The sequence below is a fragment of the Hemicordylus capensis genome, chromosome 3 (genome assembly GCF_027244095.1).
Source record: "Hemicordylus capensis ecotype Gifberg chromosome 3, rHemCap1.1.pri, whole genome shotgun sequence".
Classification (NCBI taxonomy): domain Eukaryota; kingdom Metazoa; phylum Chordata; class Lepidosauria; order Squamata; family Cordylidae; genus Hemicordylus; species Hemicordylus capensis.
This window is the reverse complement of record NC_069659.1, coordinates 64,959,525-65,247,882: the sequence shown is the minus strand read 5'-3', so window position 1 is coordinate 65,247,882 and position 288,358 is coordinate 64,959,525. Positions and strand designations below refer to the sequence as shown.

General features: G+C 42.9%; 6 protein-coding genes, 2 long non-coding RNA genes and 2 other non-coding genes across 30 annotated transcripts in view; 5 read left to right on the top strand and 5 right to left on the bottom strand.

The window, feature by feature from the left end:
• The window catches only part of CREG1 (cellular repressor of E1A stimulated genes 1), a 27,074-nt gene extending 11,785 nt beyond the window's left edge, over positions 1 to 15,289 (bottom strand). The window contains exons 1-2 of one of the 3 annotated variants that reach the window (XM_053307448.1): positions 14,959 to 15,289; positions 9,101 to 9,477 (exon numbers count right to left, since the gene is read on the bottom strand). In XM_053307448.1, the coding sequence (XP_053163423.1) occupies positions 9,101 to 9,373 (273 nt within the window). In that variant the 5' untranslated portion in view covers positions 9,374 to 9,477; positions 14,959 to 15,289. The remainder of the gene's footprint in view (positions 1 to 9,100; positions 9,478 to 14,958) is intronic. The other 2 variants (XM_053307446.1, XM_053307447.1) reach the window with 2 other exon arrangements.
• Positions 15,243 to 90,249, top strand: RCSD1 (RCSD domain containing 1). Of its 3 annotated transcripts, XM_053307441.1 has the most exons (7): positions 15,243 to 15,395; positions 22,369 to 22,545; positions 65,693 to 65,797; positions 70,273 to 70,353; positions 79,386 to 79,457; positions 82,715 to 82,918; positions 86,657 to 90,249. In XM_053307441.1, the coding sequence occupies exons 1-7, from the start codon at positions 15,300 to 15,302 to the stop codon at positions 87,245 to 87,247; spliced, it is 1,326 nt and encodes a 441-aa protein (XP_053163416.1). In that variant the 5' UTR covers positions 15,243 to 15,299; the 3' UTR covers positions 87,248 to 90,249. The 3 variants fall into 3 exon arrangements, with proteins under 3 accessions (XP_053163416.1, XP_053163418.1, XP_053163417.1); XM_053307443.1 differs by lacking the exons at positions 15,243 to 15,395; positions 22,369 to 22,545 and adding an exon at positions 31,791 to 32,016; XM_053307442.1 differs by lacking the exons at positions 15,243 to 15,395; positions 22,369 to 22,545 and adding an exon at positions 61,102 to 61,263.
• A 2,561-nt stretch (positions 90,250 to 92,810) lies between these two features.
• LOC128349998 (myelin protein zero-like protein 1) lies at positions 92,811 to 105,405 on the top strand. The gene is made up of 4 exons (XM_053307445.1): positions 92,811 to 92,831; positions 93,879 to 93,950; positions 102,016 to 102,174; positions 105,019 to 105,405. Exons 1-4 carry the CDS (start codon positions 92,826 to 92,828, stop codon positions 105,373 to 105,375), a joined length of 594 nt encoding a protein of 197 aa, XP_053163420.1. The 5' UTR covers positions 92,811 to 92,825; the 3' UTR covers positions 105,376 to 105,405.
• On the top strand, positions 96,459 to 96,530 carry TRNAP-CGG (transfer RNA proline (anticodon CGG)). Its single transcript has one exon. It is a non-coding gene; the product is annotated as a tRNA-Pro (tRNA).
• On the bottom strand, positions 97,173 to 97,244 carry TRNAP-AGG (transfer RNA proline (anticodon AGG)). Its single transcript has one exon. It is a non-coding gene; the product is annotated as a tRNA-Pro (tRNA).
• Positions 105,406 to 127,152: 21,747 nt separating the features above from the next.
• LOC128350226 (uncharacterized) lies at positions 127,153 to 127,968 on the bottom strand. Its single transcript, XR_008319203.1, has 2 exons — positions 127,511 to 127,968; positions 127,153 to 127,411 (listed from the first exon to the last, which is right to left on the bottom strand). It is a non-coding gene; the product is annotated as an uncharacterized LOC128350226 (long non-coding RNA).
• On the top strand, positions 127,729 to 160,250 carry LOC128350225 (myelin protein zero-like protein 1). Of its 6 annotated transcripts, none has more exons than XM_053308126.1 (6): positions 127,729 to 128,065; positions 140,489 to 140,649; positions 141,308 to 141,521; positions 142,303 to 142,435; positions 146,192 to 146,297; positions 154,147 to 160,250. In XM_053308126.1, exons 1-6 carry the CDS (start codon positions 127,753 to 127,755, stop codon positions 154,246 to 154,248), a joined length of 1,029 nt encoding a protein of 342 aa, XP_053164101.1. In that variant the 5' UTR covers positions 127,729 to 127,752; the 3' UTR covers positions 154,249 to 160,250. The 6 variants fall into 6 exon arrangements, with proteins under 6 accessions (XP_053164101.1, XP_053164104.1, XP_053164103.1 ...); XM_053308129.1 differs by lacking the exon at positions 146,192 to 146,297 and adding an exon at positions 143,925 to 143,998; XM_053308128.1 differs by lacking the exon at positions 154,147 to 160,250 and adding an exon at positions 149,818 to 154,139.
• Positions 160,251 to 167,092: 6,842 nt separating this feature from the next.
• MPC2 (mitochondrial pyruvate carrier 2) lies at positions 167,093 to 184,593 on the bottom strand. The gene is made up of 5 exons (XM_053312641.1): positions 184,099 to 184,593; positions 172,289 to 172,329; positions 170,049 to 170,133; positions 168,977 to 169,088; positions 167,093 to 167,305 (listed from the first exon to the last, which is right to left on the bottom strand). Exons 1-5 carry the CDS (start codon positions 184,199 to 184,201, stop codon positions 167,260 to 167,262), a joined length of 387 nt encoding a protein of 128 aa, XP_053168616.1. The 5' UTR covers positions 184,202 to 184,593; the 3' UTR covers positions 167,093 to 167,259.
• Positions 184,594 to 184,968: 375 nt separating this feature from the next.
• DCAF6 (DDB1 and CUL4 associated factor 6) lies at positions 184,969 to 275,220 on the top strand. Of its 7 annotated transcripts, XR_008320276.1 has the most exons (22): positions 184,969 to 185,237; positions 193,348 to 193,409; positions 194,531 to 194,623; positions 195,263 to 195,448; positions 196,269 to 196,382; positions 197,377 to 197,512; positions 207,612 to 207,826; positions 214,382 to 214,475; positions 223,314 to 223,433; positions 223,638 to 223,880; positions 229,956 to 230,123; positions 243,016 to 243,127; positions 243,584 to 243,699; positions 244,165 to 244,254; positions 244,472 to 244,787; positions 257,909 to 257,947; positions 263,616 to 263,754; positions 264,517 to 264,673; positions 265,574 to 265,662; positions 266,170 to 266,275; positions 274,402 to 274,631; positions 274,784 to 275,220. XR_008320276.1 is itself a non-coding variant. In XM_053312634.1 (21 exons), exons 1-21 carry the CDS (start codon positions 185,144 to 185,146, stop codon positions 274,846 to 274,848), a joined length of 2,754 nt encoding a protein of 917 aa, XP_053168609.1. In that variant the 5' UTR covers positions 184,970 to 185,143; the 3' UTR covers positions 274,849 to 275,220. The 7 variants fall into 7 exon arrangements, 6 of the variants coding, with proteins under 6 accessions (XP_053168609.1, XP_053168610.1, XP_053168612.1 ...); XM_053312634.1 differs by lacking the exon at positions 274,402 to 274,631 and having other exon boundaries at positions 184,970 to 185,237; XM_053312635.1 differs by lacking the exon at positions 274,402 to 274,631 and having other exon boundaries at positions 184,971 to 185,237; positions 244,171 to 244,254.
• LOC128352239 (uncharacterized) lies at positions 214,788 to 233,208 on the bottom strand. Of its 6 annotated transcripts, XR_008320278.1 has the most exons (10): positions 232,956 to 233,208; positions 231,648 to 231,709; positions 229,059 to 229,164; positions 222,944 to 223,137; positions 221,706 to 221,787; positions 221,311 to 221,598; positions 218,856 to 218,977; positions 218,619 to 218,720; positions 217,339 to 217,430; positions 214,788 to 215,074 (listed from the first exon to the last, which is right to left on the bottom strand). It is a non-coding gene; the product is annotated as an uncharacterized LOC128352239 (long non-coding RNA). The 6 variants fall into 6 exon arrangements; XR_008320277.1 differs by having other exon boundaries at positions 221,311 to 221,787; XR_008320280.1 differs by lacking the exon at positions 221,311 to 221,598.
• Positions 275,221 to 288,358: the final 13,138 nt, after the last annotated feature.

Genomic DNA, 288,358 nt, shown 5'->3' with positions numbered 1-288,358 from the left:
AATATTAAAAAAAAATGTTGCAAACATTTTAAAAAACAGTGTTGTCTCAGGCCATTGCTTGTCTTTTAAGGAGCTCAAAGGAAGAGCTGCCTGGCCTTGATGCCTCCTTTCTTCCCTTCTCAGATTCCCTGTACCCCTAGGAAGCAGGTACTAACAAGCCTGTGCTGATCTCTTAGGAGCCATGATAAAGCACTCTGGAGTGGGCACCTCTTCTGCCCTCCCCTTTACACACACACACACACACACACTTCTAAAAGAGCAAGTGTAATCATTTTGGGTCAACTGGTGACTACCTAGTTCCTCTGTCTCCCTTGGTGCTGTATAATCATTTATTTTTGAGAACTTCCCATTGTTCTGCAATGTAGCTTTGTTTTGCTGATTGAGGTCCACTGACTGGATTAGTAAACTGATTTTTATTCAGCAACAAGCCTGTGTGTGTGTGTGTGTGTGTGTGTGTGTGTGTGTGTGTGTGTGTAAAACAGACTAGGCATTTCCAAGTATACAAGAAAAATGTATATCATAACAAAACCAACCACATCAACATGTTAGCCTAGATCCTCTTCAAGTGATTGACAGACAAGCAGAATTGCTAATGATTCACTACCAAAGAAGTGATGATAATTAAAGTTAATTAGCTGTGACACTAGTAGATATAATGACTACATTACTCAACTGACAGAAACCCTACTAAAATTAAGCTGTCCTTTAGAGTAACTCCCAAGTATTAATGAGAGACCTTAAAGGCCAAGTTGAAGACAGATCATCCTGGAGAGAATCTATGTGGTTGCAAAGAGTCGACACCAACTTAACAGCACTTAATCAATTACTACCAAGTAACTTAGTCTGGATGTCAGGCAATGAAGACAGATTTATATTCTGTTACCAAGAATGGCTCACAGGGTTGAATTAGGACATGCTGTAGCCCTAAGTGATGTCAAACTTAAAAGGCCCCATAGCACTACAAAAAAAAAAAAAGATTCTAACAAAAAGAACAATGAAAACTGACTACAGCTTTATTTTTACTTGACAAACATGCTATGAAAAAAATAACAAAAACAATTATCAATATTATTATTATTATTTATCATTAATTATCAATTATCAAACAATTATCAATCAATTAACAATATAGACAATAAGTCTATATGCATTTGAAATACCTTTAAATTAAACTACATTCAGAAGTCCCACATAATGGGATGCTGTAGCTTACTTAGCTTGTGTTTAAACGGCACTGGTGGCTAGGGATGTGCACGGAACCGGTTCGGAGGCCCTTAATGATTTGATGGTGGGGGTGTTTTACTTTAAGAGCAGGGGAGGGTGCACTTACCCCCCTCCCGCCACCTTTCCCCCTCCGGCGTCCATTTTTCCAGAGCCCATTGGGGCGGCAGTGTGTGCAAGCATGTCGGAGACTTCTGGTCATATCTGGACAACGGGGCAGCAGGGAGATACGCTGCTGCCCCAATGGGCTTTGAAGAAGACAGATGCTGGGGGGGGAGGAAGCGGTGGGAGGAGTAAGTGCACCCTCCCCCACTCTTAAAGCAGCACCCCTGCCGCCTTTGAACCTCCCCTGCGCAGTTCCGTGCACATCCCTACTGGTTGCCCATAATAGTAGTTCAGCTGCATCACACTAATAGTTTGTCTAGAAAACCATTCTTTTTCTGATGACCACAATTGGATTCTCAAACAAAAATACACCACTGTATTTCTGAGATGTATCTACACATGTGTAATTCAGGCTTTTTACTTGCCAAATGTACGCAGAGTATAGACTCTCTGTGTATGTATTCTGCAGAGGAAAGCCGCAGTGTATGGATCTATGTGCCATTAACAAGTGATACAATTCAAATATAACTTGTACTTAGAAATCAGTTAATTAACAGACAAAGAAGGCCTGAGTAGCAAGGTTTTGGTGCAGCTACTACTCTGAAACATTTCCAAGGACCACAGACTATCTATGCTTTGGTTGAGTTTGGATGTATGCTATGGGAAAACTATTCATGATGCAGAATAAGATTTTGTGTAACTTGAGATCTATTGTTTCTTAACTTCAATGGCTATTGTTTGTGTAAACATCCAAATTCTATCAACAAGCAATTCACACAAAGGAGAGAAAGAGCCTAGGAATGGTGCAACAGCTACTAGAACATAACAGGAATGGTCAGAACAGCCCAGAACAACCATTGCATAAATAATTTATTTCCCTAAAGCAGCCGAATGTATGAAATACAAATGCGAACTTAGGAATGAAATCCATGCATTAGTAAAACATTGTTAGCCCATTTTCAATGAAAACCCAATTCTAAGGGGTTGTTCCAACCCGTTTTCTCGAGGGAAGAGAACTAGTCTTGTGGTAACAAGCATTAAATGTCTTTTTTGCTAAGCAGGGTCCCCTCCCTCATTTACATTTGAATGGGAGACTACATGTGTGAGCACTGTAAGGTATTCCCCTCAGGGGTCACTCTGGGAAGAGCACCTGCATGCAGAAGTTCCTAGTTCCCTCCCTGGCATCTTCAAGAGAGGGTTGAGAGAGACTCCTGCCCGCAACCTTGAAGAAACCGCTGTCAGGTTAGACAATATTGAGCTTGATGGACCAAGGGTTAGACTTGGTAGAAGTCAGCTTCCCATGTTCCTAAATCCAGCTTGGAGTCAATAAAAACTCTTTTCTGTCTAGAGTTTTGTTTTTAAGAGGTTGTTTCATCAGACTCAATTACCCTCACATAGAAATAACATAGTGACTTTAATTTCCCTCATATAAACTTGGCAAATTCACGTGAGGGTATTGACAGAGTGGCCAAGTTTGTAGACATGCTAAATGACTGTGCCTTAGAACAGCTGGTCACAGAACCAACCAGAGAGGTGACCTTGGACTTAATCCTGAGTGGTGCCCAGGACCAGGTACGATGTCAGAGTTGTAGAACCAGTGGGGAATAGTGACCACAGTGTGATCTAATTCAGCTTGTATGCGAGTGAAGCACTGCCAAGGAAGTCCAACACAGATGTTAGAAATGAGGGGACTGATTAAAAGGAAGCGGAAAGGGAAAGTCAGGAGTGTCAAATCACTCCTGAAAGCACAGAACCTATTTAAAACCACAATAAAAGAAATTCTGTGGGAATGTATACCAAGAAGGAGGAAAGATACCACCAAGTTCAGGAGGATGACAGTGTAGCTAACAAGTAGAGTCAGGGAAGCTATCAAAGAGAAGCAGACTTCTTTCAGAAAAAGGAAATACTGGCCAAATGTGGAGGACAGAAAAGAACTAGACGCTGGCAAAATAAATGCAAAGAGACAATAAAGGATGCAAAAAGAGTTTGAGAAACATATAGCTAGAAGTGTCAAGAGGAATAACAAAAACTTCTTTAAAAATGTCAGAAGCAGGAAACCTGCCAGGGAGGTAGTTGGACCCTTAGATAATGAGGGTGCGAAAGAGATTATTCAGAAGAATAAAGAGACTGCAGAGAAGCTGAATGAGTTATTTGCATCTATCTCCATGGTGGCAGATACTGACTATATCAGCATTCCAGAACTGAGGCTTGGAGACTGAAGAAGTGGGCCAATTTGGGATGATGAAAGAGGATATTTTAATCTATACTGATAAACTAAAGATTAGCAGATCTCCTGGGCCAGATGGCATCCATCCAAGAGTTCTTAAGGAAATGAAATGTGAAATTGCTAATCTCTCAACAAAAAATGTGTAACTTGTCCCTACAATCAGGCTCTGTACCAGAGCACTGGGAAGTAGCTAATGTAACTCCATTTTCAAAAAGGGATCAAGGGGAGACCCGAGAAATTACAGGCCAGTTAGCTTAACTTCTGTGCCAGGTAAATTGATGGAAAGCATACTTAAGGACAAAACCCCTGCTAACTTGGCAAAGAGGCATCTTTTAACGTGGCGATTCTCTTTATTTAGCAGGGGGAGAGTAACTGGCCCTATTCACCCCCAGCACAGTACCTCCAGTGACTGTTGCTGGTGTCTATCTTAGGTTTCTTTTACATTATGAGCCCTTTGGGGATAGGGTCCATGTTATTTATTTATTATTTCTCTGTGTAAATCACCCTGAGCCATTTTTGGAAGGGCAGTATAGAAATCAAATCAAATCAAAATCAATCAATCAATCAATAAAAATAAATGTAAGGTAAAGTGTGCCATCAAGTCGATTTCAACTCCTGGTGCCCACAGACCCCTGTGGTTTTCTTTGGAAGGGTTTACTATTGCCTCCTCCTGCGCAGTATGAGATGATGCCTTTCAGCATCTTCCTATATCGCTGCTGCTCGATATAGTACCAGTGGGGATTCAGACCAGCAACCTTCTGCTTGTTAGTCAAGCATTTTCCTGCTGCGCCACTTAAGGTGACATAATATTATAATGCCATTATAAAAATCTTTGATGCTGCCACATCTGGAGCACTGCGTACAGTTCTGGTCACCATATCTTAAGAAAAACATTGCAGAACTGAAAAAGGTGCAGAAGAGGGCAACCAAGATGACCACGGGCCTGGAGCATGTTCCTTATGAGGCAAGGCTACAGCATCTGGGCTCTTTAGCCTGGAAAAGAGGCAACTACGGGGAGACATGATAGAGGTGTATAAAATTACGCATGGAGTAGAGAGCGTGGACAGAGAGAAATTTTTCACCCTCTCTCACAACACTAGAACCAGGGGCCATCGCATGAAACTGAATGTCGGGAAATTTAGGACTGACAAGAAGTAGTACTTTTTCACACAGAGCATAAATTAATCTATGGAATTCTCTGCCATGAGATGTGGTGATGGCCACTAGCTTGGATGGCTTTAAAAGGAGCTTAGACAAATTCATGGAGGACAGGTCTAGCAACGGCTACTAGTAAGTAAAGTAAAACTTTATTTCGGTCGTAGACCAGCAATACAACAATATAAAACAAATAAGAAAATAATAATAATATAAAATCAGACTACATTTATACGCATTTGACATATTATATAACAATCTTTGGCCACAACATGAATAGGATTAGTGAGTTAGGAATCCAAATTAGGATTAGTGAGCAAATAGTTTAAATAAAAATCATCTCTACGACCCAGCAAATTAATCAAAAGTGGGGCAATTAGTTGGCGTCTTATGTCTCTGTAATAATCACAATACAAAAGAACATGAGCAGTTGTTTCAACGTTACCAGATCTACAAGGGCATAATCTTGATGCATATGGTATACCCTGGGATCTCCCATGGAGCACTGCTGTTGGGAGAGCATTTACACGGGCAAGTGTTAGAGCTCATCTAAACTTTGGAATTAGGATGCTACTTAAATATGTAGCAGGCTTGAGCTCAATGCTCTGACTTCCTATGTAAATGTTACTCGATAACTTTGCATGTTCCATCTGCAACTCCATGTCGCGGATACGTTGCACAATTGTTCTAGCCTGATCGAAACCTAATCTAATAAGATCATCTTGAGAGAATCTGTATAATAGTAATTTTTATGTAACTGCCAATTTCCATTTGGATTTAAAAGAGTCTTCCAGAATTAAATGTACTAAGCCAACTTTTGTGAATACCAATTTTAACCAGTAAAATATACTAGATCTCCAATAACATGATTCGAATCTAAACAGACCCACCTCCCTTCTAATGACAGTATTTGAAACACAGCACGGCAACTGTAATATAGTTCTTATGAACTAAGTGTTTCTAGTGGGGCAAAATTACTAAATGGGCCCAATTGTGCACCATACATAATCTGAGGATACACTTTGGCCAATAGTAGTTTTATTGCAACAAAGATGTACGAAGCTGACCGTGAGAAATGAAATGATTTGATTCGATTCATTGATAATTGGGCGCTCTGAATAATATGTTTTTGATGCACAATATGGAAGCCAGATGAATGGAACAGAATGCCTAAGTATTTATAAGATTGAACTTGTTCAATTGTATTGCCGTTCATGTGCCAAGTACATCTCTTCGGCCGTTTAGCAAACACCAAAACCTTTGTCTTTTGGTGGTTTACCTCTATCATCTCTCTGTTACAAAATAAACTTAATTGTGCCAATGCTCCACGTAGTCCTATGGGCGTCTGGGATAAAAGGATCATATTGTCTGCATACAGCAGGACTGCAATATGTTTCTGTGCCAATCTTGGTGGGTGCATAGATATGTCGGATAAACAGCTCACCACTGAGTTAATAAAGATGTTAAATAAAGTAGGTGCCAAAATGCAAGCCTGCCTTACTCTACTAGTTGGAACATCTGACGATAAATAACCATACTGATTACGAAGGACCCGCAATCGAGACTTCTCATATAGCTTATAAATTAATAGTAGTCATCTCTTTTCAATTTCCAAATCTAGTGGCTATAGGCCACCTCCGAGGCAAGAGGCCTCTAAATACTAGTTGCAGAGAATCAATAGTAGGAGAGAGGGCATGCCCTCAGCTTTTGCCTGTGGGCTTCTTGGAGGCAGCTGGTGGGCCACTGTGTGAAACAGGATACTGGACTAGATAGGCCTTCAGCCTGATCCAGCAGGGCTGTTCATTCATTTGCAAACACAAGATTTTTTCAATAACTGAACTTTACTTTCAATTAGGCCTGGTAGGGACCAGATAAGCTGCCCCCACCACCACACACACTTTTGGGGGCACCTAACAAAACTGTTAAGCTGGATGTGCCATTCTAGTTTTGGCTGGGAATGGATAAATAGTTATTAAAACATTAATTATATTTTGAAGCTATTGTTCATGTGTATTTAACACAGCCTACTGCTCTTGGCAAATACATTAGCTACGAAACGGCCATTCCTAGCTGTGAAGGGGTTACAATATCTGAGAGATTATATTTCTAAAATATTGCTCTCAAGTGTCTCTAACTCTTCCACAGTCTGGGATCTACATACTTATTTCTACATACTTATTTCTACAAGATGGGCCATGCGTGGATGAATGGGGATGCGTTGCGGAAATCTCGGGGGAGCCGCGGAACTCTCAAAGGAACTCTCGTGGAGAGGCATGAGGAGAAGCAAACTGGCCGAGAAGGTTGCGGGACAGGTGGCAAGGTAGCGACAAGTGAGATGAAGACAGGGGGAGAAGCAAACGAGAGGTGGAGGGAGACCCAAGGAAGAGCACACTGACCCAGAAGGTTACCGGGCGGATGGTGAGGGGCTGGTGGCAGGTGGCAAGCCGCACCTCTCCTGGCGAGGAAGGAAAGTGCTGTTGGGCTGGCGGGGGAGAAGAAAAGGTGAGCGCAGGCGGGCAGCAGAGCTGCGTGATGAGAGGAGCCTGGCTGGGTGGGCGGCGGAACCACACAGCGCCTGGTGGGGATGGAAAGTACTGCCAGTAGGCGGGGAGGGAAAGGTGAGAGGAGGCGGGCGGCGGCAGGGGAAGAAAAGCCTGGTGACTAACTAGCAGCGCAGATGCTATGTGCCGAGTCTGCTAGTACATTTTGATTTTTACAGAGTTGTACCAGCCTGTTCCAGTCTAGCTTTTACACCGTCCAGAGACCTTAAACCTCTCCACAACCCCAGAAAGAAACACAACACTTCCAATCCGAAGAACATTGCCACTGTCCTACTGAAAAAGAAGGTTCTCCAACAGGACTTATGGAGAGGAGGGAGGGCTGCTCATGCTGCTCCATTCATCCCTATTATGAAGATGCTGTTGTGCTATAGAATGAGCGGGAGAACTTCTTGCACAGCAGTCCCACGTCCTCCCAAAGCCCTCTGCTGCACAGGAAATGCATCACTGCGCAGAGGGCTGCGCAAAAAGTCCCTGCTTGCTCTGTAGCACAAAAGCATGCATGCAGTGGGGGTGGGGCGAGTGGAGGAGTGTGGGCATCGCTCCCTCATCCCCGTGACTCCCTCACCCTCGTGCAGAAGATGATCAGAGACCTAGAGCAGTTTCCTCTTGAGGCAAGGCTACAAAACCTGAGGCTTTTTAGTTTAGAAAAAAGACGACTGAGGGGAGACACGATAGAGGTCTATAAAATCATGCATAGTGTGGAGAAAGCTGACAGGGAAATGTTTCTCCCTCTTGCATAACACTAGAACCAGGGGTCATCCCATGATTGCCAAGAAATTTAGGCCCGACAAAAGGAAGTAATTTTTCACAAAATGCATACTTAATCTATGAAATTCTTTGCCACAAGATGTAGTGATAGCCAACAGCCTGGATGGCTTTAAGATGGGTTTAGATAAATTCATAGAGGACAGGTCTATCAATGACTACTAGTCTGGTAGCTACAGGCTACCTCCAGCCTCAGAGGCAAGATACCTCTAAATAACTCTAAATACCAGTTGCAGGGGAGGAGCAGTAGGAGAGAGGACATGTCCTTACCTGGTCTTGTGGTAGCAAGCATGACTTGTCCCCATAGCTAAGCAGGGTCTGCCCTGGTTGCATATGAATGGGAGACTTGATGTATAAGCACTGCAAGATGTTCCCCTCAGGGGATGAAGCCACTCTGGGAAGAGCAGAAGGTTTCAAGTTCCCTCCCTGGCTTCTCCAAGATAGGGCTGAGAGAGATTCCTGCCTGCAACCTTGGAGAAGCCGCTGCCAGTCTGTGAAGACAATACTGAGCTAGATAGACCAATAGTCTTACTCAGTATATGGCAGTTTCCTATGTTCCTACCTCTTGCCTGTGGGCTTCTCAGAGGCATCTGGTGGGCCACTGTGTGAAACAGGATGCTGGACTAGATGGGCCTTGTGCCTGATCCAGCAGGGCTTTTCTTATGTTCTTATGTTCTATCAGACTTAAATCATACTATTACCATCAGGCTCCAGCAGAAGACAGGGCAAAACAGCAAGGACCTCTGCCCCATTGGACTTAGGGGGACCAAGCACCTTCCAAGAACTTGCCCACCCTTTTTCAATATTTTTCCAATTTTTAAAGATGCTGCAAACCACGCTGAGCCCGCCAGGAAGGACGAGCTATAAATCCAACAAATCAATACTATACAGCTTTGATCCCCCGCCCCCACCTTTTTTAAGAGGAATGAGGATGAGCCATTTATTCCCACCCGAGAGGTTTATTTAATTATTTTATTAAATTTATATACCGCCCTTCAAAAGGTGGCTCCAGATGCGTCCTACGCTATACCAAGAAGCAGGGCTGCCCACCACAGTCGCGCCTCACCTTCAGGTCATGCACCGAGATCTCCAGGTCCGTCAGGTACATGTAGGGCACCCCGGAGCCGTGCGGTCCATTCGGCCCGTCACTCACGGAGAAGACATTGGCGAAGGGCTGGCCCCGCATCGGCGACTCTTGCGTGGAGAGCGTGGCCAGCGCGCCCCAATCGCAGGCATGCGCCACATAGCGCGCGACCCGCGCCGTCTCGTTGTGCGGCGGGATGTCGACAATGTCCGCCCTCGCGAGCGCAGCCAGCAGCAAGGCGACCCACAGCCACATTCTCACACGCTGGCGAGCACCACAAACTTTCGGCTTCTTCTTCTTCTTCTTCCTGTGGATGGTAATGGCGTACCAGGACCATATGATCCCACTAACGCCACCTACTGGAAGACCGATAAAAGAGCTCTAGTGGTTGAATCAATAAAGAATTATAAACGTTCAGATAAACGCGACGACTTGAGAAAATTCCATAAAAGCGAGACTGCCTGTTTCCAACCTCGTCGATCCAAAAACAACTCTCGGATAGAACTACCGCTAAAACCAGCGGAATGAAGAGAGTGAAGAAAACCAACACGATCGTCACTAAAACGGATACAATCCCATAAAAGATGGTCCACAGTTTCAGAAACCCCACAAAACTGGCACAGATCATCCCCTGATTTTCCAAGAAGGAACAACCTATCCCCAGTCGAGCAGTGACCCGACAGCACCCTGAACAAAGAGACTTGCCGGGACTTACCCAAGACACCAAACAAGCTAAAATCATCCAACTTTGGGCAGAAAGCATAAACCCTTCGACCCGTGGAGTCCACATCCCAATCCGCCTGCCAGACCTTCCGCAATTCTGACCATACCCATGACCTAACCTCCATGCCATTAAATGGGATTCTGCAATCCACATCCAGGAGGTCCAAAGACTCCTTTGCCACCGCATCCGCAAGTTCATTACCAAAGATCCCAACATGGGACCGTACCCAACGAAACTGGATGAAAAAAACCCCCAAATGGAGTAAGTTACTCAGGATCCAGATCTCAGATACAACGGGGGATTTATTCAAAAAAGCACCCCCTTGAATAGCCTGCAAACCGGACATAGAGTCTGACAAAATCATATACCTCCCAGGGGGCATTCCCTGGATCCATTCCAGAGCTAAGAGGATTGCGGTGAGTTCTGCCGTCATAATACTGACACCCCCAGTCAACCTATATCCCCTCCTCACGTCCAAACTGGGAACAACAAATGCCGCAGACACCCTATCTCCCTGGATGGCCCTGGAACCGTCTGTATAGATCCTGCAAAACCCAGAATCCGCTGATAACCGTTCTAACGCCAGAGATTTTAACACAGCGTCGGACTCCCAAAAAGGGGCCCCCCCGAACCATCCAGCAAAACCTCAGGGGGACTATACAACCAGATTGGATAGACCAAAGGCACATTTCGCGTCTGCCGTAGCCCCTCAGTGAGATCCGACTTAAGCCATCTGAACAATCTCACTGCATGAGGGCAACGACCTCCATCAAACTTCCCAGGATCACTAAACTCCCAGCATTGGTCAAAGAGCCCCTGGTGGCGCAGTGGTAAAACTGCCGCCCTGTAACCAGAAGGTTACAAGTTTGATCCTGACCAGGGGCTCAAGGTTGACTCAGCCTTCCATCCTTCCGAGGTCGGTAAAATGAGTACCCAGAATGTTGGGGGGCAATATGCTAAATCATTGTAAACTGCTTAGAGAGCTCTGGCTATAGAGCGGTATATAAATGTAAGTGCTATTGCTATTGCTATACACGGAGCCCCAATTCCCAAATGAAAAATCCCGGAGCCGGTTCCATAGCACAATATCCAGGTATTCCCGACGCAATGCCCCAGGCATCTCACCAGTCACCCCCCGGAGAACACTACAAGGAGTAGTAGGGAAAGCCCCACAAACAGTCCGGAGAGCCGTAGACTGTATAACATCCAACTTGTGCAAAGTAGATTTAGAAGCTGATCAGAAGGCCTGACATCCATAGTCCATTACCGAGCGAACCATGGCACGATACACCAACAGAAGAGACCCCCGGTCCACACCCCAAGAATTACCAGAAATACCTCGCAGTAAATTGAGACGTGGCCTACAACGATCTTCAAGGGAACGAACATGGGGGATCCACGTCAGCTTGGAGTCAAAAACTACTCCCAAAAAACGGAATTCAGCAAAGAGTTCAATATGAAAGCCGTACAAAAACAAGCTGGGAGCCACCGATACTGAACGACGTGTAAAAATCATCCCCTTTGACTTCGAAGGTGAAAACTTGAAGCCCCACTCGTTCCCCCAAACCTCCAAAGCAAGGAGAGCCTTATTCATTTTTTCCACAATGCTACCCAAATTTTTACTCCTATACCAGATCGCACAATCATCTGCATATATACTGCAGGCCACGCCTTGTGGCAAAACTAGAGGCAGGTCATTCACCATCACGTTGAACAAAGTAGGGCTCAAAACGCTGCCCTGGGGGATCCCATTTTGAATTTCACGGGGCTCAGAAACCGAGTCCCGGACTCGGACTTTAATACGCCTGCCCTCAAAAAAGGACAACAACCACCGAAAGAGTCTTCATTTTATACCACAACAATGCATTTTGTACAGCAAGCCCTCCCTCCAAACCATATCGTATGCTTTCTCAAGGTCCAGAAATGCCACAACCAAAAACCCCTTCAATTGGAAGGTCTTATATATATCAGTTTCCAATCGGATCACCTGGTCCAAAGTGCCACGACCCTTCCGAAAGCCGCTCTGAAAGTCTGTAAGCAACTTATTCTTCTCAAGATACGACATCAGGCGATCATTAATCATCCGTTCCATGAGTTTACAGAAACAAGAAAGTAAAGCTATGGGGCGATAGGACGTTGGTTCCAACAAATTCTTGCCCGGTTTGCTCACAGGAACCACGATGGCATCTTTCCAGGATAGTGGAACAACACCCGCCTCCCAAATCAGGTTATATAATCGTAACAAAAGCTGAACTGAGTCCTCAGGTAAGTGTCGAAGAATTTCATAACTGATGCCATCCTCACCGGGGGCCGACCGCCTCCCTAGACATATAGCCCTACGAAGCTCCCAATGAGAAAAAAATGCATCAAGCTCGCATTCCAAATAAGGAGCAGACACGTCAAAAACTGTCCTGTTACTTTCCAAGAAGGCCGCCTGACGTTGCACAAAGGAAGCCGGCCTATTTTCCGAGCTACCAACTTGTTGAAATAAATCAGCAAGCGTTTCAGCCTTTTCCACATCCGAAACAGAAACAAAGCCATCTGCCAACACCAAAGCAGGAACACCTCTCATCTTTGGATAAACCCCATTCATCTTCCGAATCTGCCTAAAGACGTTCCCAACAGGAACGTCTACTGACAACCTGTCACAATAGGACCTCCAGCTCTTCCTCTTCGCCGACCGAACAACCAACTTCACTTTAGCCCTCAAATGCTTGTATACAAGCAGATCAGCCCCAGACATAGTACGTTTAGCTTTCCTAAAAGCACGATTCCGTTCTTGGACAGCCAGTTTACAATCCTCTGACCACCAGGGGACCAAACGACGGGATGTACCCCGAGCTCCAGATCTGGGAACAGCAAGAGAGGCTGCCCTAAAGACACCAGATGAAACAATGTCAGCGAGCTCCTCTACTGGAGCTGAGGCTGGGGCCAACGCCAACTCCCGTGTACAGGAGGTCTGGAACAGATTCCAGTCAGCCTTCGTATAATTCCAACGAAGGCCCAAGGAGCGCTGCTCAAAAAGCCCCTGCTCTCCAAACTGCAATAAGGTAGGAAGATGGTCGCTTCCCATATGAAGATCAGATAGAACTTCCCAAGAACATTTCCCAGCTATTGAGCTAGAAACTATTCCCAAATCCAAAAAAGACATCCGTCCAGAACTAGAATCAAACCTGGTCGGAATGTCATCATTAAGAATCACAAAACTATGGTCAGCACAGAACGCCTCCAAAACCTTTCCATTAGAATCAAGTCTAGAACTGCCCCACAGAGGATTATGACTATTAAAATCCCCACAAAAAATAACCGGACCCCAAACACCATCAAGCAGTGTCTCCAATAATTCCCTAGAAATAAGCCAGCACGGGTTATATATATTTACTATCCTAACTGGCACTGACAATCCTACCAGCGGAATTTCGATAGCCAAAACCTCAATCTCCTCGGTCCTAACATCAACTTCCAAATAGTTCAAACCTTCTAAAATACCCAAAGCTACACCACCTCCTCGTCCCTCAGTTCGGTCTTTGCGTAAAAAAACGTAGCCAGGCAATTGGAAGGCCAAGGAAGGGGCCAACCAAGTTTCCTGAATGCAAACAACCAAAGGAGGAAATGAACTAGTCGATAAAACATAATTCAATTCTTGGCCGTGAGCGCAAAGGCTGTGAGCGATTCAACTGAAAATAGACAGAGACCGCAACCTAGGATACAGAGTGACCCAGCTCTGCACATATCTGGCCAGCTGTCACAGAACCCATACCTAAATACTTTTCAGCTGCCTTCAATATTATTGCTAACTTCTCAGAATGTCATTCAGTCTGGGCAGTGCAATTTATTACCTCTACCATAAATGCCAAAAACTTCTCTTTGGCGGGGAAACGGCAAGCTGCCCCTCCATCCAGCACCACAGAGTGGGAAGGAAAAGAGCAAGAAGGTGGCGGAGGACCCCCAACTCCCTTCAGCACCTCACCAGCCTCCCTATGTCGCTTAACAGCAGCTGAATAAGAGATGCCATGCTCTATCCTAAGCGCCTGGACCTCCCAGGCCTGCTTAGAAACCACACAGCCTCGATATCCCGGGGTATGGGCACCGCCACAATTACAACACTTCGCAGGCAGAAGACTCTCGCATTGTTTTATAGAATGTGCGTCGCCGCACTTCCCACAACGCACCTGGCTGCGACAAACCGCGGCTACATGACCAAATTGTTGGCAATTATAACAACGCAAGGGGGAGGGAACAAAGGGGCGAACCCTGAAGATCTGGTATCCTATAACCACCTCTTTAGGTAACTCCAAACCTCCAAACTGGGCAAGAACCGTAAAGGAAGGGAGGGCATTACCCTCCCGCCTAGCTGACAGGCGCTTCACTCCAGAAACAACGCCTTCCCCTAAGTACTTCTGAATGTCCTCATCCAAGATACTAAGAGGAACGCCCAGTATCACCCCCTTCTTAAAGGCCTGATGCAATGGAGCCTGACAAGAAACCTTTCTCTTACCCATGGGTGACAAGCGCAGAAGCTTATCAAACTGTTCTTTATGAACACATTCTACCAGCAAATCGCCAGATTGAAGGCGTCTAGCCCTGGAAACGTCGCCCAAAGCTTTCCGTAGCCATTCAGCCAGTTTAATAGGATTAGTATCTCCAATCCTTACTTTCTTATTAACCGCCTTCACCACAGCTGATAGCGGTCTCACAGTATCCTCCCTCCTTCCTGAGGCCCCAGCCGGGTATTCCACAGAGCCGCTGCACTTCTTTTTGGCACGAGCCTCCTCCGGGGGAGGGCCGCCCTCCATATCCCCACCCAAACGACGACCCTTCCCTTTTCCTTGTGTCATCCCCTCCATCTCCATCCCCTCCTCCATCGGTGCAGTCAAGCAAACTCTGCCTCCTCACTGCAAACAGCGACCGGGGAGCCCCCTCCGACAGAGGCAGAGCCAACGCAATACCCTCACCCCACCTATTACCAAACCGCTGTACCCAAAAGAAGCAAAAAAGGAGAAATACCCCACGTTCACCAACACTCACAGCCAACCAAACAGTCAAACACTCCCAACCGACAAGGCGCCCACCACCATCGTGTGCCGGGGAATAAAGCCGCCCCACACCAGCTCACCCAAGGAGGCCGCTCTCCACGTCCAAACTTTCGGCCAGGTAGATCTGCTGCCTATAAAAGCTGCGAGGAGGAAGAGGCGTTTTCCAAGCGGGGCGGGACTTTACCAGCTGCAGCCGATAGCCGCCCTCACGTGGTCCTTCGACTCTTAGGGAAGTACAACAACAACAACCGGAGAAGAAGGATAGATAGCTGCACACAGTTCAGTTAATAGTTGTGCGATGCATGGGTCATGAAGGGGAGATTGTGATAGGCGGGGGAAAACGTGGAGAGAATTAAACGCTGTAGAGGGGGTTCGCCAGGGCACCGGGCGCCTGCCTTGCGTAACGCTACTGGGGTATCACATGGCAAGCTCGCTTCGACAGTCTCATGTGGGAGGCGTCTTGAGTGGCTCTCCGAGAAGAAACATCCGCCTGCCTCACCAGGCTGTGAGCAGGAGAGTGAGTGTGTTGTGTGGCTAGGCTTACAGGGCATTTTTAAACTAATCGTTGGATGTGTCCAAATGGACACCTGGTCCTAGCTGGTAGACACCCAAGTAAATAGGATTTGGACACATAACATTCATATATAATCTTCTTTGTTTCTAATTGTTTTGTTTTAATGTAAACTGCCCTGAGCCGTTTTTGGAACGGCGGTATAGAAATTGAATGAATGAATGAATAAAAAGGAATGGCTAAAAATAAAAATAAAATAAATAAATAAATAAATAATAATATATATATATATATATATATAATATGAGACATTGTGAAAATGCAATGAATTGTAATATATTTATACCTTCATCCGGATTTGGGGATGTATTACCACAACCAGCTGTGTAAAGCAAACCACTGCACTCCCAGCTATGCACTTGTTGTCAAACTCTTACCAGAACTCTATGGTGTCTGCAAGTATGGCTCTTCATCAGTTATGATATTTATGTTATTAATAAGAATATGACAGCGGGTAGTAAACTACCCCAAAATGAATGGGCTTTCTATGGTGGGGTGGTTTCTATCCCATTCTCATGTTGGGAGAAAAACCACCCCAGGTTACCTTTAGGTCAGTCACAGTGTGCCCTTTCAGCTGAAATGCTGAGAATCGAGATGCTGAAGTATGGATCCTCATTAGTGTGTGGTTTGAAATGTTTGTTTTCCTTAGCTGAGAACTCACATTCTCAGTGAGTCGTGCTTAGCACAGGGCACCACATGGGGTCACCATAGCACTCTCCTGGAATGAAATGTTAAATTATTGTGGGTTCTGTAGCCTGCAAACATTGGGGGGCATCCAGTGGGACTACTTGGGAGGTGAAAGTTCTACTTGTGTTTAAAAAATGGTTACTCTGTCTCTGGATGGAGGTTAAACATACCAGTTTGGGTAGCATTGCCATGTGGCCTGGAATTTCGGGCAGCCCTCAAATTTTGGCTCATCCACCCAGCTGCTGAAATTGCCCATATGTCACCCTAATTTCAGATGTGCCACCTAGTTTGCCTGAATACCTGCTCTCCCTGCAAACCCCCTCGCGGCTTTCCACACTGGTCACGTGGAAAGCCTTTTTGTTTTAAATTGCCCGTTTTCACAAGTTTGTTTTATTTGTCTTTTGTGTTTATTTTTGTGAACCACCTAGAACCTTTGGAATCAGGTAGTATATAAATTAATTAAATACATAATAATTTGATTTGGCTCAAGCTATGTGCTGGTCAGGATTAGGCTAATATACACATTTACAGTAAAATGCTTCACAATGGGTTTGAAAACCTCTAGCAAAGGAGAGCCCATCACTGCACAAGACTGACCTACTATCAAACAGCTCTTACAGTCGAGAAAGTCCTCCTAATATCTAACCTGAGTCTGCTTCATCATAATTTCAACCCATTGGTTTTAGTCCTGCCCTGAGGAGCAACTGATAACATTTAAAGATGTCTGTCTTCCCTTCCCCATAGGACTTTAACCCCTCACCATATTTCTTGCACTCTTCTGAACCTGCTCCAGTTTGTCAGTGTCCTCTATAAAATGTGATGCTCAGAACTGGACCCAGTATTCTGAGTGAGGTCTAAATAGCACAGAATAGACTGGAACTATTATTTCTCATGCTCTGGACTATGCCTCTGTTAATGCAGCCCAAGATAGCATTAGATTTTGTAGCTGATGCTTCAAGCAGCTGGCTCATGTTCAACTTTTGGTTCACTAAAACATTTTTTATTTATTTGCTTATCAAATTTGTATCTGGCCCAAACTTTTGTCTCTGGGATTTAGATTATTTTTATATGTACTACTGCAAAACCAGGTCTCCCCTATCTCACACCTTGTGTATTTGAGCATACAGAGTGTATATCTCACACTCTGGCATTTCCCCCCTAAATGCCAGACTTTTCATTTATTTCTGTTGAAGTTCATCTTGTTGGTTTTGTCAAGCTCATTTTGAATCTGTCTTTTCCGCAGTTGTCTGATTTTCATCCTAGATACTGGGTTGTATTCCAAATCATGCCTCAGGAGACAGGAGGTAGATTTCAAAGTTGTAGCTCATATCCGGTAGTTAGGTAGGTGGTGCCCAAAACCCCAGTTCTGTTCCTGTCTCGCCTCAGGCAACATTGTTCCCAAGAGAGCTCTGATCTCAGCAATCCAGGCTTGTTTTTCCTTACTCCTCTCTTCCTTTATTACCAACCCTCCCTCCCATTTCATTGAGCAAGGGCGTTTTACTCTAACTCGAAACATTTTTTACGTTAATCTGATTTGGTCCATTGGTTTCCCTTTTCTTCGGTTCAGTTAAATTTGTTTTCCTGCCACCTTCCCCTGACTCCTTATGGAGCCAGCCCATACAGGGGATCTATTGGGGGGGCTCCTTCTTGGAGGGAACCCCTCAGAACCAAAAACAGGTCCAGCAAAGGACAAGCCCCACAAAACTCTTTCACGTGGTGGCAAGCATCCCCATTCCCCACTACCCGCTAACTCAGGCAGCATTTCTTTCCCTGCCTCCTCAGCTCTCCTCCCAACATGCCGGGGACCACCTGTTCGGCAGTAGATACGCAGGTTTTGCTTAGAAAGGTGCACAATAAATCAAAACATGCTAAAGCAGAGGGAATTAAGCCCTTAAAAAAAAACAAAAGTCAACTCAGGAGAGGCAGAAGCAGCACAAAAAGAAGACCAAGCCGCACGCTTGAGAGAACACCTGCTACTACTGGTGGTGTGCCAACAATGCCTTTCTTGGTGTCTCCCTCCCACCCTGCTGCAAGTGCAGAAAGGAGCAATTTCAGTGGTCATGGAGATGGGCGACCTGTGTGAGCCCATGACAGAGGAGACTGGTGATCAACCGGGGGAGGGGGAACCCAGTCCACGGGTTATTCCCCCCACAGCCCAGCCAGCATCACTGAGCACCACGAGCCCAAGTTCGGTGCCTGCCGGAACTGGTCAGGAACGACCTCAGCTCTCATCAGGGGGCATGAGTAACTTTCCTTCCACCACAGGGCTACCAAACAGGCAGCCTGTGCCTGAATTCAAGTTGTTGCTAAAAGATTTTATTAGGACAGAACTCTCCACAATTCCCAATATGCCACAAAGGGGAATTTAGTATCCAGCCAAGCCTATCTTTCTCTCTTCTTCCCCAGGTTCAAGCCCAACTAGAGGAGTCATCCCTACCAATGAACAAGGCCAATTTCTTCCCAGACCACCTAGGCTCCAAAAATCGAAGAGGCCTGCCTACCCTTCCCCTTCCTTCTCCTCCTCCCAGGACCCTCTCCCCAACAGGACCCTCTCCCCAAGAAACATGTACTCCTCCCGTGGCTTCTAACCTTCTACTCTCAGTACCCAAACCTATGGTTCCTACTCACCCACCCCACTGGTCCATCCCTGCCCATATTCAGCCTAACCACCACCACCCCCCGCTCCCAGCCTCGAATGACAGCTCAACCTCCTCTACTACGGAGGAAGTCAAGCTATTACAAGAGGAATCTCCTTCTCAACAAGTCAGCTTATTTAGACTTTTTCAGCCTGCCGATTTTGAGGTATTGTTGGCAAAAGCACGGCGGGTCATTAAGGATATCTCCCCTGAGCCGCAACCAGGCTTTGACCAGGTGGTTTTTCCTTCCACTTCAGCCTCTTCTACCTCGGTGCCTTTCCCCCCGCTCTTCAAGGATGCCATGCTTTCTGAGTGGAAAGTGCCCTTTGCTCTCAAACCAACTACTCCTTATCCAAAAAAGCTGTATGCTCTTCCTGATGATGTTATGGCCTTATTAGCCTTTCCTATTGTAGATGCTCCTTTGGCACAATTGGTTTTCAGAACACTCATGAATAAGGACAGAGACGAGCAACTAAAAATCCCTGAGGACAAGAAGTGTGATTTCCTCCTTTGCAGAGTTCACAACAGCACCGCAATGGTCATTAAAGCAGCCACTGCTAACTCAATTTTTGCACAGGCATCAGTTTTATGGGCAAAGGAATTGATACAACTCATTCCCCTGGAGAACAAGCAGCTTAGACAAAGGATCAACAAACTAGTTAAAGCTGTGATCTTCATGGCTGATTCTAGTCTAGATTACATCCAACACGCCTCTAGGTCCATGGATGCAGGAGTGGCAGTGAGGAGATGTCTTTGGCTGAAGCATTGGACGGTAGACCACAAATCCAGTCTTAACTTGGCCTCATACCCTTTTTCTGGGGCTAAGCTTTTTGGGGACTCCTTGGAATCAGTTCTAGTTGAGACTAGGGATATGAAAAAGGCCATGCCTGCATCCTGAAGGGAATATACCTGGCTGGGTAGGTTCTCTCAGAATACTTTTCATCCCTATAGGTCCTTCCAGAAACCCTCCTTCAATCCCTCCAGAGACTACCACCTATTCAACAATAATTTCAGGCGCTCCTGGCGACAGCAGGGTCAACAGCAGTGATTCAGATGAAATAGCAGGTCCCAAGCCCCTAGACAACCTTTCAGATCAGTATTCTAACAAGGAAGAAAACAATGACTCCTTAACTGTTGGAGGCCGGCTCCGTCTTTTCTCAATATCATGGAGCCATTCTAAATCAGATGTGTGGGTGCTAGTTTCCATCTCCCAAGGCCTCCGTTTGGAATTCACCTCACATCCTCATGATCCCTACACACGCAACCCCACATCCAGGAATCTGACGAAAATGTGGCAGATGTCTCTGGCAATGTAACGTCTGACTCTGATATACGCCATCAAATCAGTCCCTCCAATGGAGCATGCTCAAGGAATGTATTCCATACTATTCCTGTCTCTTTCTACTGCTTGTACATGTCCCAGTCTCTGGAATGAAATCAGACAACTTCAGAAAAATAAACATTGGTATTACCTGTGAAGGGTTCTTTTTCGCACTATCTGATTTCGTCCGCCCCTCCCACGGACATTTTCCTACACCTATGGGATCCGGGCACAGTTGTGGGAGGCGGTGACTCCCGGGGTAACAGTAATCTCTCCCTCTAACTCATGCTTTTTTGCTTTTCTTCATGTGACCTCTACAATCTTCCTATCACTAGTATTTCACTCTCTTCTCTCTCCAGTACCTTAAACTTTCCTTTGTAGCTTCTACGGTTACCTGGCTCAACAGTCTGGAACTGGGGTTTTGGGCACCGCCTACCTAACTACCGGATACGAGCTACAGCTTTGAAATCTATTTCCTGTCTCCTGAGGCATTATGATTTGGAATACAACCTAGGATCTAGGATGAAATCATACACTGCGAAAAAGAACCCTTCATAGGTAAAACTAATGTTTCTTTCTAAGGTGTTAGCTATTCTCCCCCACTTCATGTCATCTGCAAACTTGATAAATCACCCCCTCTACTTCCTCATGGAAGTCATTTATTTGTTAAATAAGTTGAACTGCACAAGGCCAAGAACAGAGTTCTGTGTTTTTTTGTTTGGTGCGCACCTGCGCAGAAGCCTAAAATCAGCCTGTCTCTCTCATTTGGAGGGAGGCGGGGCCAGAGGAAGGTCTTTCGTTGACCGCCTTCTCTCGAACAGACTCTGTCCCTCCCTCGGTCGGCAGCTGCTCCTTGGTCAGTCACTCACTAACTGGTGAGTGCTTTGGTTTGGTTTCAGTAAGTTGTCCAACATGCCACCGTCCCCTCAGTCAGCCTGCCTGCCCCAGCCCAGCGCCTGCCTCAGCAGCAGCCATTCATCATTTGGGAGGCAGGAGAGCTCTCGCCACCATCCCACGCCACCGCTGCTCAGTGGTGGCTTTAACAACAAAAAAACCCCCACAGATATGCCCCACCCCTAGCTGGCCACACCCCCTGCCCCCCCTTGCGCCCTGCCTCCAGAGTCCCCATCCCAAATTGAGCCAAAGCAGTGTTGGCAACCCTAGTCACACTCCCCCTGTCAATTCCTAATTGGAAATCATCCAACTAGTCGACCAAAGCCATCTCCACCCCATAGCCTGCCCAAAAGCCAGTTTGAAAGGGTCCAGATAATCTGCTTCCTCCAAGACAGCCTGGAGCTGAGACATCACCACCCTCTTGTTCACCCTCAGTCGACAAACCCATACAGTTTTTAGTAGTCGCCTCATTCTTTTCTAAGAGTTCAGACTGACTGCTTCATTATCTGTTCTGTGATCATGCCTGTAGGATGGTGTTAACACAAGACAACTGTTTAATCAATTGTATCTGCATATATTTGCATATGAAAAAGTCTCAAAGGGCACGTGTCCTCAGGTATCATCTGAGAAGAGTCACTTCCCCTTCTGTTTCACTCAGAGAAGGGAATGCCTCTTTTAAGGTGTGTTTGACATCTGCAAGCCTTATAAGTACTGGTATTAAATCTACTAAGTAGATTTAATACCAGTACTTATCCTCACTCACAAAGTGAGGGCACCCTTTGATCAATTACAGTTTTTTAAAAACTTAATTATATAACTAATAAAATCAACAAGATATTGCAGCTGCACTTCTTGGTAAAGAAGTGTATGATTTGCTAAACATTTAATGATCCAGATTCTGTCTCTCTGGAGCTATGTAGTATGCATAGAGTTGAGAATTTAGGGTGAGGTCTTTTCCCACTGTTCTGTTGAATTTAATTCTGTACAAGTCAAAAGCTTGCATGTGTGTTGATCAGTATCGTTTCGTCCAACAAAATGTACTGCTCAGTTTAATATGTGTATCTGTTCTATTCAGCAATCACAAGAGGGTGCTCTTCCCTTGGTTTGGGGTGTTCTTCTCTCAGTTTGGTTTGCAAGAATGGGCTCTATCAAGAAGGGAAACAGAGTGGCTACTTGAGTAGCTGGATTTATGAGCACTGATGAATCTGGGACTGGAAGTTTTCACAGGGCTTTCCATCTGAGAAATACTTGTAGGATATAGCAGGTACAGTACTCAGTGGATTCAAGAAAGAAGTAGCTGATCGAAAGTGAGCAAGAATTTTAAACACAGAGTTGCAAAAGTTTTCCCTGCCCTTACAAAATAATGAAAATTTGTCCACAGGCAGCATTTTATCCCCTTACTGAAGAGACAAAGAAGAAAGAAATGCTGCTAGACTGGTACTGGAAAAGGCCCCATTATGCTGGTATAAATGAGATAGACGATACCAGAACCTCCTGCACTATTCCTGTTCAGATAATGTATCTGAAGCAAGTGTATCCAGAAGGGACAAAGACTGGGGTAAAGACTGAATATCTTTATAGTGTTGTAGTTTACTTTTCATTTGATGCTGTGTTTGTAGGTTCTGATTTTTGTCACTGTTTATGCTGAATTGGATTTATTTTGTCTTTGTGTTTTTATCACTGCATCCACTGTTAACCACCCTGAGCACCTTTTTAAGGCAGAAGGGTGGGGTATAAAATAAATCAAGTCCTCTATATTCCCTTTGTCAACTGTTTCTTTCAGTGTAGGCATGCTTCTGATATACGGGAGAGTTGTTGTTGTTTTAAGGCTATTGCACAATACCTGGCAGTAGTGGCTAACATGGTCTCTGCTTGCTCTTTTCAGTTATCAAAAACCAATATAGAATAAACATCCTATGAGCTGGGCTAGCCCTGCATGATGAAATCTTTCTTGCTTCGGACAAAGCCACTTCTCTTCAGATAACCTCCCCACTTGGTCTAGATAACAGCCCCTTAATGGAAAGAAGCAGCCCTCTCCCTGGACAGCCTGTTTCCTTTATGAGTTGAGTCAGTCCAGCCCTGCATCCAGATAACAGGATAACATTTTCTTTTTTCCTATTCTTTTCTCAGAATAACATTATTGCCCTGGCCTTAATTCTACATTATGCAATGCAATCTGAAGATTGCCACTGCATCTGTCTGATGTCCATTGGGGCAAGTCATCTGACCATTTTTCTCCTGTCTTTCTGTGAGGCCTTGCAAACCTACCCTGCAGATAATACAGCCTGACTGTATCCCATGTCTCAGTGTAAATAGCCTAGTCTTTCCGTGGAGTAAGTTAGAGCTTTTCCCGATAGCACTGTCTCGTGAGCTAGGCCAGCTTCCTGTCTGGAAAACATTAATCAGCTCATGAATATGAGTCTCTCTTTGCCTATACGATGTCTATGCAGTCTCTGATAATGGTCCATCTGTGAGCTAGGCCAGCTCTCTGCATACAAGTGACTAGCAAGATCAAAGCTTCTTTTTGCAGTGTTTGATAGATGAATCTGACCTCTAATATAGCTCTGTAAGAAAGCAAAAAAAGAAATGGTGTGTGTGTGTGTGTCCTGAAGAGCTGGTGTTCTTTTCTTACACTATGCAAAGACTTGTATGTAAATGTGGCAGATATTTAGCAACAATAAGCCATGTGCCATTTCCTGTTCTGTCCCAATTAAGTAGTTGCATAACATTCAGTATTGCAGTGTTGAAATTTTGTACGTTTAGAACTGCAGCTGGCTTCTCGTGGAGAACGTTCCAGTCAAAGTATAAGTAATGTAAATTTGCTTCACTCTTTGGTTTTGTAGCATAAATAAATTTTGTAGCATAAATAAAAGTCTGGCTGATCGAGCCATGTTAATAGTCCAAAAAGTGGAAGTCATCCTTAGTTTCCGCATGAACTTGGCACAAGAAATACAAAAAGGAGACCCTTTTCCATAACATCGCCTGAGTCATCCTGAAAGGGAGAAGAAGTTCGAATGAACTGTGGACTGGACTCGCCCACCCCGCTCGCCACAAGCTCTACAGAATCTTTGGCTTCTCTTCAACACGGTGTCTTTCAGCATGACCCTATTCCAGGGGGCAGAAATTAAAGGTGTTAAACCAGGTTTAGACTAAGGCCAAACACTTTAATTTGGTCAGAATGCAAGATTTCTGGGTCTTTCAAAAACTGTGAGGTCTTTACAATGCTATGTTCTCTGTAGTGGTGTGTTGTGAAAGCTCACATGTGCTTCAGTGCAGCTGCAGAATTGCATCAAAACTGTCAATAGTACATACAGTTCTAACTAACCATTTCCTGCAGATAAGTCTCCAGAGAGGAGCATGAAAGATGAAGCTTCCAACTGTGCGTTTGGCTAAGTGGGAAATATATTTTGGGATTATACTTGGCCTTTGGGTCAAAAAGCAAGGCTCCGAAGCTCCTCCTACTCATTTTCTGTCAGTCTTGTCAGAGAAATGTTAAAGATTCATACTTTGTACAAAAGCAGGATGTTGGCTTGTGGGTTAATTAGATTACAAAATGCAAATCTCTTTCCTCTGCTGTGTTCTCCTCTCTTTAGTAACAGTGGTTTACATTACAGTAGGTAGGAACAGTGAGTGGTCTGATACTAGCTTGTCTCCCTGTTCAACATCTAGAAGAAACTTGATCACTGCTGCTTAGTAATCTTGCTTCTGGCAAGTGCTATGCAAACTATCAGCCAAGTAATGCACCAGTGCACCCACGCTGAGAGCCTTCAATACAGTACAAATTCCAGTTCCATTGACATTCTGAGCCCCAAATGCCTTTCAAAATAGACAATGTCCTCTATCTAGTACTCCTCATATGTCCACTTGCTTAGATCCAGGTATGGCATCAATGTCTTCATATATTCACCTAAATTAGATGGTTTCTCTGTGAACTACTTTTTTTATTGTACTAGTATCAACAAATAAACATTGAAATGTAAAAGCAATATTGTTTGTTTAGAGCCCAGAAGATGGTTTCCCCACACCTAATAATTGTGAATTATTCTGTGTGCATCTGTTACAACACTTTTAGAAAGAATAATGTTGGTCCACTGCATATACTCATAATAACCCTGGAATGATAGGGGAAGTGCTGAGAATATATTCCTGTCCATTTAAGGCATAGTTTATGCTGCACTTCCTAGCTGGTGTTTATTAAAGTGCCACTCCCCCAGTTTAGGGTAATTGTTGCTTGCAGTGCTTACCAGTCTCTCATCTTTGTGATCTTTCCTTTGCCACCTGAAGGGCTTGTTGCTGGAAGAAAGATTTGTCATTGCCTTTTCTACATCATTTTGTGTGTGCAGGCCAAGTCATAATTTGACTTTGAGTTTTGAAGTTAATCTCAGAACACAGTATTTCTCCATTCTGTCAGGGGAGACACTTCAACATCAAGATTCTAAATAATTTCTTTTAATTCCAATATTCCAGTGAAAATATTAACTGAGATCTGATCCTATAGTACCTATGATGACTGAAAATACAAGAGAAATGTTGGGGAGAAAAATACCCAGGAATAGGTTCAGCCTGAGTTGGCAACCCTACTGTGTATATTGTGCATGTGTTGAACATAATGTGAATATGTTCTGCACATGTGCTATCTGTGTACAGTGTCTGCACATACAGTAGGCTTGCCATATCTACGGAAACTATTCCCGGATTTCCCCCCCCCCCATTTTTCACAGTATCAGTCTTGCTTTTAGTGATTACCTGGATATTTATGTCAGAGACTGGCAATGCTGATGTACAGACCTATATGCACATACAGCTATTCACATATTATGTTCAACTAGCCGACCCCGCACAGAGCATCTGTGTGCTCTTTGGGGCCCACTGTTACCTTTCCCCCCCACCTTCTGCCCCAGTCTCTGCTTCTGGGGCCAGCCACCTCTCCTCCCCACTGCCACTTCTGCCCCCCCTTCCTTTCCTCCCTCTTGGGCCATGCCTCCGCGGCCACCTCTGGCCTCAATGGCTGGGCCGCGGCACGGCAACCAATCCTCCTGGGTACACCTTAGCCAATCAGGTGTGTCCACCACCCAGCCAATCAGCTGGGCTCTGGGACGCACATTCCGAGGGAAACTCAGGAGAATTATGAATATAGATAGTGCACTTTCCATCTGTACTCTGCATTGGAGGGGGCCTGCACCTGGGCACATCTTTAAAATGAATGCATGCACAGTCATTCACACAAACGCTTGTAAAGTGCTTGAATTTGAGTGGCATTTATGTTATATGTTGAAGTCCTGTGAGCTTCAGTTCCCTGTTGTTATCTTTGCTAGAAAGGGTTTCATTCTGAATGCAAAAGGTCTGTTTGCTTTTGGCACAAGCCTCAAGGAAAAGCCATCTATATATTTCGTTTTCATGGGATCTGGCACAGACTGAAAGGAGCTCACAAATCTGTGCAGGACCCTGCAGAAAATTATAATCTGGGGTTAGAGTTATAGAGTTTATCTATTAAAGCTTGCCATACTAGTTTTTAGACTTAACAGGAACCTGAAGTGGATAGTCATGTGATCTGACGACAAGAACTGCATAGCTGAGCTACTTGCAGTTGCTTCATTCCTCAGATACTCTGCTTCAGCTTTTTGTTGTGCTTCACAAGTTAAGAAAAGGAAGGTGCCTGCTGCCTAGCAAAAGGAAACTGCTAGAAAGACATAGTGTCACTTGCATCCTGAGCTGTGTATTCAGCACCAGTGTGGTCGTCATACCATTTGCCTTGGTTTACTCACATTCAGTGAGTAAACTGTGTGCAAGATTTGAACATGGGCCCAATTGGATAATTTCTCCATAGGGATCAATGGGAAACTTAAAAAGATAACTCCTGTCATAGCTCCTACCAGAGCCAGGGAGCGGGGGAGTTCTCTGGGGTGAATCCTTTGACTGTAAGGGATTTAAAGTAGGCTGCCACCGTTTACTTTATTTTAATGTAGGACAAACCACTCTCTCCATATAAGATTCCTGGTGTGTGTGTGTGTGTGTGTGTGTGTGTGTGTGTGTGTGTGTGAAAACCTTCCCTAGAAGTTGCTGAGCATTCCTAGGATTCCAGGCACATGATTAAGGCAGATCCAAAATGAAGAGTAGCACACTTCACCAACAAGGGTTTATTATTAGATTACAAGAAAAACAGGAGTATGCAGTAAGAACAATTGTCTCTTCATAAAGCAGATTATAAGAGAGAGAGTTTTCATTAATCAGACAACTCTGATTCAAGCAATACAATAAAGGAAAATAACTTATTTCATGCATCTAACTTGAACTGGTTCCTATCTTTACTCACCTTCCTTACAAGGCAAGGCTACAACACCTGGGGCTTTTTAGTTTAGAAAAAAGATGACTGAGGTCTATGATAGAGACCTGATAGAGGTCTATAAAATCATGAATGGTGTGGAGAAAGTTGAAAGAGAGAAATTTTTCTCCTCTCATAACACTAGAACCAAAGGTCATCCTATGAATCTGACTGCCAAGAAATTTAGGACTGACAAAAGGTGAGGGAGAATAAACTGAAACTGAATCCAGATAAGATAGAGGTACTTATTGTGCGGGGTCAGAACTCTAGAGATGATTTTGATCTACCGGTTCTAGATGGGGTCACACTTCCCCAAAAGGAACAGGTTCGCAGTCTGGGAATACTTCTGGATCCATACCTCTCCCTGGTTTCTCAGGTTGAGGCAGTGGCAAGAGGGGCTTTCTGTCAGCTTCGGCTGATACGCCAGCTGCGTCCATTTCTTGAGATGAATGACCTCAAAACAGTGATACATCTGTTGGTAACCTCCTGACTTGACTTCTGCAATGCGCTCTATGTGGCGCTGCCTTTGTGCATAGTCTGGAAGCTTCAGCTGGTACAGAATGCGGCCTCCAAGTTGGTCTCTGGGTCATCTCGGAGAGACCATACCACTCCTTTGTTGATAGAGTTACACTGGTTGCCAATAGGTTTCTGGGCAAAATACAAAGTGCTAGTCGTAACATATAAAGCCCTAAATGGCTTAGGCCCTGAGTATCTAAGAGATTGTCTTCTTCATTATGAGCCCCACCGCCCACTGAGGTCGTCCGGAGAGATCCGTCTCCAGTTGCTGCCAGCTCGGCTGGTGGCCACACGGGGACGGGCTTTCTCGGTTGCTGCCCCAAGACTGTGGAATGTGTTCACAACTGAGATACGATCCTCCCCATCTCTGACAACTTTTAGAAAGCATTTGAAAACCCATCTCTTCATCCAAGCTTTTTCAGTTTTTTAAATTTTTAAGGTTTAATTCATGGATGATTTTTAAATTTTTAAATTGTTTTAAGTTCTTGTATATATTTTAACTGGTTTTATGCTATTGTTAACTGCCCAGAGATGAAAGTTTGGGGAGGTGTACGAATTTGACAAATAAATAAATAAAAGGAAACACAGTACTTTTTCACACATCACATAATAAGCCTCCTAGCAGAATATTTTTGTCTCCTTTCTTCCATCTTCTATAACTACTCCTCCCTTCTATTGTGCGTGGAGTAGACTGTACTGGACTCAGTGGACCAATCGACTTAGTAAAAAGCAGCTCCACTACTTTTTAAGGGGGTCGTCTTAAATTCAGAGCCGTCTTCGATTTGGATAAATATGGTGTGAAGAGCTGCCCAAAACTAGTTCAAATTTGTCAAACATATAAAATATATGCAACATACAAAACAAGCAATGTTCAAGGCTAGCTCTAATACCCTCTAGTTATTAGTTATCCAAACCACCTTGCGATGAGCCAGTGAGGCTATTCACACGAGCATACAAAACTGGGCAAAGGGAGCCAAGCCCAGTTTTGCACGCTCGTGTGAACCACTGGGACTGCACCCAATCCTACAGCTACACAGTGGCAAACCCGTCTATGTAGTCTCCTAGTTAAATGAGGTTAAGGGAGCAAGCGCTCCCTTAACTGCATTTAATTGATCATGTGTTTGCCGCAACCACGACAGGCACAATCGGCGGGGGGGATCCCAGAAATGCACTATGTGCATGCACAGTGCATTATTGGGGCTCCAGGGGTGGGACGCCACACAGAGGCACTTCTCTGCACCCGACCCCTGGAACTGACAGTCGAAGTGCAGGAGAGCTGGAGACGAGCTGCCACTCATCTGGGTGGGTGATCCACCTGCCCTCCAAAGGGTGAGTGATTGTCTGCAGGGTGGGTTGGGCAAACCTGCTCTCCCCACAGACCTTGAAGGAGTTCTTCTCACCTATTGTGAGAAGAGCTCCAGTGAGTCTTCAGAATGCCCTCAGGTCTCCATGGCTAAACAGGGCCTCAGCAATGCAGAGGAGAGGAAAAGTAAATTGAGTTTTTTTTTTGTTTTTTTTAAAGCATCTGTTAATTAAAGATATTATCTTGCATTCTAGAGCCAGAGTTAGGATACAGGAGAAAACAAGAAGTTGTATCCAGGGGCATATCAAGGGTAAGGCAGGCAGGGCACGTGACCCAGGCGCCACTTGAAGGGGTGCACCATTTTTTAAAATGGAAAAAAAAATTAAATGGCCACCGAAAACAAAATGGCCACCATGCATGCTCAAATGGCCTCTGCAAGGCCCTAGGCCATGCCAGGCCTCACAGGGGCCATTTGAACATGCGCTGTGGCCATTTTGTTTTTTGCGGTCATTTTAAAAAAATTATTTTTAAAAATGGCCACCGCACATGCTCAAATGGTCTCTGTGAGGCCCTAGACCTTGCCAGGCCTTGCAGAGGCCATTTGATCATGTGTGGCAGCCTCCAAAATGGCCACCACATCAATCTTTGCAGGCCCAAACAGGCCCAAACATCAGCCCGGGACGGGCTGTGGTGGTGAATTAAGAGCCCAGCGGGGGAAGGGGGAACCATTGCAGACCCCCCCACACAGCCTTTAGGAAGCCCCCCAAAGGGGCTACAGGTTTTTTAAAAAATAAAAAATATGATATAATATGTCACTGTACGCATATTCAGTTTGGCACTATGTATAGAGAATCAGGGCTTGTGAATACTGAGCTGAAGCTTATTGAGCTAGGATTGTATTCATTTGCTCTTACTTTGCTTCTTGTGATAAGTGAGTTCAATGTGATGTCTTAATAATATGGCTATTAATAGTGAGTTTGTCTTTGAATCAGTGTGAAATCCTTAGTATTAAGGCCATGGGAGTTTCTTGCTCTCTTTCTCTCATTTTAACTGTCTTTCTGAAATACTAGAATATATTCCAAGCAGTGACACAGTTTACTCTGTATATCCTTTAATTATTTTCAGAGTATCTGGGAAAAGCCAAATCCTCCATTGATTTTTAAAACTTATGTAATAGTGATGCTACAATGCATAGTAGAGAATTAGACAGGCACTTCTGTTTAGTTTTCTGAGTATACCTCCACATAGTATTTGGGTATTTCATGAGCCCCAGCATACTGAAATTTGTAGTTTTCCAGCATTTTTTGTTCTGGCTAAGTCCACTGCTAAAATAGTTTTTGAAATATTAAAAGATTAACGGGCCTTGCATTTTTCAGCTGATATTATGGTAAAGTTATCTGAAAGATGGGTGTCAGATGCTTGGACAGGGGGCGCAATTTCAGTGCTTGCCCTAGGCGCTATTTTCCCTAGATACGCCTCTGGTTGTATCCCTTGCAAGAACAGAGAGATAGGACCTGATGGACAAACAAAACCTCCTTGCTAACTTGGTCTCTCCCATGTGCTTGGTCTGCTTTATGACCTCAGTAGGTGGAGCGATTCTTGTTAGAAGGAGCTGAGATGCAATGATAAAGGAAAGAAGTCTGGCATGTAGATAGATAGATAGTAATCCCTTTCCGACTGTAAGGGTTCCGTTCCAGCAAAACCCTGCAGTTGGCAAATTCACAATTAGTGAGGCATTAAAGACTATGGGAAACAGGTGGTTAGGGGAACCGCAACCACAAAAACCCAGAAAATAAAGGAAAAAATCCTTTACAAAATCAGGAAAAATCACCAAAAATCCCTTAATATCACAAAGACCAAGAGAAATGAGCAGACTGAACCTCTGGAAATTTTTTGAACCCCTAAAAACCATACAAATACACTTTAAATTGGCATGGGTCACCAAGAGGAATGAGCAGATTTAACCTCTGAACCCACCCAAAATCACTCCCCCCCCAACCCCCCCCGCACTAAAATACGTCACCAACCGCAGATACTCAGGTCATGGTTGGCAAGAGGGTGACAATATTTCAGTTGCATATACTTAAAACGGTTGGTTAAAAACCCACAATTGGTGAAGGGTGACTATCTATATCTGTGTGTGACCCAAATGGAAAAAGGCTCCAAAATTATTTTTGAACAAATGCAACATACACAAAACAGTTAATATTACTTTGATAACTTTTTTTCAAGTTCTTTAATCATTTAGAAAATGTGGGAGATAGAGGGGAAAGGCTACACATCAAACATGGTTGTTCCTCACTTATCGGAGTCATTGATGGCTCCGGTTTATTCTTCTGACCTTGCCATAACCACTGCCATCTCCTGTTTGGCTAGCCTGGTTAGAGACAGAAAAGCAAGGAAATGATGTGAAATTACCAAAACCACCACCTATACAGGAAAGACACGCTGCTGTAAAAGAGGAAGATGAAAACTGGGACACAAAGTGGAGAGAAACACATGAGATGTCCCAATGTTTAGACATAGGAGGGTTTTGCTGTCTTCTTTCTTTCCCTTGTGCCCTGCACTCTGGGAAAGAGTATCTGTTTAGATTCATGTCTAAATTTAAACCTTGATTGCTTTGCTTTTCCGCCCCCACTCTCCCTTCCTCTCCCCCACCCACCCACCCCTCCTTCCTTGTTCTCTAGTGCAGGCCACTTAGAACTCTGACAGTTTTAAGTTGAGCTGGGCTTGGATATTTAACGCTCCCAAGCAGCGCATGTTCTTTTCCCTGCCTGTTTCAAAGATTTTTGTCAAGACTGACGGACAGGCAGCGGGAAACTAGGAAGGGGAAGGGGATGGGGGAACAAACGTTTCCCAAGGACATCCCTCACCTGCACAACAAAGAGGTAAAAATAAATATATCTCTTTCTCTCTCACTCACTTCAGTTATCTTTGTGTTGCTTTGGAACTTGACTCAAGTAAACGTACTGAAGCTACACAGTTCAAATAACTGTGGCTGAACTGACATCCCTTTTTTGCATGCCTATTGCTCTCTCCACATAATGTGACATAATAATTGTTACAGGTTTTTGTGGCTTATGATTAAATGCCATTATCTTGTTCATTGCCTTGCCTTTGTTTTCTTTTGGAACCACATACCAAGTTAATTTTACAAGGGAATCTGTATGCCCAAGGAAATGGAGAAGTTCCTTCATTTTTGAACTTGCAATTAAGAAATTAAATGCACTTTCCCCATTTTAATTTAAAATTGAACCCAGTCTTCCTTCCTTCCTTTCTTTCCAGTTTAAATGTATCATGCACATAGTCTCTTAAAAAGATGCTTTTGCTCAGACTCCAGTTCCCTTTGGTCTTGCACAGGGTTCTTTTTTTTTGTCTTTAGCAGGGTACTTGTGCCTTTTGTTGCCACATGACATGCAGCAATTAACCCGTTGCATTTCTGCCTGTTGTACAGGTATTAAAGGCACAGGAGCCCTGCCAGAAAAGAGGTGATGACTGTAATTTTTATTTTAAAACTTTACTTTTTCGCTCTGAAATCTTTAGCTGCTTTGGATACAATACAGCAAAAGTTTAGTTTACTTACGTTCTATTATTTCAATAGGATTTAAGTGAGCATAATTTTCTTTTCTTTTTTGTTATTTCTTTTGAACGGGTAGATGTGTTTTGTGTCAGGGAAGAGCAAATGGGGGAATTGGTCAAATAGTGTGCAGGAAGACTGATAAATCCTCAGGATCCCAAATACTAAATGAGCCTTGGGGTTGATTACTGTTATATGCAATAGGCTTGCTCAATGAATCCTTATCTTATGTATGTAAGGTAAAAATAAGAACATAATCACATTTAATGGCTTATTAGTCTTCTATTCAGGTAATAGATTTCCCTTGCCATTGTAACATATTAAGTGCATGCATGTCTTATGCACTCTGGACATCTTCTTCATATGTATTGCAGGGATAACACATTTTCACAGTGGTCAAACCACAATATTTTATACCATGTCCTTTAAACAGTGCATTTAAGTGCTAGCATGATGACTGTGGAACGTGGTTGTCTGAATGCTTATGATGCAATTAATGACGAAGAACCCAACTTCATCTCCATATTTGATACATTTTAAGCTTTGTAATGCTTTAAAAAGTAATAACTATTTACAGGTTGTGTACTTGCCACGCACCTCCGCTCCAATATGGGAGCACTCATCTAACCGGAAATTTTTAAAGTGACTAACAGCAAGGTTAAAATGACCCCCACCCCAATCTTTCTCTAGCATAACCACTTTACCCCTGCTAACTTGGCAAAGAGGCACCTTTTAACGTGGTGATGCTCTTTATTTAGCAGGGGGAGAGTAACTGGCCCTATTCATCCCCAGCACAGTTCCTACAGTGACTGTTGCTGGTGTCTATCTTACATTTCTTTTTAGATTGTGAGCCCTTTGGGGACAGGGATCCATCTTATTTATTATTTATCTATGTAAACTGCTTTGGAAACTTTTTATGTTGAAAAGCGGTGTATAAATATTTGTTGTTGTTTACTGCCATTTTTGATCTATTTGTTTAGTTTGCAAATTATTTGGAGGCAGTATGCCCTATTCTGTGCTGGAGTGCACATCCAGCCAAATGGCATTTGAAAAGATCAAAGAGGTGAACAGCAACATGGCTATCCTGTCCATCTACTATGAACAGGCAGGATATATATATATATTTTTTAAGTGCTTATATATGACAATAAGACTAATATGCAGGTGGAATATATTCTGATTTATCATGCAGAAAGTCCTGTAATTCCTAAACTAGGGCTCTCTCAAGTGCTGTAATACCCTAAAGGAAAAAGGGCAGAATAGATATGGTAGGAAGCATCCTGAAGGCCAGCCAAGGCTGGTTGCCAAATGAAACATGGTCACTTCCAGGAGAATCAAAATTGAGATTAACTCATCAGGATGAGCTATTGTTTGAGGAGGGAATAGTTGCAAATGAAATTAAGTTATAGGACACTTCAGATTTGGACTGTATTTTCCTTTAAAAAAAACAACAACAACCCCCATCTCAAATTTCTGTCATTGTTTATCTTTCATTGTATGGAAGCCTGCCCCTTGCAAAGTTTTACTTTGCAGAGTTTCTTGTAGGGTAAAAACTAAATGTTAGACAATGTCTGTCTAAGTGACAAAATACTTTGTAAAATCCAGTTCCTAAAACCCAAATGCTTTAGTAATTTAGAGGCTAGCAGAAAATCGGATCACAAGGTATTAGTTACTGTGCAGAAAATCACATGCAAAAATCAGCTAACAGCTTATATCTAGAGGAGTGAGTCATAGCTAGGCCAGCAGAATAGGACTGGTGTTCACAGTGCTGTTTCCTGTAGTTTGTGTGGCCTCATTTGGAAAGAAAGAGAAAGAGAGAAGCATAGAATACTAAACATAGGTAATCAATTAGTTCAGGGGAATTAACCATGTAGAACGTAGTATCAGAAAATGCAACCTCAAACTTCAGCATAATCTTACTTTTCTTATTTTGTATCTACCATCCTTAATTAATTCCTCTGCTTTCTCAGATGTTTCCCTATAATTACATATAGTTTTCCAACTCTAGTGGTATGTATGTATGTATCATATTTATATACCCCCTGATATGTGTAGGCAGTGTACACAAGTTACAAGAATTCCGAGTCATGAGATAGATAGATAGATAGATAGATCTGTAAACCTTGGCGTTAAAGGTTGTGTGCTTGTGAAAAATCTCAATTTTATTTTAAAATAAATGTTAGTCCTAATACAGAGTTGAAATATAACGTGTGTGTGTGTGTGTGTGTGTGAGTAACATTTTTTATATCCTGCTATTCCTCCAAGAAGCCCAGAGTGGTGTATTACATACTTCAGTTTCTCCTTAAAACAACCCTGTGAAGTAGGTTAGGCTGAGAGAGAAGTGACTGGCCCAGAGTCACCCAGTAAGTATCATGGCTGAATGGGGATTTGAACTCGGGTCTCCCCGGTCCTGACTTACCATCACCAGTTTGTCTGGTGGTGAGTCGGCGACTCAGAACTGGGCTTCCTCTGTATCTGCTCCTGGCCTGTGGAATGCGTCCCCAGCAGATATCCGTAGTTTGGGCTCATTGTTGGCCTTCAGGAGAGCCCCCCCAAACTTACTTGTCTGTCCTAGCCTTCCAAGGTTTTTAATTTGTTCTTAAATATTTTGATTGGTTTGAAATGGTTCTGAATTGTTTTAGATTTGTTTTTATATTGTTTTAAGCAGTTTGTTTTAAATGATATTTGTTTTTATTTTTTACTTGTTGTGCACTGCCCAGGGCTGTTGGGTGGGGCAGTATAAAAATGAAATGAATAAAGAAATACTATTGAAATGTATGGAACTTAAATTAGTCATGACTAACTCGTCTGGATATAGCCCTGTATTTCCAGATTTGTTCATCTTCTGACTGAAATTGATTGAAACAGTGGCTGGCATCCAGATTAAAAGTGCATGTGCTGCTAACATGCAGTGTGCACCCTGGGTGAAGGGCAATTCTTGTTGATCTCTCCTTTCCTCTGAAGTCAACTATGATGTCCCAAAACATGTCGCTGGTGGCTGTGTGACCCTCAGAGACATACTTTGGGGAATTATAGTCTACTTCAGAGGGAAGAAAGGACTGATGAAATTCGCCCCTCCTCTGGATCACTGGTGCAGCAATGCTGCACCAGCACTTCCTGTAGTCTGGCTATCAGCCAGTGAATTTGGCTTTTCAGTCAACAATAAAATAAGTTTTGCAAATTAAGCAGGGCCGGATTAAGCTAGTGTGGGGTCTGTAGCATATGTTATAAAGGGGCCCTAAATGTAAAAAAAAAAAGCACATAAATATTAAAATGTAAATTATTTACTTGCATAGTAAAGTAATACAATTTTTTCATTTGCTATATTTTGGAGTATGGGAGACCAAGCCACAAACTCACACTTACTACAACAACAACAGCAGTGAACATTTATATACCGTCTCCCCCATTAAAATTCTCAAAGTGGTTTACACAGAAAAATAAAGAGTGGAGAGATGCTTCTCTGTCTCCGAAGGGCTCACACTCTAAAAAGAAAAATATGGTAGGCACCAGCAACAGTCACTGGACAGATGCTGTGCTGGGCCTTCTCTTAAAATGCACATTTAGCAGAAAAGGGATACTTGATCTAACATGGACCAAATAAAACAAGTAAAATTTTAACTTTAATTCCCAGTTGGAAGTCGGGTGTGCGGGGCCCTCAAAAATGCGGGGCCCGTAGCAAATGCTACATTTGCTACTACATTAATCCGCCTCTGAAATTAAGCCATATAAGAAGCTGGGTCAGGAGGAGAGTGTAAGATATAGGAATTCCTCTCTACAGGTTCAATTTCTCAATCTTATTATTAGATCAATGTTTATAAAATTAGGTACACTGTTATCTGTAGTATTAGCATTTCGCAGCAGTGTGGATGTATGAAATACAGGAATTTCCCCTCAAATAATAAGCATGAGCTACATCTGATAAAGCTATTCAGAAGAGCTGCTGACCCATATAACCTTGCCAGGTGCAATGATAAAAATAGTTGTTCTTTGCAGACTGAGGTTCAGTGCATACGTGCAACAGGAAACAGACACTTTCACTTCCTCCATGTCAGCCACTTTAATTTATCTTTCATAGAACTCTGGATTATTTTGCAGATGGCATGTTTAGAGATGGTTTCAGCTTTCACAATAGCTGATGCTTTCCAAAATCAGCACTGGAAGTAATGTGCAGGGGTATTTGAAATGCTCCCCAAGGATTAATTTATGGAAGCAAGATAACTGATGTTCGCTTTTCTTAATGATACAATTTGGTTTAAAAAAAATAGAAAGAAAGAATTCTCATATTAGACCTGACTGATAGTCCATTCATTACTATCCTGTCTATTGCATATGTTAACGAACCACTGTTGCTGCCAGTGAAAGCAGAACATTACATAGCATTCAAAGGGCCTATCTGAATTATATGCCTCCCCAATTAACTCTTCATGTAGTGTGAGTGGGAGCAAGCCTTGGGATTATACTAAATTTTAATCATCCACAGTGATCATCCCTTTTCTGAGCAGTAATTGCAAAATTATAGTAATCTAGCAAGATATATGTCAAGCCACCCCTTTGCTTTCCAGTGTGCATTCCTTTGAATCTATGGATACTGACATTATCTATCATTTTATTGCCTTGTCTTAGAGTTTGTAACAATTATTTTGTATCTCTCATGCCATGTTTGTACTTCACTTTTCATCAGTACTGAATTTGCCATCTTACTGTGCTTCTGTGGCTGTTTGTATCTTGACTGAAATGAGAATACAGAACAGGCACACTGGAGCAGACTACTCTTTATCTTTCTCCAGTATGCAAAGTGGCCGTTCATCCTTTTGTTTGCGATCTCTTAACTAGCTGTGATCAGTGTAAGAATACTCCCTTCGATATCACTTCTTAGGGCTTTTAAAAAATATTGTTTAAAGCGTCTTTGTTGCAACTTTACAAGTTTTTTGGAAAACCAAGAATATAATCTCTATTAGCTGTCTTTTATCAATATACCAGATTAGTAGCTTCAAATAATTCTGGTAGATTAGCAAAGGATGATCTTTATAAGTCTTCATCAAAACTATATTGATTCTTCCTTAATCTATTGTAATGTAGTCACTCATTTTATTCTTTACAGTAGTTGTGTTTTTTTTGTTTTTGTTTTTTGCTGAATAGAGAAGTTAGACTCCTAATTTGTAATTTTAGTTATACCCTCTCAGACTTTTTAAAATATTGGGATTATTACGCTGTCTTCTTGAAATATAGTACAGAGACGGGATTCAGTGACACTGCACAGTTAACCTTTTTACATATTACATGTCTAAGTGTACACCAAAAACATCTGAAGTGTGAATGTGACAAACAGGCGTTTCAAAACACATGTGTCTTAGAGATAAATCCATCTGAGAGCCAAGACTGGCTGTGGCTACCTGTTAAGAGTGGGATATAAGCAGCGGCAAATCTGGATTTGTTGATGTGTAATGTGTATAACAGTTCTGTAATTGCACATACACATTTCAAGGGCGGATTGGTTTAAATCAAGGTAATTTAAACCATTGATTGAAATCACCAAGAGAAAACCTCCATTTAAATCAAGTTTCCCATTGATACTTCCTCACATATTTCTTAAACAATGGTGCAAATATGATCACTAAAATATGTTAATATACAGATCAGTAGAGCATTTACAACATCTAGGAGGGTATGCTTCATGTAATTTGTAATTTTTTAGACAACTTGGTTTTTGTCAATTGAGGAAATAGTATGCAATACCCGGTTTTTGTAAAATGGATACCTTTACTCATTACCTGTATCAAGCTGTCTTACATCTCCTTGTTGCAACACTAACAGCTGTCCCGTTTTTCTTTTTACCCAGGGAAGGCATTTCTTTAAAATAACCTGCCGTAAGAGATAGGATGTCTCTTATGTCTAGAATCTGCAACAGTTGTAGCCCTATTCAGATGTTATGTTATGAGTGTACAGCTGTTTGTACATTCATACATGTTTTTGTGTGAATGACTGTACATGCATTCATTTTAAAGGGTAATGCATGGTACAGATAGGAAGTAAACTGCTGTACCTGTAGATAATGTGTGAATAACTGTACCAGCGTACACTGTACGCTCATATGAGTGCGGAACATAACATGTGAATAGGGCTAGTTTTTCTGTAGCAAAGTGTGAGGCCGTATATGAAGCTGTGTGAATAATGCCCTCAATTTTCTTCCTACTGCTTTTCTACTCTAACTCCTTTCCTATATTTCCTATAAGACAGAGTTAAGTCTCTGTCTTAACTTCTGTGCCTTGGACCAGCTTCACCAATAAACAATCGCTTTATTATGCAACCAATGTCTTTGCACATATGACTTTAGTCTGCTTAGAAATAGAAACTGAAAGTCCAGAATTTCCAAACATAAGGCTTGGAGCATTTCCAGAGAACAGGTTTTACCGCAGGTTTGCTGCAAGGCTTTACTGCAAGTTTGAATTTGCCCCCCAAAAGACGCAAATTTGGGGTTGTTTTTTTTTTAACCATGGGCATAAATCGGGCTGCGTTCTAACGCACAATGAAAAACTGAATGGTGTCTGGAGTGCTCCCCAATAGCTCACAGTGACTTCAGAGTAAATCTGGCTGATATGTAAACGCACACTCGCCATTCCAGAAGAGGTGAGCTAAAAGCCCCATCTGGAAATGCTACTGGTAGTTGGTAGGATCTGCTAGGCAGACTAGAGACATTTTCATGAGATGAGACTGAAACAAGAGTGTCAGTGTGTCATTAATTAATTTTTAGGATACTGTAAGAGACTCCTGTAAGAGTCTCAATATTTGTGATGAGATGTAATTTTAACCATGCTATTTGTTTTAACATGGGCATTTTAAATTTAGTTGTGTGCATGTGTCCAATTTAAAGGGGGGAATTTTAATTGTCAGTTTTTACCCTCCCTGATTTCTTTGGGGTTTTGCACAAATGTCACAATCCTGGTCAATTAGTATCGGCCTATTGGCATGTCAATGTATATATTTTTCAGATTGATTACACTGATGTTTTTCTTTATCTTTCTATATGTATGTATATCAGCTTTATGGCTGCATATCCCTGAGGACTTACAATGGCATGGACTGCTCTATGCCACTTTATCCAGCTTTTTGGGAGACTTTCCCCATTTTTCCCATTTGGGAAAAACATCAAATTAGGATAAGTGTTAATATGCATGCCAAACTAATGTGTGCCACCAGATTAGGAGAAATTTTAATATAGTTGTACTGTAGAGCAAAGGTAAAGTTGTGCCATCAATTCGGTTTCAACTCCTGGCAACCACAGAATTATGTGGTTGTCTTCAGTAGAATACAGGAAGGGTTTACTACTGCCATCTCCCTCACAGTATGAGATGATGCCTTTCAGTATCTTCCTATATTGCTATAAGTACCAGCGGGGATTCAAACCAGCTGGTATATAACAGCTGGTATATAAGTACCAGCGAGGATTCAAACCAGCAACCTTACTTCCTCACTGTGCCATTAGGTGGCTTGTACTGTAGAGCACAGATACATACAGTAATTTTAAAATTGTTTTATTAAATGGAAGTGCAAAAAGTGCAAAAAGGTAAATAAGGCAAATATTTTAAGCAAATTTGGTAAAAGGATATTCATGAATATTGCATGGGCATCCATGAGTTACATTAACCACTTCATTTCCCTCACTTCTAAATAAGTCAAGACTCAAGCAGTACATCTTACAAGTCATGGAGATGTTTCCAGCATGTATCTGGAAAAATATAACACAAGAATGGCCAGGAACTTCATAACTAACGTGCAAAGTGTCCCTAGGTAGAAGTTTGGAAATTACTTCTGTTTACATCATAGCTGTTATCTGAAAAGGTGTATTATTATGCTATTTACACACAATCTGCCAGATGTTGTTGACTGGATTTGGCACTTTAATTATCAGGCCCTTTCCAAGGGTCTAGGATAACTAAAGAAAGATTAAAGATATCTTTATTCTAGTAAATTATTAAATTATTAGATATTACATTTATTTATTTATTTATTTATTTATTTATTTATTTATTTATTTATTTATTTACTGGGTCAAGTTCTGCTTTCACTTATCTCATTAACTATCTCATGGGTTGAGGAAGGAGTAGAGGGAGTGGTAAACCTGAGGCTCAGCACATATATACCAACATCACAGGACATAAGATGCTTCAGAAAAATGAAACTAATAGTTTGTAAAAATATCTTTCTGTGAATGATCCAAACCTCCATCATTGTTTTGACACAGTAGAAATGTATGACCCAATCTTGCCCAGATGGAAAGAGCATGGCTTCATGGCTGGGAACCTGGAGATATACAAAGACAGAGGACTGGTCTTGTCATGGGCATGCTGGAAGACTCCGAGGAGGAGTTAGACAGAGCTGACAGCAGAGGAGGGTGGGCAAGGACCTGAGGTTGCAAAGGAGAGTGTGTCTGATGCACAGAGAGTCAAAGATAAGTTAGAGCTGGGTGAGGCAGCTCTTGTGGAGGAGGTGCAACCAGTCTCAGCTGTGGAGAGGCGCCGATCCAAGAGACAGCAAGAGCTAAGAAGCCGCATGCATAGAAAAACAGGCAGAGCTGCTGACTCAGCAACTCTTAATTAACAGCACCAGGGGACTTAGCCTATTTAAGATGCCTGTAACATAGATAGCCTGCTGATAGCAACAATAGTTTTCTGCGAGCTAATCGGCTGTGTTCCTGTTTTGCCTTGACCGTGTTTGGACCCTGGACTGTGTTGACCTTGCCTATGGATTTCTCTTTGGACTCTGTTGGGTTTATTGGACTGACTCGGACTAGACTTGGTTTGAAGAATTTATTCCTGTTGAATTTTGCTGTTCTGCTTCTGCCTCTGTTGCACTTAGTATGGCTAGCTTGACAGATTTACAACATGTCTGTAGCTTACAAGCATCTTACAAAGCCCATTGGAAATAGCCAAAGGGATTATTGCACCCTTCTCACCATGGCCATAAGCCACCTAATGGCACAGCGGGGAAATGACTTGACTAGCAAGCCAGAGGTTGCTGGTTCGAATCCCCACTGCTGTTTCCCAGACTATGGGAAACACCTATATTGGGCAGTAGAGATATAAGAAGATGCTGAAAGACCTCATCTCATACTGTGCAGGAGATGGCAGTGGTAAACCCCTCCAGTATTCTACCAAAGATAACCACAAGGAATTGTGGTTGCCAGGAGTCGACACCGACTCGACGGCACACTTTACCTTTTACCATGGCCATGATATAGCATCAGGTTCTGCTTCCTTGTTTCTTATCATATGCAGCCTAGTTCCACATCATGCCATTATGTGAAGAGCCAATGTAATTTCCCAGTTTAAAGGATAATTGTGTAACTGGTCTTTCCATTTTGTAAGCATTAAAAAAAAAAAAAAAAAGAATGTTAGCCTACTTTCCAGTAGGCTTATGAGATCACCAGGCATTGTGTGTGTGAGTGTGGATGCGTGCACATGTGTCCCCCTATCAACTTTGCAATGCCTGGACCCATATGAACCAAATCAGATACTGCTGTAGGGACACAAATCAATACCTCAACGTTGTAGTTTGTGATGATGTAATCCACCCCTATTCAAGGTTGTAGACACATAAGGGGGCTAATTTGTGAACTGCCTAGCAAGTTTGAAACAAATTTGCTACAGCTGTAGGGACACATAGGGACTAGGGCTGTCTTTAGGGCATAGCAAGCAGGGCGACTGCCCTGGGCCCCACTCATTTAACCCCATTAGAATTAACTGGAAAGAAGCCCCACACTGGCTGATTTGCCCCGGGCCCTGCGCCCCGCCAGGGCTCTCTAAGGACAGCTCAAGGGTGTTGTGGATAATGATGTCATGCACCCTGATTAGAAATGGTGGACATGCGGACGTTTGAGGTGCAAGAGGGAACCAATTTGGACCAAATTTGGTGCAGTTGTAGGGACACATATTATTATTATTTATTTATTATTTATTAGATTTCTATACTGCCCTTCCAAAAATGGCTCAGGGCGGTTTACACAGAGAAATAACTAATAAATAAAGTGGATCCCTGTCCCTAAAAGGCTCACAATCTAAAAAGAAACATAAGATAGACACCAGCAACAGTCACTGGAGATACTCTGCTAGAGGTGGATAGGGCCGGTTACTCTCCCCCTGCTAAATAAAGAGAATCACCACATTAAAAAGGTGCCTTTTTGCCAAGTTAGCATAGCACCTCCAATGCATAGTTTTCAGTGATGCCATCCACCCCAATTCCAGATGGCGGATACATGCATGTTTATTAATTCTCTATGTAAATCGCTTTGGAAACTTTTGTTGAAAAGCCAGATATAATTATTTGTTGCTGTTGCTGTATGAGGAGCAAGTGGGCTAACTTGTAAACTGCCTAACCAATTTGGACCAAATTTAGTCCAGTTGTAGGGATAGTGAAAGGAAAGTAGACAGATTAGTTCTTGTTTTAGGATGAGGTGGTTGTGCTTCTGCTTGGAAGGGTGTAGTACTTTATTTTGACTATGAATACTTCTTTCACTTGGCACAACTATCTCTGTGTTTTCTACATGCTGTGTTAAGGGATAGCATTATAGATATCTCAGGGAGTGTGGAAGTTAGCATGGTCCAGACAAGCTGAGGCCCAGTGTTTACAACAGCTGTTGCCAGCTGTAGAGGGAAGAAAGGAAGCCAGCAATACTGTTTTTCCTGGGGAGTAGAAATGTAGACAGTTCCAAGACACATAGGGACTAGGGCTGTTATTTCTAACAGTGTTATTAAATACACTGTTATTTCTAACAGTGTGTTTACATATAGCCTCTTAGGACCATTGCTTGCCATTGGAGGGATTGGAGGGATTACCACTTCCTCCAAGACAAAATGGACAGCCAGTTCTCCAGTTAAAGGATGAGGGTGGTAGGTACTGGGGAAAACCCCTGCTGAGACATGGAAAGCTACTGCCAGTCAGAGTAGATAATACTAGGCTAGACAGTCTGATTCAGTTTATGTTCATATATAAGTTAATACACCGTGCTGTTCCTAAAAATAGCTGACCACTAGCAGAGGCGCACTTAGCCATGGACCTTGTGGATTTGGTCTGTGGCCTCCTGTCTCTGGGGGGCCCCTCCAAATGTTCTGGGGGGTCTTCGCAGAGCCCCGCTGCCGCCCCATGCCTACCCTACCACTGCCCCGCACCCGCCACGCCACTGCCCTGCTGTGCAAGTTAATTCCTCCCCCCACACACTTTTTTTCAGCCACCACTGCACTGTGGGGATGGTAGCAGAGATGGGGGCAGCTGGCAGGGTGTGGGCACTCGAGGGGAGACCAAGGTGGGGGAAGTAGCGGCGGCAATAGCTCCTTACCTGAGCCTGCCTTCTGCCCAAATGACAGGTTGGACAGTTTTTGCCCCATTTAGAGGCTTTCAGCGCCCGTGCATGTGTGCACAGAGGCCTGAAAATGGGCCGACCTGTGATTTAGGTGGCAGGCGGGCTCAGGGAAGGTGCTCTTGCCACCCCCTCCACTTCCCATGCCTTTATCTCCCCTTGAGTGCCCGCACAACCTGCTTGCCACCCCCGTCCCCGCCGCTTCCATCTTCCCCGCAGAGCAGCAGTTGAAAACAATTTGGGGGGGAAACACTTGCCCCTGACCCCCCAAGCCCTCAAGCGGCAGGTGGGTGGGCTGGCTCTGAGCCCTTCAGGTCTGGGCTGCAAAATTGCCTAGGCGCACCCCTGACCACTAGGAATGGCTGTGTGACCAGGGTGCCTTTGTCTTCAGGCTCAGGTAATCAGAGCAAAAGTTAAAATGCCCTGGGTTTTGTGTCACAGTCCTCAGCTTGGTGCCAAGTCATTGGGATAATCTAATAAATCCCATGTGGTTTGTAAGCCTGTTAAAAAAAACCCTCAAAGTGCCTAATCAGAATGGCTCCAATAAGAGATACTGCATGAGTGACATTCAGCAAATGTAAAAAAAATATGATTTAGACTACATTCAAATCCATTCTACCAACATATTTTAAATTTATATTTTCTATAGTTGTAACTATTACTATTGTTATTATGTACAGACAATTTGCTCTTGTGTTCCTCATCCCTTATACTGTATATGAATGTATCTTCTGTTCAGTAAAATCAATCTTAAATTGCTATCCATGCCAATGTAAGAAATACTGCCAGACCAAATTACATTTTTTCCTGAATCTCTTTCTTTACCCTGATTTTTGTGTTCTATTCTGCAAAATCAATTGAAACGCAAAGGCTATTCTCATGTACACCCTAACCCAGGCTAGGGAAGCTCAAGTGAGCCCTTAACCTACTCCAGGATCATGTGTCCCCCAGGGGACACAGAGATGGGTGCCTAGACCGCCTGTCTTCTGGGGGAATCTCCCAATACATCGCACATGTGGGGTGCATTGTGGGATATCCAGAGGCTGGGATGTGTCGTCCTAGTCTCCAGAGCTCCACGCTGCGTGACGCAGCACAGATCATCTGCGTTTCCAGCAGGAATCCTATGCTCATATAGGGGGAAGTGAGTACAAACTACATTCCTGGTCATGTGAATGACCTCACAGACTTTAAGTGCCTAATGAGGGAGAAAAGCTATTCTCTCACTTCTGCTTTCCAGAAGAAGATAACAGAAAGGCTCCAAGGGGAAGGGTTATGGATTAGTGGTAGAGAACATGCTTTGCATGCAGAAGTTCCCAGGTTCAATCCCTAGCCTATCCACAATAGATCTTGGGTAACAGATAAAAGCTCAGGCCTTGGAGGGTTGCTGCCACTCAGACATTACTGAGATAGGTTAATCAGTGGTCTGACTCAGCATAAGACAGCTTCATATGTTTTCAGGAAGAAAGTAGTTGACACCTGGACTAAGTTGCTCATGAATAGCCCCATTGGAATTAATGGAAAAAGTTAGTCATGACTAGGTTGTCCCATTAATTTAAATGGGACTGTTCATGAGTAACTTAGCCTGGATGTCAGCCACTGCATTTACAGACAAATTCTATAAGTGTAATTATGCTAGTTTGTTACAGGTTAAAAAAGAGCTTTGTAATAACGTAAAGACAAACACATTTATTGTGATAGAAGCAGTTTAGTGAGCAAAAGCCTATTTCCTTAAATGCATCTATTTATAAATTCTATCTGTAAACAATAATAATAATATTAATAATATTGTTGTTAATAATAATAATAATAATATTAGGCAAAAGCCTATTTCCTTAAATGCATCTATTTAAAAATTCTATCTGTAAAAAATAATAATATTAATAGATAGTAATAATAATATATTATTAATAATGTCACAAAACAACTTGTTATTAATCATCATCATCATCATCATCATCATCAAGTGTATTTGTTACTGCCCCATAACAAATTGTTCTCTGGGCAGCTCACAACGATAAAAACATTCAATTATAACACATAACACAAAACAAACTGCAATATAAAACAGAAAATGTTAAATACAGTACAAAATTTTTAAAGACTTTTTAAAAAATCAACTTTAGAAAACCTGAGTGAACAGAAAGGTCTTCATCTGGCATCTAAAAGAACAAAGTGATGACACCAGGTGAGCCTTACTGGGGATGCAATTTCATAGATGGGGTCCCACCACTGAAAAGGCCCTCTCCCTAGCAGTCTCCTGCCTCACTTCATTTGCAGGGTCACTCAAAGCAGGGCCTTCAAAGAAGATCTTAAGTTCTGAGTTGGGACAAATGGGGCAAGGCACTCTCACAAGTAACCGTCATGCAATCTAACATTAGCTTTCCCCCACCAGGGCATTTTTCACACAGGGCTTTTAGCTCGCACCTCCTCCAGAATGGAGGGCGTGCATTCTCATATTGGCCAGATTTACCCCAAAGTCCCTGCGAGCTACTGGGAAGCACTTCACACATGATTTGGGTTTTTCATTGTACATTAAGATTTATATCCAGGGTTAAAAAAATCCACTTTTTGTGTCCATTTTTTGGGACAACTTCAAACTTGCAGTAAAGCCTGCTGTGTGAAAAACTCCCAGGTCACCTCAGGCATAAAATACTGCCTACAGTCTTGTGGGGACTCACAACTTTTATCATGTTCTTTAGATGCATGCTGAGAATATCAATTATAAAAATATATATTAAATTTTTTTTATATCAATTATATAAAAAGACTTATTAGTCACTAGATTGCTATTCCTAGAAAAGGTTAAGATTAGCTGTTTACCAAAAGAAGGCGTTTTCAGTGACAGCATAAGTAGTAGTAAGTTTATTGCGGTCACAGACCAGATTAACCAACAATAACAATTAACAGCATTAATAAGAAAATTCAGGAAATTTCAAAGACAGCATAAGATTTTGTTGTGATAGAATTACTGTAAGCTGCACTGAGCCCATGGGAAAGGGTAGTGGACCAATATTTCAGTGGAAACAATTCAGCGTCAAACCACATGTGTTTAACAGGACTTGCTGCTGAATTGTTTCCACTGAAATATTTCTGTGTCTTCCACTGATACCCTGTCTAACTATGCCATAGGTTCAGTGTAGCTTACTGCAATTCAAATAAAATAAAACCTTCTGCTTAGAAGAAGAGACAGCAATTGTGTGCCTATGGTTCATTAAATTATCCCTGGGCCATCTGACCTTCTTGAGAACACGGAAGAGTCTTGTTCAATAAGTTCACTATGATGGACCATCTAAACTGCCCTAAGGGTTTTTTTCTATGGAATTTCTGAACTATGCACATTGAACTTGTGACACGATGCTCCAATCTTTTGCCTTTGCCTTTTTACAAGTTACTATAAACAGGGGGCAGCACCTAGGCTAAATTAATTAGGACTGACTCCCATTGACATTAATGAGATTTAAATTAGTAATGAACAACTTGTCTCATTGATTTCAATGGTGCTTAGTCATGGTCAACTAGTTTGGATGCTGCTCAATATGTTTTTACTCATAGCTACTTTGGTATTTTCAGCTGATAAGCTTAGGAATATTTTACAACATCTTTTCCTGCCAGAGTTTTGTGGCATCAAGCATTAAAAATCCAGTTTTCTTTCTCATCTGCTATCTTGGGGTGAAACAACACATGATGCTAGGAATATCATTGGACTTCCCTCCCTTTTTAAAAACATTAGAATAGTAGCTGTATTAGCTGTATTGATCATGACAGAACTCTGGTGGTATGTGGGGAGAGTGTATCTAACATTTTGCCCTTGCCCAATGAAATTCTACCTCCCACTCCCAGCTTCTTTTATCTTTGGGATGGAAGCTCCCATTAGTACCAGTGGATTTAATTGCCATATCTTAGAAACATGGTACTGAATTTAATATATTTAGCAGGGCTGTTTTTGTTGAATAGGACTGACAGGCATGTTGGACAGATATGTCCTATTGGCTATGTCAGACACTATTAGAATGAATTCCGCAATGACAGGAGGAAGATCTGACATTCAGAACTTTGACTAAAATCATTCATGTCATCATGGAATTCTGTCAGAGTTCCAATGTGCCCCTCCTCCATCCCTCTCCATTACCTGGACCCAGGTGACTGCAGGAAACAGCAGGCATGATGACGTCTTCTCCTGGAGTACTAGAGCCAGTTGTGGCTTCTGGTTTAAATGATGGTATAGGTCACTACAGGCACAGGGGATGGTGCATTTGTAGTTCTTTTAAGGGATGCAGCCATGGCTAAAAAGAACTAGAACTATAGTCCCTAAAAGATACATGATTTCCACAATCCCTGTGCCTCTGGGTCCTACCAAGACCTTAAAGTGGGGAAAGGTACATTTTAACCCAGAAACCTTGGCTGATTCCAGTGGTGGGGGAGAGCGGGGGGTGGGAGTGTGAGGGAATGGGTCCCAGGCAAGGGAGGGGATGGGGAGAGGACAGGGGAAGGAGTTGAATGCAGGAGAAGGGTTGGGGGCAGTGTCTGTCTGAAAAACAGAAAAAATCTCAGATATCCAACCTGACTGTTTGGTGGGGTGTGGGTGGGTTCATGTTGGTCCCTCTGACAATTGCTCTGTTGGATCTGGCTGCATCAGATCAGATCTGACAACTTTTATCATGCGCAGCCATTAGCTCTAAACTTTAGCTAATGTTTGGATTGACTTATTCTTCGCATTTAACTCTTTTTCTCCTCCCAAATTTTTCTAAAGAAAAATATAAATATACAAAGTTTGGGTATGAAAGAAAGCAGAGGCAACTTTCTTGTTTACATTTCAGTGTTGTAGATATAAAGGCAAATTGTGGTTATCTGCCATTAGTTACAAAAGAGAACTACAATTTGCAAAAGACACCAGTTCCAAAACAGGAAGCTCAAGCTGTGCTTCTAGCAAGCAGATAGGGTAACAAAGTATGCAAGTTTTTACATAGCTGATTGTGAAATAAATAACAATAGCACATAATTCAAACAATAAAGCGTGGGGGTGGGATGCCTTGCTGGAATATTCTTTCCCTCCTCCTGTTTACAAGGCACTTAATGGTTCTGCAGGCCTCTGTGACAGAAGGGGCCCAGTTTCAGCTGCTGCAGCAGCAGGTGTAGGTGAAACTGGTAACCGTGAGGATGGTGACAGTGACACTTACTGTCACTGTGTGAGGTGAGACCACACTGACTCCTCACAGGGCAGCTGGTGTTTCAGTTGGTGACAGATTTTAAAGAGTCAGTGAAAACTTGAATAGTTTCATGTGCTCCGTCAGATTAATGGAGAAAAATTAAATGCCCTCACAGAAAGAGTAAATTAATTATCAAGATGAAATCTGTGCCGTACAAGTTAAGTCCTGCAAAAAATGTTGCACAATGAGCTCCAGCCTGAATGAAGTGTGATGGGCCATTGCACTACTACAGTAAGTTGGGTACAGTGATACTGCATGGAGGAAGGCAGTACTGTATTTACCCAAATAGAAGATGGCCCTGAATTTAAAATGACCCCCTTAAAAAATAGAGGTTTATTTACCCAAAAGGAAGAGCACTCTGAATTTAAGAAAACATCCCAATTCCTAATATCAAAGAACTGGGGTTGGGGTGGGATGCCTAGTATTGGATTCACATAAATAGAGTATTTTTACTGTACCCCTGGTGGCGCAGTGGTAAAACAGCCGCCCTGTAACCAGAAAGTTACAAGTTCGATCCTGACCAGGGGCTCAAGGTTGACTCAGCCTTCCATCCTTCCGAGGTCGGTAAAATGAGTACCCAGAATGTTGGGGGGGCAATATGCTAAATCATTGTAAACCGCTTAGAGAGCTCTGGCTATAAAGCGGTATATAAATGTAAGTGCTATTGCTATTGCTATTTTATCTCTGCCCCCAGACTCCCTATATTATATAGGAAGGTTCTGTGGGGAAATTGGGTTCATTCAAAGGATAGGATATGCTTCTGATCACACACATTCCCCACCCCCCAAACCCCATTCCAGGATATTTTAAGAATTCTTTCCCCACCACAACTTAAAGAGTCCTTAGGATTAATTAGGATAAGAAGAAGTGCTTTTCCTCAGATCTTAACAAATCACACCTCCCAGGACTCTTTTAGCTTCAAAGAGGTCAGAGCCCTGGAAGGCTTGTGGTATCTGAACTGAGACATCAAATGTTTACATAGATTAACTGGAACCCAAGGCAAAATAACTGGCTGATTAGCAGCTCACTGGACCATATTACTCGTGTTCTGCTTGCTACCTATTTTTGATACCAGGTCCAATTCAAAGTTTTTCCCTTTAGAGCTTTAAATGGTTTCAAACAGGGGTGTATCTAGGAGTAGCGCAGGCAGGGCACGTGCCCCGGGCGCCACTTGAAGGGGGCGCCATTTTGTAAATTTTTTTTTTTAAATGGCTGCCAAAACCAAAATGGCCACCGTGCATGCTCATATGGCCTCTGTGAGGCTCTAGGTCATGCCAGGCTTTGCGGAGGCAATTTGAGCATGCACGGTGGCCATTTTGTTTTCAGTGGCCTTTAAAAAAAAAAAGATTATTTTAAAAAATGGCCACTGCACATGCTCCAATGGTCCCTGCGAGGCCCTAGAGGCCAGCGGGGTGAGGGGGGATCTTTGCAAAAAAAACCCCAGCCTTTAGGAAGCCCCCCAAAGGGGCTACGGGTAAAATAATTATAATTATAATATAATATGAGACACTGTACACATATTCAGATTGGCACTATGTACAGAGAATCAGGGCTTGTGAATACTGAGCTGACGCTTAAGAGCTAGGATTGTATTCATTTGCTCTTACTTTGCTTCTTGTGATAAGTGAGTTAAATGTGATGTCTTGCTAATATGGCTATTAATGGTGAGTTTGTCTTTGAATCCGTGTGAAACCCTTAATATTAAGGCCCACTGGGAGTTTCTTGCTCTCTTTCTCTCATTTTAACTGTCTTTCTGAAATACTAGAATATATTCCAAGCAGTGACACAGTTTACTCTGCATATCCTTTAATTATTTTCAGAGTATCTGGGAAAAGTCAAATTCTCCATTGACTTTTAAAACTTATGTAATGGTGATGCTACAATGCATAGTAGAGAATTAGACAGGCACTTCTGTTTAGTTTTCTGAGTACATCTCCACATAGTATTTGGGTATTTCATGAGCCCCAGCATACTGAAATTTGTAGTTTTCCAGCATTTTTTGGTCTGGCTAAGTCCACTGCTAAATAGTTTTTGAAATATTAAAAGATTAAGGAGCTTGACTTGTATTTTTCAGCTGATATTATGGTAAAGTTATCTGAAAGATGGGTGTCAGATGCTTGGACAGGGGGCACAATTTCAGTGTTTGCCCTAGGCGCTATTTTCCCTAGATACGCCTCTGGTTTCAAACCTGGATACCTGAAGGATACGTCTTCCATATGTGCTAAGGTTGTCATCAGTAGTCCTGCTGTATGTGCCTGGATGGAGGTTAGGGCAGCCATCTACTAGGATCTTTTCAGTGGTGGCACCAACTTTGGAACATCCTTCCTGCTGAGGCTAGGCAGGCTCCCATGTCCCACTCCTTTTCACTGTTTAAATTGCTTTGTGAACTTTTTTGTTGTTGTTGAAAAGTGTTATATAAATGTTCTAAATAAGAATGTGCTCTGGTGTCAAGCCCAGACATGACTTTTAAAGAAAATTTTAACATTGACTAACTGTGCTGCTGTTTTTAATATTGTTGTTTGCACTTATTGACTGACGTCTTCTGTTTTGTTAATGATGCTGTTTTAGAGTCTTTTATGAGAAAAGAATGATAGAAATATATATATTTAAAAATAAGTAAATGAGTTATGATGGATATTGGCATCAGTCAAGACTCCACCCTGATGGTGTTGCTGCCTATATAGAAAAACTCTCCATTCTCAAGAAGCCTTTACAGACAGGCCTTCCAGCTCTCGGAGCATCTGGCCAGCGAAGCCACTTCTAATTAGACTCATAGCATTAGGGAAGTAGCCCCTACCCTCTCTACTCTGAATTTACTTTTGTGTAGATCTGCTTGTGGTCAAAAAACTGTACTTAAAACACCCTCTGTGATCTGGCTCACCCACGCACACCTACACACACACTTACTTCTGCTTAATTAGCAATCAGCCTTGGCTTTCTATCCCTCCCCCATGACACCAACACACACACAAGTCCCCAACATGTGTCAGCCCTCCTGCAGCGTTGCCTCTGCTTGTGCAGATCCCTTCCTAGCTTGGATTGCATGCTCATTTTCTGCAAGGAAAGCCCTCTCCAGACTGCAAACCCTCTCTCCTTCCCAGACCTTCCCCCTCTAAAAACTTCCAAAGAGCAGAAAGCCTGAAAGCTGGCTTTTCCACTCTTTGGCTCTGGGCAGCTTCTACAATATTTGCATTTCATAGGTATGACTTGCTCTTATCATGTTAATGTGAAGACTTACTTCAGCATCTTGCTGCGGTTTATCCCAAAAAACCTCTGGTAAAATACAGGATTTTTAAAATATAGCCGTAAATCAGGATGAGGTGAAATCCATAAGGAAAAGCCTGATTTGTGTGTAGTGTGCTTCCAAAAACATCAAACTGACCTCGTCAGGAATCTGGTAGTGTGAACGCATTTTCCACCCTTCCAGAGGAGATTCAGGGTAAAGCCTCTGCATGGGCAAGCTCCTGCATATTCCTGTCCTCATAGAAGAGATAAGCAAAAGAAAGTCTTCATCCCTGCAGCTAATGGTTGCCTAGGAGCTGAAGGGAAGCAGACACTTGGTTTGCTTGGAAGAAAGGGGAATGACCTGCTCTTTTTGAGGCCATTGGCCATGTGTCCGTCAGCCTTTGGAGACATCCAGCCTCCCATGGTAGTTTTTGGGAACCACAGCTCTGCTGACTTCAGCATAGCTGTGGCCATCCTCTCTCACTGCAGAGCACAAAGCCACACACATCGAACCTCATTCTCTTCCTTCCTCTTCTCACTCACACATGCTCTGTACATGGCAAGGCTTCACTGTTACAAGTACAACATAGTAGCAGTGGGCTGATTTCATTCTTTTCTGAACCCTTTTTCTTTGACATTCATCTACCACGGCCCGACTGTGTATTCTTAGCTGACAAAACAGGAGGGCATACTCAAAATCCCTTTGCAGTTCAATTAAGGTCATAACTAATCTGTGCAAAAATGATCCAAGTATGAAAGCGAGTATGCACCCTGGCTTTCAAAACAGCTAGATCCTACCAAGTCCACCTTGTCCAGCATACTTGCAAGAATCACAATAACCAGTAAACAGAAATTGGCCAGCTATCTACAGGTCTACTTTCTGCTCATTCCATAAGACAATATAAGATTAGTGAGATTCCTATGGGAAAGAACACTGCATGTGATACAAACAGGGAAGTATTTTCTTCTGGCAGAACACATAAACAGATGGGAATCTGTTGCAACAGTTATCTTAAGTTTCCAGCCTGATCCTACCTATGCTTATTAGGAAGTAAATACCATTGATTTAAATGGGATTTATTTCCAAGTGTATTTACAATTGCAGGTTTTGGTTTAATGCAAATGTGGATTTAATGTGTGCATTAATGTAGCCATGTATTTTCCCTTCCCCTCCAGCCCTCCTGTTTTCCTATTTGTATATGTGTGAGCCATGCACACTTAATTCAGAGAGTTGCTCTGGACACATATACAGTATGGCACATGAATAAAAAAGGACTTTTGAGTCCATCTTGAGTTATTCATCGGATCGTTGCTAGTTTCACTAATCCCCACAGACATTATTTAGATAAAAGAGGCCAGTTCTTCTTGCATACCACAGAGAGAAGAACGGCATAACAACTTACTATAAAGCCAGACCCCCAAAACTATGCACCAGCCAAAACCTCCTACTGGATAACAGTGTATAACGAAACTATATAAGGTCTTCCTGGCCTGAGCTGTTTCAGTAATGAGTTTGCATGATAAAACTCTGTCAGAAAATGGATTAGCAATTATGTATGTAGAAAACTACCATTTCTAATGAAATCTGGAGTCAGCCTTCACTCAAATGTACCCTCATGAGAAAAATTACAAACTGGAATTGGTCAAATCTCTGGCCAAGTTCTATTTCTGATTAAAATAAAGAGACAAAAGTCCCACGGTGCTGTAAACAGGTTTACAGCACCACGGGACTTTTGTCTCTTTATTTTCATCTGTATTTGGTGCTTCTCATTTTTCTACATCCAAGTTCTATTTCTGAACTGGTTAATTGTCACAGGAACTCTTACACAGTGTAATGCTGTTCTATACTGCTGATGCAAAGAGGTCATAGAAGGAAGGAGAGAAGGAATTCTATGGGAGGATTATTCTAAGGAGAGCTATTGTTGATGATTCAAAGATCATTGCTTTTTTAAAAGCTGGCCAATAGTTTTATTGTCACCGTTTCCTGCTGTTCACAGATGTTTCCTTTAACTCTGTTAGGAAAATGAGAACTGGTCAGTTCTAGACTCTGCTTCTACTGCAACCCAAGCAAATGTTGTCCTTCACAATTGCATGCATTAATTGCATGGACTTGTATTTCCATCAGATAAACATACCTGCATTTAAACATTTGTCTGTATTGACTCAATTATGCTATTATGGATACTCATTCATACTTTTCATTATTATTAGTTATGCTTTTTACCAAGGTCATTAAAAAAAAAGTCAGGTCTGTATAATATTGTGGCTAAAAGACTGAGCTACAAACAGGAAGTCATTGGTTTGAAGAATTTCCCAATAAGCCCAGCAGGAGGCTTTACAGACAGGGCTGTTACCCCGAATCTCCTTTGGAAGAGAGTGTGTGCGTTCAAACAAAGTCAAACTTACCCATAAGTCCCTTTGAGATCCTTGGAAGCACTTCACTCACAAATCGAGCTTTGTCTTCCGAATTCTAGCTTATCTCAAAGTATTTCCGGGTTTTAAAAATGCTTGTTTTAAGCTACTTTGTCTGAAAACACTGGAGCAAATAGAGATAGGCACTGACTAGAATCATTAGCATGATAAGAGGGATACTCTATTTAGAAATGCAGATAGAGTTCTTTAGAAATCTCTCCCTCCACACCTCCATTGGCTAGAAGGAAAACATGGAGGAATGTGATGTGAACTTGCACCAAAACAAAACCTGAAAGCAGAGGGGAGGGACTTCTTTCCTCAGTGTCGCAAGTGTAATTCGAAGTGGCTTCACTCAACATTTAACCCACAGTATGAAGCCATGTGTGAATAACAACCAGCAGGCCTTAGGCAAGCCAGTCTCTCTCACTTTAAAATGCACCTCATCATGTGGATGGTTAGAGATTCACAGCGGTTCTGTTTGGACAATACAACTGATCCATTCCGCCCACCATGTGATTAGGGACATAGGTGCACATTTTCCCCTCCAGCTGCAGTATTCCACTCTTCTTTATGTCGGGGAGGGCTTTGTTACACATTACTTAAAGACTACATTAGTATTCAGACAAACCATCCCTCCCACAGTTATGCAGAGACATAAGTTTTGGGCAGGATATAAATATGTCAAATAAATAAATAAAAATAAATAGAATGGTGCACCAGGAGGGAGAATGGGACAAGTGCACTCACCCCTAATTGCATCACAGGTAGGTCTGAGATTTGTTGTCCAAGCAGCCCTTACTTTACAGCGCTGTTGTAAGCAATGTAATATATGTGAAGCATTTGGGACAGAGACACTTGAAAATTCTACATAATAATAACTATTGTTAGGACATCCTGGAAGTACATATCCTAGGTAATTTTGGTAGAGTATCTGCTTGGCATGCACGAGGTGCCAGGTTCAATCCTGTACATCTCCAGGTAGGGCTGGGAAAGACTCCTGCCTGAAACCTTGGAGACCTGCTGCCAGTCACTGAACTAGATGAACCAATGGTCTGGCTTGGTACAAGGCAGTTTCCTATGTATGAAATGTTTCCCCAAAGTACTGTCGCTATATCAAATTTTGTCCATCCCAGTCAAATAATTGCCTACTTACCTTTACAATTATGATTATTACAATGAATTGTAATGCATGAGTTAGAGAAATGGCATTATTACATTTCTGCTAAATCAAGGACTTACCCAGACAGGATATTATCTTTCACACACACACACACACACACACACACACCCATCCTCATTTCTGCTTTTGAGTTCTGGGCTCATTGAATTTTGAAATGTGGAACAGAGGATAAAAATTAAACAACCCACCCTGGGAAACTGTAGCACATAAACCAAATTTGGACTGAAGCAGGGCACTTCCAGATGGGATGTTTAATCCAGGAGAATCATGCTTTGGTCATGCGCTCTGCCTGCGTAGTTCACCTGGCATTGTCATCCATCAGTTGTTAGCCGATATGTTCTTTGTGTCCTTAAATCATCATCACATTGATTAACGTTTTTTGTGACTTTTAAAAAGCAGCAATACAGCTGTGCAATGAGTGAACTGATGTGATGATGTGACCTGTTGTTAGTGCTATTATGCCATCTTTTGGATAGGAATGGTTTTGAGTAAGAAGTGATGGTGGGAGGGCCCAGTTCTATGGTTACAGTTCAACACACCAGAGCACATCTGCACCTTGGCCATTTCCCTTCTGGCTGCTGCCATTAGAGATACTTCTTTTGGGGTGCGGAGAAGCCATATTTCACTTATTTTTACACTGAAATGGTCTCTCTCCTTGGAGATAACAGAGGTTGAGAGAGCAGACGCCATCATGTTGTAAGGAAGCTGAGATCTGAGCCCAGATGCTTTCTGTGCCACACTCCGCAATCTGGACTAGCAGGAAACCTTTCTGGGATTGCTGCGGCCATAATGGAGAAAGTTGGAAACTGACATTTTAAAAAAAAAATTATTTACATTTATATCCCGCTTTTCCTCCATGGAGCCCAGATCAGTGTAAATAGTTATGTTTATCCTTACAACCTGTGAGGTAAGTTAGGCTGAGAGATGTCTGGTCCAGAGCCACCTAGTGAGCTTCATGGCTGAATGGGGATTTGAACTCCGGTCTTCCTGGTCCTAGTCCACCATTCTAACCACTATGCCATGATTGGACCCTGTAGGGGTAAAATGTATAGAAAAGTGGGCCATACATGTTATTAAAAAAACAATCAAGCTGGTCACTCTTCCTGGTGTTCCTTTGGTTGAGTGCCCTACCTGAAATGCAGTTCATGATCCTTTAGGTTCAGGAGTGGGGAGTAGATTTCCCCTTTACAAGGCTGAAATTTGACATTTTGCAGCATAACACCTTATTGACTTGGCATTCATGATGAACTTTATATGGAAGAGAAACAGAGTGTCCACATGCAGCCGTTCTTATGGGTTTCTTCACTGTACTCATGTCACTAGTTTATGCCAATACTAAGGAATGGAACACTGGCATTTGGCATTCTGTACCTGTACCTGTACCTGTCCCCATCTTGCCTAGCATTTTTAAAAAACAAAGCAGTTCTGCTGATGTGCATTTCCACTGTATTGAACTTCTGCAGTATTCCCCCTCCCCTTCTTCCAAGACTCCTGAGTAGCTTAGGAATGGAACAAAAAAACCCAACATTGTTTTAAAAATACCTGATGGGATTTTAAGTGTCTCCTACTATCTGGAATGTTTGGCTGATCATTAATTATTCAGTTCCTGAAATAGTTTCATCCCACTGAGACATCCCTCTTAATGGTTTGGCTGCAGCCTCGGAGTAAGCCAATATTGAACATGATAGGACTTCTGAGGAAAAATGGACAGATGGTGCTGTTGAGACCATTACCTGGTCTCTTTTATTATTTGACTATTCTCCTTTGTAGACCTTTTTATTGCGAATAAAAGAAAATTAATCCACCAAAATTCTGTAAAGAAAGGAATCCAACAAAATTCCTTTGGAAAATTCCTTTACAGAATTTTGTTGGATTAATTTTCTTTTATATGCAATAAACAGAAGGTCTACAGAGGAGATCTGCGTTGTCATCTTGCGTATTTCATTTCTACTATATCAGCTAATTCGATATTTTACTACGGCGATGACAACTACTGCTACTATTATTAATACTAGAGAATACTAGTAATTACTATTTTTACTATTATTATTTTACTATTTTTACTATTTACTATTAAACAGCCACAACACAGACCTGATATCTATCTATCTATCTATCTATCTATCTATCTATCTATCTATCTATCTATCTATCTATCATATTTGAACACTGTTGTGAACCACCCCATGCCTCTGAGAGGTTCACAACAACATAAAATGAATCAAAACAAGAATTAAAAACAATTTAAATCACAGTTCTAGTTTAAAAGCTTGGGTAAATAAATGTGTCTTTAAAGTCTTTTTAAAAGCTGTAAGAGATGGGGAGGATCTTATTACAGCAGGGAGCACATTCCAAAGTCTCAGGGTGGCAGTAGAGAAGACCAGTCCCCGAGTAGCCACCAGATGAACTGGTGGAAACTGAAGATAGACCACTCCAGATGATCTCAGTGTGCAGTGGGGCTCACAGTGAAGGGAATGTTCTCTTAAATACCCCAGGCCTGAGCTGTTTAGGGCTTTATAGGTTATAACCAACACCTTGTATTTTATTCAGAAACATATTGATAGTCAATGTAGTTCTTCTAATATAGGAGTAATATGGTCTCTTCGAGATTACCTGGAGACCAACCTGGCTACCACATTTTGCACCAATTGCAGTGTCCGGACCATGTGCAAAGGCAGCCCCACATAGAGTGCATTGCAGTTGTCAAGTCTGGAGGTTACCAGTATATGCAGCACTGTTTTAAGGTCATTTACCTCCAGAAGTGGATGCAGCTGGCATATCAGCTGAAGCTGATAGAAAGTGTCTCTGGCCACTGCCTCAATCGGAGACACTAGAGAGAGGTTTGGATCCAAAAGCACTTGGATCCAGACTGCGTACCTTTTCCTTTTGGGAGAGTGCAACCTTGCCCAGAACTGTCAATCAAAACTGTCTCTTGAATTCTGACCCCACACAGTAAATACCTCTGTCTTATTTGGATTCAGTCTCAGTTTGTTATCCCTCATCCAGCCCATCACTGCCTGAAGGCAGGGATGTGCACGGAACCAGTTCTGTGCACTCCCAGGAGGGCAGGGGGTTACTTTAAGGGGCAGGGAGGGTGCCACCTACCTGCATATCCCTGCCACTGCTCCCTGTGGCATCCAGGCACTGGTGGAATCGCCCATTAAGACTTTTAAAGGTATCTCTTGCTGCCCTCCTGCACCACCGTCACCAGCCGCCACTGATCTGTGCCCAATTTCAGAACTCTAGACCAAGCCATTCTGGAAATATAAAGGGGCCCTCTTTTCCCTTGGGGAAAATCATGGGGCCTTCTAGGAGAGTGGGCACACAGACCTAGACTTCCAGTTCTGGGACTAATGGCATCCCTGGAGCTATACTAACACTGGAGTTAAATGCACTTGATTTTTCATTAATGTCTTGCAAAAGAAAAATACTAAGCAGAAAATTCAATTTTTTATTATAAAAAGTGCTGCTAACTGCAAGATCTTAGTGTCAGCTATACTTTATCTCAAACAGAAATCCATATTCAGGGAGACTGATGGCATAACAGGGAGATGGTACCATAGCAGTACTTGTCTCCTGCTCCAGGAGTGGCCAGCCTTAGGCTCTCCAACTGCTATTGGACTACAACTCCCATTATCTCCAGCTGCAATAAATGGCTTTTGGGAACACAATTGTTCCCAAAGTTGTATACCAACAACAGCTGGAGAGGATCAAGTTGGCCATCCCTGCCCTGAAACATGAACCTATCCAGAATAGGGTGTAATCACACACAAAATGGACCTTGGCGCTTTCCAGATGACACCTTGCAATGAGGTCATGGCAGATCTCTGAAGTGTGCTTCCACAATTCCTATGTTGTGACACCGCAGTCCCCACGCTGACGGCAGGGTGCCATTCACATGTCTGATGCCTTGTTTCGAATTTAATTGCTGCAATATAGTGTTATGACATTGTGTATCTGGTGTAAAAAGGTTACTGTTTTTTTCGGGTTGTTCGTTTTCGCAAGAGTGCTCCCCCTGCTGTTTATGTTTCAAATGCAGTTTCCCTGAATGGAAGCATTTGCTGCTGTTGAGCAGCTAATCTGGAAAGTACTCTAGATAAAGTTAACAGTAGTTTTAACTTCAGCTGATCACAGCTACTTCTTTTTAAATACTATTTGAGTCAGTTGAAGCTTTTTGTTCCAAGGCAACTTGCCTGCATGAGGTGGCGTAATCTGGATAGGAACTTCATGTGGAGTCAATTTAAAGCCCCCTAACCAATCTCATTTCCCATCCAGATCATGCCCCTTGTGCATACTGTTTACATAAGAAAAAAGCAAGCATGTGGAGGCCAGTGAGATGATTAAAGTCAGTCTAGTTTGGCCCTAATAGAGGCATTCTAGCAGATGCAATGGCAAACATAAATTTCACAATTTCCTCCTTATGAAAGGACTTATTAGATTGCCAAATATAATGACTGGGGAGAAATTCTGCAGGCTGCCTTAGCTTTAAAGGATGCTCTGTCAGAAAAGGATGTTGATATAGTTAAGACTGGAGGAATTTGTTTTGAGTCTTAAATATTTGGATGGGCTGTTTCTTCGGTAAAGGGCCCTGCCTACTCCTGTACTCCCTGTCAGACTCAGAACAGCCAATGTAGAATTTCCTTCTAGGGAAATAATCTACAGACCAATCTGAGCATCACACACCCATTTCCTGAGTAACCTCTGCTCTGGTTTAGATACTTTCTTGGATGATGAAGTTAACAATCTGAATATAGGCTCTGCTGTTTTATTGTCTCCTTGAGCTATCATTTTTTCTGCCTCTGTGCCTTTAAAAAAATGTTTGTCACTAAATTTCTTTACTTATTTGTTCCTTTATTTATTAGAACACCTGTCTCCCATTAATGATTCTAACCAAAGGGTTATATTTAGTGTCTCCTTGCTACTGATGAGTTTATAAAGGATATCAAAATTTCTCAGAGCATTTTCATGGGGTGTTTAATTGCTTTTGAGTTCTTTTGCATTATTTGTGTTAATGACTGGTCATTGTTTCATATGGAAGAGAAAGTAAAGGAGAGAGGGCTTCCATATGGAAGAGGACAGGTGTCCTGTGCCTTTAATAGATGCACAGAAGAGAGAATTTCAGCAGGTGCATGCAACCTTTCATTCCCCAGCATAACAAGTTGCACTGCTGAAATTAAGGTACAGGTTGTGAGCTATAGGGCTTTCCCTGATGTTTAAAGAAAGTATGAAGAACAATCTGAAGAAAACAGTTTTATTCAGACTCACACAGGCAGAGGCCTAGTTTCTTTCTCACTGGATCTCCTGCAAAACATGGCCTGGATTACCCACATACACTACCCAGTTGAAACTACAACAAAAATATGACCTGGACTTCTAATTCTAAACATTACACAAGAGACTAGGGGTGTGCACAAAATCGGGTAGTCTGGTTTGGTTCGAGTCCGACCCAGACTCAAACTGGACCAGGTATGTTTGGTTTTGCCACCACCACCCCGAACCCGCCGGTTTGGTTTATATTTAGTTAAAAAAATAAATTTCACTCACTGCCACCTGTTCTGGGGACTGGATTCAGCCACGGGAGGGTGGGGGGTCTCCAGAAGTTCCCCCTCCCCCCCCCCCTCCCGCCGGCCTCCACTATGTGCCAAATTGGCCAGTTTGGGCGGTCTTCAGCCCATTCTGGTCTTCACCCCTGTGTCGGTGGCCACTTTGGAGGCTGCTGCACATGCCCAATGGGCCTCTGCATGGCCTGGGTCATGACCCGGCACACAGAGGCCCATTGGGCATGCGCAGCGGCCTCCAAAATGGCCACATCCCTACAGGAGGCCTGTACTCTTTTTTCCATATGGTAGCCCTAGGAGGAGAGTCATTTGTAATGTGAATGAGTATTCTGACCAATGTACAAATGTTGCTCAAATTACAATTTGATTGAAGGAAGTGCCACTTTTATTATCATATATGAGAACATCCAACGTTTGAAAAAGTGGGGCACCTGCATGTGTGGAAAGAGCCCTCCATGTGCATTGTTTGTACACACAAGGGCTTTCTTCATACATAGGTCAGAGATGTGTCCTGCTGCCATGATCCTGTTTCACCCTCATGAATTCATTTGAACGGCTAAAAGGGAGTCAACTGAATTTGCAGAGAGCAGGGACAGGCCCTGCCACCACTCTGCCTATGTAAATTCACTTAGCCTACTTTGATGGTCTGAAAAGGGTTGGGTGGTGAGTTACTCAAGACTGATTAATCCAGAATAAAATGGTATTGTCAACATGTTCATAGTTTCCTGTAACCCATCAAAGGAAGGTATTTCTTTTCTGGGCAGAAGGACTACTTGCCTACCTTTGCTCGTTTAGGACCATCTGTGGTTCCTCTCCAAGCTATCAGCAGCCTAGGCAGTATTTTAAGTTATTTAACTGTTTGAATATCTCCAAACTATGTTTAGAATTGTAAAACATAAGTCACTATATCAATATTTATGTTGCTTCACTACAAAGAGGCCTCTTATTGTAGAAGAAAGGAAAACTTAAAGAGAACAGAGAACTTATTTATTTAAAATATTTATGCCATATCCTTCCAGCACACTGATGCTCATGGCAACTTTCAAGAAAACGATAAGACACAATATAGCATAATAAAAGTTTATGTGAAAACTTAGGGGGTTTTTTTCAGCCAGGCCTGTGGTTAATTTAATTATATGGTGGGAATAAGGCTCAACCTGGGAAAATGTCTTTCCCTATACACTCACAGATACTGCTAGGTGAAATTTTTCCACTGCAACCTTTTTTTTTTAAATTAAGAAGGGGTGTTTTTATGTAAGACCATAAAAATATCCATTCCAGATATTGTCAGTGTGACTGGGTTCAAAATGCTGGCTAGGTTGTTGAAATGGCTTTGTTCTCCCAGCTTAATATCAGAAGGAGGAGTTTTTGCCTATTGTGGATGGTATATATATGGTATAGTATATAAAAATGCTAATATGATAAGGAACAGAAACTTTATTGGTATGGCCTATATCATTTTCATATTCCCTTCGCTGTATAAACCACATTGAGTACTTTTTAATGGGAAAGTGGTATATAAATAATAATAATGCCCATCTATTATACTATGGAATAGTTTTGTGACAATTAAAACATTTCCGTGGAATGATTAGGCTGAGGATCTGAGGTGTCATTACACGCTATCCTTTTGGACCAAGAAGCACATTATAGTTCACAGTCCTCCTACCAGCCTTAATTAGTAAAATCACTAAGCACTGACATCTAGCAAAAGATAAACTTCACTCTAAATATTTCTTCATGTAGATTAAAGCCACGATTACTAAACATTTTATTAACAAATAATAAGCAGGGAAATCACTTTTCTGTGTTTACTTTTTGTGAAATTAATTCATAGGTTTGGTCCTTAGTAGCTATCTTCTCTTCATGGAGTGGGCATAACCCAGGGAAAAGATTCCGCTGTAATTCTTAATAGCAAAAGAAATTATTCTCTGCAGTCCTTGGAGTACAGTATACGGTGTTCAAGAGTCAGCAGCAGTAAAAGAGGCTTGAAGCAATCCCTTATAATATTAGAGCCAAGTAGAACTGGTATATTTGCTGAGTACAGACAAACAAACCATTAGCTTCTGACCTAGACTCAAATTAACTCTCTCTTGTTGGAGAGAAGGAACACTCTTGCACTTCACATGTATACAGAGAATGTGCCTCTGCACCAATTTTGTTAGAGAGAGATAGCTTACATTGCTGCCACACCCACCCAATGATGATGCAGTACTTGCTGGAAAAGAGCACTAGAGAAGTAATCATACAACATAATGGCAAGAGGTGTTCTAAAACAACAACTTCTAAAATTGTGAAATTTGAGGGCATCATAGGAACATAGGACATTAAAGGAACAATGGCCTTCTACTGAGGCAGATCATTGGTCCATCTAGCTTAGCATTGTCTAGACATAGGGCTGCTCAACTTTGACCCTCCTGCAGATGTTGACCTACAACTCCCATAATCCCTGGCTATTGGCCACTGTGGCTGGGATTGTGGAAGCTGTAGTCCCAAAACAGCTGGAGGGCCGAAGTTGAGCAGGCCTATACAGACTGGTAGTGGCTTCTCCAAGGCTGCAGGTGGGAATCTCTCTCAGGTCTGTCTTGCAGATGTCAGGGAGGGAACTGCTGTTCTCAGAGTGGACCCATATTTTACAGTGATCACAGTCTCCCATTAAAATGCAACCAGGGCAGATCCGGCTTAGCAAAGGGGACAATTCATTCTTGATACCACAAGACCAGTTCTCCTACATATGAGCATCTGTAGTTGCTGATCCTATAGGCCACATGGGCTACTTGTTCTGTTCTCATCTCATCTCATCTCATCTCATCTCATCTCATCTCATCTCATCTCATCTCATCTCAGAAATGTACATTCGCTATCTCCTGTGCTTGGAAGACCAACCTTTCCCTGACATATAGGGGCCAATGTGAGCAGAAACAAATCTCCTAAAAGTGCCTCTCTACCCACACACTCCCATTATTTATTTCAATACTTCTCTCATCTTTTAGGTCAAGTAAACTCTTCCTCAGGGGAATCATGTGAAGTAAGACCATACTGAGTAAGACCATTAGTCCATCTAGCCAAGTATTATCTACTCTGGTTGGCAGCAGCTTGCCAGGGACTCTGGCAGAAGTTTTTCTCATTCCCTACTACTTATTCCTTAAACTGGAGATAACAGGGATTGAACCTGCAACCTTCTGGACAAAAAGTGTGTGCTCTGCACTGAACTTTTGCTAAGAACCTTAACACAGAACTCTAAAACCATCCTGAAAACTTGTACAATTCGAAATAAATTTAGAAAACCAGACACATAATTTCAAACATTTTGACAGCCAATAAGTCATATAGCCAAATTAAGCCCAGTCTTTTAATTATTATTTATTTATTGTAAATAACATTTATACAGAAAGGATATAAAATGTCTTCATACATAATCAATACTAAACCAAAAATACCTTAATATTTATAAATGTTAGTACTGTATATTCAAAACTAAATTTATAATCTTGATACAAAAATGTATACATATTTTAAAAGTTCTCCAGATCAAGCCCAAAGTCTTGTTGAGAGAGCCAGGACATAGTGACCCTCCCCTGACCAGAACATGAGCAGGTAGGAGACATGAGAGTGAGACTACCTAAACCTCACATGCTAGTAGTGAATCAGGACTGTTTTGTACTATGAGGTTATGTGACAGGAAGTTGTAAATAATAATTGCTACACTCTTTCATGCTGATGTCGTTTCCTGTTAGCAAAAGAAGACAGTGACACCTAAGCAAGTTCTTATGCCGGCTGCACACAGAGAACTTATCCGACAAGAATCTCCTGATACCATTATGTTTCCTAAAATATTCAGATCCAACTAATGATCTGAGAAACTGTCAGTACAAATATATCCTGTTTTGAAGGAGGAGTTCTTCAAAAATGTAACTCATGTGCATCAGATTTAACACAGCTGTATGCTTTCAGTTGCTTTATAATAATGTTTATTTATAATGTTTTCATCTTCACAAGCTTATTTTTCACGCACTGACACCTTCTTTCTGATTCTTCCCCCCTTTCAGGACAGACCATCAGAGACCAATACGATGGTAGAGAAGTCTGCATCTCCGTCTGTGGCACAGTTAGCAGTAAAATTTAAAGATCAATTGTCTCATTCTGGAAAAGAGGTTAGATATAATTCAGCTACAGAGAAATGAGTGGCTTAAGCATTGTATGCATGCATGTATTTATACATACACACTTTTATAGAAATGTAAATCATGTTGAAATCATGCATGTTAATTACCTATTGATTGCAAAATAGCACTTCTGCATTACTGTTATAGTTTTGCTATTGGATGAAGCAAATGGTCCAGGATTAGTTTTTCTTTTAACACAATGACAGCAAAGAGCCTGTCCGAGATTTAAAACTCTTCTGTGCTACAAACAGTGCACGAGGGAACAGGGAATATCTTATCTAGAGCTAGCCTTCTAGAATCTGTCTGCACAACCCATTATTTTGTTTTGTTTTTGTTGTTAACAATGCACATGAAGTTACTTTTTCCAGTTAGCATACCCCTTGCTATATAGTGCTTGCTGTATGGAATGTCATCCTGTAACTGTCAAGGGCTATTGTTGCATTCCTTGTGGCAGTGTTAGTACTGAATGGCACAACTCCACCCTACTATGCAAGCACCATTTTGTGAATGCCCTTTTGTTTTACACTTAAACATGCCTAATTGTGCTGCGTTTACACACTTCTGCCCTTCCAGTAGTCAACCCCAATGATGAAATAAGTATACTAATGAAAATGTTAAAAGACTGTTTAAAAAGTGATGAAAAGCCATAGAACTCATATGAATATAAGAACATAAGAAAAGCCCTGCTGGATCAGGCCCAAGGCCCATCTAGTCCAGCATCCTGTTTCAGACAGTGGCCCACCAGATGCTGCTGGAAGCCACAGGCAGGAGTTGAGGGCATGCCCTCCCTCCTGCTGTTACTCCCCTGCAACTGGTACTCAGAGGCATCTTGACTCTGAAGCTGGAGTTGGCCCACAGCCCTCCGACTAGTAGCCGTTGATAGACCTCTCCTCCATGAAGTTATCCAAACCCTTCTTAAAGCCATACAGGTTGTTGGCTGTCACCACATCTTGTGGCAGAGAATTCCACAAGTGGATTATGCGTTATATGAAAAAAATACTTCCGTTTGTTGGTCCTAGATTTCCTGGCAATCAATTTCATAGGATGATCCCTGGTTCTAGTGTTATGGGAGAGGGAGAATAATTTCTCTCTATCCACTTTCTCCACACCATGCATGATTGTATAGACCTCTATCATGTCTCCTTGCAGTCATCTTTTTTCCAAACTAAATAGCCCCAGGTGTTGTAGCCTCCGCTCATAAGGCAGGTGCTCTAGACCCCTGATCATCTTGGTTGCTATCTTCTGCACGTTTTCCAGTTCTACAATGTCCTTTTTTAGATGTGGTGACCAGAATTGTACCAGGTGTGGCCGCACCATAGTTTTGTGCGGCCATATACATGCGCGCTCTCTCTCTCTCACACACACACACACAGAGAATTTTGGAATCTGATATTCCTTCTCCTATACAGGAGTAAAGTAAAATGTTCTGTTTAGTTGGTGTCGACTCCTGGCGACCTCAGAGCCCTGTGGTTTTCTTTTGGTAGAATACAGGAGGGGTTTACCATTGTCATATCTCACGCAGCATGAGATGATGCCTTTCAGCATCTTCCTATATTGCTGCTGCCCGATATAGGTGTTTCCCATAGTCTGGGGAACATACCAGCAGGGATTCAAACCTGCAACCTCTGACTTGCTAGTCAAGTCATTTCCCCACTGCGCTATTATGTACAGGAGTACACATCCAGCGCCTAAAGGATATTGAGCATCAACGTCTGGTTGCCCTTGGAATCAAACACTGCTCCCCCTTATATCTTGGCGTCTCCCTCCCAGCTGGAAACCAGGCTGCCAGATATTTATCTTCCCTCCACATTGTCAAATTCAGGTCGGCTTTTGCTAGGGCCAGGTTGAATGTATTACCTTCTGCTATACTCCTAAGCAGGTTTTTTAAAAGATCCTACTGCTTCAGGGTTGCACTCGTGCGGAGAGGGTAGCCTTGAAACTGTCACTCACATCTTGCTATATTGTCCCTTATATTGTGCTTCTAGGAGAGATTTATTGGCTCCTGTTTTACAGCAGTTCCCTGGTAGGCCTGATTCCTTTTATCTTAACTACTGCCTGGCTGACACTAATGACGAAGTCACCAGGATAGTGGCTAGGTTCATTTATGGGGCTATGAGACAGACATCCCGCCATGGTTCTCTATAATGTATTTCTAGTTTTATCTGCATCTCTGTTTTTATACTTTTGATATTCTTGTTGATATTTATTGTACTGCTGTATGTTCTTCCTATTGTTTTCTTTCTGGTTGGCTTAAGGCTGTAATAAAATTGATTCTGATTCTGATATAGGAGTACACATACTCCAACTATGTTCTTTTCACAGGGTACATTTGTGAATGGCAGCACAGGTAACCCATCCCTACCCTATATGTGTGGATGGGATATTGCACTCCCCCCCACCACAACTTGATTAGGGCTTGTGGGAGTGTTGAGCAAAAATACAGTTAGGGCATAATTGCTTTGTTTGAAATAGGAAAGGACTTTAGGGTGCCGGATAAGAGCCACAATAGTAAATTTCCTAAATATGTTTTGATTGTCTTTTGTTTCATAACAATGGCACACAGGAGAGAAAACAAATCATATTAGAACTGTTCTCATTAGTTGTTCAGTGGCATTTTGTTAACTTTATGCATCTGATAAAGTTGTTCCCCAAACAGTACGTGCTACAAGGAAGAAGGAAAGGCACTTTCAAAGTGATTCTAAAAATGCCTTTTAGCCTCTGGTTAGTTTGTCACAGCCAAAGACAATCTAATAAGTTCACAATAGCCATTTTTAAACTGAATGTAATTTCCTCATCAATGTAGCTCTTCCATTCAATTTAAAGACCCAGGAAATGCAAATACCATTTTTTTTTTTAGAATCACTTGTAAAATTGCTTGTAGCTTCTAAGGTATATTACAACATTGTCTTCTTGCTATTACAAACTAGCACAATTAGTCTTCTGGAACTTGTTATCATAACTTTATTTGCATCAAGGTACATTGATTGATGTTGCTTCCATTGCCTCCTCTCTATACCTTACGCAGAAATGCTGAATTGCTTTCTTGTTTTGTGCCCCTTTACTTGTCAGACCCCAGATCCAGGACCTCAGATAGGTATAAGGCAGAGTGCTTGAGGGATTCTGCCAAGACCCCCCACACCAGAAGAAACAGGGCAACCTGAGTTATCCTGGTGCGGTCAGCTCCACCATGACTTGAAGATACATGAGCATTCCCAGACAGGGCTTTTAGCTCACCTCTTCACTGGAATGGAGGGCATTCACATATTGGCCAGATTTACCCCAAAGTCCATGTGACATATCAGGACCCACCACACATGATTTTGTTTTTTTCCTGCTTATTGGAGCCTAGTCCAATTTATGTCCGGGGTGAAAAAAATCCACTTTTTGTGTCAGAGTATCCGATTTGCCCCGAACCCGCAGTAAAGCCTTGCAGTAAAGCCTGCTGTCTGGGGAAGCTCCATCCCTGCCTTTTATCCTTGGACTCAGAGGAGTCCCCTGAAAACCTGCCAGTCCTAGTAAAGCCCTCCCTCCCAACCCCAGTCGTGCCGGAGCCAGTGCTTAAGAAACTGAGAAATTGAGCAAAACCCCCTTGAGAAACAGAGCCTTCTTTAGGGAATGGGTGGGGTCAATTCACTCTGCCTAAGCAACATCCCTAATAAAACCCTGCCATCTGCTCTAAGCTGCTGCTGCTGCTGTTGTAGCCACGTCCCCTGCATGTCGTCATACCCAGCTCTGTAGGTCCTGCTTGCTGACTCCTTGGCCTTTGGGGCTGTTCAAGGTCTGTGTCTCTCCTAGTCCCTGCCTCAGTGGAGACCCTGGTTCAGCCTAACACAGGATATTATTTAATACTGAACATGGCTATCTGATCTCAACATATTGCATGATACATTGTATGTACAGTAGTCCGGGCCTGCATGTGTGTGTGACTTTTATAAAGTTAAATAGCAGCCAGGGGTTCATCAGGATGGAAACTATGGGGCATATGGAGGGGATAGTTAATCTTTCGAAAATGCCATGGTCCTGACAAAATAGCTTCTTCTGAAACTGTTATTAACTCCAGGTGTGAAGCTCCCAGCAGTGATATCTTCCCTTCTGGGGCTAATAGCCACTTCAGGGGTGTAATTTTTGCCAGGACCATGGAACCACAGAAAAGGTTAAATGTTCCACCCTGTGCTTTGTAATCCCAATCCTGATTCCCCACCCCATAAATGCTATTTAACATTAAAAACAACAACCACACATAGAGGGCCAATATATGCACTAAGTGTAATCTGTTGTGTGGTTCCAACTCCAGCTTTTAATCTAATTAGTAGTTATACAGAAAATCAAGATGATCTGTTGCTGCAAGAAACATACCAGCAGGGATTCGAACCCTTTTCTGATGGAATGGTTGCATTTTTCTGTTCGAATTAATTTTCTTCCTTCCTCTTCTGTCACATGATTAGCTGTTTCTCTATTTTTAGATACCAGTGAATAAACCAGTCCGTAGAAAACCACCATGTTCCCTTCCTCTCAAGCCAGACCTTGGCCAGAATGGTGAACTAGTAAGTATCAATATGCTAAGGAAAGGGCTCCTTTTCCACAGGGATGATTTGCTTTCCTTTTATAAGAGGTCAGTCACGCTCAAGGTCTAGTGGTTAATATGATAGGATGAACGGCACAAGGACCAGGTTCATTTTGCCATGTCACTGTGTATTTCTCATGTCACTTTATAGCCCAAACAGCCTTTGGGGTCTCAGCAGTGATGAGCTAGTGGCCTCCTCCTAGTTCTGGGATACAATATCATCCACATCAACCCTTTGGATTTCTGAGCTGGTGCTTGCCTTTTGCCATGGCACTGCTGCATAAAAGCTGCATAAAAGCAGGATGCCTTCCAGTGCTTTTGTGCAACATTGACATGATGTTTTAAGCAGCAACAAGGAATGGGGTGGTGGTATCTGCTTTGCATGTGGATCAGAAGTAGGCAGTTCTACTCAAAAGGGAATCATAGGAGACCCCACCTTAAATGGATCAGGTCCAATTGTTACCAGATGAACACCTCTCTCAGTTTTCAGTTGTTTCCTCTTGAGAATATAGAAGGATGCGGGGACCCAGAAACCACACATCACTAGAAGCTAGAGCAGATCAGCTGTGTGCAGACCCATAATGTGATTCACTATGCCAGAAAAGTGGGGCATCCAGTCAACAAGAAAACTACAAATATCACTGAAGTTCACCCATCCATGTAAGAAATGTTATTAGAAAGGCAGAAAATGAAGAAGTTGAGTGTTATAATCTACTTAGGAGCATCATATCAGCTGCTGTTAATAACTGTGTTAATAGAGAAATAATAGAGAACTGTGTTAATAGAGAAATAACTGTGAGATCAATACCTGATATATTGCAGAAGCTTAGTGTGGTCTGGAAGCCAACTTACACTTCAGATGAAGGTGGAGTTTTTTCATTTCCTAAGACTGCCATGGATATAAGAGCTGCAAATAAACATTGGCTGCCACCTTGACTAAATATACTAGTGGAGGTCCTATAGTATTGTGTAATTGAATCAGGATGTCAGCCATTGTGTATTATGCCTGCATCATATTTAGATTAATTCAGAACAAATTAAAATGTGAACTTCCCAAACAGTAGTTTGCCTATAACTGATAACTGTTTTCAGAAATGGCTCCAAACATATTAGTATGTGTGGCCCAAAACAAAATAAAGCTACAAATACTACTACTACGAATGGCTATATATTGCTCATCAGTCAAAGTTCTCCAAGCGGTTTACATAGAAAAATAAATAATACATAAATAAGATGGTCCCCTGTCCCCAAAGGGCTCACAATCTAAAAAGAAACATAAGGCAGAAATGATCAACAGCCACTGAAAGGATTCTGTGCTGGGGTTGGATAGGGCCAGTTGCCCTCCCCTGCTGAATATAAGAGAATCACCGCTTTAAAAAGTGTCTCTTTGCTCAGTTATCAGGAGTTTCAAGCAAATACATGCTCTGGTAGTAAAATATGATAAGCTCAGTTACTATTTATTTATTTTATGTATTTATTAATTTGATTTCTATACCGCTCTTCCAAAAATGGCTCAGGGCGGTTTACACAGAGAAATAATAAATAAGTAAGATGGATCCCTGTTCCCAAAGGGCTCACAATCTAAACAGAAACATAAGAGAGACACCAGCAAGAGTCACTGGAGGTAGTGCTGGGGGTGGATAGGGCCAGTTACTCTCCCCCTGCTAAATAAAGAGAATCGCCACATTAAAAGGTGCCTCTTTGCCCAGTTCGCAGGGGCACCATGTAATCACCATTTATTTAATACCATTTGACTCCCAAAATCTGCTTAGAGCCCTTTCTCCTGACTGGTGAGAAGGGCTCCTATCTTCCCCGTAGAAGACCGTTCTTCCTGTGCTGGGCATGCTCCCCGCATGCCCAGATGATTCCCCACATGCCCAGGCAGCGGGGTCAGGGGCTAAGATGTGTCATTCTGGCCCCTGGAAACACCATAATGCACCGTGTGAGTGCATGGTGCATCATGGGGATCCCCCCCCTCCGGGCTCCCCACAGTCTGGTAGCTGTGGCTGCAAGCAGCCGCAGTTGACAGACGATCAGGAGGTTAGAAGAGCGCTCGCTCTCTTAACCTCATTTTGAAGGGAGGCTACTTAGGCGGGTTTGCCACCATGGTGCCGCTGGGATTGGCCAGATCCCTGCAGTTAGGAACATAGGAAGCTGCCATATACTGAGTCAGACCATTGTTCTATCTAGCTCAGTGTTGCCTTCACAGACTGGCAGAAGCTTCTCCAAGGTTGCAGGCAGGAATCTCTCTCAGCCCTACCTTGGAGAAGCCAGGGAGGGAACTCGAAACCTTCTGCTCTTCCCAGAGCGGCTTCATCCCCTGAGGGGAATATCTTACAGTGCTCACATGTGGTCTCCCATTCACATGCGTGTGTGCAAAACTGCACATTTTGCACACACACACACACACACACACACACACACACACACACACACATACACACGTGCAAAACCGGTCTGGGCTCCTTCAGCCTGGTTTTGCACGTACATGTCTCTTTTAGTCAGGCTGCTTCACCTTGTGATTGAAGGAGATGGAGTGTGTGTTTGGGGGCGGGGGGGAGGGAGTTATCTGTATGTTGTGTATGTGTAGCTTGGTGAAGCAGCAATTGCCAGAGATGGCTGCCTGTGCCAGAAACGGGCTGACAAGCTGAATCCCCGAGAGAACCTAAGTAATGGAAGACAAAATACACTGCATAGTTACAGACTGCACCACAATACAGGAAGCTGCGGAAATGTCTGTTCTCTTTCCTAGTTTTTGATACAGACAGGCCATTATAGACCTTTCGGCATGGTGAGGGAAGCCAGCATTTGGCAAAATCCCATCTGCTGTCCAAAGTCTGAAAAGGAATGCAGTGGAGGAAGAGGAGCAGGAAGAGCAAATGAGACAAGTCATGGCAGCACAAAAACACAGCCGGGTGGGAAAAGAAGAATGTTCATGGAGTGCATGGAGAGGCATGGGTGGGAACCACATGAAGTGTTAGATAAAGGACTAATCTGTCCTCTCAGCAAACAGGCTGCACACACTGCACAGCTGGCCAGGCCTCCCAAGCTCACCACAAAGGTCTCATCCAGGAAAAGTACTTGCCCTTGATCAGGCCATGTGACTGACATGCTCCCAAATTAGTTCTCTAGTGCCAGACTGGAGCTACTACCAGCCTCGCTCCTTTCTCAGCAACTACAATCCTTTGGGGTTTTTTTTAAAAAAATGTTCTCTTATTTTTAATAATTCTATTCCGCTATTATAAAAATAAAAGAATGAGAGTAAATAGGCAATTCAAGCTCCCTCTTCCCATAGGAAAATTAGGGCCAAACTACTAAACATGATGTACTTTACTAGGGTTTTCTTTAAAAACAAACAAAAACTTTAAAATAGCAGCTGAATGGGGGGTGGGGTCAGGACTGTGTTGTAGGGTAGAAGGGTGCATAACTTCTTTTCTTTCACACTGCTTTCCCAGCAAAGATCACACCCCCAAGCATAGCGTAGTGGTTAAAGTGTTGGACTAGGACTGGGAAGACCCAAGTTCTAATCCCCATTCAGCCATGAAACTAGCTGGGTGACTCTGGGCCAGACACTTATCTATCAGCCTAACCTAACTCACAGGGTTGTTGTGAGGATAAAAATAAGCATGTACTCTGAGCTCCTTGAAGGAAAAGCAGGTTATACGTGTAGAAAAATAAATAGGATAAATATAAGACTCCTGAAGGTGTCATTGGTGCTCCTCCTGGAACCAAGCTCAAACCCTTTCTTCTGGCTGGTATCCCACCAGGATAAATAGGGAAAGACCAGAGATATACCGTGGATGGTTGATCCATTGATGCCAGGCTTACTGAAGCTGGCATGTCGTAGTTGCTGTTATGATCCTTTTGGCTCTGTTCTGCTGGCTAAAACCCCTGATTCTGCAAGATCAGATGCTTTTGAATGCTTTACTTGTTCCAAACATTAGTCTGACATTGTGGGAGGAGCTGGTTTCATCTGTTATAACTTGGAAGCACAGAACTATGCAGTGCCTCAGACTGTGTTTGAGACACTGTCATCATCAGGGGAAACAAAACTTGAGTTTCCAAAGAGAAATAGAGTGTTCTCCCCCATCTCAAATGGCTTAACATGGGCATAGGATAGAAACCACCCCACCAAAGGAAGCCCATTCATTTCTAGGGTGGTTTTTCTCCCAACTGACTTAACATGAGAATGGGATAGAAACCACCCCACCATAGAAAGCCCATTCATTTGGGGGTAGTTTTCTACCCTGTTTCATATTTTTATGAATAACATGAGCTGGTCTTGTAGTAGCAAGCATGACTTGTCCCCTTAGCTAAGCAGGGTCCACCCTGGTTGCAACCCCTGATAACTTGGCAAAGAGGTACCTTTTAACATGGTGTTCTCTTTACTTAGCAGGGGAAAAGTAACTGGCCCTGTCCACCCCGAGCACAGTACCTCCAGTGTCTGTTGCTGGTGTCTGTCTTATGTTTCTGTTTAGATTGTGAGACCTTTGGGGACAGGGAGCCATCTTATTTATTTGTTATTTGGAAGGATGGTATAGAAATCAAATCAAATCAAATCAAATAATAAACAAACAAACAAACAAACAGATAAACAAATAAGAAAGGGAGACTAGAAGTGTGAGCACTTTAAGATATTCCCCTTAGGGGGTGGAACTGCTCTGGGAAGAGCATCTAGGTTCCAAGTTCCCTCCCTGGCATCTCCAAGATAGGGCTGAGAGAGATTCCTGCCTGCAACCTTGGAGAAGCCACTGCCAGTCTGTGTAGACAACTCTGTTGCCAGATTTGGCTTTTTTAAAGCCAAATTTTGGGTTACGGCCCATTTGACTCACGAGTATACTGAGCTAGGTGGACCAATGGTCTGACTCAGTGTATGGCAGCTGCCTATGTTTTCTGTGAGCAGGTGCTAGGTTTCCAAGGTGCTGTCTCTTTTGGCAACACATGACAAGCAAGCCAAAGAAGTACGGTTTGAAAATATGATGGTTCTATGATGCAAAAACATCCTATCTACTGACAGGGAAATGTTTACCTTTGGAAGCCAGCTGGTTTGCAACAAAGACAAATAGGCCTGCAAGTTGTGCAGCAATATGTACTGCCAACAACATTTGGGGCCACTTCAGGTGAATCGCCCTCTACATGCAAAACCTTGTTGAAGCACATGTAGAGGGGTGATTCAGATGAGCATCTCTCTCACACAATAAAAAGATGTGCCAAGAGTGCATCGGCGCATCCACCAGTGACATCAGGGTAGGTCAATTCTTGCCACAGACCTGACATTCTCATGTGTGTGGGGCAATGTTTATCTGAACCTACCCTCAGAGAATTGTGGTGAGGGACAGTTTTCCCCACAGTGTATAGCTGGCAGAAGCTTTCCTGAGCAAGGGGTTAATCTGTGTAGGCACTATGAGAAACAACAAGCCAGATATGCCCCTAGATATGCAACCACATTCACAAAGTGAAGCACTGTCATCTGTGTTTAGCTTGGATGGACAGAAGATGTTGGTATTGTGTGTCTCCAGGAAATGCTGTTTAACCCCAGCGTTTGTGTCAGTGTAGTGTAGTGGTTAGAGTATTGGACTAGGACTAGGGAGACCTGAGTTCAAATGCCAGTTCAGGCATGAAACTCATCGAATGACTCTGGTCCAGTCATTTATCTCTCCGCCAAATCTACCTCACAGGATTGTTCCGATAATAAACATGACCATGAATACTGGTCTGGGCTCCTTGGAGTAAGAGCCAGGATATAAATGTAAACATTTTTTTAAAATGATGCTCTGCGGAAGTATAAGGAGCTCGCCAACTGCAGTTAACTCTTTAACTGCAGTCCTTCTCATGGTGAGAATGTGACCTTAGTATGGAATCCCCCAGCCATGCTGAATATGGGAGCAAAAGACAAGCTAAATTGTGCAGAGGGAAGTTTGCAGTTAGCATAGGAAAGGTGGACCTTTGCTGAATAGGACGACGACGACGACGATGACTACTACTACTTATATACCTCTTTTCAACAAAAGTTTGCAAAGCAGTTTACCATATTTTACGGACTATAAGACGCTACAGACTATAAGACGCACCTAATGAAATTTTCATCCAGTTTTTGAGTTTTCGAGCTTTCCTTCTCCTCTTGCCTCCATCTCCCCTCCAAGCCCTCCCACCGAGCCCCGCTCTGTCCTTTCCCTCCTGCCAGCAGCAGCGAGCCCACGTTGGTGACCCGCAGCGGTGGTGGCTGCTGCTAGTTGTTGCTCGGGCCCTCCTTCACCTTGTGCCTCCGGCGGCTCCTGTGGGCTGGCGCTCACCTGCACGGGCTCATGCCGCCCCTTTCCCTGCTTGGCTGCAAAGGGCTTCTTAAAGGAGAAAGGGGCAGCAGGGAGGTATAGCAATGGAGTGGGGAAAGCGCGGGAGGGGTAAGTAAACCCTTCCCCGCCCTTAAAGGAACCCCCCCCAATCCTTCTGAACCCTTCCTCCTCCTCCTCTTCCTCCTCCTCCCCCTCTCTTTCCCGACAAGCCCTAAACTTTCAACTTCTCCCCGGCCAATCGGAGTATAAGACGCACCTGAATTTGGGGGGATATTTTTCAAGGAAAAAAGTGTGTCTTATACTCCGGAAAATACGGTACATAGAAAAGTAAATAAATAATAAATAAAATGATTCCCTGTCCCAAAAGCCTCTCAATCTAGAAAGAAACATAAGACACCAACAACAGCCACTGGAGGGATGCTGTGCTGGGGTTGGATAGGGCCAGTTGCTCTCTCCCTGCTAAATATAAGAGAATCACCACTTTTAAACGTGCACCTTTGCTCAGTTAGCAGGGGTCCTCAGAAATCTGACTATAATTATAGAAGGATCTTGGCCATGGGGAACGGCAAGGCTGTGTAATGAAGCACTATATATAGATTGAACCTCCCTTTTAGTTCTGCTCACAGCTAATTATGGGAAAGCACTGCTGGAGCAATGCTAAAGGGCTCTAGTGTGGAAGCACTTTAGGTATGCCGGAAGTATGCTGGAAGTATCCTCCCTATATCTAGTCTATTCAAAGCAGTTTGTCCTATGCGTTTCTCTCATTTTCACAAAGCTCGTCCATGGAGGACGTCTCTCTGTTTTTTTAAGCACTATCATGTGGTAAATGTGAATATTCCTAATAAAATTGAGTTGTGGAAATAATCTTCCACTCTGATTGCTTCTCATTTCATTCTGGCTTCTAGTTTTGAAAGGATGAATATGTGTGCAAGAGATCCAAAAGTTGATGGACTTTTAAGATAAACAAGCTTAAGATCACACAAACCTTTTCAAGATTAATCTCTTCTGGACTGCTCTGCTTCAGTCTCCATTTTATAAGTGAGGAGCATTTCAAACATTATTTTTTAAAAGTCTGCTGTGTTTAAATCTCCTACTTATGGATGGGGAATCTGTTCGCAAAGAGGCCAGTTGTAGGTTCATATTGCCCAAAGCTATGGAGTGAGATAGTTAACAGATTTATGAACATCCTTCTAAAAATGATACATTCCTTAGCACAGATACAGGGGTGTAGCTATAATTGTGCGAAGGGGTTCAAAGAGCCTGGGGCCCCCAGCTCCTGAGGGGCCCCCAGCTCCATCCATCCCTATTTTTTCATTATCTCACTCACTTCAAAGGGCTGCCAGAGAGAGGGGTGAACACAGGCCCCCTCTCCCCTAGCTACGCCCCTGCCAGATATATTGGTTGAAAAGGATCAAAAAAATTAAAGGAATAATACATGACATTTCTGTCAAGAGCTTCCCCTAAGTGCTCAAAGAGTTTCATTAGTTCAGGAATCTCTTGTAAGGTAGACCAGTATTGTTATCTCCATATTGCAGATGGGGAAAGAGTTGCTCACTTAAAGTCACTCAGGAAGTTCATCATTAAGCTAAGCTATGAGCTAGAAACTCCTGACTCGCAACACATGTCATTACCCCATGCAAATAACCATGTCAATCAATCAATCATCTTTATTTGGTTCATTGACCAGCCATGCCATTACCCCATACAAGGAGACAGGCAGGCCTGGGAAAGTATGCAAAGAAGAACACAAGGGTATTGCAAAGCAACCTCACTCCAGAGGTGGAGGATCTGAGGTGGAGGATCCCTGTTTTTTTCATTATCTCCCTCACTCCCAGGGGCTGCCAGAGAGAGGGGTGAACACAGGCCCCAGACCCTGCCAGATATATTGGTTGAGAAGGATCAAAAATTTTAAAGGAATAATACATAACATTTCTGTCAAGAGCTTTCCCTAAGTGCCCAAAGAGCTTCATTAGCTCAGGAATCTCTTGTAAGGTAGACCAGTATTGTTATCTCCATATTGCAGATGTGGAAAGAGTTGCTCACTTAAAATCACTCAGGAAGTTCATAATTAAGCTAAGCTATGAGCTAGAAACTTCCTGACTCGCAGCACATGTCATTACCCCATGCAAGGAGACAGGCGGGCCTGGGAAAGTATGCAAAGAAGAACACAAGGGCATTGCAAAGCAACCTCACTCCAGAGGTGGAGGATCTGAGGAGCATATTGCACACTTCCCCAGCTCTGCTTACCGTCTTGCATGGGGTAGCATAGTGTTTAAGAGCACAAGTATTTAGTTCCAGTTTACTATACACCAACTTATACAATGCAGAAGGTTGGGAAATAAAAGAGAGTGGCCTGTGTGAGACAAATCCATTAGACTCCCTTTCCCCCCCCTTCCAAAATCTCTATGCAGGTCTGTACACAGGTGCAGTTATTCACATTTTATGTTGAACGCAGGTACAGCAGTACACTTACTATCTGCATCCTGCATTCAAAGGAACTTGAACCTAGATACAGGTTCACATTTAAAATGAACACAGGTGCAGTCATTCACATGAAAATGTGTGTATGTGTACAGACAGACATCTGAAGGAGGTACAACATAATGTCTGAATAGGACAATTTTCTTTCTTTTTCTTTAGCTTTTCCTATCCCTCATGCTCCCAGCCTTAGTATGTGGTAATGGTCTCTTTCAGCTCTCTTTTATTTCTATTTCTACAGAAGAGATCTCCAAACGCTTCTCATCCTCCAAGGGTAAAAGTAAAAAGCTCTCCCATGATTGAAAAACTGCAGGTAAGACCTGGTTGCTCTCTGCATATCTGCTTGTAGGGAAGCAACATAGTAAAATCAACGTTTTTCTAAGGGCAGCTCCAATGGGCGTGAAGCGGGAAGCATGAGTGGACACGCACACCCCTGACAAGTGACTTGCTCCCCCGCCCTACCCCCCAATTTCTGTTTCAGAACTCTAATATGTGGGACATGGCTGGCGCACACACACACACACACACACACACACACACACACTTTGCCCCTTCTGTGCCCCATTCTTTTTGCTGGTGCTGCCACTGCATGGTTCTTCATCATTGTCCTTATCCTGTTTGTTTTAACAAATTATTTATAGATAACTTTCTAAATGTCCATCCCATATGGGACCTTCAGGGTGGCTCACCATCCGTAACCTAAAAACAATAAAATCAAACAATAGAATCAGTTACATACTACTACAAGCAGCACAGTGTTAAACAATAACTACAGTGAGGCCATAAATGTAATGGACTTAGAGAGAATTTTCATGAAAAAACAACATGGTTTTAAGTTAACTCAGAAATACACTTAACGAGATCACCAAGCAGATCTCACAGGGCAGCAAGTTCTGCAAGCTGGGCATCACTGACAGGAAGGCTGTCCCCTTGGTCTCCACCCAATCTGTTTCACATGGCAGAGGAAGAAAGAGTAGGACCTCCCTTGCTGGTGCATGTGGGAGGAGACAGCGCTGCAGCAGATATCCAGATCCCAAATTGTTTAGGACTTCAAATGCAAGTATCAGTACTTTAAATTGCACCCAGAAACAAACTGGGAGCTAATGGAGCATGCAACATTAATGTATGTATGTATGTATGTATTCATTCATTCATTCATTTAGCACATTTGTATACTGCCCAAAATGCAAGTCTCTGGGCTGTTTACAACAATAAAAACAACAAATAAAAAGGTTAAAGCATTACAACAATTTAAAATTTAAAACATTAAAACTGTTAAAAACAAAATTAAAACACAATTAAAACAGTATAAAAAGCCTGGGGTGAACAAATGTGTCTTGACTGCCTTTTAAAAAGTTGTAAGAGATGGGGAGGCACTCATTTCAGCAGGAAGTGTGCTCCAAAGCCCCAGGGCAGCAATGGAGAAGGCCCGTCCCTGAGTAGCCACCAGACGAGCTGGTGGCAACAGCAGATAGACCTCTCTAGATGATCTCAATGGGCGGTGGTTCATAGCGAAGAAGGCGTTCTCTTAAATACCCAGGGCCCAAGCTGTTTAGGGCTTTATAGGTTATAACCTAGAGCTTGTATTTTGCCTGGAAACTTATTGGCAGCCAGAGTAGATCTTTTAAGATAGGAGTTATATGGTCTCTCCGAGATGACCCAGAGACCAGCCTGGCTGCCACATTCTGAACCAACTGCAGTTTCCGGACTATGTACAAAGGCAGCCCCACACAGAGCGCATTGCACTAATCAAGTCTGGAAGTGACCCATGTAACAGGAACAGGACAACTAGTGTAGAAGGAACAGATACACTGTCTGAAAATACTTCTGGATCTGGGTCTGTTTGGTACTTCAGACTGAGGCAATGACTAGGAATGCTGTTTATCAACTTCGGCTGATACATCAGCTGTGTCCACATTCCTAGACGAGAAAGACCTTAAAGCAGTGGTGCATATGCTGGTAAACTCTAAGCTTGGCTACTTCAATGCACTCAAGGTACAGCTGCCTTTGAATATAGTCCGGCAACTCCAGTTAGTACAAAATTCAGTAGCCAGGTTAGTCTCTGGGGTAACTCAGAGAAACCATATTACTCTGTATTGTATTGCATTGGCTGCCAGTAGGTTTCTGGGCAAATACTAAGTGCTGGTAATCACCTTTAAATCTCGAAATGGCTTGGGCCCAGCTTACCTAAGAGAATGCCGCCGCCTGTACATTCCCACTGCTCATGGAGGCCCTCTAAGGAGGTCCGCTTGCAGTTGATACCAGATGATCTAGTGGAGACTTGGGGTCAGGCCTTCTCTGTAGCTGCCCCTGAGTTTGGAATGTATTGACTACTGAGACAAGAGGCTTAACATCCTTGATGGCATTCACAAAGGCCTTGAAAACACAACTTTTGGGACAGGCTTTTTGCTGAGCTTTGTTTTAATCGTTTATATTTGTTTAATGAGGGGTGGTATACAAATCTAATAAAATTAAAATGATCACATAATCAGGTCTCCATCAGCAGGTTAGTACAGCATTCTGTACCAAGTTTTTGGTCATTTCTTAAAGGCAGCCCCATGTAAACCATATAACCAGGGCATCTGTACCAGTGGCAAGTTAAGTTCAGTAATTTACATGCGCAATAATACTGTTGTGTTTGTTTCTCTGAGTGACACCTGGTTTATGCTGGCTAGTTTAGTGGTGAAACATTGAGGGCTTCTGTTTCTATTCAATGCATGCTGCTTGCACTGTGAACTTTGTCCCAGCATTCCTCAGCAAAAGCATCCTAGGACCCTGGCAATATGAGCTTCTTCATCTCAGTGCCCTATTAATGTCACCCTGGGCTTTCAACTACACTGATCACCTCAACAGCTGCATTATCTGGGAATTTGGACATCGTAATTATGTTTTTCTCCTGTGGTGTTTTCTATTATCATTTGGAATGGAAGTGAGCAAGATTTCACAGCCCTGGAAGCTCTGAGTACTTTCTGGACAAGGACAGAGAGAGAGATTTAAAGTTAATATTGTTATGGCTTTGTTCACAACCTCGCTCATGCCAAGCCACTGGAGATATATTCTCTTGGCCGAGGTGCTGGAAAATCCATAAAGCTTTAGCTGACACAAGAATAGTCTTCGAATCCAGCTATTTGGGAAGGGCAACTATTCTGTCATATCTTCTCCAGATTATTTGTTGACAATGTCACCAAGAGAAGCATCAGCTGGCAAAACAAATGCCAGTCATTTGAAGAGTAAACACTCCCCCTTGTGGTCATGGCTAACAGTATTTTTCAAGTGGTGATGGAAGTCTTAGGAAAGAGTTAGGGTGCATTTTGACACAAAGGACCAAGAGGTAGTGATCTGTGACTGAAGGCGAGTTAGGACCAAATTCCACTCGTGGGTCCTCTGAGTAAGCATTTGGGAACCTTTGTGTTGATGTACTATTAGGTTCACTTAATATTTGCATCCAAAACAAACAAATAAAACATTGGTAATAGCTGAGGTCATAAAATCAAAACAGGATTTTAACTCTCGGGAAGAAAGTGGGAAATAACAACTATGACTTGTTTGTTCATTGTTTTTTGTTTGCAGGCTAATCTGGCATTTGCTCCAGCTGCCCTGCTGCCAGGAGCATCTCCCAAAAGCCCTGGCTTAAAAGTAATGGCTTCTCCATTTCACAGCCCACCATCCACTCCCATCAGCCCACAAGCTCAGTCTCAGTCAAGTGAATCAGAGGAGACACCGGCTAGCTTTGACCAGCCACCAGAGGGCACTCATCTTCAGTTTTATAACAAGGTATGGTATATGCTAAGCTTTCCCAATGCAGAAAACTACTACATAGACATTGTTAGGAAAGGACACCGTGAGAGAAAAGAAACAGACAAAAAGGTCACATGCAAAATGTAAAAAAGCAAACATACACTTCAGAATTTAGCAACGTCAAAATGGTTTTCATATTAGACAGTAAACAAGTTTACAACATTCAAAATAACCAACATGAGATAGATATCTATAAAAAGATAGCTGGCAAGGTCAGACAACTGGGGGAGTAATCTCTATTTATCAGTGCCAGATCTACTAATACAAAGCCTGATTACATTTGAATATTATTTTTTTTAAGGAAGAAATGGGATTGAGTTGCAAGCTAAAATACTGTCAACAGAAAATGTATAATGATAAGGCTGCATTTTCAAAAAGATCTTGAATTACTACATGATGATTTGGATTTGGTTAGCAAATGATCAACCAGGGTGAACAACGATTCCCTCAGACTTGAGTACATGTTTGTGGTCATAGTCATACAGACTGTGAGCTTATAGTCAATGATTGGAGAATTGACATCACTTAATGCTCTTCACTTTTTTTCATGTATCCTCATGTATGTCCCAAGTTCTGCATCAAAACACACTTGTATGATAGGAGAGGAAAGCTGGTCTTGTGGTAGCAAGCATGACTTGTCCCCATAGCTAAGCAGGGTCTGCCCTCTTTGCATATGAATGGGAGACTTGATGTGTGAGCACTGCAAGATATTCCCCTCAGGGGATGAAGCCGCTCTGGGAAGAACAGAAGGTTTCAAGTTCCCTCCCTGGGTTCTCCAAGATAGGGCTGAAAGAGAGTCCTGCCTGCAACCTTGGAGAAGCTGCTGCCAGTCTGTGAAGACAATACTGAGCTAGATAGACCAATGGTCTGACTCAGTATATGGTAGCTTCCTGTGTTCCTATGATAATTTTCTTTATTCTGCTGAATCTCTTTCCTGATTACCTGCTTTGTCTATCTTCCTTTCATGCTTACCTCCTACCAGATTCTTCTAGTCTCCTTACATCACCTTTCTTCATCTTTACCAACTTGCTATCTTCATCTGTCTTCTTTCCCTCTTACTCATAAACCGAATTCCTTTAGCCTCCCTGCATTTATAGCATCCTTTTCTGTCTTCACCTGGTAACGCCTTCCTGTTTCCCCTTGCTTCCAAACTCTCACTGTGAACTTAACTCTGTCCAGAATTTGGGCTGTGGTCTTGGCTCTGTGTATGCCTGCTTTGGGGGCTCGGTTCTAGTGCTGCACACTGCCAGACACGAAACACAGAGGCTGTTCTCACAAGTTGCCTGGGCTAGATTAGTTTGTGAGCCCTTTGGAGACAGGGATGCATCTTATTTATTTATTATTTCTCTGTGTAAACCGCCCTGAGCTATTTTTGGAGGGGCGGTATAGAAATCAGATAGATAGATAGATAGATAGAGCGCCAGGATCCACGTGGATTCTGGCACTCCCACCCAGCCTAACTCCTCTCCTGAGCCTGGCTCTTAGCTTCCTTAAACTGGCTGCTGGGCTCGTGTGTATCCTTGGCTCCATGAAGCCTAGGAGACAAAGAGACAGGCGCCTAGAGCACCTGTCTGATGGGAGAATTCCACAAGGCACCGCAATTGTTGCATAGTGCCTTGGGGAATTCCCCCCAAGAATTCTCCCCATGCTTGCACAGTGCCCTGTGGGATATGCGGAAGCTGGGATAATGAGTCCCTGTCTTTGTTTATTCACAATGCAGGGAGCAGTACAGATAGTCATCCGTGCTCTTCCCCGGCAGTGCAGGTCATGTGGGTGCACGGCTTGCACACTGCAGGGGCTTCACATGATTGCCTGGGGGAAGGTAGGTTGGATCCCGCCTTCCCCTGTGTGCCCGCCCACGAGCACAGTCATGCGAATAGCCCCCTAGTCTTTCCAAAACTACTAATACCTCAAGATTCCTCCTGACAAGACCATATGGGAAGGGCAGGACTAAGTAATAACCGCAACAAAAGTGAGAAGGTCTGGAGTTCCTGGTTTCACTAAGAATCTTTGGCTCATTGAACACTTAAAAAAATTTTTTTAATTAAACCTCACTTCTATATAGACTCCCTTCCACCCCATGGAGATTTGGAAGTCCCATACTGAGCATAGGTCATCAATGGCTATCAAGAGGTTTTTCTGTACTAAAGGAGGAAAACTAATTCCAGCAGCCTTGAAGCTTTTTGAGGCCAAAACTCTAGCCCAAATCCTATATGGGGCACAAGTGGTTGTTTACCTTAACCGAGTTTCCATAGAACAAATCCAAACAAAATTCTTGTGGTCTGTTCTTGCTGCCCTCAGATGTGTGCTTAATGTAGTGATTAGATTGGAGACTTGGATGCCCAAAATTGAGGTGAAGGCTTGGAAGTGTATGATCAACTATTGGCTTAATGTGCAGTTCTTCCCAATTGGATTAACTCCCTTGGTCCTTTCAGATTACCATCTGTCCAAGTGGAAATTACAAAGAAGTTACTGTCATTGGGTCTTTCAATAGAACTCCTTATTTCCTTAGGCTATGAGAAAGCCAAACAGACATTTTCTCAATGGGTTGATGATATAGAATACCAAAATAATGCTAACAGAATGCCCCTGTACATGAGGGACCAGACAGTAAATTTTGTATGGGAACCTGCAAGTTATTTAACAATGCCCTCCTTCCCCAGGCTGTGAAAGGAATTCTTGAGGGCAAGACATAATGTTCTCCCCTCCATAGTCTTGCAGGATAGATACTCAAATGTGCCATTGGCTGATGGAACCTGCCCATGTGGAGCAGAGGAGCCAGAAACCATTCAACATGTCTTGTTATACTGCCTCTTTTACAAGGACTCCCACACAAGATATATTTTCCCTCTATTGCAGAGGTACCCAGGCAGATCAGAGGGGTTCTATACCAAACTATTGCTCTCTGATACAAATCAAACCATAACCTGCACAGTAGCTAAATTCTGTGTAGCAGGAGTAAAAATACAATGGTCATAATCCCGTGTTGGTTGTAATATATTTATGTACTTATTGTTTGTTTTAACTTGGTATTTGAGCTTGATCGAAATAGACAATGATAGATTAATTACATAGGCTCCCAGTAATCTCCAAGTTTCTAGTCAGATCTACATCTGATAAGCAGCAGCATCTGCTTCCAGGCCATTCACTGGAATTATTAAATATGCACCCAGTATAAATAATCCAGTATAAAAAATAAAATGTTATGGTTCCACAGAGGGTTATTTAGTAAACCACATAACCTGCATTGCTCTACTTGCCAATATCCACAGACACACAAAGATGGGCACAGAAAATAATCAGTTCACTACTCCACTTTTTAGATAATAAGCAACCATATGTTTTTACTCTCTTGAAAGAGAAACTGGTGCCAGATGATAAATATATGAAACTGCCTTATACTGAGTCAGACCATTGGTCCACCTAACTCTGTATTGTCTACACTGGCTGGCAGCAGCTTTCCAGGGTTTCAGTCTGTGGTATTACGCATTCCTACCTGGAGATGCCAGGGAATGAACCTTGGACCCTTCTGCATATAGATCATGTGTGCTACAACTGAACTGCAGCCTTTTCCCCACTCCGCTAATGTGAAGGAGATGTAGTATATTTCTAAGACACTAGACATAGAAGCATCCCTGTCAGCTATATTTGCTAACACGGCAGCATTGATCTAGTTTATTGTTTTAACTAATAGTGGGTTCCATTTACTTTTAGGTGAGGACAAGGGGATCAATTAAACGCAGGCCACCCTCTAGAAGATTTCGAAAGTCACAGTCAGAATTTGGAGATGACCAAGATATTGGGGCAATTTCACCTCAGGAAAATGGTGCCAAGGATGAAGAGGATAGTGCATTCACAGACAAGACTGTGAAGTCAATCTCTCCAACTGTGGATGGAGTAGACCACCAAGAGAAGGAAAACCAGATAACAGCTGATGGAAAAACCCCATCAGATCACGGGACCAGAGGAACAGAAAGCAAAGAGAGAGAAATGGGAACAGAAGAAATGACAATATGCAAGGACAGCAAAGAAGAGAAGTCACAACAGAATGTTTCAGAAGAAAAATCTTGCAAAAACATCAAGGAAGGCAAAGAAAGGAATCCAGATCACAATACTGCAGATACAGAAGAAAAGTCCACTTTGGGGGGAAAGGAAGATGGTGATGCTTCTGATCAGAAGGATAAAGAAGAGAGAACAGCTAGATTAAGTGAGAGTGAAGATACAGAGCCAGTATCAGACACACAAGACATGGGGACTTCACCGCCTGCAGGAGACACAGAAACTGATGTGAGCTCCAGAGTGTGATGTGTCACCATCAGAACTGGGCACACAGTAAATGGGAAACCTAGGTAAGGGTGGGGTTCTCAATGCAGTGCTTGCTTGTAAAATGATCAGATGCTGTTTTTAAAATGAAAATCCCAAGGATACCAGTCTTATCCTTGCTCTTTGGCAATTGTTAGGCTTTTACTGCAGTAAATCTGGTCATCTCCGATGGAAGATAGTCTGATACAGACAGTGGAAATACTAGGACTCTCAAGGTGGTGACACACCAAGAAGAAAAGTCTTCCATGTTCATTTACAGAATGCAGCAGTTGCTGAGGCTTTTCAGCATTTTTCAGATGGAAAGAACTATAATGCGTATTAGTTACATTCTCTAATTAAAATAGACATTTCCAAACCTCTTGTGGGCTGTCAGCCATAACTATGATGCATGCATATCAATTACATGGTCACCCACAGAACCACACAAAACAATATTTTTGGATTGAGTTAGTGACTGTGGAATAATTTGTATGTGTGGCAAAGGAGAATTTCCATAAGCATCCATATCCTTTCGCTGTTCTAGGTTCACTTTTCCGCACATGGGGACACTGAGCACATTTTCACACATGAAAATTTACATCAACATTGAGCCTCTCATGTTACTTATTGGAATGTTTGGTTGTTATTCATACAGGATAGAAAAATGTAGATGAGGCATCTGTAACGTGAATAAGCCTTCTGGCCAATGGATGTTTCGCATTAGCTTTATAAGCCCAACTGAAACAAGAGCCGCTTTAAACCTCATGTGTGAGATCACCCGATATTTTGCAAAGATCTGCTCTCCTATTTAAGAAGCCGGTGCTGGTAACTGCCTGAGTTTATCATCAAAATACAATATAGTAATATTGTTGCAAAGAAGGCCTAATAATATGTCAGGTTATAACAGTAGGAAGTAGTGGAGAGAGAAAAGTGTCATCAACAGGGTAGTGAGCGACAACTTAAAACCTGGCCTTGGGCAAGCAGAGCAGCATTTCCTAACAGGCCAAGAAATGATTGCATTGCTGCCAGTTGCAGCTAAATAGTAAAATGTGAGTAGAGTGGTGATCTAACAGTGGCTTCCAGGTGGGATTCTGCAGGCAGCATCCTATCAAAGGGCTTGGATCAGTGGTTCCCAACTAGGGTTCCTCCAGATGTTGCTGAACTACAACTCCCAGCATCCCCAGCTACGATTTATTCATTCTGCCGTTGTAGTTCAGCAACATCTGGAGGAACCCTAGTTGGGAACCACTGGCTTGGCTCATCTTATGTGACTCTTTTTGGTGCTGCATTAACTTGCATTAAGTGCTAAGACAAGTACTGAGTTAGTTCCTCTTGAAAACCACATGGATGTGTCCACTGTTAAAGTCTGGACATTCTGATGGTATGTTGTGCCTAGGACTCAGATGACAGCACACCCTTTAAGCTGTTGCCCATGACAATTTCCTGTTTTCCAATGGACTGGCTGACTGTGAATATGAAATGGCTCTTCATCCATATCCAAGGACTCCTCCTGACAGAAGCTTTACACATTGCTGGTTTAGAATATTTGAACAGGCAGGGACCAGCGTATGCACAAGAGGTACTAAACTGCATAGCTGTCTGTACTTCAGACAAAAACAAAAGCATTGCTTTGCTGATCCATCTGGTCCAATGCTCTGTTTGCAGTGGTGGCCAGCCAGATGCCCTGTAAATCTTTCAGGCAGAGCAAGCTGGAGATAATTTCTAGTGGTCCCAAACATGTGGCATTCAAAGGTATACTGCTTCTCAAGATGGAGTTTTCACTTTAAGCTGTTAGGGATAACAGCCATTGATAGGGCTATTTTATATGAAGTTGTCTGATCTTCTAAAGCAGGGCTGCTCAGCTTCAGCCCACCTGCAGATGTTGGCATACGACTCCCATTATCCCTGGCTATTGGCCACTGTGACTGGAGGTTATGGGAGTTGTCGTCCAAAAACAGCTGGCGGGGGGCCTAAGTTGAGCAGGCCTGTTCTAAGATAAGATATGCTAGTGGCCATCACAACATTCTGCAGCCATGAATTCTATATGTTTATTAATTGGGTGAAAAAGTGGTCTCTTTTGTTCTGAACCTACTATTGCCTATAGTGTTTAGTGTTTTTAGATAGAGATTATTTTATATCTATTCTTTCCAGGTCATTAATAGGTTTTTAAAAAGAATCAAAGGTGCGACCCATACGAGCAGCCCGTCGTTTGCTCACTGTTCTTATAGCATATATAGCAATAGATGAATGGACTGAACTGAAAATAATTTTTTTCTCACTACAGTACTCAAAATAGATGTGCTGCTGATTGTGCTCATGGCAAAGTCAGAGACCTGATGCATACAGGCCATTTTTGTGGCAACCATCTGTCTTAGTAAGACAGACTTAGTAAGTATGTCATGCTTCTCTGGGCGAAAGCAAGGACAAAGTGTTCCTTCTCTGGCTTGCTGCAAAAGCAGAGGCTGTGAAACTGAGACTTAGAACTGCACAGCATTTCTGCCCCATGCTTGATCTCACACACTGAATCCAGAGGAAAGACAGCTGCCAAAACATTTGGAGCTAGTTGGGTTGCAGAAGGCATGTCCACTTAATGCCGAATGGGACTCCACTCCAGTTTTTTATTAGGGTAAACTCTCTTAGCCTCCATCTCCCTCAGGATTAGCCCAGTAGGCAGTGAGGTCACCAGGGTCACTTGGGACATAAACAATTAATGAAGATAACGTTGTCACTCGGCTAACCCGAAACATGCCCTCTGGTCTTGCCACTGTGGGTCTGCAATTAATTATTTGTCGAGTCTCTCTGCTTATTTCTCAATTTGTTTTTGCTGGAGGATGTAGTATGATTTGCTTCCTCTTGGTAGCTGTACAATTCAGTCCCCAGACCTGAAGTTTAGGTCTATCCAATAGCATTGCTTCTGAGGCAATCGTTAACAATACAGCCTAACTGTAATATTTTTCTTCTTCCCTGTTTTAAAGAAAAATATCTATAAACTGTGTTTTCTATTTTCCGGTAGCCATTTTTCTCCTGGCAAAAGTACACCTTCCTCTCTGCTTTGACTGCTGGATCAGACACAAATTCAAGAGGTGTAGCTTGTCTCAGCATATGGACTAATGAGAAAACTTGTACCTTTGAGTGCCTGAATACAAAATAGCTGCTTTATACCAAGTCAGGCCATTGATCCATCAGACCCAGTATTTTCTACTTTGACTGGCAGCAGCTCTCCAGATGGCAGGAAGAGAGAGGGTTTTCTTCTTCTTCCCTGTACTGCACATGGAGAGTCTTTATCTAGAGATGCTACATTGAACTAGGAACCTTCTGCATGCAAAGCCTGTGCTTTGCTTTACCCTGACTTATGGCCCATCTCAAATATGCTTCAGGGCAGGGAAAATCTGTGGCACAGACCAGGAAACCCGCAGGTCAGCCACTAGTTCCCTGTGCCACTGGGATCTGTGTTAAAAACATAAGGCTGGCTCACATGCCCATTAAAAGTAGGATAGAAGGCAGCTGGGCTACCCTGATATGTATGACTATCAGAACTCACACAGATCCCTCCAACCTAGGCTGCTAAAAGCAGGGTGAGCCAGCTTTTCTACCCTGCTTTTAGCTGGGTGGAGGATAGTCCTCCTACCTTGATCTTCTGGTCATGAGAACACACATGGTGGTTCTACCCAGCCATCACACAGAGCATGCCCCGTCCCACCACGCAGGAACAACAGAGAGCTGTGGCCGCCGCAGCTGCCATCCATGGACAGACCACTTTACAAAACACACTCTGTGATCCTGAAGCTGGAGTAGGGTTGCCTTTGCCGCCTGCTCCTTCACAGCCAGCCAGAGGGCAGCTGCTGATACCTTGGAGCTTTCCCAGTCTGCGGCAGTGCAGAGCAGGCTGGGGAAGCAGAGGTGGGCCTGAAGGGCCTTCTCTGGCAAGGCAGGGCTTGCCGTTGCTGATTTCAATGGTGGATGCCACAGCTGGAGGACTCACTCCTGTGTTTCCTGGTTTGTAGACCTGAACGGAGGTTCTGTTCTGGTGCTGCAGATGGGGTTGGTGCTCCCCTGCCCTCCTACCCGCCCCAAAATGTGGGATGTAGTGACTACTGAGTCACTATCAAGAAAAAGGCAGCAACCTTCTCCTCCCGTTTAAACATGTTGTATTTTTAAATGCATTTTTTAAAAATCTACAGGGAAAATTATCACTGTAGTAATAATATTGTAGATTTACCCTCATGAGCATATATCTTGCATGAAAATCAGAGTGACACCTAGCAAAGTGCGAGGCAGCGGGGCCCGGGCGGTTCGCTTTCAGCCGGGCTCAACAGTGAGCCAGCCTGGATCAGGTGGTCCAAGCTTGAACCGGACCATCCTCCAGTTCAAAGAACTAGCTCATGGGCTGGCTTGGGAGGGGGGTAGACTTGCAAAGGGGGATTCCCTAGTAATGCAGGGGGGTGGGAGAAAGGCTCCTTTTTACCTTTAGAAATCAGGTGCTGGGGTGGCAGAGACATCGGAGGCAGCAGGGGCTCCTCCAGTCCCCCATCTCCCCCCCCCCAGGCTCCCAAATGACAGGCCAGGCTGGCTGCAGCCCAGTTCAGGCCTCTGCACACACGCACAGGCCATTTGTATCACCAAATAGCATGGTGACACAAAATGGCCTCTGCACATACGCAAAGGCCCGAATCGGGCTGCAGCCAGCCCGGCTTGTCATTTGGGAGGCTGAGCGGGTTGGAGAGGAGCCCCCACCCCCACCTCCGATGTCTCCGCCGTGACTACCTTATTTCTAAAAGTAAAAAGGAGCCTTCCTCCCGCCCGCTGGTCGGATTCCTCTTTACATGTATACCCCACGCCGGCCCGACAGCCAAACTGGACTTGACCCAGTTCGGCAGAGCCCGGATCAGGCCAGGTCGAATCCGGTCCAGATTTGAACCGAGCCTGTCTCATGGATGGCTTGCAAACCCCTAACTCCTCCTAAATGTTTCAGATGTTGTTCTGGATGATAGAAATTTGAGGCTACAATCCTTAACACACATATGAGGGAAGAAGCCCACCTGAAGTCAATAGGACTTATTTCTCAATAGACCTACATAGAATTGTGCTGCAAAAGAGCAGAGTGGAAGGGGCTGTAATTAATATCTTGATTATTGAAATGCTGCGAAGACGACATGTTAGTCAGCCAGAACAGGTCCTGACAAGAGGAAAACCATGCTGCAATGTTCCCTTTCATTGTCCACTCTTGTGCTTCAGCTCTTTAATTATTTAATCTTAAATGTAAAAGGTTATAATTTGTGACCACTTTAGTACACATACGTAGCCTCCCTTTATTTGCTGAAGCCTTTTATTTGCTGAAGCCCTACAGCTTCAGCCAACAACAACTGTTACTGGAAGATTACTTGTCCTCTGTGTATTTAGAGTACCAGAAAAATATTTTCAAACAGTTATTCTGTCACATTGGTTTTACAGAACACTAACCACAACTGGCAATACTCCAGGTTACAGTATGTGACCAACAAAATCTTTGCCTATTTTCTTAACAGTCCCTACACCACGTGGCAAGCCATATTTAAAACTCAACTAAGTATCAGAACTAGTAATGAAGGTATTATTATTTAAAAGATTTAATACCCCTCCTTTCAGACTCATAGATCACCCAAGGTGGTTGTAGGTGTTCAGAAATAATATTCCCCAAAACAGAATATTTTAAGAACATAAGAACAGCCCTGCTGGGTCAGGCCCAAGGCCCATTTTAGTCCAGCATCCTGTTTCGCACAGTGGCCCACCAGATGCCACTGGAAGTCTACTGGTAGGAGTTGAGGGCATGTCCTCTCTCCTGCTGTTACTCCCCAGCAACTGGTACTCAGAGGCATCCTGCCTTTGAGCCTGGAGGTGGCCTTTAGCCCTCCGACTAGTAGCCGTTGATAGACCTCTCCTCCATGAAGTTATCCAGACCCCTCTTAAAGCCATCCAGGTTGTTAGCTGTCACCACATCTTGTGGCAGAGAATTCCACAAGTTGATTATGCATTGTGTTAAAAAGTACTTCCGTTTGTTGGTCCTAGATTTCCTGGCAATCATTTTCATGGGATGACCCCTGGTTCTAGTGTTATGGGAGAGGGAGAAGAATTTCTCTCTATCCACTTTCTCCACGCTATGCATGATTTTATAGACCTCTGTCATGTCTCTCTGCAGTCATCTTTTTTCTAAACTAAAAAGCCCCAGGTGTTGTAGCCTTGCCTCATAAGAAAGGTGCTCTAGGCCCCTGATAATCTTGGTCACTCTCTTCTGCACCTTTTCCAGTTCTACAATGTCCTTTGCATATTAAAATGCAAACCACAGAAATTCACCTTTTAGAAAACTATCTAGAATCCTGAAAGTGTTATTGCAAAAGGATTATTTTCTCTCTAGAGAGCAGAACAGAAGAGCAGAGCAGGGTGGCTTGTTCTCACAGGATCCTCCTCACAGGGTACAGTGCGGCATGTATTTCACATATATGTGTATATGAACGGCACAGAACACAAAACACAGCCAGTGGTGTTCACCTTGTTTTAGGGATGGGAGAAACACATTGATCTGAGAAGATATATCTAAAAGGTACTAAAAGTCTTGTCATTTTATTTATTTTTACAATTATATCCCACTCTTCCTCAGAGGTTCCTGCTCAGAGGTTCCTACTCAGAGAAACGTACATGGTTGATTTTATCCTCCCAACAAGCCTGTGAGGTAGGTTGGGCTGAGAGATATATGACTGGCCCAGAGTCACCCAGTGGGTTTCATGGTTGAATGGGGATTCAACTTGGGTCGTCACCCTGGTGATATTTGAAGTATTTCAGTGTGCACTCTGTTTTTTAAGATGAACCATGTCTAACAGGTAAGGCTTTTATTCACAGCCAATTAACTGAGAGGCCAAAAAAATAAAGATAAAAATGTGCCAATAGCCCAAACCACATAAGTGAATTCCTGTTAGCTCTGATCAACTTGGTTTGGTTGTTTGTTTTAAATTAAGTTTTTAAAAGTGGAGAGAAAATAGAATTCTGATGAGCAGGGTATAGGTTTTTGAAGAGACATGGACTCTTGTTTTGAGTTTCATACATATACTGCAATAGGGATTTTTCCAACATCAGGACTTCATTAGTAAAATGGCACAAACATTGTTGGTGATGGTGTCCAGTGAGGTACAGCAGGGTGGATATGCAGCTGAATTCAGAGCTAGATAAACAATGTTAATCTGGTAAAATGGAGACAAAGAATCTGAACTGTGGGGATCGGGTTAAATATTAGCCTCCCATGCAGAGGTTACCAAAAAGCATTTACCCAGGTTGAGGTTCCATACAGTTGGAGTCATGTAAAGGGCTCTGAACCTGTGTATGGTATCTGCATGTCAGGCAATTGTCCAATGGAAGTTTGATAAGTCAGAGTGCTTTTTAGCAGCTTCCGCAAGGGCACCTCAGTGTTTAAATCCAATTCTGTGACTACCAAAGCATAAGGCAGGGGTTGGCAGCCTTGGAACACCAGCTGTTGAACGAAAACTCCTATCACCTCTGGCCACAATAAATTGTGGCCAGAAATTATGGGAGTTATAGTTCAGCAACATCTGGAGTGCCAAGGGTGGGAAACACCCTAACACGAAGATTAGGCCCCCTCACGGAGATGTCAGAGGAGGCAAAGGCTGCTCCTACACGTGCACTTCACCCCTTGGGTGAATAAAGAGGGATGCTTACCACATGGTAACTTACTGCGGTACTATTAATACAATTACTTCTTGCCAGATTGACAGAAGCATCCTTACCCAGTTGGAAATCCAGGAGAGTGATAAAGTTCTCCTTGCCACTTGGCAAGGTGCTAGAAAGGATCCATACAGATACAGAGGACCACTGTTTCACCATTCTATCACTCAGATGCCCCTGATGAGTGGTACAATCCTAATCCCTTGGCAAGTTCATACAAACAACCAAGCTTGTGCAGTTTGGCTGCCTGTATGGGCTTGGAGGAGGGCAAGAGGTTTACCAACCTGTGGCTATGTTACTGCTTGGTAAATGGTCATTTAGCACATTATCTAATTTATTTCCTATTTGATGAGATCCAGCAGTACAGGTCAGCCAGCATACTCGATTCCCTCTTGAATTAGTGCCATGGTGGTAGCGCATCATTGGGTGATGATGCTGTTTTAATTTACAGCACCGTAATGACTAAATTTGCTAAAGGGGCTAGTGGACCAATTGCGATTCTGGCAGAGATTTCTTTGTTTTTGTAACATTCATTGCATCTAGGTGGATAGTCGCCAGTGAAGCCATCTTGTTTTGCTTTGGTTACGTTTAAGGAAGCTCTTCAAGCATAGTGGGAGATTTTCATTTGCCAATGCCATGTGCTTTCAGTGTATGGCTATGGGTGAAATGAGGATTCGGTCTCTTTTAAAATCGCCTGCCTATGAACTTACCCAAAGATACAGATAAGATTTTCCTGTCAGGGAAAGTGCTTTGAAAAGCTGTATAGCAGGTAGAAAGAGTGCCTTAAAAACCTAAATAGCAAGTGGAAATCAGTAGCTGAAGTTCCCACGTAACTCTACCTGCTTTTTCACCGCTATCTGGTATGCGGTCGGTCGTTAAACGCACAGGCACTCTGACAAGAGGCGGGAGAAAAGTTGGCAACCTCGCTCATCACAGAGCCCCATCATCCGGGAACTTTCCCCGCTGACTCAGTTCGCCAGGAAAGGGGGGAACCATCGGGCTCCTTGTAAGACTTCAACAGTGGAGAACGCGTGGAAGGAAGTGTCCCTGCGAAATGGAAAATGCCCCCGTTCTTGTCTAACCCGCCTCCATTCATTTCTGTGACTAGAGCCAGGAAGGCAGCGGAGCCTTTTCTCGCTCTGCACAGAACCCTTCCAAGCGTCTCTATTTCCCCCCAGTCTGTATAGAATGGTATCTTCTGCCCTCCTAAGTTCTACCATTCCGCCGCCCGAATGGCACAGGGCGGCAATCGGAGACGACTTCTGCCTGACTCGCTTCGGAGAAGGGACTCTCCCTCGAGATAAGTGGACACACCGCCCTCAGAGGCGGACAGGAAGGCGTACATAGTGGCTTCGCCAGGGCTGTGGGCGGAACCATCCTTCATAATGGAGGGGGTGTACGTCTGTGTAGCCACGCAAACTCCCAAGTAAAATACTTGCGCAGTGCGTGCGATAGGGGCGGGATAAAAGTGAAGAAGCCGATTGAGAAGCAGCAAGTTGAGAGCGGCTCGTTGGTCTAGGGGTATGATTCTCGCTTCGGGTGCGAGAGGTCCCGGGTTCAAATCCCGGACGAGCCCGCAGTTGGAGGGCGTGATAATAATTCCTTCCTATTTTGGGGGAGGCCTCAAGTGTTTATTAATTTTACCGCCGTTCCATCAGCCCCTTGAAGAGGCTGTAGCCGGGAGGAGAGAGTGTGCCTGGTGTGCAACAACAAGGCTGACGTGAGACGCTAATGCTGAAAGGTGGTACAAAATATTACTCGAAGAAGGTTGCCATGTTCCCTCCTAAACATTTTTCCAAAGCTCTCTAGGGTTGAGAAAATAATTTTTTTTAAAAACCTTCACAGAGCACGTAAGCAAAAGGGGAGGTCTGATACTTAGGAACCGCACGTCGTTTAAGAAAGGCATAACATGACCTTATATTTTATTCCAATTGCAGCTATCTATCTATTGTCAAGAAATATTAGTGTTTAGAATGCAGGAATGAAGCAGAGAGTGAATGTGAAGCAGGATATGAATTGTCTTTCTCCATCGTTCTCTTTAAAATTTGCAATGTCCAACAAGAAGAAAAATGATTTTTGCGACATATGATCGTGTGTAAGTGAATTGCATAACAGGTATACCAGTAAATCAAATGACACAACAATTATTAAAAGTCTTCAAAAATAACCATCCTAAAAGTACACAATTTGTATTGCACTTCTAGCCATTATAAAAATAGGGCTCGTCCGGGATTTGAACCCGGGACCTCTCGCACCCTAAGCGAGAATCATACCCCTAGACCAACGAGCCACTCTTACTTTTTGTTTTGAAGAGGCACCTAACATTACTTTGTTCTTAAGACCGCTCTCGATGCTGATTTCAGTTCCATGTTCTAAAACAATATTTAATTGACATTTAAAACCATCAATTCATCCTCCCTTTTGTTGAAATATATATGCGCATTTTATTAAGCTAGGTTAAGAAAGCAAGCAATTCCTTTCTATGCTTTACTTGCGACGGAACTTCCAGAATTTTATTTGCAAATGGGGACATTTTCACCTGTATATATGCATAAACATCTATTTCTCTGCTCTGTAAGTTAAACATTTGTACGTTTTGTTGCTCACGCAACCTAATAAAATATGACATCTGCAATCAATAAGGCAGGTAACCTTCAAGTCGGGAATTTTATTGGCTGTCATATACCAGGTGAATTTGGGTACCAAAGTGATACGAAAAAATACTCAGAATGCATTCGACCCCCACAATGCACAACCACGTCGGGGGAGGGGTTAGTAGTGTGGTTGCTCTCTCCCCCCCCCACTTTTTTTGTAGGCTGGCTTTGAAAATTGAGACTCCCCAATCCATCCTACTTAAATATATGATAGACGATTTCCTCTCATTTTTCAGATTCTCACCTCTTCACGTAACTTCCTCTTTTGATTAAAAGGCAACCAATAGCTCCCCGTGGCGTGTTCTGGCGGTGGGTATATACATGGACAGTAAACAAAGGCCTTTTAAAAAATTTAGATTTTATTTTTAAAGGAAGCAAGATTCACAGAACCGGCTCTCTCCATAATTTATGATATTGGCAACGCGAAACGTCACCTAGCGTCAGTAGGATGATACTAATGAACTGGAGGCGAGTTCCATAAAATGATGGAAAGGTTATTTTTAGGATACACTGATCCAGAGGCAGCGCGTGATTTATAATATTAATAATAATATATAATTATATAAAGTATATAATTATTATTATATGGTCTTTAATGGTGTCATAATTTCGGCCACCCTCCCCAAGACTGTAGTAGATAGGTAAGCAGAAACAGCTGTAAAAGTGGCACACAGGTAGCCCCATCACACGCAAAACCAGATTGCTTCCAAATCCCCAGAGGCTGCAATTCTTGCGCCCTTACTTGGGACTCCTCCCAATCATGACCTCGTGGAACTAACTTCGGAGTAAAAATGCAGAGAGGCTCGGGCTGCATCATGTACGTCCATCTGCACACTTATTCCCCAGTAAGACAGAGTCCACAGACTGCAGCCATAGCCTGCTGCTCCAGAGCCGTTTAATCCTCAAGTCCCCTCTCAGGGAGGAATCCAGGTCACGCCAGAGAAATACACTGCACTCCTCCAAGCCCATGTGATGAAGATTCCTAAGGCTTTGTCTTCACGTGCTCAAAAAAGGTGGAGCGATATTTCTGTTCCCTGATTGTGATAGGCCACGCTTGAACGAATGACAGCAGAACCCCCAAAGGAATAGTAAGTAACTGCTTGAAAAGTTGAAGGGCAAGTTTGTGCGAGGGGTAGGGATACAAATTGAGGGAGGGTTAGGCAGGCAGATTGGCTGGCTCTGTGCAAGTTTTCTCGGGGGAAAGGCCCACGTTGTGTTTATTTGCTCCGAGTCCCACGCAAACGTGCCTGGGATTTCAGTACTTTAAAAAAGACCTTTGTTTACTATTATAATTAATAGCCCTTGCATAATTATATCGTGCCGTCAATATAATTAACAACATTCTATCCCTAGTTTCTTCCATCACGGAACTCTGTTCACTCTTTGGTTGTTGTACCTAAACATATTTTAATAAAATTCAAGTTTTGTTTGGGGTCTATGTCTGCCTCTCTGGGGTCTTTCTACCTCTGTGGGTTGCCGATGTTTTGATTTAGTAGTAGCCCCCGTGGACATTCTTCTTAGTCCACTCCCCCCGCCCCAAGAATAGACAAGAGCTGAGCGGTGGCGTCACAATGGCAAGGAAAAGGGGGCGGAGGCACAAAGATGGCTGCGGCGTTAATGGCTGCCGCAGGTGGCGCTCCACGGAAGAGCACGGCATCGTCCCTACATGTGTGCGCCCTCTTGGTGGCAGTCACTGCGGCTGCTTTTGGCCAGTGTGAGTGCTACTGCTCCGCACCTGTTTCATGCTGAGGCTCGTGGTTGTGGAAGGTGGTGGTGATGGTGATGAAGAGACCTCCTCCCCCTTACAGATAATCCTTAGCTAGGCCCCGCCCCTTTACCTGGGAGCTCGCGGGGTAGCCAAGCTGAGCTGTTGGAACTTGGAAAGAGGAGTGGTTTGAGGGAGTCGTGGGCTGGTAAGGTGGATCATTGGAGTTGGAGGTCTTTGGAGGAGAAAAGGCGTTGGGAACCAACTGCAGTGGTAACATGCTGAAGAGAGAACTAAGGATGGGCTCCCAAGAGAGTGGCAGCTTGGGCTGAAGCCCTTCTTAAGACTGGCCGAGTCCCACTGGATATTCAGGCAAAACAAAAAGACTGAGGTTGTCATCAAGACTGATGGATAAATGGAGAGGTGCTAGGCACTTTGTAGGACCCAGGCGCCGGCTACAGAGCTGTTCTCTAAACGCAGAACTTAGCCGTGGAGAGAGAAGCTGGTCGGAGCGGAAGAGAACTAGTAATATGTGATAAGAGAAAGCTGGCTGGATGCTGTATCTCCTGTGGAAGAGAGCATAGGAGGGCATGCCTCCCCACAACCCACTGTGCCCTCTGGCCACTATGTAGTTGCTAGGGGAGGCATTCTGAACCATCCTTCACTACTTATGTGGTTTAAAGATTACTATAAGCAGCACTTAAGTCACATAGTGAGGGGGATTTGGATGTTCTGCCCCACACTGTTATGGAGGTGTGGGATGGCCCACTGGGTGTGGAGGAGATGTGTGCACCCACGTTCCTCCTGCTCCCTTCACCTGGAAGCATTTGGAATGTCACAGTAAGCTTCTAGTTAATTACCATTTTGTAAGATTAATTGTGTCTTGTCGGTACAGTGTCTTTTTAGTTAATCCCTTTTAAACTGTATTTTGAATTTAACACTGGACCCATTTATAGTCTGCCCTTGCCCTTTGAAATACTGCGGATGTAACCTAACTGCCCAAGCCTATGAATGTTTACTTTTAGAAGCAAGTTCTGCTGAGTTCAGCAGGCTTACTCCTAGGCTAATGAATCTAGGCCATCAGCTAATTAAATAAATGTGCCAGTCTTCACCAGTGCTGGGTAAAGTGTGCTGACTGCAGAGTGGAGAGAAAGAAGCAAGGTGGCCTTCGACATGCATGCACACAAAGCAAACAAAAAGTAAACTCCTGAGTGTTTACTAAAATGCTACCTGATGTTATAATAATAAATGAAAAGGTTAAGATTATCGCTTTCTACAAATGATTTTATTTGGTGCACACTTCCTTTTCTGAAGCAAAAAAAATGGGTGAACTTTATCATAAAGTAGGCTTCATAACTGAATTCCATATATGTTCTATAGCTTTTACTTTGATCGGTTAATTCTTAGATTTGTTTCCTTTTTAAAAATTGTATTGCATACATGATTGTGATAAACTAATTTTATTAATATTGAATGTAATAGATCATAATTCACCCATTAAATAAAGCTGATGTAAAAAGGAGCCTAAAACACAGGCAAAATTCATGATGTTCAGACCACTTAGACACCACCCCAATCTTAACAACACTTCTGGGATCCCTGAAGAGAAGGAAGTAAAATATTGCTTTGGAGGTATGACCAAGAATGGGTGCTTCCCATTTGTCATGGCATAGCTCAGGGCATTCTTGAGACTATGGTCTTATATATCACTTGCGTTTGTGAGACTTCATTGTCTCTTGGCAGGTGGCAGCCACTCCCCACTTGGTGCCCTAGGTGGCCACTTAGTTTGCCTAGTGGACAGGCCAGCCCTGCCCATAGAAAGAGCAGTAGAAGTAAATCCTTTATGTAGTGTTAAAAGGATAAAGAACAGGGCCAGCCCTCAGGTTTTTTCTTCCCACTGACTGCATATAGGTTTTAAAAAGTATTATATTCACCACAGAACATAATATTTGAAATTAATTTTTTAATTTTTATGTGGGAGGGCACCAAAAAACCCTGATCTTATTTATTTCTGAACACTATAATGAAAGCAAGAGCAAAACCACAAAATGTTAGAAAAACAGCATGAAAAACCAGATTTTATCTTAATCTTAAAATCAGATGATTGCATATACTGAGCAGAAAAGCCTGAAATATTTGAAGGAAAATGGAACGAAGTAAGGAGGGGAAATAATCTGTTGGTCTTAGATTATTACTTAATGTTGGATGATAAAGTTAATTAAATAAAAATGTGCACATTGTTCACTCCCTCTACCACCACCATGCTGCCTTAGTTTTCTCACTCACTAATCCCTTAGAGCTAGGTGCCTCAGAGCATGGACACTGAGAGACTGATGTATTCTGTACTGCCTGTGACCTTGTAGATCTAGTCATTGAAATATGGAATACTCTGCAGGGCAATGAATGAGCTGCTCGTGTGGGTGAACTTCTTTAACATCAATCTCTGAATCCATCTCAAGCTAGACTTCCATAAACACCTCTGCCTGAATATTGTCTCTTTAAATTATTATTAAAATTTTGGGAACCTGTCCAAACTGAAAAACAGGGTTTAATTTATTAAATTATAGAGTTCTGTGTTTTTTTTAAGCTTGTTTATACACAACTCTGCTTGACTATCCACATTTTAACCATGTGGTTTTATTGCTTGTAAGGGGCCTGCCTGAATAGTATATTCTAAATCCTTTTGTTCTTTGACAGTCCAGGTTTCAGCTGTGGAAGTGTCCACGCCAATAGAACTCTTTGTGTATAATGGGACAGTTGCAAAGCTTCCATGTACATTTAAATCGGCAGAGAAAGCCAGTGCTTTAGCATCTGCTACTTGGAGCTTTCGACCACCTGGATCAACTGCTCATCCTGCAGTGGTAAGAACTAATGTCTGAGGCAAAGCTGGGCTTGGATGAGAATGTGTGGAGAACATGGATTATGCATTTTACCACTACTTCTTACAGTTCCAGTCCATTTTCATCCTTTGTAAGAACTTCTTATTATGCAGTCTGGCTTAGAATGATAGCGCTCAGTGTTGGCCGTATTCTGCCTATTCTCAAGTGTAGTAAAAAAGACATGTTTAAGGCTACAATCCTGTGCACACTTTCCTGAAAGTAAGCCCCGCTGAATACAATGTGATTTACTTCTGAGTAAATGCATATAGGATTGTGCTTTCAGTAGCCAGTCTGTGGATCACAGTTCCTGCTTATGTCAAAGTATATAACATTTTATATACTGTTTTTAACACAACAGTTCTCAAAGCAGTTTACGCAACAAAAATATGACAAAATGGTTCCCTGTTCCAAAAGGACTCGCAGTCTAAAGAACTAATAGACAAGTTGTTCTGGAAAGGACAAATCTGCTTACTTTCCTTTCACTATCCCTACAACTAGACTAAATTTGGTCCAAATCGGTTAGGCAGTTTGTTTGTTTATTTATTTTATTTATTCGATTTCTATACCGCCCTTCCAAAAATGGCTCAGGGCGGTTTACACAGAGAAATAATAAATAAATAAGATGGATCCCTGTCCCCAAAGGGCTCACAACCTAAAAAGAAACATAAGATAGACACCAGCAACAGTCACTGGAGGTACTGTGCTGGGGGTGGATAGGGCCAGTTACTCTCCCCCTGCTTAATAAAGAGAATCACCATGTTAAAAGGTGCCTCTTTGCCAAGTTAGCAGTTCAATTTGTGCCTCAGATGTTTGTGCATATAAGGACACCTGTCATATTGAATTGGGGTGGATGACATCATCACAAATTATGCCTTTGAGGTGTCCCTATGTGTCCCTACAACTGTACGAAATTTGGTACAAATCAGTTCCCACTTGCACCTCAGATGTTCATGTGTCTGCCATCTTGAAATGGGGTGGATGATGTCATCACAAACGACACCGTTGGGGTGTCCTTGTGTGTGTGTGTCACTAAAACTGCATGATATTCTATTCAAACCAGTTAGTCGTTGCACAGGTTAGCCCACTTGTGCCTCAATTGTCCATGCATCTGCCATCCTGAATCAGGGTTACAAACTACACCCTTGAGCCATCCCTATATGTGTCTACAGCTGTAGCAAGGCGGTCCACATGTTAGCCCACTTGCGCCTCAAACATTTACACATCTGCCATCTTGAATCAGAATGGATGACATCATCACAAACTATGAGGTGTCTTTATGTGGCCCCACAACTGTAGAAAATTTTGTTCAAATCAGTTAAGCGGTTCACAAGTTAGCCCACCTGCACCTCAAACATTTTCATATCCGCCATCTTGAACTGTGGTGGATGACATCATCACAAACTATTGAGGTGAGGTGTCTGTATGTTTCACTCACTACAGCTGCACCAAATTTGGTTCAAATAGGTAGGCGGTCCACTGGTTAGTCCTCAAATGTTTATGTGCCCACTATCTTGAATCAGGGTGGATGACATCATCACAAATTCTGTCACTGAGGTGTCCTTATGTGTCCCTACAACTGAACCAAATTTGGTTCATATTGGTCCAGACATTGTGCAGTTGATGGCGGGGGACGGACACACACAGAATGCTGGGTGATCTCATAAGCTTGCTTTCCTTAAGGAAAGTATGCTAAAAACTTACAAAGGGGCACCAACAGCCACTGGAAAGATGCTGTGCTGGACTGAATAAGGGCAGTTGTTCTCCCCCTGCTAAATATAAGAAAACCACCACTTTAAAAGGTATCTCTTTGCCTAGTTAGCAGGTGTTTTATATGCTTACAAGATTCATCAGTAGCAGTCCTGGTATTTGTATCTAGATTCTTACTACCCTTGAAGAAATTTTCTGCAATTACTTATTGTAAAGCATAATACTTATTTCTAAATAAAAGCACTTTTTGTTATTTATGGCATAAATAAATAAGCTGTGTGTCTATAAAGAACACACATCAAGCAAACAAAGCCCCAAGTTCTACCTCTGTGATATAGGACTGCAGTGGTGCATAAGCATTGTGCTTTCTTTCTAGAGAATAGGCATGGATTACCTTTCCTCAGAAGCATCAATTGCCTTTGAGTTATTGTGTTTACATTTCTTTTCTCCTGCTCTTTCCCCTTCTCACTGTCACGTCTTCCTGTTTCTTTGTAGTTTCCTCATGGAAGTCTTCTCTAAGTCCTCTACTTAAACCTAATCTGTGATGTGCAATTCAATCATATGCATATTTACTTAGAAGTAGGTTCCATTTTGTTCAGTGGGACATGCACAGGATTACAGCTGGAATCCCAATTTCCCCACCACTCCACTTCCTGATTCTGTTTCTGCTTTACTTCCTTCCTCTAATCACTTCTGACTCCTCTTTCTTTTTCATATAAAAAGAAACTTATTTGCTCTCCTAAGTCTCAGGAATGGTCACTGTTTTAGTGGGGTTCTCCGCAAATGTTTTTCAAATGCAGCCATATGAACTTGCCAGCAAATTCTAACTTACCTGGGTATACTTACTCAAGAGTACACTCACTGGATTAGATGGGATTTATTTCAGAGGGTACGTGTATAGAATTGGCTAGCAGGTCAGAGAGGGCTTTCTAAATTAACTAAAATAAAGACTAGTAGTTTAGCTGGTTGCATCTTTGAGCATTCTTTTCTCTGAATCCATTAAACAGTGTACATAGAATCCAAGTTCTTTGCAAGCAGTTTTATAAAGTTATGGGACGGAACAGTGGGGGGAATCAAATATTTTGTGCAAAGTTAACATTTTTGTCTTTATGATTACAGTTTTTCTATTATTACGCTGAGAAGGCATATCGTGGGAAGGATTCACAATTTAAGGACAGAGTCACCTGGGTTGGAAACTTTAGTAAGAAAGATGCATCCATCAAGGTAGCAAACATGATTCCTGAAGACAATGGCACTTACATCTGTGATGTTAAGAATCCTCCAGATATCGTTGTTGAGCCAGGACAAATCGAAGTTAAAGTTTTGGAGAAGAAAATAATAATCCCTAGAGTAAACTATACAAACATTACAACCTCTGGAAAGATGGCATATAGTAGAGCCACTCATACTTTATTCTGGTCACTCACACTTAAGTTCTGCTGTGCTTTAGCCTCTTTCCCAAACTATTTATTCTGAAAATAAAATGCGTGTTTTAAAATGCTTAAAGTGCTTGCTCTATTTATTTATTTTTATTTAGCTTCCTGCCAGCTCCAGTGCTAAACAGGATGAGTTGCAATATGTATGATATAACATAATGCTTACATTTTATTTGAAAGCGAAGTTATTCATTTCTAGTGGAAATCTTAATTCTGACCATTGTTCTTAATAATAAGTGAAAGCATAGTTCAAGTGGAAAAGCTCCAGCGAGATGCTGTGGGAAGGGAATTTCTTAGCTATAGAACAGACACTTAGACTACTTTGGGGGGGGGGGAGTGGTGTTTTTCTTCTTCTTTCCTTTGAACAAATGTTGCAAATTGATGTAAGAATTAAGAGGGAAAATTAACATTAACATCTGAGAATTAGATGTTGAGAATTAACATTAACATCTGATGTTAGCATGTTACAAATTCAGCTTTCTTAAGCACTCAGAATATGACAACATGAGCTCTCCTTATTAAGAGATGTTTTCATATAACAAGTGTATAATTATTTCTTCCCTTCTTTTAATAAATATTTGCATGTATCCTTCCAAAGTAGTGGCTGGGCAGGCCTTGAGGAAGTCAAATATTTGAATTATGCAAAATTAAATACAAGCATGTTTTGCAATAAAAGCTAGCAATCCCAAACTACAAACTGAATTGAAATGTATAGAAAACAAACTCACAGTGGGATCCAAACAATGATCCCTGTTTCTACATGTGGACAAATGAGGGTCCAAACATACTTAATCCTTGCAAACCTATGTGTATTCTTGGATCCTTTCTATCAAATTGTAGTTTAGTTTCTTGTCTGGGTTCTCTCAAGGTCCTGGAATATTTCAAAATATTCTCATTTTATTTTATTTTTTTAATTTCGTACATTTATATACTGCCCCATTAAAAAAGTCCCTTTCACAATCCTGTGAAACACTTTAGGCTGAGAGGTTAGCCCTATTCAGAGCTGGGGACACTGCGATTATTGGAAGCATGCTTCGGGGGGTGCAGTACAAGTCACCCCTGCAGTGATGCTCTGAAGCTCTGATGCATGGTTACAGTGGCAAACACTGGACAGATTCTGTCCAGCATTCCACTCATGCCTAACTTGTCATCTTAATTTCAATGGGACTTACTTGAGTAAATTTAGTTAGGATGTCAGCCACTGGGGCATGCTTTATACCTTCTACCGCAGTGTGGAAGTAACACTGCAATTCTGCATGTGACTGAAATTGTGGGGGGGGGGGACTGGTTTGGCACTACAAGGAACCTGTTGGGAAGTGCCCCAAATCAACCTGGGGAAGCAAGCCCATTGTGCATGAATGTGGCTTTCTAGGGAAGACTGGTCTTCAGCAGACTCAAGAGATATAGAAGACGATAGTCTCAAGAATGCACTGGGATATGTAATGACAAACAGAAGCCAGTGTCCGGCAGTGTTCTGTCTAACAGGGATTCCCAGATGTTATTGACTACAACTTCCACAATCCCCAGCCAAAGGCAACTGCAGCTGGGAATGCTGGGAGTTGTAGTGAACAACATCTGGGAATCTCTGTTAGAGGGAACCCTGGGAGTTGTAGTGAACAATCTCTGTTAGATGAAACACTGGTGTCTAGCTGCAGATATATATATAGGGATGGGCCCGGACCGGTCCGGAGGCCATTGAAAAGGCCTCCGGACCGGTCTGGGCCAGGGTGGTTCAGATTGGGGGTGGGGGGTAGCTTTAAGAGCGGCGGGAGGGTTTACTTACCCCTCCCGCCGCTTTCCGCTGTGGCGCCATAATCTGTAGAGTAATTGGGGCAGCAGGATACCTCCCTGCTGCCCCTTCCCCGCTGCTGGTCTGCAAAAACTCCCAGTAATCCTTTGCGCGTGCGCACGTTGTGTGTGCATGCGCAAAGGATTACTGGGAGTTTTTGCAGACCAGCAGCGGGGAAGGGGCGGCAGGGAGGTATCTTGCCGCCCCAATTACTCTACAGATTACGGCGCCACAGAGGAAAGCGGCGGGAGGGGTAAGTAAACCCTCCTGCCGCTCTTAAAGCTACCCCCCACCCCAGTGCCGGACCGCAGTGTGGCGGTTCCGTGCAGAGAGAGAGATTAAGCTATGCATCATGAGTGCTGGAAAAACTTGTGCTAATACCTGTGCTAAATCCCTTCTCCTCTGTACTTAACCCTTTCTCCTCTGTGTGCATATACTGCGATAATGTGTAGAACAACATAGCTTTGCCCATGACTTCTATGTCTAGATTTGTTTTAGTAGCCCTTAGTTAGGAAAACTCTGCATACATTTTAGATATTTGCATCTCAAACTTCAACTGCTACAGTTCAGCCTTATCTTCAAGCACAATGGACTAGTTTCATCAACATTTAATTTCATTCTGTTGGTTATGCTCTTTCTCTGTGTTAATTTAGAGGCATTTACCACATATCATCCTGGAGAGAATCTATCTATGTGGTTGTTAATAGTCAACACCGACTGGATGGCACGTAATCAATCAATCAATCAATCAATCAAATAATGATAAGTTTCCAAAAGAACAGCCAGCCAGCTAACTACCTTAAACTCAGAGAAATATCTAGAATTACTGGTTTCACAAACTGTTGCCATTTGACTAAACACTTCAAATCATGTTTTCTTTCTTTAATTTCAGTACTAAAAATAAAATGTCGGGGTTTCCATAGTAACTTCTTGCTCAAGAGCAAACATAAAATGAGTCAGGATTTTGAAGCCCACATTGTATGTTTTCAAATTTGAAAACTAGATAGAAAAACACAAATTGAGGTTAGTGACTTAAAGGCTGGAGGAAGGTCACCTGTAGTTCTGGTCCTAATTCATATCACATTGATTAAATGCAGCCACCTTCTTTATCCACCAGACATGGCATGAATCTGCAAGCACACTCAGTAAACGACTAAATTAGAGCTAAAACAGATACAGGAACAAATAAAACTGCCTCTCCAACAGTAGCTTAAAAAATTATCAAAAGTCCTCTTGCAGTCCAAAGGCTTGGAGGAAAAGTGCAGTTCACAAGCAACATCTCTTCCCTCCCCCTGAAAGCCCACACACCCATTTGGGCTGCAGCAGCTCTCATCGGTTCCTGTCCTCACCAGGGGGCACCTGTCAAGTCTCCCAAAAATGTGTCTGCCCCCCACCTAACCTGTTACAGACTGCCTCTCATCAGGCCTGCTGCCAAGATGAATCAAGAACATAGGAAGCTACCTTGTACTGAGTCAGACTACTGGTCCATCTAGCTCAGTATTGTCCACACAGGCTGCCAGAGGCTTCTCCAAGGTGACAGGCAGGAGTCTCTCTCAGACTCAGCCCTATCTTGGAGATGCCAGGGAGAAAACTTGGAATCTTCTGCAGGCAAGCATGCAGGTGTTCTTTCCAGTGTAGCCCTATCCCCAACAGCGATTTTTAAAATAGTGTTTACACATATAGTCTCCCATTCAAATGCAGACCAGGATGGACCCTGCTTAACAAAGGGACAATTCATGCTTGCTGCCACAATAGCAGCTCCCACAGCGGCAAGCTCTTATCACCCAGTTCACGTACCCTTCCTCTCCCCAGAGTCCAGAAACAAGAAGTAGAAGAAAGAGGGAAGCCTCTTGCCCTCACAGCCACCCAACCATCTGTTCTTCTGCTGCTGCCAGGCTGCTTCCTGCAGTGGTGAAACACTCCTGTCCGCAGGACAAGCTGGAACAACCATCCCCAGAACAATTGGGTTCTGTTCCTGCTCTTTGTCTCCTTTAAAGAAAGTTTCCCTTTATTCATGTGAGCCAGTAAGCTGTCACATCCTTCCCCAAAGCAGATGTTAATAGTCACTGCTTTGTACTTCACATCCTCTCCCATCACCCTCATTGTTCTAAGTGGGCCCCAAACTCTCTGGCTCACACTAGAAGCATGGGTCTCTAGCAAGAGCTGTCAGGCAAGTACCTGAAAGGGTGGTGAGGCAAAACAAGCTTTGTCAGCAGGCTTCCCCAGGTGTTCCAACTTCTCCAAGTAGGCTCTCCAGCTCTACCTTTAGTCAAAAGCAGTTTGAAGTTTACACATCCTAGTAATTAATATCCTCTCGACAGGCAAACTAGGTGCCTGCACAGCGAAGCCAGGAGAATAGGCTTGGGCACCAAAGTGCCTGACAGGATGGCCAGATCCACCTTGGGTGCTTGGGAAATGTTTGCACAGCACTACTTTGCTTCCAGTCTTTGGGTTGCTGAGTTCAAAGATGGACTAAGTTTAGAGTCATTTATAGTAATGTGTCTTCTGAACTGGTATGAACTGACTCAGTTACAGTATTACCCATAACTGGACGGTTCTGCTTATTGCCTTACCCTTTCTTAACCATTTTGATCTGCAGAAATATTGTTGGGTTTCTAAATAAAACTCCAAATATTAGTGTGTTTCTAAAAACAATAACCTTTTCTAACTCCTTGAGTCCAATATAGGCAAAGCATCCTATAACGGAGCCCGAGCAAGATGCATGTATTCAAGAAGTGTCTTAAATGCTGGAGACGTGAAAGTTCCCATATTTTAACTGCTGAGTGCACTGTTTTTGCATGTTCTGATTTCACAATTCTAGTCTGTGATGTGGGTGAATGGCTGACAAGCATTTCCTGCCATTGCTCAGTGCTTAAATTACACCCTGCCCCCCACTTTTTTGGGGGGGAGGGGTAAAAGTCTGCTCTGATAGTCTAAGTACCTCTTTTGGTTAGTTTTCTTGTTTCCACATTTCCTGAGCCATTTTGGAAGGGCGATATAAAAATCAATCAATTAAATAAATAAATAAATAAATACATTTTACTTACTTTATTTATTTATTACATTTCTAGACTGCCCCATCCAAAGGCTCTGGGAGGTGCACAACAAATTTAAAAAACATAAAAACACCATTTAAAAACACACTGCTTAAAACACTATAAAAACAATTTTTAAGCAATGCAGACCCATTTAAAACCAATTAAAATAAAAACAATTTTAAAACCTTGGAAGGCCAGGCCAAACAAGTAAGTTTTTTAGGCCTCTCATAAAGGCCAACAATGAGCCTAAATTATGGAAATCTGCTGGGAGTGCATTCCATAGGCCAGGAGCGGCTAGGGAAAAGGCCCAGTTCTGAATCGCCACCAGAAGTACTGGTGGTAACCAGATGACCTCAAACATGCGATGGGGAACATACAGAAGAAGGTGCTCTCTAACATTGCCCTGACCCAAGCCGTGGTCCTGCAGCCCCTCCCCTGCCTGCAATTATGACAACACCTGGCTCATGTGGAGTTTTACTTGTTAACTAGCCCAATAAACCTGACTCAACACCAGTCAAAGGCAGACTGAGCTCTTAAATACCTCTGAGTCAGACTACCCCTCCTGAATTTTCCCTCCCTGCCTGGAGAGTAAAAGCCTTAAAGGGACAACCTTCTGCAGTGTGGGCACTCCTGCTCTGCCCTGTCTGCTCCTGCTGAGCTTGTTGTTAGTGCTGATGCGCAGAATTTGGGGCGGGGGGGGGGGCATAATGTTGCAGTAAAGGTGGACTCTGTAGTGGGCTCATGTTTTGAGGCAACTCCCTTGGGGGATTCCAGCTCTGTGGCTCTCTTGGGTTCCCTTCTAGTGTCGAGATTTAGGGCTGGGGGTGCTAGTGCTGGCCCTGCCTCCTTAGTAATGTGATAACTCATCGGAATTTGCCTAATTATTGGATGCCTTACATGTTCTGTACTTTTCATCTTCCTAGACTAATGGAAAATATGCAAAGGCATGGAGTTTGCAATATGTTAATATTTTCCTTTATGTGCATTTTTTAAAAGAAAGAAGTATTTAACTGCTTTGTGAATATTTTGTTGAAAAGTGGTATGTAACAATTCTAAATAAACAAACAATGGCTTATATCCTGTGCAGCATCCTGCCAATTCAAGAATGGAGCATGTGAACTTGTTCTCTGTGACGCCAATGCCCGTCCATCCTTCTAGTAAAGGTAGAAGGATTCTGTGGCTACCAAGGACTGCGTCATCACTGTAGTGATGCTTCCATTGGGAATGATAGGATAAGCATTGCTACAGCAAGGATACAATCTTTAGTAGCCACGGAGCCCTTCTGTCTTCGCTAGCAGCATGGATGGGCTTTGGAGTTGCAACCCCACCCCACCCCCCACGTGTGCTCCCCACAGTTGGATTGACAGGGCATTGCACAAAATGTAAGCCAATACATATGCACAGTGTTGACCAAACTCTAAACAAAACCACAGTTCCATAGTTAAAATACACTCTAATCTAACAGCCCTGATTAATCTTTTCAGTAGCAAACAACTTCACTGTTCAGTGGCAGATTAACTTCTGTAACACCAGAGTTAAAATAGACAGCAGATTCACCATTGTGATGTATCCTCCAATACTGATTTAAACAATACATTTTGATTAAACAATGATGATGAATATTTATATACCGCTTTTCAACAAAAAGTTCCCAAAGCGGTTTACATGGATATAACTAACTAACAAACATGGCTCCCTGTTCCCAAAGGGCTCACAATCTAAAAAAGAAACACAAGATAGACACGAGCAACAGCCCACTGGTGGGGTGCTGTGCTGGGGGTGGATAGGGCCAGTTGCTCGCCCCCTGCTATGTAAAGAGAATCACCACTTTAAAAAGTGCCTCCTTGCTCAATTAGCAGGGGCTTACTTTATATGTTGTATGTTTGCGGGGGGCGGATTGTAATAAGCTTCAGCAAGTAGGCCCAGAAAGTTCTGGTTTAGGACAGTCTGATTAGGCTATCATGGACTTATCCAATATATTCCAGAACCATACTTGTACAGTCCTTCATTTTGCATGCGCTCCCTCTCGCGCACGTGCGCCCTCTCTTTGATGCTCACCAAACAAAAACACATTCAGTAGTAGGTTAGGCATATCCTAGAGGTATATGTCCTACTTAAACAATATATGTCTTTCATGTTCATATATGTTAGAGTATACCACAGCAACACCCATGTACATAATTCATGTTCATTATAAAGAAAATGTGTGCAGTATTGCAATCTCTTTCTTCGTTCTTTTGGTAATGGCTAAATTTGGATAAACAAGTATGTTGTTTTTAGATGCCATATTCAGCTGCATGCTAGAACTTGATTGATCCCCTCACCCCCAGCCACAGCCCCCCTCACCTGAGCCACACTCCTGCTGCTGCTGCTGCTGCTCTTCCTCCATCTGGTTGCTTCCATCCCCCTCACCCCTCTTGGTCACTGCTCCATCCCTTTACTCCATCCCCCTCATCCTTCTCGGTCATGGCTGCAGCGTTGCTGGCGCTTATTGGCCAAGCTGCAGCCCCCTAACCCCAGAGACCTATTCACTCGAGCCCTGCTCCTGCTGCTCCCCACAGGAGCAACAACAGACCAGGCCCTTCCTTGCTGCTATCACCGCCACGGCCGCTTGTTCCCCATAAGCTGCTGACAGGCCTGGGCCTGTCCCTTGCTTGCCTGCCTCCCTCTGCCAATGGCCTCGGTAGACCCAAACAGCAATGGTGGTCGACTGGGTCCTTCCTTGCTGCCAATAGCCACCGACATGGCCGCTTGTTCCCCTCAGGCTGGTGACAAGTTTGGGCCTATCCCTCACCCTCCCTGCTTTATTTCTTCCCCTCCCTTCTTTGTTCTTTCTCTCTCCTCCACTCGCTCTTCCCCTCTACCTTTCTTCCCCTTCTCTCTCTCTCTCTCTTCCTTCCCAAGTTAACAAATCTTGCTCATCTTGAATCCTCATCTAATTCACACAGCAGCCTCCTTCTCCTGAAGGGGCTCTTTCCTGCCTCACAACCCCTCTCTTCTCAGACCCCTGCCCACTATCCTTTTATATATATGGATTCCTTTCCTCTACAATCAAGAACATCTTTCTACCAGTAACAGTTGCATTCCAACTGTCCTTAACCATCACAGGCTCCTCCTCCCTATCTGCATATGGAATCCCCACTGCACAAGCACCACGGTGTGACAGGCTCCTCCTCCCTAGCTGCATATGGAATCTCCACTGCCCAATCACCATAGTGCTTCTGCTTGAAAACTCTCTTGAGAGCTGCCACACACGGGATTGTCCACGGGTATGCCTTAGAGAATTATATATAGAGAAGATAGAAGATAGATAGACTGTGATAGTTTCCAGTCAATGTCTGGTGGGATTCAGCAGCTGACATCCAGAGCAAGGAAATTCTGACTAACTGAACTGGTGCACCAGGGAACAGCTATCGGGATTTTGAATAGCTTACATCTAGAAAAATAGTCATTGCTCTCCTCCTTTGAGTAAGTCAGATAACTCATTTTATTTATTTATTTATTTATTTATTTATTTATTTATTTATTACATTTATATACTGCCCCATCCAAACGGCTGCATGTATTCATTTTAAAAACAACCAATACAAATGAATCTTAAAAACAGTTTAAAACCAATAACAATTAAAATATATATAACAGTTTAAAAACCCTGGAAGGCCAGGCCAAACAGGACTCTCTTGAAGGCCAACAATGAACTCCAACTATAAATTTCTGCCAGGAGCACATTCCACTATCCCTTAGCAGGGATAGTAATTAATTTGGAGTTATGACTATATTAATACTAGTTGGTCAACTCCTTTTTTAGGCAGATCACTGGCTGGCAGCCCAGCAAGCCAGTAGATGTCTCTGCATGGTGCGTTAAGGCCCTGACATACCCTGTTGCGGGAAGCCATCAAAGTCTTGTGACATGTAGTCACCTTCTCCTGTTGGAAGAAGTTGATGTGACATGTGAGAAGTGATTCATCCCTCTTCCCACTCTGTGTGTGTGTGTGTGTGTGTGTGTGTGTGTGTGTGTGAGAGAGAGAGAGAGAGAGAGAGAGAACGAACAAAAGCAGCAGCTTGCAACATACAAACTGTGTGTAAGAGAGACAGACACTGTTTTCTGGAGAAACTAGAATGGAGAAATTGAGCAGATAGCTGAAACATCCAAGGGTGCAGGATTTTCTCTCTGGGGATCTGATATAACCTGTTGATGCTTGTAGGAGTTCAACTAGGTCTACTCCATCTAATATTCAACTTGTATATTTGTGAATAAAACAGCTGTCGGAAAGATATAACCCTCCAGTGAGCTCTCCTCCAAAGGAAGCCAGAATCGGAGAAGTTCTGCAATCCTGGAACTTCTCACTGCTCAAGGAAATGTGATGCACACACAATATTATTTATTTATTTTTCAATTTTTATACCACCTTTCATAATGTATCTCAAGGCAGTTAACAAAAGTTAAAATACAATAAATTGGTGAAACAGTAAAAACTACAAAACAGCAAAAAACCAAAAAACCAACAAAAAACCCCCCAACCATTAAAAAGACAAACAGAAACAGGATAGCGGAGAGACCCAGCAGCCCCTAAGGGGTAAAAGCCTGAACAAATAAAAGAGTCCTTGGGGTTTTTTTGTTTTTGTTTTTAAACTTCCACATATATCAAGGAGCGGACATTCACTGGGAGAGCATGCAAGAGCCTGGGGGCAACAACAGAGAAGGCCCTGTCCTGTGTGCACGACCGTTTAGCCTCTCTCAACATCAGCACACTGAGCAAGGGCCCCTCTGACCATCTTGTTGGATTGGCACTGGGCAGAAACCCTTGGGAGCAGGCAGTCCTTCAGGTATCCAGGGCCGAAACCGTTAAGGGCTTTAAAGGTAATAACCAGAACCTTGAATTGGATCTGGAAACATAATGGCAACCAGCACTTTCAGAATAGGTGTAATATGTTCCAAATGAGCAGTTTCAGAGAGAATCCTGGCAGCTGATTCTGCACCAACTGAAGTTTCTGAATATTCTTCAAGGGCAGCCTCACACAGAGCACATTGCAGTAATCCAGCGACGACATGACTAAGGCATGGTAACCGTGGCCAGATCTGCCTTCTCAAGAAAGGGAAGCAGCTGGTGCACTAGCTGAAGCTGTGCAAAGGCATTCCTGACCACCGCCTCCAGTTGAGCTTCCAAAAGCAGAGCCGAGTCCAGTAGCACCCCCAAGCTGTGCACTTGCTCTTTCAAGGGAGTACAACCCCATCCAGAGCTGGTTGAATCACCAGGTCCCAATTGGCTTTCCTGTTGACCAACAGCACCTCTGTCTTATCTGGATTTAGCCTCAGCTTGCTAGCCTGCATCCAGCCCATCAACATCTCCAGCCAGAACATCCACTGCTTCCCTAGGATCTGATGTCAGGGAAAGGTAGAGCTAAGTGTCATCTGCATATTGATGACACTTCAGTCCAGCCCTCCTGATGACCTCTCCCAATGGCTTCATGTAGATGTTAAACAGCATGGGGAACAATACCAAGCCTTGCGGGACCCCATAAGCCAGGGGCCAAGGAGTTGAACAGAAGTCCCCCAGCACCACCTTTTGGAACGTTCCCTCAAGAAAGGACCGGAACCACTCCAATACTCTACTCCCAATCTCTATACCTGAGAAGCGGTCTAGAAGGATACCATGGTTGATGGTATCGAATGCCGCTGAGAGATCCAGCAAAACCAACAGGGACTCATTCCCCCTGCCTTGTTCCCAGCATAGGTCATCCACCAGGGTGACCAAGGCAGTTTCAGTCCCAAACCCAGGGCAAAAGCCAGATTGATAATCTGGATCAAGGTTTCTTAACCTTGGGCCCCCAGATGTTGTTGGACTACAACTCCCATCATCCTCAGCCACAAAGGCCATGTCTGGGGATGATGGGAGTTGTAGTCTAACAACATCTGGGGGGCCAAGGTTGAGAAACCCTGATCTAGATAATCCGTATCAACCAAGACCCCAGTGAGCTTGAAGTTCAAATTAGCTGCACTCTTTTGCATTAAGGGAAGTTCTAATAGTTGCACGAAAGCAAGAGCTTCCATTTTGCTCAGGGCCAGCTCGTTTACTAGGCCAATCTAGGAGGATGACTAGGGCAAAAGTTCTGAGATGTGTGTGCGCTACATGCTTCCCTCTCCCTCTCCAAGCAACCACTGACACTGACAGGTCTGATTTGGTGGGAGTGCTCCTTTGCACTCTGCCCTGGAGGAGAAACAGCAGAATTTGATGGTGGGGTGGGGAGGGGAACAGCAAGGGAACAAAGCCAAACTTGCCTTGCCTTGCCTTGCTCTGTGCCCTCTCTCTCTCTCTCTCTCTCTCTCTCTCTCTCTCTCTCTCTCCTATATCTTCAACTCTCTCTCATCCCAGCAAATTAGCAGCTTCCATGGCTCAAGTTAATGCCAGGGCCCTGAGAAATATACCCATGGCCCAAGGACTGCTCTGTATGTGGCTTTTATTGACCTCAGAGCAGCCTTGACCTTATCTCAAAGGAAAGATTCTGGCTAAAACTTAGGGACTCCACCATAGATAAGTGCCTATTGTTACTTATATATAAACTTCATGAAGACTCCTGCCTGAGGGTGCGTTGCAGTGCTAGAGGACATCTTTCGGCAGAAATCTTGACTCAAAGGGGTGTTAGACAAGGTTGTAGAAGTCAACTATTCAAAAACGAAGGTGATGGTCTTCACCAAACGACCCAAGGCTCACTTATGGTCTATGAATGGCCACATAATCAAACAAGTGAGAATTTTTAAATAACTTGGAGTCGTTTTTCACTCTGCAAGAGGCTGAAGAGCACACTTCAATTATGTAATCCAAAATGCTCAGCAATCAGCTAACGCTGTTAGGTCCTTTTACTTTACCAGGGAGCCCTTTTCATTTCAGCTCCTATAAAACTTTTTACAGCCAAAGTTTATCCGCAGCTTTTATATGGTGCCAAACTAGGCCTTCTTGAGAATTTTACCCCCCTGGAAATAGTACAAACTAAAATTTTAAGAACAATCTTCCTGGTACCATGCTGTGTTCCCAACACTGTCCTTAGACGTGAGGCAGGAGACCTTAGATTAGAAATGAGATTTTCGCTGAGCATCTTTATGTTTTGGCTGAAGCTGATCTTCTCCCAAGTGGGCTTGACTCCCCTAACACTCGTAGACAGTTATGCCTCGAAATGGAAGGTGGTGCTAAGATACAAGCTACAATCTTATGGTCTCCCCCAGGAAGAGCTCAGCAGGATGGGGTATGATCAAGCCACGTGGGTAATCAAGCAGGGCGTCTTAGATATAGAAGTGCAAGAAGAATTAGCAAAGTTGCCGAGATGGATTTATATAGGCAATCAGTCCCTATATGTAAAGCCTGCCAAATATTTAAACAGTTTAACCACAGCAAAATTTAGGAGTGCTATGACTCTCACTCACTTAAATGCACTCCCTACTGCAGTTCTAGAGGGGAAGTTCAAGAAACTGCCATATACAGTCCACCTCTGCCACTGCAGCTCGGGAGCTATAGAAACTACTGCACACGTAAATCTTTACTGCACATTTTACAAGGATAGTCGTACAAATTTTATTTCACTGTTATCCATGGAGTTTCCTAGCCACACTGACAAGTTTTATTTAGATCACCTGCTGTCCAGTTTTAAAGAAACAGTCTCTAGCAGTGTGGCCAAGTTTTGCTACATAGTTTGTAAAACTCGTAAAGATCTTACTACTTGATGTTGTTATTGTTCATTTATCTTGCTGGTCAATGACTGAAATAAAGTATCTATCTATCTAACTAATGTCAGGACTCCTCACTTCTCATTTGGTGGCAGAGGGGTGCCAAGGTCAAACTTTGGCTGATTGATTTATTGATTAAGTGCTGTCAAGTCAGTGTTGACTCCTGGCGACCACATAGATTGATTCTCTCCAGGATGATCTGTCTTCAACTTGGCCTTTAAGTTCTCTCAGTGGTGCATTCATTGCTGTTGTAATCAAGTCCATCCACTTTGCTGCTGGTCGTCCTCTTCTTCTCTTTCCTTCAACTTTCCCCAGCATTATGGACTGCTCAAGGGAGCTGGGTCTTCGCATAGTGTGCCTGAAGTATGATAGTTTGAGCCTGGTCATTTGTGCCTCGAGTGAAAATTCTGGATTGATTTGTTCTGTGATCCATTTGTTTGTTTTCCTGGCTGTCCATGGTCTCCTCAAAAGTCTTCTCCAGCACCAAATTTCAAAAGCGTCAATGCTTTTTCTATCTTGATTTTTCAAAGTCCAGCTTTCACATCCATAGAATGTCACAGGGAAAACCATTGTCTGAACGATTCTAATCTTTGTAGGTGTAACCTTTGTCTGGAGAGCCATAAATCCAAGGCCTGGCCTTATTTTGGCTGATAATTTTATACAGAACTTATCATGGTTGTCCTGAAGTTGCAAGCAGCACAAGCAAGTGAACTAAGACATACAGGGTGGAAGACAACATTCCCAACTCAAGCTGAGGTTGCTAAACAATCTCAAGAGAGGTGAGAAGGGAGGGAGAACCTTTTCCCTGATCATAGACATTAGCAGTCGGACCAAAAGTCTGAAATTTCAGGCTTGTCAGAAAACAGTGGTGCCTGATTATCAGGGGCATAGCTATTATTGAACGAGGTGACAAAAATGTCCTGAACCCCTGAGGAGAGGGAGCGGGCAATGGCTGGGTGACAGCTCTCTCTTTACCCTTGTGCATAGGAAGTGTGTGATCTTATTTGCACAGAAGCAAGAGAAATGGTTTGCTGAGAATGTTTTGGTTTCACCATGTCTTTACACTTCTTCTGTATCAAAAACATGGCAGGAGTGGGAAGAAGAGAAGAAGGTAGGTGGCCTGAGAGGCAGGGGTCACCTTTATTTATTGTCCCAAGGCCCACTCCAGCCTTGCTATGTCCCTTCTGATGATGGTGGAAGAGAAATAGCATTTTATTATTCCGTTGTAATAGCAGTCCTTTCTTCTTGGTGCATCTGACACTGAAATATTTTATAGATCTCCCCACTCCCTTCCAAACACAGCTTTATTATCTCTCAGACACAGATGCAAAGATCAGTAAAGCACAGTGTGTTCTTAAGGCTTTTGAAGCTTGCAGATAGAATATGGAGCTGACCATGATCAAGGGCTGATAGTTTCAGTTGCATTCAGAAAAATGATGTTCAAGGAAAAGGAGAACAGTGATATGCTATGCTACTGGATAAGATTTGCTCCTGTGGGTGGAAAAACTCAACACATAAAACAGAACTGGATAACATCAGATTGAAATTGGGATGGATTCCCATGATAATATGAAGCCAAAAGATACTATACATTGCATATTGGGTACTTTTACATTGGAGTATCTGTCAAGTTGAGTCATTTTGTACTAACATGAGAACTTTGATTCTTATATGCTATTTTGTTGTCCAGTCATCCAAGAATCAGCCACAACCTCTCATATGCATCATGTTTTGCTAAGGCACAGACTGTTTTGGCAGATTTGTGGTAAACAGAGCAAGCACTGAGAAAAAAAGTTGTATGTTTTTCTGATGCTACTGCGGCAAGAACTTAATTTTAATGTGGATATTTACCCTTTCCAGAAACCAAGATGTCGGAGGAGGGGAAAGAAGAGCTAGCTTTGTAGTTAATCTGGTGTGTGTGTGTGTGTGTTTGTGTGTGTGTGTGGCAGTAACAGATCAGGCAGTAACAGCCTTTCCTTTCCTGTAAAGAGTGAATTGGAAGTGTACCCTGTCCTGACTGACAGGCTAGGGATCAGCCACTCAGCACACAGTGGGTGGGACCTAGAGAGCCCTGAGGCAGGAAGAGAAGCGTGTCTTTGTGCAGAGGCAGCTAGGCGGGAGGTGCGAGAGGATGGATGGAAGGCTTCGTGAGGAGCAATGGAGTTTTGCTGCCCTATGGTCAATAGCAAGCCTGGATAATTCTCTCATGGAAGGACATCTGCAGATCCTTGAGAGACAGGATTACAGGAAGCTTGAATTCTCTCCTGGAGTTTGGGGTGAATTAAAGGGGGAAGGAAGCCAAGGCTTCTGGAAATTCAATCTAAGGAACCGTTTGCTAGTCAGTTTGCATCAGAAACTTATTTTTGCTTTTGTGTGCCTTGCATATCCTTACAACTGTTCTATAGTGTTTTATCTGTAATGCAACTAAGCTAAGAAATGCTGAGCCTGCACCATTCCAACAAGGTGGTGCAAAAGTCTCTGTAAACTCTTAAAGGTGCTTTTTGTATTTTTTTTTACATCTATGTTCTTTGCAACTGGGTAACCACAATTTTTAAAGTGTGCTGCCCCAATATCATCTGAGGGTGCTTTCTGAAGTATTCGTGTAGCTACTGAGTGTTCCTTTTACCTGTAACTAAAAGCTGAGAAAGCTTCAGATGGAAGCAGTCTGTAGTAGTTTGAATAAAGTTTATTTTTATTTTTGTTCTTTGCAATTTTAACCAGCCTCTTGTGTGGATTTTTAACTCAGGAAAGGGGTGGCTGGGTGGGAAAGGGCTTGCTCTGGTGCAACACATGTCTCAAGTTTGATTGCTCAGCAACTCTATCAAGTTTACTCACCACATGTAGCCTTGCATGTGGAAGGTGGGGCTTTTTGTGGGTTTTTTTGTACTTTTCCATTGGTAAAGAGAAGGAGATTTCCCTTGAATTAACCCACACCAGGAGGGGGATTAAACTCTGTTAAAAAGTGGACATGGTGGCAGCGACTAAGCTACTGGGGAAACAGGAAAGTTTTAAAGGAACAGCCTTTGTGGGTGAAAGCAAGAGAGGGGATGATTCAGCATTTTTCTTCCCCTCATGTGGGCTTGCTTTGAAACAAAGGCTGGGTTAAATCCGCTACAACAATATTCAAGCCTCTAGGAAGCCAAGCATAAGAAGTGCCACATGTAGGGTAGGGGGAGAGTTTGCAAATGCTTCTCCTCAGTAATTTATGAGGAAGCATTTCACCTCCTTGACTAAAACTACTTGGTACTTTCTGCTTCAATTCTAGTCAGTCTCAATAGCTTCTTCCAGGCACTAAATTATCAGGCAGAAATTTCTAAGCATTGTACAAAAAAAGAGGCCAAACCACTCCCTCCTAGATGTGGGGGAGGGGAGAGAAAGAGAAGCATGGGTGAGTTTGAGGTAACAGGGAAGAAAGGTGGAGAGCAAACCTCAGTGAAGGTAATGTTAAATTAGACTTATCTTCCATGAAGTGTCTTCCTCATTGCAGCAGTTCAAGATTGTCTCCTTTCACTTTAGTTTACTGCCCTTGTATCCTGGCGGCTGCTGTCATTACTTGTTGGCATGTTTTAGATTATGTATTTTTTAAAAAATTGTTTTATGATTGTAAATTACTCTGAATATATATATATATATATATATATATATATATGAAAGTCAGAGTGTAAATGCTAGAAAATAAATATGAATTGTAACCTCAGTTCCTCACAGACATTCTGTAACAGACTTGAAAGTTGCCATATTTCCACAAGGAAATGTCAAAGGAAGACTCCAGCTTGAAGCTTCTGAGTTAGGAGTCACATGCAGATTTAGACTTGGGTTGAATTAGAGACTGGGAGTTAGGGATGTGCACCAAACCGGCCCGGTGCTCCTAAAAAGGTCCTGTTGGTCTTCCCTTGCTAAATAAAAGAGAATTACTACTTTTAAATGTACCTCTTTGCTCATTTAGAAGGGGATAGCCACTCCCAATAGGGATGTGCATGGATCTGGGCAGTAAAGGACCTGTTGGCTATGCTGTATTAACGTAGTAGCAAATGTAGCATTTGCTTTGGGCCCTGCATTTTTGAGGGCCCTCCACGCCCTGCTGCTGCCCATTCTGTCTTGAGTTAGCTGCGGTGGTGCTGCTGCCCGATTCCAACTGGCTGCCTTGCCCTTCGCCCACATGCTTCTTTTCATGGGGCTGATAGGTGCAGGCAGACTGCCCTGTTCGAGCTCCCTCCTCATGCCTGCGGCGCCACGCAACCTCCTCTATTCAGCAACGCGCGCTTGCTTGTGATCGCCCATAGACAGGTTGTGATCGCCCATAGGTTGTTTTTATGTCTAAATATCTAATCCCTAGATATTTAGGGACTGCTTGCCATAGAGCTTTAATATAAGGTGGAGGGGATGTAGGGCAGGTTGAAATGACTCTGAATATTTAATTCAGAGATTGAGGAATTTGCTGGTTTTAAATATTTTTTTCAATTAAAAAAAACTATTTTTTAAAAAGTAGTTCCACCCTGATATGGAAGAATCTGCCCTTTGCCTTCATAAAAAAACAACCCCATTGGGTGGAGGTTTGGGGTTAGAGGGTTGTTTTTATGGTACTGAGTTGAGCCAGGCCTGTTTGCAGATATGGGCTCTCCTGAGTGGGATACTGCAGGAGGTGCGTCCGGTAGTTCTGGGGCAGCTATTGCTGTAGTGGTGGGGAATAGAAGAATTGGTGTAGTCAGAGCAGCTGGCATTACAGGGGAAGGGAAACTAGTAATTTAGGAACTGTTCCCACTTCCAGCTGCTCTGTCAACCCTCAGGCCTTGGGGAGTAGCTCCAATTTTTCACAGAGCCTGGCCTTGCTCTTCTGTAATGCCAGGTCAGTTCAGAATAAGTTTGAAATTGTCCATGATTTGATCATGGATGAGGGAGCTGACCTGGCATGTATAACTGAGACCAGGTTGAGGGAGGCGAGTGGTCCAGTGTGGGCTCAGCTTTTCCCTCCAGGTTATTCTGTTGTGGAGCAAGTTAGGGGAAGTGGGGCGGGGGAGTGGCTGTGGTCCATAAGAATACCATTTCCCTTACTAAGGCCCCTGTGAGGCAGCTGACTTATACTGAGTGGATATTTTGAAGCTGGGGACTAGGGATAGATTGCGGATTCTGTTGGTGTACCAATCCACCACCAAGCTCCACCATCTGGGATCTGCCCGAGAGATAGGAGCGGAACCACTGCAAAGCAGTACCTCCTATCCCCAACTCCCCTAGGCGACCCAGAACGATACCGTGGTCGATGGTATTGAACGCCGCTGAGAGATCCAAGAGAACCAACAGAATCACACTCCTTCTGTGGATTCCCCGGTATAGATCATCCATCAGGCCGACCAAGCCTGATTCAACCCCATAGCCAGCTCTAAAGCCAGTTTGAAATGGGTCTAGATAATCAGTTTCCTCCAAAACCACCTGGAGCTGGTCGGCCACCACCCTCTCAATCACCTTGCCCAACCAAGGGAGATTAGAGATTGGCCTATAACTATCCATCACCGAGGGATCCAGGGAAGGCTTCTTAAGAAAAGCTCTAATTATTGCCTCCTTCAAGCATAGAGGCACCTTACCCTCCCTCAGTGATGCATTTATGATATTCACCAGGCCTCCTCGTATAATCTCCCTGCTAGATCAAAGCAGCCAAGTTGGGCAAGGGTCCAGAGAACAAGTGGTGCACTGCATCTTGTCCACATCCTCAGGAATCACAGATTGAAACTGATCCAACCTAACACTGCAAGAAGGATTGCTGGATACTTCCTCTGTAGACCCTGCAGAAAAAGTGGAATCCAAGTCAGCCCTAATACAGGAGATTTTATCTGCAAAGAACCCATTGAGGGCATCACAACAGAGCACCTCCGGGAGCTGATTAGAAACAGAAGGAGTGGAAATTAAACTCCTCATTACCTGGGATAACTCCACCGAACATGAACCCATGGAAGCAATGAGAGCCGACCAGAACATCTTTTTTACAGTATGCACTGCCTCCATGTAAGCCCTCAAGTGGGTCACATGCTGCATCCTGTCAAATTTGAGCTGAGTTCTCCTCCACTTGCGCTCCAGTCACCTACCCAGCCGCTTCAACCCTCGCAACTTCTCACGATCATGTCTGCCGCTCTGGCAAGTTCCTTATTCCAGATTCCCACCAGGGCATCAACAGAATCACCGGCAGCACCAACTTCAAAACCCTCCAAGGCCTTTTGGAACCCTACTGGGTCCAGCAGGCTTTTTGGGCGGACCATCCTAATTGGTCCATCACCCCTGCAGGACCGAAATGATTTTGCCCTGTTTATGTGACTCATTTATGTTTACTCATTATTACAGCTCTGTCTTTCTTTGCAGAGGCTTATGTGCCATTGGGCAAGGGGAGATAAATGTCTCTAGGCCCCCAAGGTCTGGAGGGCCCCCCAAGGCCCCTTAGCCGGTCCCCCTTGCCTTGCCTGCTGGCCCCATCTCCTGCTAGCCCTCCTGCTCTGGCCAGGGGAGCGAAGCAACCTACAAGCTGCTGCAGCCCCTTCAGTCTCAGCCTCTCAGCTGTTCGGTGGGTGGGTGGGGCTTCCAGAGAGGTCTCCATGCAGGCTTCCCTGAAGCCTGAACTTGAGTGCTGGCAGGCAGCAAGTGCCTGCTTGCTCGAGTGCTGGCAGGCAGGCAGCAACTAAGGAAGGAGGGAGGCAGGGCGGCCAGTGCTGGCTGCCCTTGCCCACCACAGCTCTGCCCAGCTTTTGACTCCTCAGGCTTAGTAATGGATGTAGGATGTGATTTCCTTTTGGTGGTTATCCCCCCTCCCCTAGATATTTAGGGACTGCTTGCCATAGAGCTTTAATATAAGGTGGAGGGGATGTAGGGCAGGTTGAAATGACTCTGAATATTTAATTCAGAGATTGAGGAATTTGCTGGTTTTAAATATTTTTTTCAATTAAAAAAAACTATTTTTTAAAAAGTAGTTCCACCCTGATATGGAAGAATCTGCCCTTTGCCTTCATAAAAAAACAACCCCATTGGGTGGAGGTTTGGGGTTAGAGGGTTGTTTTTATGGTACTGAGTTGAGCCAGGCCTGTTTGCAGATATGGGCTCTCCTGAGTGGGATACTGCAGGAGGTGCGTCCGGTAGTTCTGGGGCAGCTATTGCTGTAGTGGTGGGGAATAGAAGAATTGGTGTAGTCAGAGCAGCTGGCATTACAGGGGAAGGGAAACTAGTAATTTAGGAACCGTTCCCACTTTCAGCTGCTCTGTCAACCCTCAGGCCTTGGGGAGCAGCTCCAATTTTTCACAGAGCCTGGCCTTGCTCTTCTGTAATGCCAGGTCAGTTCAGAATAAGTTTGAAATTGTCCATGATTTGATCATGGATGAGGGAGCTGACCTGGCATGTATAACTGAGACCAGGTTGAGGGAGGCGAGTGGTCCAGTGTGGGCTCAGCTTTTCCCTCCAGGTTATTCTGTTGTGGAGCAAGTTAGGGGAAGTGGGGCGGGGGAGTGGCTGTGGTCCATAAGAATACCATTTCCCTTACTAAGGCCCCTGTGAGGCAGCTGACTTATACTGAGTGGATATTTTGAAGCTGGGGACTAGGGATAGATTGCGGATTCTGTTGGTGTACCAATCACCCCGCTGCCCAACTGACTCCCTAACTGAGCTGTCCGAGCTGGTCACGGAGTTGGTGTTGGAATGTCCTAGGCTTTTGGTCCTGGGGGACTTCAATATCCACTTTGGGGCTGGCTTTTCTGGTGTTGCTCAGGAGTTCATAGCGGCCATGACAACTATGGGCCTATCCCAACTAGTTTCCGAACCAACTCATGTTGCCGGCCACACGCTCAATTTGGTCTTCTGTTTGGATCAGGGGGCGTGTTCCGTGGGTAGGGGATTCGGTGGTTTCCCTATTGTCATGGACAGACCACTACCTGGTTAAGGTTGGTATCACAGCCACAACCCACTTTATTGACAGAAAGGCCAAATTTCTAGACGTTCTAAATGACTTTGCCTTAGAACAGTTGGTTGCAGAAACAACCAGAGAGAAGGTGATCTTGGATTTAATCCTGAGTGATGCCCAGGACCTGGTACAAGATGTCAGAGGTGTATAACCATTGGAGAATAGTGCCCCTAGAGTGATCCAATTCAGCTTATGTGTGAGTGGATCACTGCCAAGGAAGTACAATACAGATGCGTTGGAAACTTCTAAAAAATGAGGGGATTGGTAAAAGGAAGCTGATAGGGACAGTCAGGAGGGTCAAATCACTCCAGAAAGCATGGAGCTTATTCAAAGCCACAATAATAGCAGCTCAGTTGGAATGTATACCAAGGAGGAAAGGTATCACCAAATTCAGGACGACGCCAACATGGCTAACAAGTAGAGGCAGGGAAGCTATAAAAAGGAAGACAACCTCCTTAAGAAAATGGAAGTCCTATATTTAGAAACATTTAGATGAATGCTTTTTTGTTGCTGCTGCTTTTTATTTTATGGTTATATTGTGTATGCTTTTAAACTTTAATTGGATTTGTATTTTTATATTCCATTTTAATATTGTTATTGTGTTATTTTTATAGTTTTGTATTTTAAATGTTTTGTAAACTGCCTTGAGATTGTTTGAATGAAAGGTGGTATAAAAATTTAACAATAAATAAATTTTAAAAATGTAATTCCAATTTTCAAAAAGGGATCCAGTGGGACTCTAGGAAATTACAGGTTAGTTAGTTTAACTTCTGTGCCAGATAAATTGATGCAAAGCATATTTAAGAACAAAATTGTTAAGAACATAGGAAACTGCCATATACTGAGTCAGACCATTGGTCTAGCTAGCTCAGTATTGTCTTCACAGACTGGCAGCGGCTTCTCCAAGGTTGCAGGCAGGAATCTCTCTCAGCCCTATCTTGGAGAAGCCAGGGAGGGAACTTGAAACCTTCTGCTTTTCCCAGAACGGCTCCATGCCCTGAGGGGAATATCTTGCAGTGCTTACACATCAAGTCTCCCATTCATATGTAACCAGGGCAGACCCTGCTTAGCTATGGGGACAAGTCATGCTTGCTACCACAAGACCAGCTCTCCTCCTTGCAGGCCTTGCTGAAGGAGAACCAGTGATAGAGTAGAGACAGTGGACAGAGAGAAATTTTTCTCCCTCTCTCACAACATTAAAACCAGGGGTCATCTCATGAAACCAAAGGTCGGTAAATGTAGGACCAACAAGAGGAAGTACTTTTTCATACTTTTTCTGGTGGTCTATAGAAAAAAGTGTGGTTTGTTTTTTAAATTAAAAACTGAAACAAGATCTTAAGTATATGAAATAACTTTAAAAGGAAAGAATTTGAAATGTGCTAAAAAAAAAAAGTAGCTACTGCCGTGTATTGGTGTAGAAAGAGTTACTGTATTTCAAAAACGACATTTTGCTCTTATAGTTGTGCCAGAATACTGATTTTTGTGGTCATGACACATTTTGCCCAACTTCTAAGCAGGGAAAATGTTTCCAAAATTCTTCAGTGGAGTGCGTCTGGTGCCAGCCATCAGAAGCAGCTTGTTAAGTTGGCTTGCAATGCTCTATAGAAAGAATTTAAAAGGAAATGAAATGAGCAGTACTCATGCGCATGCTGAATGAAGTGAAATATTTCTTGAGTAGATCAGGGCAGGGCTTCCCACCTCAGGCTGTAGGCACACCGTGATGATGACTGGGCTCGGAGAAGGAGACCAAGTACACTCTAAAAACTGGGGCTACGCGATTCATGGCGGAGCCCTGGCATCTAGCCCTGTCCATTCCTGGAGGCATCCAAACCATACGAATGGGGTCGTTCCATAGTCTAATCCAGCCCAAAGGTAGCTCCCCGTCACATGTCCAGAAAGATTGCGGGGCGGTTCTTTTTTCACTGGCTCTCCTTTGGGCGATGGACAAGGCAAGCCTGCAATCGGCATCTTCCATCAGTAATACTGGGCGGAGCTTGGCGAAAAGGAGACGTGGGTTTCAGGAGGTGTGCGTGATCGACAGCTCTTCGGCTCAATACCCGGCTGGAGATTCCCTCTGCTTTCCCCGCCCTTCTCCAACCATGGGCGGGGGTGGAACAATGGGAAGCAAAGGAGGTGGAGGCAGGAAAATGGCAACGGCGGTGCTAACGGCAGCAGGAGGCGGCAGTCCAAGGCAGCGCGCGGCGTCCGCAGCCCGGCTACCCGCGCTCTTGCTGGCGGCGGCTTTGAGCCTGTGTAAGTGCCGACTCGTTTCTCGTGTCGGGGTCGGCGTGGGAAGGCGGGCAGGCAGGGCGGGAGAGACCGGGAGAAAGAGAGACGCCTGCTGCTCCCCTCCTTGAGCCCCGCCGTTGCAGGCAGAGCCACCTCGGGGCGGGAGAGGGAGCGAGCGAGCGAGCCATTTGCGCTTTCGGGAGAGGAGCCGCTTGGCGCTGGCTGGCTGAGGTACCCGAGAGAATGCACCGAGCTCCGTGGGTCGGCTGGGGGCGAGGAGGAGGAGGAGGAGGAGGAGGTGTTCCTTCGGTGGATTGTGTGTCGGGGTGGAGGGATTGGAGGTCCTCATTGTATCCTGGCAGCGCCTCTCCATGTGATGCGATTGACGCCCCCCCCGCTTTTTTCCTGTGAAGGAAGATGGGTGTTGGTTAACGTACGTGTCATGATGGAGGCGGCTGTACGTGTGAATCGCTTTTTCACAAGAGGCTAGGGCTGAACAGAGTCTGCAGAGAGAGCAGGTGACTCTCTCTCTCTCTTTTGCCCTCCACCCTCTTGCTCTTAAAGAGTTTAGTGTGCACATGGTCAGCTCTGCATAGTCCTAGATAAGGGTGAATACTGGACCGGGGGAAACTGCGTGTCCTTGAACTAGTCTCTCTTGTCTCCCAGTTAAAGATAAGTGGCAAAGTCCCTGTACGTGGTTGGTGGGGGTGGGGGTGGGAGTGTGTTTATCTGTAATTTCCTGTTTTCGTATGCAGTACTGATTCCTTTGTAGGCACTGCTTCAATCATAGGGAGGGTTGATGGGATGAGGAAGTCTGACCATGAGAATAATGCCCTAAACTGATATGGTGACACGCCGTTTGAGTTAATCTAGGCTTATCTGAGGCGTGTGGTCCGAATGAAGTTATTTCATTCGTTCTGCATGCAGAACTAGATTTTACTCCCATGTGTGCTGAGCCCAAGGCTTATCAACCACCCCAAACTTGCTATCAGAAAGCCTGCGTGATGGCAGGTAAAACCTGAGTTGCTTCGCAACACTAGTTGCAAGTCAGCCAAGGTCGGCTCATCTTATGCCATGTTACACCAGTTGGACATCTTGCTGATATACAATTCTTTTTTGTCCCCACTCATGTTAAAGCACAAACAATTTTAGTTAAATTGATGCATGCTCACCCCAAAGTCATGATGTTCATTAACGTCACCAGATGGCTAACCTGTTTGGAGCCAGTAACAACAATAGTGCCTAACTGTAGCTTTCCTTACCTATATTTCCTTATCTGAGTAAACTGATCCTGGTCTTCTCAGACATGTTCTGTATTGCCTTGAGCATTTTCTTGTTGTGGCCTGTGTAAGCAAAACTTAGTAGAATGCAAAATGGCTACTCTAGTCAGCTGCAGTAAAGTCAGGTCACACTATTCAGAGGTAGAGTTGATATAAAGTCAATTGGTCCATCCATTAGTTAGGGAGGGGATTTCTATGTGAAATAGCTGTGCTTTGTTTCCACAAAGAACTGTGCTTTGAGCCTGTATGCAGTCTGGTCAAAAGAGTACTATCAGTCTGAAGCTGCCTGCTGTTTACTGTTATCCAACTTCCTTCATCAGAATGAAGGAAGAATATGTTATTAACCAGATACCTCTGCAGAGCTATTCCCTGGGTACTTTAGGAACCCAGTTGCTTCAAGAAATGGAAGAACCAGATTAAAATAAATAGTTGTTAACCAACATTTTAATACCAAGGCTAATGAAACAAATACTCTAATCTTAAATGACTTGAATAGGAGTCCAGCCATGAGTCCATAAGCAATAGGAACATAGGAAGCTCCCATTTACAGAGTCAGACCCTTGGTCAGTATTGTCTACACAGACTGGCAGCAGCTTCTCCAAGATTGCAGGCAGGAATCTCTCTCACTTTGTATATAATTGGGCTTTGGTTACGTACTGTATGCTTTGGTAGTTTGTTGGTTCAATTAAAAAAATCTTGTCCTATTAAAAATCTTGTCCTATCTTGGAGAAGCCAGGGAGGGAACTTGAAATCTTCTGCTGTTCCCAGAGCGGATCCATCCCCTGAGGGGAATATCTTACAGTGCTCACACTTCTAGTCTCCCATTCATATGCAACCAGGGTGGACCCTGTTTAGCTAAGGCAGGGGTGGGGAACCTTGGCCCTCCAGCTGTTTTTGAACTACAACTCCCATCATCTCCAGCCACAATAATTGGTGGGAGTTGTAATTCAAAAACAGCTGGAGGGCCAAGATTCCCCACCCTGAGCTAAGGGGACAAGTCATGCTTGCTACCACAAGACCAGCTCTCCTCTATGAAGTGTTGCTTAGACTCTTACCCAATTTAGCAGCTTATTTATCTATTTTTTATCTTTAATATGCTTATATTGTGAATGCCTGTACTTATATTGCACTATTCTTATTTCAGATGAAAAGAAAATATTTGATGTTACAAATCTCATACTTATTACTAGTCGAAACAAGTTATTTAAGACTTGTTACTCTGATGCACTGCTTTTTTACCAGAATTTAGATTTTTGGCACAACTAAGAGAGAATTGGCAATGGAAACACTGTTGGGATTATTGGGAGTGGTGCTTAAAGAAAACGAATACAGTTTTGGTTGTGGTTTACTGTAATATCTTGCCCTGAAGGGATGGTTATAGATCTGGATGGATTGTTCCTTCTTTTTGTAGGCAAGGAAGGCTTGGCATTATGAGCATGTGCTCAAAGTAGATTTGTCTTGTCTCTGAGAAAGTCCATGGGGATCACTTGTATGATCAGCAAGCTTAAATTGAAGAGTGTAAAAGGTCAATTTGATTTTTCTGTGCATTTCTGCTTCAGAAAATATAAAATCAAGTATTTTTTAAAAATTGCTTTCATGCCACAGATGGGAAACAGTACCCCAGAAAACCTGTGATGTTGCTAATGTTTTGTGTGCCCAAAATGGGTATGGAACTCTGAACTTGTGGAGTATGGGGCCATCACCTTTAGGACTGCATTTTTCTGCTGTTAGCTTCTGCTAACTGGAAAACACCTATTAAGCCAGGGTTGTGCAACTTTGGCCCTCCAGCTGTTGTTGGACTACAGCTCCCGTCATCCCTGACTATTGGCCACTGTGGCTGGGGATGATGGGAGTTGTAGTCCAACAACAGCTGGAGGGCTGAAATTGTGCAACTTGAAGTGTTCCTGCAAGCTGCAGTTTGGAAATCATTATTCCAAGAGTGAAAGTTTTGTTCTGGCATTAAAAAAAAAAAATTCTTTATCCCAAAGATCTAATAAAATATGCTTTTCCACCTTACAAATTACTGAGCAAACTAATTACAAAGACACACAGATGACAGAAATAAAGAGTCTCAGCTGTTGTTTGTGGCAGCCCATGATGTCATTCTTTAAAAGCTGCAGTTGGATAAATGGCCATTTCACAATATATTTTCTTAACCCAGTTCCAATTTAGTGAAACGAGGTAATAGAAAGGTGGTTTACACATGCTGTTTTGGAAGAACAGTAGCATTCTTTCCCACTTTCTGCTCAGTATATTATTAAGAAGTTGTCTGGGCCTGTGAATCTAGGTTTCTTTTTGCCTCATATCTAACCTGACAGCTAAATATTTTGATTTCCCAGACATATAAGCACTAGGTGCTACTGCATGTGTTGAAACGGGAGGAGAAAGAAATTACTCATAAAGCAGCACTTAAAATGTGTGCACACATGAATTTGTATAGTCTGTCCCTCTGCTAATGTAAGCATATAACTTGGAGGGATGAGGGAGATTGCATAATCAGATATCTTTAGTCTTGCATTGATTCTGCAGTTTGAGGAAACATTGAATAAATACTGAGCTTATGAACTGATAAATGCAACAGTTTCCTTTAGCTGGCTAGTTGTTAGCAGCTCAACCACAGTAAAGACAATAGTTTGCTTTTTGGTTGCACTTCAGCCACACTGTATATGCTAACATTAAGTTAAAAGGAGCTTGGTACTAAATTTTAAGTTGGCAGCATACTGGATGTCTACAGAACAAATTACTGCAAATATGATTTACAGTCTTAGTAAGCAGCAGGAAAAGGTAAATGGATGGCTTGTTCAAAAAATGGTGGCAAGTAGGTGAAGGCAAAGGTTATCTGATAATAGCAAGGCTGTGTTGGTAAAATGCAGACACCATGAGTCCATAGGTCCAGGAAAAGTTGGTGGAGAGAAAAGAGAGACCTTTGATAGTTGACTCTCTACCTACATGCATGGAAGTGAACAAAAACATGCTGCATACAGTGATCTCTGTTTATGTGGAAATCACCCTATGACCTGCATATTTGATCTTGTAGTTTTCCATGCTAGATCAGACAACTTCAGTATCTTCCAAAAATTTGAACACTAGTGCTGGAAAGCACTGGGTAGTTTTAACAAACATGTTCTTACAGATCACACATTCTAGGAACTCACTAACAGATGACAGAAACATACTCTTCTTGATGCTGCTCTTCTAGTGATGAAGTTCCACATAGTCAAGGGCACGTTGGCTTTCTACATAAGATGTTAGGAACATAGGAAGCTGCCATATACTGAGTCAGACCATTGGTCCATCTAGCTCAGTATTGTCTTTGCAGACCGGCAGCGGCTTCTCCAAGGTTGCAGGCAGGAATCTCTCTCAGCCCTATCTTGGAGAAGCCAGGGAGAGAACTTGAAACCTTGTTCTTCCCAGAGCAGCTTCCCAGAGATGTTCTTCCCAGAGCAGCTTCCCAGAGATGTTCTTCCCAGAGCAGCTCCATCCCCGAAGGGGAATATCTTGCAGTGCTCACACATCAAGTCTCCCATTCATATGCAACCAGGGCAGACCCTGCTTAGCTAAGGGGACAAGCCATGCTTGCTACCACAAGACCATGATGTTGTACTGCTGAGTTCATACAAAGAGCAGATCCAGAAGAGAAGCTTTTTCTTTCACCAATGAGATGGTTTTGACAGTATTCAATTAATAGTACTTAATATTAAAAGTGTGTGAATCAGCTGTAGTTTCTGGTACAGATGGTGCTTCAGTGACTAAAAGCATCTTTTTTTAGACAATATTTTTGCTACTTAATGAAACTGCTACTCCATGTTTAGTCTATGTGATAGTATTACCAATACACCTGAAGACTGGCCAGGAAGACTCTTTCACTGCATAATTTAGAAAATAATTTGTCCTGCTATGGATTGCTACTATCTGTATGTGCACCCTTTTGTTAAACTTGCCTGATGCCCTTATTGTTAGTGCCTATCTGCTTTGCTCTCAGCAAAAAGAAGCCTACATGATGTGAACTCCGACATCAGACTGCACTTCAGTTTTGTTTACCCTATTTAAGAATTATGGTCGTTGGTCACAGAAAATATCAGCCTGGATATTCTAGAATAAGCAGCAGTAATTCTGTAAGAATAAGAATTCTGTAGAATAAGCAGCAGTAATTCAATTTTTGTACCCATTATCTACAGTTCTTGGTAGTGTTATAAGAAATCTTATCTGTGAATATTCTCCTTGTTTGAAGAAAGCCACTAAGCTACAGCCTCAGTGACCTGTCCATTATCTCTTGATTAAAACCTGTATCAACCTCAGACTAATTACAAAATGTTCTAATACCTACTACCTGTAAACATAATGGCTTATCCTGCTCTTTGAGAGTCAAGCTGTCAGTTCCAGAATGAGGGTGGTTGGATATCATAGGGAGATCTTGAATATTATTTGGAATGCAAGTTCTTGCATTTAGATTGTGATGTACTAGTAAGGACATAGGAAGCTGCCTTACATGGAATCAGATCATTGGTCCATCTAGCTCAGTATTGCTGCTCAACAGCTCTCCAAGGTTACTGGCAGTAGTCTCTTCCAGCCCTACCTGGAGATGCCAAGGAGTACACCTGGGACCATCTGCATAGGAACATAGGAAGCTGTCATATACTGAATCAGACCATTGGTCTATCTAGCTCAATCTAGATTCTAGCTGGAATCTCTCACAGCCCTATCTTGAAGAAGTCAGGGAGGGAACTTGAAACCTTCTGCTCTTCCCATGGCGGCTCCATCCCCTGAGGGGAATATCTTTCAGTGCTCACACTTCTAGTCTCCCTTTCATATGCAACCAGGGTGGACCCTGCTTAGCTAAGGGGACAAGTCATGCTTGTTACCACAAGACCAGCTCTCCTCTCCTGGAGGAGAGGAGCATGCATATAATCTTCCACTGAGCTATCGTCCCATACCTTACAGAGCTCCCATCCAAATACAAACCAATGTAGTTCTTGCTTAGCAAAGGAGACAAATCATGCTCACTACCAAAAGACCAGAGAACCTATTTTCTGTGTGGAGGTGACCTTATGAACGAGTGTAAATGAATGATCCTTTTCCAAATATATACATTGTAACAATTGTAGACAATAGCTTGGAAAAACTGCCATGTATTTTCTCAATTGGTGATCTGGTTTGTGGAGAGAACTTCACATTCTAAAAAGGAAACTATTTACATTTAGGGCACAAATGTCCATATAACATAGGTACATGTGGACAGGTAGACTGGTAAATTGTAATGACTTATGAAGTATTTCTTATGAATATGACAAATAGTTATAGACAACTCTTCAACAAAAGTTCCCAAATCAGTTTGTTTCTGATTTACAAGTCAGATGTAGGCTGTTCATTTTGTTATTCTGTTAATGTTTCATAGGAAAATGCATTATAAACTACAAAAGCTCACATTTCAATATATATTATACCACTGGGATCTATCATGAATTTCATTTCAATGCAATGTGTATGCAATTCTTGTGAGTCAGATTTTGCTGGATTTCATCTGATTTTGTGTAATTAAGGCTCTTCAACAGACTTTTCATCATACTGACACTTGTAGGAAATGGACTGAGTACGTAAACAACTGCTTCCTCCAGTTCAGTTGTATTCTGATTTTGAAGATGTTACTGTTGTAAAGAATGAAACTGAAGTTGCAAAGTAGAACTGGGGGAGGATTTGCTAGTTTACTAGCCTCTTAGACCCCTGGATTATCCCATCTTTGATTGTCCTTCTTCAAAGCAACAAGCTATCAAACATTCCAGATGTAGCCCAATTTCCAGCCTGTTTCCTTGGTCCCTAGGATTGTGAGAGGGGCTTGCACAATACAGCAGCTATCTGCATATGCCTGCCAAAGTTCCACTTGTCGTGTGACTCTAGCACAGGGGTGTACAACTCAAATGCCCCAGTGGTCCAAAACCACCTATGACTTCTTGTCAGATGGGGGGGGGAGGTTAAGTTTCAGCACGTTAATTTGAAATAGTAATGAAAAAGAGGGGGCAGAGGGCTGGAATCAGGGTAGGGGGAAGGCAAGGGAAAGAGGGATGTACAAGTGGGCTCGTATCAGTGGGCTCCAGCTCAGGCGTAGGGGACATTGATCTCAAGCAGCCAACTACACTGAGCCACTGCTGTTCATCGGCAGGAGAGGCCACAAGCTCTTCGTGGCTCCTGCTGTTGCTCCACATTATTCCGTCCTGAGGGCCAGGAAAAAGTTTCCCGTGGGTTGGATCCATCCCCCAGGCCTAATGCTGTACAGGCCTGTAGTAGCAAATTGTACAACTCCAGGAAGGAAGTGGTTTATACATATATTGATATATGTCTGATTGTACTGTAGTCAAACATACATTGTACTGCATGAAGTTAAGACTGCCCTTGTATGAGTTCTGGTCTACCTTTAAAAAAAAAAAAAGTATCATGATACCTAATGGTGCAGTGGGGAAATGACTTGCCCAGCAAGCATGAGGTTGCCGGTTTGAATCCCCACTGGTATGTTTCCCAGACTATGGGAAACATCTATATCGGGCAGCAGCGATATAGGAAGATGCTGAAAGGCATCATATCATACTGCGTGGGAGATGGCAGTGGTGAACTCCTCCTGTATTCTACCAAAGAATACCACAGGGCCCTGTGGTTCCCCGGAGTCGACACCGACTTGACAGCACACTTTACCATTTGTTTGGACAGACAGGAATGAAGGCTTGTTTCTCTTCAGCTCTGAAGGAGGTTGAGTGTGTGCATGATCTGTACTTTTCCTTTAGGCTAGGGCAGGAAACCTTTCCGTATCACAATAAGCACGCTTAGAAACAGATTCTTGTCCTTATCATTTACTTTGAAACACAAATTCTGATCCCTTCAGGTATCCTTGGACTTCCAGGGTAAAAATAAACTGTTTAGTCACTTGAGTATTCTTACTTATATTAGCATAATATAGCTAACTCTCATAATTATAGTGGCCCACATTTTGCACAGCATAACACAGGCAGTTCTTAGCCACCCATACTGTTGTGGGTGGCTAAGAAACCACCTAACCACTGGTAGGCTTATGCTTTTGTGCAAGAGCATAAATACATAAAGAAGTGTGCCCATACCTTGGGAGTGCTATTTACCTTGCTTGCATTGTAAGCAGCACTCGCAAAGTGCAGGCACAGTGCTTTAAATATTTGAACCCTTGTGCAAAAGCACAAGACTGGCAGTAGTTCCTTAGCAGTTCTCAACAGCATGGACAGCTCAAACTGTGCTTGTCACACTGCACAATGTGTGAGTCACTATTTGAGAAACAAATGGAACTACTACTAATTTATTTTTGCCACTTGCATAAGTTCATTACAGTTCTGCTAAATTAGTCCTTTGACTATGCCATCAGCCAATTGATCAGGTATTTTTATATGTAATAAAGTTACCATGTTGTTAATTGGGTGTGTGTTAGCAGGTGCTTACTTTAAAACAACAAACAAAACTTCATGCTCATGGGGAGTGTGTGTTTTTGCTGAGTGTTTTATGCAAAGACTCAAAGCCATGCATATGTTCTCACTTACCTCTCTGTCTGTTTTGCATAGGGACTTTAAAAGTCTGTTCAGGGTCTCTTCTAATGATGGGGAAACCATTGTTGACTCCATCTTGCTTGCTATTTGACTTGCCATTTGGGTCAATTGCTTCTCCTGTGTACTCACTGCTTCTGCTGGCCAGCAGCACCCTAATCCAGCCACAGTATCATCTTGGATAGCAAGGGAATATGGTTTTGGGACTCAGCCACAGTAACCAGTGGGATGCTTGTTGGAGAAATTAGTAAAATGGGCCTGTGGCTTTCCAACTGAACAGCACTTTAAGCAAATCTTCCTTGTTGGTTTGTCCTCTGTCTCTCAGTTGCAAAGTCTTGATAGTTACAATAACACATACAGAAACCAAAACCTTCCAGCCTTTTTCCTGACAAACTTTCATTGCAGTTCTCTGCAGCAGCTCAGCAGTTTTTCAGACAAAACAAGAACCAAAGTAGTCTAGAATTATTTCTTTCATAAGGAAGCGAGATCGTGGAGTGGAAAGAGGCATTACCTGTCTTTCCACTTCAGTATGATATAAAGATAATGGGCTCAATCAAAACTTAAAAATGAAATATGCATTTGGGATTTGTGTCTGCCAGCGGGACATAAACTTTTCCAGTGATCACTAATAAGTCTGTCTGCCTGTCTTGGGACCTGATGGTGCATCTGCTGTTTTTTTCTAGCCTGCAGTGAGAGTGCAGAGAGACTGCTGAGAACTGTCTGCTTGCAGACATGTGCTTATGGAGGAACTGTGTTGTGTTGCAATCCTCTTTGGCTGATGTCCAACTTGGGCAGATCTCCTTTGGATGTCTGCCATGAGCATCTGTCCAAATGGCTGGTGGGAGCCAAATCTGATGTCTTTAACTTTAGCTCTTTAGAGCATCCATTTAAAGAACCTTTTTGTTTTTGGAATTAATTTGCTCTTTATAATTCTCATAGTAAATTGCATTTACTATGAGATCTTACAGTTTCTTGGAACTCTCGTTCATACAGTAGTGATCGGTGAAAGGCAATGATGTGAACCTTAATAGAGCACACAGCCACATCTTTGGCTTTTTTTTAGCCTTTAGCGCCTACCTGTTAAATAGCTGTTGCTATTCCACTTTGTTTATATGCTCAGACTACCAGGCTTAGAGAATGGAAAGTATGCTAAAATGGATCGTGCTAGCTTTGGATATTGTGCTTAGTATGTGTATTCAGCCAGTAAAATCAAAGGATGTGCAAATCATTTTCTCAGCTTAACCTACTTGACATGATTTTTGTGAGGTTAAGCTTTAAAAAATACGATGGGATTTAAAGGACCTTCGATAAGACAACATCTGAGGCTGCCTCTGTATCTTCTAACTTAGCTACTTCAGGGACATTGAGGGTCATTCTATGGTCTATGACTTTGGAGTAATGTTTGCAGCAAGTTACGGACTTGGTACTTTTGTGTGTAAAGATAACCCCTTGAGAAACATTTTGAATGTTGGAGAAACCATTGCTTTTGTGAGTACCTCCTGATCACATTTTGAGTAGTTTTAATCCTTATCATGGAAGGTCTTTAGATTTGTACCAACTGCATAATATATATTCTAAAAGATATTTGTGTAGATTCAGTCTTTGGTTTAGTGCTTAGAGTAAATGAGCAGTACACTACATAGATCTTCAGAAAAGTAAACAATAAGGCAGTCTGTGCCTTCAAACAGAGTTGTAACTTCAGTTTTGAAATGGGCATGTGTGAGTTGTGAGCATGTCCATTGAGGCAAGCCTGAAGAGTTCATGGTCAGGAAATGACAAGATGAGGCTCCTTTAGCTAAGTGTGGTATATTTGGTTCCTAGGCAGGATTTGGTGCCTAGGTATGAAGGAAACTATGTCTAGATTAGGGGTGGGGAGAACTCTTCATAGCAAATGTTGAAGAAAAGCACTCTGCATGGTATATTATCTGGTTTCTGGCCCTGCAACACAGGTGTATGGAAAGAAGTGGAAAGGAAGATGAACACAGGAGACACCTGGCTTGTAACCAGAAATCGGGAGCAGCAGTGGTAAAAGTTGGCCAGTAGGAATGGAGGCACTTTAGGGTCTGGCACTTTGAAAAGGTCTTGGTTCACCTACTTGTTGCCCAGTTGTCATGACCCACTGACCCCTTTAAACTGCAAGAAGACTGCCCCTTATCTTTGGAAACACTTTGTTTCCAAGCTGACTCTATGCAGCACTATAGGATGGAGATCTTCCTTCCACCACCACCCCCCCTTTTTTTTTTTGAAGTGGAGGTCACTTTGGCAAAAACCATTCCATTGAGAGTCATTTCCCACCCTGACCTCTGTTCAGTGTAACACCAGTGGTAGGGGTGGAGTGTCTGTGTAGCCTTTAAGAGAAATGAAACCATGTTGAGCTCCAGCACCAACTGGGAATGTGTGGATGGAGGTACTTGGAAGTGTAGTTCTTTCCAAAGCTTTCCTTTCCCCATCTCTATGGGGAAAGCACTTGAATGGGCTAAATTTTTCAGAGCTCTGTCAGTGCCTTCCAAGATGGCACTGGGACTCGCCATGGCTTCATTTCCCTTAAAGGAGCCCCAGCAGCACTGGATAAACTGCAGCACTAGAAATGGTTGCCTCTGCATGGTGTGGAGAGTATGGAGACTCTGGAACATTTTGCTTAAGCTTCATGCCAGCCTAATACACACTTAATCAGGAGCCACACTCTGAGTCGATGATAACCACTGAATCCTGGGCCTTGCAATCAATGAAGAACACTTCTATAGGATGTGTATAGTTCACATACTGTTGGAAAGGACAAGTAATGGGCTGCAATGGCCCATGGATTGGAGATGACACATTTCTCTACCCTTCTTTTCCTGACTACTTCTCTGATTTGCTTAATCCAAAGACAGTTGGAAGATTAATTTGCTCATCTCTTTTTTGTTTCTCTTCTGTTAAAAGCATTTTAAAAGTACAGTTAGTCCTCCCTATGCATTCCCAAGTCACTAGAGGATGTTTAATTTTCTGTAGTTTTGCCAGCATTGCCACTTGTTCATTTTAGCCAACTACTAGATAAATATTAAGTTATTAAAAGGGTGCATTGTGTATGGGTTCAAGTTTATAACTGCATGAAAATGTAGTTCACATGAAAATGGAAGGGTCGTTAGGAGCTAAAGAATAAATAGATGAAGTCTGTCACTTTGTCCACATCCCTCTACAGCTTTTGTTTATATGCAGCTTTTCAGAAAAACAAAAAGAAACCTCAAAGTGTGGTTTACATAGCAACATATGAGAAAATAATGTCCTGTCCCTAAATGGATCATAATCTTGAAAGCACCTCCCCCTGAATAACTGCCAGTGGAGAGATGTTATGCTGAGGCCTGGGCTCAATAGGGACAGTTGGTTTTCTCCTGCTAAATATGAAAGAGACCACTTCTACAGTTGCATCTCTGCCCAGTCAGCAAAGCTAATTAAAAAGCCTCTGACCACTCAGACTTGACAAGGCATGTCCTTTTGGATTATTACATTTTTGTTTAATAACTTAATTTTGTGCAATGTTGTTTAACATGAGCATTTCTTTCTGCATTTCTTATACAGAATCTATAAGCAATAAGGCCTGTATCCTGATTTTTTTTTAATGTTGTTTTTGACAGTCCAGGTTTCAGCTGTGGAAGTATATACACCACCAGAGCTCTCTGTGGAGAATGGGACAGAGGCAAAGCTTTCATGTACATTCAAATCATCAGAGGTGATTAGCAGTGCGGCGTCTGTTACCTGGAGCTTCCAAGCAGAAGGATCAACTACTACTGTGTCGGTAAGACACGATGTTTGGAGTAAATTAGATCCTATAACAAAGCAGATTATGTATCTTGCTGATATTTCATATTTATCTGTGCACGGCTGATAATGTTGTAAATCTGTCTGGCCTGGAATGTCAGCACAAAATATTGATCATATCTGCTTGTCCTTAAGGATAGTCCTCTTGTTTATGCTTCAAAACTGGCAGAAGTTTTGTTTAGGTGAGTGATAGTTTATTTGAATTAGTACTACTTGTGCTGGATTAGATTGTCTGTTCTATTAGCAGGGTAAGGACGTATTAAAAGGATATGAGAATAGGATCCTTTGTGGTGGTGGTAATAGGTCTAGTTAGAGATTCATGAAGGCAGCAAGGACCTAGGATGATTGGGAGAGGGGAGGCCTCACTCTGGCTTAATATACTTATAGCTACTCCCAGACCATCCTTTATATTTCCCTCTAGTGGATGCTTTATTGATCTCTTTTCAAGGGGCTAGAAAGTGAAAACAACGTGTGCTTTCTCATATACTCTGGTAGCACACAGCATAAGGAATTAGAATTCCAATATTGCTGTAAACCAGTGTCCTTGGGTATTGGGAAAGTTGTGTGGAGCTGGTAATAGAGTAGGAAACAATAGGATTTAAACATGATATGCCCCTTTCTGTTCCCAATTACAGTTCTTCTATTATTCCAATGGGAAAGCATATCCTGGCAAGGATGTACCATTTAAAGACAGAATTAGCTGGGCTGGAGACCTTAACAAGAAAGATGCATCTATCAACATAGCAAACATGCGGTTTCTGGACAATGGCACTTATATCTGTGATGTCAAGAACCCTCCTGATATAGTTGTCACACCTGGAGAAATCAAACTCAGAGTTGTGGAGAGAGGTACAGTAGACTCTGGATATTGTGTGCTGGTAATGAGGTGTAATAGAATGCCTCGGCTATATGATGCATTAACTCTCTGATGTTGCTCTATGTAACAAAACAATTTTACTTAGTGTTGTATTTGGATGCTCTTGCACCAAGTCTGCTACATTTCATTCAGACCCTTTTGTTCTGAAAAGAATGGTAATTGTCTGTCAAACTTTTAAAAAGTGAAATAAAATATCAGGCTCATTCTTAGGTAAAAGCTTCAATGTGACTACCAAATTCAAACCCAGCCTGAAAGGTCTTAAAATGTTTTAGCAAGTCTTGCAGAAGAAAACATTCTATTGTTGTGGAGCAAATACTAATATTTGCTCCTTTGCAGAAATAAGGCTCATAAATAGAAAATTAAGAAACATCCCTGTATTTTTGTTTGTACTCTGGGATGTGTAGCAGAGTACAACATTTAATTGGCCACCAGTGTGGCCTTAGGTTTGACTGAGAAATAAAAGACTCACCCTTCTCACAGAGCTGCTGCTGGGATAAATGAGGGATGAATTATAAAGTGTTTTGTACACGGAAAAAATGCTAGTGAAATTTAATAATAAAAGCATAAACCATGCCATGTGCATTTATAAGTTTAGCTGCAGATTGGGCATTCAGGTTTGGTATGTAAAAATAAGCATTCTGTTGCTGATACAGATGGCATCCTTAACGTATGCATTTAAATTCTAAAGCAATTGTTTTTTTCATCAGACTTGGACATGAAAGATACTGAGCTGAACTTCTATTTTCTTCTCAGGAAACCTACCCGCATTTCCCATTGTCTATGTGGCAATGATAGCCATTGGTGGAGTTTTGGGTTTAGTTTTCCTCATTGCTGTTGTTGTGTGTGTCGTATGCAGAAAGAAGAATTCTAAAAAGCATTATTCTGGGTAAGATGCTTCACTACTATTTTTTTTAGATTTTTAAAAATGCCAGAATGGGTGGGTCTGAAGCAGAAAATGTTCTTGTATATTTTGGTGATTCATTGTCTAAATTGTCCATGACAGCTGGAAAACATTCTTCTCTAATCCCTTCTAGTGATTAACTTAATTGTGCATAGAGGGATATGCTTTGACCTGTAATGTGTATACAGGTCCTATTAGACATCCTTTTATGTATGAAAAGGACAGAGTGCAGCACAAAGCTGTCCAGAGAGGCAGTCCTTCCCTCCATCTTCCAAAAGTTATGGGCTTTTGCACCTCCTCAGATGGAGTGCAAGACAAAGATGGAATGTGTTCTACATTTTGGATTTCACAATTCTAATTGAGTTTGGGGTGTGGCTGCCAGTTCCTTTGCAACAGTCTGCTTGCCAGAGGTTTCCTACCCCAGCTTTTGGAAAACAGTCCCCCTGCTATCTTCACTAGCTTTACCATCTGCATGACTTGCTTTTATATTGTGGCACTTGGGATACTTTTAATTTTGCTTTAAGGAGCCTTTTCTTATACAGTGTGTTCAAAGCTGAATATAGAACTTTCATCCAGGGTTTTTGGAATGCTATGAAATATTCTGCAGGTGGCTTCCTGTGTGAAGTGGTGGTGGGACTTTCCCCTTTGCTTTATTACATCTCCAACAGAATGCAGTCCTTTTGTGCACAAAACACTGAATGCACACATTCTGTGGGAAATGGTCATCCCACTGCCCAACTCCTTCCTGCTTTTTGTAGATCTGGTGAATGCCAGCAACATAACCTTAACCCGCCCGCCCCAAAATCTAATTCTTGATGGCTATATGTTCTGATTGGCAATTTCTCCAATGCTGCCTTCTATTCAGGTGGAAATTTTAAGATGAGCTATAGTAGAAATCAGTGGTAAGACTGTGTATAGTTAAGTTTGCTGTGCAAGCTGACAATTCAGTGTGGAAAGCCTAATTTCCTTTCTGCATGTGCTCTTTCCATAACAGCTTGGACACAGCTTACGCTGATCTACACCCAAAGATCCCAAAGCCTAAAATATGAGTAATTAACTCTCACTCTCTCTATGGTGTGTTACTGCGGAAAGTTCATTTGAGGTGCTGGGTTTGGGAGAACAATGTCCTTGCCCTAAATTATTCTACTGCTATAAATTGTCTCCCAGCAATGGTAAAAATTGATACAGTTGCTTTCACTACTATTCTAGTCCCTGTTCTTCTGCTGGTTGCCAAGTGTTGTGGGGAGGGGGATTCTATAACTACTGATAAGGGCCAACTCTTTTTTTTTTTTTTTGCCTAATCTCTAAATGAAACTAACACTAGTGGTACAGTCTAATGGATTGATTTGGGTGGTGTTGGGAACCCTTGCATGGCAGTACCACAATTTCTGTTCTTATTCTGACATTTTGGTTTTTTCCTTTCTGCTGTGGTGTGCTGGGATCGGATCCTGCTCTTATCTTCCTCTCCTTACAGAGATCCTGATATAGACGCAAGATTGGGAATGTAACAGGGCTGGGTCTCCTCTTCCAGTCCCACTATATACCATGGTAACTAATCACATTGGTGGTTGCTCTTTGGTGCTTTGTGTGTGTGTGTACACATTTCTGCCTTCCTTGCTGACTACCCGGCTAACATAACCATCACTTGTGCTGGAATCCTGTTTTGTAGACTGTTGGTGAAGGGGCAGCACATCTCATCTACTGCTTGATTATTATTATTATTTTTGTCTCATTTCTTCAATTGTGACAGCAGTGCTACTTACCTTCAGAATTAGTACCTCATTTCTCGGCAGCAAACTTACGTGCATGAAGGAATTCAAACTCTGTACACTGGGAGGGGAGAAATAATATATTGATCTGTTGCGGTCAGTAAATAACTGACATTTCTCTGTGCACAGACCTTTAAATTGTGGTAGTGTTGAGATCCAGAACAAAGTGGCATGAATTCTTGGAATGAACTCCAGGCCTTTTATTTGTCTTGTGCCACTGTTGTGTGCTGTGATTCAATCTCAGCAAGAACAGAAGCCCATTTGCTGGTACTGAAATATGTTCTTCTCGGTACTATATTTCTCTGTTTTCTGTTGCATATATCATATGTCAGCTTTTTTTGAATGTTTAATTATTTCTGTTGTATAAACGAAAAGAATGATTTGCAGGGAACTGCATTCTGCATTATGTCATTGTCATACTGTCGAGATCCATGTGTGCTTGTGTTTGTATGTGCTATGTATGTGACATATAGGGAAAGGAAAAGCTTGGATTCCTCTTAGGCCAGGCTGCAGGTAGGCAACCTTTATATGCTGTAGGTAGGCAACCTTTGTCACTCCAGCTGCTGTTGAACTACATTTCCCATAATCCCCAGCCATAAACTGTGACTAGGGATTATGGGAGTTGTGGTTCAATAACTGGAGTGCCAAAGGTTGCCTGCTGTTGTTTTATTCAGATGTGTGTAACGTTTAACATCCCAATAGAATTGGGATGACTTAATCTAGTGCTGCTTGGAAAGTTTCAGATGTATGTTTGCTTAAATATGATATTGAAAACCTGTGAGGGTGAGGAATGACTTGAGGCAGGGAAAGAGTTAAGCAACCCTATTGCCCCTACTCTGATCTTGATGGCCACATCCAGCAATGGCTTTACTGCTTAAAAAGGCAGTTGAATTTATGTTAAATATGTCTCCATGGGTTTGGCTCTCGGGGCAGAGGGATGTGTGTGTGTTTAGTCAATGCTGAGGTTTAATTTGCAAGACCTTCTCCTTATTCCATTTAACACCTACAGGTATTCATCTGGGATGATTCCTGGTGTTCTGAGCAGAAATGAGACAATATATGTTGGATGATATAGATGACACATTCACTCAAGCCCTTCCCAAATATAGAAGTAGCTCTCCTGGATTGGACCAAAGGTCCATCTAGTCTAGCATCCTGTTTCCACAATGGCCAACCAAATGCTTCTGTGAAGCCTAGAACCAGAAATGGGACATTTTGGTGAATAATTGGTGTTCAGAGGCATTCTGTCTCTGAAATAACTCTTGTCCAAGTTCCTAAATAAACTTACAATCCAACCCTATGCATGTATACTTGAAAGTATATCCTCCTGTGTTCAGTGAAAGTATGCATAGGACTCCAGCTGCAGTTTCTTAATTAGATTAATCAACTATTCCTATATTAGCAGAAAGATTAGTAGACTAGCATCCCACTTGTTAAAATATTGAAAGTCAAGCCATTTTCCTTGGCTTCAGCTGCTTTTGAGGCATAATACCATTTGGATGGATGGATGACAATGATGTGTTATGATGAGCACCCATTCTGATCTGAAGAGCTCTGTAAAAATAGGTTATAGTCAACTGAAATAATTAATCTTCTAGTGGGTGTGTATATGTTAGTAATGTTAGTGAAGAGAATTCTAATGCCTTGAACAGAAAAGGCAAGGAACTATATCCTGCTCTATGTGGTCAAGGAGCACATTGGGCAAGAACTCAATTCTTGTGAATGCTGCTGTGCTCTATCTGGACTGCTTTCTTGTCTCCTAAGGCTGTATTGAATGCATGTGTGAGAGAAGAGATGTAGGACTGTTTTTAGCAGAGGGAGAGGATGTATGGCTACCTGTTGCCCACTGATCACTCTTTACTTTGGCATGTTGTCATGTCATGTTGCCATCACTGTTTTTGTTTTGTTTTGTTTTGTTTTGTGTTTACCTCTTGAACGTTGTCCTGCAAACTCTGCTCTGCCACCTCATCAGCTGCAGTACCTCTGAGAGCTTGGTGTCTCCAGTTAAGCAGGCTCCACGGAAGTCCCCCTCCGACACAGAGGGTCTGGTAAACAGCGTGCCCATCCGATCGCACCAGGTAAATGGCATCAAGCTGCTTTGAGAACTCTAACTTGGAGACCTTCCAGGTGATGGGAGAGGTAGTAACTGTGTTAAAGGGTGGGAGATATGCTGTTTGTTAGTCTGCATTGTATTGCTTTCAGGCATTTGGGAAGAAAAAGGTTCTGCTCCAATGGAAGTGGATGTAAAGCACGTAGCTTTCTAGTACTTTGAAAATAAATCAATATAAATATAAATTTATATAGAAAGATATTAAAAATATGCAGTTGGTAAGAAGATGTATGCCTGTGGTCACTAGTTAGTTGTCTTATGTGAAGAGATGCTGTAGTGAACAGTTAATATATCATAATAGGTTACCTTTTGAATAGTTGATTTGCATGGATTGATCTCTGGAGGGTTGCGTGGATTGTCCTTTATGGTTGACTTTGCACTAGATGACGTTTTGTTCATTCCGACTGTGATTCTGTAATCCTTGCAGTGCTGGATATTAATAATTCTGGACTGTTGACCCTCTATTAGAGCTATGAATACATTCATACTCCTGCTTCACTGTCTGTAACAACTGTGTTGGCCAGACTTGAATAGACTGGTAGCCACATTTGAAAATGCCAGTTCTAGAATATCACCAAACATAAAATGATTGCATGGAAATACAGTGAAAAGACAGGATTTTTTGGAAGCAGAGACATTATTATTTATTTGATTTATATACTGCCCCTCCAAAAATGGCTCAGGGAGGTTTACAACAAATAAAAACAATTAAAATCAATTAACAGTTAAAATTGAAACTAAATGAATTAAACAATTAAAATCATTTAAACATAATTTAAAACCAGCATTAAAAATTTAAACCATGAATCTAATTAAAAGCCTGGGTGAATAAATGTGTCTTCAGCACCTTTTAAAAAGTTGCCAGAAATGGGGAGGCTCTTATTTCAACAAGGAGCACATTTCGAAGTCCAGGGGCAGCAATGGAGAAGGCTCGTTCCTGAGTAGCCACCAAGCAAGCTGGCAGCAACTGCAGGTGAACCTCTCCGGATGATCTCAACAGGCTGTGGGTCTCATGGTGAAGAAGACGTTCTCTTAAATACCCAGGTCCTAAGCTGTTTAGGGCTTTGTAGGTAATAACAAGCACTTTGTATTTTGCCCGGAAACCTATCAGTAGCCAGTGTCATTCTTTCAACACAGGAGTGACATGGTCTCTCCTAGATGATCCAGGGACCAACCTGGCCACCGCATTCTGGACAATCTGCAGTTTCCAGACTACGTACAAAGGCAGTCCCACATAGAGCGCATTGCAGTAATCCAGCTTAGAGGTTACCAGCATATGTACCGTATATGAGGTCATTCATCTCAAGAAACGGACACAGTTGGCATATGAACCGAAGCTGATAAAAAGCACTTCTGGCCACTGCCTCAACCTGGGACACCAGGAAGAGATTCGGACCCAGAAGCACCCCCAAATTGCTTACCTGTTCCTTCTGAGGGAGCGTGACCCCATTCAGAACCGGCAGATCAATATTGTCTTCAGAGTTCTGACCCCGCACAATAAGTACCTCTGTCTTATCTGGATTCAGCCTCAGTTTGTTATCCCTCATCCAGCCCATTACTGCCTACAGGCAGGCATTTAGTGAGATTATGCCTTCTCCCGATAAGGTTGACATGGAGAAGTAGATTTTGGTGTCATCAGCATACTTATAACACCCTGCACCAAATCTCCTGATGATCTCTCCCAGAGGTTTCATGTAGATGTTAAACAGCATCAGAGACAATATGGAGCCCTGAGGGACACCACAGGAAGGTTCAGCTTTTGAAGAACAACAGTATCCAAGAGACACCATCTGTAATCTGCCCATGAGGTAGGTGCGGAATCACAGCAAAGCAGTGTTTCCCACCCTCAATCCCCTCAGACATTCCAGAATGATACTATGGTCAATAGTATCGAAAGCCGCCAAGAGATCCAAAAGAACCAAAAGAGTCACACTCCCTCTGTCAATTCCCAATTGGAGATCATCCATCAGGCCTGCCAAGGCAGTCTCCACCCCATAGCCAGCCCAGCAGCCAGTTTGAAATGGGTCTAGATGAACAGTTTTCTCCAAGATCTCCTGGAGCTGGGAGGACACCACCTTCTCAATCACCTTGCTCAGCCATGGAATTTTGGAAACATGCCTGTAGTTGCTTAACTCTGAGGGACCCAAGGCAGGCTTCTTCAGAAGTGGTCTAATAATTGCCTCCTTAAGGCAAGGAGGCATCCTGCCCTCCCTCAGAGAAGCATTTATAATCTCTACCAGGCCCTCTACAACAGCCTCCCTGCCAGATATATAAGCCATGTTGGGCAAGAATCAAGAGGACAGGTGGAAGGCCACACCATTCCGAGCAACTTGTCCACATCCTCAGGAGTCACAAACTGAAATTGATCCAGGGTCATCACATAAGAGATGCTGCTAGACACTTCAGCATCAGACTCTGTAACAATTGTGAAGTTTGAATCTAATTTTGGCCTGAATATGAGAGATTTTGTCCACAAAAAAACTCATTAAAAAGTTCACAGCGAGTAATTGTTGGTTCCAAGTACGGATTCAAGGGGGAAGGGGCACACATTAGCCCCTTCACAACCCTGAGCAACTCTGCCAGACATGAACTTGCGGACACGATACAAAAGAAAAAGAATAGCTTCTTTGCCACACGTATCTCCTGAGCATAGATCTTCAGATCCGATCTATGTAATAATGTTGTATATGAGTCGAGTCTTTTTCTACTTGCACTCTAGTCGTCTACCTCGCTTCTTCAGCCCCCGTATTTCTTCCGTATACCAAGAATACCAACTGTGTATACTCACAGTTTCGAAGCGGATTGGAGAGGGTGATTAGGAGCGATTGCGTCCACTGCCCTGGTGAGTTGAATATTCCAATTCTCCACCAGAGTGTCGACAGGATCACAAGCAGAGCCAAGACTAAATCCCTCCAAAGCTTCTCGGAATCCTATTGGATCCAGTAACCTTCTTGGGCAGACCCCCCCGCTAATGCCCCCTGCCCACGGAGTTGGAACGTAGTCATGAGTCCAACCTTAACCAGATAGTGGTCCATCCATGACAATGGGGGAAATTAGTGGATTCCCTACCCATGGAACAGCGCCCTGTTCACAGTGAAAGACCAGATCAAGCGTGTAACCAGCAATATGCGTCAGCTGCAAGACCACTTGAAATAGGCCCATAGATGTCATGGCCGCTATGAACTCCTGAGCTGCCCAAGACAAATTGGTCCCAAAGTGAACATTGAAGTCACCCAGCACCACAAGCCTGGGACACTCCAGCACCAAGCCCGAGACCAAGTCTGTCAGCTCAGTTAGTGACTCTGTTGGGGAGCGGGGTGATCAGTACACCAACAGAAATCCCCATCTATCCCTGGTCCCCAAACTTAATTACACACATTCACTATGGTCAGACACTTTGACAGGGATCCTGGCAAGGGAGATATTGTTCTTTTAGACCACAGCCACTCCACCTCCCCCCTCACATCCCCTCCCCTTCTCTTCAACAGAGTACCCTGGAAGGAGAAGCCAGGACTAGACTGGGCCGCCAGGACTAGACTGGGCCGCCAGCCTCCCCCAACCAAGCTTCTGTAATATGGCAGTGTGACAATGAATGTTGATTAAGATCGAGGAAGAAGTTGCCAGGTTTCTTTTCTTCAGCACTGATGTAAAGTGTTGGGTAGAAAAACTAGAAAAGATAATATAGAAACTTGTTGTTTTGTATGATATCAGACAATGAATTGTTGATGCTGTATTGATTGGCTGGGTCTTTGTGATGAGGTTGAAATATTTAAGTGGTGATAGATTGTCAAAGGTTCTCAGTGAGGTGGCTTTCACCAAAGCATTTATAAAATTGTCCATTAAAAATGAAAAAAAGGTTAGGCAACTTTATTTAAATCTTGCGTTGTGATGGCTTGAGACATTGTTTTCAAATTATCATGAGATGGCTTGAGACATTGTTTTCAAATTATCATGAAAACTGAATAAAGGGAGGTTCATAAGAATTACCTCGCAGTTTTAAGACGTGGTTCATTACTGGTCACTTACTTCACTGGTTCAGACTCTTTTAAGAGATCCTTGAAAGCAGCAACAATATTGATGGAAGCAACTTATTTTTTTTGTTGCTTCTTGGGTAAGCAAGTCTGTGCTGTCAGGTGCAGTTGTCTTAGGTTCAGAGAGCATTTTCTACAATGGAAACATAAGATGTTGAACTTGAGACTGTTTCCAACTCTCTCTTTTTAAAGATAGAAATATGCAGATTTCCCATAGACAACCCTATATGTATTGAATGTTACTCTTTCCCCCTCCCACCCCAAGGAAGTTATGTACATTTATTACAGCATACATGATGCTTGCACATATTTTAAGTACTGGGTGTGACTGTCTTACAGGCCACTTCTGTTGTTGCTGTAGTAAGGAGATGAAAAGAGGCACAATAAGCTGTCTGCAAGTGGAAACTTTGATTTTCTTCTATCCTAAACAAAAATAAAGATTCACATGCCTAATTTGATAATGTGCCTGCTTATAGACACATGTGGAACTGCAAGTGTGTGTGTTGTAGTGCTGTGTCTAATAATACCAGAATCTGTTAGCACTTGTATACAGACTTTTTATTCTCTTCCTACTGAGAGAGCCATGCTCTTGTGGTGTTAAAATATAGAGGGTAGTGGAATTGGGACATTAATCTCACAATAGTCTTCTGTTTCTTAGCTATGTTCTCAGTGTGTAGCAGATAATAGTTTTTACAGGAATGGGTTTTTTTAAACATTTTTGAAGACTATGCAGAGGCTCTAGAAACCAGGGAAGAGACAAGAATACAGGGAAGGTAGTATCTTAAGAGGTTAACACTTTTCAAAACAGATGCTTTCAAACCTTAGACTGAATAGTAACTCATACACTATCTTACCAGCTTTACAAGCCTTCAAGGGATGGGACCATAGTCTAGTGGTAGAGCATCTGCTTTGCATGCAGAAGGTCCCAGGTTCTGTCTCTGGCATCTCCAGGTAGAGCTGCGAAAGCGTCCTGCCTGAAACTTTGGAGAGCCGCTGCCAGTCAGTGTAAACAATACTGAACTGGATTGACCAATGGTATAAGACAGTTTCCTGTGTTGCTTTGAGTCCTGATGTTTAGTATCTAGGGTTGCAAAAGAGGGAAGTTTGTTGCCTGAGGTTACATTTTCAAACGGAATGCAGGATGTTACGTGTCATGTTTGGTTCATTCCATCTACAGGCTGGCTGTTAACTTCATAAGTTTGCTTTCACTCTTTTTGTTATCAATACATTCATTGTGAGGCATCATGTCTTCACAACTCTGCATGTCTGCTTGGTACTAAATGTCTTGGTAGTTCATTCCCCTCTGTTGTCTGGCTGTATACTATGTGTTCATTTTGAATACAATACTGGTGCATGTTTTAATACCTAGATCTAATGCATACTTGACTGGTTATCTGTGTTCCCAAATGCTTAATGGATAAACTAGAAAACTGTGTCCCTGTTATGTACTATTCTAGAGAGTGCTTCTGAATGCTGAACTCCTTTACTTTTGATGATCCAGGCTTCTCTTCTGATAAGCAGATACAATGTCTGCAGTAAAACATTAGACTTGTAACTTCTAAGCTACACACACTTCCTGTTTTCTAAAATGTAGATGTGGTGTTGTACGGGACACAAACAGTGCATGGTGCACCAACACTGAAGTACAGGAGGAGAAAGACACTTGGAAACCTAACAGAGCATCTTAAAATGAAAGGCAAGGTCTCCATCAGAACTCTTCAAAGGGATGCGTCCAGATGAATGATTACAATTAGATTCACAAGTGCACTTAATTTCTCAAAATTGTGATTTCATTCACCTTATACTTCAGACAAACAGATATGCTGCTGTTTTACAAGTGACTTGATAAGCAAATCTTTGCTTCTGTCGGTCTGCAGTTCAGTGAGTGCTAGTGGAGTGTTTCCAAGTCAGGAGACTTGCATAACTCTAGGAGAGCAGTTCTTACTGGACATGAGACAAGCTAGTACTTTGGTATGGAAGAAAAGGTTTATGGTTGTCCTTTGTTTGAGTTGCTGAAATCCATGGCATTAGCCTTTGGTGTAGCATATGTTGATATGAATGATTCATAGTCTTATTTAAAAGAAAAACAAATTCATTTGTACTATAATCAAGAAGATATATATGTAGGTTATGACTCATTCATGTGGCTTCTGCAAGAAGCCTTCTTTTAATTTGTGTGAGGACCACTGGTGAATCGAGCAGTTAATGATGTCTACTGTATATTGTATATTCTTCTCTTGTGATATCATCTCTCTTGAGGAGGACATCTTTGTCTTCAGTTGCAGAATATCTACACATTCTTCTGTTAACCATCAATTCCTAGCTTTTTTCCGCTTCTAATTTTTTTTCTTAGCTACACTGTTGATCCTTCAGCAGATGTCTACTCTTTCACTCTAGATGTCTAGAGTACTTTCTCTAAACTAAAGACACAGAATTTTAGGGCCCAGCTCTCCCCCATCCCCAGCCTTGTGGATACTAGAATAACTTGTTATTAAATTTACACTTAAAAACTGCACATTCCTGAATAGAGTTGTTTGACAGAAATTGGGAAGGAATCAGGCCAGTTAAAAATCAGTGAAGATAACTCTGTGTTTCAGTATCTTTAAGAATGTGCCTCGTTAAACCTATGGGGCCCACAAGGAATTGCAGTTTCTCAAACATAAATGCTTATGAATTATTCTTTAGTTCCTTCCTGCTATCTTTGTTTTGAGCATCCATGGGAATTGCTGCCATCTAGAGGAACAAGACATTATTAGGCAGGTATTTGTGTTATAGAACTTTCATATCATACTGCTCTGGGTTAAATGAAGGAAGAGTGGGATATAATTGTGAAAATAATCATCTTTCTGGACATCTCATGTAGAGGCAAAGAGGCACTGGGTTGTATTATAATTTCCCCCGCGAACAGAAGTTGCTTCATTTTGGGCAGGGGTTAAGATTATTGCTGAGTCCCACATACTAACCTGTTCTGAAGGGTCCCTCCAACCTCAGGAGCTGATTGAGTGTGGGGCATAGGGGGGCTGGAGAGGAAAATGGGAGTGGCAAAACTCCTGCCCTCGTTGCAAAAAGTGGTGCCTTCCATCTGCAAAAGAACGTAGGACACAATCTATGGAATTTCTAAAACTTGATAGTATTTCAGAATGTGAAGTTCTGGTTGAGCTGCAGCTTGACCTCTATCTTGACCTCTTACTTGCTCAGGCTGGTAGGTGAAACCTGAGTCAGACTTGCACAATTTACTGTAGTATGTACAAGCTGATTCGAAGAACACCACAATTTAGGTTGAAATGCCCTTCCTTGATAGGTGGTTCAGGAGGACAAATGGAACCTGTTGAACTAGCTGATGTTTAACAGGACTGTGAATGTTTGTGCTTTCTTGAATAACAGTCTGTTCTCTGCTGTGTTGCAGCTTGCAGTGCAATGCAGTCAACAAGTGATTCCATCCACCTCAAGAATATGCCGACTTGTTTCAGAAAACATGTGCTACTGATTTTGTAGGATTGTATTACTTCAGTGGATAAATTACTTGAAGATAAAGAAAATTAACGTGCATACTTTAAGTAGTCCAAACACTTTAAAGAGATAAGACAATCTACGTTAATGGACTAATTAATACCTCTAATACAACACCCTATCTGCTTATGATTTACTCTGAGGTATCATTAGCTGCCTAAGCTATGGATTGGTTTTGCTTTATGCTGTGTTAGAAAATTCTGTCTGCCAATACGGGGGGTGAAAGAGAGATACTCACTCTTCAGCTTGTTTACTCTGCTTTTATCCTGTTTTTAGGGCCCAGTAATTTATGCACAGTTGGATCACTCCGGAGGGCATTCCAGTGACAAGATCAACAAGTCAGAGTCTGTGGTCTATGCTGATATTCGGAAGAACTGAGGAGATCCCAATCTATCCAAAGCTAAACAAAAATTCAAACTGGAATCGCTTGAAGAAATTTGACCCAGAGAACTCACATGTGGCCTTTGATGCCTCGGCTAGGACCAATGCATGTGCATACAGAAAGAAAGAGATTATATATGTATTGTGTGTAAATATTCTATTTAATCGTACAGAAATGAGACCAATGTTGCATGTTTAAATATGGTAAGAATTCTGCTTATAAATTGCCAATATTTTTTTTATCTAGGATAAGGGGATGAAAGTGAGTATTCATATTACACCTTTAGGTAAATTTTGTCTTAATTGTTCTATGGGAAAACTGGAAAAGTCCTGGATGTTCTAAATGAATTTGATACTTTGTTTTTACAGGCTCTGTTTCTCTGATGAAATGGACATGAGAAAAACTCTCTGCATGATTATTCCCTTCCCTCATCTGGTGCTTTTCACACTTCATTTTTTCTTACAACTTGACTTATTTCACATCAACATCCAGTTAGCATTCCCCAGGAGAAAAAACTGATGCTCTCCTTTAGCTCCCAGCCTCTTCATCTATCGGCTGAAGCCAAAGTTGTACCTTCAGGGCATTAAACAAACATCTGCCTCTTTCATTCAGTTTCCTGTAAACAAAATAGCTTTTAAATGCATATAAATCTTCATTGGGAGATTGTTTTAATGCAACATTAACAGTCCCCTTCACTTTAATCTTTCTCCCTGTACATCTCTACAAGTAATACTTTATTGGTCTACTAGGGTTTCTGCAATAAAGGTGAAATGAATTCTTTTCTTTGACTAAAATAGAATACCAGGGGAACTGCTGGTTGAGCCCCTTCAGTTCAGTCTTGATATGGCTTTCACAGAAATGCTCGTGTTGATTGGCCTCTAGTGAGTAGCAATGGCTTGTTGGAGATATTGCAGTTTGTGAAAAGAACTTGTAAGAACTTATGGAAATCACTCACAACTTTATCCCTAATCTGTTGGTTCTAGAGGGCTGTTGTGCCCGGGGCACAGTTCTTTTCTTGGGTCCAAGACGGCAAGTCACACACACAGTTGGAAGGTGAATAAATGTAATTTTAATTGGAGAAAGATAAAGGAGTAAAAGGCTTACATCCCTTGCAATGCACATTACCGGGGATCCCTTTGTGGAAGGGGATGTTGCTCTTAGCAGTGGTCCAAGGCACTCACATGCTAGTCCATTGGTGAGATCCAATTAGCACTCTAAAGGGGCTGCCGTTTATAGTTGATTGTAAATAAGCTTCACTTGCTGGCAAATAGCATGAGCAAAGGCATGGCAAACACAGGTATTCAGAGGGACAGTATAATGAGCGAGGTTCTTGCATAGACCACTGATAAGGTGATGTGGCTAATTATATCACTAACCAAAACGAGATCAGCAGAGATGAGAGGGAGAGAGAATGATTTATATGGGCCTCTCACTCTCAGGCAAGATGGCTGCCCTGTGCCTTCTACACAGGGACTGGCACATGCATTATACTACATTTCATTGCTGAGATCCTGACACAAAATTCCCCTGCTTGAGATATGATATAATCTTGTGCAAGCGGCTCTGTCCCTATCATGTCATTACAAGGGGGTACTTTGTGGGAGTCATGAAACGTGATAGAATAGGATTTTTAATTTTTATTTTTTTACATTTTATATCCCACTCTTCCTCCAAGGAACCCAGAGCGGTGTACTGCATACTTAAGTTTCTCCAAATAACAAACTTTCTACTTCAAGAGGACAAGATCAGTGTCCTGTTCTCACTTGTTCAGCAGTGTGCAGACATACCTGCAAACAGGAAAAGGTTTCTCTGAGCACAGTCCCCTCTCTGTTCCTACAAGGGCACATTTGGAGCCTCCAAACTGAATGCCATTCTCTCCTTCCCATGTCTCAGGCAGGCTGTTCATCTTCCCCCAAGCACCTTGCATGTTTATTTGCTCAAATGTTTGTGGTGCCTTTAAAAAACCCCAACACAAAACAGTTTTACATTAAAAACATTCTAAGATAGGGAGGCAGCTTTGTGCAAGACTGGCTGGTCAGTGCTTTGTAAATCCAGCCTCTGCTGAAAGCCAGAACAGGCTTCCCTTGAGCTTAATCCAGAAGAGAAGATTGTACATGTTCCCAAAATGCGATGAGTATGCTTCCACAGTGTGTATTTAATGTGAAAAATGTTTGTATGCACCCTTAATGTTTGGGCTTTTAGGAGATCTTTTAAAATAGAATAATTAGATGAAGTGTATTAGAGGTTCTCATATTGTGCTGTGGCCAGCTTACTGCTGTCTCCAGGACAGGTAAACTTGGTATTTATTGATTATTATTTTTTTGCTCTAAGAAAATGTTGAATGATAGAGGATAACTTCTTGAGAGAGGAAAATGTTGCTGCTTTTGGATAAGGTAAATTGTAAGCTTCTCTACATACTTTGTCTGAACTTGTTGGTTAGTACAGTATTTTTGTGGAATAGATTAGTTGAAGACGGCAAGACTAAACATCTTTCTTTTAAATATATTGACATGAAGCTTGCTTACTTGTTTGGAGTAATGGCATAATTCATGAGTTGATCAGCTGTTATGATCTTCCAGATAGGTGACTTTTATGTACCCTGCTACTGATCCCATGAGGAGATGGTGAAGTACATATTGTGTCCTCTAATCTATCTCCTATTCCTATTTAACACTCCTCTTCTGAGTCTCTGAAAGTCTTTACCCTGTAAGTACATGCCTTCCTGCAGTTGGACTGGAGAAAATCTTGTGCTGTTCCTGGCCATTATCTTGACTCTCTCTTCAGTTATTGCTGCCTTTCTCTTACCATTTTTTCCTCCCCATATAGTTGGTCTGTGCAATTGTATGCCATTGTGCATTCATTCACCATTGTCTTCCTTTAATTTTACTTTAATTTCTTTTTATTGGAAATGAAATTGGTCACTTCATGGTCCATCTCAAATACCCCCAACACCTTCCCTGTTGGCTTTTTCACACTAGATCTTATTTGTTTGAGTTTAGTAGGGGTAGTGGGTACATAAGAACAGCCCTGCTGGATCCGGCACAAGGTCCATCTAGTCCAGCATCCTGTTTCACACAGTGGCCTGCTAGATGGCTTTGGAGAGCCCACAGGCAAGAGGTATGTGCATGCCCTCTCTCCTGCTGTTGCTCCCCTGCAACTGGTATTGAGAGGAATCGTGCCTCTGAGGCTGGAGATGGTCCAATGCCTCTCAATACCAGTTGCACGGGTACATTGTAGAAATGCATACTTTAGTGGAGGGCGGGATGCATTATTCTTGTGGGGAAAGGAAGTATGCATGGATCTTGCATTGGTTAGTGCCTGGGCAGCAAGAGAGAAAAGTGAATGAAATGTGACGATAATACTAGTCTGCACACTCCTGCATACTAGAGACCTGATTAGTTTTACAATATGCTTTTAATATTCATGACACCTTGCTGTGTTGAATTGAGCCTATTTATTTTTCTCTTGCCTTTCTGTGGCTTTTTAGTAGAAAAATGGAAAATCTTCAGGTGCTTTTTAAAGCTTCTCCAGTGCTACACTGGTCACCACTATTTTATTGTACTATTGCAGTTGCATTTTGCTGTCTTCTACAGAAAACTGATTATAAATCTACTAATAGGCCACAGTTAAATTTGTGGTGGATCACAAAGCCCCTACTGGTTGCTGGGATTCTTGCAAAAAGTGTTGTTCTGATCCTGTACTCCTTTAACTATGTTGAAATCCCGAGTGTACATTCTGGCTTTAGATCTATAAAACACATCAGCAGACCATGGGGATTCCTGTTAAAAATGTAGACTATGCAAGATTGAAGTTGGCCTATTCCTTCTCTGGAACTATCTCTTAGATTGAATGCTGTTGTGCCTGGAGGTAGTCTTGTAAAGTGTGTATATAGTTTAATGGGAGACACATACAGACTGCCATTAACAGAAGCAGAGGATATATTGTTTGCTTATTCCTGTGCAAGTTTGTGACTGTGAAGCCATGGCTCACAGTTGCCTTTTATCACTGTCATTCTGCTTCATATATGTAAACTAAACTGTAATAGAATGCCAGAAACTTATTAAATGACAGACATCTGGTTTAATTAATGAACTACTATTCTAACTATTCATTGGTTAGATACTTGTCACAAGCACTTATGAGTAATAGCAGTCAAATGAGCAATAGAAGTCAGTTGTAGTAATAGGAGATATCCTACTCAGGTCTTTATTTTGTAGTACAGCATCTAGAACTGGATAGAATCTTTGATTCCAGCACTTTTTAGGAGGGGAGCAAGTCAATATATAATTTCTTGGCCTCTACCTCTTTTCCTGATGAGTTTTGATTTGACACCCATGTATCATGTTGCTACCAGTATTGGCAGCAATTCCTTAAACTTCTTTATGAGGAAAAGTTCTGTGAACTTCAGAGCTGATCCTTTGACATGTATATTCCAGTTACTCAACATTTTTTTTTTTAAGAAGAGCTTGAATACTTAGTGCAGTGTAGATGGTTAACTTCATTGTCATCGTCGTCCTATCCTTTCTTAAAATGCGCTGCTTGTAGCTTTGGGGAGGGTAAAGTAGCAGACTGCTTAACAAATACCATAAAGTGACCACTTTCATTTCCTTTCCTGATTGTTTCTTTGATTTGTTCATGAGGCAAAAATGCAACAGGTGTATTGCTTAGCTGTCCAAGGCATAGAACCTCTAGAGGAAAATGGTGGCACCCTGACACACACAGCAATTGATCTGTCTGAAATATGTTCCATGTGCTATGCTCTCATTTGTGAATAGGGTTCTCTCTAAATTAAAAGTGCAGTCCAACCGCATTTAAGATCCAGCTTGTCACTGATTTTGGTGGAGGTGGATGGGCCCTCTTTTTAGAAAAAGCAAAGTACTAGGTGTTACAATTCATGAATTAACTGCTGCATCCTTGCATCTTGTCCAAATAACTTTTAGAATGACGTTAATTAATTCTTCATGGTAAATCATGTTTTGAGTGGGTAGAATATAATAATTCAATAGCATTTGGGGAAGGAACTTAAGATCTTTCAGACTGTTGTACGTAATCTTCTTTGTGCATGAGGCTTTTGTCTCTCTCTGGAGTGCTTCTTGTCTCTACTGTATCAACATTCCAGTGTGTGAACAGAGAAACTAGAATTGTTTTGTCTTAATTTTTGAAGTACATTGTGTGATCATCTGTCTTGTAACTGGCTCTGTAAAACACAAACCTTCGAAGGTGTGCAAATTGTTGCGATGAAGTGAGCAGGTGTTTAACCCCTGAAGTTTTAAGTCTTGTTCAGAGTTTACATTATTCTTGTATCTACCCCAAACCTTTTAAAATCAGGATTTTTGTATGTGGATGGGAGTGTGAGTGTGTGTGTACATGCCCCCTTTTCCTAAAAGCCTGTTTCCTAATTTCAGCTCTAGGGGCCACCTCAGCATGTGTAAGGGCAACTTTCCTCCCATGGTGCTGTACTTAAATGCCCTTTTCTGTGAAAGGCAATCAAGATCTAATAAAGGACTCCTAATTGTGAACGTTTGCTCCCCAAACCTCAGACCGTCTTCTCAAGGTCTCCCCTTTTGTGCTATACAACTTCACACAATGCAGATACTGAGCCCTTTTCTACTTTTGTTTCTGCACTTTTTAAGAACTGGAATTGAACTTAATATAAAGTTGTACAGTCTTTCTTTTCCCCACTTTCTGAAAAGCAGCAGCTGCATGGAAAGGACTCCTTAAGCAGTTTGCTCATTTTTTGGAAAGCACCACTATGAGGGTACCACACTATGATGCTGCTAGGTTGGAGGGGTGGGGGAGAAAGGCATAAACACCTATAAAATGGGTGTATAATTTGGTGGAAGGGTTTGTTCTACATGGTCTTTGTAAAGTTAAAGCAGGTACCACTGGTAGCATACTCTTTGTTTTGACTTGCTTCTAAGTTGGACACACACTCCATTGGATATTTACATGTTTTCTATTGTACTCTTGTGAATATTTTAATACACTTTTTCCATTAGTGGTCTGTGTGTTTCGTATGTTAAATGATAATAAACACATTGAAATGCCTTTCTTACACACACTGATACAAGGGCAAGATTCGGCCACTGTGAGCACTCATTCAGCCTTGTGGGGGGAAGTGGAGGAGGATGGAGATCCACCACAGTACTGTTATGCTTTTCTATGCATCCATACATGGTAGGGCTCTGCACAATTTGAAAATATCTGATCAAGTCAGATCCAGAACTACAGATATTGGTCCAGATCATTTCGAACCATTCAGTATTCAGGAGTTGAGAACTACCAATTTTGTTATTTGCAATAATCCGCGGGGAAGTCCCATGGGGAAAGGAAAACATGGCAAAAATCTGGTTAGCCCAGGAGTCTTGAAAGCGGGCACACCTGTAGATAAGAATGGCCAGACTCTGTATTCAATTAGAAGTGAATCCAGCCATCCATTTTAAGAAGTAACCCAGAAATTGTACTCTGGCAATCAAAGAAAAATTGACACAATCTTGGAGAAGTGATGTGAAACCCAGAAACTGGCTGCTCTGCTTTTTAAAACTTGAGTAAAATAACTAGGTAAAAACTTTTAAAAAATGAATTAAAATTCATGGGCAGGCAGATAGATGCCAGAATATGGCTCCCCACCACCCCAGCAGTTGGGAGAAAATGTGGACTCCTGCTGCCAGTTGGACCTCTGAACTAAACTTTGGAGCATTTCAGAACAGTGTCTGAACTCAGACCTGAACGAGGCTTCCTTCGGTCAGGGTGAGAGTATCCCTTACACCTTCTTACCTGGCCCATGTCCAACATCACAGGCCTAATACCTGGAACATAATAAATCACCATTATTACATGCCTAAGAGCTGCCTTAAACAAGGTTGCTTGTTTACTTAAGAGCTACTGCTCCTTTAATACTAAACTAGAAATGTAGGAAGCAAAGTGATCTAATCCTCAGGTTGCACAAGAAGTTACTGTAACTAGGGATGTGCATGGAACCGTGGCGGAGATGTTGCTTTAAGAGCGGGGGAGGGTGCACTAGCTCTCCTGCTGCTCCTCCCCACTGGCGTCAGTTTTTGTAAAAGCCCATCAGGGCAGCAGCGTATCTCCCTGCTGCCCTGTTGTCTGGATACGACTGGAAGTCCCTGACACACCTGCACACGCAGGCACACTGGGGACTTCTGGACAATGGGGGCAACGGGGTGGTATGCTGCTGCCCCAATGGGCTTTTACAAAAACAAATGCCGGTGGGGGGGGGGATGGCGGGAGAGTTAGTGCACCCTCCCACGCTCTTAAAGCTAGATGCCCCCTGCTGGCAAACCGGTGGAATCGCCAGTTATTCAAACCATTTTGGAGACCCATAAAGGGTCTCCGAATCAGTTCCGTGCACATCCCTAACAACTCGGATACAGTAAGTCAATACAGGTTTGAATCAGACCTCCCACGATTGTGAGAGTCTTGTCTCAGTTCTATGCAGAAGTAAAATGAAACAGCTACCAGCTAGACTGAAATTTGACTAAATTCTTGTATCTGCTACATGCCATGTTTGTTCCTATCACAACAAAAGTGAATGTTGTTGGGACTAATTGTACTGTAACTAAGATCATCCCTGGTCTTAGTTCTAATAAGGCCTGCATGATGAAGAATTGATTCTAGTTTCCAGCACTGCTCCATCTTATTATTAAGAGTCTTGTGCCCTAAAGAGAAATCCAGACAAGCAAAACTGATATGCAGTGTGTGTGATCATACACATATGCTTGCTTGTGTACTGACCACTGAAAGTAGAATTGGGGCACTGTTCTGTTTGCTAGGTGCTACTTCTACAACCAGCAAAACAAGATGCTAAAGTATTTTCTCTCGGATTTGGGGGTTGCTTTTTTGAAAGATAGCTTTGGTAGGGGATCACTTTAAAGGTGTTAAAGTTAGTTGGATCTTAAGTACCAGCATCTGGATACATGATGAAGCAACCTTACAGATGGTAAGACTGGTTTTGCTATGTGCCTGGATGAGAGTCCACATGGGAAAGGCCTTTTAAAGAAAGGCAGGACATATTTCACTGTTTATTATCTTCACTAAGAAAGGAGTTTGCATGTATGTCCAAAACAAGTTCTGGTGTCCTAAACCTTTAGTACTGACTATCTTATATATAAATGTTAAAGCAAAAGCTTTAACAGAGCAGCAGCCACAGTTTTGTAAAACAAAAGTATATTTCTGCTCTTGATTTTTCACTATTGTATACACTTTCGAAACCATACTAGTCCAAATTGTCATGAAGGTGAAGATGTTTTACAAATTATCATCTACTCCAAAGGTGCTTGTGTGCTTTGTGGGAATTGAGTCTGTCCAGTCAAAATTTAATTTCAAATGGCTAGATCCATTCCATGAAGCTGTGTCTGGGACATATTTATAGTTTCTCTAACAAGAGTTGAGCACCAGATCTCTGCAAAGAGATATGAAACATTACCACTATTTCACTAATTGCTGACACCTGAAGATCTGTCTATTAGCTTGATTTCTGTATCAAAACTGGGCAGATTGCCCTATAAGAACAGCCCTGCTGGATGAGGCCCATTTAGTCCAGCATCCTGTTTCACACAGGATGCTGGGAAGCCCACAGGCAGGAGCTGAGGGCATGCCCCTCCTCCTGCTGTAACTCTGCTGCATCTGGTATTGAGTCATCCTACCTCTGAGGCTGGAGGAGGCCTATAGCCCTCAGACTAGTAATCACTGATAGACCTCCATGAAGTTATCCAAACCCCTCTTAAAGCTATCCAGGTTGTTGGCTGTCACTACATCTTGTGGCAGAGAATTCCACAAGTTGATTATGTGTTGTGTGAAAAAACTTTTGTTTGTCCTAAATTTCTTAAGACCCCTGGTTCTAGTGTTATGAGAGGGGGGAGAAAAACTCTCTCTCCACACCATGCATTATTTTATATACCTCTATCATGTTTCCCTGAAGTCATCTTTTTTTCTCAACTAAAAAGCCCCAGGTGTTGTAGCCTTGCTTCATAAGGAAGCTGCTACAGGCCCATAAACATCTCGGTTGCCCTCTAGTGCACCTTTTCCAGTTCAATGTCCTTTAGGTATGGTGACCAGAATTGTATGCTGTACTCTCAAGTGTGGCCACACCATAGTTTTGTATAAGGGCATTATAATATTAGCAGTTTTATTTTCAGTCTCCTTCCTAATGATCCCTAGCATGGAACAGGCCTTCTTCACAGCTGCTACACATTGAATTCACACATTCAACCAGCTGTCCACCACAGCCCCAAGATCCCTCTCCTGGTCAGTCACCATCAGCTCAGATCCGATCACTTTACACTTGCCAACGTTGCGGTTGCATTTGACATTTTGTTGCCCACTCACCCAGTTTGGAGAGATCCTTTTGGAGCTCCTCACAATCAGTTTTGTATTTCACTACCCAAAAGAGTTTGGTGTCATCTGCAAATTTGGCCACCTTGCTGCTTACACCTACTTCTAGATCATTTATGAATAAATTAAAAAGCACCGGTCCCAGTACAGATCCCTGGGGGACCCCACTTTCTTTCCTCCATTGTGAAAACTCTCCATTTATCCCTACCCTCTGTTTCCTGTCCTTCAGCCAGTTACCAAACCACACATGTACTTATCCCATGACTGCAAAGTTTTCTCAAGAGTCTGATGAGGAACTAGTCAAGCTTTTTGGAAGTCCAGGTATACTATGTCAACTGGATCACCTTTATCCACACACCTGCTGACACTCTCAGAGAACTCCAAAAGGTTGGCAAGGCAAGATTTACCTTTGTAGCAGCCATGCTGGTTCTCCTCCAGCAGGACCTGTTCTTCTGTGTGCACTACTATTTTATCCTTGAGAATGCTTTCCATCAATTTCCCCAGAAAATACATTAAGCTAACGAGCCCGTAATTTCCCAGATCACCCCTGGATCTCTTTTTGAAAATAGGTATTATATTGGCTTCTTTCCAGTCTTCCAGTACAGAGCCTGACTGTAGGGATAAGTTATATTTTAGCAAGGAGGTTGGCAATTTCACTTTTGAGTTCTTTAAAGACTCTGGGATGGATGCTGTCTGACCCTGGAGATTTGCTAGTTTAATTTTTCCAGCCTGTTTAGATAACTGTCTCTTGTCACCTATCTGTGCCTGTGTTAGACTTCTTTGGTGATTCTCTCCCACATGTATGCTGAATTTGATTGCACCATGGTTACTGTTCCCAAAGGGTCCATGACACTGACATCACACACCAGGTCCTTGGTGCCACTCAGGATTAAGTCCAAGGTCACCTTCTTGCTGTTTGGTTCCATGACCAACTCTTCTAGGGCACAGTCATTCAGCATATCTAGAATTTTGGCCTCTTTGTCATTACCTGACTGAGTTTACCCAGTCTATGTGGGTAATTGAAGTCACCCATTATTACTACCCTTTCTCTCCTTGATGCTTCCCTAATTTTCTCCTCGAACTCCCAGTCACTGTTAGCGTTTTGATCTGGAGGGTGATAGTACGTCTCCAGTAGCACCCTTCCTTTCAGGCCTTGTATTGTCACCCACAGGGTTTCTGGAGGACTCCGGTCCACCTAGGTTTTCTACCTTGTTAGGATTCTATCCCATCTTTAACATACAGTGCTACTCCACTTACAAGGTACTCCTCCCTGTTCTTTTTATAGAGTTTATAATCCAGGGATAAGTGTCCCATTAGTTCTCACAGTTCCATGTTTCTGTTATGTCCACTATATCTATTTATTCATTAGCAACCAAGCACTCCAGCTCACCCATCTTGGTTCAGAGGCTTCTGGCATTGGCATATAAGCACCTATATGCTGAATCTCTTACCTAGTGTGTGCTGTCTTTCTTTTTATCTCTTTGACCGGGTAGCACAGCCTTCTATCTACTCTTTATATGGTTTTACTCTGTCCCCTTCTGTTTTATCTGATTTTTACACCCTTACACCTTAAGGGGTGGCATTTGCCTAACTGGATACTGCCCAGCTCCTGTCAGCTATTCCCCTTTTAAAAGCTGCTCTGCAACCTTTTTTTAAGTGCCAGCAGTCTGGTTCCATCTTGGTTCAAATGGAGCCCATCCCTTTTGTACAGGCTTCTCTTGCCCCAAAATATATCCCAGTGCCCAACAAATCTAAACCCCTCCCCCTGGCACCAGTGTCATCCACACATTGAGACCTCTCATCTCTGCCTATCTTGCTGACCCTGCACATGGAACAGGTAGCATTTCAGAGAATGCTACCTTTGGGGTTCTGGACTTCAATATGCTACCTATCAGCATAAATTTGGCTTCCAGGACCTCCCAACTGCATTTCCCCACATAATCGGTGCCAACATGCACCATAACAGCTGGCTCCTCCCCAGCGCTGCCTAACAGCCCATCTAGATGCCACGTGATGTCAGCAACCTTCACACCAGGCAGGCAAGTCACCGTGTGTTCTACACATGGGTCACAGACCCATCTCTCTATACCTCTGATTGAATCGCCCATTACAAGGAAGTCCCCAACCCTCAGATTAGTCTCCCCTGAGCAAGGGAATATGGGTTCATCATCCATGGAAGGGGTCCCTTCTAAAGGAGCATTTCCCTCTTCCTCAGACTGATGTCCTCCTTCCGAGACCTTCATGTTCTGACAGCAGAGGAGCTATCAGCCTTTGAGTGGGATGTCTTTACTACATCCCTGAAGGTCTCATCTACATACCTTCTTGTCTCTCTTGAGCTTCTCCAGATCCGCCACCTTGGGCTTGAGGAAACAAACTGGTTTCCTGAGAGCCAGGAGCTCCTTGCATTGAGCACACACCTATGACTTCTGCCCATGGAGCAAATAGCCATATATGAGATTCTGTGCAATACACTGGGAAGTGCCCCTTCCTGTGCTGGCTTTCTATCTTCATAACTGCTTTTGTTTGCTGCTTAGAGTATTTGGATATTATTAGACAGTTAGGTCTTAGCTGTATTGGTCAGCTATTTAACAGTTTCAACTTCCTTGCCCAAGATTATGGAGGAGGGAATAGTACCTACCTTTTCTTCTTACTGGACTCCTTGTGATCAAGGGGACTTGTTTCAGGCTCCCCCACACACTTCCACGCAAAACTCCAATGCCCTGTTTGCTATCCCTGTTCACTAAGCTCTCTGGCCTTCACCTCTTTTATAGAGAGTAGGCTTCAAACTGAAACTGGAATGTGTCCCCTCCCACCAGCTGTGACTCACTACAGCCCTATCTGATTCCTCTCTCTATTCCTCTCCAGGCAGAGAGAAACTACTAAATGACACACAGCTCCCAAAGCTAGCCCTGGCAAACAACAACCACCATACTGGGACTTCTCCCTTAAAGAGAAACCCACCCCTTAATCTCCCTCTCTCCTGTTAGTTTCGGGTTGTTTTGTGTAGAAAAGCTTGCTTACCTCCCTGAATCTGCTTCTGCTCCTCCCAGAATAGGCTTAAGCATAAACAATTCAAGTATCTAACTAGCTTAATATCTACACTTTCATTGGCTGTACATCTATAGATATCTAATAGGTTTTGTATAAAAGGTATATCTAGAATTGTCAAAAACCAACTATATGGCCCAATACCACAGGATTAAATTAGCACTTAAGTCCTCCCTCTTCCAATACACAACTAGTATCAGATGAAATACAAGACCCTGGAAGCAGTAGTTAATACTGATCTGTGTACTACACAAACCTTGGCATTATTTGCCCAAATGCCAGTGGCTGTAGGGAATATTGAGTTTATTCCCATGCCACAAATATTTTAATCTGGATTGCTCATTGAGGCATCTGACAGAACTGAATAGTAATATTCGGATTAGACTATAGTAAAATCTTACTAGTGTGCTCTTAATACATGCATCATGTGAAAAGACATTCTTTTACTTCTATCTGAAGGTTTTATTTCAATGTAAAGAGACTATTTCCCAAATTAATAGAAAAACATGCTCTAGCGGTTTAGTAAAAATTCACACTGGACAGCTACACAAGACTGGAGCTAGGTTCCTTGGGAAGTTGAGATGTGAAGAATTGATCTGGGCTTTTTACTTTTGATTCTCTTGTTCCTTGGCTTTCAGGTCTTGGTTGTACCTGTCAGAAGAAAATAAATAATTACTTCTACCATCCAGGCTACCCTTCCTCAGGAGGACACAGGAGCTACAAGCCTGTAATTTAAGTGTTTGTTTAAGATGACCTAACTTTCATGAAGATGTACTGAATACAGGTGAGAATAACTATGCTGATAAGCAGAAAGGAGAATGGCGAGATTGCAGAGAACTTCTACTTTTGCCATCATAATCCATGTCTGTCTTTTGCTATGAAAGCATACAGCCTTGATGTCTTCCTATAAATGAGGATGTTCAGATACAAATTTTTAAACTGCAGTTAAGATAGTTGCAGCATTAGTGTTGTTATCAGTTGATGAAAGCTTTAGATTAGAACTGTAATATTCTCAGTTGGAATAGTATGCTTTGGACTTGACTGTCCAAGGAAATACAGATGTGACCTAAATGGACTTTTAGTTGGGTTGCAGATGCAAACAAACAGGTAAAGAAATAAAAGGTCAAGTAGTCACGTAAGATATTGGTGGGATGATCACAGGAACATAGGAAGCTGCCATATACCGAGTCAGACCATTGGTCCATCTAGTTCAGTATTGTCTACACAGACTGGCAGCGGCTTCTCCAAGGTTGCAGGCAGGAATCTCTCTCAGCCCTCTCTTGGAGATGCCAGGGAGGGAACTTGTAACCTAGATGCTCTTCCCAGAGTGGCTCCATCCCCTAAGGGGAATATCTTACAGTGTTCACACATCAGGTCTCCCATTCATATGCACCAGGGTGGACCCTGCTTAGCTAAAGGGACACGTCATGCTTGCTACCACAAGACCAGCTCTCCGCCCACTGAGCACATCTGCCTTTCCAGACAGCTGAATTAAAGCTCCTTCAGAGCTTTATCTTAATATTGTATTCAGTGGGGAGAGAAGCATATGAAGACTATATTTAGTACAGCAACTGGAGGAGAAGAATATTGCAGACCAACCCCAAATCTTCCACATCTACACTACAACAGTTCTGGCAGGAGGGCCAGTCTTTCTTTTCCTTGTTAAGCTGTGTTTGTGCTGTGTACCTGCATGACCTTACAGAACAGCTGCTGCTCCTGCTCAAGCTGGACAGCAGCCAGAAAGCCACCAACATTCAACACAAGCAGGCAAGGCTCAGATTTCCTAAGGGTTTGTAACCATCCCACGATAATTGCTAATGGATGTTTGAGTTTAACTCTGATCCAGTCAATACATGCTAGTGCAGGGGAAAAGATGAGACAGAAAAGTTTAGGGGCCGGGCAGGTATATCCAGTGGGATTTTGAGGTTTGAACAGTAGAATATAAACTCAGGTAAAATGTGTGTGTGTGTGTTTTGGGGTTTTTTTGAAAGCACACACTGTATCAGGCAGCCTTAAGAATACTGACAAGCAAACATGATAGCTTGGACCAGGGCACAAGTGATACAGCACAAAGGGATGGGGCAACTGCCAGGGGAGCAAAGATGCCAACCTTATTTCAGCTTCTGTGCCTTGAATAGCACGACAGGAAGAAATTCAAAAAGTGAAGCTTTCCCCCCAGATCCTTTCTGCATAACATGGCATCTTCTGAATTTTTTAATGTAGTGCTAAAGCACAGGAGCCGTGCCAAGAAAGATGGCTACCCTAGTGAAAAGACAAAAGGGCCAGTCTTTGGAATAAGTCAAAACTGCTTGTAATACCTACCTCCAGATACGGTACAGCTGAGAACCACCAGCACAGCCAACAAAGAAGTTAACAGTGAACAGACCCCAGTTTTTAGGAATAATAACTAGAGAGTATCTTGACCAGATAAGGCCTGTTGGATTAGAGAGAGAGATTTAACACTACAAATCAGTATCTGATTAAGAACCACAAATCTTATCTAAACAAGCCACAGGACCTCATGCTTGTACTTGCAGTTCTGCTCTGAAAGTGCACATGTGGCTATTGATGACCCCATTATCAATTATTCCATATTTTCCCCCTGCTGAGTTTACAAAATGGAAGATGGCAACACTGAACTAGCATCACAGTCCAAAGTGCATTACATGGAAGCAAGTCCTAATAGAACCATTGGGATTTCTCACCATGTAAATGTTGTGATGAGCAAATTGGATCTATAAAAGCAAGCAGGTTTCTCTATAGCCTGAATGGGTAGGGAAAGAGCTCCATGTTCTTAAGGGCAATGGCAACCTGCAGCGAACATGCCATCTGTGACAGGGCTTTGATTCAGTGCAAGCTCAACAAGATCACCCTGGAGGTATCTGATGTCTAGGATTCTCATCCTACAAATTTGGGCTATCCGTGCAATTAGTGCCACAAAATTTAGCAAAACTGCTGGAGTGTTGTACTCCCAGCCCAAGAAAATCTCTCAAAGACTAAAACATTATAGCAGTAAATGAAAACCATGTAGGTATTGTGCAGTATAGCATCACCATACAGCAGACTACAAAATATTTCAAGATCTAGCAACTAGCTTATATGTATATAAACATAGCTCTTTTTAGCAATAACACTTAGGCAATCAGTTTGTTTTACACTTTCTGGCAACATTTTATATTTATCAGCTGAAAAGTAGTTTCTTAAATATCCCCTCATCCTCAATCATATGTCCATTTTTATGATTTTCTGTTGAAGGCAGGCAATCTAAGATGAAAGTTTAAAATTCAAATCCATTTGGGTGTTTAAGAACACATTTAAAAAACATCTGGTGTGTTTAAACGGATCTTAAATGCTCATCACAAGCTAATGAGCTAAAACATGAGGACATGCATACCTGTAGCCGTTAGCACCGCCGACTGTGATGTGCTGAGTTTTTCTGCTGGCCTGGTCATATCAGCCATTCCAGCACATACCAGGCCCTGTAAAGGGAAGGCATAGTCCCCGTTAATTTTTTTAAAAAATGATAGCAATTTCTTCATGGTTCAGTTATCCTCTTTCACTGTTTGAGCTCATGTACTGTAACTTTATACAATCCAGATACCTATAAAGGCAGTTGTGGACATATTACATGCTCCAGTGAATTTTGAGAGAAAAGGGTTGTGAGAAAGGAAGGAGAATGGAAGGGTAGGTAAAGTCTAACAGCAGGCTGAGCCACTTAACACTAATCCTTAAACTGCTACAGTGTGCGTAGTGGCTTGTACAATTGCAGCTGAAACAGCAAGAAGACGCTGCTGCTTTCCAAGTACTTCTAAAGCTCAGCATGAGTGTGAAGAGGAGGCAAGCTTCTCTGTGCTAAGCTTGCCAGATTAAAAAAAAATGCCACTGATGAGTATTTGTGGGTCCCTGGTATTAGCAACTTTCTAACAATTATGGATAGATGCAGAAGAGTTGCTTATTGTTCTCTGCCTGTAAGTGTAACACTGCTCTACCTGTAATGACTGACAAGGTGCAAAGAGATTTTCTCTAGAATCTAGAGGAAGAGGCAACCAGTCATATGACAGATCCCAGAGAAGCCTCACACCTAGCTAAAGGATCTATTTAGTTTAGGCAAGACACAGATTCTAAAAAGTTTGATATTTGCAAGGTAATATTTCCCAGTTGGTAATAGCAAGACTTGGCACAAGTATAGTCTATTGGAAGCTTTAAAAGGGAACCTTTTTCATGTCTGAGTTTTAACTCTAAAGCCTATGTTTTAAATTCATCTAACCAATATTAGTGGCACACACATACATGAAATGTCCAAAACTATTACTTCAAGCATAGGCGCTATGTCTCAAAGAAGACTAAGGCGGCCAGATAGGACTGCCTGGTATGAGAGACTATTTTGGGGTTCTGCCTGGCGGCAGATGTTTTGAGGCATTTTTACTTTTTCTTTAAAGAAAAAGTATATCTCCTGTCTGCAGCATGCTTGCCATGGCTGTGGCTTTGTCTAAGCAGGTTCCCTCCTTTCCCCAACTTCCTTAGTGTCCACATTCAAAGGGAAGCTGGAGTGGAGGTTACACTTCTGCAGCGCTGGAGAGCTCACATTGTCTGCTGGCTGCTGTTCCCAGAAGCAGGAGCAGATGTTTCTGGAGAGGGTGAACACTGCTTTCTAGGAAGACTACTGGCTGCCATGCTGCCCTTCAACACTCCAGCTTAGAGTCACTGCAGCAGCTACTGCCAGGGAGATGGGGCCTGTGGCTGCAGAAGGTGCAGAAGAGGGCAACCAAGATGATCAGGGGCCTAGAGCACCTTTCTTATGAGGCAAAGCTACAACACCTGGGGCTTTTTAGTTTAGAAAAAAGACAACTGCGGGGAGACACGATAGAGGTCTATAAAATCATGCATGATATGGAGAAAGTGGATAAAGAGAAATTCTTCTCCCTCTCACATATCACTAGAACCAGGGGTCATCCCATGAAATTGATTGCCAGGAAATTTAGGACCAGCAAATGGAAGTACTTTCCCCACACAACGCATAATCAACTTGTGGAATTCTGTACCACAGGATGTGGTGACAGCCAACAACCTGGATGGCTTTAAGAGGGGTTTGGATAACTTGCATGCCCTCAGCTCCTGCCTGCAGTCTTCAAGTGGCATCTGGTGGGCCACTGTGCAAAACAGGATGCTGGACTAGATGGGCCTTGGGCCTGATCCAGCAGGGCTGTTCTTATCTTCCTATGCCCATGTGGATTTTTTCTCACCCACCGACATCAGCATGCAGTGCAAGGACTGACTGACTGATTAGTGAAGATATTAATGACACATGCATTGTTTCCACAAAGCTGTCATACACAGCAGCTTGACATTACTGATCAGGGAGTAGATGCCACTTCAACATGGTTATGACAGGACACTTGTTCAGCTTAGCTCAATCTCCATATCATCCTTACAATATTCTAGTTCTGCTTTCAGGCCAACCATATTTGGGCAGCATAAAGCAGCTGACTATACAAAAGGTTGTTCATCAGTGCAAGCCATTCCAGTCACTATATTATACTGATAAATATCATCAGTAACATAGCCCAGTTATATGTTTTAGTGAACCACTAGAGAGTTACATGCATTTTGTACTGGCCCAACAGGTCAACTTACCCATTTCATAACAGGTGCCCAGAAAAATACTGTTTTGGGACCTGTAAGAGAAAACGTATTAGTGTATGAAGCTACAGAACTGTAAAAATTAAGGAATTACAAGTATGAAAAACTAAATCAGGCAATAAGGTATGTTTAAGTCGCTCTAAGTACCATGTAATATAACAACTTGCATAAAACCACTGAATTATTGAGTTGTCAAGACAGCCGATAGCCTTGCTGCACTACCAGAAACCCTGGGGGTGGGTAAAGTTATGCTTTGCTCATTAGTTACAGCACAGGTCATGTGTTGTTCCTCATGGGGTACAGAAGGAAATGCAAACACACACGTGTAGCATCTCCTGCCCTGACACGGTTGCAATCTTCCTTCACTGTAAACAGCTGGTGTGAACTAAACCTAGCTATCTTTTTACCATGAGCACCATGGGCTCCTATCACAGGTGGAGGGGTGGTGGTGGAAGAGACCATCCCTGGCACATGTTATAGGGCAGTCTAGAAGAGAATGCTATAGCTGTTTTTCCAGTGCTACAAACCAATTTTTGTAGTTACGTGAGACCAGTTATTCCTTATCTACAATAATAATTCTCAGTGTTTTCATGATGCTGCTCTTAAGTGCTCAATTTATTTCATATGGAAGGCTGACCTTTAAATAGATATTAAGGTCACTGGTTTCTGGTGTTCAGCCTGTTTAAACTGCTCTCATACTTTCATTTTAGCATTGCCTGGAGAACATGGCTATTAAATGTTTTCAAACTGCAGATGAAGCATCAAAATCAAACTGGATATATGCTTATTAAGCACAGTGATACAAGTGCTTACAGGTGTAACTAAAGGAAACCCAGAATACAATATTGGTTTCTATTGCAGTGAGTTAATTTCTATAATCTCCAAAGCCATTCCTTTTCAGAGAATCAAAAATGCTTTGCAATAAATTGACCTTTTAATGGATGGTCAGGTTCTATAGAAGCTGGTGCTGTCTAGCAGTAAAGTGCCATTGATATGTCCAGGATAGTACATACAAAAGCCAAAGGCATGTGCGACTATAGCCAACCAGTCTCTGGCTATGTTTTGCAAGCTGCAGAGTGCCAAATACATTTGTAACACAACAACCTAGATTACAGATTGCTTCAAGGACAGCCAGTATGGTATAGTGGTCAGAGTGCTGGACTAGGACCAGGGAGGCCTGAGTTCAAATCCCCATTCAGCCACGATACTTGCTGGGTGACGCTGGGCCAGTTGCTTCTCAGCCTAACCTACTTCACAGGCTTGTTGTGAGGAGAAACTTAAGTATGTAGTACACTGCTCTGGGCCCCTTGGAGGGAGACTGGGATATAAAATGTATAAATAATAGTAATAATAAATATACCTAAAGCCATAACCACTCCCTCTAGTGGACTGTGTTATATTGCATGGTGAAAGGAGACTTGCTTACCGTAGTAGGGATGTGCCCGAACCGGTTCGGATCAGAGCCGGTCCGGCGGCTCGGCATGGAGGGGGGTTGTAGCTTTAAGGGCGGGGGGGGTACTTAACCCCCCCACACTGCTCTTCCCCCTCCAGCGCTGTGGTTTTTGTAAAAGTTTCTGGGGCAGCAGCGTTCCTCCCTGCTGCCCCTGCCCCCGTCGTTAGCCTGCCAGAGCTTAAGTACGTTACACGCATGCACCCGTTCCGGCGTGCGTGCGCACTTGCTGCCGCCGCACGCTCGCTCCATATATGTCACAGGTCGATGTGTTATGTCTACGGAGCGCGCGCGCGCCAGAACGGGTGTATGCGTGTAACGTACTTAAGCTCTGGCAGGCTAATGACGGGGGCAGGGGCGGCAGGGAGGAACGCTGCCGCTCCAGAAACATTTACAAAAACCACAGCGCCGGAGGGGAAAGAGCGGCGGGGGGTGTAAGTACTACCCCCCGCCCTTAAAGCTACAACCCCCCCGTGCCAAACCGGACCGGTTCGGAGCCATGCACATCCCTACTGCTTAGTCCTTTTAAAGACTGGTTCTTGCTCCTTTCCCCACATTTTAGTGAGAGGCAGTGAAGCATGGTGGGCATGATTAGCGCACCAATAGCATTCATTTGGAGTAGAACCTGGAAGAGACAAAAATATGTGCAGGGTGGTGGTGGAGTAAGAGGAATGATTGCACTTTTCTAATACCTGAAGGAATGTAGCCCAGAAGAGGGGGAAAGACTGGTTCCCTGCTGCCCCAAGGGCAGGGCTACCTTTAACTAAGCAAGTGGTGGAGAGATCAGATTAACATTAGGAGAGACTTAATAGCAAGAGCAGTTCAGCAATGGTACCAGTTACCAAGGGAGAATGGGCACTCTCTAGCTGGCGGTCTTCAAGTAGAGGCTGAAGAGGAAGCTCTGGATTTCTTGCATCCAGCAGGGGGCTGAGATAGTTGGCCTACAACTGTATAATTCTTCATCAGATACCATTAATGTCAATATTGTAACTTGCAACACATGCTTGCTCTTGCATATTTGCTGAATCCCCTAAGCCATGGGTTCTCAAGCTTTGATACTGTGATCCCATAAAGTAAAGTTACATGACATACCCCTTTCCCAAAGTTTAAGGCTAATGGCTGACATCCTGACTAATGATATGTAGACTAGAAACCTATTGCTGACGGAGACATATTTCCACTCTAGCACAGAGCTTCCAGAGCGCAGGCAAGCTCTAAAAAGTATTTGTGTTCTTGCACAAGAGCAGAAGAGTACTCACACTTAGGAAGCATGACAGACCAGCATGGGAAAAACAGGTTGCTCACCTGTAACCAGGTGAGCAACCTGTTTATCTGGGTCGTGATCCGTTGATACCATTAGAGTGGGAGACAAGTTAGCTCCATAAGGAGGAGGGAGCAGTAGATTTATTGTAATACTCTTTTAAAGACAGCAGACCGCAGGTCTATGGCGTAGTGTTTGACAAATGGTTGTTCCGAAGACCAAGTAGCAGCCTTACAAATATCCTGAAAAGATATGCCAGCCAAGTGTGTGGCTGACGCTCCATAGGCCCTTGTAGAGTATGCTTTGATAGTCTTTGGGGGCTGCATCTGTTGTAGAGAGTATGCCAGACGGATGGTCTCCATTAGCCAATGTGACAGTCTCTGTCTAGATAACGTCTGTCCTTTATTCTCTCCCTTGTAGGAGATGAACAGCCTCTTAGATGCCCGAAATTGTTTGGTCCTAGAAAGGTAATAAAGAAGTGCCCTGCGAACATCTAAAGAATGTAGAGCTTTTTCCAGCGGTGTAGTGGGAGATTTAAAGAAGGTGGGCAACACCACATCCTGGTTGATGTGGAAGTCCCATACGATTTTTGGTAAGAAGGAGATATCCGGTTGCAGGAGTACTTTGTCGGGGTAGAAACGTCCGTAGGGGACATCCATCTGGAGAGCCGTAAGCTCACTCACCCTGCGCGCAGTTGTGATAGCCACCAAGAAGGCAGTTTTCAACGATATCAGTTTCAGAGATGCAGAGTGCATGGGTTCAAAGGGAGGCTCAGTCAGAGCAGATAGGACTAGCGAGATACTCCACTGTTCTAGCGGTTTGTGGATAGGCGGGCACAGGTTAGCGAGGCCCTTCAGGAAACTTCTGCAGGAGGGGTGGGAGAAGACTGTCTTGCCATCCCAACCCGGATGCCTGGACGACAGGGCCACCAATGGAAGTCATATGCCACTCCTGGCGAAGCCGCACCTGGTAAAGCTGTTTCTTTCTATGGTGACACGGCATGGCTGAACCCACAAGTGTGCCAAGGAGTAGGATTGGCAAACTGAGTAGAAATTAGAAGCCCAGGAACTGGGGTTGACACGGGAGCCCCGCTATCATCCAAGTGCGGAAACCCATGGAAAGCTGAGGGGGTAGCTGTTGTCGAATCAAGCATCTTTAGAAGAGGATCTAAAGGAATAGGTTCCCCATCTGAGAGATCATCTTGTTCCAGAGAGAAGGTCATCGGGACCCGGAATCGAGAAGTCACTGTGGTTATGTTAGCGGGTGTGTTCAACGTCGATAACTGGTCCCCATCCCTCGACATCGATGGAGATCGGATCAGAGTCATTGCAGGCCCCAGATCTCGGGCTGACGGGATTTTAGGCATCGAAGTCGACGCAACATTCCTTGCTGCCTCCGTCGATGGGTCTCTCGGCATCGAAGGCAAAGCTTCCGTCGGTATCGATGCCGATGGGTCCGACGTCTTTGGCGTTGATGTTCCATCTGGTTTTGTTGTCGACATCGATGGAGCAGTCTCTTTCGGTATCAACATCAATGCCGAGGAATGCGGTGTCGAGGGTTGCGTTGGAGCTGATTTCTTTGATGCTTGACATGCTGTCGATGCCGAATGAACATCAACCTCCTGAGCCGAGCTCGGTGAAAGCGTCGAGCTGGAGGTTAACAATTTCTTCATTTGTTTGGCGCGTTTTTTGGTGGGTGCCATTTTGTCACCCGGCCTTTTCAAGGACTTAGGGGTTTTACCGGTGGGCATAGACATTTTAGACTGGGCCGAGCCCAGGGCCCTCAAGCCTTGCGGAGACTTAGCCGATGTAGAGGGAGCGGACAATGCGTCATCGTACAGAGCTGCTCTTAAATGTAGCTCCCTATTCCTCCTCGTCTGCTTAGAGAAAGATTGGCAGATTTTGCAGGTCGAGGTTAAGTGGGCCTCCTCCAAACATATCAGGCACAAACTGTGGCCATCCTGAGAGGGCAATTTCGCTTTACACTTAGTGCAGTGCTTGAATGTCTTTTTCCCCTTAGGTGTGTCCATCATACTCACTCCTTTAAACAGTCTGCGGTCAAATAGCCTAAAATCTGTCCACTCCTTTGACGATTGAAAACGGCACACAACAGCAGGTCCAGAAAACAGTCCGAGGCCAATCCAATAATCAAGCAGTCCAAATCAGAAGTCCAAATAGACGAGTCAGAAACGGTCCGTGGTCAAAATCAGTAGTAGAATTATAGCGAAATAGCAAGGAACCAATACTAAGGAGCCGCAGAAATCATGAGTGATCACCACGGCGGTTGAAAAGGAACTGAAGTGCCTGCGCTTCCTCCCACCTTAAATAGCCACGTGGTCATGTGGGGCGGGGCACAGGCGCTGAAGAGGAGCTGTAGAATTTGATACCGAGAGGCTTCCACGCAGGCAGTGGCGTATCGGGGGGAAACGGCGCCCAGGGAGCCCCCCCCCGCCGCCCCCTCGGCCCCCACATACCTGGTGGCGGCATGGCGCCCCCCAGGAGATCGCCGGCGGTGGCGGCGATTCGGCGGCGGGCGTGCGGCGGCAATTTGGCGTTGGCGGGCCAGGCGGCGTTGGCGGTGGGTTGCCCGCGGCGTTGTCGATGTCCCGTACTAGTAGCGGGCCGAGCGGCAGCGCGGCGGATCGCCCGCTGAGGACTATTGCAGAGCGGCGCCGAGCCTGCCTTCTGCCGGGCCAGAAGGCAGGCTTGGCACCGCTCTGCAATAGTCCTCGGCAGGTGATCCGCCGCGCCGCCGCTCGGCCCGCTACTAGTACGGGACATCGCCAACGCCGCGGGCGACCCGCTGCCAACGCCGCCTGGCCCGCCACAGCCAGATCGCCGTCGCACGCACGCCGCCACACTCGGTGGGCGATCCAGGGGGGTGGGAAGCCACTTTTTGCCACCCCACACATGACCTGCCGGGGTGGCGCCGGGGGCACGTGCCCCCCCTGCCCCCCCATCGTTACGCCTCTGCACGCAGGTGCAGAACCCACTCTAATGGTATCAACGGATCACGACCCAGATCTAGTGTTTAATGGATGTTAGGAACCCATACTTTGTTAGGATGTCAGCCATTGATTTGATTAAGTAGAGATAAATAAAGCATATTTACCTTTTAAATGAAGATGAGTTTGCTTGTTCCTACTTAGTTTATGTCTGAGACTGCCAATCTAATTTCGGGCTACAAGTTATTTTCACTAGGTATTTGCTAGTTATAGCAGCAACTGCTAAAAACTGATTCACAAAGTAGGAATGAAGCAAAGGGAGTTGGTATTTTCATGGCTCTCACTTAATTATTTGTACTCAGCTTGCACAGTAACGTAAAGGAAAGAGCTTCTGCAACTTCTTTGGAACACAGAAAGCTGCCTTCTACCAAGTCAGACCATTGATCCATCTTGCTCAGTATTGCCTACACAGACTGACAGCGGCTTCTCCAACATTTTATTGTTTATGCAGTCAGCCAGACTATATGCTGCCCTTCCTATAGTGGCACAGTGCATAATGTGCAAAACAGGCATAATGAAGAACAGGCATAATGTGATCACCCCAGAGATCAATCTGTCTACCATTTTGAATTGAAGTTTCTAACTATGTACAATATCAGCTTTACATAGAGCACATTGCTGTAGTCCAACCTGGAGGTTACCAATTACTGTACCTCTCTTTTCAGGTAATTTGCCTCAAGGTCTGAGCAGAGTTGTTGAATCAACTGCAGTTGGTAAAAAGCACTCCTGGTTACAGCCTAAACATGAGGCACCAGAGTGAGATCTATGTCCAAGAGCACTCCCAAGCTACAAATCTGTTCTTTCGGGGGTGGGGTGGGGGAGAATAATGTTACCTCATCCAGAACAGGAAGTTCTATACCGTCTTGCAGATTATGCCCCCCAACAATGAGCACCTCCATCTTGCTTGGATTCAGCTTCAGAAGATTGCATTCAGGAGTCTCTCAGCCCTATCTTGGAGATGTCAGGGAGGGAACTTGGAACCTTCTGCATGCAAGCATGCAGGTACTCTTCCCAGAATAGCCCCATCCGCTCAGGGGAATATCTTCCACTGCTCACACGTGTAGTCTCTAATTCAAATACAATTCAGGGTAGACCCTGTTTAGCAAAGGGGACAATTCATGCTTGCTACCACAAGACCAGCTCTCTGCATGGGGAGGCGGACAGGAGCTATAAACCACCTGGATCCTCTGGTGCTCACACAAAGCCAAGGGTAGCACAGCAATGACACTTCTTTGGCCATTCACTAGATGAACTCTAGTGAGTGTCTCTCGAGAGGAAGCTCTCCCCTGGCTTGTTAGCCAAAGAACAGCCACTGCTATACCTGCCCTTAGTTTTGTGAGCAGTGTAGGATCCAAATATTATCGGCTTTTGTCTCCATCTGCCCCCATCATCCCTGACTATCTCTGCACCTTGGACAGGTGGGGTAAAGTCCCTGCCCTCCTCCCTTCCAAGTTGTCTGGGATGCTTTTAAGTGGTTTGGGATCTGCCCCCCACCCCAGGGATCCCTAACCCCCAGTTTGAGAACCCCTCTTAAGAAGTATGTTTATCTTTTCATGAAAATGCTAGATATGCTTAAACTACAAAGGGCAAGTGCTTATAGATTAAGTATTTTTCACACTTGTACGTGGGGGAGTGGAAAAAGAACTCTATAGAGCCATTTCAGCATCCTCTTCACATAGGCAATATCTACAGTACAAATGGATCATGCTCATAATGTAAACAGCCCCAAAATATGGTTCATTAAAAAGCTCTCGAAGTGAAAGGAGCTGAGGCACAAAGGTATCAGGAAGTTGGGGTAGATATTGCTTGCTGTATTCAATGATGTGATGTAAGGTAAGAACAGCTGGCTGACATGCTACACAATGTGGTGGAATGTAATGTTTGTGCAGTTGCACAAGCACAAAAATGGCACAAATAGAACCTATTTCATATATATAGTAGCTGCACTTTCGTGCAACTTCATTTGCATGTTGAACAGTATGTCAGCCATGTATCTTTAATTGCTAAGCACCAGTTTTTCAAGAATGAATCAATGCAAGTAAAAAACTAATCTGCAGGTTACGTAGGTAATTTATGTGCTATTTTAGGATGAGAACCTCACTCATCCTAAATATACTTAAAAGTCAGTGCAAGTTACACATTTCTTGCAAGGAGGTGGCTTGATTATTCATGATGCTTTTCATGAATTCTAAAAAGCTGTCTATTCAGAGTAGCTACAGAAAGAACAAATAGGACACAGCAAGTCATGTCTTTCTGCTGCCAACACTGCTGCATAGCAGCAATCACACAAAGGGGATTTGTGGTTCCTGGCCTCCTTATGTGTAAAACTATTCTAGTTCTTATTCCAGTAGTTTCTTGCTCTACTGGAATAAGAACTAGAGTTGCAAATTACACAGAGTGCTTCACAAACCAGAAGTAAAGGTAAGATGACTGTGATACTGAAACTTGTGTTCTAGGGGAAATGTCACTTATCAAATTAGGTCATCAAACTGACCTGTACCAAGGGCAGAAAGCCAACATGTGTATTTTACATGGCATGGATTTCGAAAGCATGCCTCAACAACAGGGAATGCTTCTTGGAACTGACCTTTTCAGAGATGCACACAATTATTATTGCATAATTCAGTTTCTAGAAAAACAAGGATATATTGCACAAAATGGGAAGGAAGGAACATTTGGCATTCATTTGGTCTCTTATCTTCTCTCCATTCTTTGAAGTCCTGCTCAACATTTTCATAAAATTTGTTAGCATATATATTACACTTCACATTTAGGAATTCTCAGAATAGCCTGGTAAGTAAAGTCAGTATTATATCTATATTAGTGACCTTCAATATAGTATCCCTATTGAAGCTGAGCAAGTACAGTCATCCCTTGCCTACTGTGAGGGTTCAGTTCCAGGAAAACCTTGCAATTGGTGAATTTGTGGTTGGCAAGGCATTAAAACCAACGGGAAACAGGGAGCTAGGGGAATCACAGTCGTGAAAAGACAGCAAAATACAGTTAAAAATCATCCATGAGCCCCCCGGCAACCCAAATTACCAAAAAATTGCGGCTGGCGAGACCCGCCACAATTTCCCAGTCATGGATACTTAAAACCATGATTGGGAAACCCATGGATGGGGAGGGATGACTGTAATTTGCCGAAGGTCACCTAAAGAATCATGCAGAGGCAAGCTGAGAATGGGTACCTCCTGGTCTGAATTGGACACAAGTCATGGGACACAGTACTTCTCCATAATTCCACAACTATGGAAACTCAAATTTAGAATCTCAACTTCCATTTTAGACATGACAAGTTTTGAATCAGATGTCTATTTCTTGTGTAAGGCCGTTTGATTAAAAATACATCTATTTACCATCAGGTCAGAGATTTCAAGTAGATCACACTTTCAGTTTCTCAGTATTATCTATGTAGCAGGCATAATACTTTGCCAGATTTAATAAACTTTCCCATAAAGTGAGATTCTTCAGAGTCTTGAAATAGAAAGTAGCATAAAACAGATGCAATAAGATTTGCTGTGCTGAGACTGAACACGCACAATTAAGCAAGGCAAGTCCTAAAGTACAGTTAATATTTGATTTTGCAATAGCTACCAGCTCACATTCTGACAATTTCTCAATCCAAACACCATAACCTAATTTGCATCCAATAAACTGGGAAAGGTAAAAGTAATTTGATTATTTACTTTGGCTTTTCTCCTTTTATACAGCCAGCTACAAAAAAATTTAGAAGCTGCAGGCGAGATACTGAAGTTGTGGAAGTCAGTTTCAGATAAAGAAAGATAAACAGTAGCTTGTTTTAGAATGGATTATACTTGAAGATTAGATTATTAACAGTCCTCCCTTTTCCTCAGTGAGTAAGTGCAAGGGAGATTATTGTTCACAAACTCTGTCCAGTAAAAGTGTTAGCAAGAGAATGTAGCTAACCACCTCTAACTTCTAGACCATTTTGAAACAAAAAATGACAATGTACAGTTTTGTAGCTGGTGTTTTGTAACTGATAGATATCAAGTAAAACCATAAATGTTTGGGACTGTTAGGAAAGAAAAGCTAAAGGCACATTCCACTACAAAGTTCTCCTTCAAAAACTGTAATTGCATAAGATATGCTCCTAACAAAATGTTGTACTAAGAAGCAGAGATGAGGGCTAGAAGAAGAAGAGACATTATTTCTAGACAACCACAGCTGGTCACTCAGCAGGATGACAGGAAGCAGAACTTTACCTACCTGCCTTTCAGGGTCCCGACAATAATAATGCTGCTGAGGGACAGGCATAAGGGACATATTTAGATTTAAGTGAGCCCTGGACAAAACCCAGCAGTGGGCACATTCTGAATAAGAAAGACGTTCTAAAGAGCTGGTGCAGCCTAAGGAGTATTCCTTCACAAGAATGCTATTTTAGAAGGAACCATTAGTTGCAAATTTTACCTAGGCTACCCAGGAAACCCTGCCTGTATCCTCTAGGCCAGTGATTTCCAACCTTTTAAAACAAGTGTACTCCTGCTGCAAACCTTCAGCTTGGGTACCCGATAGGTAGTGTGTGTGGTAGTGTGTAACTTACATTCAAACAAAGTTACTCAACAGCACTCCCACTGACACTGAAGTAAACTTCTCCCAATAATTTCAATAAGACTACTTATGAGTAACTTAATCTGGATGTGAGCTAGTGACTGGAGTAAAGGTAAAGTGTGCCGGAAAGTCGATTTCGACTCCTGGCACCCACAGAGCCCTGTGGTTTTCTTTGGCAGAATGCAGGAGAGGTTTACCATTGCCTCCTCCCATGCAGTATGAGAGATGCAGTATGAGATGCTGCCTTTCAGCATCTTCCTACATCAATGCTGCTCAATATAGTACCAGCAGGGATTTGAACTGGCAACCTTCTGCTTGTTAGTCAAGCATTTCCCCACTGTGTCACTTAAGGTGACAGTGACTGGAGTATCCAGTCTCAAAACACAAATCGACAAATCAGAGTGTTACAATTAAAGATACAGGATACTACAACCACTGGTTCACAACTACACTAAGATATTCATAAGGAATATCACTGAAATTAATGGGAGACGTTTACTTGTCCCATTAATTTCAGTGGGAATATTCAGTGCTAATTTTCTGAAGCCTGTCAGTCAGGCTGAGGGGAAAGGTATGCTGAGCTTCAGCACACAGTCAAGCAATCAGGAGCAGAGGTTCTACAACAGAACACAACCGAGGGCAGAGATCCTCAGAGGGGGAACAGATGGTGTGGCTGCAGTGTGGGGAAGCAGGTGGACTCTGCATGCCCCTGGGAGCCCTTCAAGTACCACAGGAGTACTAGTACCCCTTGTTGGAAACCCTTGCTCTAGGCTAATCAGCTGCAGAGGGTGGCTGTCCTGTATTTCTAATAGTTGTGTAGCAGAAGGAATTGTGGGCAGTGTCATGTGTCTCACTTCTTTGCATCTAGTTCACTTGAATATGCTTTCTCCCCATCACTAGTGATAAAGAGGTTCTGTCTTTCCCAAAGCACCTTTGTCAGTAACAAGGACAAACAAAAAACTTTGCCTTCTATACAGCCTTTGTTATCGCCTATATCATAAACCAGAGGAGGAAGCAGCATATCAAAGCTGTGTGACCACCCTTGGGTCATTTAAGCCAGGGCTCTTAAATTCAGTTTTAAAAAGTTACAGAAACATTTGAACAGGAATAATCCAATGGGTTTACTACCCTCCACTTTACACTTTCTCAAAGGCTCCTCTCTTCATGTTGTAGGAGGAAAGATCAGCTCCTCACAAGAGTTCTCAAGGAGATATCTAACATTTTACACTCTTTCTGGCATTAACCGACACCGACCAGGAACCTTAGAGTAAGTAGGGTGGGTGGTGTGGGAGGGAAGAGGGTGCCCAGTTGCAAGAGAGATGTGCAGCTTTTTCACTACACAAGTGATGCGGCAGAATAAACGGCACTTGCTGAAGTGTCCTCTATTGGGCATCAAAAGGTGCAGCAGACCTTGACATGTGAACAGCATCCGGGGACCAAACGATCACACTTCGTACATATCTGCACACCTGTCCACAGGTTACCCCCAGTCAGCCAGCGACCTTTCCTTCCCATACCTGCCGGGTGATTGTACAAAGGGCGCAGCCGGGGCGGCAGCATGAGCTCGATGCGATCTAGAAGACGATGGTAGGAGGCGCGGAACCCTGCGACGGCCGCCATCCTGTGCGCGGTGACAGTGGTGGTGATGGCTGAGAGTCACAGCGTCCCTCGGCGACCCGCCGTCCTTCTGCTTTTGAGTCTGAGGAGAGTAAAATGCACCACCCGCCCCCTTCGCGCGGGCATACGAGGAGGTGGTAGGACGAGCCCGCTTTGCTCTTCCCGATTTGCTCGTTGAAGGAGAAAGGGGCGGGGCTGGACAGCTGACTTTCGCGCTATTGGCTGCTCCTACTACCGGCATATCGTCTGGCGTTGATGACATTGTTACGGGCCATTTTCTCGTCCATTTTTTATAACGATCATGTCATCAGGCGATAATAGATGGCGACATCAGTATTTATGTTGCGGGAACTGGCTCCCAAAACAAACATGTCCGCTTCAGTCTCTCCCCGGCCTCCCCCCCCCCCGGAAGTCTACGATGAAAGCTGTATCTGTTTTAAGACGCTTTGCTGGGCCGTGATTGCTTCTGCGCTGCGGTTGCCTTTTTCCTCATTCACGTTTCTGCAACACTTTTGAATACTCAACATTTGGAAGCATGAGCGGGCGAACTGCCAGATTCAAAGATGGCGGCCAAATGGCTTTCCCTGTTTGGGTCAGAAGACAGAGCCGAAAACGACCGCTGTCCAGCAACTGCGTCTCTAGGGCCATTTTCGTGACCCTGAAGGTGGGACGAGATCGGCCGGCGGAGGTCTCGCGATACGCTACAGCTCGTGGTTGAGCTGCTCCGTAGAGGTGGGTGGAGTGATGGGGAGGAGGAGGAGCCTCTGCCGCTGTGGCCGGAGGAGGGGTGATATTGGTCGGTGGTGGTTGCGCGCGCGCAAAGCGCGCACGCGGGTCTCCATGGTGAAGGCGGGGGAGGGGGTGGCCCCAGCAAGTGGCAGCGACTGATGTCGCTGGTGGCGGCGGCGGCCGGGAGTCGGATCCTCCTTGTCAGCGCGCGGTGCCATGTCCCGGGGCTGCTGCACCCACCTCCTGTGGGATGTGAGGAAGCGGAGCTTGGGGCTGGAGGAGCCCGGCCTGCTGAGGAGACGATACCTAGGTGAGGAAGGGAAGGGCGGGGTCTGAAACGCTGGGGAAACGGCGGCGGCGGCGGCTGTGTGCTACCCCTCCCCCCACGCCCCTCTCCTCTCAGCGCTCCGAGGCTTGAGACGGTCCTGACAGCCCCACAGAGGAGAGGGCGGAGCGGAGGGGCTCGTCTTTTGGCCGCGAGTCCCTTCTCAGGACGGCGCGGCGGGGCTGGAGGCGGCCGTTTAGCTGCTACGGCGGTCGGGTGTCCTTGCTGCCTGGAAGCATCGAGCCCCTGCAGCAAATTCCCACCGGAGAAGGGAGGGTTAGCTCAGTTCGGGGATGGGGACAAGGAACGAGATGTCCGAGGAAGACAGGCGTGTTTTCTCACCTGCTGTTTCCTTTTGCTGCTTTACTCCCTTCGTCAGTCTCTTTCTCTCTCTCTCTCTGCCTCCCGCCCCCCGCCGTCGTAGCCACGGCAAAGTGTTGCACTTGGGCCACGGGACAGTTTGGGGAGAGCTGCGTTCAGCTGAGTCAAGGGTAGTTGTGTTTTGAGTTTTGAAGAGGCCTGTGCAAGAGATCGCGAAGGGGAATCAGGGCAGGGCTTATTCGCGTCTCTGTATGCCAGTGCCATGAGCTTAACAACAGGCTCAGGATGTACTTAACTCTTGTGGGCATTTAACTCGAACGTCATTAGACTGTGGCTCTCATAGACTTTAGGGGTTTCCCTCCCCCTCTTCCCTCCCCCTCTTCCCTCTAATGAGGAATGTAGTACAAATAGCTTTTGAAATAATGATCCTTGGAAAGTACACACACACACTCAAACTCTTTATGTCTGCAGTATTCTCTTGTCTTGAAAACTGAAAGTAAATTAAATGTTTTGTTTTGTTTTCTGTTAGAAATTTTATTTCAGTAATTTGTTCGATGCTTTTAGAAAAGGCCACAGTGCAACTTGCCAAGATTTACTTGCTTGTATTGGATTTTTTTTGCTACATGAGCCTAAATGTTATTTGGAGCATGTTAATGACCTATGTAGATGTGCAGCCAGATGATTCCTCTTGAATATGTTATAAACCGCCCAGAGACGTAAGTTTTTGGCGGTATAAAAATATGTTGTTTAATAATAATAACAACTTGTTAGGTGTATTTGTGGATGGGAATGGTCATAGCAAACAAACTGCTCTTTGCAGTACCTCTGCTGTGGACTAGAGCCTATTTCATCAGATGAAGTGGGTTTTAGTCTGTGAAAGTTTATACTTAGTTAAATTTGTTCATCCTTAAGGTATCACAAGACTCTTTGTTTTTTATTCAGCAGATTAATACAGCTGCCTCTTAGGAAATTGTTTCAATCACTGTGTTTGAATATGTTAAAATGCACCCTGTATTGTCTTGTTTACATTTCAAAGGAATTGACCTTTCCCCTAAAAGACATAAAATCCTAGAGATGAGTATTGACAGGGCTAGATCAGTGTCCTACCAGTCTAAGTTGATATGTTCAGCTAAAATGTCTGAGGATCTTTGAAGTAACACTTGGAAATTACTGTGGAGAAGTTTCTTTGGGAGAAGAGGTGATGGATATTAGGTCCCCCCACTTTTAAAGGCAAGAGTGGGTGGTAACCCTGTCATGAGCTTGGCAAATGCAAATGAATGAGCTATAATGTACTTTTTGATAAATCAGCTGAAATAAACATACTTTTGAAATGTTTAATTGTGTATCATTACTTCCATCAAGGAATACTGACAGGCATCCAGGTTAGCATTGCGCTCGTGCAACAATAGAAAAGTTGGTGCACTTAAGTTTGTGGAGCTGAGTGAAGTTGCAGTGCTCCACAGCATTGTAAAACCCCTAGTGGAAGACACTCTTTGGGACACATGCAAGGTTGTCTAAAGCAGGGATTCTCAACGTCAGGTCCCTAGATGTTTTTGGATTTCAGCTCCCATAATCCCCAGTTCTAGTGGCCTTTGGTTAGGGATTATGGGAGTTGAAGTCCAATAACATCTGGAGACCCAGTGTTGAGAACCCCTGGTCTAAAGCACTGTGCAACATGTCAACATCTTCTGCTAGTTTGAGTATTAGTCTGGAACAGACATCCTTCCTTTGCTATTGTGTTATGTCTTTGAACTAGTACAACTGTATTACGTTAACACAACATTAGTCTGGATGTAGGCCACTGTGTGTAGTTAATACAAGTGGCCGATGTGATGTAAAACATTTGAAATTAGAAACCGAAATCATGTCTATATTCAGTATGTTCAGAATAATTAATTATGTTAGTTTACCAACATTTTAGACTAGAATTACCTGTTTTGTTCAGATTTTCCATTTGTCCCTCATTTAAATTTCTGACAAACCTAAATTAATAGTAGGATAATATTATGAAAATCATTGCTATTATATGTTTAGGATTGTTAGAAAATGTTCCACTCCTCCTCTGAGCAATGAGAAGTTTTAGGGCAATGTTACAAGCTCAGTTACTTTGTGAGAGCTTGTGGTGTTTTTGTAATAATTGTTTGTTTAAACATGTGCAGGTAGAGAAGGTAGCAAGAAAGCAGGTGCACAAACAGGTTGTCACAGAGTAACACTAACTCCTAAGAAGTTAGATGGATCCTTCTACTATCTAACTCCAAAAAATTAGAACTGCATTATGTTTCTGTGACCAAACTCAAGCTGCCCACTTAGCTGCTCTGGCATTCACATTGAGACAAAGCTGGTCTTGGATCCCCCTCACAGGTAGGCATGACTTGCTTTCTGTATACTTTGGATAGTTTTGAATTGAGACTTAAATTCCACTATGAATCTGAAGTCCAAATCACTTTAAGATTGTTTTTTTCTTGGATTCTGAAGGTTGTGCACAATATTATATTAAAAAGATTGGCCATAAAATAAGAGGAATTAAAAGTGTACACTATTAAGGAATGATCCTAGTTAGCTCTACCTATTTGTTGTGTTATCATACAACTCATTTCATGGAGCTAAAGCATTAGTTGAACTAATGGCTGAGGGCAATTAATTTCATTATTAATATTATAGTATTTGTTTCAAGTTACTCTGATGCAGTTTGAAAAAGTTTTTAGGTCCTGAGAAAGTTTATAGGTCGTGTGAGAATTTTTTGCTGAACATTGCGTTTCCTTTAGGATGATACAACTGTTCATTCAGCACACTTGGGATTCAGACTAGACCCACTCTTTGAATATACTCTTACTAGTCTCTCATCTGGAAACTAACTGGTATTAGTATATTTGTTTGAACATAGTATTGTTGTATGCCATATACAAAGTACATAATTTGGGAACATAGGAAGCTGCCATATACTGAGTCAGACCACAGGTCCATCTAGCTCTTGTCTACACATCTAGCTATTGTCTACACAGACTGGCAGCAGCTTCTCCAAGGTTGCAGGCAGGAATCTCTCTCAGCCCTATCTTGGAGATGCCAGGGTGGGAACTTGGAACCTTTTGCTCTTCCCAGAGTGCTCCATCCCCTAAGTGGAATATCTTACTGTGCTTGTACAGTGAGAGGAGAGCTGGTCTTGTGGTAGCAAGCATGACTTATCCCCATAGCTAAGCAGGGTCTGCCTTAGTTGCATATGAATGGGAGACTTGATGTGTGAGCACTGCAAGATATTCCCCTCAGGGGATGAAGCTGCTCTGGGAAGAACAGAAAGTTTCAAGTTCCTTCCCTGGCTTCTCCAAGATAGGGCTGAGAGAGATTCCTGCCTGCAACCTTGGAGAAGCCGCTGCCAGTCTGTGAAGACAATACTGAGCTAGATAGACCAATGGTCTGACTCAGTATATGGCAGTTTCCTATGTTCCTATGTACATCAAGTCTCCCATTCATATACAACCAGGGCAGACCCTGCTTAGCTAAGGGGACAAGTCATGCTTGCTACCACAAGACCATTTAATTGATACATACATTTAATTGATAATGATATTTAATTGATACATAGTATCAACACATTGAAACAAAGTTCACTATATTAGTTCTACTTCAAACTTAAGTATAATGAAACCCAAAAGTATTATTTGAAGGCACATAATTCAGCAACCATGCAAGTCTGGGTCTGTTCATTACCTAGACGGGGGGCCACCTGTATGCTTTGCCTTGAGTTGTATCATCAGGGCTCAGGAAATCTACTAGTCTGTGACGAATAAAAATGATGCCTGACGAGTGAAAAAAATCTTGATGAGTAATGTACCAACATAGCTCAAGAAACTATCTGATGAGTAAAATATTTGTGTCTGGCTGGTGAACTGAGCCAACATTTCTTGACCTCTGACTATCATGGGCAAAAAAGGCAGAATATAAATGTAATACTCTTTGTCCTATAGGATAATGCAGATGGCATACAAGCTTACAATAACTGATGCTGAGAACAGCACAATACATGTCACATTTCTTGAAATATTTGGTTGCATATCAGTTTGGTATACTGTTTACACAAAATCAGTAATAATTGAGTAATTTAATACATCTATGAATAAAAGGATGAACTTGGTATTTGTATTCAAATATTCAGACAGTGTAATATTGTGACTAAGACTGGTGTTATGGGTGTTAGGCTTTCCATGGTAGTGTAATTTGATCTTTGATGCACAAATGAGAGTGATGGACAGAAAGCATGGGGCTGAAGGGTGAAAGAGGTTTTGGTAAGAGAGAAGCATATGGTGGATGTTGCTTGGGCGGGGAACATGGGGAAAGATAAAAGAGGGAAAATAGCTCTTGTTTTCACCGTGAGAAGGGCTCAAATGGGTGAGGGGAAGAAGCCTTGAAAGCTTACCTCCCCTGCAGACGATCCTCTTCTTGTTGTTGGACAGGTGGATTGCCCATCCACACAATTGCCAGTTTATGCCAGAAGCAGGGAGGTTTGTGGGCCGGGAGGCCCTTGGAACTTCCATAATGCACCATGCGAGTGTGTGGTGCATTATGGGGTGTGGTTCGATGTTGATGTTGATGTTCGATGTTGTAGCTGCTTGTGTGACACCAACTGACACATGATCAATTAGCACGCTTAACCTAGGCTAACAGCTGGGACTTCCTTGCAGGTTTGCTTTGCTGCCGTTCTGCTGCCTGGAGTTGTGCAGTTCCCAGCAGTTTTCATTCAGAGGCAAAACCGGGCTGGACTTCTCTAGCCTGGTTTTGCATGTGCATGAGAACAGCCTCTATGGCTATGCTGTATAGCTACAGGTTGGCTCTCTCATGATCACATGATCTTTAATTTTAAAAAATCTCCATACATAATTTGCTGTTGGGGAGAAGGTTAGACCAGAACCCTTTCCCTTGACATTTAACTCTACTGAATTGAGGGTTTATTTGTTTTGTTTTTTTAATTGGAGAACATTCAGCCCCTACCTTGCAGTTTGAGGTGGTACAACCTAAAAACAATTTTACCATCCTGGTGAGAACTTGGTTCTCAGGCCTGCCCTTATTCTGCTGCAGGGAGCTTGATCTCTTTTATTTCTGCTAATGCTATATAGACAGTATAAAACTTTGTACAAAATACAATGTGTGTTCAAGATAATTTCCTCTTACAAAAGCATATTGCATATTTTTCTTAACAGTAGAAACATTTTTTAAAAATGTATGCTAACATCTTAAATGTTTGATTTAGTTTGTTGCTGTAGTACTGTTTACTTCATTTGGAAGCTCAAGTGCCTGTAACATTATCAGCAACTAAACAGGAAAGGTTATATTTAGCCTTGCTCTCGAATCTGTGGTATGCCTGAAGGTGTAATAAGGATATCAAGATCGCTACAAACAAAATTGCTTCTGCTTATAGAATAGATTTTTATGCACTGGGTGATAAAGCAGATTGCATTTTAAAAATTGAAATCAAATGGCTATTATGATTCATTTTAAGATACATATACGATCTTAGTATAACAAATGTTGTTCTTGTTGCATTCTGAAGACTTATTCAAAGGAAAAAAGAGTGACAGAAGTTGGTTGGTGATATCACTTAGGTACTACAGTCTGAATTGTTTAATAAATTAAAGGGTGTTTCTCTCTGGTAGAAAAATATCAAACTATTCTGTAAGCAGAAGCAATTTTGTTGTAGTAGTAGTTGGAATATTTCTGCTACTGTTCTCCTCAAGATGCTATGTTGTATCCAAAGAAAGTTAGTCACGACTAAGCACAATTTGAATAACTTTCTTATTGGAATTGGTCTGCTTGAAGAAATCTGCAGAAACTGTACTACTGAGATTACAGTTTCATGTTTTGTCTGCAGAGGAGTGTGACAAGGTATAAATTTTTCTGAAACTATTTGCTTTAATTGTGGATTTGCTGTTCAAGAAAACATATTGGGTATATGGAATCAACATTGACAGTGAACAGCTAGCTGGTCAGATGTTTTATGGCAAGAGAGAGTGAAAATCTTCTAAAATAACATTTTTGTTGTTGATTACTCTGTATTATTTCATAATGACACTGGATTTGGAAAGAAAATGCAAATAGCTAGGGGAAAATTATATAAAATCAGGCTGACAATGAATATTCTGAAAATAAAATTGATTTGTTTAGAAAGTTCTATTAAAATCCATGGCAGAGAAACTGAAAAAGCTGAGAGCTATGTCTACTTTGACCATCACCTGGCTAAAACAAACATTTTGAAACCTCAGTGCAGAAGAGAAAAAGCAGCATGAACTGGCTTTAATAGAACAGAATCATCATTACTTGATGACAAACTGCCAGTGAGGATGAAAAGAGATCACATCTGCTATTTATTGTGTAGAGTGTTTGGTCGACAACATTAGCTGATGAAGAAAAATAGCTATTAATGCAAAGAACTATGGAATAACCTATGTGTGAAATCACTTTGTGGCCTCATGTTAATGAAGAAATATGGTAGCACATGGATTCAGGGCATCTACAAGGCTAAATATCAACACTCTAAACATCACTGCTCTGGTCATATGGCTAACTGGCAATATAGAAGGCAGAATTCCCACTTTGCAGATTAGATTCCCAGTGATTGAAAGCTTGCCCATGACAGACCTAGAGTGCTCTGGGGCAATTCAGTAATGAAACTGGTTGGTAATGGCAACAGCATGCTCAGAATAGAATGATGTGACATCAACCTATGTTTGTGAAGGAATGAAAAACCTGATATTTTTTTAAAAGCCTGTTTTTTTACTGTCGATCTCATTTAAATACCTCAGTCATTAAATGAAGGTTTTATTCTGGTAAGAAAATATGAAGAAACAGACTTTAGACTTATTTGATTGGCAGACTGCTGTGTATGTTTTCCAAAGTTTGTGTCAATAGAAGAGACTAAGATCTTGTATTAACTATTAATTTTTTTCTAATTAATATTGAATGTACATAGTAAATACCTTAAATACACTGGTTGTTATGTTTCCAGACTGGTATGTGATGGTAGAAAATTTAAACTCTTAAATGAAACTTAATTGTTTTCTTGGGGTATCCCCATGCACAAGATAAACATTTGTATATCTGTGTATCTAGATATCTTGGTTAGGGTGTATGTTGAGGGCTTTCTTTAGAAATCATAGAACTGTTAAGTAGCCACACGAAGGAATTAATCTTTGAGAAAATAATTCTTGCTTGCCAACAGGTAGATAGAGTAACTAATATCCTATCTTTAAATTACAGCATTATCTCATTGTTAGTCTCCCTGTATTTAGTTAGACTAGAAAAGAATGTTTCACTCATTTGGAAGTCTTCACTCTTGTCCTTGCAGATGAAACATCAGGAGGGCTCAGGGGCATGTGGGATGTGCTATTCCTCAAGGAAGGGACACCAGGGAAAACCAGGACATTTTAAGTACTGAGGCCAGTGGGAAATCTGCTCAAGTTTGGGGGCGGGTACGTATTGCCTCTGACGTACTGATTGGGTGATGGTACACTATTGCTTTTCTGTATGAACCCTCTTTTGGCTTGCTCAGAGCACATTTGGCTGGAAGGGATTGGGAAGGAGCTTGCACATTGTCCAGTAAATATCCATGATCAATACCATGATAACTACAGGGGCCTTTATACTGAAGCATCTTGACTGTAGAGGCAATGCAATAAATGCTATAGAAAGAAAGATGAGAGCAATGTAGATTGGTTAATTTTAAAAATGTAGTTCTTTTCTGAGTACCCAAACTTACAACATTTTGATTTTGTAATTTTATTTTCAGGAAGAAGAGAATTTATCCAAAGATTAAAACTTGAAGCAACACTGAATGTGCATGATGGCTGTGTAAGTGCTGTGTGTGAGAGTTTTGACATGTATAAGCACATAATGCACTATTTATAAATTATATATGTAAATGTTTAATATTTATCTGCAAGGGTTAATTCATCCAGCAATAAATGTTGCACAGAAAGTGGTTAATTTACCAATTTTTAAAATATATTTTAATAACAGACTGACTATCTGCAAATTGTTATAAAGCATTACATTTATGGTAGAGAATGACAATGGGTTTAGGATCAGGAAAGTGGGACAGTAAACATAATAATGATCAGCAAGATAGCTGTGAATCATAGGGATATCTTTGAGGTTAGCTTTGTTCTTAGGTAGGGATGTGCTGACTGAGGGCTTACACAGCCCCTTTAAAGCAGAGGAGAGCAGTTCCATATCTGCTTCTCCTCCACTCGCTGCTATTGCAGTCATCCTTACACTCCACCCAGCACACCAGTGGGGGATCTCCCAGCTGCTCCTGTGTGATGCTGGCACGCAGGGGCAGCTGATGGACACCCTGCCAGCACGTGGGCATAGCTGGGGGGAGTGTTGGGATTACTGTAATGGCGGCGAGCAGAGGAGGAGCAGATATGGAACTGCTCTTCTCTGCTTTAAAGGGGCTATGTAAGCCCTTGGTTTTAAAGAGATGTTTCCCATGATTTGGCACATCCCTATTCTTGGGTTATTTAATTTTTCCTCCAGACTAATTTTTGGAATTTGAGGGGAGAGTTCTTCAGGGGTAGGGAGGATAATTGATTCTTCCCATAAGTGGTGTTCTATAGTAGTGTGATCCAAAAGAATGTAGGTGGGGAGGAGTATCTCTTGTGTAGTTGGACTTCCTTTGTGCATGGATTTGCAAATTTTATACGTATAAATTATCAGTATTTTAAACAGAGAATCAGCTTGCATGTGGAACGCTAAGTGCAGCTTTGTCAATTTGTGTTGTTTGCTATAGAGTTCATTTTCTTTTTGTATATTGGGAATTGTATTGTAAAATCAACTTAATTTTGCATGGATTCACTGTTCAATAATGCTGTTATTGATGTATTTTTCAGTATATACCTATACAAAGTTTGTATTATTTATTCTTCATTGTTTTTCCTTAATTAATTTTGGTTTTAAATAATTGCTCACAGGTAAACACAATTTGCTGGAATGATACAGGAGAATATATTTTATCTGGATCGGATGATACTAATCTTGTAATTACTAATCCATATAGTAGAAAGGTAAGATGGTCTGCTGTCCCCTTACATATTCTTATTTATGGTCAAAATGTTGCTTACAAGTATGTAATTGTATTGGAAGGATTTCTTCTTTGAAAGCTCGATATTGCATGTATCCATATTTTCCAGTGTTATTCTTCTAGAAAAGCGTATTTGTCTGCTAAAGCCCCCAAAGCCACCAGTACCATACAAAAAGGTTTTTATTATGCTTGATACCATGAATTCTTCTCTGTTTACCTTTTCCATCCACCTCCATATTTGATCCAGTGCAAATATGAGATCAGCTGTGAAGTAAGTTAACTGGGTGATCCTGAACAAGTAATTACTTTCAGCCTAAGATGATAATGTATGGTAGTCTGCCATGGAGTGTTTTGAATAAGATGGGAAAGAAGGAAATGGTAGTAGAGTATATGCTTTCCATATAGAAGAACCTTGGTTCAATTCCAAGCATCTCTAGGTAGGATTGGGAAAGACCCCTGTCTAAAACCCCATAGAGCCTTCTAGTCAGTGGCTAATATTTAACTTGGTGAATCAATGGTCTGACTTTGCATAGGACAGCTTCCCATTTTCTCTCTATGAAATGTATTTTCAAGTTTCTCTATATTACTTAAAAGTGTTAATCTAATAATCCTTGTTTTCTAGGTTTTAACAACCATTCGCTCAGGACACAGGGCAAATATTTTTAGTGCAAAATTCTTACCATGCACCAGTGATAAGCAGATTGTGTCCTGTTCTGGAGATGGGGTCATTTTTTATACTAACGTAGAGCAAGATGCTGAAACCAACAGACAGTGCCAATTTACATGCCATTATGGAACTACTTATGAGGTATTGCAATATACATCTTTCCTCTCTTACTATCATAAGGGCAGGAATGCTGAGTAATGCTGGGTTATTACTTCACTCTTTCTAATTTCATAACCTAGACGTGGGACAATCCAGTTCAAATAAAAATTTCTTGTTTCTGTTTGCCTTTATAATGTAAGGAGATTGGAAATATACTATTTTGCATTTTTCTTTGATGTTCTGTCCTCTAAAGACACCCCCCACCCCACCCCCACACAAGAACTTGCAGTACTGTTGTCTCAGTGCAGACCTTCATTGTCATTCTTATATTTATATGTATCATCTTGGTTTTTTATATGGTTTTTATATGGTTTTTTAAATGGTCTTTTCCATTTTTTAAATCTATGATATGTATACAAACTTCCCAGTTAAAGTAATTTTTAAAAAGGTTTCTGAATAAAGAAATATTTTGAAAAAAGGTTTCTGAATGAAGAAATTAACTCTTCAGCAGTACTTCTCAATATGTGTAGAAACTGATTTGTTGTTGATCATAAACATTTATCCTGGCATTCAATGAGCCTCTTTAGGGGTTTCCCAAAGGCTTGCGTCCCGTTCCCCCCCCCCCCCCAACAAGCTGGCCATCATGGCATGTCATAAATTGGGCATATCATACTTTTTGAAACTGCTCAGTTTCAGAGCAAAGCAGCTTTCCATCCAGCATGGAGAGACACTGTTCAAGAAAAATAAATCTCAGGTTGCCTTGCTGCGTAGAATTAGTTGCACAGTTGTTTGGTTTCTGGCTTTTATTTCTAAAGCTACCAGTTTGTGCCACATTAAATTATGCCCTTTGTTTATTTTGCAGATCATGACTGTTCCAAATGATCCTTATACTTTCCTGTCTTGTGGAGAAGATGGCACTGTAAGATGGTTTGATACTAGAATCAAGACGAGTTGCACAAAGGAAGATTGTAAAGATGTAAGAGATACTTGTATAAGATTGTGTAAATAACAAGTCACATTATGTTCCAAATCTGAGATCTGACATCTTGGGTTGCTTGCTATGACCAAGGTATGAGAGGACAAGGCTATAAATATGAAAAGAGACATTTTCAGTATCTTTGAAATATATGGCATTTTGTTTGCCCATTGTAATTTCTGGACCTGTTAGGCAGTTCTCTTTAGAACTGAAAAACAAATTTAGGTTTGGATTCAGGTTTGCCTTTCATAAATTTTGTTTTATTTTAGAGCTGGACAGTTATTAGTTAATATGTGCATCTGTCTGTATAACAGCAGTGTATTATGGAGCACTCTCTACCTCAAATTCTGTGTTCTCATAATTTGAGGTAGAATACACCATAATAGACTGCTGTAATATATATTAATATATTATGTAGATGTGAGAGTAATTTGTCAAGTTTACTTTGCAAATTACTTTCCAAAATATGTTTCCAAAATACTTTTGTCCAAAATTATTACTGTTTTGTTGACTGAAAATGCACTTTAGTCGTCTGTGTTTTTTGACCTCTTTTGGTCCATAATCAGTATTGTTCCTTTTTATGTTGTAGCTATTTTTGGTTCTTAATCTCATTGCATTGCTCTTTATGTCGAATGATCTGTACATAAATCTAATCTAGCCCAATCTCTTTAAACTAGCTTAGGCAGTACCTGCCTCCTTCTATCCACATCCTGACTTCTTTTCTACAAGCAAAGCTTTAAAAACTGGCAAATTAAAAATCATTTTTACATTTGAAAGTTGATGTACATGTACCATGCATTTTGTTTTGTTAATCTCATTCCTGTCCGCCTTCTAAAAACATACTTAAAATTTTAATGTGGGCCATATTTAGCTCCTTTTGTAATATAGCCATCTTGATTTTATTCCATCTTGATTTTATTTGGGATTGTATTCATTGGTAGGAATTAATGCCAGGTGTTCATGTGCTTTTAAAAGTATTTTCCTTTTATTTTAGGATATTTTAATAAACTGTAGGAGAGCTGCCACTTCTGTAGCTATCTGCCCTCCAATACCATATTATCTTGCTGTTGGTTGCTCTGATAGCTCAGTAAGGATATATGATCGGCGAATGCTTGGCACAAGAGCAACAGGTAGGTGCGTACTTGTGTGGTATTTTAATGTAAACTTCTTTTGAATACCACAGTTGAGTTGTATAAGGCATGAACTTTAAAGACACCATTTAAAAAAAAATATTTTCTACAAATAGCTTGTAATTATGTTACGTTTTTATAATAATTTATAACCCTTGGGGAGGATCCAGGTGTTTAAATTCTGCTAGTTTTCAGCTAAAGGTGTTCTCAGGAAATTGACTCAAAATTTTTCATATTCTATAGAAGGGTATCTGGACTATGATTCAAGCATGCATGCATACTGGCATTATTTTGAGTTGCCACTGAGCAACTCACTCCTTCCCACAAATTGTCAAACTAGAAAACTTAAACTAGAGAATCCAAAGAACAGGTTTAAGTTTTGAGGCAGAGCTGCCAAAATGTCCACTTTCAGAAAAGAAACTACATACCTGTATAAGAGACATTTTGCCTTCTGTCAATAGTAAATTTCTTTCGTTTGCAGCCAGGGTAAATATTTATTTATTTACTTACTTAATGTATTTCTTTAACACATTTATTTTTTATTTTTCTAAATAAATGTAGAAAAGAAATGTTAGCTTGAAAGTGCTGCAGTTTTCCGCAGTTTTTCTGAGTTCATCCCTAAGAGTGGGTTGTGTTCCAAATCGTGCCCCAGGCAGGAAGTAGATTTTAAAGCTGTAGTCATATCCGGTAGCTATGTAGAAGGTGCCCAAAACCCCAGTTCCATTCCTGTCGTGCCCTAGGCAGTATCATTTTCGAGGGAGCTCTGACTTTCAACCGACCAGGCATGTTTTCCCTGCTTGTTTGTATGTTTGTTTTCCTCCTCCCAACCCCCTTTCCCACCCCCAGCAAGGGTGGGAAAGGAGTCTTTTTTGCTTATTTTTCTCAAACACTAAATTTTTTTCCTGTTAATCCAATCTGATCCATTGGCTGCTTATTTTACGTTTAGTTTGGACTTTGTTTTTTGTCTCCTTGTCCCGACTCCTCATGGAGCCAGCCCATGCGGGAGACTTCCTGGGGGGTTCCGAAACCCCTCCAAACCTAAAACTGCCCTGCAGTCGAGAAGCCCTGTGATCCTTTTGCACGCGGCAGCAAACGCTTACACTCATTGCCGCCTGCTGATTCGGGCAGCGTCTCGCTCTCCACTTCCTCAGCCGCATTATCCAGCATTACCGGGGCCAGCCACCCGGCGGGGGAAGCCAGGGCTTCGCCCAGAAAGGCTCATAAAAAATCCAGACACCAGGGAGAGGGAGCAAAGCCCTCCAAAAAACAGAAAACAAATCAGGAGCGCCAGAAACAATATAAAAAGAAATCCAAGCCTCCTGTTGCTCGCTTGAGCAAATGCCTCTTGCTACAGGCGGTTTGCCAGCAACATCTTCCTCAGCGGCTACCTCCCACCCTTCTCCAGGCCCTGGTAGGTACAAAATCACCGGCCATCAGGACTGACGACCTATGTGTGCCCACAATTTCTGAACCTGGCAACCAACCGGGGGAGGGGGAACCCGGTTCTCCGGTCATTCCCCCTGCATCCCAGCCAGCTACACCAAGCACCACGAGTCCAACTATGGTGCCTGTGTGGACTGCTCCTGAACCTCTTCCCATGCCACCAGAGGTTAAGAGTACCCCCCCCCCCCCCGATTTACAGCACAGGCAGCCCTCTTCTGAATTTGAACAGTGGCTAAGACAATTCATACACATGGAACTCTCTACTGCTCCTTCTATGCCCACCCAAACCTATTTTTCCTCTTCCCTGGGCTCCAGCCCAACTAGAGGCGTTATACCCCCTAATGAATGGGGGCATTTCCTACCTAGACCATCTAGAAAAAGGAAATCAAAAAGGCCGGCCTGCCTGCCTTCCTCCATCCTCCTCCTCCTCCTCCCCCTCCATATCTGAGGATGACCATAACCCCCGTTCTCCAAAGAAGCATGCACCCCCTACAGGGGATACCAACTTCCACCCTGCTGTTCCCAAACCATTGGTTCCTTCCGATCCTCCACACCATCCCACTCCACTTCCTCTACAGCTTACCCTAATCCTCCACTCCTACTTCCCAGGACACATCTTCCTCCTCAGCTATGGAGGAAGGTGAACTATCACAGGAGGAATCTCTCCAGGTAAGTTTACCTCTCCAGGTAAACTCATTTAGACTCTTCCAGCCATCTGACTTTGAGGTATTATTGGCAAAAGCAGGGAAGAGTTAAGGATGTCTCGCCAGAATCCATTACCCAGCCACAACCAGTTTTTGACCAGGTGGTTTTTCCATCTACCTCAGCCTCTTCTTCCTCTTTGCCTTTCCCTCCACTCTTCAGCGAGGCCATGATTTCTGAGTGGAAAGTTCCCTTCGCCCACAAACCAACTACACCCCACCCTAAAAAACTGTATGTTCTTCCTGATAATGTTACGGCCTTATTAGTCTCTCCCATTGTAGATGCTCCTGTGGCACAACTGATCTCTGGAATGCTCTTGAATAAAGATGGGGATGAGCAACTCAAAATCCCCGAGGATAAGAAGTTGGATTTCCTCCTCCGCAAAGTACACGATGGCGCGGCTACGGTGGTAAAGGCAGCTCTGCTAATTCCATTTTCGTGTGGGTATCACTTTTGTGGGTGAAAGAATTGATCCAGCTAATTCCTCCGGAGAACAAACAACTTAGACAAAGCATCAACAAGCTTGCCAAAGCTGCAGCCTTCGTGGCTGATTCTAGTTTAGATTGTATCCAACACGCGTCTAGATCCATGGCGGCAGGGGTGGCAGTTAGGAGATGCCTGTGGTTGAAGAACTGGAAGGTAGACCACAAATCTAAACTCAACCTGGCCTCATCGCCCTTTTTTGAGGAGACTCTGGAGCCCATTCTTGTAGAGACTAGGGACAAGAAAAAGGCAATTATTCCCAGAAGGGAATATACCCGACCGGGTAGATTTTCTCAAAATGCTTTTCATCCCTAGAGGTCCTCCCAGACACCTCCTTTCAGTTCTTCCAGGGATTACCGCCCGTTCAACAACAACTTTAGATCCTCTTGCTGACAACAGGGCCAGCAACAGCAGTTCAGAGGAAATAGGGCCCAATCCCAGGGGCAGCCCTTCAGATCGAGATTCCAACAAGAAGACAATGGTTCCTTACCTGTCAGAGGCGTGCTCCAGCTTTTCTCAACATCATGGAGCCATTCTACATCAGATACATGAGTGCTAGATACTGCTTCTCAGGGCCTACGCCTAGAGTTCACATCGCATCCTCATGACTCTTACATACCTACCCCCATGTCCAAGAATCTGATGAAAACGTGTCTCAGGCAATACAACATCTGATTGAGCTCCATGCCATCAAACTGGTCCCTCTGACAGAGCACGCTCAGGGAATTTATTCCATTCTATTCCTGGTGCCAAAGAAGGGTGGAGGGTGGTCCTAGACCTTAAGCGTCCAAACTGTTACATTTGGAATAGACCATTCAGGATGGAATCCCTTTGCACCATAAAGGAAGTGATTCACAACAGAGAGTTCCTAGCCTCCATAGACCTCTTGGAGGCGTATCTACACATCCCCATCCACCCGTCCCACCGCAAATACCTCCGTTTTCACATACACATGCTGTTTAGCCTGTCCTCTACCCTGAGAATATTCACCAAGATCATGGTAGCCCTCATAGCTCGGATGCATGAAGAAGTGCTCCTGGACGATCTGCTCATTCACTCCTCGTTTCGACTACAAGCTCACCAGGACATACTACAAATTCTACATCTCCTAACTTCCCATGGATTCGTTGTCAACAGGAAAAAGAGCTACCTGGTCCTCTCACAATCTCTGCAACACCTGGGAGCCTTTTTCGACACTGTCCAGGGCACGATCTTGTTAACAGCAGACCAAAGGAACAAGATCACAACACTGATCCTTCCCCTTCTTCACAGACCTACGGTGGACCTCATCCTTCTGGCACAGATACTAAGCTCCATGATATCCTGCCTGGAATGCATCCCCTGGGCACGTTGGCAGTCCTGCACTCTACCCCTGCTAACTTGACAAAGAGGCACCTTTGAACATGGTGGTTCTCTTTATTTAGCAGGGGGAGAGTAACTGGCCCTCTCCACCCCCAGCACAGTACCTCCAGTGACTGTTGCTGGTGTCTATCTTGTGTTTCTTTTTAGATTGTGAGCTCTTTGGGGACAAGGATCCATCTTATTTATTTATTATTTCTCTTTGTATAGCCATTTTTGGAAGGGCGGTATAGAAATCGAATAAATAATAGCAATAATTAATAATACAATACAATCCTTCCCTTCCAGAACCTCATCACGACCAGAACACACAGACTGATTGTACTTACCATGGAGGTTTTTCACTCCCTACGCTGGTGGGTGTCACCAGCTATCCTAAGAGATCTGCCCCTAGTCCCTCCACACAGGATCATCATCACCATGGATGCAAGCTTCACGGGATGGGGAGCACATTGTCTCCAACAACTTGCCCAGGGAGTTTGCTAGAGAAAAGAGACCTCAATGAGCATCAACCTACTTGAACGAAGAGGTATTCTTCTCGCCCTCAGACACTTCTCTCACCTATGGGGTCAACATGTCCTAGTCTGCACGGACAATGTAGCCGCAAAGGCACACGTCGCGAATCAGGGCTGCACTAGGTCCTGTCACATGATGGAAGAGTCCAACCGGCTGTTCACCTTGGCGAAAAAACATCTTGTCTCAATCACAGTCAAGTATCTGAGCGGGACAACCATTCTGACGGCAGACTGGCTCAGCCCTCGGAATATAGATCCGGCAGAATGGTCGCTCCACACCGAGGTCTTCTATCAGATCATGACAGTATTTGGTCCCCCAATCATGGATCTTTTCATCATCAACCTCCCAGATTCTACACAAGGTTCCACTCACCGCTAGCAGAGGCCATGGACACAGTCACGACAGCCTGGCCTTCTATACACCTTTCCACCAACAGCCATCATAGCCAAAGTCCTGCAGAAGATGATCACAGAGAAAGCAAGCCTAATTCTTATCGCTCCTTACTGGCCAAAGAGACTGTGGTTCGTGGACCTGGTCTTGTTATCCTCCAGGAAACCATGGCCTCTTCCACGTCACCCAGATCTGCTGTCACAGGGCCCCATACTACATCTAGATCCAGATGGGCTCCAACTATGTGCCTGGAAATTGAATGTGCCTCACTGAAAAGGGCTGGATACACCGTTCTGATGTCAAGGAAGCCCTCACCTACCAGGATCTACCAATCCACTTGGTCCGCTTTCTCCAGATAGGCATATAGGAAATGCTTCTCACCGCTAACTGCAGGGATCCCTGAAGTTCTGTCTTTCCTCCAGGAGGGCATAGGGATGGGACTGCAGACAGGTTTCAGCACTTGCATCGGTCCTGCAACTGACATCACATGGATCCTCCATGCGCCACCCTCAGGTACTTCCTGAAAGGGGCCACCAACTTTGCACCCCTGCCCATTCACAGATTTTCATCATGGGATCTCAACAAGGTCCTTAATGCCCTCACAAGACAACCCTTTGAACACCTCAGATCGGCACCTCTGAAAATCCTCTCCTACAAGGCACTCTTTCTCGTGGCCATCATGTCGGCACGCAGGATATCCGAATTGGGAGCCTTATCTGCACGCAAGGAGCTTTGCTCTTTCAACTATGAAGCAGTTATACTGCGCTTGGATCCAACATTTACCCCAAAGATCAATTCCATCTTCCACAGGTCCCAGGAGGTGGTCCTCCCCTCTTTCTGCCCGAATCCTACACATCCTAAGGAGAAACTATGGAGTACTCTAGACGTACGCAGGGCACTTCAAATCTACCTGAAGCCTGCCAAACCACACCGCAACTTGGTCGCCCTATTCATTTCATTTCATCCTAACTCCCTAGGTCACAAAGTGTCCAAGACTACCCTAGCTAGGATCGGATTAGGGCCACTATCTGCCTGGCGTACGAGACACTGCATATACCAGTTCCACGGGGCGTCACGGCTCACTCCACCTGCAGTGCCAGCATGTCAGCCGCTTTCTCGGCTAATGCCCCACTTCAGGTCATTTGTAAAGCAGCTACTTGGTTCTCCATTTCCCCATTTATCAAGCACTATAAAGTCTTGTCCTTCCATTCCAAGCAAGCGGCTATGGCTAGCACAGTCCTACAGCAGGTTGTCTAACCGTCCGCTCTTCCATTCCTGTATCTTCTTTCTGCTTGAGCATGTCCCACTCTTAGGGATGAACTCGGACAAACTGCGGAAAAAGAAACATTGGTCTTACCTGTGAAGGGTTCTTTTTCGCAGTGTCTGAGTTCATCCGCCCCTCCCATGGATGCTTCACATATCCATGGGTTTTGGGTGCAGTTGTGGGTGGCAATGACTCCCGGAGTAACAGTGACCCCTTCCTCTAGCTCATCTTTTCTCCGTTTTTCAGCCATTTGGCTCTTACTGTCTGCCTGTCACTAGTATTTCCCTCTATGTTTCCCTAGTACCTTTAACTTTTACTTTTAAGCTTCTACGATTGCCTGGCTCAACAGTCCAGAACTGGGGTGTTGGGCGCCTCCTACATAGCTACCGGATATGACTATAGCTTTAAAATCTACTTCCTGTCTGGTGCATGATTTGGAACACAATCCACTCTTAGGGATGAACTCAGACACTGCGAAAAAGAACCCTTCACAGGTAAGACCAATGTTTCTTTCTAACTTTTTAGTAGTTCTCAGCTGTAATAATATCTTGTTTAATGTTCATAGTGATTTAGAGACAAAAAAATTGGTCCCTTCCTTAAGACACTTGAATTCTAAAACGTGGCACAGTGAGGAGGAGGATGGCAAGGTAAACAGAAGAAAAATAAGAATTCAAATCAGTTAGGCTTTTTCAGTAGGGGATTAGGGCAAAGGGGTCATGGATAGCTGAAAGTGCTCAGAGAAAAATGCAAGATGTGATTTACCTTTACTTTGGTTTGTTAGAGATTATTATAGGAACATAGGAAGCTGCCTTATGTTGCATCAGACCATTGGTCCATCTTGCTCAGTATTGTCTAAACTGACTGGCAGTGGCTCTCAGTCTTCCCCACCCCTACCTGGAGATGCCAGGGATTGAACCTAGACCTTCTGTATGCAAACAGAGGCTCTACCACTGATCTAGGGCCCCACCCCCAAGGGGATGTCTTGCAGCAGACAGTGCTTAAATGAAGTCACCATTCAAATGCAGACCAAGGTAATCCTGCTTAGCAAAGGGGACAATTCATGCTTACTGCAAGACCAGCACTTCCTCCCACTCATGGGGAGTGCAAAACACAGGTGAGATGAAGTGTTTTCTTAGGGAGAGTGAGGTGTAAATAAGTACATTCTGTAGCTCCTTTATACTAGTAAGTTGAATCAGAAGAATTGCCGCTTAATTAAAATACGCTTAACTGCTGGTAATATTCATGTTTCTATGTAAGAAATGAAAATAGGAGTAGTAGTGTTGCACTGATTCTTTGCAAGCTTCTGGTGCAAAACCAATTCTTATGGTTTCCAATTCTTATGGTTCCCCTCCCAGAAAACCTTTGCTTGTCTCTTTCACAGTTGTTTGCTGCCCAATGAGCAGCAGCTTTAGTGTCTTTTTAAGACACTAAAAAGTGTCTTTCTTTATAAGACTTTCTCTTTTTAAGTGTGTCCTTCAAGGCTACCTGATTCTAGTCAATTGGGGATTACATAACCAGCATGATGTCATAGCCGATTAGGTTTAGCTATGATATGATGGGGAAGGACCATAGCTTAGGGAGAAAGCATCTGCTTTGCATTCAGTTCCTGATGCCTCAGAGTAGGGCTGGGAAAGACCCATCTGAAACTGGGGCGCTGTTGCCAATCAGTGTAGACCATACTAAGCTAGGTAAACCAATGGTCTCACTCATGGGTGGAACTGGGGGGCAGCCAGGGCACGTGCCCTAGGTGCCACTGAGGAAGGGTGCCATGCCTGTTCCTGCCACCCCCACCCAATTGCCCACCTGCCCAGCCCCAGGGCCCCCTCAGCCACTTGCCATCCTGCTTGCCTTGTCCTCTGGCTCCAGCCTAGGATCGGCATGGCCTAGGATCAGAGAGGCCTGCAAACTGCAGAGCTGTTCTCTCCCCGCCTCTCAGCTGATCGGTGGGTAGGCGGGGCTTCCTGAGAGGCCTCCTTGTAGGCCTCCCTGAGGCCTGAACTTGGCAGGCCCCAAGCAAGCCAGGAAGGAGGCAGGCAGACCCTCTGCCCAGACCATCCAGCACAGCTTTTGCAAGGTAGACTGTGAATTCCTTTTTGTGGTTAACCCCGCCCCCCGTATATAAGGATCTGCTTGCCATAGGGCTTTGATATGGGGTGTGGGGAGACTGAGAGGTCTCTGAATATTTAATTTAAAACAGATTGAAAAATTTGCTGGCTTTAAAAACAAAAACTATCTAAAAAGGCCTATAAGTGGTTTGTTTCATGGCAGAAAATTACAAAAACTTCTGGAACAAATAATATTTTATTTATTTATTTATTCATTCATTCATTCATTCATTCATTCATTTATAAATGCACTTATGTTTAAGTTGTTTTGCAACCCAGAAGGTCTGAGTGAGAACTGTGAAGCATGTGTTGAGCTTTTATTTTATTTTATTTTTCTTGTGTGTGAACTGCTCTCCAATAACTCGCAGGGACTTCAGGGTAAATCTGACCAACATGTGAATTCAGCACCTCCATTCCAGAGGAGATGTGTGTTAAAGGGCTTTAAAAGCCCTGTGTGAAAAATCTCCTGGAATCAAACTTTACTGAATTTGTTCAGAATTCTGAGAAAACACACACAGGCTCACACTGCATGGTTGAAAGTCTCCTTTGCTAATCTGCAGCAAGGGGGCCATTTTAATAATTAGTATTTCTAGTGTGTTCTAGGCATTAAAAGTAGCACAAATATATAGTACTCAATGTATATCACTATATATTGTGAAGTGTGCATGTATGTATTCAGTGAAATGTATTTCCAGGCAGCATACTTGTTTTAAAAGATCAGACTTAAATCCTTGGAGGCCCGGGGTGTGTGGAGGCCCTGGACTTTGAGGCGCTGGGGGCCCATTTTAAAATCTCATCTTGGTCCATTCCAACCTTGCTATGCCCCTGGTGGAATAGATACATATGTATTGATCACTACACATGGGTTTCTGCACAACACCTGCACAGAAGAAACTTCCATGTAGAAAATGTGTCTCTTGTAAATTGACCCTGAATTTTCCATCCATGACTGGGGTATCTGAGAGTTAGAGTCAATAATAAAAGAACAGCACACTGTTTGTGACAGGAAGGGGCAAATTACAATGATTTCTTAGTCTGACAGGGCTGGTTTTGGCCCTGGCAGAACTTGGCTGTCTGCTCCTGTTGCAAATTCCTCTGTCTAGTGTGGCAAACTAATGTATCCTCATCCCTCCTGGTGTCAAAGTAAGCACTAGTGTGGTGAATGCACATATACCCCATCATGAGCCAACAGTCATCACAAGACAAAGGCTGGCAGGAATCATTCACTGGTTTATAGACTCCCCCCCCTACACACACACCACCTTCTTCCCCTATTTTGTTAGTGGCTATTTGGGCAGGTTATCCTCTAGGACAAAATCATGTTTTTTAAAAAGCATGAGATGAGACAGAGAAAATGACACTTGGAATCCTCACATAACTCCTGACTGTTGTTCTAAGTCTTTTACAGAGGTGGCTCATGTTTTCAGGTTTTGATCAACACCCATGTCTAGATGGTACAGTGTTCCTTTTAACAGGGATTTCCAGATATTGTTGACTACAAGTCCCATCATTCCAGTTTGGACAGGGGCGCAATTTCAGTGCTTGCCCTAGGCGCTATTTTCCCTAGATACGCCTCTGGTCTCACTTGGTACAAAACAGTTTCCTATGTGACTTATTATGCCAAAGGCCAATTCCGAGTGAGGACGGGAATCATTGCCCTCACTTTGAAAGGATGAAAGCTTTTGCCTCTGTTTATGCCTCCCATAAGATTGATGAAAAGGTAGAATTGCAAAAAACACCCCTCCAATTTCAGTACTAAACAGGATAAATACAGTTTAGATAGTTATACACACTTGTATGTATGTAATGGAAAAATAATTAAAATTTGTTAATCCAGGTAATTATGCAGGCCGGGGTACTACTGGACTGGTGGCACGCTTTGTTCCTCCCCACCTCAACAACAAATCCTGCAGGGTAACTTCTCTGTGCTACAGTGAAGATGGCCAAGAAATTCTTGTGAGCTATTCTTCAGACTACATATACTTGTTTGATCCCAAGGATGATACAGCTAGAGAACTTAAAGTTCCTTCTGCAGAAGAGAGAAGAGAAGAGGTGAGTGTTCAACAGTGACTGTTGCAATCAAGAACATTAACGCCATAATTTAACTATCTTGAAAAAGGTCTTCCTTTTTCAACACTTCCAAAATTGCAGGTGCTGATAGCGTTTTATGCTCTCATATAATTTTTTTGCAAGAAAATTTAGAAGTATTATTTGATTTGTTAGATGTTTTGTTATCAGCTGAGTGGAGTTTTGCTTGTAGATCCTGATTAAGATCTGACCAAGGTAAGTAAATAAGCAACCATACTTGATAATGAAATTAACTTCATTGAATCAGTAAAATGAACTCACCAGTAACTGAGGATAGATTGGGAGTGAATAGTTGCATTCTTCTTATTTGACAATTGTTCCGAACAAATTGACATCTGTTTACTATTTTTTAAAAAAATCATGTGAATTATCCTGGCTCTGCTGGCGGATCAGTTAGTTACATGTGAATCAGCTCAAAGTTAACACTAAACTATGGTTAATACAACAGATTTAATACAAACAGGAAGTATTTGTTAAAAAGAGCAATTGTATACTATAGATAGAGTAAATCATTTAACATCTGCAATCACTGAGAAGCATCCAGACTAACTATGCAAGTGCAATAGTTCTCACAGAAGCCATTTTCCTCATCTCTCTTTCTTCCTGCAGTGGCAGCCTTTCCTTGAGTTCCACCCAAAAGTTGTGTGCAAGGGTTGAAGGACCCTCTGCAGTTGTGTGGGGTGAATTGCTGATAGTTGGAGAAGGAGGGGAAACATCCAGGAACTAGTCAGGAACACGTTTGCTCCACAAGTGGAACATGTTTCCACCCTTTTTATGAGACTCCTCCCTCCTCTTGGGCAAGGGTGATGTGTGATGGAACTCTTGCCACATGACCTTCAGCAAAGGCTTTGTGGGAGGCTTGGCAGTGTGGGGTAGGCTTCAGAGAGGGTGTACAGGCAAGGAAAACAGCTTATTTGAATTTGAATAGGAATTCTGCCTAAAGACCTAGAATGCTTATCTAAAAGAAAAAACCTAAAAGTAAGCAAGGAAAGAGGAAGAAGAGAAAAGAAATACTGCAGCTATGATGTAAATGTATGCTGTTTTGAGCAGATTTTTCACCCATGTAAATGTAGCACCTCTTGGGTTGTAATGCAGTGAAAATATATCTTTTCTAAGTATATAAATATCAGTAGCACTAGTAGACCCATTGGTATCAAAGATTTGAATAACAGTGTGCAAATACATTCTTTTGGTTACAGTTGATATAGGTTCATGTGAATGAAATGACAATGGACACTTGTACTATAATCTTGACAAATTTGGCTATCAAAAAATAAGAAGTAAGGTAAAACTGGCTTTCTTTCCATCTTTTAAAACACAATGAAAATGCACTGTTTTTCTTAGGTGACTACTTGGATAAAAAAAAAAATCTTAATTATTTAGTATTAAATCATGAGCAGATTGTAAGCAAGCTTAGGAAACTTCTGTAATGCCTTGATTTATTGGTATTCTAAATACCTTCATATTTAAACTGGTTGTCCAGAGTTGCAAGTCTGTTCCATGTTTTGATGGCAGAAACTTTCTGGGCCAGTGTACCAATGTGAAATTCTACTCTAGATATAGAAGCAGCCATGTGTTGATAACAGAATGTTTCCTTGAAGACAGAAATAGCAACATGAAGAGTTCATCTGGCACAATTTGTAAGATTCCCTCAATACTACTTTCCCCAAAATGTGTTCTACCTTAACATGTGATAGAAAAGGAATATTCTGTTTAACAAGTGACATGTAAGTTCTGAAATACATTTTTTCCAGATATAAATGTTAAATATTTATAATTCAACTGGATTATAAAATGTCCCACCACTATTATGGACACAGAGAATTATAGCTATAAAATCTTTGTGGTGGCCCGATATCATTCCCAGCATGGGCTCTGCACTTGTGCAGTTGCTCCCACAGAAAGATTTGTCAACTCCTTGAAGCACTCTGGCCTTGCCCTTCGTGTGCAGAGCGTGCTCAGTATCCTTGGCGCCAGATCTCTGTTTCCCTCAGTTCCTTTCTGTCTGTCGTAGTGTCTGCTTCCTCAGGGATTCGCTCCTTTGTCCACAGTTCCTGGGGAAAAAAAAAAAACCGGTTGTATACATGGTTATTTGGATTTTTGGACTTTCAGACTGTGTTTCTGACTTTGCTTTTGCCTGTGTTTGGATTTGTTTGCATCCAGTATGATGGCCCCAAGAAAAACCTTTTAAGAGGTGTTACTCATGCCATGGCACTCTCCCCTCTTCTGACTGGCATGACTTGTGCCTTCTTTGCCTAGGGGCGGACCACAGTGTTCGATCCTGTAAAATTTGCCTTTCATTCTCAAAATTGATCCAAAGAAGTCGGGAGTTGCATTTTGAGGGCTGCACTGTATGAAACCACCTTGTACCTGCCAACTCTGATGCCGTTGACATCATCAGCATTGATGCTTTTGATACTGAGTTTGGTCCTCAAGACTCCATCCAAGTCTTGCTCTGGTGCTTTTAAGAAGCTACAGGATCTCCCTAAAGAGTCCCAGCACATAAGCACTATGAGAGAAAGCACAAGGAGACTGACACTTCGCCAGTCCGAAACACCCAAAAAACATCATCGGCGTCTTTGTAATCTTTATAGATACTGCCTTAAACCACATCGACCAAAATGGCTCCTCCATCGATTATGCCGCTTTAGTCTCTGGCTGCGACTTCACTTTCTACTTGGACATTGACGACTGTTGAGCATAGCTCCTTGTCAGAGAGATCTTCTGCGTTGCTGCATCCATTGCCCTCATCAGGTCCAGACTGCCATCAGAATGACAGACTGGTTCATAATCACAGCCTCAGGACCCTGAATATGACTGCGTGGAGCCTGAACACTTAGATCATATTTTCCTTCACGAAAGGAAGGCCTTCACCAGGCAAATACAGCTGTAAATGGAAGAGATTTTCTGTTTATGCGCTGTCCAAAGGCTTTGACCCCTACTCAGCCACTGTCGGCCAAGTACTACTCTACCTCACCTCTATCAAACGGTATGGTCTGTTTGCTTCCTCCATAAGAGTTCCTATGTCCGCTATGCACCCTGGTTGGGGTTCCACGTCTCTTCTCTCACCAGGATTGCAAGCATTTCCTGAAGGGCCTGAATAATCTTTTTCTTCTGGTTAGGCAACCTGTTGAACCCTGGAGTCTCTCTTTGGTCACTCAGGGAAGACCACTTTGAACCAGGGTTCCCTATAACAGGGATTCCCAGAAGTTGTTAACTCCCATCATCCCCAGCCAAAGGCCATTGAAGCTAAGGGTGATGGGAGTTGTAGTCAACAACATCTGGAAACCCTGTTCCCAAAGCAGATTAAATACTGCTTTGAACCCTCATCTTCAGCCTCCCACAAATTGCTTACCTTCAAGATGGCATTCCTCATTGCCATCAGAACAGCAAGAAGGGTTAGCGAACTCTCCACCTTGAGGGTTGACGTCTCCTTTACGACCTTCTATCCCTAATAAGGTGGTGATGTGCATTGACCCTGCCTTCTTACCTAAGATAGTGTTGGACTTTCATATCAACCAAGGTATTGTCTTGCTCACCTTTTTCTCTAACCCAGTGTCCCTTTCAACGTTTCTTACATTCCTTGGATGTTCAGAGAGTCCTTTTGTTTTACATGGCCTACACTAAAGACTTTAGGTGTTCCAACAGGTTGTGACATTTGAGGGTCCTACTAAAGGCCAACCTGTCTCCAGACAGAGACATTAAGGCTCATTCCACAAGGATGATGGCCACTTTGGCTGCTCACCTTTCCAGAGTTAGCTTTGCTGAAATCTAGAAGGCTGCTACCTGGTCTTCTGACCAACCTTTTATTAAACATTACGCCTTTTACATCCACGCTGAGGCTGGTTTCGGGCATGCTGTCCTTAAGGAGGCTTTTAATATATCTCCTTTCTTTTGGGAGCTCACTAATCATCCATGTTGGAATGATACCAAGCCACTACAATGATAAACAGGTTGCTCAACTGTAACATTTGATCTTTTGGTGGCCCAGTATAATTCACAACACCCACCCAGCCTCCCGCTCATTGGATGCTCTTACCTTTCTCTTCTGATAAAGTTACAAGTCAATGATTTCTATCCAGGAACTGAGAGAAACAGCGTTCTGGAGCCCAAGATACTGAGCACACTCTGTGTGTGAAAGGCGTGGCTATAGAGCGTTTCAAGGAATTTGACTAATCTTTCTGCGGGAAAAACTGCACAAGTATAGGGCCCATGTTATGAATGATACTAGGCCATCAAAAGTTACAGGTGAGCAACCTGTTATTTCTACAAGATCAATTGCTGGAACCACACAACTAGTTTTACATGCAGTTAGTTTGCAAGGACTTTTCTTGAAATACAGCCCTTTTCCTGCCACATCCATTTTTCAACTGTGGGAACTTTCAAAAACAGTTTTTCATATTTTCCCTCTAAGACATATGTAGTGATTTTGAAAATGTAAAGCATAAAAAGTACTTGGAAAATGTAAAGCATAAAATATTGTTCAACATTGCCACACTACTTTATATTTGTCTGACTCATCATCCTCTGCATCTAAATAAACTGCCTGGAATAGTGAAAAAGAACTTATGCTTCATTATTTAATTTTGACAGAACAGAGTATCAAAAATTGTGAACATGAAATATTGGGTTTTGGTAAAAGAACTAACTCTGGCTGATGACCTGACTAATTAAGCATGAGTACTACATAAGAAGTGCAAATGCTGCTGATGAGTTCTACTAATACAGCGCTGCTGTTCACATGGAGGGGATTTCAATTACCATATTTCTCCTGGAAGCCTCTTTACCACTTGAAAATATGTCTCTGAGGATGACTTGGATGTTAGGGACATATTTTAGGTTGCACAGAGGGCTTACAGGGGAAAGGAAGGTTGTCAGAATAAACCCCCCCTCCCCCATGTGAGCACCAGCACTGAGTTAGGAGCTATACTGGCTGCTGATATGTTTCTGGGGAAAATACAAGGTGCTGGTTATAAGCTATAAAGCCCTAAACAGTTTGGGCCCTGGGTATTTAAGGGAATGCCTTCTTCGGCATGAACCCCATCGCCCACTGAGATCTGCTGGAGAGGTCTGTCTGCACTCTGCAGCTGCCACCGGCTCGTCTGGTGGCCACTCAGGGACGGGCCTTCTCCGCTGCTGCCCCGAGGCTTTGGAATGCGCTCCCTAGTGAAATAAGAGCCTCCCCATCTCTGATAGCTTTTTAAAAGTCTTTAAAAACACATCTCTTAACCCAGGCTTTTAATTAATGTTGTTTTAATGGTTTTAATGCTGTTTTAAAATATTATTTTAAAATTTTTAAATTGTTGTAATGTCTGTGGTCCCCCCCCCCATTTTTATCTTAACAAATGTTTTACTTTGTTTTTACTCTGTTGTAAGCTGCCCAGCGACGTAAGTTTTGGGCGGTTTAAAACCCAACCAACCAACCAACCAACAAATAAATAAATAAATGATGTTAAGGACAAAGAGGGAATTCCCTCTCTAGAGTGAAGAGGCTTTGATGAGTTTTTGTGTGATATTGCAACCTAGATCTAAAGAACTCCATAGGTTTATGCACCAAAGAGACCTTTGGATATCTGTCACACACATCAGCTCTTCATGCTGCATGGCAGGGTTCTCTTCAAACTGAGGAAAGTTTGCAAAGCCGTTTGTGATACAGAATAAGGGCCTGTCATTCAAAGGAAAAAAGTTTAAAATCCGACTAGCCATGTCCAAATTCTTGCTGAGCCTAACGTACTGTATTTTTGTGCAAATACTCCACAAGGTATACAGTTTTTTTCATCTGACAAAAGGGTGGGAGGGGATCTAAGTGCGTGTGGGGTATTTAATTTTTTTAAAATCTAGAACATGCTGTCACAGTCATTCTCTCCCCTTCATCCCCTCCACAGCACCACTTACATTCAATATATTTATTCAAGATGCATTTTGCTGACGGCAAAAGCAATGTGGAGTAGGGTGTGTGTGGATAGCCTCCCATTTCCCCTGAGATTCCCAAAGATATCCCCTGGCTTTGGGAATGGCAGCAAGTTATATTTGGAGGGCATGTGTTGTGGCTCCTGGGCATATACTCTGCGGATTTTATACAGAAGTGGTATGCAGGTGTTTTTGTTCTTCCCCCTCCAAAAAGTGATGATTTTCTTTAGAGATTACTTGGATGTGAGTTATACTCATGTGTGGGGCATATTCACGAGTACTACTTTTGATTCCAGGCTGTGGATAATAGATCAGCTCCATTATGTCCACACTGGCTCTTTCTGACTTCTTTCCCAAACTAAATCAGTTATAAAAATGGAGTTTGTCTGTTCATTTGATCTGATAAGAATTAGAACATCCCAAAATCTTAAACATTTTCTTGATAAGTGATACATAAAGACTAATGATATTGGACTCTTGAAATAAAAGAAATTCAGCTTTTCTTGAAGATGTGATGCTTCTGACTTTACAGTGTGTGTATGTTGTGCGTTAGGAATGGGACAAACATAATGCATCTAAAAATTTTCTGCTGATCCTTTTTTTCTCTAGTTACGGCAGCCTCCTGTCAAACGCTTGCGGCTAAGAGGAGATTGGTCAGACACTGGACCAAGAGCAAGGCCTGAAAGTGAACGAGAGAGAGATGGTAATATGTTTAGGGTGGTTTTTGTTCTGCTGTCTTATTCAAATAATTATCATGTAAATTTGTCACTAACATTAGAGATCAGATGTTGCTATAATATTGTGAAGTCTAGACATTAATTTAATTGGTTAAAGATAGATAAAACTACTGAGTATGTGAGTACTCAAATGGGCCTGTGTGTGAATAATGTGTTAGACCATGACATGTCCCCTCCTCTCCCTCTCTTACCCACCCTTCCATAGACAGTAGCTATAAATACAAATCAGGCACCCAGAAACATAAGGGAGTAGAACAAAGCAAACCAAAAGACATCAGTGCCAGAGAAAGAAAACTTTTAAGTAATTTGTTAATTTATAAAAAGTTTGCAGCCATGTTGGTCCATTAGAAAAACTGCAACATCATCAAAACATCAACTAGATAATCTGGATCGAGATCTGTCGAGATCCATAAGAATGGGGGTAATGTGCCTGCACAGGACCCTCGTGGTAGAATGTTGTAGCTCGTTGAGGTGCCCAAGCCTTGCCCACACATCTTCAGCATGCGCTGTTGCATCCAGTCCTCGGGCTGTCACTCCTCGATGGTTAAGTTCGTTCTGAGTTTATCTATGAGATTAAAAATATTGGACTGAATTTATTGGTTTTTACTTGGAACGGCTTGTGAACTTTGGTGATGTTATTTCAAAGTGGAATAGACTTTGTCTACGAATTAGATTATACTTAAAATGACTGAGGAGAAATGGACCTTCAAGAGGTGCACTGGCTGTAACGCCAGGCTTCCCTCAAAAGATCTCCATGACTTGTGCTTAGTTTGCCTGGGGAAAGAGCACAATGTCTCTTCGTGCAAAATATGCCTATCTTTCTCAAAGCAAACAAGAAACGATTGGGGCTTGAGACTTTGTGCTGCCATTTATGATGAAGTGCTAAGCTCTTCAGCATCGGGAGAACCCCGCCCTCTGACCTCGTTGTCAACTTCAAAAACTTCGATGTCAACACCAAAGCATCCTCCTACAACACCAGCCATCGACATCAAGCTCAGCATTGGCATCGTATCAAATCCCGAAAATCTCTTCGTGGTCTGCTACCCCTACAACACTGGAGCATTTGAAGTTGAAATGTAAACATTCAGGATTGGAGGACCCTCCCTCATCTCCGAGACTAAAAAAGTCCAAAACAGTGGATTTAACGAAGGAAAGTACACCATCTCTTTCAGATCTTCAGAATCTGCCCTCGAAATCCTTTGCCTCTGATATTGGGATCAACAAGCATCGCTGAACATTGAGAATTTCGACTTTGAAGGAAAAGGAGCAACCAACAACAGAAACATTGAGAACCGTAAGTGTTGACTGCACATCGACACTGAAATTGTTGACATCGAGAGCCCGCTCTCTGTCTCTAGCTCCTACTCCAATAGACTCTTCACCACCATCGACGCTTGCAGATCGACGCCGAGAGACACCTTCAGTATCGACCCAGGTTCTTACAACTCCCAAAGCGCAAGTACCTTTTTCAACTTTAAACACACCAGTTCTATCAGCATCAAGGCTGGTGACTGCTCAATGTCAAACTAAAATAACAACTTTTGATGTCGAGGAGGAGAACAGGGAAATGGTATTGTACTCTACCACTGCCCACACCTTACTTTTGATTCTCGATTCCAGATCCAGCACTCCCTCGGCATCGACATTCAAAGGTTTCCCACAATCATCGGAAGCATGATTGCCTGGGGAATCAGTTACAAAGCAGTCCTTGGTCCGCAAAACACCAGGTACGCTAACTGCTGCCCATTTGACAGACACCTCGCCATGGCATACATGTGGCTTCACACATTCACTGGCTGTGGGGACAACACTGGTATCAACATCTATGAGGACTAGATCTTCCGGTTTCCCCTACGGCTTTTGAGAAGATCAACCCTGGAAGACTTCACAGACAAGACCATATCCACTGCGAGCTACAGTAGCAGTTCAGATTTGTACTGTACAGACCCTGGCTGGAGGTGATAATTTAACTATGCCATTACAACCTACAATTAAAACAGTTTCATTGACCACAGAAATGGCTTCCTGGCCCCCTGTCAAAGTTGTAAAAGATACAGCTACACAGACTTTTTACAAAAGCCTGGAAATTGGGACACAAACACTGAATATTCCAACTCCACAAAAAACTACTATCAAAACACAAACATATGTACCTCCTTCTCTGTCTCATTCACCTTCTGATCAGCTTGGCTCTTCAGACTTCGAGTCTGATCCAGATGACCCAGACAACAGTTGATCCTCTATTTGACATGACACCAACCACCCACGTCTCCCCCACTGAAGAAATGAAAGCGGGTCACCGGCATGTTAGGGAGATGGCTAAGGTGCTAGGTCTCAACCTGAAATCTGAACTAACCACTATTGATAACCCCATCTATAATTTTATGACTAGGTCTGAATCAACACAGCCTGTGGGCCCTGTCTGTTCTCCCAGTCATTTCACGGGCTGCATAATGTGCATGGGAAGTAATACAAACCTCAACCCCCACATCTAAGTGACTGGAGAGTTTATATTGGGTACAGGCAAAAGACAATGAATATCTTTTAAAGCATCCCACGCCTAACTCCCTAGTAATTGACTGTGCTACATCATCATCTTCTAAGTCTGGTCACAGACTACTCCTGCAAATGAAGAACAGAGAAAAATGGATTTTTGGGATAGAAAATTTTATTCCACCTCCTATCAGTTAAAACAGTGAATTATTCAGTGTGCTCAACAAAATATACTCATTGCTTATGGGAGGATTTACAGAATGCTATGGAGGTTCTCCCTCCCAAAGAATTTAAAAAGCAATTCCAAGACACATTGGATTAATTGGCAGCACTTACCCACCAACAATTAAGCACTGGCAAACATCTGGCCAAGTCTGAGTCATGCTCTTTGGCAGCAGTGGAGACACTCGTAGCTTCGTCCCACCAACCTGCAGGGAGACATGAAAGAAAGAATCGAGGGCTTACCTTTCTATGGTCAAGGCCTCTTCAGCGAGGACATAGACCCTCACCAAGGAGAAAATGAAAAAAATCAAAATTCACCGCTAAAACACTTGCTGCATCAACATCTACCTCCTCCTACGGCTCCAAATACTGTCCTTATTCAAGGCAGAAATCCACATTTAAACATCAGGAGCACCGTGATTTTAGGAAGCAGTACCAATCTTACCACAAGCGTCCTTTTCTCGGCAAGGTGAAGTCAAGCCAACCCCAGTGTGCGAAGCAGACTGAGTCTCAGAAACATATTTTAGGCTCAGACCCACCCACTGTCACCACTAGACTCTACTCTTCTCCCGCCACCAAGGGCCACAACATCTTGGCAAGTGAGAAACACCACCAATCTCACGAACTCTATTCTCCTGCCAGCGACCAACATCAAGCTGGCACGCCATGCCTCCACATGGCACCACATAACATCGGACCACTGGGTCCTAAAGATAGTATTTTCAGGCTACACCATAGAGTTCAGGACAACTCGAAGTTTTCAAGGATGAGGTTCTCAACCCTCCCAGTCATTAATAAAAGAAATGAAGGAGCTATTAGCCAAAGGGGCTATTGCCCCAGTACAGTGGGTGCACAGACGGGAGGATTTTTACTTTTGATGCTTCTTGATCCCGAAGAGAGATGGCGGTATATGACCTATCATGGATCTACACCACCTGAACAAATTTGTCCATGTGTGAAAATTCTGCATGATAGCGTTACAAGAGATCCTACTCTTCTATACCAAGAGAACTGGCTTGTGACGCTGGATCTCAAAGATGTGTGCTTTCACATTGGCTTCAGGACACTGAAAATATCTGAGGTTCACAGTAGGAAACCAAGTGTACCAATACACAGTCTTACCCTTTGGGCTTGCCACCGTCCCCAGAGTATTTACAAAATATATGGCTCCGGTGGTAGCTCATCTGCACAAGGCATATCAGTCTATCCTTACCCGGAAGACTGGCTTCTGACCAAAAACAAAGAAGAGTTACTTTCTCAGACAAAATATGTATTATCTCTTCTCCAAGACTTGGGGATCCAAGTCAATTGGAAAAAATCCAGACAGGAACCAGTTTGTGTAATCAACTACATTGGAGCGGTTCTAGACACAGAAACCACGAGGGCATACTTACCTCAGGAACGCTTCCAGTGCATCAGGGATCTGGTTCTCTTTTTCCAGCAACATCCATACAACCAGCCAGACTCATTCAAAGACTCCTAGATCTTATGGCATCCTGCAACACAGTGGTGTGATATGCCCGGTTAAAGATGCACAAGTTGCAACTTTGGTTTCTGTTGGTCTTCTGCCCGAATGTGGATCGTCAGGACCTATGTCTAGTGATCCCAGATCAAATTCTATGCTCACTTACTTGGTGGTCGGTGGGCAGGAATCTGCTGGAAGGGGTTCCTTTTCAAATGATGACTCCTTCAATCTGGCTAACAGATGCCTCTCTGCCCACTGCAGAGCACATCAGATACAAGGCAAGTGGACCTTGCAACAAAAACAATTACATATCAATTTCCTGGAACTTTGGGCTGTTTTCAAAGCAATGAAAGCCTTCCTACCACTTCTACAGGAAAAAGTTGTACAAGTGTAGTTGGGCAATACCATTGTCCTTGCCTACATCAGCTGTTGGTGAGGGACAGTATCTCAAGCTGCGGCATTCTACCACGAAGGTCCTGCGCAGGTACATAACCCCCATTCTTATGGCTGTCGACAGATCTCTGCCAGACCTATAATTACAGGTGAGCAACCTGTTTATAGCACTATTAGGACCCAAACCCCAAAATTTACAAAATAACAATATAGAACGTAATTTCAGAATTAATGTTTTTTCTTTTATGATCCATGAGATTTTTATGTGGGATAGTGTGTCTTTGGGGGTGGGGGGGTGGGCCTGCATTACAAGTTTGTACTAGGCTCTAAGAAATTATGCTTGGGCCCTGTAGAGAAGAAATGTGTGCTTTGGTAAGAATGAAGCTGCCTTGAACTGAGTCAGACCATCTAGTCCAGGATTAATCTAGCCCAGGATTATCTGTTGTGATTGGCAGCAGTTCTCCAGGACAGAGATTTTCCCCCAGTCCTTCTATATGAGGAGAACTACTGAGGTGCTGGGATCTGGATGTAGAACTACCTTCATGCACAGCTGGTGCTCTGTGTTTGAGCTATTGCAAACTCAATATACAGTTTTGAACTACCTCCTTGAAAGACATCTTTAATTAACTGAATAAGGCCATAAGAAGAGCCCTGTTGGATCAGGCCCAGGGCTTATCTAGTAGGGAGGTGCACAAAATGGGTTTTACATTCTGTTTGAAGCTCAAAACAAATGCAAATGGCCGAAATGTTCTGTCGAAACAACTGGTGCAACGGGTTGTTTCAACTGAACAACCCTGGAACTTTTCGAGTGCTTTGGCCATAGGGAACAATGGGGAAATTCGAAACACCACATTGTTCCCCGTGGGTAGCTCCTAGGGACACCTAAGTGGATTGTGTGGTAGGGCATGATGGGTGCTACTTATCACCCACCCCACAAAAGAAATGTACAAGAGTGTGATTTTTAACATATTTCCACCTTTTCTCCAAACTCCCATAGGATCCAATAGTGGGTTTGGGTGAAAGGTTAAAAATCACCTGCTTGCCCATATCTTTTGCAAGTTGGATGGTAGGTAGCACCCATCATGCCCTACCACACAACCCACTTTGGTGTCCCTAGGAGCTACCCATGGGGAACAATGAGGTCTTTCAAATTTCCCCATTGCTCTCTGTGGGCAGAACAAGCTGCACTCACAGAGTGCAATGCATTTTTCAGTCCTGCCTTGAAAAACGCTACAGAAACACACAGTAAAATGGAATCTGTCCCTTTCAAACACAGTCCAAATGGCCAAAAAATAACTGTCCCAGAATCCACTGCCAGCCACAGTGCCTGCACTGTAGTAACATCATTAGCATAATTTGCTCTCTTATGCACTGTGTTGCACTCTCATGCACTCCTTACTTCCTAGCATTGCAGCAGCTGCCACGGCAGAACCCTTAGCAGCAAGCAGAGCCATAAGCCCAACTAGAGCAACTTCAGCTACATTTTTGTCTTGAGTACACCTTCCAATGCAGTTTCCAGAGCAGATCAGAGCACTGAGTAAAGCACAAGTTAGTCTCAAGACCAGACATGGAGCTCATCACAGCAACAACCAAGAAAAATTACACACACACACACACACATATACACACACACACACACACACACACACACACCTGCCATTGTCAATTTCTCACCACAATACTATCTCACAAACAAAACAAGCCACAACTCAAGGAAGGCAGGTACCCAAGTTCTGCCTTTGTCAATGTGAAATCCAGCAAAACCATATAGTTATAGCAGCAGTAGCTCCGCATATTCTACTCAGTGCTGAGAAAACAAAACAAAATCAAACCTTCCCTCCTCCTCTCCTGTCCTGTTATATCTTCCTTCAAGAGAGGTACAGTATAAGGGCTCTCTCTCCTCCCAGTCCCTTTGAATACATTTTGAACTTTAAATTCCTTCCAACACTGTTCCCTCTTCCCTTCCCCAAGAAGCAAGGAGATTGTAAACCAAATGGAAGCCAGTGCCAGAAAGCCAGGCATTCAAATGGTGCTCAAAACATTGGAAAATTCTTTGGATTCTACCACCCCAATCTCATGGAAAACAATAAGCTGTGCAATCCACATGTGCAACTTGAACTAATATGGTACAAGAGAAGTTTTACTATATAATGATCTGTTTGTCCAGAGAGTCTCTGAGCCTCATTAAACAGAAGATTATTTTTAGAGCTTGCAGTAAACCAACATACCTTGCCAGTACTGAATGTTATGTCCTTCTCTTGTTGGCCCTATGACACCTCTGAAGCAGATGGACTCTAAAGTAATACGAAGTTGTGAACAACTTTCATTCAAGATGCTTCAGTTACATTCACAGCACTTCATCTTATATTGGATTTTTTTCAGCTGTTTGAACCACAAGTAAATATCAGGAGTTCTGGATTGCCATAGCCATTGTTTATTGCATATCATTTTCCCATTAAAGACTGGGAAATCTAGGTGCCTGAGAAACTATGAAATATGGCTACTGGAACTACTTGCTTCTAGGGCAAAAAAAAAGTGAGAGTGAGGCGTAAACAGTATAGAGATCTAGCAGCTTTAGGCATGTTTTGCCTGGCAAGGATAGTGTGAATGTTGTACTGACTACCTTGGTCCTCTCTCTTGTCATCCCTCAGACATTTCTTTTTCATTTTGTTTTTCGTTAATTTCATTCTCTATTTTCTAGAAACCTATGCCATGAGAAGGAGGGTGAGATGGGTAGTAAAAATATGGTACAATTATACTCTAATTAGTTTGAGAAGTATTATATACATAAAGCATTTTATAATATTAACTACTCACTTTACAAAACACAAAAAATAAGATGATAGTGAATAAGTGAGAGTATCATTGCTGCTGTTTGACTTCAGATATTTATAACTATCTATAAACACTTTTTTTTAATCATCCAAGGGGCCTCCAAAGTGGCGCAGAGCCCAAATTAGCCAAAAGTGAAGGTCTGTAGGAACAAGGCAGTCTTCACTAATATCTGAAAGTTCAGCAGGGAAAGCGTTCAACAAGGTTCTAAGAGGAGAAAGTTCTATTGTCTGTTCACCACAACCAAGAAGACCCTGTCCCATATACCCCCTAACAGCACTTCTGTTGGCAGAGACTCCCCCAAAGATCTCAATAAGGCTGTTCTCACGTGCACCTTAACCAAGCTAGGGAAGCTCAGCCTGGGTTAGGCTGCCTGTGAGAACCACTGGGATTGGGCCCAATCCTGGGAGGTTAGTGCTGCCTAACCCAGGTTTTAGCCAGGGTTAATGGCTTGAGCGAGCCCTTAACCTGGGCTCCAGGATTGTGAGTCTGCTGAGGCTTTGTTTAGCCCCAGTGAACAGAAAGATCGGCCCCTAGAGTGGCCATCTCCTGAGGGAATCCCCCAATGCATTGTGTATGCATCGCATTGTCCTGTCCTCTGGAGATCCGCACAGCGCCACACAGTGTGGATCATCTGGGAGTGCGGTCCATGCTCCCAGCAACAGTAAAGCGCTTGTCTGGGGAAAAGATGAGTTCAACTAGCCTTCCCCACCCACCGCCCCACCCACCCGTCGTGTGAACAACTTCAGTGAATGGCCAGGATTAGGTGGAAGCAGTCACTCTCTTAAATACTAGACAACTTAGAGTTTTAAACCAGCAGCCCAAATTGGGCTCAGAAACAAATCTGGAGCTAATGTAGATCAAATCGTAAGAGTGAATGTTCCAACTAGTAGGCCCCTGTCAATACCCTGGCTGCTGCATTCTGGATCAGTTGCAGTCTCTGAACGCTGAACAGTAAAAGTATTACACAGAGTCTATTGTAGTAGTCTAACCAGGATGCAACTAAGGCATGTGTAACAATGTCCAGACCTGCCTTCTCCCAAAGCAATCTTGGTGCAGTAGTTAAAGCCGTGCAAAAGCATCCCTGGCTGCAGCTGCCACCTCACCACCCAGAAGCAAAGGTTGAGTCTAGGAGAACTTCTAAACTCAAAACTGATCCTTCAGAGGAAGTGCTGCTCCATCCAGAAGAGGTTGCATACTCATTCCCAGATCATCATTTCCTACTGATTAAAAAAAAATTCAGATTGCATTTTAGTTTAATCTCATCTTGAGAAATTATTTTCACTCTACGCAAATATAAATGTGTTGATTTCAGATTTCAGTACTTTTTCATTCATTGCAAACAAAAATGTATGATGATACTTTGCAAAGTAAGCTTAACATCTCTGCTTATATATAGGGGAACAGAGCCCTAATGTCTCATTAATGCAAAGGATGTCTGACATGTTGTCAAGATGGTTTGAAGAAGCAAGTGAAGTTGCACAGAGCAACAGAGGAAGAGGACGGTCTCGGTCCAGAGGTGAATATTTTTAACAACCCGCAGCATGAAATAACAATGATGTTTTTATACAATAGCTGTTGTTTAATTGATTTGTCTTAGGGTGCAGTCTATGGAGTCACATGCTCTTAATGTACTGTGTTAAGACTTTCTTTGTACTAAATAAATGGTTAACATAACATGAGTCATTTTTCTACAACATTTAGTTTGTATTTTTCTTCAAAGGTGGCATGAGCAGATCAGATGTGTCTGCTGCTGGGAGTGTCTTGGCAAGTGCTGAAACAGATGCTGCAATGGATGTGGATGGTCCTGAACAACTTCAGTCATCATCATCTACAATGTCAGCTCAAGCCCCCTCAACATCTTCCTCAACAGAAAGCCCCCCTTCTACTTCCTTACTGTCCTCTCCTGATAATGAACAGAGACCCTCCTTGGAGGCCTCAGCACCTCCAACACTCCATCAGTCTGGTATGCTGTAACTTAAATTTCCCCTTGGAACATTCTGGGCATCTTCTCTATACAGGCTCATTGAATGAAAGATATTAGTGGAATATGAGTTTAATGTAGCAGTATTCAACATAGTTGTGTATGTGACTCTCCAGGAATACATGTTCCTAGAGAGGAGAAGCTAAAATAGAATGGCTAGCCTTTTGGTTATGAAGACTGTCATTATTTTTATCATTCCTTCACTAGATGTTCTGCCAGGTTGGAGTTTGTCTATAACTTGCCACAACACAGTCAGTCATCTGTTGTGGCCTATCCCCTCCCCAAAGCATTGGATTTGTCTAGTTCTCTGTGTTCTATCACGTGGGCTCTGCTCCAGCTTTATTTCACATTTTGGATGTTATGAGGACCATTCCTGAACTGCATCTTTTCCTGAAACATTTGCTTGAGAATTTCCTGTATGTCAGGGACTTGCCTTAAAGATACTCTGGCCATAGTCATTTTGACTAAAATCCTTTTTACACAGGTACTGTATTAAATCTGAAGTAACTCCATTTTATAACTTGAATTAGTAAGACTGTGCATGGAGATGACTCTACAGCACCATAAGAAAAGTGGAAATATTGACTATGATCCAAAGAGCTACTTTAGGCATGCACATGTGATTTTTGCTCAGTAATTTTTGTTAAGTTTAGATATCAGGTGCCATATCACAAACTGCTTTTGAAAGTCTCATTGTTGCTATGTAGCCTGAAGGAAGGGCTACTGTTCAAGAAATACAAGCATAAGAACCTCTTGAACATGCAGATCTATTTATGTGGGGGGTTTTTCATCCCAGCCATTGCTAAAGTTTGTATAGCTCTTGTGTAAGCTGCCAAACAGCTGTTACCTTTTAATTGCTAGGTGTTTACTTCAACTACACCATAGGCAAAAATTAAACTACACCTAACCATGGAGCTTTTGGTCACTCTAGCCATTATTTAGCGCCACTTCTGCATCTACATTCATGAAGTTTGGTGTATTTACTATCATGATAAAAATGGAAAGTGCTATTTCCCCCCTTTTCTTGTATTTCCTTGTACCTGGTTTTTCGTGCCTATAACTATGTATCAATTTACCCAGACTTGCATCTCCAAAAACTTTAGCAACAGTAGGTAGACATTCTCAGCTATTAAGAGCAGAAGCTCACAGTAGAGCTGCTGTCTCCCTTGAGAACTGAAGCGCCATATGTTCAGACATGGTACACTGCTATTTGTGAATTTGTGCTGGGAGACTGGGAACCTCCCCTTCTGACATATGGCTCAGCTTTCATTATCAGCCTATGTGTGCTGTCATCAGAGTAGATCTGTATATTATTTTTCAGGATATCTATGATGGAGGGATTTGATGGAAGAAAACATATATAGCATTACTTTCCTGTTGCGCAAAGATGCATAGCATAGAGAATGGGGAGAAATTGAGCCTTTGCTAAAATAAACATTACAGGGAAAGAGGCTTGAGGATCATGATTTATGGAAAGCAGGAAGTGTAGGGGAGAGCTGTATAGGGGCTCTATTTGTTTCATTAGGCTGCTTCACCCATTACATTCAGTCTTATACTGTTGTTCCATTGTCCTGATATTAATTTTATTTCAGATTGCTTAATTGTAAATTGTGTCAAATTGTTGTGAGCCATCTTCAAGACAGAAAGACAGTATAGAAATTATTTTAACCCATACATAAAGATAATGTCTGCATAGGAGGAGTGTACACCTATGTACATGTGTGAAAACTCAGCATATGTCCATTTTGTTGTGTTTGGAAGCTCCTGCACACAGAACTTTTATGTAGGAAAAACGTTAGGTGTGAATTAATCTATTGATATCCTTCAATTGCCTGATTCCAGAAATAAAACGGAAAACTGTCTGAGAGCTTAACATGATAGCATCTACTGTGTGTTTGGAGATGCACAGCAAATGTGATTATCACATTAAACTTAAAGCAGTAAATACTGAAAGTGAAAAGGAATTGGCTGGGTCAAGACCAGTTGACACAGGAGCCCTATTAAAGTCTCTCAAATGTTCTCCATCCTTCACAAGCACTCTCATTTGTCAGGCAGTCAAGATGATGACCACCGTTCCACAGGTTAAGCTATTCCATTTAGGGTGTTTAAGCATTAGATGGGGTACCTCAATTTGGCAGGGGCTGAAGCCATTTCAGACTGATTTTAATGGTTAATGCAGAGATGCAAAAATTTGCAATCTGATTATTTTGGGGAGGGGGGGAGAACTAGGATTCTTGCCCCACCTCCCAGTCTGAGTATTCATGTGCCATTGGTTGAAAAATAGCTTGTTTTAAACCAAGAGCCAAAGAGTTGCTTTGACTTGTGAAACGGTTTGTACTAGCTCTGTGGGACTTTAGTGTTTTTTTTCCTTTGAACAGATAACACGTATCATATCATATATAGTTTTTGAAGCTGCATCTCTCAGTTTCAAAAGCTGTTTGCCATGCAGCCTAGAGAAATATTTCTAGAAAAAGCAAGTCTAAAGCTTCCTTGGACTTGCATAACTAGTCACATAGTTTCCAGATTTTTTTTCAGAGGAAAAATGTTTAATGGTTATGATTTATGTTCTAGTAAAAGGATATAGAATAATTGGTCTTCCTTAGGATTTTCAAAATTTTCAGTTTCAGATTTTTCTCTAAAATTGCTGTGCATGCTCAGACTTAAAGTAGTATTTTACGACTTATTCGGCTATAATATGGAGTTACTCCAGATGGACATCAGACTTTGTGAATATGAGACAGAGTTATACAACTGTCCTGCTGAGAAGAAAGTAGCTGCTGTTTACCCAAGGCATTTTTTTCATCCAATTGACACTGATGAGAGCTTTTGTGTGAGGATTTGGTGCCTTTAGGCAAGACACAGACTCTTGTCAGAGTAAATAAAAGAGAATACCTCAGAACTGTTGTCTGAACTAAGTAATGTAAAGCAGTGGATAGAACACTCCACTCCACTCCTATTTAGTTTAATCTGTTTATAGGTGTATTTTGATCACTAGGAAGTTGTTGCAGTTTCCTTTCCCTAGTCCCATGTGACTTTTTAAAGACACTCTCCCCTCCCATAACAAAACACATTTTCCAAATACCTTTTAAAAAATGAGTCACAACTGTAGTAAATGGATGTTATCTTTCACTGTGTTGTGGCTGTTATAGCCAAACTTCTTCTTGGGATATGTACAGTGGGTATTGAAAAGAATCACCCCCTTTGATAAACCTTAAATTCTGGTTCCCTTACATCCTGAAATGAAAACACAAAGAAAATTCCCTTCGCCAGCTGTACTTATCCAATGCAACCTGTAACACCCAACTGAAAAACATCACAATTACAGTCCAGAAAAAGTGTCAGAAATAAAAAACAAGAATTACTGAGATTGAAAAAGGATCACCCCCCACCCAATGTCAATATTTTGTTGAACCACCTTTTGCTTTAATAACAGCCTTGAGTCTGTTGGGATACTTCTCTATCAACCTTGTACATCTAGACGGAGCATCCTGTTGTGGGGGTGTTTCTCTGCCTCAGGGACTGGGGCTCTCGTTAGGGTAGAAGGAAAAATGGATGGGGCAAAATACTGTCAGATTCTGGAAGAAAACCTGCTACCCTCTGCCAGACAGTTGAGGATGGGCAGAAGATTCACCTTTCAACATGACAACGATCCGAAGCACACAGCAAAATTGACCACACAGTGGCTGAAGGATAAAAAAGTGAACGTCCTCATGTGGCCCAGTCAGAGCCCAGACCTAAATCCCATAGAAAATCTGTGGGGAGATTTGAAGATAGCAGTCCACCAACATCTACCATCCAATGTGACCGAACTTGAACAGTTCTGTATGGAGGAGTGGGCAAATATTGCTCCGTCTAGATGTGCAAGGTTGATAGAGAAGTATCCCAACAGACTCAAGGCTGTTATTAAAGCAAAAGGTGGTTCAACAAAATATTGACATTGGGGGGGGGTGATCCTTTTTCAATCTCAGTAATTCTTGTTTTTTATTTCTGACACTTTTTCTGGACTGTAATTGTGATGTTTTTCAGTTGGATGTTATAGGTTGCATTGGATAAGTACAGCTGGTGAAGGGAATTTTCTTTGTGTTTTCATTTCAGGATGTAAGGGAACCAGAATTTAAGGTCTATCGAAGGGGGTGATTCTTTTCAATACCCACTGTAGTTCAAATAACAAACCACTTAATTAAACTAGTTTAATTTCCCTTCAGATTATGTTGTCGTAAATTTTGACCTCTCAGCTTAAATGCGTTGGCACTTAGAGGCAAACTGCACATTATGTCAAGCATGTTATTGGCCCTGTTATGTTTCAGTTCTTTCCTTAAACCAGCAGCTGAGGAATCGAGGGAGATCCCGATCATGACTGTAGCAGGGCAAAAGGTTAAAGCCTCCACACACTGTGGTCCCAATCCAAATTGCCATTTCTTCCTGTAGCTGGAATACAAGCATGCCAGCTATAACAGCATGCTTAGCATAATGTGTCATCTGGCCTTTAGGGGCAGTTACTACATATAAAAATAATTAGTTGTATATAGACAAATATCTTAGCTGACAGCAAATTAATGAGAAATGTACATTCTTATGTAAGTCAAACATCAGGTGGCCTCTAGCAAAAGGTTTAAATGAATTATTTAAAATCTTTTTTTAAGCAAGACTGTCACCATTTTTTCTACATCTGTGTTTTTAGCTCCCGTTTTTGTCCATTCTCATTGTCAGTCCATATTAGCTGGAAACAGTATTTTGAACATTTCCACAAAATAATATTGAAGTCTGCATTGTATAGCATAAGCTTTGATATAGAGGATATACTCCTGCTTTCTAGTAGTGTTCCGTAACAGTGTCTAACATCCTAACGGAGTATTTATGTAACGAGCAAAGTTACGTAACGCTAGTTACACTAGTTACGCTAGTTACACTAGCAGACAGAGTTCTCATAGTTACATGAAAAAAGGTATCTGCCCAATCACAGTACACAAAGGCTCAATTTAAAACAAATCAGAGTTGCACACTGTTGAGCAAGAGCAAGTATTCTTGCAGGAGCACAGCACTGGTTTGGGATGCAAGTTCCCAACTTAGCACAAGTCACTAATACAACAGCTTTGTGCTCGTGCAAGGTCTTTACACAGGTGCTTAGTTAGGATGTCGGTCAAAGTGTTTTTTGTTTACCTTTTAGAGAATGCATTGTCACTGAGTATTTTCTAAAGCAGCTGCCTGCTTCTGAACCATTTTGAACAAAATTGTGCCCTTTGAGGGAATCGCTTTGTAGGAAAATCTAATACATGAAAGAATAGCACCATTTAGTCACTTAGCATAGGCAACAGCTGCATTAATCAGCGACCTAGTTTACACATGCTCCCTTGCACTCTTCTTCATATGTTATACACATACATACACAGATCTTCCTATATCCAGATTCTCTCTGTGTGGAAGGAAAAAAACCCAGCCCTCATCAGAAATTCTGAATGAAAGCTTTCCATTTTTGCATGAGTAGTACTAAGACAGCTTCCCAGTCTGAGTTCTTACTTCACATTCCTGCTCTATTTGCTCCATAATTTTGACCTTAATTAGGGAATGCAAGTGTCCACCTTTTAAGATAAAAATCTGTTCTAGTAGGGTTGAAATAGATTTTGATGGAAGCAGTCAACTTTTAAAAATAAAACTGTGCTGGTCAGGCCTTCTAGTTTTCAGTGTGTTCAAGTGAAGGTTTTAAAGGAAGGTGCCATCCATTGAATCAGATACCGGTTCTATGGGAAGGCTTCATATGTATGTATTCCATATCTTCATGGCATTTTTTTTGTTTTTCCTCACTTAATTGCTTAAAGATATAGGCAATAGGTGGAAGTATGAAGTATGAATAATGAGCTTCATAATTCATACATTTTAGAAAAGGAAACAAAATTCATTTTATTTCCATGCTGAATATTAGTAATCTGCTTTTAAAAAAGAATTTGCTGCTTTTATTCCTCTACTTGATATCTGTTACCTCGCTCTTTAGCCTTTATGTTCTTTTATCCTATGTTCTATGCTTGTTTCTTTTTACACCCTTTTTTTCCTGTCTGTCAGAATTAATGGCGCCTGAGTTAGCTATACTCCGTAGGGGCCTGCAGCGGCTGAGGCTTAAGAAGGCTGAACAGCAGAGACAGCGAGAGCTAGCTGAGGGTTCAGCACAACAGTCCTCCAGCTCTGATCAGTCTTCCCCTAAGGGCTCCTCACAGGACCCTCAGCCTACAGGTTGTCATTTGTCAAGGTTTATTAAGCAGCTGGTGTAGTTACATAGTTTGTGCTGCTATTGTTTGCTCAGATGCTTCCCCCTCAAGAACAAAAGAGCGAATGCAGTTGCTGCTTGCCTGTTCTTTGCATTTGGTGGTGTTTATCATCACACTGTTACAAAGATACTAATAACTGGCTGTATATTTCCTTAATACTTATAGTATAGTTCGTGTTCAAATAAAAACCAATAAATAAGATGGATTTCTCCAACATGCACAATAATACAATTAAGGGCTATCTACTGATGCACTGAGGAAGAATGAACTCATCTAGCACTCGCCAATGTTTAACCTGTTTTTAAACCATGTCCTATTTGGTGCCTTGCCCCCACCAACCATATTAGCAGCTTTTCTGGAGGAAGCAAAATCTTTACCTGAAATGAAAGAAGGTACTGTAAACAGCCCTTTCAGATCAACCAGAGACTCTTTTCCAGATGCAGTAAGGCATGATTTATTATAGATCCTTATTTGATCATCTCTGTTCTGGATCACTTCATGAAAATGATCCAGAAAATGATACAGCAGAGGGGATTTCATATTTTTGTATTAAAATGTCCCTAGCCATAAATATTTTGCTGTTAAATATGTGGGGATGCTGCATCTTGGTTTCCAGCTACCTTTTGCTGTGAGACACAACTCAGTTTAGAGTAGATAACATTGTAGAACAGGATGATTTGCATTTTGAGGGGCATAAATGGACATATCATTGGTGATCAAAGTCATGAATCCGTCTTTCCATTTACTAAATTCCATTTTCACATAGCTTATTAAATACCTGATAACATTTACAATTTAAATTTTTTGACAGAGTGAGGTTTTTGCGCCTCTTGTACTTCTTTTTGCTCGCTTGCACATTGCTAACTCCTTTTAAATAAGTATGCAGAAAGCATAATAGACTACTGTAATGAACATGAGACGGGAAAATACCTCTTTTTGGAAAATAAAACCCCTTTCTGATGTACGTAAACCTTTATCTCAGAAATGAACAATCAGATACAGTAAGACTAGGCCCTACTCTGTCACAGTCTGCAGTTTTTACATGTAGTGGTTTATTGGAGCAAGCCTTTGGCACTCCTACTGTCCAACACCATGTGTATAACTTCCATAGAATTTTAAATGCTTAAAAATCTATGCAAGTAGGCCCTGCTCACATGGTTGCCTGCTGTGGAAAATCGGCAGGTTGCTTGCCTTCAGCTTAGTGTGTACGATAGTAACACAGCTTGCTTATTGACCACTGCAGTGCAACTCTGTAAGTGATGTATACATCCAAGCAACAATTACAGTTCAGCAGATGGGGAGAGAGCTTCTATCAGAGAAAAAGCCCCATTGAACATGAACAAACCTGTGTGAAGAAGAGGATTTAAAATGTTCACACTGTAGCAAGATCTTTGATGATCAATCAAAGGTCTTGATACTCGTGGTCTCATTGGACATAGTTCACAACTGAGTCACAACCTGTAGAAAAGAACTACTGTGGCAGATCTACCTGAAGTTTCAGTAGAAGCAAGGCCTTGATACAGAAGCTCTAGGTCAGCGCAGAAAATTATCCTGGAATAATCATAGCTGTAATGAATCGTAGATACTGATAGTATACTATAAGGAGTATGTTAAGAGCTTTTATAGCTCCCTTTCTTTGCAAAGCTGTATTTTCTAAAACGATTGCTGTATAGTTCAGTAGTAGGGGTGTACAAATCAGTTTGCTCCTGGATAGAGTTAGGTCAAATGGGGGAGATTTACAGATTCAACCCCAAATCGAATCACCCTCAAAATAGAGGACCTGATCCAGGGTCGAAGAGAATCATCCCCAGTTTGACCCAAATTGATTCAGGTGACTCACATGCCATTTTGAGTACTGTTTTACTGGGAAAACAGGCCTCAAAATAGTATTTTCCAGGAGAGATGGTCTACTGATTAGGATTGGTAGGTAAACCAGCCCTCCACTCTGGACTTAGCATGTCAGTCTGCCTCCGAGGACTGGTCTACCCGGGTAGACCAGTCTATGAGGTAGGCTGATGCGCTTTCGGGCGTGGAGGGCGGGCCTACCTACCAATCCCAATTGGTAGACCAGCTCTCCCCAGAAAAAAGTGCCATTTTGAGGCTTGTTTTCCCAGCAAATTGGGCTTCAAGATAGTTTGCGAATCACCTGACTTGATTTTGTTGATTCGGGGGTTATTTGGTGAGACAGCCAGCTAAGCCTTTGAGGGAACTGCTGACAGATTCAACCTCGAAATGAATCACAGATTTTGATTCATGTACACCCTTATTCAGTAGGCACAGCAAGTATGGGGTATACTGTAACTAAGCCTCTCAGCTGCTAGGTACAGACAGGTACAGGAGCTAGTTGTGTCTTCCCTTAGTGTTTTGTTTGATGGTATTGCTATGCAAACACAAGCATCTCTCATCAACCCACTTCTTCTAGTTTTGCTCCTGTGCTCGCTATGAATAGCTTTGTCCTTTTGTTTATTTTGCAAATGTGATCCATTAAAAAAAACAAAAAACCCGCCTGTTTATTGAAAAATTGGTTTTAAAATATTCCCAAATTCCAGGGATGTGTGTGTGGTGGGATTAGGGAGAAGACACCTCTCCGGAGCAATCCCTTGTAAGGCTTCCCACCATCTTGCTCCTTTCATTTCTGCCCCCAACAACCTCAGTTATGAATCGGGATACCTTATGCCTTCCCTGCCTTAGTAAATGGTATCAGACTTTAGACATGGTCGAACCTTTGAATAATATTTGTTTGTTAACGTTAATGAACAAATGATAAGAATTATTAGAAGAGGGTGAATTTACATACATGAGTGTGATTGTAAGGGCTGAGCTTGGTTCTATTACCTAACATAACCTTTTCCTAATTGTCCCTACTAACTTCCCTCTCAGTAACCCTCTAACTGGGCCTCTCTGTAGTCAATTCTGAAGATTGACGGTTGGTGTCAGTTGGTCTTGGAATGCTGAACCATTTGGGTTCCCAGTCCAGGAGTACTTCTGCTGAAGATTTCTGTTTTGCTTGTTAGTTATCTTCCCAAACTGTTGGACTTTTCTTCAGCAGATTACTCTTGAAGGTCAGCTGTTTCTCTATAACTTCAGGGTCAGCCAGCTTTGCTATACCAGAATTCTCTTGAAGGCTGTCAGCTACTAACCACGTCACACTCCTTGTGTGACCAGCCCTTTGCTGCCTGCCTGCTCACTTTTCCTTCTAGCAATGTCTTCTATTCCCCAGTTACATCTTCAGCTAGGCAAGGCTTGGCTTTGTCTGCTCCTCAACTTATACCCTGACCTCTGCAATCTTCAAAATGCTCTGGCCAATCCCATCCAAGCTTGACTCCTTTAAAATGATTAGTTAGTGTCTACCACAACCAGCTAACAACATTGGTCAGTTTTCAATACCTGCTGTCGTTTGAAGCTTTGGACTTACTTGTCTGCCAATAAGTGGACTTATTTGTTTGTCAAAAACTAGCCAGCCTTATGACCACTCAATTCTGTAAAGGATTGTTCAGTGTATCACTCTAGCTCTAACAACTCAATTTGGATGTTTCTTCACAATGTTGAACAGTGTTCCCCCACCTTCAGGGCATACAGAAAATAAAGGACATAGAACAGCCTTGCTGGATCAGGCCCAGGGTCTACCTAGTTCAGCATCCTGTTTCCCACAGTGACCCACCAGATGCCTCCTGGAAGCTCACAGGCAAGAAACAAAAGCATGCCCCCTCTCTTGCTGTTGCTCCTCTGCAACTGGTATTTAGAGGCACCCTGTGTCTGAGCCTGGAGGGTAGTCTATAGCTATCAAGACTAGTAGTCATTGATAGACCTGTCCTCCAAGAATTTCTCTAAGCCCCTTTAAAAACCATTCAAGCTGGTGGCCACCACCACATCTCATAGCAGAGAATTCCATAGATGAATTATGTGCTGTCTGAAAGGTCCTCCTTTTGTCGGTCCTAAATTACTAGGCAATCCATTCACAAACCATGAAAAAAACCCTTTTTAGATGGCCCATTTAAAAATTATGACATTGTTTAAGAACCCTTTAAAAAGGGTCTTTGGATTGAAAATCTTAACCTAGTAGCTTCCACAAAGTTAAATACCATAATATTTTACGGATGGCAAATTATTTTCCAGCTATAAGAAAAAGCAAAAGAAAAGCTTGGTTAGAACATTAGGAACATTGTGTTGGAATCTATGCATTAAGATTTTTTTTTTTTGAGAGAGGCAGAGTTTCTAAGCATTAAGCAGGGTGAAGGTGTCTTAAGATGCAGAGTGACATTCTCAATAAGAGCAAGTGAGATGGCTTGGCTTTTAAACTTTGGTTAGCAGGATGTTTGATTTGAGCCACAGTGCTAACTGAAAAACTTTCTGAAAACAGTTTTACCTGTTTTTAGTTTTTTGTAAAAACTAAAGCTTGCTGAAGCATTAATGCTCAGACCCTTTTCATTATGTGATCTTAGTATTTAACTCATATGCCAAAATTATTTTAATCCAGATTCACATGCCATAGAGTCCAGGCTCAAAGTTCAAAATGACTCCAATAAACTGGATAGCTAGGCAAGTACAGAAAAATAAAATTAAACAGGGACAAGCTTTGAACAACCAGACACTCATGTTGTAAGATGCAGGATAACTGGCGAGACAGCTGCACTCTGGAAAACAATGTAGAGGTCCATTTAGCGTATGACACACTCAGCAGGAGTCTATGATAGATACTGTGGTACAATAGACCAGTGCTATTTTTCTTTGAATAAACAAGAACATAGTTTCCAAGACCCATGAATTAACAGAAGTATTCTCCGTAGCACTGGCAATATTTTTTATTTTTTCAACAAACATAAATTTATAATAATCCATATGAGTTCTTCATGTAATTAAATGAAGAAAAAAGGAAACAATAGAAACATACCCCTTAATTATTTACATAGTTTTAATGTAATGCTAATTTTAATGGAGGATGGGAGGGCTTCCAAGGATTTTTCTCATCAGACCTCAAATAGTTCATTAAAATTTTATCATATCTCTAAAAACTCCTTTTATCTGGATTGTGATCCATTGTATCCATAAGAACTGGGTTTCTGCGCCTGCGCAGGGACCTCCCGGGCTGACTAGCTAGCTCCTCTTTGCGCCCCGCCCGTCTGCACGTGCCTTGCAGCTTCCGTTAGAATCGACGGTTGGGGCACCTCTCCTTCAGTTTTCTCTTGACCGCCAAAGCGCTTACACCTCTTGGCTGTTGCTCCTCAATTATTATCAAAAATTTTGACTTCGGACTGTTTGACTATTCTCTACTGAGCGGATTAATTGGTTTGACTTCAGAACGAACAACGGACTTGATTTGGGACTCTGATTCTAACTTCCAATGGAGATTTAATGATGTGTACGAAAGAACAACGGCAATAACGCGCCAACAACTGAGCGCATTCAAACACTTGTCGGAGACGGAATCGAGAGCAATGGTGACGGCAGTGAGCTTGCGCAGGCATGCGTGGCTTCGCTCAGCAACCCTGCAGACAGACATGAAGGAGAAAGTCGAGTCCTTGCCATTTGACGGCAAAGGTTTATTCCATGAGGACACGGACACGTCAATGGAGACGTTGAAGAAATCTAAATTCACTGCCCGCACCTTTATGGTGCCTTCGAGCGGTTCCAGCTCAACTGCAAGGAGCCGCACTTATTATCAGAGAAAGAGTGATCGGTATCGGGACCGCAAAGAATACCGAAAACAATTCAGACCTTACCAACGCGGTAAGGGCTTTAACCAAAAACAAAAAGGAAAAACAGCTCGTCAAGGCGACAAGGACGCTTCCAGCAAGAGCTTTTGACGGGACTGTTCGTCCACTGCATCAGTTTTGCAGCAGCCAATTAAGTCCAACGCTACAATCCAGGACCCACGACATCGGCCCTGTAGTTGCCAGGATCAACATCAAGCTGGCAAGCCGTGCGCCAGCATGGCACAACATAACATCCGACCGGTGGGTACTGAGAATAGTGCAGACTGGATATGCGTTGGAGTTCGAGACAAGGCCTCCCTTCTCTGGACTGGTCTATACGCTGGCCACGGAGGTGTTGCGGGAGGAGGTCAAGGTGCTGCTGGAGAAACAGGCGATCACGCGGGTGCAATGGGCGAACAGACTGACCGGCTACTATTCCCGGTATTTTCAGATACCAAAGAGAGACGGTGGAATAAGAGCCATAATGGACCTGAGGGGGCTCAACCTCTTCATTCGGACCAGGAAATTCAGGATGGTGACGCTGCAGGGAATTCTGCCTCTGCTGGTGAACGAACAGTGGGCAGTTACTCTGGATCTCAAGGACGCTTATTTTCATATCGGGATACAGGAGAGTCACCGCAAGTTCCTCCGGTTTACAGTAGGGGCACAGATCTATCAATATGTGGTGCTTCCATTTGGACTTTCTACTGCGCCCAGAGTGTTCACAAAGGTGATGGCGGTGGTTGTAGCCCACCTACGAACTCAGGGCTTGAGGCTGTATCCGTATTTAGACGATTGGCTCGTGGTGAGCCACGACAGGAGTTTACTTACCCGCCAAGTGCAGATGCTGCTAGCCTTGTTGGAGTGCCTCGGCATCAATGTGAATTGGAAGAAGTCGAGACTCGAACCCATGACTCGAGTGAGCTTCATCGGAGCGGTGCTGGACTTGAAATTGGCCAGGGCGTTCTTACCTACGGAAAGAATTGCCCAAATGCACGAACTCATACGTCACTTTAAGAGGACTCCACGGCAGCCAGCGGTTCGAATCCAGCGGATGTTGGGTTTGATGGCATCATGCACCGCAACGGTGTCACACACGCGCCTCCGTATGCGCACATTGCAGCATTGGTTTCTCCACAACTTCCGACCCAATGTGGATGGCCAGAATATGCACTTGACGTTACCACAACATGTCCTCGCCAGCCTGGGGTGGTGGCTAGACATGGGCAATTTGGGCAAAGGAGTCGAGTTTGTGTCCAAGGAGCCCACCTCCCGGATAACGACAGATGCCTCGATGGCGGGCTGGGGTGCGCATTGCGCCAGCGTATGCGTGCAGGGGACATGGACCCAGTTGCAGAGACTTCAGCATATAAATTACTTGGAGCTATTGGCTGTGTTCCAGGGCCTAAGGGCATTCGAACCTATGATAAGGGGACGGTCAGTACAGCTGGAGTTAGACAACACGACGGCGATTGCCTACCTCAACCATCAAGGGGGGACAGTGTCACTGTCTCTTTGCCTACTTGCGAGAAAAATATGGGACTGGTGCATTCAACATTCAATTCACCCGGTAGCAATACATATAAAGGGTGTAGACAACTGCTTGGCCGACAGGCTCAGCAGGGACATCAGTTTCAACCAAAGACATGAGTGGGAAATCAACCCGATGTATCTCGACAGGGTGTTCGAGATCTGGGGGGTCCCATCGATAGACTTATTTGCCACGGTTGCCAACAAAAAGTGTGTCAATTATTGTTCGCGTGCGGGCATAGGCCAAGGATCCCTGGGGGATGCTTTTCAACGGGCCTGGAAGACGGGGCTGTTATATCTTTTTCCCCCGCTGCCGTTAATGGGCCGTGTGGTTGCGCAGATATTGCGGGACCAAACGAAATGCATACTTCTGGCTCCATGGTGGCCGCGCCAGCCGTGGTTTGCCACACTTCTGGGAATGTCTCATTCAGTGTTCCACAAGTTCCCCAAGGCTCCAAACCTGTTGCAAAGAGAACACGGAAAGGTGTTACACCCCGATGTGCACTCTCTCAAGCTGACCGCTTGGAGAATCAACTATTAAACAACATCTTACTAAACAGTAGGCGTGCGTCGACAAGACGCAGTTATGCCTGCAAGTGGAACCGCTTCAAGAGTTATATGAGGGGGAAGAGTGTCACGCCATTGCGTGCGACCCCTCGGGATGTGCTACGTTACCTGACATCGCTCAAACTGAGTGGATTGGCGAATGTCTCCATTAAGCTGCATTTGGCTGCAATCTCGTCAAAGCACAGGGGATGGGATGGGTCCACGGTTTTCTCCCACCGGGAATGTAAATGTTTCCTGAAAGGTGTTAATAACCTTTACCCGCCTGTGCGCAGCCCAATGGAGCAATGGAGTCTGTCTTTAGTACTCTCTGCCCTAACGGAGGCACCTTTTGAGCCACTGGCGACTGTTCCGCTGAAGTTTCTGACTTTGAAGGTGGCATTCTTGGTAGCCATTACATCGGCTAAGAGAGTGAGCGAGATGACGGCCCTGCGGATGGATAGACCCTACACTCAATTCTATCCACACAAGGTTGTGATGCGTCTCGATCCGAGATTCCTGCCGAAGGTGGTAACAGATTTCCACTTAAATCAAGACATAGTGCTACCAACTTTTTTCAGTAGTCCGGAGACGGACTTAGAGAAGGCCCTCCACACGTTGGACGTGCGTAGATCACTCCTATACTATTTGGAGAGAACTCATGACTTTAGGAAGAGTAAAAAGCTTTTTCTCTCCTTCCGGGGGCGTAGCAAGGGCCGTCCAATCTCTCGCCAGAGACTTGCTCACTGGCTAGTGGAACTGATTTTCCTCGCCTATAAAAGCCAGAAGATAACACCGCCAAAGACGGTTCGGGCTCACTCTACTAGGGCCTACGCAACGTCTGCGGCACATCTGTCAGGCATTAAAATGGCAGATGTCTGCCTGGCGGCGACATGGTCATCGCATCTACCATTCGTGAAGCATTATGCTTTGGATCTGCGGATGGCTAGGGAGGCGAATTTTGGAAGATCAGTGTTGAAACGTGTGTTGGCATAGCTGGGGGTCATCTGCACCCGCCTCCTTATGGGGTAGCTTGCTAAACACCCAGTTCTTATGGATACAATGGATCACAATCCAGATAAACAGGTTGCTTACCTGTAACTTATGATCTGGATGTGATCCGTTGTATTCATAAGTCCCTCCCAGCCGGCCCCGCTGCAGAATGCCTGGACTAGTGGATGCTGGTGTGCGGATCGTCATTTATATGGCGGTCTGCGAGAAATCTGAAGGAGAGGCGCCCCAACCGTCGATTCTAACGGAAGCTGCAAGGCACGTGCAGACGGGCGGGGCGCAAAGAGGAGCTAGCTAGTCAGCCCGGGAGGTCCCTGTGCAGGCGCAGAAACCCAGTTCTTATGAATACAACGGATCACATCCAGATCATAAGTTACAGGTAAGCAACCTGTTTTTGCCAAACCAATTCAGATGCCAACAGGAAATGCTTATCAACTATCCAGAGTTGAAGGTCAGGAGAAGATCTGTCCTTTCAATGTTGTATAATGGTCATTTTTGCAACTCCCCATGTTCAAAGGATCCATAATTCTTGATGTAAGGATAAGTTCCATGTATTAGGAATATCTCTCAAAAGCATATGAACATCTTTAACAAAAAAAAAAGATCATTGCAAAGTAATATTAACAATCTTATGAATGTCAGATCAAAATAAAGCAATAATAGAACATGACCAAACCTTATGTGTACGTGTTCCCAATTCTAAACAAATGCTTCAACTGGATAAACTGCCAACCTGCATTATATTGTAAATCAAAATCGGTTCTCAGGGATTCAAAAGGTTTAAAGACTGCTTCCAAAGAAATAAGCTGATCTAAAGTAATAATGCTATGGGAGGCCCATTTGCCACCCCAAAAAGGTTCATGAGCTGTTGAGCAGGTTGGAACAATATTCAGTTCCTACCAGAGTATTGCTCTGTTCTGTTTTCTTTTAAGATCCTTAAAAAGGATCTTCACTTTTGCTTTACTATATAAAAATATACTCTGATATAATCATGTAATTGATCAAAAACCAGACAATGAATCTGGTAAACATTATTGAGCATTGTAGGAGAGTATCAATTCCAAACAAATATAACAGTCCTGATTTAAGCTTGTATGTAGCCAGTGAATTTTCCCTAACTGAGCAAATAGATGGGTGAGGGATTCAAGTTGGGGGATTTGGATGAGGGCAAGGGTTAACAACCGCTCCCATTAAGATTGCATTCTCCCACCCCAATTGTTCTTTTGTGGGTGTGGGGAGAATCTCTACAGAGTTTCAAACACAGATATGCAAGTAACCTGTAATGTGGCCCATGTTGTAATAAAAATTGGCACTGGCAGTTAAACATTAAACACTACTAAAGCCTAAAGGATGTCTGAAATATTTCCCCATAATGCATCGTACAGTTAGTTTTATTGTAGAGTTTTATCATGGCTTGTCAGTTCTTCCCTGTATTTGCTGTGTTCTAGCATTTATAAGCTAGGCAAAAGAAAATCACGGTTTTCAGTTGTCGCATTTCAAATATTCTTCTCTTGTCCACTAAGGCAAAACAGTTATCAGTGTTCTGAGATTAAAATAATAGCTTTATGTAACTCATCTATCAAACAAAGCTTTGAAGACTTTTGCTAGGATCCAGAGAACATCATGAGTGAGTGGAAAGAACTTCCTTGCAAATATGGGAGGGTTGCCATTTACTTCTGGCTGCAATCCCTCCCACCAATCCCTCTGAGAGTCCACTGGACCCTCAAGTGCCTGAGTGAGGGTGTGGGTTTCTGGGTCTCGGAAATTTTCAGTATGCACACAGAACAGTCAGGGATGGCAAGTTAGCACAGATCACTCATTGATCTATCCAGGTTTTACTCCTATTTGTCCCTGATTTCTGCAACTAAATCAGAATTTATATTCTTGCTATAAATAAAAATTGTTCTACCAATTAAATAACATGGGCAGGTGCCCATGTTATTTAATTGGTAGAACAATATTTATTTATAGCAAGAATTTTATCTTCCATTTTATGGAGAACACTGATCTGCCCAGAAATAATATCATGTCTGTGTGGAAGGGTGGGTAGGGCAGGGCAGTGATATGATAGGCAGAAGTTCCATTTACACAAGAAGGGTGATTTTTCACCAACCCCCCTTCCTTCTCCAGCCTCCCCTCTCTGTCCCTGCTTCATGGTGCCCTGATCCAGAGGATCCCCTCGTTTTCTGGATCAGGTTTTGGGGGGGGGGGTGAGGGAGTGCAGGGGGCTAAGGAAAGGGAGGATGGGTGAAAATCGCCCTCATCCAGTGCCTTTCTTCAGTGAAAGACTTCAATTATAACCCAATACGTATGTTTGGTTGTAGAAATCAACTAGCATGCACCTTTATTTGGGAAGTATCTAAATAATAAATGAAAATAGCTTTGAATTGGCCTCCTACTCCCCCCCGCCCCCACTTTTTTTCTTTGTGGTTTACTTAACCCCTTATTTAAATGGGTCCACTCTGTGAGGTGCACATATTGGCCTTCAAACCCTGACATTTGCCTTCTGAAGCAAACCTGGCAGGAGAGTGACAGTTGTGGGGGCTGGGGGAGAGAATTACTTGAGAAGGTAATTATGAGGCAGAACTTAGGAAGGTCCTGGTTGGAGCCCTGCAGCAGAATTGGTTCAGTATCTGATGACTTGCACAACAGAGGTCTGAAATAAAGGTCAGGGTCCCATTCCCAGTCTATTTCCAGCTTTATTCTTCCTTCCTTTTCACTGTCTCCATCCATTCCATTGTCCCTACTCTGATTTGCCTACATATGAAGCTCTGTTACACTGACGTTGGTCCAACTAGCCCAGTATTGTTTGTTCTGACTCACAGCAGCTGTCTGGGGTTTTAGTCAGAGGTCTTTCTTTAAACCTCCCAACTGATCCTTCTGACTGAAGATGCCAGTGATTTAATTTTGGCCCTTCTGCATGCAAAGCAGGTTCTCTATTACTGAGCTGCAGCTCTCATAAGAATTATCTGGCGCTCATTTTATAATGCAAAAAGTCTGCAGCACCAAATGGTTTGCCTTGGGGCTGTTGTCCTCCTTTCTACCTTTTGGTCCTTGCATTTTTTTGCTAGGAAACATTGTGTTTTATAATTAATAGAAAATGTGTCTGGAACTGTGTTGAACTTGCAAAGTATAGTTTCTAAATGTTCATCTATCTACAAGTGCCACCAGCTAAGCAGTCCAAAATATTTAGAGGCAGCTTTTCTATCTTGCCGTTTCATCTGGTTAGCAGCTTCTGTGCAGGAAAATGGTGTATTCTAGAAGGTGTAGCATATTTATTTATTTATTTAAAATATTTCTATACTGCCCCAAACCTGCATCTCTCTAGTGTTTTGAATGTCTGGTGCCTGCTTCCCTGTTGAATCATGGAAACTTGAAGAATGCCCCAAGACTTCTTTACTATAACTCCTGATACCTACGTTAAAACCAATCTTTGAGAAAAAGGTCTAATTAGCGATTACATTTTTCAGGGGTTTTGTCTTTGCATGTGCAGGTTTAGCAGCTTGCAGGCTGCTACATATTTTGTGAGCTGCTTGCTTTAGACACACATCTAAGAGAATAGCCAAAACTGAGTACAACAGATTATCTCCTATCTCCTGCGTGCAACCCACTGCTCATTTTGTGTTCTCTGAAATATCATAATTTGCTTGTACAGTACTGTACTACTGTTGCTAAAAGCAGATGAAACAGATTATAATGGAGTCAATATTCATCACCCTGTTTAAATTGGTTGAATATATTGGTTTGAAAACATTACTGATTTGTAGGCAAATATTAGTGATTGAAACAAGCAAATGAAGGCGCTGCATGGATGGCACCCACTTGATTCTGTCAATGTTGTATGCACTCCTTAAATGTCCCCCCCCCTTATTGCTGTTTTTTTTTAGACTTTCCCTAGAGTTACAAAGTTATCAATACCTGGTATGTAAACATTTAACTTTGCACAGATTCTTTGAACAAATCATTTTACTGCAAGAGCTATACTTTAAATGAAAATACAACTAAGATAAACGTAAATCCTTCAGAATTATAGTATCTCTGTATAATGTGATAGGTTCACACTTAATATTTTATTTTCAGATGATGAAAAGGTGAGCTCACGATCAGGAACAGGTGAACCTGTTTTAAGTTTACACTACAGTACAGAAGGAACAACCACAAGCACAATAAAATTGGATTTCACTGATGAATGGTAATAATTTTCTGCTTTCCCAATATTCAGCTATGTTTTCGGTGGTAGTAATTGTAGCTAGTGTAGCTCTTATTTTTTTTCATAGTGTTCATATAGTGCACTACAGGAACAATCTCATTATTAAAGAAATACTGTGTCAAACTAGAGAGGGATGCATTTTAAACAGTTTCTGAAAACATGCAGGAAAATAAATCTGCTCTGTGCACAATATTGGAAGGCTAATGTTATCCTTTTTTTCGTGAGGCTTAAAAATAAGCCCTCCCCCTTTCAATCTTATAATATGACTTATAAAAGTATGAACAAGAGACAGTTGTAAAACAAGAAAGCTTTGTAAGAGTTTGAAATATCCTTCATCTAAAAAGAATGGTTTAATATATACTTAATGCTAATATGCTGTAAAACTACATGTTCTGTTTTGTAGTTTCATGCTTCATGGGTACATGTTCTTGTTGCTAGGAGTAGCACAGCTTCAAGTTCCAGAGGCAGTGGAAGTCATAGCAAACCTGAAGGTCAGGAAGAATCTCTGAGAACCCAAAGTTCAGAGGCGCCAACACCAGAGAGTGAAGAATCAAGTAAGATATAAAGTTATTGCAATCACAGCAAGATCTGTGGTCTAACTGTATTTATGGTTGTCACTGAACCTTCAAAACATTTATTTATTATTTATTTATTTGACATATTTTTATACTGCCCCAAACTCATGTCTCTGGTATTTGTAAATGTACCATGTGCAAAGTAATTTTCAGCTTCTTAAAACATTGTTTTTGTTTTAGGGTGTGTGGGAGGCAAGCTTAGACATTCGGGCTAGGATCCAAAGAACTACTTAGGTTTACATAGGGGGTTTGCACTAGCCCAGTGAAATTGTTTCTTTTGTTTCACAAACTGCTTTTGAAACTATCTTCAGTTTCAAAAGTAGTTTGCCATGTGATATGAAGGGTTTTTGTTTGAGGAGAAACAAGTAAAATGTACCAGTGAACTGGATTGTGCTATTTTGCAATACTCGTATAATATTTATCTATCACATTTTAATTGCTGAGTTTCAGGAATCCCTGAAGAATTGCATGAGGAAGTTACAAATGTTGAAGAGTTAACATCTGCAAATGTGAACATTGGAACTCCATGTTCAGGTATGTAAAGTTATAATGTATATAGATTTATCCAAAGAACCTGAAGAACTGTAGTATTACTGTAGCAAATGCTAGCATCTGTTTTCCAGGAATATTTATAGCTGTATCTCCATGTGCAGGTTAAAGCTATTTAATATATTTTTGTACTTACGTTTTCAGAGAGACACAAAATGTTATTTGTATGGTAACCAACCACGTTTCCTATCTTTTCTCTCAGATGATGCCTCTGACCAGCCTGAAATTAGTATGGAACCAGGAAATGATCCTCATCTTGACATAACCTGCCAGATCCCAGGAGAAGATTTATCAAGCAAAGACATGGAAGAGCAAGAAAGCTTGAGTCAACAAAGTACAGAATCTACTGCCAACCCAAACAACACAATTCACGAACCTCAATCCCAACCAGACTCCTCAGGGCTTATCTCTCATGAAGAATCATCCACACGGAGTTCTGCTTTCCAGGAAACTGATGATAGTGATGATGATCCTGTTCTGATACCTGGTGCACGGTATCGTGGAGGAGTCAGTCATAGGTTAGTATTGTGGTTTTTCTCTCCACCAGTCCTCAGCTACTTGGTAATTTGAGGAGAAAATTTGAAACCTTGCCACAGGGACATTCAAGCTTCATGAACATTGTAAAGGTAAAGTGTGCCATCGAATCGATGTTGACTCCTGGCGACCACAGAGCCCTGTGGTTGTCTTTGGTAGAATACAGGAGGGTTTACCATTGCCATCTCCCGCACAGTATGAGATGATGCCTTTCAGCATCTTCCTATTTCGCTGCTGCCTGATATAAGTGTTTCCCATAGTCTGGGAAACATACCAGCGGGAATTTCAACCGGCAACCTCTGGCTTGCTAATTAAGTCATTTCCCCACTGCACCATTAGGTGGCTTCATGAACATCTTCCTGGCAACTTATATATACTATAGGCATGATGAATTATTCCCTGCTGGCTAATGGCAACTTATATGCACTATAGCAGGGGTAGGCAACTTGTTTCTCGGCTGTTGATGAGCTATGATTCTCATCACCCCCAGCCACAATTTATAGTGGCTGAAGTTGATGGGAGTTGTAGTTCAACAATAGCTGAAGAGCCAGGGTTGCCTACCCCTGCATTATAAGATGATAGATCATTCCCTTATTTCACAATTGACCTGCTGGCTTTATGGTTGTGGTTGTGTATTTGAATTCCACCTCAATGCATTTTCTGCTTGAAGATATTACTTTTGTAATTGGAGCAAGATTTGCATCTACATATTTTTGGGACTTCATATCTCACTTTGTATTAGCTTGGAGTCTACATATTTAAAGTGTCTCTTTCCCTGTGTTTCCACTTACCTTATCTGCATGACCAGTGACTAGAAAGAAGTTTTGTCGGTGCTTCTTCACATTTGAAGAACTCTCCCCCCTTAGAGTCTGAAGGTCTTCTAGACGACTTGTGTTTGCTTTTAATGGCTCATAGAAAGCGGGATCAAGTTGCCGAGATTTTAAGGGATTATTTTATTTTATTTTTGCATAATTTTGTAAAAAAACTAAACATACGTTTTTACCATTTTCTCTAGATCTGGATAGTGGTTCCAACATTCATAACAAGTGGGTTCTGCGCCTGCGCAGATCAGCTTCGGGAAGAATTCGTTAGCTCCTCGCAACGCCAACCGTCCACTGCACGTGACTGCAGTACCCTCTAGTGGCAGTTAGGCGTCTCCATTTTCAGTTTCTTTCTGACCGCCATAGCGATCAGTACTCGGAGACTGTTGCTCCTTGTGGAAAGTTTTGTGATTAGTTTTTTCGGCTTTTGGACATTGGAAAATGGACTAGGACTACTCTATTGGACTCTGATTTGGCTTGTGATACCTCGGCACGGTTTTGACCTGGAATGGACCTGACGACGTCCCTTCTCAACGTTTTAACTTGAACTCAATCTCAGATCTCCCCTCTACGACTTCAGAATGGAACGACTACTGAGCAGGATGAGCGGCATGAGTAAGGCGGGTGCTCCCGGCAAGACGACTTTTAAGCGATGGACGGGCAATACCCTCTGTTTATTCTGCCTAGGTGAAGCCCATGATACGGCCTTTCGGTGTGTATCACCTTTAACAAACAGACGCTAAAAAATCGAGCAGCGCGTCTTAAAATTTATCTAATGGAGGACGCTTTGCTGCCTAAGGATACGTTGCCAGGTCCTGTGTTGAAATCGCAGTATAAAGACCCTAGCAGATCAAAATTGCCAAAAGAAGCTCCTTCGGCTTCCGCTGCCACGGCGTTGAGAGCCTCGACATCGAGCGTCTCAACTTCGACATCGGGCGTCTCGGCCTCAACTTCGGGCGCCTTGGCGTCGGGACCTTCCTCTTCCTTTAAGCGCCCTGAAGATCACGGACCGGGCCTGAAAAGGAAGCACAAGGCTGAGGCCTCGGGCCATGACATCACCCGTAAGAAGTCCAAGCATGGCCATGCTTCGGAACATACGCCTTCGCCTACGGGCCTGCAGGGCTATGTGATTCCTCGACGTCGAGCAACGTCGTTGTCACCGGCTCCGACGCCCTACCAATCTCCTTTGACTCCTGGGCACCAACCACGAAGCGCTCGTCAACATGAGCGGTCGATGTCGACTGAACCCAGGTTGGGGTCTAGAGCGCAGGCTTCGAGCCCAGAGACCCGACGCCGGCTCAACACCACACACGTCGCACGCTCCTCAACGTTGGCGTCGATGTCGAACATGGCTCCGGAATCTACAGTCGCTATGATCGAGGACACAGAGCTCGATGCCGAACCCGACATCGAGGAAGCACACGTTGACATCGAAGAAGAACACTTCGATGTCGAACAGATCGACATCGAGGGAGCCCATGTTGCCATCGAAGAACACTACGACATCGAAGAGGAGGACCATGTAGACGTCGATGTCGAGGATACATCGGCACCAAAGATTTGCGCTCTGCCGGGTACATCCCCAGCCACACCACGGGCAAGCGAACAGGAGGCTAGGCTGGTCTGCATGCTCAACTCAGAGGAGACTACTCCCTCGACGGGTACCTTTATGGGGTTTCACGTGGGGGATTCTCTCTCTGGATACATACCAAAGACTCCTTCATTGTCGATGAGGGGCACACCAACTGCGGGACCTTTGCTAGGTGATGGTTGGGGTGACGTAGTGGAGGTTCCAAACACAGACTATGCCTTGTTTAGGGAATGGCTGAGTGTTAGGGATCAGATCCCCAAGGTTATTAAGGAGATGGCAGTGCAGGCTGTTCTGACGCCGGTGCGGTGCATGGAAATGACTGTTCAAGCATCAGCGCTCAGTTTCTCTTCAAGCAAATGTAACGCGCATTCTGTCTACTGCCCTGCATCAGGCAGTGACTCAAACAGCATACGTGCCTGTTCACGTCACCTCGACTGCTATAGGAAATTCTCCAGTTCCATCTGATGACGGTGAAGACGATGACGTGGAGGATGATTACACCTCAGATTCTACGCCGGATCCGGATGACCCCGAGGCACCGGCCCTTCCAGACCCCGATTCCAATGTGGCGTTTGTCCCATCGGTTTCGCCCAATGAGGAAATGAAGGGCTATCACCAACAAGTGACGGAGATGGCTCAGGTTTTGGGCCTCTCCCTTAAAGAGAAGACAAGTGATCTGGATGACCCTGTTTTCAACATGAAGTCAGCCTCTGGTCTGAAACCAGTATATTTGCCTATGCTTCCTCACATCACCAGGGCAGCAAAGTCAGCTTGGGAGGTCCTCCAGACGTCAGCGCCAACCTCAAAGCGATTGGAGGCTCTATATCGCATCCAAGAGGAAGAGAATGGATATCTCATGCATTACCCTGCACCTAACTCATTGGTTGTTGATTGTGCGACTACTTCAAAGGGCGGCAAGCGCCACACCACTAGTGCAGACAAGGAGGGCCACAAACTAGATGTTTTGGGAAGGCACACTTACTCCACGGTCTGCTTGTCCATTAAAATTGCCAATTATGTGGCTTGTCAGGCACGTTATACGCATTCCCTGTGGGAGTCCCTGTACGATCAGCGTTCAAAGCTGGACCCTAGTGAGTTTTTGAAGGGGTTTGAGACTGTGTTCGCAAAATCTACTGCGGCCACTCGACAGCAACTGGCTAATGCTAAGCACTTAGCTGAGTCGGAATCATGGACACTGACCTCGTCTATTACTTTACGACAGCATGCCTGGTTGCGGGTGACAGGCTTGCAACAGGATATGAAGGATAGGATTGAGAATCTTCCATTTGATGGTGCGGACCTGTTTTCAGACAAGACTGATGAGAACATGGAGCAATGGAAGAAATCACAGAGCACCGCGCGATCTTTTACCAACCAAAGATCTGCAAACAGATACCATCCATATGGCCAGTTCAATCCGTACCAGCAACGCCAGGGCAGTTACTGGCAATCCGAAAAGAGGGACTTTAGACGACCTTTCCAGCGGTTTGGGAATAGTTCCAAGCGTCCTTATTATCCCAAGAATAGAGCCAACCAGTCTGGCCAGACTAAGAGAGCACCACAATCCAAGCAGCAGCTTTGATCTGGAGGCGAGCCCACTACTATCTTGCGACCTGCCCCTACGAAACAACTGAAACACCTTCGAAACAAGAAACACCATCTCCTTGAACTTTGCCAGAGTTGCCATCAAACTGGTAAGCCATGCTCAAGTGTGGCACCACATAACATCAGACCAGTGGGTCTTATGCATAGTGATGACGGGCTATGCGCTAGAGTTTGAAGAGTATCCTCTATTTCTGGGCATAAGATACACTCCAGAAACCCCTGTTCTGAGGGAGGAGGTGGAGAAACTTTTGAAGAAAGGGGCAATATCGCCGGTCCAGTGGGCTCTTAGCCAGTCAGGCTTTTATTCTCGCTATTTCCAAGTCCCCAAACGTGACGGGGGCATAAGGCCTATTATGGATCTCTGGGGCCTAAATCAATGCATCGAAGTAAGGAAATTCAGGATGACAACGTTGCAAGCCATCCTTCCACTCCTTCATGGGGAGAATTGGATTGCAACGCTCGATTTAAAAGATGCTTACTTCCATATAGGCATTCAAGAGAACCACCACAAGTTCCTCCGCTTCACTATGGGAAGCGAAGTCTATCAGTACAACGTCCTACCCTTCGGCCTGGTCACAGCCCCACGCGTGTTCATGAAGTGTGTCGCGGTGATAACTCATCTTCGAACAAAGGGGCTGTCCATTTATCCGTACTTGGACGACTGGCTGCTGACAGCCAGTACGCGCGAACAGCTACAGGAGCATGTTCACACAGTAACCTCCCTGTTGAGCGAACTGGGCGTGAACGTCAATTGGGAGAAGTCCTTTCTGCAACCTGCTAAACGCCTTCAGTATATCGGGGCACTGTTGGACATGACGGCCCAGAGGGCTTTTCTGCCAAGAGATCAGTTTTCATGCCTGAGGACGCTCATCCACTTGTGTCAGAACCATCCAGTGCAGAGAGCGAGAACGATGGCCTCCTGTACAACCACGGTTTTGTATGCGAGACTTCGCATGCGCAAGCTGCAACTTTGGTTTTTGAAAGCTTACCGGCCGTTGCTGGACACACAGTCCAAGCGGTTAACTCTGCCGGTCGCAGTGCTTGCCTCTCTGACATGGTGGACAAAAATCGAACATGCTCAACGGCGTGCGGTTCGAGACGCCGAACCCAACCGTGATGGTGACCTCAGATGCTTCGATGCAAGGCTGGGGTGCACATCTGTTGCAACACAGGGTGCAAGGTCAATGGACGCCAAAGGAGAGGCTTCTACATATAAATTTTCTAGAGCTGCTGGCTGCGTACAAGGCCTTGGTGGTCTTCCAGGAGAGATTCGTGGGGCAGACCGTCCAGCTCCAAATGGACAATACAACAGCCATTGCGTATGTCAACAAGCAAGGCGGGACGGTCTCCAGGTCATTGTACAGTCTCAGTCTACAGTTGTGGAATTGGTGCATTCCACGCAAGATCTATCCCATTGCCATTCATATCAAGGGAACCTTGAATGTTTTAGTGGACTCCTTGAGCCGGGAACTAGTGCTGGACCAACATGAATGGGAGCTCAACCCAGTGATCATGAGGCAGTTATTTCTGTCTTGGGGCAAACCGAAGGTGGATCTCTTTGCAACATACAGGAACAGCAAGTGTGACCACTACTGTTCCAGGATGGGCGTCGGCCCAGATTCAAAGGGGGATGTGTTTCAGTATCAGTGGAGCCATCAGCTGCTTTACGCCTATCCTCCGACTCCAGTGCTGCCCAGGGTAGTGGCCAAACTTCTACAAGACAAGTCACAAGCGATAGTTGTTGCCCCTTGGTGGCCAAGGCAACCATGGTTCACGCTGCTACTCAGACTGTCTCAGGGCAGGTACAGGAGGTTGCCGCTATGGGCAGATCTGATAACACAGGACCAAGGGAAGGTGTTGCACCCCAATCTGTCCGTGCTGAATCTTACGGCTTGGAGGATCGGCTCCTAAAGAAGATTCTCCTTAACACTCGAAAACTATCAACGAGGCGGAGCTATCGGGCTAAATGGCGCAGGTTTGCGACACATGCTGCTTCCAGAGGTTATAACCCCAAGGAGGCAAGCCTGAAGGCTGTCCTTATGTACTTAACTACTGTGAAACAGAGCGGCCTAGCAAATGTCTCGATTAAGGTGCATATGGCGGCTATATCGGCACAGCATGCTGGGTGGGATGGAAAGACGGTCTTCATCCATCCAAGATGTAAAGACTTCATGAGAGGCATCAATAATCTGTATTCGCCAATTCACCCACCAGCGGAGAAGTGGAGTCTTTCCTTGGTACTTTCGTCACTGATGGAGCCGCTGTTTGAGCAGTTGGCATCTGCGTCGTTAAAAAACTTAACCTTAAAGACGCTTTTCTTGGTGGCCATCACAACGGCCAGACGAGTGAGTGAACTGTGGGCTCTCCGCATTGATGAGCCTTATACGAAAATATATCCAGAGCGCGTCATTATGTGCTTGGATCCCGATTTCTGACCGAAAATTGTGACTGATTTTCACATCAATACTGAAATTGTGCTACCTACCTTTTTCAGAGATCCTGCGTCCGCACTTGAGCGGGCGATGCATTCTTTGGATGTTCGTCGAGCCCTTCTTTTCTATCTGAGGGCTACTAAGGACATTCGGAAGACGCCCCAGCTGTTTGTTGGCATGCGGGGCAAGTGTAAGGGACACTCACCTACTCAACAAAAATTGTCCTTCTGGTTGGTGGAATTAATCAAATTAGCATATGACCAGCAGGGTGTCGTCCCTCCAACGTTGATTAGGGCACACTCCACTAGGGCTTACGCCACTTCTGCAGCTCATCTGTCTGGCATTCACTTCTCAGATATCTGCACAGCTGCGACCTGGTCGTCACATCAGACGTTCGTGAAGCACTACGCCATAGATCTGCGTACGGCCAGGGCTGCTGAATTCGGTCGGGCTGTCCTCAAAAGGGTGTTACAGTAACTTGCAATGCTTACCCGCCTCCATCTGGGTAGCTTGTGATTCACCCACTTGTTATGAATGTTGGAACCACTATCCAGATAAACAGGTTGCTTACCTGTAACAGATGATCTGGTAGTGGTTCCATACATTCATAAATCCCGCCCATCCATCCCCGCTAAGACGGTTGCAAGCTACTGCCTTTTTAATGACTTTTTGGCACTTACCATCTTGTCCTCAAGCCTGGGCTGCTATGTCGGCCTTCAAGAAACTGAAAATGGAGACGCCTAACCGCCACTAGAGGGTACTGCAGTCACGTGCAGTGGGCGGTTGGCGTCGCGAGGAGCTAACGAATTCTTCCCGAAGCTGATCTGCGCAGGTGCAGAACCCACTTGTTATGAATGTATGGAACCACTACCAGATCATCTGTTACAGGTAAGCAACCTGTTTTTATATTGTAATCTGTCTGAAATACTAAATGTCATGCGTTTGTCCTATCTAACCTATGTAAATTAAATATGTATTGATTGATGATTAAGTGCCATCAAATCGGTGTCAACTCTTAGCGACCAAATAGATAAGATTCTCTCCAGGATGATCTGTCTTCAACTGGGCTTTTTTGGTATCTCAGTGGTGCATCCTCTTCTTCTCTTTCCTTCAGCTTTTCCCAGCATTATGGACTTCTCAAGGGAGCTGGGTCTTCGCATAATGTGTCCAAAGTATGATAGTTTAAGCCTGGTCATTTGTGCCACGAGTGAAAATTCTGGATTGATTTGTTCTATGATCCATTTGTTTGTTTTCCTGGCTATGCATGGTATCCTCAAAATCTTCTCTAGCACCAAAGTTGAAAAGCAGAAATACTTTGTCTGTGCTGCTTCTGTCCAGCTTTCACATCCATAGAGTGTCACAGGAAAAACCATTGTCCGAACAATTCTAAACTTTGTTGGTATAGACACGACATGGCATATAAATATCCTTTCCAAGGCCTTCATTGCAACCCTACCAAGTGCTTGTCTGCGGCTTATTTCTTGACTACTGGATCCTTTACTGTTGATAGTCGATCCTAAAAGGCAGAAGCTATCCACCACTTTAATGTCTTTATTATCAATTCTGAGGCTGGTTGCTGTACCTGTTGTCATTAATTTAGTCTTCCCATTTTTTCACTGTGTTTCTTGACTTTCACTACTAGAGCTATGTTTATCTTAATATAAATTGGGATATATTTTTTGAAAATAACTTATCCAGATCTTTTATTGTTTTCTAGGTGAGTATATAAAGTCCCAATAATCTTTCTGATTTTTCAGTAATTTCCATTTTACCTCCCATGTATGTTAAAGTCCTGAACAAGCTTTTCTTCAATGGTGAATTGGGACTTAATCCTCACTACCTTTTTAAAATAGTGTGTACTCCCTTCTTCCCTTTCTCTCTCTTCTTCTCCTTCCCTCCCCCCTTTCTCTCTTTCGCTCGCCTTCCCTCCCCCCTTTCTCTCTTTCGCTTGCCTTCCCTCCCCCCTCCCCCTCATTCTCCAAAGTGGGGATTACAGTGCTACTGATGGGGCCATGGGCGTACCGTTAATAAGACAAAGAGAGATGAATGTCTCCTGGCCCACAGCTTCTGAGGGGGCCCCAAGGCCAGTCTTTGCCCTCTCTCCAGTCTCGTAGCCGGGAGTGTGAGCTGCAATTCCCCCAGGCAGGTTCTCTGTGACTCCCGATTTCCCTTTCATCAGTTGCAGTGGAGGAGAGTGGCAGCGGCTGCTGCAGCAGAGAGGCTTCTTCAGCTCCTCCCCCACTTGGCAACTGAGTGCAGTTAGTTTTAAGTTGGGACTGGGAGCTAGCAAGCTGTTCAAGTGGAAAGGAAAGTCAAACAACTGTTATCTGTGTGTTTTGTTTGTGTGATTTGCTTTCCCCCCTCTGCTTTCCACATGTATAGAGAGTGTGAGTGAGTGTGTGTGTGTGTGTGTGAGAGAGAGAGAGAGAGAGAGAGAGAGTGTTCGTACTTGAGTTATTTTTAACGGTTTAAAAATGGTTTTAAATGACTGGGTTCTTCCCTCTAAGTCCTGATGACCCACGTGAAGTGATCTTCTTCCAGCTTCCAATGCATCATTCTCCTCTCTGTGGAAAGGAAAGAGTGGGTGGTAGCAGGGGGTTATTGATTGGTTCTTTGATGGTGCCATAGTTGTTGAAAATATATTCAATTGTTTTTCAACCAAACAAGTTCTCAAAAAAAGTTCCTTGCTCCCAGAATGAATTGAGGAAGAGTGGAGCTAGCTTGGCATCCTTCCTGATTGCTAATTTTAAAATGGTTTGCCTGGATATCCCTTCACCTGCCTTTTCCAAATGAAACATTTTTTAAAAAAAAATTCTGTTATGCTATAGCCCTGACAAAAATTGTTAAGCTTGGAACAGAAGCTTCCTTTGGAACCCACAGAAGGGGAGAAGAGCTGGTCTTGTGATACTGTTGTACTGTTTGGTGTGCTGTTGTTTATACCTTGTAACTGTAGTGTCCTGTCCTCTGTTAATTTGCTACACTATATTACAAGTTTCCTTAATGTTCTTCTGCAGCAGAGACCTGGGGCCAGGAGAAGGAGAGGAATGCAGTGAGGGGCCCATTTTAAAATCTCATCCCTGGGCCCACTCCAACCTTGGTATGCCCCTGGATGGGGCGGATCTTACTTATGGGGAAAGTGGGCAGCAGTCACCTTAAATTTCTCAGTCAGCATTGTCTCTGCCACCATTTTGTGTGCCTACTGCCTCCCACTCTTGTTCCCTGCTGCTCTTGCTTGCAGCATGCTGCTGCTTTAAGAGTTGTGAGGTGGTGGGTAATGTTAGCATAAGAACAAATAAAAAGCCCCAGATCTTTTACAATATTAATAAGGCAGGAGCCAATAAGCATCAAGTGGGTGTTCCTAGGACCACGCTATAAACCAATCAGAGAGGGACTAGGCTTATTGACTCCTCAAGCAGCCAATCTGCCCAAGGGTGTATATTTCGTTTAGCTACTCAGAAGAATTCAATCACCATTTTGGTTAGAGAGCAGGCTGGCTGGCTGGCTGTTCGTAAGTCTGATCTGTTGCTGGCTTGTTTTGTGTGTGTTTGGAGGGGAGAAATGCAATCTCTGCTTTCTCTCCCTTGCTTTCTGATCTGTATCATTATGGCCCATTCCCAAAATGACATGCCATAAAACATTGGAAGGAATAGCAAACTGTAAGACTGTACTAATTAGATTAGAAACTGACATAAGAAACCAGAAGGTTCTTTTAGGGCATATGCGTGGCTTTCTGAGTCCAAACTGCTTTTCAAATAAGTGCAGAAGTGGCTTTCCATGAGGGTGTGCTGCATGTAAAGAAGGAATGGAATCTTTTGGAAGAAATAATTTTAAAAATCTATTTGCTATGCAGAGAGCTATCCAGGTTTTTCTCTGGATTGTATCTGTAACATTAATATGTCTATTGGTGCTTATGGTTCATTGGGCAAGGATTAAGGAAGTGATCTCTATTTTAAAAACATATGTTGCTTGCTAGGATGAACACCCAGGCTAAGTGGTGGGCACTCAATTCAGGCAGAGAGTGACACCCAACTATTCAGCAGGCATAGAGTAGGGAGAGGAGGGAGCTTTGCTTCCTGTGGTAGCCTCCATGGTTCATAGCTGCAGCACACATCATTGAAAAAACTGTGATTTTTCTATTTTTTATGAATGCATTTTTGAAATGACAGGCAGAGCTGCCCTTGTAATTTTAGAATGCTTTTGTTCTCTACTTTTGTAACTGGTCCCTGCTTTTTGTTTCACTTATATAGATTTATTTACTTTTGCATGTATACAGAAAGCCTGTGCTTCCTCCAAGAAGCCCAGTATGTTGCACATGGTTACATTTATCCTCCCAACAGCTGTATGAGGAAGGTTATGTTGAGAGAAGTGACTGTCCCAGAGTCACCCAGTGAGTTTCATGGCTAAATGGAGATTTGAACTTGGATTTCCAGTCTAGTCCAGCACACTACCCACTGTACCACTCAGTTCTTCCTTGTTTATTAGTAGTAGTATTCATTTTTGAAATAATCAGGCAGACAGAGCTGCCCTAGTGACTTCAGAATGCATTTACTCTCCACTGAAGCAGCCTTTTGTAGCTGGTCTGTGCTTTACTTGTAGCTTGTTCTTGTTCAAATCTGTGTTTTGATTCTGCCATGTTATATACAAATCTATATACTGCTGTAGTTGTGTTAAGCACAGTTGCTCTGCTGATGAGCAAATGAGATTTGTGTGCATGTGTGTGTGTTTGTATTTTGATCCCACTTGTTAGCTACAAATCTATTTTGTCACTTCTTGCTAAGGCACCTGCCTGGTCCTGGCTCCACCTCAAGTCCACAGGTGCCCACAATTGGCTCCTTCTCTCACTACCTCTGGCTCCAGCCATCACCTGCCCTGCCTAGCGCTCTCCACTTTAGTCCCAGGAACCACCAGCTGACACTGGTTACGGAATATGGATAAATTGTATAGTACTGAATTGTGGACCTGAAATACAAAGATCAGTTCTACAAAAAAAGGCTGGGTTTTTTAATTTACTAATTGAAGAAACTTTGCTTTTTCTCTGATCATAAAAAAGGACTCGTTTTGTCTAGAAAAGGATAAGCCAAACTATATAGCTCTTCGTATATTATTTATTTTAATGTTATTAAATTTATGGCCCAATTTTCAGCTCACTTTTCAGACTTTGGAAGATTAAAATCTATCACAATGACACAGCATATTTTATTTTTAGTTATTTATTTATATGCCGCCCAAAACCTGCATTGCTGGGCGGTTTACAATTAAAATCATTTAAAACATTAAAATCGCTAACTTTAAAAATCATTTAAAACCCATAGTTTTAAAAATATTAAAACCCATAGTTTAAAAAATATTAAAACTATAAATCTAATTAAAAACTTGGGTTGAATAAATGTGTCTCCAGTGCCTTTTTAAAAGTTGCCAGAGGGATGGCTCTTATTTCAATAGGGACTACATTCAAAAGTCCAGGGGCAGCAACGGAGAAGGCCCATTCCCAAGTAGCCGCCAAATGAGTTGGTAGCAACCATAGACGAACCTCTCCAGATGATCTCAACAGGTGGTGGGGCTCATGGTTACGTGATGAGGATGCATGAATATGTATGACAGAGTCTTGACAGTTGATGACATAGTCCCAGTTCCATGCTCTTTCTTTTAATGAAAGGGAAAAGGACGCCCTGGAGTAGGGAGCAGTCTGTTTTTTTGTCAGGTGACTTGAAGTACGAGGCATGAAATTGGCCAGATATGCTTCATTTGGGAGGAAGGCGGGTTGGGTAAGCGAGTCTTTCGCCACCTTCTCTCCTAGTCTTGCCTGGCTCTAGCGTGCCTGTTGCCAGTGTGCATGCCCTGAGCCCCCGACTTCACATAGTTTGGGAGGTGGGAGAGCTCTTGTCACCATCCCATTGCTTTAAAAGTTAAAAAATAATAATTAAGGTTAAAGAACAGTAAAGAAGCAGTAGAAATTGAGTCCCTATCGGGATGACCATTTCCCCATAGGAAGTCCTTTTAAAGCCTGTGCATTTAAAAGCCTTTAGGGCGGCAGTGTACTTCCCTGCCACTCCTTCCCCCTCTTTGGCCAGCAGTGGCTAGAAGTACTGGGAGTGTGTAATGTGCACATGCGCACCAGGTACTTCCAGCCAAAGAGGGGGAAGGGGCATCAGGGAGGTACATTGCTGCCCCGAAGGCTTCTATGGAAAACTAGAGCTGGTTGTGGGGAAAGCGGGGGGAGGGGTAAGTGCACCCTATCCCACCCTTAAAGTGGCATCCCCCCCCGCTTTGAACTTGGAACACACATACACCCCGGTGTTCAAACCTGTTCAGAGGCCTGTAAAAGGGCCTGCAAACTAGTTTGTGCACATCCCTATAGGATGGGACTGTTGGAAACCCTAACTTGCAGAGTCTGCTACAAGCTCTTGATTGTAGTATTTGGAGCTCTTGGCATGCCCAAGAACAAAATGAGACATGACGCAGGCAGAAGACACAGAAAATGGTGCAACCCCCCGCCCTGCAATTTGTTAACCCACTTCAGAAATAATTATAAAGTGATACACATTTTAAAAATCTAATGGTTAAATTGCATTCAAGACGCATTCTGCACTATAACTTTAAAAACAGTATGCACACATTTTTATTTGAATGACTTCAGCTTTTACTCCTTTTACTAGATATATCAGAGGAACAGCAGTAGGTGATAGAATAATGAGGTAATTCAAAATCTCCATTCTATATGAAATTCTGTTTTACTAGATCATTGGTGCAATATCTAACCCCCTTTTCTACTGGTTTATGTTAATCAAGTAGAGTCTTAAATCTACTAAACTTCATGCTGAGAAGGTTGAAAAGCAGAGTGATTTTTAGCTGCATGTTGTGCCAAGAAATAGTGAGACGAAATTGCTGTGTTAAGGTTTAATAACTTTATTAACCTCTTCAGTGTGTTCATGAAAGACAAATGCAGTATAAACAGTGTACAATGAAATTGATCTAGCTACTTAAATCTCTCTTGTTAAAGCACTTTTATTTTGCATGTGCTGCTGTTTATGTGGTTTGTTGATTAATAGAGCATTTAGTTTTGAAACTAATATTGTTTGAACACATTGGTTGGTTAATTTTTCAACACTATAATTGATAGAGTTAAGAATAACTCTGAAATATAAGCATCATTAGCTCGGAATCAAATGAGTACATAGATGCTTGCTTGCTTGCTTGCTTGCTTGCTTGCTTGCTTGTTTTGAAAGTAGCACATACATACACCCGACTTTAAGTTTCCCAAGTTTAAGAAGGTGTTTGATGAATAGATGGTATTGTTCCTCCCTTTAAACTGCTCTCTTTCCTTATCCTCAGACTGCGTTTGGGTGATGTAAAGAGCAGTGTGGGGTTCTGGATAAGGTTCTCTTCTGAACAGTAAACTTGGAGAGAGAGAAATATGCTCATGAGGACTGTCCTCGTGAGACTGTCTGGATCCTAGACTAGAGTCTAGAGATTAGAGTCTAGAGCAGGGGTGTCAAACTCTGATACCAGCTGTTGCTGACCTAACTCTCATCATCTTCAGTAATAGTGGCCAGTAGCCAGGGGTGATGGGAGTTGTAGGCCAACAAGAGCTGGAATGCCACAGTCTGACACACCTGGTCTAGAGCTGTTGAAAATTTCTCACAATACAGAAACACTTAAAAATGCTTGTTTGCTGTGTTAGCATCATATTATGAGAAATCCGAGTGCACTTAAAGGATTTTTGGATCAATCAAGTGAGTGTTGATAGGGAGTTGGTGAAATTAAGCTTAAAGATCCTAGTTAAACATAACATAATGTCTACATAGTGTTACCAAAGATCATTTACAGCATACAAAAGGGTAAATGCAAACTACAGTCTTCAGATGAAGATGAGTATTTGGAGAGTATGGGATCTTGGAAGACTCAACTTTTACTTAACACGAATAATATCATGATCTAACTGAATTTTCAAATGTAGTACAACCCAGTTTATTTGAATGGCATGGGGTACTTGCAAATGTTAGAAGTTGCAATCTAAGTTGGATAAAATTGACATGAGGCAATATGGGGAACACATTGTGAATTTGACGAAGGGACATCCAGTGGTGTATACAGAGTGTAAATAATGTGAGAGGTATTTAAACGGAAACCAGTGGGAAGATAAAATGGACTTAACGACAATTTGCTTTAAGTAGCTCTTAGTATTGAAAACCACTCCCACCCCTACTCTTGGTATAAATGGAAATTGTAAGAACATAAGAACAGCCCTGCTGGATCAGGCCCAAGGCCATTCTAGTCCAGCATCCTGTTTCACACAGTGGCTGAGCAGATGCCGTTGGAAGCCTATAGGCAGGAGTTGAGGGCATGCCCTCTCTCCTGCTGTTACTCCCCTGCAACTGGTACTCAGAGGCAACATTGGTGACAGAATGGAGCCCTGAGGGACTCCGTATAACAGCTCCCATTTTGAGGAGCAACTGTCGGCAAGTTCCACCATCTGGAATCTGCCTGAGAGATAGGAGAGGAACCACTGCAAAGCGGTGCCCCCCTACCCCAACTCCCCCAGGTAATCCAGAAGGATACCATGGTTAATGGTATAGAATGCTGCCCAGAGAGACAAAAGAACCAACTGAGTCACACTCCCTCCATCAATTCCCCAGTAGAGGCCATCCATCAGGCCGACCAAGACTGCCTCAACCCCATAGCCTGCTCTAAAGCCAGTTTTAATTGGGTCTAGATAATGGGCCTATGTACCCAGAACAAGGTATAACATTAAACAAGCATTACAAATGAGCAACACTGACAGGGCGAATCATAAGCAAGATCCTGTGCAAAAGACTTGAAAGGGTGAAGAATGCCTGCATTTTGGAATAGTTCCTGCAGACCTCTTGGATACACTATGCTTGTGATAATTAGAGGAAGTACCCCAAATGGTAGAGGCTTTGAGGATATGGTTCAATATAGGACCCATAACCCTTAGTTCAAAGCTAATTTAATGTTAGTTTAATCTGCAGATTAAAGACCACTGAATATAAAGCTTTGGCTAACAACTTGCAAGTGGAAGCTGAGATAATAACCTAACATATGGAAAACACAAAGTGAAGCTATTTCCGTGTAGTTATAGAGAACCTGTACTCACATCTACATTGCCTCACAAGTTGCCTCCATGGGTAAAAAAATTAAAACTCTCCTTGATCTGTGATTATTTGCATGATCAAATTATTTAGATAGCATAGAGAGATTTGGGTATCTGAATGTTCTGGGAGACACGCAAACCATTTCAGTTTTCAGACAATGAAAATGCCGACCTCCTTGCTGAAATATATAACTTATTCCTGCAATCAGGCTCTGTAACACTGATTTTCAACAAGGGACCCAGGGGCGATCTGGGAACTTACAGGCCAGTTAGCTTAACGTCCGTCCCAGGCAAATTGATGGAAAGCATCCTCAAGGATAAAATTGTGAAGCACATAGAAAAACAGGCTCTGCTGCGAGTGAACCAGCATGGCTTCCGCAAAGGTAAATCTTGCTTCACCAACCTTTTGGAGTTCTTTAAGAGTGTCAACAAGTGTATGGATCTAGGTGATCCAGTTGACATAGTATAACTGGACTTCCAAAAAGCTTTTGACAACGTTCCGCATCAAAGACTCCTGAGGAAACTTAGCGGTCATGGGATAAGGGGTCAAGTACATGTGTGGATTGCTAACTGGTTGAAAGACAGGAAACAGAGGGTAGGTATAAATGAAGAGTTTTTTACAATGGAGGGTAGTAAGAAGTGGGGTCGCCCAAGGATCTGTACTGGGACCGGTGCTTTTTAATTTATCAATAAATGATCTAGAAGCAGGGGTAAGCAATGAGGTGGCCAAATTTGCAGATGATACCAAACTCTTTTGGATAGTAAAATCCAAAACGGATTGTGAGGAGCTCCAAAAAGATCTCTCCAAACTGGGTGAGTGGGTGATAAAATGGCAAATGCAGTTCAGTGTTGGCAAGTGTAAAGTGATGCACATTGGGACAAAAAACCCCAACTTCAAGTATACTCTAATGGGATCTGAGCTGTTGGTGACTGACCAGGAGAGGGTTCTTGGGGTCGTGGTGGACAGCTTGTTGAAAGTGTCGACTCAATGTGCGGCAGCTGTGAAAAAGGCCAATTCCATGCTAGGGATTATTAGGAAGGGGATTGAAAATAAAACGGCTAATATTATAATGCCCTTATACAAAACGGTGTGGCCACACCTGGAGTACTGCATACAATTCTGGTCACCACATCTAAAAAAGGACATTGTAGAATTGGAAAAGGTTCAGAAGAGGGCAACCAAGATGATCAGGGGCCTAAAGCACCTTTCTTATGAGGCAAGGCTACAACACCTGTGGCTATTTAGTTTAGAAAAAAAGACGACTGTGGGCAGATGTGATAGAGGTCTATAAAGCCATGCATGGTGTAGAGAAAGTGGATAGAGAGAAATTCTTCTCCCTCTCCCATAACTCTAGAACCAGGGTCATCCCATGAAATTGATTGCCGGGAAATCTAGGATCAACAAACGGAAATACTTTTTCACACAATACATAATCCACTTGTGGAATTCTTTGCCACGAGATGTGGTGACAGCCAACAACCTGGATGGCTTTAAGAGGGGTTTGGATAACTTCATGGAGGAGAGGTCTATCAATGACTACTAGTTGGAGTGAAATAGGCCACCTCCAGCCTCAAAGGCAGGATGCTTCTGAGTACCAGTTGCAGGGGAGTAACAGCAGGAGAGAGGGCATGCCCTCAACTCCTGCCTGTTGCCTTCAGTGCTGTCTGGTGGGCCACTGTGCAAAACTCGAGGGTCCTTGGGCCTGATCCAGCAGGGCTGTTCTTATGTTCTTACCTTAGAGAACGCCTCCTTCTGCATGATTCCCATTGCACATTAAGATCATCTGAGGAAGTCAGTCTCCATTTACCACCAGTACATCTGGTGGTGACTTAGAGGAGGGCCTTCTCTGTAGCTGCTCTTGGGCTATGGAATGTACTTCCTGCAGAAATCTGTAATTTGAATTCATATTGGCCTTCAGGAGAGCCCTCAAACCTGTTTGGCCTGGCCTTGCAGAGTTTTTAATTTGTTGTAAATGTTTTTAACTTGCTGTAACTGGGTTTTCCAGGGGTTTTAAACTGTTTTGAACGTTTTAACTGTTAATTGTTTTTATGGTGTTTTATAGTCTGTTTTTAATTGCTAATTGATTTTAATTGTTTTGTTTTAGTGTACACCACCCTGAGCCATTTTTGGAAGGGGGGTATTGAAATTCAATGAATGAATAGGCAAGATTGTGCCTTAGCAATTAAAAAAAATTTCTCTTACAAGACCATTCATAAGTCTCAGCAATGTGTTTTTAGCTCAAACAGCTTTTTATTGAGATTTCATAATTGTGACTTATTCCTTCAATGGATTAAACAGAAGAAATCAGTCCTGTTGGATCAGGCCCAAGGCCTATCTAGACCAGCATCCTGTTTCACACAATGGCCCACCAGATGCCCTTTCTCCTGCATTCTTTCCCTGCAGATTCGGTTTTCCAAGAAAGGGACATTTTTCTCTGGATATCTTGCATTCATTTTGAGTTGCTTTCTACCTAATACACTTCAACAACAAACTTCACCCAGCAAGGTTATTGGTGTTGGTTTAAAACACACTTCAACCAACAAAAAAATTTTGGGCTTCTTTTTCAGTCCTAGTTTCTCTATAACATAAGTCAAAAGCTCACAGATCACTTACTGATTAAAGTGAAAAGCACTTTCTTGTCTTATTTTCCTCCAGAATATGTGTTTGTGCCAGTTGAAGTGTGTAGGAATGGATATGGTATAGCCTCTTGTGTAACATTTAATACCATTGATTTCTGCATTGTTTGAAAGCACCTCGATGTACAAATCATGCTAACATTTACCATCTCAGCCTAGGCTCAGTATTTGGATTGACACTTTTATAGTTAGCTGGAACCAAGACATTTTCAATAAAAGTTACTAGGGTTGATGACAGCTAATCAGAGTATTATACTAAAAGAGGCTTTGGACATCCCTGGTTTGGCTGGCAAGGCTTATGAAGTAGCCACTTGATCTGCTGTTGGCACAACTTGTAACCTTCAAAAGGGAACTTGCATAGATTTAGGCCTCCCCCACCTTTTGGATGGGGGAGAGAAATCAGTTGCTTCACATATAGCAAAGATTTTCTTTTCTGAATAGGATGCAGCTTGAACCTTGCTTACAGGTAGCCTGCTTAAATCCCATTGAAGTGATTTGGAGTTAAAAAGTCTAACTCTGTACAGGATGACAATCCAGATCACTTTGTACCTTTCTGAAAGTGGTGGTCTTTCTGCTTTATAATTTCTGAAAGTGGTGGTCTTTCTGCTTTATAGACGATCTGCTGTAGCACGCATCCAGGAACTCTTCAGAAGAAGGAAAGAGAGGAAAGAGATGGAGGAATTGGAAACCTTGAATATTAGGCGTCCTTTAATAAAAATGGTTTACAAAGGTCATCGGAACTCCCGGACAATGGTATATTTTTTGTTGCTAAGGTTGTATTTTGCTTTGTGCTAAACATTTTTTACTCTAATCTTTAAAAAAGGGGAAATTATGACATTTAAAATGTATGCATTTTTATTTCAATGCATGGATTTACACAATTATGATTGTATTAGTCTTTGAAAGGACTAATAGTCTTTGAGAGGCTTTAGCACAGAGTACTGTATCTTAGGTTTACTTTATAAAAGGACCTTGCAGCCTAGAAGAAGAATATGGTAAATGATGCTGTATCTGTGTATTCTAAGGGCGGTCTTTAGTATCTGTGTATACTTCCTTAGTGTCTTTTTAATATGGATAAGGAATGTCTTAAACTTCTTGTAGATCACAAGAGATATTCAAACTATCAGTAATGTAAGAGGCTGTGGAGTACATTTTAAATAGTATAATTTGGAGAAAAACTTTTTTAAAAATTGCCTTTATTTGAAAATATTGGGCACAATTCTACCCCTGGCAATGACATGGGGGTAGGGGTGGAGAGGGAAGTGTGGTGGCTTCTTCTTCTTTCTTTCTCTTCTCTTTTCACTCCATATTACTTTTAAATGTATTTGTAATCTCAGCCTGATTTGTATTCCCAAATTTCAGAAGCCCGTAATTCGGGCCTACATGGTGGAAAAGTGAATGTGCTCTCATACATTGTCGCTGGTTTACAGAATACATATCTTGTCTTTCATATTTTCTGATTAGGCATGTCAACAATTATAAAATATTTGAAATTTTAACTCAATTTCCCTATAGATAAAAGAAGCCAATTTCTGGGGTTCTAACTTCGTTATGAGTGGTTCAGATTGTGGCCATATCTTCATATGGGATCGGCATACTGCTGAGCACTTGATGCTGCTGGAAGCAGATAACCATGTGGTGAACTGTCTACAGCCACATCCATTTGACCCAAGTAAGAAGGTTTCTATTTGTGATATACTTCTATAGCTTGTAGGGAAGCTTTCAAAAGCTTGCTACTTCATATCTCTTTTACCAAAAGGCTGGCCAGTTTAAAACTGCTTGCAGTCTAAAGGATGTGGTCTAATTTGTGAACTGGAAGCTAATGAGAGAGCTTGTCTCAAAGTTTGTCTGATCAAAAATCACCCTGCTTAAGATAACAAATAGGGAAAAGAAAAGATTTTCTGAAAAATTATGTGTGCTACCACCTCTGTTCCATCCCAAAGCTAGAAGGGGTCTTATTTCCATTGTGGTTGTTTCTCTTGAACTAGTATTTGAAGACTTCACACTGGCCCACATGTTCCACAGTGCTGCGAGGGCAGAATAAGAGCTGTGCCTTCGCAGAGCAACAGGCAAATGCTTGTCTGAGTGTGTGTGGAGGAGGAGCAGGAAGTGATTCTCAGTACTCTCCCCTTCTTCCAAAAGCACTTTTTGGCTTCCAGAAATAGATCCCTGAAGTTTGTGAGACAAGCTCTTGCTTCACCCTCCTAACATTGCAGAACATGTAGGCCAGTGTGATCACATGTTCCACTTTGTGCTATAGTCCTACAAGTCCCCATTTGAAGACAAACTTTTGTGGGTCATTATGTGCATTGTTCTCCTTTGCTGAATCGTGGACTGAATTCTGCATAGTGTGCATGTTCACAGACTTGTTTGTTGCATGCATTTGCAGCTCATCGGTAAGAAGTCCTAAATTTAACAATTTAATAGATTAAAAATGAAACCTTCTAATAAATGGATATAATGAAGCATGTCAATGTTGCTTCTACCAAATAACCTTTGCTTTTGCAAATGTAAAACTGAAGAAAAGGCCAGTTTGCAACTGTTGTCTAATATATTTAAAATAATTGTTTAGTTCTAGCTTCATCAGGTATTGATTATGATATAAAAATCTGGTCACCACTAGAAGAGTCAAAGATATTTAACCGAAAGCTTGCTGATGAGGTAAGATGACCATCACTATTTCAGTCATTGCTCCTATTTCTACAAGTTTCTTCCCTTATAATCATGTTGATAATGTCAGAGTTACTTGTGATTGAAGATGTTAATATTTTCTGTAGACCACAAGGAGAAACATTGGAGTTTCTGGTTATCCTCTAGCAACTAATTTCATACACATTTTACCACAAAGATAACAGTTAATAGAGTGAGACTTATCACTACGAACATAGAATTGAAATCTAAGGCAAATGTGCTATGGAAAATGTTCTTAAATGTAAATAATGTTTTGGAAATGATCAGTTTGTCACTTGAACTAGTGTTTATACATCACGTACAACCCCAATTTGACAAGAGCTGTGTGAAAACATGTCTTGAGATGCTTTGACAGATACTTATACAACATCTTTGTGAGACACTATTAGTTAAGTATACAATTAGCTATTTTTGAAAGATACATCTGCTTTTCTGAACTGTTGCTCAGTTACTGTTTCACTTCCCTCCTTTCTGTAGGTTATAACTCGAAATGAATTAATGCTGGAAGAGACCAGAAACACCATCACTGTTCCAGCTTCTTTCATGTTGAGGATGTTGGCCTCACTGAACCATATAAGAGCAGGTAGGAGGTTTTTTGAGAAACATAAGTAGATTTCTTATGTATGAGATATAATTTCTACACACAATTTTCATACCATTTTTTAAAAAACTACTTTCTGAAATCAGTATAAATGTAGAAGATAAGAATACTGTGCATGGCAGGAAAAAAAATTGTAATCTGGGTATGGCCTACAGGCTTTACAGTGATGGCTCTTGCTCCAGAACAAGTCAGCTGTCTTACTGATTATCTCCTGCCACTATGTAAAATTCTGCTTAGCCTACTGCAAACATGCTGCTGCCTCCTGGTAGTTCAGCTGAGTATCCATAATACTGTCGCTTTTCTCCGCTATAATGTTCCTACCATATTATTTATAGGGAGCTATATACTATCAGCATTTCTAGTATACCTGTAGCATGATCTGTAGGACATTCATAAGCCTGGGTTCTTGCATCTGTGTGGGATCTCATGGGTGGAATATCCAAGCTCCTTGTGGCGCTCACGCAACTCACCTTGTGTTCGGTGTGACTATTTATTTTGGTGGTTGGAGCATCCTTCCTTTAGGTCCTTTCCAACCACCGAATTGTTCACCTCGTCAGCTAGGCCTCCTCAGTTGGATTTGGTTCTACACAAAGAGAGAGAGTTTGGTGAAGTGTGTTTTACTTTTTGGACAGTTGCGAACTGCTCATTTCTAAATGGACTGTTTTTTGTTGACGGATTTGGATGGTTTCCCCAGTTTGACACAGCTTGATCTCTGTAGGAATTCATGGTCACTCACAACTGGGTCTTCTGCACCTGTGCAGTAAGCCACAGAAGAATCTTTAGCTCCATTTAGGAGCATGCTGGCCCTTTAAGACATAGTGCTATCAGAGCCTTCAAAGGGTGTCTATAATACCAGCAGTAGAGCTTCTCCCTCTTCAGTTTCTTCTTGTCCGCTGCCTCGAGAAAGATCTGCTCCTGTTTCCCTCAGGTTTCTGTAAGAGATTTAGAGACTGTTTTTTCTGCTTAATAGTTTGGTTTTGACTGGACTGTTTCTGACTACTCTCTGCTTATTGTTCTGGATTGTTTTTTGACTTGGTATTTGACTCAGACTGTTATTGAACTTGACTTTCCTACTCCTGTTTTGGCATTTCTCTCTTTTGGACTGACATGGATTGTTTTGGATTGAACTATGTCTGCCCATAAAAGTTTCAAGCACTGTTCAACTTGTAAAGGCACTTTGACCTCTTCTGATGGACATACCGGCTGCCCTAATTTGAATGGGGGATTCCCATAACACCAGCACTTGTAAAGCACGTCTTTCTTTTAAGAAGAAAACACGACTAAGTCATCAACTTCATTTAAAAGTGTCCCTGTATGTGAATATACTCCGACTGGGAATGCCGAGACCGAGCCCGCCTTCGCCACCACAAACCTCGGTGTCTAGTAGGTCAGCACCCTCGACGTCAATTTCGGCGTTCGACATCCATACCTTTAATGTCGACTGATTCTTTCAAGAAGCCATTGGAGAGAGGGTGCAAAAGGCACAAGCACACGCATGAGCATGACCGCTCGGCATCCTGAGAGCCCTGCAAGGAGGAGGAGAAGCATAGCTCCTTGGGGAGCTCGGGCAAGACAAAACCACCTTTGCTTGTGTCTGCCTTAGCATAGGGATCGGGACCAAAGGTTTCGAACATTGTACTGGCAAAAACACCTTCTCCAGCATTGGCACAGCCTGCAACATCATTTTCTCCTCAACTGGTGTCAACCTTGTCAAAGTCGAGATCCTCAAACTCAGCTAGCTCAACATCAATTGGACCTCGACTCCTCGCACCAGTGTACTCGACGTCGACTACTTCCACATTGAAAGAGACCTCCTCGGCTCTGAGGCACTCAGCGCTGATAGCGTCAACTACACTAACATCTTCAACGCCGGCTCAGCTTTTGTCCCCCGTCGACACCGGCTCCAATCCAATTCCTACCTAGACTCTCAACATCTTTCACCAGTTTGTTCAGCTCCATCATCACCAATAGTGATCTCTCATACGGCAACTCTAGATCAGTCACCTCATTGCTCACCAAACCTATCCTTCTAATAAACTATATCTAAATACTGTAAACAGCCAACAAAACCAGCTATGAAGATAGAAAGTCAGCAGGGGAGGGGGCACTTCCCAGTGTATTGCACAGAATGCCACATGTATGACTGTTTGCCCCATGGGCAGAAGTCATGGGTGTGTGCTCAGTACAAGGAGCTCCTGGCTCTCAGGGAACAAATTTGTTCCCTTGAGACCAAGGTGGTGGATCTGGAGAAGCTCAGAGAGGCATGTGGATGAGACCTTCAGGGACGTGATAGAGGCATCCCACTCCAGGGCTGATAGCTCCTCTGCTGTCATGTAGAATAAAGGTCTCAGGCAAGGAGGACACTGGTCTGAGGAAGAGGGAAATGCTCCTTTAGAAGGGACCCCTTCCATGGATGGGTGATCCTTGTAGTGAGTGATTCGATCATTAGAGGTATAGAGAGATGGATTTGTGACCTGCGTGTTGACCACATGGTGACTTGCCTGCCTGATGCGAAGATTGCGGACATCATGCAGCATCTGGATAGGCTCTTAGGCAGTGCTGGGGAGGAGACAGCTGTCGTGGTGCACGTCAGCACCAACGATGTGGGGAAATGTAGTTGGGAGGTCCTAGAAACCAAATTTAGCTAAGACATTCTTTGGTGGTCCCAGTCGGGCTCCCTGACACAAGGAACTTCCTTTCAGATGTTGAATCTTACGATATTGGTCACTACCAATGCGTCCATGCAGGGTTGTGGCACCCACTGTGGGGCTCTAAATTCGCAAGGCCTATGGAACCCTCAGCAACAGAAACTCCACATTAATTTTCTAGAGCTCCTGGCTGTTTTCCTAGCCTTTAAGGCATTTTTGCCCATCATCCAGGGCCAAGTGGTTCAGGTGTCTATTAATAACACTGCAGCTATTGCCTACTTGAACCACCAAGGGGGTACCGTATCTAGGTCCCTGAACAACCTTGCCCTACAACCCTGGGACTGGTGCTTGCGTTATGGTATATTGCCTATGGCCATCCATATAAAGGGGGAAGATAATATTCTGGCTGACTCCCTTAGTTGAGATGTCTCCTTCTCTATCCTCCATGAGTGGGAACTTAACGGCACTGTTTTGTCAGACCTCTTTGACTCGTGGGCTGCACCCAGTCTGAACATATTTGCCATGGTGGATAATACTAAGTACTCTATGTTCTGCTCTAGGGTGGGTCTTGGCAAGGGATCAACTGCGTTGGCAGGGCAGCATTTATTATCTTTTTCCTCCTTTCCCATTGTTGTCTAGGATAATAGGAAAGATCCTCCAAGAGCACACTCAGTGTATTCTGGTGTGCCCCGGTGGCTCCGGCAACCGTGGTTCTCGGCTCTTCTCTGGCTGTGCAGTGGATCCTACCACAGCCTTCCACCTTGTGGAGATCTACTCATGAGAGGTGTGGAGGCTTAACTTCTAGATGACATCCTGTTAAACGAAAGAAAGGCCTCTACGAGAAGGTCTTACAAGTGCAAATTGAAACGTTCCACATCCTATGCCTCATCAAACGGCTTTGACCCTCTTGAAGCCTGAATAAGACAGATACTCCTCTACCTTGCCCATCTCAAAGGGCTGGAACTTTCTAACACCTCCATCAAGGTTCACCTAGGTGCCATTTCAGCACACCACCAAGGCTGGGATGGTAGATCTGTCTTTGTCCATCCTGACTTTAAATGATTTCTAAAGGGGGTTAATAACCTGTACCTTGCGGTATGGGCACCCATTGAGCCTTGGAGTCTCTCGCTTGTGCTGTCCATTCTTATGGAGGCTCCCTTTGAACCATTACTATCTTCCTCCATGAGACTGCTGTGTCTAAAAAACGCCTTCCTTGTTGCCATCATGTCGGCAAAGCGGGTCAGTGAACTTGCTGCGCCAAGGGCAGACTCCCCTTATACCAAGTTATATCCGGACAAGGTTAACCTTCTCCTGGATCCTAACTTCTGTCCTAAAGTTGTATCAGGCTTTCATATCAACCAGGACATTGTATAGCCTACCTTTTTCTGTGACCCTTCTATGCCCCTTGAATGTTCTGTGCATGCCCTGGATGTTGGAAGGTGTCTCCTTTATTTTTTTTTTAACTGCACTAAGTTATTCAGGCGGTCAAACTATTCATCTCCTATATGGGGACAAGTAAAGGCCTTGCCATTTCTAGACAAAGACTGTCCAATTAGTTCAGCTAATCTTCTTTTGTTACAAGAAGCAAGGTGTTCAGCCACCCTCCAAGATCAGGGCACATTCCACTAGATCCATGGCTACCTCAGCTGCCCACATGGGCATCGATATGAAGGACATCTGCAGGGCTACTACCTGGTCCTCGGACCTGCCCTTTGTCTGACATTATGCTGTGTGGACTTGTGATTTGCTTCAGAGGCCAATTTTGGTCAGGCAGTCTTGAAGAAAGTACTGTAACCGCTAGCACCCACCTCCTCCTTACACGGGAGCTAGTCACTCACCCGGTTGTGAGTGACCATGAATCCCTACAGAGATAAACAGGTTGCTTACCTGTAACTTATCTCTGTGGTGATCCATAGTCACTCATAACACCTGCCTGACCATCCCCTCTGCTAGCTTCTTTTTGACTTATCCTGTTTATATACCTGTGCTGCTGTGGTGCTTGCTGTTATCTTCTTCCCCTGAATGATGTTAGTCTCTTCGCAGTGGCCATTTCAGGTACCGAAGAGGGAGGCACTCTACTGCTGGTACTATAGACACCCTTTGAAGGCTCTGATATCACTACAACTTAAAGGGCCAGCATGCACCTAAACTGAGCTAAAAATTCTTCCATGGCTTACTGCACAGGCACAGAAGACCCAGTTGTGAGTGACCATGGATCCCCACAGAGATAATAAGTTACAGATAAGCAAACTGAGTTTTTTTGGTTTGTTCCTGAATTCTCAATGGACGTTAGGAAAACTTTTAAGAAGTGCAAAGATTATAGGGGAAAGTTGCCTTTGACAGATTGGCATGACTCCTGTTCATTCTGTTTAGGCGAGGATCATAATACAAGGATCTGCAGAAACTGCACATCCTTCTCTCATCATACTTTAAAAAACTGGGCACTTAGAGTCCAGTCAGCTCTGTATGAACAAGCGCTTTACCCCTGACACCGATGCCACACTCTCCATAGTTGTGGTTGTCGACCTCAGTGTCAACACCAACTAAATCATTGATGTCTACTTCAGCTTCGAGATTGACATCAGAGGAGCATGTATTCAAATACCCAGCGGAGGTCTCGAAAGATTCTGCCTCCAGGAATCACCATAGGAAGTATAAGAAAAAGAAAAGATCCACAGATGATGAACTGCTTTCAGAGTCACCGTCAAAGAAACAAAGACCTAGACCTGATTGGTCTAAATCAGGCTGTTATGCACTCCTTGCTTTCTCTGATAGACTCTACAGAGAGCATTCTATTGGCTTCAGCATTTAGAGGATTTTCAAGTCAATGACTAGATGTAGATGACGATGTTGAGAGATGGGTGCTATTCCTATTCCAAAAACGATTCCAATGCCTCCAGCTAAACATTACTCTCCAAGAAGCACTCAGCATTTGGATGATTCCTCTGCATTGGTTGATTTACCCAGTGCTCACATGGCTGCTGCTGCTCTGGTTACTGGACTTTACCTGCATCACTGGAAGGTTCTTACCACCACAGTTGCAGTAGAAAACCAGCGAGGGTTCAAGACTATTGCTGCACTACGTCTCCAGGCTTGCCATATGACTGTTATGATTAACGTCTGTGGAAGGTACAAAGGTCTGATTCTTTGGTGAGAATGAAAGGTTACAGAAGTGACCAGCTTCAGACAACTCAGGGGCTGGCTCCATCTGCAATCCAGAGGCAGAAGGGAGACATCCTGTTTAAAGTCCCTTCTGCAGTTGCAGGTCCTTCTTCATTAAAGTCTCTGCCTACATCAACTGCTGTTTCACAGACTTAAGCTACACTTGCTAAGGAAATTCTGGTGATCTCTGGGGAGAAGAGCCTTGTGCAGGGCACATGTGTTTCAGATACATCTGCTCAGGCAATTCAAGAGGAGACACTCTCCTCTGGGGAAGATTATACATCTTCCTCTAATTTGGATGGTGAACCTGCAGCAACAAAACATCCTTCTGACCCATCTCTGGATGAAAATGTACCTTCTAGACCTTCTGTCTCCCCCACTGAGGAGTTGAAGGTGTATCACGTGCTGGTGTCTGAGATGGCTGAAGTTTGGGGTCTGGAATTTAAAAAGCAGACTTCAGAAATTACTCTGCACAATCAGTTGCTCTCTCTTTGCTCCTGGTCACCACAAAGGTTGCACAGTCTACGTGGGATGCACTCAGTACTGTGACTCCAGTCTCTAAGAGACTAGAAGATTTGTACTGAGTTCAAGGGGAGGATAGCTCTTCCCTATTGAAACAACCCATGCCAAATTCTTTAGTGATAGACTGTGCAACTTCAAGGAAGTCTGGCCAATGCCACTCTGACAAGGATGGCTGCAAAATTGATAATATGGGTAGGAGAGTGTACTCTACTGCATGTCTATCCATTAAGATTGCAAATGATATCATCTGCATGGCCAGGTTCCACCACTCGGAAAATCTGCAACAGGGCAGAAAAGGCCTACCAGAGGAATTTTGTCAGAAATTCAAAGATAACTTTGCAGAGTCCACAAATATCACATGCCAACATTTTAGCACAGCAAAGCGCTTAGTGGAGACAGAATCAAGGTTACTGGTAACTGCTGTTTCGTTAAGAAGATGTGCAGCTACATTCTGCGAACCTGAAGCTGGATATGAAGGAGAAAATTGAGGGCCTTCCCTTTGACAGAAGGGGCTTGTTTAGTGAAGAAAATGATATCACGATGGAGAAGTTAAAGAAATCAAAATATACTGTGAAAATGTTTACATATTCTAGTACACAATCTTATTTGATTTACCAGCATCAGTCTTTTAAGCCACCAGAAAGGAGGGATTGCAAGAGGCCCTTTTGTCAACATCAGTGAAAGAGCTACAGCACCAAAGGCAAACAACAAGGCTCCCATTGTAAGCAACAGGAGCCAAGCAAGCAGCATCTTTGTCGATTTGACTGTTCCACTGGATAAGACTAGTGAGCTATGCACCTGCATGACAAAAGATAACATCAGATGTGTGGGCGCTGTGCATTGTCAATACCAGCTATGCGACAGAGTTCAAAACTCTACCTGTTTATGCAGGTATAAAATATACTGCAACTTCAACTTCTACCAGTCTGGTTAGACAGTCAGTTGAACAGTAGAGCCTTTCATTGGTTCTTTCAACTGACTGACCCACCTTTTAAGCCAATGGCTACCATTTATTTGAAATTCCTTTCCCTGAAAACTGCTTTTATAGTAGCCAAAACTACTGCAAACAGAGTTAGTGAGTTAATAGCTCTGACTCACTATATACAAAATTTTATCCTGACAAGGTGCTGTTGCAGATAGATCCTTTGTTCCGTCCTAAGGGGGTGTCAGATTTTCACCTGAATCAGTGCTTCCTACACTTTTCAGAAACCCTACAAAGCCTCTAGCCATATCCTTACATTCATTGGATGTTCAGAGGTCACTCTTATTTTACTAAGATTGGACTAAGGGCTAAAGTAAAGGTTTTTTGTAGCTTATAAGGGTAGGTTAAGGGTAGGTTAAAGGGCCATTCTATATCAAGGCAACACCTGCCCCATTGGCTGGTAGAACAAATCTCTTTAGCATACTAGGTTCGGAAATAAAACCACAATGCACAATTAGAGCTCACTCTACTAGGGCTTATGCAACATCAGTGGCACATATTTCAGGGATCCAAAGGGAAGATATCTGTAAGGCAGCAATATGGTCGTCTGAACTACTCTTTGTGAAAACACTATGCAATTGGCCTACGTTACTACAGAAGCTAATTTTGGAAGGGGAGTCTTGAGGAGAATTTTGCAATAGCTTACTGCTTCCTTCTCCTGGGAAAGCTCGCTAAACACACAGGCATATGAATGTCCTATGGATCACGCTACAGATAAACAGATTGCTCACTTGTAACATATGATCTGTAAGTGATCTGTAGACATTCATAAGATTCTCCCATCCTCCCCACAGGAGTAAATGAATAGATAAAGACTTACCAGTGCTCTCTAGAAGACTTCATGGGATGATCATCATATGGAGGCAGTCATCCAGGAACAAAAGGAAGGGCGCTCCAACCTCTGAATAAACTGCTGCACCAAGCACAAGGGGTGGTGTGTGATATTCCACCCATGAAATCCTGTGCAGGCGCAGAACCCAGGCTTATGAAAGTCTATGGATCACTTACACATCAAAAGTTACAGGTGAGCAACCTGTTTTTTCTGTTTGGTTCATTACTCAGTCACACTGTAATACACAGTGCTTAGTAAAGTTCTATGCAGTTTTGTATTCTAAATTAGAAAAGCTGGTTTAAAAAAGCTTCAGTTCTTTTACAAATTGCTCTTGTATCTTGCAGACCGACTGGAAGGAGACCGGTCTGAAGGCTCTGGCCAGGAGAATGAAAATGAAGATGAAGAGTAAATAACTCTTATCTGAGAGCACCTAGACGTCATGAAATTTGTATAAGTCATGAATTATATTTTTCCTTACAAAGCTTTAGTGCAATTTTAAGGTTTTGCTTTTGGGTAACCTAACATTTTGATTTTGAATGAATGTGTGCATGAAATGAGAGAGTGAGCAATTAAAATAAGCAAAATATTTTTGAAATGTTTTGCCATGTATGAGGGGTGCTAGAAAATGCAAAGTGCAATATTTTCCCTTAACTTGCAAACTTGGGAGCTTGGATCAGTGTTTAAAATAACTTACCTTATAGTAAAAACATTGGTTCAAATAAATTTCTATACCTGCTATCTGCATGTTTGTTGCTTTCTATTAAAAGATGTGGTTGTTTAACATTTGTGTCTGTCTTTTCACTGAATACATAGAGCACTCAAAGTACATTTGAAACACTTCATGTTTTGGAATAATATTTCAATTATTTCTTTTTCTCAGATTAATCCTGCAAGGTGGGCTTTTACTTGTCACACACTGAGTAAGAGTTGTGTGAGGGAAAGGCTGAAGTGCTTTTTGGTTACCCTTTCATCTTAAGCTGTCTGTCTTCCTGAATGAATGAATGCATTCATTCCTGAATGCATGAACAGAGAGTCTCTGAAATATATCTCTGAGGGTTCCCCAGCCCTTGGGAACATGTTTTGAGGAGGTACAGGTGACGGCAGAAGGAAGGCTGGATAATCGCTCTTCTCTACTCACATTAAAGCATTCTCCTCACACAGCTGTTACTCATTTTGTGATACTTAAGCAGCTTAGAAATATTCAGGCTTCTTAAAATACAAGCTAGGAACCTCAATTTGTTTTGTTGATTTTGAGTGTTTGGGTGATATGTTCAGTTTCAGGTGGTCATGCCTAGATATTTTGCAAACTGCTTTTTCAACTTCTTTCAAAAACTGTCATGCAGTGCAGAAAATACTGTTGGGGGAGGAAAAAAGTCACAAGCCCAATTCAGCTCTGCAGAACTCTGGATCAAAGTCCATGTCATAAACAAATAGCTCAGTTGTTAGCCCCATATAATTAATAATAATGATAATTATTAATTAATTAATTCATTAATTAATTAAGTTAATTTGTGAAGTCGCTCTTGGATTACTTTGCCAGTTCTTCATTAAATGTGACTCTTTGCTTCTGTAGGATTTTCTTTTCTAAATCACCTTTGGAAATGAAAAATGCTGAATATTGCCTGAAAGTTCTTTTTCTCCCAGTCAGTTGGGTTTCATACATCTGCCTGTTTCTTCCAGCCTTCAGTATGAAAGACTGTGAAAAAGAAAAACGCATCTTGTAAGTTGCCAAAGGAAGTCTTGCACGTCATTTTTAGAATATCAGATACCAGCCATCATTATTTTCTTACTATGAAGCTGCTAAAGTTTTACAGCCCAAATGAGTGTTAATATTGTGGAACCAGAAAGGCAAATACATTTCAAAAGAAATGAATGTATATTAGAATTGTGACTTGTAAGCATAGTTGCTTGGATGAAAATTCTATGGAAATGTATAGAGCTACTGAGATTATCAGAATGCATTCATTGATTGTTTTTGCATTCTCTTTGGGAGTATGATCATTCTTAAACCTTTCCCTTGGATTACTTAATTTGCAGAAACAACCCATGGCTCTGTAAGGTTTTCACACAAAAATGTGCACTTATTTATTGCATGTGGTTAGACCATTTTCCCTTGGTAGAGTACTTTTGTTGCAGGAGGAACACACGCTTTTCTTAAAGCAGGCGGATGATCCAGAACAGATAGCTGAAGCCCTCCAATACTGGGAAGTAGGCAGGACTTGAATTGACTGACAGTGCCTTAACATCAGAGGAATCGCTCTTCCCATTATTTTCCCCAGTTGGTCTCTTGCTTGAGAGCAGGTAGGCAGACTCGGTCCTTTTAGGGAACTTCAGTAGGCTGTATAAGGTTATCTTTCACCTTTCCTTTGCTTCCTCCTTTCCCGTTTCTCTTTTCTTGGGGTGGAGGGTACAGGGAAGGGGGAGGACTGTTCTTTTTTTAATTTTTAATTTTAGTTTCAACCAGTTAGATTTTTGCTGATCTGCTAGACAGGCGTAGGATCGAAACTGTCAGCTAGGCTTTAATCATAGGTTACAGGTAGTCAAGCAAGAACAAAACACTGTTAATTTATGTTAATTTTTTTTGTTTCTTCTTTATTCTGTTTACTTTTGTAACCCCTTGAGAAAGTCAATAAAATTTTTAAAAACCAAAAAGCAAGAACAAAGCACTTGTCACTCTTATCTTTCCACAGAGGTTGATCCAATGGTAAGTTGCAATATAGTTGGCTTATTCTCACTGCCCAGAGCTCAGGAGGACAATCTTCTGATGCCCTCTAACTAAAGCCCTGTTCAGGCATTCTTCTACTTATGGCCACTGTAACTGGATACAATGTCCAGGAGAGCATGCCTGTATTCCTGCTCCTGTGCTGACCTGCTATTTAACACCCGCCCGCCTCTGCTTTCTCCACAATTAGAGTACTTGTCTCACTTGCTATGGGAGCAAGTGACAAACTGAAAATAGTTTCAGGTGAGGTACTGAATGTGTGGCTGTGATTGGTGGCAGTGGCTGACATGATGTGGAAAATTGCTCAAAGTAGTCCCAATGAAATTAAAAAATTAGGCAATGCCCAACTTGTCCTTTCATTTTCCAAGAGACTACCTTGAGTAACTTTCCTCATGTGTGCCAGGACTTCCAAGATGTCAGGCTTAAGAGTCACACAAGTCAGTTGAAATGGAGAACAGATAATGCAGTACTGATGGTGCAGCCTTTGGCCTGGGAACTGCCGGTCATCCGACAGTTTTCCTGCATTGCGTCAGTTGACGATTTCTCAGAATGAGGGTCTTTACCTGCGCCTTGAATCAAGACATTGAAACTTCTGTTTATAAGCAAAGTAATTCTTTTTATCAGTAGGCCGTAATAATCATAATGCAAACAGCTTAAGCTACTTGTTTGAAGTAAATTGTTTGTACTACGACGATGACAATTATTTATATACCGCTCCTTAACCAAAGTTCTCAGACTGGTTTACATAGAAAAATAAATAATAACTAAAGAAGTAGGCTCCCTGTCCCCCAAAGGACTCACATTCTGAAAGGAAATATAAGGTAGACACCAGCAACAACCACTTGAGGAATGCTGTGCTGGGGTTTTAGTAACTCTTGGACATTTTCCTACTACTCTTTACTGGCTGTTTATTCCTGTACTCAATTATTTTAAATCCTGATTGCTCAAGTTTCTGTACCTTCGTGCTGAAAATAAAGACATGATTTCCAAATTGTTGCTCCAATGGAACCATCTCTTTCAGCAGCCACTGAATTGCTAGGTATAGTAGAATTTCATGTCAGTCTGTTTTATATGAGCATACGAAGATGCCTTATATGGAGTTAGAACACAGGTTCATCTACTGTAGTATTACACAGGCATAGTCATGCCAGTATAGTTAAGACAGAGTAGTTTCAACATTCCACTATTATAAGCCCTGAACATTCTATTGCTTATAAAATCAAAACCATTTGTCCAATCTGCCTGGCTATCAGCACACATTCACTAGGTGACAAGAGATACCTCCCCTGCAAATTTGGTGAAGATCTGAAGTTTCTCTCTCTTTTGAACTGGGGTTTATAGGGTTGGTGGTGTTCTTTCAGACTGAGGGAAGTGGTATTTAAATTATTTTTTAGTCTATTTGCATAGTTTTAGCCTTCAGATGGCATGCCAGGAAAGAGTCTTTTGTATATACTTCTGGGACCCAATCGATGCTTATTTCACAATTGATCTACAAACTTGTGTTTGAAGAGGCTGAAACGTGCATCTTTACTGCTAAAAGGGTCTGTGCAGTAGGACTGGTGCCCACAGCATTGCCCACAACCAGTATGGCAGTCGGCTCCTTCTCTGTCCAAGCCTTGGGAACACAGCCCTTCATTTCCCTTCCCTTCCCCCCACTGCGGTTATACCTTTTTAATACTGCTCCTTTGCCTTAGAAAAAGTGCTGTTCTACTCCAATTGTCAGTTACTCCATGGTTGTCAGTTCTTCAAAACCACGTGCGTTTCTTCCCGACCTCTAGCCAAAACCAGTGCACTGTTCTGTGCAGCTGGGTGTAAGCTGGAGGCAGGTGGAAGGAGACATGCTCCATTTAGCTAGGTTGCAAAGGGCTCCTCTGGGCTCCTCGATGCCGCAGTGTGTGTGTGTGTGTGTCACACTGTCACTTGTGTACAACTTATACACTATTTTGCTGATAACACCATCTTGAAGGAAATTAAATCAAGCAATAGAACTGTGAGGTTTATGGGAAATTTCTGTGAACAGAATCTGTAGTTTCGGACACTGTTGTTAACATTAGTTTTATTTAATTGGGGTTTTTTTTCAGGCAGCAGGGAGTGTGACTTTATCTTAGTTGAAGGTTCTACAAAATTTTTGGTGTTCAACATCAGGAAGTTGTACTTTGTGGTTTAGATAAGCTCTTCCCCATAGTGTCTAATCAGATTTCTCTTTTTAAAAACATGTGGAAAACATGTAGAAATGAGGCTCCATGCACCCACACTTTGAGTGTGTCTTTCAGTTCGATACTGGGCTGGGGAGGGATGAATCTAGGCAGACAGTTAACAGGAGCTGTTTCCCTAATCCTAGAGATGCTCCTGTTGAATTTCTGCCTGATGCATCTCTGATCAAGGCAAAGTGTGGGTGCCTGGAGCTTCATTTCTAAAGCCATCATCATCTACAGACTGTACAAAGTCTTTGTAGCTTATATGGTGCAGATGTGCACCTCAACTTGCAATTTCCATTCTTTTTAGAGCATTATTGAAAATGTAAAGCATCTTAACTCAGAGGTTTTTTGATTTCTTCTACACTGATTAGCAGTGGTTCTCCAGGGTTTCAGAGGTCTCTTCATACACTACCAGGGGGTACCAGCGATTGAACCTGGGCCATTCTGCATACAAAGCAGTTCAGAATTCTCTTTAAAGGCAGATGCTTATGACATTGAAGGACCACATGCTGACATTTCGCCTTGTCTTGTTGTTTAGATAAGACTGCCCACATTGGTACTGCTGTGGCAGTGAATCTGTAACTAATGGCATTAAAGTGAATGTAAAGGGGGGGGTTAAGATCCCACACCATCCAAAATTAGCGAGGTTCTCTTGTATCTCATAAGAATGAAACAATAGTTTTCTCATAAGAATAAAAGAATTCTCTTACTACTGGGCTAGAACAGAAGTTAATCTAGCCCAGCACACTACTACCAGCAGAGGGCAACCCCAGTGAAGCTTGCCGGTGGGCTTGATGCAGATAACCAAGCCTTGATTGTCTCCAGCACATGATCATCTGAGAGGTATTGTCTTTATTATTTGTTTGTTTGTTTAACTTATTTTTATACCACCCAAAACTTACATCTCGGGGCAGTTTACAACAAGATAGAAACAAAAGTAAAACATTAGTTAAAAACAACAAAAATTAAAACACCGCAATTTAAAAATTTTAAAACAATATTCTAAAAAAAAAATTAAAACAATCAAAACAATATCGTTGTGGAAATTCCGTTTTTAGTGTGGAGGTTGAGTGTGGAGGTTCCGTTTTTAGCAGTAATGGCTAATAAATCATGGACAGACTTGACTTCCATGCATTTGTAATCCTTTAACTGCGTCTTTCTTACTAGCTATGCCACCTTGTGGCAATCTTTACTGATACAGTCACAGACCAGCAAACAACCCTAATACGGGCCCAAACAAAAGAAAACAAGTGTGTGAACATAATACAATAATCACAACTGGCATAAAAATTATACCTAACAATATCAACCAAACCTATATAGAGTGAGTTTAAACCCCCTATGAAGTTTAAGCATTCATTCTTGTGGCAATGAATATTATACATTAGGTTAAAAACCAGATTCTGAACTTACTAAGCAGATCTCACATTCAAGTGCTAGAATAATTTCTCTGCTCAATTTCTCCTCACTGTTCATAATTTTTAAAACTTTGATCATGTCTCCACTTAGGCATCTCCCTCCCCAACTAAAAGGACCGAGCCTCTTAAGGCTTTCTTCATTTGGAAGATGCCACCATTCTGTGGCTGCTAATTTCAATGGCCTTTTTGTAACTTCCACAACATCCTTTTTGAGACGGGGCAACCAGAACTGCCCAGTATTCTAGATGTGGGTTCACCAGACATTTATTTGAGGGCATTATATCTGATATTTTGTTTTTCCTAGGATCCATTCCACTGTATTTATCTTTCAGTGTTGTTGAACATGATGACATTTTCAATAAAATTTGTAGTATGACTAAGACTGCTTCTTGTCTAATTCATCCATGCATATGTGTGAAAATCTTAAGGATTTTTTGTTTGTTTTAATGTACATCACATGCTTTCTTTTTAACGGTCTGGCAGTCAAACCTATGGGGTTCTGTGCCTGTGCAGTAGCTCATTCAGAACCTGCCTTAGATCAATTTGGCAGGAACCCTGCCCACAATGTGATGGTTTGGTCTAGCCCAGGGATTCTCAAACTTGGGTCCTTAGATGTTATTGGACTTCAGCTTCCATAATCCCCAGCCTCAGTGGCCTTTGGTTGGGGATTATGGGAGTTGAAGTCCAATAACACCTGAGGACCCAAGTTTGAGAATCACTGGCTAGCCCCACCCAATCTCGCTCAGTTCTTGTGCTGCAACAGCAGTTGCTTTTTGAAAAACCTTTTCTCTGGTATTTTTGGTGTATTTCTCACCCTTCAATTGTGTTGTTTATTTTGTTTTTATTCTTGTTAATCCTGGCCCTATCCGCCCCCAGCACAGTACCTCCGGTAACTGTTGCTGGTGTCTATCTTATATTTCTTTTTAGATTGTGAGCTCTTTGGAGACAAGGATCCATTTTATTTATTTATTATTTCTCTCTGTAAACCACTTTAGAAACCCTTGTAGAAAAGCAGTATATAAATATTTGCTGTTGTTAATCTTTAATTTTAGTCATCTTTATACTTTTTGGCATTTTTATTTTCCTTTACATTTTGCCCACCTCTTACCACTACAGCTGCGGCCTTATGACTGATAAGATTGCTAAGCCAGACCCAAATAATGACAGGGCACGCGTGGTTGGAAGAAACTAGGGCTACTTTATTAAATAATTACAAACCTGCAACGCGTAATTGAACTAAAGTGCAGGTGTCCCCTATGTGGGTCAATCTTATAGGAAATATGCCCACAGGAGAGAGAAAGACTGGACTTTGATTTGGCTTGGAACACAGTCTGAACCTCTTCTTGACCATGAGGTTACCCACGGCGATGGGATGCATGCCCCAGGTTGCGAGGCACGGAGCGCCGTTCGCTGGCATGCATCTGAGTGGGAGCGGATGCAGCCCAAGAGTCGCAAGATCACCAAGCCTTCCTCCGTACTCCCACTCACCATAACGGCCCAACATCAACGCAATTAACCCACCCCGACCCGCACTCATCTGCAAAGTGACCAAATAAATCCAGTGACCACCGCAACAAAGTCAGTGAGAAGTAGGCACAAAAAGGCCACAACCATATCTAATCAGCTGAGGCCCAAAAAATTCCTACCCCAGAAGGTGACTGGAATATTCCTCACTGAATTAAGGGACGGGTGGGAGGGTGCCTGCCTGCAAAGCAACGAAAGGAGAAAGTGACGGAGCAGGCTGCTTATGCAGGTGCTCCTGTAATTTGATTGGTTTGCCGGCAACATGCCGGGGGACAAAAATGGCAGCCTGCATGCATGTCTCTTGGACCAGGCCCACAACTCCGCCCCCCGATTGCCCAATATTGCCACTAACATGGCGAAAGAAGCGGGGAGCGACTTTTGCTTTTAAAATAATTATTGTTGGAGTGAGAACTCCCAACATCCAATGGCCACTGGAAATTCACCCACTGGGCAGGATGTTTCCCTCACGTTTGACAGAATTACTCTGGGACAAAGTGCATTTGTTTGACTGCTATGTGCATTCTCTGCATCCTTGATTGTGGCTCTTTGGGTCTAGCACCAACTTGCAGGGAAGGAGGGTGCTTAACTCTTCCCCTGCCCACTGATTCTCCCCTTCAAATACTCCCCAAGCTGTTTGCAAAGAGCTCTTCCTCAGCCCAGATCTGAAACCAGAAGTAAGTCTGGTTGGGAGGAAAAGGCCTTGGAGGGTAGTGCATCTGCAGGGCATGCTTGATATAAGAGGGAGTAAGAATCCTCCATGCCACCTGATTATTCTGCCCTGCAAATGCTTTCCACTTGTTTTCACGTTATCTCAGCAAACATGGATTTGAGTGTACCTGGTCCTTAGACAGCATATCATTCCACTTTTTAAGTCATTTTGTTTTGAGAGGTCCTTTAGAAGTTTTTCACAGCCCATCTAATCTAACTATCCTGAATAGTATAGAGCCCTCTTCAGAAGTTAAAAGAAGGGACTCTGTACTTACTTACAGCATCCTAGAAGTGTACTCACAAGCTCCACTCGACGCTGACATGCTTAGAAATCCCAGCCACCCACTGTTAGCATTTACAGCCTTTGTCTGAAGAGACAAATGTAACCATGGACAGATTCTTTCCACGACTGGAAGGCTGGGATGCCCAAGTCTCCCAATCACAGAAAGAATCTGTCCAGAGTTGCAGCATTTATCTCTTTAGATAAACTCTGTAAGCATGGACAGCAGGTGGATAGGGCTTCTGAGCACATTAGTGTGGGGGTGTAACTTCAGGGCACCAAACTCAGGATGCTGTACATCAGGGATCCTCAACATTGGGCCCCCTGATGTTATTGGACTTCAACTCCCATAATCCCCAACCAAAGGCCACTGGGGCTTGGGATGATGGGAGTTGAAGTCCACTAACATCTGGGGGCCCAACGTTGAGGATCCCTGCTGCACATGAATACAGCACCTCCCCCCTCCCCCCATGTCCAAATGTGACTTAGGTGCCGTATATAGCTTCACTACTTCCATTTCCCTAGGCACCAGACCAGAGCATTTATTTCAGTACAGATCCTTGGGAGATAACATGGTCTGCCCTCTTTACTGTGAAGATTTTTCATTTGTTCCTAGCTGCCTCCTGTTTTAATCAACTATCAGTCTGTAGCTGATTAAAATTCACAACCACTATTGATTCCTTGTGCATTCAGAAACAAACCTGCAAGTTTGCTCTGCTGATCTACACATGATATCCTTGTTACATGTAATATCATACTAATCTTATCTCCCTTTTTGATAGTTACTATTTAATCGATCATTGGAATGCCATTGACACTATGTATCTTGATTTCGGCAAGCATTTGACAAAATCTCCTGTCATATATTGTTGACAAGATGGTAAAATGGGAGCTAAATGATACTACTGTGAGATAGATTCACACCATACCCAATGAGTGTTCATTAATGGCTCTGTGTCAGTGTGGAGGGAAGTTCTGACTGGAGTGCTACAGGGTTTTGTCCTGAGCCCTATGCTGTTCAGCATTTTTATAAATGGTTTGGATGAGGGAGCAGAGAAATGCTTCTCAAATCTGCCGAAACTGGGAAGATCATTAACAAACATCTTGGAAGGAAGAATCAAGATTAAAATTATCTTGACAAGTTTGAACTTTAGGCCAAAACTAACAAGATGACTTTAACAAAGGTAAATGTAAAGCCTGGAAGGAACCAGAAAAGGAAAAATCACATGCACAAGTCTAAGATGGGCAAATCTGCCTTGCCAGCAATACACGTGAAAAGGATCTGTGTCTTAGGCAACCACAAGATGAACATGAGCCTGCAGTGTGATGAGGCAGCTATTTAAAAAAAGGATGTTAAAGGATTTTTTTAAAGCCTAATGTAATCTTAGGCTGCATTAACAGAAGCATAGTGTTCAGATCATGAGAGTTCTCTTGTACATAATATATGTATTGGGCAAACCTCACTAGGCAATACTGTGTCCAGTTCAGGGCCTTGTGTTTTAAGGATGACTTTGATAAAGTGGAATGGGTTCAGGGAAGGCAACAAAGGTGATGAAGGGGTCTGAAAACCAAATCCGATAAGGAATAGAGCTGGGTATATTTAACTTGAAGAAGAGAAGACTCAAGGAAGAGATGATTGTTGTTGGGGATCATGACCTTGATGTGGTGAACTAGGTCCCAAAGGAAGCATAAAAGGTCAGACTTGACCTCATGTTTTGGGGTGAGGTTGAGAGATGGGAGTGAGTGAGATTGCAGGGCAGAGTTAGCCAGGAGCAATATATACGACAGATATTTATATACCCCTGTAAAAAAAAAAAAAAAGCAGCAATATATGCCACAGAAGGGTGGGCCTGAATGGAAAGGGCAAGGGGAGCCTCATGAGACTTCACTGACCTCTCTTGAGATGACCAGACACCTTCGTAAGAGTGCAGTTGGGGCACTGAACTCTGCAAAGCAGGGCAGAGCTGATGAGGAGTCGAGAGGTCTCTGGCTATGTCTGGCACTCCTTGAGGGGAATCAATTTGGGGAAATAGGGCCCAGGTAAAGGGTGTTGTGGAACCCCCTTCCTCCTTGACTGAGGCTTGAGAGGCTGGATTAGAACTCCAGGGAGCAAACTGTGACTTCAGTTTTCAAATATCTGAAGGACTCAACGTAGAAGAAAGACAGAATTGACTTGTTCTCTGTTGCTCCTGAGGGCAGGACTGGAATCAGTGGGTTGGAATTACAAGGAAGTATATTTAGATTGGATCTTAAGAAGAATTTCCAAACTATAAGAGCTATTCATCAATGGAATAGCCTGCTTCCCATAGTCATGAGCTTTCTTTGCTGGAGATTTTCAAACAGGCTGGATGGCCCCATGTCGGGGAATGCTGTAGCAGATTCCTGAGCTGAACAGGAGACTGATGTCGAGGACCCCAAAGTCCTTTCTATCACTCGATTATATGTGGAACTTTTCATGCATGGGTGGCAAAGCTATTGGAACCATTCTTGAGTTTTCTGTACAGATATGTACTATAGGGTCTTGTATGCATGGAATAGTTCTTTGTATACCATATTCCTAGTGTACACAGAAGAGGATTACTAGATAGCTAATCAGCATAATTGCAAAAGGTATTTTGGGGTGGTATGTTGCCATGTGGGTGTAATGAGAACCAACTGCTAACTTATTTTTGCTATTCCAAGAGAGAATTTCTTATACTAAGGTTTTGCAGGACTACTGTCTCTTGGGGTTTGTTTATGCACACACAGTGTATTATCCCGTTGTCCACGTACCAGACAAAATTATATCTGTTTAGTTAGAATCTAGTTTGTTTGTTTGTTTGATTTATATACTGCCCTTCCAAAATAGCTCAGGGCAGTTTACAACAGGATAAAAACAATTAAAACCAGTTAACAATTACAATCAGAACTATAAAAACAAAATAAAACCAATTAAACATGCAAACAACTAAAAACCCTGGAAAACCAGGGCAACCATTTAAAACAATTTTAAACAGTTTACAGTAGTTTAAAAACCCTGGAAGGCAAGGCCAAACAGATAGGTTTTAAGGGCTCTCCTGAAAGACAGTAATGAACTCAAATTATGGATTTCTGCCCAGAGTGCATTCCACAGCCCCGGAGTAGCTACAGAGAAGGCCCGCCTCTGAGTTGCCACTAGACGAACCCGTGGTAACTGGAGATGGACCTCCTCACATGACCTTAACAAGTGGTGGGGATCATGCAGAAGAAGGCACTTTCTAAGATAACTCGGCCCTTGGGGTGAGGCCTGGGTCCAGGAGTACTCCCAAGCTGTGCACCTGCTCCTTCTGGGGGAGTGTAACCCCATCCAGCACAGGAAGATCTAACTCACCCCTCAGATTCTGAGCCCCCACAATGAGCACCTCTGTCTTGCTTGGATTCATCTTCAATTCATTATCTCTCATCCAGCCCATTACTGTCAGTAGGCAGACATTTAGGGAATGAACAGCATTTCCTGATGATGCAGATGAAAAAGAGAAGTAGATTTGGGTGTCATCAGCATACTGATAACACCCAGCACCAAATCTTCTGATGACCTCATCCAGCAGTTTCATGTAGATATTGAAAAGCATTGGTGACAGAATAGAGCCCTGAAGGACTCCATATAACAGCTCCTGTTTTGAGGAACAACTGTCACCAAGCTTCACCATCTGGAATCTACCTGAGAGATAAGAGCAGAACTCCCCCTATCCCCAACTCCCCCAGGTGATCCAGTAGGATATCATGGTTGATGGTACTGAATGCCGCCGAGAGATCCAGAAGAACCAGCAGAGTCATACTCCCTCTGTCGGTTCCCCGGTAAAGGTCATCCATCAGGCCGACCAAGGCTGTCTCAACCCCATAGCCAGCTCTAAAGCCAGTTTGAAATGGGAAATTGAAATAGTTAGGTATTGGGAGCCAACTGCATTAATTAGATTACTGTTTCAACATTGAGGCAATTGTAGTCAGGACAAATTTGACTCAGGATGTTCTGTGTAGGTAATCTTGAAACAGCCTTTGGTTTCTGTTGTAATTCCAGTTAGATCCGTGGCCTGCCTCCAAGTTTCTTAGCTTCATCTGTCAGCCCTGAGCGATGTTAACCTACTTAAGGACAGCTGTGACAATATAATGTGTACAAGAGAACAACATGTCTTCCCTTGTTGTAAGCATTTTCTCTGGCTGTGTGTGTGTTGTTGCCTCCTGACCTCTAGTGCAGGTTCTCAGTACAAAGATAGCAGCTTTTCTCTCCCAAATTCATGTTTAGCTTTCTAAAATACATTACTCCTAATACTAAAGAAATACATTAAATAAAACAACCCATGAAGCAGGGATATAAAAAGCTCGTGACAGTATTTTATATACTGACCCAGAAAGAATAGCTGCACGTTAAAAACCCCATAGCTGATGTATTGGAGTGATGAAAAAATGACAGAAAGGGAATTCTCTTTTTCTGTGCATGTTTGTGTTGCTTGGTGATGCTGCTATTTGAGAGATTGTGAATCAATGGGTGATCATTATCCTAGATTAATGAAGTTAGAATAAAAGGGAGGAGGTCTTTTCTGCACTCAGAAGTGCCCAACGCTCATATCCCAAATCTCTGCAACTCACGGGTTAAAAAGGATACTTGAAATGTATATTTGTGTTTCCCTAGTAGTAACACCCTAAGATTATGTTGCTAGCTTCAGCTGCATCTGGCATTAACGCTTCACAATTACAGTCCATTTTAATCCATTCATGTTTATTTAAGAGCAATAAAATATGCCTTGAGAATTAGCTGGACTGGAAGTAGTAACTGGGGTAGAATTTCACTCCCACACATATAATAACATTGTCTTAAAACACTGGATATTAGAATGTTTTTAAAAATGTTTTACATGTTACACTGCCTGGTATAAAAAGTAAATGAGGGGATTTAGGGATAAAATTAATTCTGTTATTGTACCTTCTAAGGCAAAATGATGAAGTGTCCTAGATTTAGAGGCCAAATAGCTCCACAAAATACCAACCCAACCCAAATGAGTTCCCCCTCACCTACTATTAATATCTGATATATGAAAATGTGCTGCAGCTAT

Coding starts and splice junctions, on each gene's coding strand:
- RCSD1 (XM_053307441.1), top strand. CDS start 15,300: ATGGCAAGCTCGCTTCGACAGTCTCATGTGGGAGGCGTCTTGAGTGGC. Junction 22,546..65,692: donor CAGAAGGGACAAAGACTGGG/GTAAAGACTGAA, acceptor CCCCCCTTTCAG/GACAGACCATCAGAGACCAA. Junction 79,458..82,714: donor CCATGATTGAAAAACTGCAG/GTAAGACCTGGT, acceptor TTTTGTTTGCAG/GCTAATCTGGCATTTGCTCC.
- LOC128349998 (XM_053307445.1), top strand. Junction 93,951..102,015: donor CCTCCCAACAAGCCTGTGAG/GTAGGTTGGGCT, acceptor TTGACAGTCCAG/GTTTCAGCTGTGGAAGTGTC. Junction 102,175..105,018: donor CAACTGCTCATCCTGCAGTG/GTAAGAACTAAT, acceptor TTATGATTACAG/TTTTTCTATTATTACGCTGA.
- LOC128350225 (XM_053308126.1), top strand. CDS start 127,753: ATGGACAAGGCAAGCCTGCAATCGGCATCTTCCATCAGTAATACTGGG. Junction 141,522..142,302: donor ACTCAGAGTTGTGGAGAGAG/GTACAGTAGACT, acceptor TTTTCTTCTCAG/GAAACCTACCCGCATTTCCC. Junction 142,436..146,191: donor TCTAAAAAGCATTATTCTGG/GTAAGATGCTTC, acceptor CCACCTCATCAG/CTGCAGTACCTCTGAGAGCT.
- MPC2 (XM_053312641.1), bottom strand. CDS start 184,201: ATGGCGGCCGTCGCAGGGTTCCGCGCCTCCTACCATCGTCTTCTAGAT. Junction 172,330..184,098: donor TTTGTACAATCACCCGGCAG/GTATGGGAAGGA, acceptor TTTCTCTTACAG/GTCCCAAAACAGTATTTTTC. Junction 167,306..168,976: donor CAGCTGTACCGTATCTGGAG/GTAGGTATTACA, acceptor TTCTTCTGACAG/GTACAACCAAGACCTGAAAG.
- DCAF6 (XM_053312634.1), top strand. CDS start 185,144: ATGTCCCGGGGCTGCTGCACCCACCTCCTGTGGGATGTGAGGAAGCGG. Junction 244,255..244,471: donor CATTGGAACTCCATGTTCAG/GTATGTAAAGTT, acceptor CTTTTCTCTCAG/ATGATGCCTCTGACCAGCCT. Junction 266,276..274,783: donor ACTGAACCATATAAGAGCAG/GTAGGAGGTTTT, acceptor TGTATCTTGCAG/ACCGACTGGAAGGAGACCGG.